Source organism: Antennarius striatus, chromosome 13, assembly GCF_040054535.1.
Source record: "Antennarius striatus isolate MH-2024 chromosome 13, ASM4005453v1, whole genome shotgun sequence".
Lineage (NCBI taxonomy): Eukaryota > Metazoa > Chordata > Actinopteri > Lophiiformes > Antennariidae > Antennarius > Antennarius striatus.
The window spans coordinates 15,513,409-15,794,738 of record NC_090788.1 but is presented as its reverse complement, the minus strand read 5'-3'; the positions used below and the strand labels follow the sequence as shown (position 1 = coordinate 15,794,738).

General features: G+C 40.7%; 27 protein-coding genes, 2 long non-coding RNA genes and 2 other non-coding genes across 53 annotated transcripts in view; 20 read left to right on the top strand and 11 right to left on the bottom strand.

The window, feature by feature from the left end:
* Positions 1-7,783, top strand: part of LOC137606628 (Golgi SNAP receptor complex member 1-like) — a 10,041-nt gene extending 2,258 nt beyond the window's left edge. The window contains exons 3-9 of one of the 2 annotated variants that reach the window (XM_068331966.1): positions 177-252; positions 718-825; positions 952-1,043; positions 3,060-3,134; positions 6,804-6,833; positions 6,931-7,013; positions 7,362-7,783. In XM_068331966.1, coding sequence (XP_068188067.1) covers positions 177-252; positions 718-825; positions 952-1,043; positions 3,060-3,134; positions 6,804-6,833; positions 6,931-7,013; positions 7,362-7,486 — 589 coding nt within the window. In that variant the 3' untranslated portion in view covers positions 7,487-7,783. The remainder of the gene's footprint in view (positions 1-176; positions 253-717; positions 826-951; positions 1,044-3,059; positions 3,135-6,803; positions 6,834-6,930; positions 7,014-7,361) is intronic. The other variant, XM_068331967.1, reaches the window with a different exon arrangement.
* Positions 7,784-7,949: 166 nt separating this feature from the next.
* LOC137606606 (trafficking regulator of GLUT4 1-like) lies at positions 7,950-9,759 on the bottom strand. Of its 2 annotated transcripts, XM_068331935.1 has the most exons (3): positions 9,161-9,759; positions 8,834-8,960; positions 7,950-8,744 (listed from the first exon to the last, which is right to left on the bottom strand). In XM_068331935.1, exons 1-3 carry the CDS (start codon positions 9,548-9,550, stop codon positions 8,731-8,733), a joined length of 531 nt encoding a protein of 176 aa, XP_068188036.1. In that variant the 5' UTR covers positions 9,551-9,759; the 3' UTR covers positions 7,950-8,730. The 2 variants fall into 2 exon arrangements, with proteins under 2 accessions (XP_068188036.1, XP_068188035.1); XM_068331934.1 differs by having other exon boundaries at positions 7,950-8,960.
* Positions 9,760-11,749: 1,990 nt separating this feature from the next.
* Positions 11,750-18,121, bottom strand: LOC137606127 (uncharacterized). The gene is made up of 2 exons (XR_011037825.1): positions 17,893-18,121; positions 11,750-12,210 (listed from the first exon to the last, which is right to left on the bottom strand). It is a non-coding gene; the product is annotated as an uncharacterized lncRNA (long non-coding RNA).
* Positions 18,122-24,075: 5,954 nt separating this feature from the next.
* On the top strand, positions 24,076-26,439 carry liat1 (ligand of ATE1). The gene is made up of 3 exons (XM_068330429.1): positions 24,076-24,117; positions 24,208-24,394; positions 26,042-26,439. Exons 1-3 carry the CDS (start codon positions 24,076-24,078, stop codon positions 26,437-26,439), a joined length of 627 nt encoding a protein of 208 aa, XP_068186530.1.
* A 1,226-nt stretch (positions 26,440-27,665) lies between these two features.
* LOC137606332 (apoptosis-inducing factor 3-like) lies at positions 27,666-38,235 on the bottom strand. The gene is made up of 19 exons (XM_068331547.1): positions 38,174-38,235; positions 37,921-38,011; positions 36,291-36,400; positions 36,027-36,136; positions 35,906-35,950; positions 34,601-34,682; positions 34,358-34,470; positions 34,160-34,246; positions 33,979-34,070; positions 32,717-32,847; positions 31,838-31,953; positions 31,671-31,742; positions 31,501-31,564; positions 30,510-30,586; positions 30,097-30,214; positions 29,249-29,347; positions 28,903-28,978; positions 28,715-28,819; positions 27,666-28,039 (listed from the first exon to the last, which is right to left on the bottom strand). Exons 1-19 carry the CDS (start codon positions 38,190-38,192, stop codon positions 27,961-27,963), a joined length of 1,686 nt encoding a protein of 561 aa, XP_068187648.1. The 5' UTR covers positions 38,193-38,235; the 3' UTR covers positions 27,666-27,960.
* A 1,592-nt stretch (positions 38,236-39,827) lies between these two features.
* On the bottom strand, positions 39,828-45,712 carry LOC137606497 (F-box only protein 40-like). The gene is made up of 7 exons (XM_068331758.1): positions 45,669-45,712; positions 45,473-45,523; positions 43,904-45,040; positions 42,983-43,269; positions 42,318-42,449; positions 41,386-41,722; positions 39,828-40,927 (listed from the first exon to the last, which is right to left on the bottom strand). Exons 2-7 carry the CDS (start codon positions 45,473-45,475, stop codon positions 40,709-40,711), a joined length of 2,115 nt encoding a protein of 704 aa, XP_068187859.1. The 5' UTR covers positions 45,476-45,523; positions 45,669-45,712; the 3' UTR covers positions 39,828-40,708.
* Positions 45,713-46,165: 453 nt separating this feature from the next.
* On the top strand, positions 46,166-50,775 carry LOC137605721 (F-box only protein 40-like). The gene is made up of 8 exons (XM_068330428.1): positions 46,166-46,207; positions 46,996-47,539; positions 47,871-48,355; positions 48,581-48,760; positions 49,168-49,409; positions 49,524-49,655; positions 50,121-50,454; positions 50,563-50,775. Exons 1-8 carry the CDS (start codon positions 46,166-46,168, stop codon positions 50,773-50,775), a joined length of 2,172 nt encoding a protein of 723 aa, XP_068186529.1.
* Positions 50,776-53,355: 2,580 nt separating this feature from the next.
* On the top strand, positions 53,356-56,576 carry LOC137606553 (coiled-coil domain-containing 92B-like). Of its 2 annotated transcripts, none has more exons than XM_068331845.1 (4): positions 53,356-53,854; positions 54,237-54,385; positions 54,496-54,543; positions 55,194-56,576. In XM_068331845.1, the coding sequence occupies exons 2-4, from the start codon at positions 54,256-54,258 to the stop codon at positions 55,901-55,903; spliced, it is 888 nt and encodes a 295-aa protein (XP_068187946.1). In that variant the 5' UTR covers positions 53,356-53,854; positions 54,237-54,255; the 3' UTR covers positions 55,904-56,576. The 2 variants fall into 2 exon arrangements, with proteins under 2 accessions (XP_068187946.1, XP_068187945.1); XM_068331844.1 differs by having other exon boundaries at positions 54,217-54,385.
* Positions 56,577-59,186: 2,610 nt separating this feature from the next.
* Positions 59,187-71,398, top strand: LOC137606263 (clustered mitochondria protein homolog). Of its 2 annotated transcripts, XM_068331441.1 has the most exons (28): positions 59,187-59,438; positions 60,478-61,843; positions 62,020-62,180; positions 62,260-62,431; positions 62,735-62,875; positions 62,962-63,092; positions 63,196-63,350; positions 63,889-64,014; positions 64,177-64,324; positions 64,409-64,501; positions 64,635-64,853; positions 65,086-65,261; positions 65,337-65,648; positions 65,759-65,838; positions 66,550-66,651; positions 66,744-66,844; positions 67,029-67,181; positions 67,310-67,372; positions 67,469-67,716; positions 67,846-67,930; positions 68,449-68,602; positions 68,874-69,013; positions 69,200-69,280; positions 69,387-69,512; positions 69,997-70,118; positions 70,292-70,385; positions 70,466-70,600; positions 70,684-71,398. In XM_068331441.1, exons 2-28 carry the CDS (start codon positions 60,511-60,513, stop codon positions 70,795-70,797), a joined length of 4,965 nt encoding a protein of 1,654 aa, XP_068187542.1. In that variant the 5' UTR covers positions 59,187-59,438; positions 60,478-60,510; the 3' UTR covers positions 70,798-71,398. The 2 variants fall into 2 exon arrangements, with proteins under 2 accessions (XP_068187542.1, XP_068187541.1); XM_068331440.1 differs by lacking the exons at positions 68,874-69,013; positions 69,200-69,280; positions 69,387-69,512; ... (2 more) ...; positions 70,466-70,600; positions 70,684-71,398 and having other exon boundaries at positions 59,187-59,422; positions 68,449-68,851.
* A 709-nt stretch (positions 71,399-72,107) lies between these two features.
* LOC137606653 (lissencephaly-1 homolog B) lies at positions 72,108-86,485 on the top strand. Its single transcript, XM_068332020.1, has 11 exons — positions 72,108-72,268; positions 79,519-79,785; positions 80,274-80,358; positions 80,444-80,518; positions 80,834-81,040; positions 83,004-83,172; positions 83,302-83,404; positions 83,517-83,745; positions 84,252-84,353; positions 84,424-84,580; positions 85,142-86,485. The coding sequence occupies exons 2-11, from the start codon at positions 79,754-79,756 to the stop codon at positions 85,213-85,215; spliced, it is 1,233 nt and encodes a 410-aa protein (XP_068188121.1). The 5' UTR covers positions 72,108-72,268; positions 79,519-79,753; the 3' UTR covers positions 85,216-86,485.
* A 4,320-nt stretch (positions 86,486-90,805) lies between these two features.
* On the top strand, positions 90,806-104,722 carry mntb (MAX network transcriptional repressor b). Its single transcript, XM_068332052.1, has 6 exons — positions 90,806-91,129; positions 95,118-95,700; positions 95,794-95,835; positions 96,085-96,196; positions 100,129-100,321; positions 100,947-104,722. Exons 1-6 carry the CDS (start codon positions 91,057-91,059, stop codon positions 101,759-101,761), a joined length of 1,818 nt encoding a protein of 605 aa, XP_068188153.1. The 5' UTR covers positions 90,806-91,056; the 3' UTR covers positions 101,762-104,722.
* On the bottom strand, positions 104,721-113,128 carry septin4a (septin 4a). 3 transcript variants are annotated; one of them, XM_068332056.1, is made up of 13 exons: positions 112,394-113,128; positions 111,872-111,891; positions 110,624-110,995; positions 109,655-109,751; positions 109,064-109,150; positions 108,849-108,972; positions 108,157-108,291; positions 107,916-108,033; positions 106,314-106,415; positions 106,138-106,234; positions 105,881-106,043; positions 105,688-105,790; positions 104,721-105,609 (listed from the first exon to the last, which is right to left on the bottom strand). In XM_068332056.1, exons 1-13 carry the CDS (start codon positions 112,437-112,439, stop codon positions 105,538-105,540), a joined length of 1,536 nt encoding a protein of 511 aa, XP_068188157.1. In that variant the 5' UTR covers positions 112,440-113,128; the 3' UTR covers positions 104,721-105,537. The 3 variants fall into 3 exon arrangements, with proteins under 3 accessions (XP_068188157.1, XP_068188156.1, XP_068188155.1); XM_068332055.1 differs by having other exon boundaries at positions 104,721-105,790; positions 110,624-110,917; positions 111,869-111,891; XM_068332054.1 differs by having other exon boundaries at positions 104,721-105,790.
* A 146-nt stretch (positions 113,129-113,274) lies between these two features.
* Positions 113,275-122,752, bottom strand: LOC137606679 (LIM domain kinase 1-like). 2 transcript variants are annotated; one of them, XM_068332050.1, is made up of 15 exons: positions 122,585-122,752; positions 120,089-120,227; positions 118,221-118,330; positions 117,887-118,060; positions 117,338-117,443; positions 116,947-117,212; positions 116,677-116,869; positions 116,499-116,585; positions 115,816-115,947; positions 115,668-115,727; positions 115,523-115,588; positions 115,125-115,311; positions 114,945-115,000; positions 114,659-114,816; positions 113,275-114,430 (listed from the first exon to the last, which is right to left on the bottom strand). In XM_068332050.1, the coding sequence occupies exons 1-15, from the start codon at positions 122,626-122,628 to the stop codon at positions 113,989-113,991; spliced, it is 2,220 nt and encodes a 739-aa protein (XP_068188151.1). In that variant the 5' UTR covers positions 122,629-122,752; the 3' UTR covers positions 113,275-113,988. The 2 variants fall into 2 exon arrangements, with proteins under 2 accessions (XP_068188151.1, XP_068188152.1); XM_068332051.1 differs by having other exon boundaries at positions 120,089-120,252; positions 122,585-122,701.
* Positions 122,753-123,797: 1,045 nt separating this feature from the next.
* On the bottom strand, positions 123,798-152,822 carry elnb (elastin b). 11 transcript variants are annotated; one of them, XM_068330655.1, is made up of 51 exons: positions 152,776-152,822; positions 152,486-152,629; positions 149,471-149,683; positions 148,869-149,132; positions 148,764-148,784; positions 148,232-148,360; positions 146,268-146,384; positions 145,873-145,926; positions 144,958-145,797; positions 144,557-144,628; positions 144,374-144,421; positions 144,173-144,235; positions 144,035-144,076; positions 143,840-143,902; positions 143,671-143,718; positions 143,406-143,579; positions 142,881-143,246; positions 142,548-142,580; positions 142,019-142,459; positions 141,882-141,911; positions 141,487-141,693; positions 140,658-140,777; positions 139,611-139,643; positions 139,469-139,519; positions 138,762-138,806; positions 138,090-138,116; positions 137,682-137,984; positions 137,543-137,590; positions 137,079-137,123; positions 136,744-136,836; positions 136,552-136,575; positions 136,163-136,183; positions 135,954-135,980; positions 131,686-131,712; positions 131,467-131,526; positions 129,859-130,077; positions 129,550-129,762; positions 129,410-129,448; positions 129,254-129,313; positions 128,902-129,153; positions 128,736-128,786; positions 128,212-128,613; positions 128,082-128,123; positions 127,254-127,856; positions 127,101-127,127; positions 126,501-127,022; positions 126,328-126,411; positions 126,106-126,156; positions 125,824-125,844; positions 125,625-125,690; positions 123,798-125,149 (listed from the first exon to the last, which is right to left on the bottom strand). In XM_068330655.1, exons 2-51 carry the CDS (start codon positions 152,559-152,561, stop codon positions 125,106-125,108), a joined length of 6,921 nt encoding a protein of 2,306 aa, XP_068186756.1. In that variant the 5' UTR covers positions 152,562-152,629; positions 152,776-152,822; the 3' UTR covers positions 123,798-125,105. The 11 variants fall into 11 exon arrangements, with proteins under 11 accessions (XP_068186756.1, XP_068186758.1, XP_068186759.1 ...); XM_068330657.1 differs by lacking the exon at positions 152,776-152,822 and having other exon boundaries at positions 126,106-126,153; positions 152,486-152,711; XM_068330658.1 differs by lacking the exon at positions 152,776-152,822 and having other exon boundaries at positions 126,501-127,019; positions 152,486-152,711.
* Positions 152,823-158,559: 5,737 nt separating this feature from the next.
* On the top strand, positions 158,560-160,306 carry LOC137606709 (uncharacterized). Of its 2 annotated transcripts, XR_011037906.1 has the most exons (4): positions 158,560-158,708; positions 159,100-159,118; positions 159,276-159,373; positions 159,657-160,306. It is a non-coding gene; the product is annotated as an uncharacterized lncRNA (long non-coding RNA). The 2 variants fall into 2 exon arrangements; XR_011037905.1 differs by lacking the exon at positions 159,100-159,118.
* A 17,397-nt stretch (positions 160,307-177,703) lies between these two features.
* On the top strand, positions 177,704-180,017 carry mrps17 (mitochondrial ribosomal protein S17). Its single transcript, XM_068331724.1, has 3 exons — positions 177,704-177,801; positions 178,226-178,370; positions 179,180-180,017. Exons 2-3 carry the CDS (start codon positions 178,248-178,250, stop codon positions 179,501-179,503), a joined length of 447 nt encoding a protein of 148 aa, XP_068187825.1. The 5' UTR covers positions 177,704-177,801; positions 178,226-178,247; the 3' UTR covers positions 179,504-180,017.
* Positions 180,018-180,279: 262 nt separating this feature from the next.
* Positions 180,280-186,551, top strand: LOC137605974 (protein NipSnap homolog 2-like). Its single transcript, XM_068330970.1, has 10 exons — positions 180,280-180,425; positions 181,662-181,789; positions 181,939-181,984; positions 182,131-182,225; positions 182,860-182,930; positions 183,084-183,224; positions 183,323-183,354; positions 183,886-183,980; positions 184,304-184,387; positions 184,995-186,551. The coding sequence occupies exons 1-10, from the start codon at positions 180,334-180,336 to the stop codon at positions 185,057-185,059; spliced, it is 849 nt and encodes a 282-aa protein (XP_068187071.1). The 5' UTR covers positions 180,280-180,333; the 3' UTR covers positions 185,060-186,551.
* A 728-nt stretch (positions 186,552-187,279) lies between these two features.
* On the top strand, positions 187,280-194,568 carry cct6a (chaperonin containing TCP1, subunit 6A (zeta 1)). 2 transcript variants are annotated; one of them, XM_068331956.1, is made up of 13 exons: positions 187,280-187,500; positions 188,082-188,145; positions 189,526-189,660; positions 189,747-189,818; positions 190,356-190,459; positions 190,686-190,956; positions 191,295-191,377; positions 192,245-192,341; positions 192,499-192,646; positions 193,353-193,486; positions 193,669-193,771; positions 194,068-194,140; positions 194,239-194,568. In XM_068331956.1, the coding sequence occupies exons 1-13, from the start codon at positions 187,364-187,366 to the stop codon at positions 194,309-194,311; spliced, it is 1,494 nt and encodes a 497-aa protein (XP_068188057.1). In that variant the 5' UTR covers positions 187,280-187,363; the 3' UTR covers positions 194,312-194,568. The 2 variants fall into 2 exon arrangements, with proteins under 2 accessions (XP_068188057.1, XP_068188056.1); XM_068331955.1 differs by having other exon boundaries at positions 189,747-189,920.
* On the top strand, positions 189,132-189,266 carry LOC137606782 (small nucleolar RNA SNORA22). The gene has a single exon (XR_011037927.1). It is a non-coding gene; the product is annotated as a small nucleolar RNA SNORA22 (small nucleolar RNA).
* Positions 191,682-191,816, top strand: LOC137606781 (small nucleolar RNA SNORA22). The gene has a single exon (XR_011037926.1). It is a non-coding gene; the product is annotated as a small nucleolar RNA SNORA22 (small nucleolar RNA).
* Positions 194,569-195,347: 779 nt separating the features above from the next.
* On the top strand, positions 195,348-203,469 carry sumf2 (sulfatase modifying factor 2). Of its 3 annotated transcripts, none has more exons than XR_011037816.1 (9): positions 195,348-195,554; positions 195,648-195,792; positions 195,885-195,999; positions 196,816-196,860; positions 196,945-197,095; positions 198,505-198,560; positions 198,866-199,126; positions 201,498-201,639; positions 201,728-203,469. XR_011037816.1 is itself a non-coding variant. In XM_068330993.1 (9 exons), the coding sequence occupies exons 1-9, from the start codon at positions 195,503-195,505 to the stop codon at positions 201,816-201,818; spliced, it is 882 nt and encodes a 293-aa protein (XP_068187094.1). In that variant the 5' UTR covers positions 195,348-195,502; the 3' UTR covers positions 201,819-203,464. The 3 variants fall into 3 exon arrangements, 1 of the variants encoding a protein (XP_068187094.1); XM_068330993.1 differs by having other exon boundaries at positions 198,866-198,950; positions 201,728-203,464; XR_011037815.1 differs by lacking the exon at positions 201,728-203,469 and having other exon boundaries at positions 198,866-199,297; positions 201,498-201,636.
* Positions 203,470-204,344: 875 nt separating this feature from the next.
* On the top strand, positions 204,345-208,971 carry bicdl2l (bicaudal-D-related protein 2-like). Its single transcript, XM_068331759.1, has 6 exons — positions 204,345-205,023; positions 205,382-205,501; positions 205,584-205,742; positions 206,382-206,458; positions 206,583-206,703; positions 208,052-208,971. Exons 1-6 carry the CDS (start codon positions 204,472-204,474, stop codon positions 208,406-208,408), a joined length of 1,386 nt encoding a protein of 461 aa, XP_068187860.1. The 5' UTR covers positions 204,345-204,471; the 3' UTR covers positions 208,409-208,971.
* An 80-nt stretch (positions 208,972-209,051) lies between these two features.
* Positions 209,052-215,113, bottom strand: abhd11 (abhydrolase domain containing 11). 2 transcript variants are annotated; one of them, XM_068331760.1, is made up of 6 exons: positions 214,878-215,113; positions 213,406-213,541; positions 212,853-213,026; positions 212,459-212,629; positions 211,769-211,950; positions 209,052-210,980 (listed from the first exon to the last, which is right to left on the bottom strand). In XM_068331760.1, the coding sequence occupies exons 1-6, from the start codon at positions 215,000-215,002 to the stop codon at positions 210,845-210,847; spliced, it is 924 nt and encodes a 307-aa protein (XP_068187861.1). In that variant the 5' UTR covers positions 215,003-215,113; the 3' UTR covers positions 209,052-210,844. The 2 variants fall into 2 exon arrangements, with proteins under 2 accessions (XP_068187861.1, XP_068187862.1); XM_068331761.1 differs by having other exon boundaries at positions 210,912-211,030.
* Positions 215,114-221,013: 5,900 nt separating this feature from the next.
* On the bottom strand, positions 221,014-223,058 carry LOC137605766 (claudin-3-like). The gene has a single exon (XM_068330478.1). It carries the CDS (start codon positions 222,918-222,920, stop codon positions 222,270-222,272), a length of 651 nt encoding a protein of 216 aa, XP_068186579.1. The 5' UTR covers positions 222,921-223,058; the 3' UTR covers positions 221,014-222,269.
* Positions 223,059-226,515: 3,457 nt separating this feature from the next.
* cldn3d (claudin 3d) lies at positions 226,516-227,548 on the bottom strand. The gene has a single exon (XM_068330477.1). The coding sequence runs from the start codon at positions 227,221-227,223 to the stop codon at positions 226,552-226,554; it is 672 nt and encodes a 223-aa protein (XP_068186578.1). The 5' UTR covers positions 227,224-227,548; the 3' UTR covers positions 226,516-226,551.
* A 9,998-nt stretch (positions 227,549-237,546) lies between these two features.
* Positions 237,547-240,439, top strand: LOC137606610 (claudin-4-like). The gene is made up of 2 exons (XM_068331939.1): positions 237,547-238,230; positions 239,825-240,439. Exons 1-2 carry the CDS (start codon positions 237,724-237,726, stop codon positions 240,437-240,439), a joined length of 1,122 nt encoding a protein of 373 aa, XP_068188040.1. The 5' UTR covers positions 237,547-237,723.
* Positions 240,440-241,504: 1,065 nt separating this feature from the next.
* cldn29 (claudin 29) lies at positions 241,505-243,150 on the bottom strand. Its single transcript, XM_068331943.1, has one exon. The coding sequence runs from the start codon at positions 243,104-243,106 to the stop codon at positions 242,474-242,476; it is 633 nt and encodes a 210-aa protein (XP_068188044.1). The 5' UTR covers positions 243,107-243,150; the 3' UTR covers positions 241,505-242,473.
* A 3,084-nt stretch (positions 243,151-246,234) lies between these two features.
* On the top strand, positions 246,235-246,884 carry LOC137606612 (claudin-like protein ZF-A89). The gene has a single exon (XM_068331942.1). The coding sequence runs from the start codon at positions 246,249-246,251 to the stop codon at positions 246,882-246,884; it is 636 nt and encodes a 211-aa protein (XP_068188043.1). The 5' UTR covers positions 246,235-246,248.
* A 2,716-nt stretch (positions 246,885-249,600) lies between these two features.
* Positions 249,601-250,940, top strand: LOC137606614 (claudin-4-like). The gene has a single exon (XM_068331944.1). The coding sequence runs from the start codon at positions 249,698-249,700 to the stop codon at positions 250,253-250,255; it is 558 nt and encodes a 185-aa protein (XP_068188045.1). The 5' UTR covers positions 249,601-249,697; the 3' UTR covers positions 250,256-250,940.
* A 1,473-nt stretch (positions 250,941-252,413) lies between these two features.
* Positions 252,414-256,106, top strand: LOC137606611 (claudin-4-like). The gene is made up of 3 exons (XM_068331940.1): positions 252,414-252,519; positions 252,764-253,006; positions 255,058-256,106. The coding sequence occupies exons 1-3, from the start codon at positions 252,427-252,429 to the stop codon at positions 255,490-255,492; spliced, it is 771 nt and encodes a 256-aa protein (XP_068188041.1). The 5' UTR covers positions 252,414-252,426; the 3' UTR covers positions 255,493-256,106.
* Positions 256,107-257,853: 1,747 nt separating this feature from the next.
* Positions 257,854-262,235, top strand: LOC137606615 (uncharacterized). Its single transcript, XM_068331945.1, has 2 exons — positions 257,854-258,489; positions 260,438-262,235. The coding sequence occupies exons 1-2, from the start codon at positions 257,995-257,997 to the stop codon at positions 261,413-261,415; spliced, it is 1,473 nt and encodes a 490-aa protein (XP_068188046.1). The 5' UTR covers positions 257,854-257,994; the 3' UTR covers positions 261,416-262,235.
* The last annotated feature ends 19,095 nt before the right edge of the window (positions 262,236-281,330 follow it).

Sequence of the window (281,330 nt, the reverse complement as noted above, 5' to 3'; positions counted from 1 at the left end):
TAATTGATTGTAACTGAGCAGACTACGATATTTTTATGCTCTTGCAACTGATGTTGAAACATAATTTTCCCCTGTTTATTATTTGTCTGATAACTGTGTATTTTACACTGTACAGTAGTTGGAATTTAAGGAAAAAATAACTTTTGAACATTGATTATCGTTGATTCTTAAATTAGGTCTGATTCAGTTGGCCAGTCTCAAGATAATATGCTTGTTGCTATGACTACGGAGCTGGAGCAGCTGTTGGCCAATGTAAGTCAAATATTACATTTAAATGTATGGATCACCAACAGCTATAATTGGTTAGACATTACATCAGCAGAATAAGCTAAGTAATTAAACAGGTGATTGGAGTTGTGATGCATAAATATTACAGAGAATTTGATTGATCTGTCTGTTCACATTTATTTAGGATTGACATAATTTACTGATGCTGACATCAGTAGAGTGGATTATCTTACACTCTTCATCTACATTCAGATGTGTGAAATCAAACAGCTTGTCCACCCCATCAATTTGGGAAATTAATCAGCCCCATCAGACACACCACATTCAGCATCACCCCATTCCAAACACACATTGCTTGTGTGAAAAAATATAGTCATGTTTTCTAGAACTTGACACTAATAAAAGATCAAATCAGCTGTTTCCATATTCTTATTTAAATACTATAAAGGTATTGACTGATTAATGATACCTGGCTGTTTTTTGTCACAGCTAACAGCAGTCAATGACAAAATGGCAGAATACATAAACACGCCTGGCACTTCGTCATATAACACTGCACTGATGCACACTTTACAGAGACACAGAGACATTTTACAGGTAAGTATCATTACGTCATTTTCTTGTGTTCCTCATCCTGTTTGATGTTAAAGTAGTTAAAGTGAGAGAAAGCGTTTGTGAGTCATTAATGTACTCGTATCATCATGTCTCCCTGATGTTCTGTAGGATTATACTCAAGAATTCCACAAAACCAAAAGCAACTTCTTCATTTTGCGAGAGAGGGAGGACCTACTGGGTTCTGTCCATAGAGACATTGAGTAAGCACGTTCATAAATGTTGTCACAAATCTTTCGTTTTCTTTCATGAAGTTCGTGTGTGGTGAATGAAAGATGCCTGCGTAAATGGTTTTTTTAAAAATAAATATCAATGAAAAGTTGACAGCAGAACACAGCTTACAGAGACATCAAATGAAATGTTAAATGAAAAACACATGTCCTGATTTTTAAAAAAAATTTCATAAATTGAATGCGCCTTCCATCTTTCTTCTTTCCACTACAACTTTTCTTACGTTTTCATCATCAAACGTTCCTTCTTTGGAACATTTTTGCAATCTTAATTGGTTGATATTTCCTTACACACGATAAAAACACTTCTTTGTATGTCTGATCTGTACTACTTTCACTTCCTGTAAGTAGTTGATTTTTATTTTCCCAAACCTGTGTGTGTATGTGTGTGCGTATGCGTGAGTGTGTGTGTTTATGATTCATCCACAGTATTAATTTCTTCATTAAGTACTCTGAGGTTAGTACTAAAACTGCCCTTTGTGATTTAAATCATCTGTTTTGTCAGAACAACTCCAAAAATCAAGAGACATGTAGTTCACTCAAATACTAAGACTGATGACATCTGTAAATATTAATAATTGATCATCTGGAGACTATTGATTTCATATCAAAACTGATTTTTATCACTATTTCCCATTGACTGACCATACATTACTTTTCATGTTCTGTGTTATATTTTGTAACTAAATCTACACTAGGACAAACAGGCATGGTTTAGACCCCCTCCTCCCCACACCACCTTCCTCCCAGAATTTTGGCTATGCTACTCTTTACCAGGGGGAGGCGGAAATGTCTACTTTGAATTCCCCCACCCTTTGATAGTCTCTCTATCCATTCCTTCTATCATGTTTCATCCACTAATAAGAGGCACCGCTTCGTACTAGCCGATCTCCCACCCTCTCTCTGTTGGTCTCATCCACTCTCAGAGTCTGCATCTCTCTCTTCCTCTGGGGATATCTTTCCTAAGTGCCTTCTACAGTAAATCAAACCACAAGGCTTTCATTCAGCCAGATCTTTGGGATAGTGGTTGCATCTGTCCTGCCTGATACAGCGAAATGAGATGGAGAACGAGACAGTCAGACATTAACAGAGAGGGAGAGGGAGACATTGCCCTAATATTGACTGATTGCAATAATGGTGAGAGTGAAGTCTAATTATTCCGATAGTGATGAGAGGTGTGGAGGAACAGTGAAGAGAGAGGGGCAACGGAGGAGGCAACCGTTGATGAATTGATGATCAGTTCAAATAGGGAGGGGTTTGTGTAAATAAGAAATGGAGGAGAGAGTTGTGGGTTAAGCAGAGCTAATCACTTAAAAGCCTTGATGCAGGAAGTACATAATCAGCATGCAGGCATCAGTTTATAGGAGGCAGTGAAATTACCTCTTTCAGACTGATGCATAGATTGAAAAAAAAACTTGTTTTAATGGCGACTTCTCCTGTTAGGCAGTTACACAGCTGCTTAAACAAGATAATGGAGGTCAGAGTGTTGCTTAATGTTTTAATGAAGCAGATGAAACAGTGAAGAGGTTAAACAACATGGTTTGCCCCAAGAAAGAGAACCAGACCTCATGGGGATATTCATACATATTTGTTTTGAAGTGACTTCTAATTATCTGTTATTGTTGTAGGTTTGTGTTGTTTTTTTTACATTAACCAAAACCTCATCCAAACCCCAAAAGCTCTGATCTGGCTTGAATTGTTCTGTGTTATAAATTAATATAAATTAATTTTATGATATTTCATCAAGATACAAAGACTTGATGAAATATCACGTGTTTGATGATTAAATGAATATGTATACTAGATGAATATCTAATCTAATCATTAGATTAGATGAATATCAATGGTCATGAAAACATGCCGGTCTGGTTTTGCACTCAGTCGAAGATGTGCAACATTGACAAGCACCTAAAATTTATTTTTATTCAACTCAACATCAACTGATCAAATGGGAATCTCCGATTTGATCTCTTTTTTTTGTTCACTCAGGTCCTACAAGAGCAGCTCAGGGCTGAACAACAGAAAGACTGAGCTCTTCCTGAAGGAGCACGAACATCTCAGAAAGTAAGTTTTCTTAGAAACTTATTTGGAAGGACTAGAATCAGAAATGAGTGTTTCTGTTTTTAGTGAAGGTCTAGGAATTGTCTAAAAACCTTTTAACTGCACACTACATTCAGACACAACTTAGAACAGAACGTGACTAAATAAATGAGCTAAATTAAAATATTTCTTGGGAAAAAAGTACACACTGAACACAAAACGACCCCGATGGGTTTAAAGGCTGGACAGAAAAAAAACCCCTCAAAACAGACTGACACTCCAAATGCAGGAAACTGAGACAAAGATGAGGGATGGGCGGTAGGACGACCGGGCATTTACAGACAGGTGGGTGATTCTTCAGATTAGAGAGCAGGATTTTTATGTATACTAAAGACCTGACCCGGGTCTTCATAGAGGGAGGTCGGGTGGAAAAGGGGAAAGTCAGACATGATGCACAGGTCAGGGGAAACAGAAGGAGAAGAAGGGAGGACACTGATGGCTCCCAACAGACGATGATGCTGTCGATTCTAGTGTTTGTGTTTGGCAGTGTGTACCTGAACATCTGAAGAGTCACAGTTGTTTTTCATTGTGACTGATGATGCTTCTCATGGCTGCAAAAGGATAAGTAAATAATAGGGGATGTGTTGGGAGAAAGGTCAAGTAAATTAATGGTGACTCAGCGTGTTCCTGACGTGTCGTAGAACCGATTGGTAATGAAACAAGAAAACAAAAGGCTTTAGTGGAGACGTCCTGATCGAGTGTTTCTGGCCCTGATCCCAGTTCTCGGAGTTGACCAATTTCGAAGCCGGTCCTGTACTTTGTGTTATCTGTGAGTTGATTAAGTGTGTGTTTGCAAAAATAAAGCCTGCACAGCCTCTCAGGCCTAATGCTGCTTGTTTGTGACAACCTAGACGTACTCATTGTTAAAACTCTGTTCAAACATAGTTCAAACATTTAGAACCTGATATTATCGTTGTGTTTTGTTTAACAGAATTAGTTTTCAAATATTGGATAACTTGGATTCCCTACATAACTTTATGATCATTAATTTGTCTAATTCCTTTTTGGAAACATCAATATTAAGTTGAATGCTAAGTTTGCCCAAATAACGTACTTTTGAATAGTCAATATTTTCCCATCAGACTCAGACACTGGAAGCAGTTTAGCTACGTAACATTCATTGAAGTTGAATATGCATTTAATCACTTTTATTCATCTTATTTTGTTAATCTGAATATTTTGCACAGATGGTTTGGGTAGCCAACCCAAATGTGAATTTATCAGATTATCACAAATCTTCTGATGTATTCTGTGATATTAAACATGTAAGGCTGAATGTTAACTCTGTTGGCTTTAACCACAAGTTTTAATCCTTCATATAAACCAAATATAAAGAAGCCCACCAAATGACACAAATCTACCACTACTATTTTGGGGGTTTTGAATATTGTTTTTGGGTGTGTTCAGGGACCACTGTAGGGGTTAATGAGTCTTGATGCATTTTTTAAAGGAAAACAGTCACACAGCGAAGTTAAAGGGACAGTAAAGTTAATTTTAAGTGACATATGTGTTATTCATCATTATGAAAAATAGAAAAATGTAATTTTATATGTGTAGCATCATCCGTTTGGTCAAAAAATCTTGAAATCTGCGCTGCAGCAGCTTCTGCATTCAGTGGTCAAGTGGGCGTCATACGTCACTGGAGCCAAACATAGCTTAGCAGCCATAAGAAACAATGCACTTCTAGACGAGATTAACACCAGTATCATAAAGTATCATGGTTACCTGTGAGGTGAACGGTTGCAAAAAGACGCGAAGACAAGGACCCGTTGTTCTTTAGAATACCTTCTGGGAAGGTTTTGCACTAAAAATACTAACGCACTAGCCCGTCAATGGGATTGTCCATATTATGTTAGCATTGAGCTAACCGCCATTTATTACTATTGGACTGTGTGGAATTAATAACAACTGTAGTTGTTATTAATTCCACAGTGAATTTATTTGAAAGTTGCGTCTTTTTGCTAAGCTATGTTTGGCCCCAGTGACGTATGACGCCCACGTGACCACTGAATGCGGAAGCTGCTGCAGCGCAGATTTTAAGCTTTTTTGACCGAACGGATGATGCTACACATATAAAATGTATTTTTTCTTCTATATTTCATAATGATGAATTACATACTGTATATGTCACTTAAAATTAACTTAACTGTCCCTTTAAGTTTTGTTAATTTACATTAAAAACAAGCTGGTATGGGAAAATAAAAAAACATGAAGAGAAACAAGGAGCATCCTCGCCTGTGGACTGCCGGCTAACGAGGGGTCGAGATAAAAGCCAGAGGACAGCAGAAGATGGTTGGAGAGGTGGACGAATAGATAGAGGAAGTATAAAGCAGCGTATTGATTTTTGGTCTGCAGTGGAGTCTGCCAGCTGCTCTTATGAGCTCATCTCATCTCTAGACTGAATGCGTCACTTTCTGTCTCTCTAACGGCCGCTGATGTAAACCCTGTTTGCGTTCAGGTCATCTATCTGCCTGTTTGACACCTACAACTGATGACACAGGAACCAGTGCAAGATCCTGATATTTATGAATCTGTTGGTTTGACTTTGCCGATTGGCATCCGATATAATCAGGGTTGGATTTGACAAATCAGATCTCAGTAGTCATCCATTAACCACAATGTCTCACAGGAGTCACAGGAAGAGTTCCATTTAAGATAACAGACCTGAAGGTTTCGTCCTGTTGTGGTATTTCATGACTCCTAAATCAGGAGAAATTTAAGTTTGAAAATACACACTAAGGGTTTAAAGAAACACACAAACTGGTTTTATATGTAAAATTGCTTCAGTAGTTTCGTTTGTTCTGTTCCTAATGATCATCTTAAATTAGAGAATGGAGTGCAAAACATTTTACAATATCGGCACTGGGGTGTCCCCAACAGAACTGGTGACAGCAGTAATCCTCCTCATGGGCTGGCAGCACCTCTTAGCATGGGGCGGTGGTCCACTCTTCAGTCAGAGCTGCTGCTGTGTGTAGATGATGATCACACCGTCACACTAATTGCAGGTTTTCGAGGTTTAGGTCAGGGTGCATTGCTGACAGTCCAGAACGGTGATGTCATTCTCCTCCAGAAACTGGACACACAGAGGGATGGTGACGTTCCCAGTGATGGTCTCTAGTTGATCTTTTTTTGTTGTTGTCATTTTTAGGTCCATAATGGGTGTCAGTAGCCTTTGCTGCTATAGAAATGTTCATAACCTCTTTCGTCTGTTTTTCTGACGTGGTTTTGTCAAAGGATTGCTACTGTGAACTGTATTTTTATTGATTGCCCTGCTGACTTGTCAAGTGCGTTGCACCATCCTGGCCATGTTTTCCCAGCTTTTACAACTTTGCAGATTTCTTTTCTTCCATAATCTTTGTGCTTTTTTGGTGGATAAGTTCATTTAACAAGGGAGGTTCATTTTGGATTAGCTGGGTAAAGCTAAATTTCTGAAAAGTGTATTTTTAGACTGTGCAAGGCTCATAAACATCAGTCAAGTGAGACCAAACCTCATTTGGTGAGACTGTGAAGAGTATGTCAAAGATTAAAAATGATTGACGAATGAATGGTTTTATGTTGTGTTCATGTCAGGAGATTTCATAAAGCAAAGTGTTCCAGATTGATTTATCTTGATTTCTGTTTTCTTGCTCACAGCTCTGACAGGTTCATTGACAACGCAATAAGGTAAACACTGAAGTGTCTTCAAACCATTCAGACCATCTGAACGTGAAGACAGACTCATAGACCTCCTGCCACTAATCTGTCTTAACTTCTTCTCCAGTATCGCCATGACAATGAAAGAAAACATCACGTCTCAGCGTGGGATGTTTAAGTCCATTCAAACCAGGGTCACAACTTTGGCCAGTATCCTTCTCCCATTCTGACCATTTGTTGTTTTTATAATTCCTCGTTTTTGAAACTTAAATTTCTTGGTTTTTACGAATGTCTGAATGAAGTTGTCTCGGTTGCTTCTGTGCAGAACCAACCACAGTATGCAAGGACACGGAGCTGGATAACACAGCCTCACTTACAGTGAGAGCTGGTATGACAGACTGCAGTCTACACCATTAAACTCCATTTATTTTTTTTTCCTGGTTGTGTTATGAGCCCTGCTGATGTATTTTCCCTGCTGCTCTCTGTCTCTAACACACTGCAAGCATAGGAAAAACCCTCCTTAATTATTTTCCTTCACCGCGCTTCCCCGCCCCTCAGATCGTTTCCCTGCCATCAACGGCCTCATCCAGAAAATCAATTTGCGCAAGAGGCGGGACTCTTTAATTCTAGGCGGGGTGATTGGCATCTGCACCATTCTCCTGTTGCTGTACACTTTCCACTGATGCACTGGTCAACTCAATGACTGTCTATTTAAGAACAAAAAAATTGTTAGAAGTCAAGTTTAAAAATTTTTGTACCTAAATGTGTTCTTACTTCTACTTTAACATTCTTAAGCATCAGATAAGTAAGATAAGAATTTTATTTTGAAAAACAAATTCCATTAAAAAGTCTTAAATGAAAGTGAAATGGTTCAACTTTATTTACATTCTGTATTCCCAAGCTATTATATACTGTTAATTATGTTTTTAAAAAGTTTTTTACTTGGATTGTGTGATGTTGATGCTCTGCTAATATTTATGTACACATATATTTACTGATTAACAATAAAAAATAATGGTAATGAGTGCATTTTCAAGTTTGGCATGCTCATTCAAGTTTATTTCAGACATGCAGAACTATGGCACAGTAAACCAGTCATACAGTAAAAATGTATAAACATCAACATGAGTGCCAAGAACGGTGCATACAGGGAGGATAACCCAATTCATATCTGGTGTTATATTGTAAACCTATGGAGATCTAGGGATTCAGGCAGTTCAGCAGAGTTCCAACAGGAATCTGCTCAGTTTATCATAGTAGTACGCAAAGCAGGATATCACACTATGACTGCAGTAGGGCATTGTTGTGATACATAAGTTTTACATTTGATGTAAACAGTTTATGGAATCAATTTTACGGTATACATCTTCCGACAGCCACAAAAGTCCCGTACTGATGGAAAAGAAAGAAACAGGGCAGGCAGTGACGGCATTACAGACTGGAGGTGCACTGACACCTGTAGATTTGTTCCCACCACCTTGTTTAGTGACAGTAATTGTCTTCTTTAGTTTAAGTCATCCTCGTTTTTTTTTGTTTTGTTACCATGCCTTTTTTTTTTTTTAACAAGCAAAGTATTGCATCAGTGCACCACCAGTCAAAGCTACGATCGGTTCAACTTTCTCCACAGATGCAACACTGCAGCTGTGTGAGCCTTCGTTTTCCTTCCTTGTGTTCCTGAGTTTGTGGGGTTACTGGGCATGAGCGTCGCCTGGAAAACAGAAACGACCTGCGGCTTCTTTACTTCTTCTTCCTTTCGTCCGTGAAAAGACAAAGCAATAAGTTGTACATTACAGCCTCTTCAGCTTGTTTTCGACTCCGATGTTGTGCTTTTTTTTTTTCACTTTCCAAAACCGTGGTTTCCCTCCTCTCTCTTCTGTGCAAATTTCAGATTGGATAAAGTGAAAGGAGACTCCTTTCCACCCTTGATTCACTTCTGGAACTCTGAGAGACACGGGGGGGAAAAAAACTTAAGATTCACAATATTGTAGTGAGAAAAAAGAGTGTGTTTATTGTTTGACTTTCTTTCATACCAGCTGTATATATGATGAGGATGATGACAGCCACACCCAGCAGTATTGCCAGACCACTGAGCACCATGGACAGACGCCCATACTTTCTTGCTCCTTCAATATCTCCTGTATGGAGAACAGACCTCGACTAATGGAAAAGGAAGGGGAGGGAGGTGATGAGCAATGAATTATTTAAATACATTAGAAGCTCCAAAGCACCTGAAGTGTTCGAAATGACATGGCTTACAAATGCACATAGAATATACCCAAGCATTGGAGCACAAGTAAAACAGACATCTGCATTGTGTTGTTAAAAAGATAACAAAGATGTAAATGAGCACCACTTACCACATGTGCGTACCACAACGCACATATGTTGAATGGCAAGGCGGGGCAAAAACACGCGAATACAGCTATCCAGAGGTAAATCGGGGGTGTGGACCCGGGTGGCACCGGGCCCAGGCTCAGCCGGGACGAGGACTTGGGTGGTGTCGCCAACTGCCCGATGGAGGCCGATTTAAGCGGTGATCTGTGTCCATTCTGATCCGCGTCCAGGGACCTCACGCTTCCTCTGATGGTGAGAGAGAAGGAGTCGGACGGTTTGATGTTGCTCTGGCCGGTGGGCTCGGTGACAGCGGTCCTCAGCAGCTTCTCCGTGTCGTGGAAGTCCGTTGGATTGGAAACTTCCCTCTCGCCGAGGGTGCTTTTCTCAAAGGCAGCATCAGTGTTGATAGCCATTGCTGGAAGATAAGAAATCTCAAAGTCTTAATCACCGTCTGTCGGAGCCGCTTTCCTTTGGGTAGAGATGCTGAAGAGGTCTCTTTCAGATGTTCTCCATTGGGGGACATTAGATTAAATGTTGTAAATTCAGAGAGCCTAATACCTTCGATGCAATCTATTTAATTAAGCAGTCTAACTCAATCAAAATGTCTTATTGATGAGCGAGATGTTATTGATGTCTCAGTCCCTCTCGCGTTTAGTTGGCGGTGAGCGTCCGGATGCGCGCCTTGCCTTTTACCCCCCACACCCCCACCCCTATTATGTAGTGAGGTATTACCGCAACCCTGACATCTCCAGAGCACATCACTGATATCTAAGGCCGACTCATGCACCGGGCAAGGCGTGTGGCAGCACAGAAACAGCAATTAGACCTCTGAAGTGAACACGCGTCGTGCGTAAAAGCTTTCCATTTACGCACGGGGACATCAGCTTGATCAGCATCTAAGGACCGCGTACAGGGCGTGTGAAGAGAAGACGAATGGAGAAAGAAGTAGGTAGCCAGTATGAACCACAAGCCTCTCAAGAAGCGACCGTCCTGACTCGGGTCCTTTTGTATTCTGCGTTAGGTTGAACTGGAATCCCATTCTCTACATCGGGTAATCAAGCTTTACCAAGTGTACCATAAAAGTTTATCGCCTTCTAAATGTCGTTTCTAATCAAATGCTTCACCAACTCCAGCGCTCACACATGTCAGACACCATCAGCACAGACAGTTCAAAAGTTTCATTCAGTTAAATCACGTGAAGTGAAAAACAAAAATAAAAATAAATAAAAAGAACTACCACCAGCCACTACATAGCAATAAATTAACGTTTAATAAATAACACACTCAATTTGAAAACCCGCGTCAAAATGAATGTTTTTGAGGTTTTTTGTAAATGTTTTGATTTAAGTAAAATACTTGTATTTATTCCACCTCAACCACACAGACATCACAGTTGCCAGGTGCTTTTTTTCTTTTTTTTTTTACTAATAAATTTTAAAACTAGGAATGCACAAACGTGTTAAAATCCCCGTTGAGACCCAACAATCCCCTTTAATTAAACCAAACATCCGAATTCCAATGAAAAGAGAATATTCCCTGTACCCGTTTCTTTAACCGGACCCCATTAAAGTTTAATGGGTTTCTTCTTACCATATTACCAGTCCTCCAACCAGGATCCTTCTAATGGTTTCTGTATTACCACTACTAACAACCTCATCAGTGGTAGGACAGTTTGTGATCAGTTCCTGCACAAACTGCATCCAGGACAATATTCAGGTTGTGTTGTTTGAATAGCGGGCTACTGGTTAATACAATAATTTTAAGCTGTTAACATCAGTCTTACCAGATGACTAAGGAAACAGTTTAATACCTGATATTTACTTTGCAGGTTTAAAATCACCACCATCCTAATGAGGCGGCGGTAATCCAGTCTGATTTGACTCCCCTTGACGCCCTTAGTTTTATAACCTTGGGTTTGTAGGGATCGCCATCCAGTGGTCATGTTGTGACATTACACAAGTCATGGGTTCATCGTGCAGAATAACTCCAGTTTCACCACATCGTCTCTATCATATTCTTGTAATACCATATGATGAGAGACTAATGGTATCATCTTTTGTGTTCATGCTGTGATTGAATCAACGTGTATTTAACAAACCTGAAGACTTTGTTGTTTTAGTGATGGACAGACTGAAGAACCTCAAGTCTATCATCCAATCAGTTCAAACCTGTAGTAACTAAATGTTTGACCTATAACAGACGCCAAGTAATCTAGGATGCATAAATATTGGTCACGTATCACCGTTAGTATGAAGGTTCTCTCAACAATCAAATAATATTAGAACTTCACAGGAGATCCTTTGAAACTTGGTGCATTACTGAAGCAGAGTGTGATTTTATATCCTAGAAAACAGACCTGAGGCAGCTGTTCCCTCTCTCATCACATCTGAAACACAAAAATCTGTGATTCATGTCGTCCGCACCAGAAAAGATTTGTTACCCGTCACTACGATGATTAGATAAGATTACCACAACATTTTTGCCTACCTGAGGTCATTTGACCATTTAAATAACATGTCAATTTTCAACATTTGCATTCAATTGTGCCGAAAAGTTAAGGTGATGGATGTGTGTGGTGCATTTTACACAGAAAGTACACAGCAAACTATAAATCTATTAATATTTAGTTCTTTATTGTGACAAAGCAGACCAAAGACATACTTTTTTTCTTTTTTAGAATATTGAACATATGACCATAAACATTCTGCTCTACCAAAAGTGAAATATTTCTTATTAACATAGAAATATGAACAATGGAGGGAGGTCACTAAACGCTGAGTGTGTGAACATGTCCTTTCACACCCCGGCCACTTCCTCTTCTTCGCTGCTCTGGGGCAGGGCTGACCAGAGCAGTTCTTCAGCTGGCAGCTTTAGCATGTGTACAGGAACATAAAGCTTGCCAGTGAAGAACTACCATGTGTCAGCCATTCAGGGCCAAGGGTGAGGAAGCCCTGGGAGTCAGCCAGCGAGCGTGAGATTTCAAACCAGACAGCCCGGAGTGACGCACAACCCTTTTTAAAGCACAAATGGCGACTTCATCTCCTTCCATTGTCAGCTCATGGTGAACATGCTCCTGTAAAGAGAAAAGAAGATAGAATTTAACTGCATTTCTCAACTCCCTGCTCCGGTAGCGTGGGTATGAGTTGGCCTGCAGCCAGTCAGACACACACACACACACACACACACACACACACACACACACACACACACACACACACACACACAGTAGATGGGTGAGGCCGAGTCACAGTGTGTCCGATCAGCTGTGAGTAAGTGGGTGAAATGAACTGATATTCAAGTCTGACTGGAGAGATGCATGCAGGATAATGGTCTGTATTAGCAGCAGGGAAATCTGCATCAGCAAGTTAAAGACTCATCTCCATGTTGGACTCTGCCTGCAAAGAAATTCTTAGTAGTTCTTACAGTCATGTTGCTCAAAATCACAGGCCAGACCCTGGAAGAAGGAAAAAACACTATTTTTGGTCAGTTACCTTGGTTACAAAGCACGAAGGAGAGGCAAGTGTAGACATCTTCTCCATGAAAGCAACGATGTTGGAATCCTTTCAGGAGTCCAAGAAAAAACGGTTTGCTTTAACTGTCTTAATTAATAAGATAGAAACCGGTCACTTAGTCTGATTTATAAAGCCTATAGTTAGTCAACTTAAAAACCTTTTAGGAGATACTCCTAGTAGCTAGTTTACAGCAGCATCGTCTGAAGATGGAAAGAATCTAAAATGGACTCATTGACACGGATTGGAGAGAGCGTATCTCCATCAGGGCCAAACAATCCTGCATTGAACTCTTCTCAATTTTCCTTAAAAAGATCGATTAATGAGTTCATTAAGTATCGGGTGTGAATGTGTGTGTATATATTAGATTTTCACTCAACAAGATTGTCCTTGTTCCCCTTTAATGAATAAAGTTTAAAGACACTGGCCTGACCCATGCCTCGCTCATCCGCAGTTTAGCGCTTATCAATATGCTAAAAGTTCAAAAGTACAAACTTTTTTTGCCTACTTGTCTTTTTAAATTCTTTTAGCTTTGGTTAGAGGTTTTACGTGACAGAGAAAGGTGGTTTTGGAAAAAATCTCACAGCTTATGCAATTATATCTCAAAGACCGGGTAGCCAAACAAGATTTGAAGGTTTGAATAATTCTTGGAGCGTAAATATGAAAAAAAACACACACAAAAAAAACAACAGTTCCTTGATAGCTGCAAAGAATAATAAATGAAATATGCACAGCTGGTGTTCACTTTCCAAAAAGCAACCACATCCAGATAAAGACGATAAAGCTGAATTACGTATGTGCGTCTCTTGCTTACAAAGAATGTAATCCTGCGGTGATTCTGAGGCATCGAGGACATGCTTGACTTCTCTGGTTGACGATGAGTAACACATGCTGTACATTCCTACAGTAAAGAGAACCAGAATGATCTCAGGTATTCCAGTGTCCCATAACTTGTAAAGTGTGTGTTATGGTGGGGGGTTGGACAGAAATGAAGTCATCAGAGTCTTCAATTAATTTGGATTTCACTCTAGGATCACTGTGAGAGAGACACCTGCACTCACACATTTAATTCTGATCGATATGAAAAATCCTGAAAACATTTTCTTCTTTCTGCTGATACATTTTTCCACTTGTCAGCTGACAGATAGCTTTGGAGTGGGTGAGTCAGTACGATTGCCTGTTCTGACTTGTTACCGATGTACAGTACAAAAGTGCACAAAATCAAGCCAACCACCACTTTTTTCTTAAACCACTACTGCAGCAAATTTACACTTGTTTCACCATAACACTGAAATCAAGTGACTCAATGGATCGCAGCCATTAATTCCAAGGAAATTTGACGCCTGTGCTGCATTGCCTTTAGATTTTCACTTCTCCATTCCTTCATGATTTTGCGATCAAAGTTGAGGCTTCTTTACAAAACGCGCTGCTACATCTTCACTATTCAGTTACTTTCGGTAACTGTCTCGTGTTCAGACTTCATGCTCTTCTATAACAAAATTTGTCAACCATCCTGGTTTTCTTTCTATTGTGTTGCCAGCTACATATGTGTAGAAATGGACATGAAAATAACGCAAATATTGGGTTTTTAGACTCCCAAGAAGTTTTGTAAATATTAACATTCACAATGCAAACAGTCAATTATTGTCTTCCCTGCACCACTGGTATCATGAGGGGAATGTTTTTAGACAGCAGAAGATTTTTAAAAGGTGGCCACTGGGAAACAAGTTAAATTCTAACTAGAACAACAGCAGTCACAGACTGCAACATCCCGCGACACCCCTGAATTCAAAATGTTATTCTTTCATTGCTGCTGTAACTTCTGACTCTTCACTGCCCTCTTGTGGATGCATCGATCCAGTATGAGGACATGGAACATTGTGGGCATTCACGGATACACTTGCATTAGAAAGTTTAGCACATCGGAAAACTGTGTGATTACACCTTTAAACCCAATCAGAATAGTGCATCTGTAAGTGTTACAAATACCTATTTCCAACACTTAATAAATTGCTCTAACGACGTCGGCGGGTGTGTAAAACGGTCAGAGTTCAAGGCCCAGGTTTCCGGTCCAGCACACAGCAGTGTAATGGCAGCTTCTTTACTTACTAAAAGCAGAAAGTAAAAGTAAACAATTTGCGACGTTTCCTACGGCTTGCAGCAGTCGAGGACTGACCGACTGAACATTCCCATTTCCACACAAAGGCCACGACCAAAACAATAGCAGCAGGACTTATCAGACAGCAGCAGATGGGTTTTTTTAGTCAGAATTTTGACTTTAACCAACAGTGTGCATGCGGTACTGAAGACAGTTGATCTGAGGAGAGAGAAGAAGATCAGGATCATTAAGTTGACTATCCTCGTCTCCCACGGGTGAATGCGCTAATGTCAGCCCGAATCAAGTCAGGGAGAGGAATGCACAAGAACTCCCAGAGTCACTGGCAGGCGTAGCGGTTGACTATGGCTGCCTCAACCTCAAACCAAAAGTCAATCACTTATTTGTTCCTTCACAAACTGTGACTGTATATTTTACTCACAATGAAAGGCAGTGTGCACCCCCCACACCCCTCCCGTCCCCTTTTTTCTTGCTGTACATTCTCTTTCAGATCTCCTCTTTCAGTTTCTTCTTCTTCTTCTTTTTGGTCCTGTCTGTCCTCTCCACCCTCTTTCTTTCTCGGTCAGATCAGACTGTCCCGCATTCCTCAAATTCCTGCTGCGTAAGTTAGAAATTCCATCCAGCTGCTGTGGGCTTGCATAGTCTCTCCTTTTCCATCCCTCTATCCTTCAGCCATCCCCTCTTTATCCACTTGTCTACATCTGGTCTACACCAGACAGGACGGACGTGGCTTGTCTCTCAGGTTCTCCATCACCTCCACCTCTCCCCCCTTCGGCCTTATCCAAGCGAAGGGAGTGAGATAGAGCCTGATGACGGCTGGTGTGGACGGCCTTGAGACGGGCTTTCATAGACAGGACACTGGTATAATACACTGTCTGATACACAAATTGCGAAGCTTATCTGAGACTGTGGTGTGTGTTCTCTTTCATGGCTGCACGGTAAGAAGGGGGAAAGTTGATTGGGTAGGATGTGCATGTCAGAGACGAATGGTATGTAAACAGGAAGGTGTGAACGAAACACTTTCAATGCAAAATGAGCCTTCAACTATGTAGGAGATGCTTTTAACAGCCTTGACACTGCAAGAACCTGAATATATTCATTTGAGTAACTTGAGACTGTGGTTAAAATACGATTGGAGTGGGAACACTTCTGTTTAAGTGTTAGAAAACAAATTAAATGTAGACATATGATGGGGAGACAAACGTCTCTGATCACTACAAATGTACTACTTTGGTGTTTCTGTGATTCGGGAAATGGTATCTTTTGGCAGTGAAACGGAACAAGAGAGTATGTGAAGACAGCAGAATTGTCACGTCAGCTTGTGCTGCAGCTCTGTTAAACATAATAAACGTCACATACCATTCAGGTGCATTCCTCTACTGCGGGTGTGGCCCGATGGCAGAGTGGTTTCTGCCCCAGATTGTAGTCTGTAATATAGACTGATCATTTTAGACTGGGAATGGGGACAAAGACAAGGAAAAGGGCGGTGGCTTTGGCAACACACTCATTGTAGTGCAGGGAGGCTCTTCTAATGCTGTGCTGCTTCTCTCCACTGGACTTTGAAGGCTGCCTGATTTCAAACCCTGAGATCAGGTGAAACGGAGGGGTTCAGGGTGTTCGGCTTGTGAAGAGGAGTAGCTGAATGTCATCCTGAGAGACGATGCTACGTGAGGTCCGTAAGCCTGTCCTCTGGCAATCTGTGCCATTTAGTTCAAAGGAACGAGACTGTCTGCCCCCCCACCCCACCCCAATGAAACTGCATAACACATCCCTTCTTGCCCCATCCTCCCTTGACAAGGCATGCAATAGGAATGAAGGGTGTAACCCAAGTTGAGCAAGATGGCTTCACTTCTGCAAATATAGGCAATAAAACAGCTCACGGGAGCGTGCTGGTTTTGTCAGGGTGCAGGGTAAACAGCACATGTAGATGAGTTGCTTTTTAGCTGGCACCCTGTCCGGACCATGTGATCCTCATTGACAGGGTGGCTTATGTCACGCTCTGGATTGCAATGGCACAAATGCAGCTCGTGACAGCCTATTGCGCATTCCTACCGGTGCGCTGAACTCTGGCTGTACAATTATGTAAGGCAGGCTCCATCGATGTGATATACAGTACAGTCACCATGATATCATTGGACTTTGCTTTTCTGTCTTTTTTAAATCGGTGTGAATGGTTGTAGTGAATTGCGTGAACAAGTTTAGGAGACCTGAGACTATAAAACCACACAGACAGGCCTAAATATTTAGTTATGGCTCCGGTCCTTATAATCAAACATAGTTACATACTTGTGCTTAGAATTAATCCATCATTGGAGGAATGATCTGCCAGATAACTTCTCAAGTGGGGGGGGGGGGTCACAGCATTTCTGAGGAGTGACTACCCTACCACCTATCCCCTACTTGAGCACAGGCTTTTTCCTTGGCCTATAATGAACTCAGCAATTTTTAAATGCTGACACTTGTGACAAGTTTGCATTACATAAATCCAAATCTCCGGTGTAGCCGAGACAAACGGCGTCTGATCGTTGTTTCCAAATGACTAAACAAATTCTCTCTTCTGTTAATTTATGAGCGTGGCAGTCGTGACACGTAACGGATTTAAATATCAGAAGGGAAATTTTTTTTTTTTTTAAAAACCCTTTAGCATGACGTCTTTGCTGCCTTTCCCTGCTCGGATCTTTCTGTTCTCGTCTTAATAAAATAACACCATGCTGGCCTTACAACAAATACACTCGGTCTCTACTCTCTGCTGATTAAATGTTTCCAGAAGCTGGCCGGTCAGATTTCTAAGGTTCCAATCAGTCCTTCCAGCTCCCCTGTGTCACTGGGCCTCCTCCACATGACAGACAGGCCTTCAGCCAGAACTCCTAAAACATCAGATCCACATCCCCTAGAATGTGTGGAGGCCCCAGACCAGAACCCAGACCCGCAGCGATGGGGGGTACTGGAATAAAGTCGAGTTAAGGGCGGTTTATATTCTAACTGGGTCATCACACAGCCACGGGCTAAACCATGTTGGCAGGAAGAAGCGTTCAACCAGCAGACACACACACACACACACACACACACACACACACACACACACACACACACACAGACACACACACACACACACACACACACGCCCCACCTTGACCACCGGCCGGGTCGCTCCTGCGTGGCCGGCACAGCTGAGCGGTCCGGCGGAGTTGAGGCGGCCTCGCCCACCGCTCGAGTCCCGGCCGCTCGGCAGGGCGTGTCGTCTGTAGTCTGGTCGGTACGTGGCTGTCTCCGTCCGCGGTCCTCTCTCCCAGGTGGTGGCGGGTTCGCAGCGCGGCGGCGACGGAGCGCAGAGCGCAGGACTTCAACCCCTTTTACACAACTCCTGCTCCAGTCCTCCCCCCGCTACCGCCCTCCCCTCTCTCTCTCTCTCTCTCTCTCTCTCTCTCTCTCTCTCTCTCTCTCTCTCTCTCTCTCTCTCTCTCTCTCTCTCTCTCTCTCTCTCTCTCTCTCTCTCTCTCTCTCTCTCTCTCTCTCTCTCTCTCCCTCTCTCTCCTCTCTCTCTCTCTCTCTCTCTCTCTCTCTCTCTCTCTCTCTCGCTCCCTCACACACACGCAGATCTGACACACACACACACACACACACCCGGCTTCCCTCTCCGATCAGCTGGCTGCGTAATGACGTAGCAGCCACCACAGGCTACGTCAGAGTCTGTACGCATCTGACGTCACCTCGTCCCATTAACGTTAACGCCCTGTTTCGTTTCCGACACGTCAGTGAGGTTTTTTTTTATTTTTTTGTTTTAGACGGAAGTCATGACACACCAAGGTGCTTTAGTTTTGTCTATTTGGAAGGCGGTTGTTATAAACTTATTTTATGGGTTCATTGAATCAAGGAAACTCATTGATTTTCCTGAATTGAAAAGTTGAATTGTGAGAAAAATAAGATGTGAAATTTGATGAAGTTATTGACACTTTTTGCTTCTTAGAAAAACATCCGGATTTGCTGAGCTTCCACAAAGGGTGACCCTGAAAATCTGTCACCCGTTTCAATCCCCAGGGCCCACCTCTCCACAAAATTTCATGGAAATTTGCACAAAGGTTTTTGACTTATTCTGGTTACAAACCGCTCATTCATATAGTTTCCTCTTTTCTTTTTTTCAATAATAAAATCTTATTTCTTATTATAAAAGTTAGCATTGCTAATCCTTTTCAGGTTTGGTAAAGAAGTCTTAGAGATTATATGAATTAGCTGAGACTCTTCATGGTTCAGACACCCATCCTGGGTTATTATTAACTAGCAGCCGGTAAAATATTGGACCCACTCATTGCTGACCTTGTAACTTCATGCTGGGACCACACCAATACCCCATTTAACATTAAGCACCTTAAAATACAAATGTTACCCCACTGACATTTGATAACTTTTGCTACCAACACAGTTTACAGTCGAGCTGAACGGAACTAAACACCAGTGAGTCATTTCCCTCAGGATGTCTGTGTTGTGTTAAGAACGAAGGTTAAACAAATACACACATTTTATATGTAAATATTTGAGTCATGAAACTTGTTCATCATACATGTTCAAATATTTCCATAAAGATGCATATTAGTACCTTTTTACTGTCACCATTAGTTGTTTCAGTTTCAGCAGTATTGCAGTATTACAATGGGATACGTGTGTAGCTTGTACAGCACCTGTCAAACACACAATACACTTTCAAGACAAAGACCTGTGAGCGGAGTAACAGCAACATGTGACCCAATAAAGCTTTAAGAGTGGCAACGCCCTTACCTAATAAGCTCCAAATGACCTTGCTATGAATTAAGTACAATTATACGCTCAAATTATAAGTAACATTACATGGTTATGGAGTTTCGAATAAGATTTTAGACTTGATTAAACCTTAATGAACTCATATGTGCATGGGAACAGAAGCAACAGGAGAACAATGATGATAAGATAGATAATAAAGCTAACTTCAGATAGATGTTGCTGTGGAGCTCTGTTGTATAGCTGACTTTTAATATTTCTTTATTTCTGTGTTATTGCTATATAATTAATTAACTAATGCTATATAATTAATTCCCCTAATGGGACCTCCTTAAGGGATAAATAAAGTTATACTCTCTACTCTAATGATTGTGTTGATGGATTAGCATTTTATTAATTTTATTTATGTTTATAATTTGGCTTTTATTGATTCAGTTCTCCAGTTTTACATTCCGAAATGAATTCATTAAATAAATTTAAGCATCTTATTTTTGCCTGAGGAGATTAATTAATCTATGTCCATAACTGTGAATAATGTCAGCAATATTACATTCATGTTACATTCACAGCTCAAATGCAAATCTGTTCTGACTTTTCTGTGGTGAATGTCTCAAGGGGATTCAAAACCATACATTCTAAACACTTAACAGGTCCAAGAATGAGTTAAAACAGATCTCTTTAGGTTTCATTCAGGACCTACATTTGGCACAAATGTGTCTGGAGATAGGAGATAAGCGGGTCAAGAAGAACATTATTCTCTCACAGCCGACATTTGGTTTCTCCCAAGGTCAGCAGCTGTGTGCTGCGTTCTTGCTTTGTCACCCTGCAGCTTTAAGATTTCTTCACTCTGAGGAGCTGCTTCGTCACTGTCACCTGACACACTGAACACACACTTACTGAACTCACACACTCTACACAGCAAATCCTCACGAGGCCAAACCTGCAGTGTCATCATGTCTTCTTCTTTCAGTGTTCCCTGCCGACTTATTCCCAGAACATACAACTCATTTAGGATTAGTATTTAAATTCCAACATGTTACATGCAGAGATTAGAACAAATATATTTCTTCCTCTAATTATGTGTGTTTTCCATATATATTTCATCAACAAGTTCTCATTCTCAGGTTGTCATGTATGGTATCAGTGGGTCGGGTCAGTGGGTCAAAAATGTCAAATAATTTGAAAATTTATCACAAAATCCGTTCATAGAGCTGGTAGTTGTTTCAGGGTTAAATATTTACGGTAAATAGTTCCAACATCAACTGACAGACAATTATATGTCATTAACTCGTCTGTCCTGATTGACGTATTATTCACATCACACACGGACACTCATCAGAACAAGCCATGAGATGGTGGCAGGGTTACAGGTGCTGTGAGCAAATTGTGACATGAGGGTCGAAGGCTTTGTGAAAATGTGTTCTGTTTAGCCAATCAGTTGTTAATTTTAGTTGTTGTAACATTAGCATGTGTTGTATGGCAACAGCCACCTCTGTTACTTTAAGAAAACACCCATCCACATTTCACTGTGTAAACTTTGTGACTAAGCGTCATGGCTGACGCTCCTTCATTCTTCCTGTAGTTCTTAAGAGCCCAGAGGTGCAGCGGAATGCAGTAGCAGGACAGACTTGTTTGAGCACAGAGCGTGAACCTATTCTTAGCAGTGGTGGGTGTATCGTTTAATAACAGAAAGAACATAGAGTTTAATTACCAAGTTATTATTGGAAAGCATTACAGCATGTGCTACATTGCAGGGGACAGTGTTTCAACTTGATAAACTGAACATGTGTGTTTTTTCTTCTGTTTCTGTGTGAAGAGTTAAAAGGAACCAGTAGAGGTTTGGGACCTATGAAATACCACACTGTTGTTGATGTTATCTGAGGTAGCATTTGGTATTTAGTTCTTTAAACATTAGAAAGATGCTGAGTTTTGAACTGCCAGGCAGGAGGCCTAGAGGAAGACCGAAGAGGAAGTTTATGGATGTAGTGAAAGAGGACATGAAGGTAGTTGGTGTGAGAGGAGAGGATGTAGAAGACAGGGTTAGATGGAGGCAACTGATTCACTGTGGCGACCCCTGAAGGGAAAAGTCGAAAGGAAAAGAAGACGAAACATTAGTTAGTGCACTATTTTTGCTTTTCATTTAAACAAATAGAAACGTGCATTTCTTAAAACAACGCTGTCTTACTTTGAAATTGTCTGTAAAGCTGCTAAATGGAGGTTTAAAGCGTGTTTTCAGGCTGGAAAGTTAGCAACTGGCTATGAACCGAGATCCAGATGTTTTCCTGAGAAGACAGAGACAGTGAGTCCATCACTGTCTCTGTTTCCTGAGAAGACAGTGATGGACTCACTGTCTCTACAATAAACAGTGAGATGCCTGGAAACACAAATCAAGTGTGGTGAAAAGGACTAGTTTTTAAAAGTAGTCCATCGGAGTGTAAAAGGCAGTAAACTGTGATATAAGTTGCACATTATCAATCTTAGGTTAGCTTCAACCACCTGAATTTAGTTTCATATAGCTTTTGATCTGACATCGTAAACTACTACATAAAAAGAAATAATGTATATTTTGATGTATTTTGTGTACTGATAATAATCTCCCTTGTATTCTTTATATTTGTGGCTTGGGGTAGCAGTAGCTTAGTCCACAAGGTGAAGGTGGCCAGTTCAAATTCTGGAAGATGCACTGGCAGCAGGAGAGATGCACCTCCTGAGCACTGCTGAGGTTCCCTTGAGCAAAGTCACGAACCTCACAATCTTCTCCGAGGGTGCTGCTACACGGCTGCCCCTCACTCCACCATCTCTCCTCTAAAGTGCATATTGTGCAGGCCCTGTGTGTGTGTGTGTGTGCGTGTGTGTGTGTGTGCGTATGTGTGTGTGTGTGTGTGTGTGTGTGTGTGTGTGTGTGTGTGTGTGTGTGTGTGTGTGTGTGTGTGTGTGTGTGTGTGTGCGTGCTCCAGCCTGTACTGAGTGAAAAAGAGAATTCTCCAAATGAGAGTTTAATGAAGTAACTTTCGACCACTGCCGACATTAATATGAGGGCTTAAAATAGTTTGGACCAGCAGGTCTCACACTGCTCTGGTTTCATCTGGCAATCATGTGCCATTACTGAGCTCTCATTTCACTGTGACGACAGCAAGCATGTAGTTGACATTTTGTTTGCTCAAGCACACAGCTTCAATCTGTCAATATTGTCTCAGAACTCTGTGAACTTTACTTCTTTTTACCCAGCCCCAATTATAAGACTGCAGTCCAGTTTTTTTCCAGCCATTTTTGCACATATATATTTATATATAATATCAAATTTTTTTTATAGCATCACAGAGAAAGACAAATAGCAGGTAGAGAGTGAAATTCAAATCTGTCATTCGTATACTATACATCATTATAAAAATAGTAAGATAGTCGTGAGGTTAAAATTATCATATAAAAATAACAACAGGAGAATATCTGCTTTGTTCCTGCAATAATTATGAGTCCAGTTTATTAATCCTTTTTAAAGTAACAATTAATGCTTGGATTAACTGTGTTGACAGTAATTTATTGTATTAAAGGGACAGTAAAGTTAATTTTAAGTGACATATAAGTTATTCATCATTATGAAAAATAGAAGAAAAAATAAATTTTAGGTGTGTAGCATCATCCGTTTGGTCAAAAAAGCTTAAAATCTGCGCCGCAGCAGCTTCCGCATTCAGTGATCACGTGGGCGTCATACGTCACTGGAGCCAAACATAGCTTAGCAGCCATAAGAAACAGTACAATTCTAGACGAGATTAACACCAAAAGTATCATGGTTACCCGTGAGGTGAACGGTTGTGTCAACAGAACAGCAAAATTAATATTAATAAATAAAAGTTTCACGTAGTTATGTCCTATATATTTATATTGTATTTATCTGACCTATAGTGTAATGATATATACTGTATGTATAATAGATTTTATAATGCATATGATCAAAGGTATATTGGCTGTCTGTTTTGCATATTTAACACATCAAAAATTGTAATTTTTGTGCCCAAAGGGATTTGCAGCATATGTTAATAATGTGCGATTATATTTTAGCATGTTATGATTTTCTGTTTATACTGTCTGTAATCCACAAACACATCAAATCAATAAAGTATACTTCTTCTTCTTCTGCTCATTTAATTTACTATCCAACGTGACTTTGAGGAAGTTAGGTGATTACTTTTGAAGCTGGATCGGGGTAAATTGATGAAATCTGGATCATTTGTTCATTTTCTTGTCCGCCGAATTTTTCATTTTTTAATTTGTAGTAGTTTTTTTTGTTTTTTTTTAAATTTACAAGACCATGAAAAATAATATCAGTCTAAACAAAAACGTTCAGGCATCTAAATGGACAACTCAAGATGTCACAGGAAGGGGGCGGATTGGGGTCGGGAAAAGGTGTCCTGGGTAAAAAATAAAAATCGAAATAAATTTTTTTTTAAATTCTTTTTATAATTATCTTCCAAAATGGGTTTAATGAATACATTAGATACCGGTACAAGCAGGACTTTTTTTCTTCGAAAAAAAAAACAAATGTGTGACGAGTCTTGTTGCCATGGAGACGCGTCAGCGGACTAAAAGGAAGTATGGCGTGGTCGTAGAAATACATCCCTCAGACAAAAATTCATTGCGCATCATTGCAGATCTCAGAACTTTTCCATCGTCAACCTGTTCCGACTTCTTGTAGTTTCTCTCAGGACCACGTGTTCGCGGCTTGTTCCACATCGACACGGCGGAACACGACGACGTCATGCCGGAGGAAAAGAACCGTGAGCCGCTCCATCCGATCGGAAGCTCTGACAAGAAGAGCACGAAGAAGAAGAAAAGGAGAAAGAAGAGACTCACCGATTCTACCACTCCTCCAGAAAACACAGGTGAACACATTTTCAGAACGTGAAGCAGACTTTGGTTTTACATAGATCAAATTTGACTTCACACTGAATCAGCACCGTTTCAGATCCAATTTGATTCTTGATTTAAATTCTTATTTGTGGGCCTTACACATTTAAACATTTTGGATCACAAGATTGCTCAGGACCAGATCTCTACATGACGTCCATACATCCATTCATCCATCCATACATCCATTCATCCATCCATTCATCCATTCATCCATCCATTTTCTTGGTGATGATACAATCTCTATCGTCTCATCTTCAGCCTACCTGTGTTGCAGGTCATGGGTTTGCTTGATAAGGAGAGAACCCAAACAGACATGGGGAGAACATGCAAACATTTCAAGTCCCAAGGAGAAGAAAATATAAACTCTAAACATCCATGAAGTTAAAAGCAAAAATCTTGTTTGTTTTTGGTTAAGATCTCATCCAGCCGTCAGAATCTGCGGCCAAACAATATGTCTCTAAAGCTTTCATCCAAATCTGTTCAATAACACTGACTTTTCTTTAAAGTATCTTTTTCATTGTATTTTACTTTGTCTTAGCCAGACGACTACATGCAAAACCCATGTGCAACTCTAAATAAAGATTACAAAGCCTACATGAACACAGCAAAACACATCAGGGAGGGAACATTCTTCAAAAGGATTACTTTGTGCCCAAAAACCTGTTATTCATGTATAAAAGCCACCTTTTGGGTGAAAGAACATCAAATTAATTTTTTTTTGTGGTATTATACAGTGGTAGAGGAAATGAACATACATATCCATATTATAACAGGCCAGCATACTATTCTGGCATGTCATAAACAAGGGCATTATTTTTTTCTTTATTATCATGGAATATTTTATGGCTTACCTTGACATGTGGGACGTGACATTCCCTATCAAACATTAAGTATATAAGGAGTCCTGAAGGAGCTCAAAGTGATCATTTACTGGTTCATGCGCCTGCCAATACAAACACTCATCCTTCTTCAAATAATAAATCAGTATTTATTACATGTCAAGTCATTACTACCCACAACATGCCAGGACAAACTACAGAAGAACCTAGAAAAATGAAAGCCTTATGTATTCCCATCATAGAAATGCAGGATTAAATCAAATTTGAGACCCAAGTCTTTGTTATAGTAGAGGAAATTAAATTATTGTGCCTCATTTTTTTTATTAAAAGCATATCTGCTAGAATTCCTCACAGGGTGAACGCCAGCGAGCACAGAAAGTATCCTCATAATAACTGTCATATATTGAAATGGCTGAAAGCCCCCAAGCCCCCCTCATCACTTTAATCTATTTTTGGTCAAGCTGTAAAGTTGAAGCATTGTAGAAATAATCAGTTGAACTGACACTGATGTATCGTGACTTTGGCAGATACAATGAAGTCGGTTGTAACTGTACATAATGTGAGTGGCTGAGGTTCACGCGGGGAGCCAGAGGGCACCCTGCTGTGTTGAGTCGGTCATTATAAAACAGGCCCCCAGGTCACATGTTACAGCGCACTGCTCTGACCCAAGCATCACCCCCCACTCCAAAGCGTGTCATTACAAATCTAAGACCTCGGGTTTGTTCCATAAATGTCTAACACGTGTGTATGTGCTGATGTGTGTATGCTGCCTCCCTATAGAAAAACCTCAGGTTGCATCCATGCCCCCTGAGACGCAGCCGAAGTCCCTGCTGCCTCCTGTGAGTTCAGCTCAGCCACGAGTCCAGCTGCCCAAGCCCAGACCTGCCAGTTTGAAAGATGGAGAATGTCTCACCCGTAGCGGCAGGAGGAGCAAAAAACACTCCAAAGATTCATTGCCCCCGCCTACAGCCACAAGCAAATCTATGGTTGCTGAAACTCCATTTCAGGGCTACGTGAAAAACCTCACTCCCCAAGCCAGGGAGAGCCTGAGATGGGAGGGTGTGCTAGAGGACCCTCAAGCCGAGGAGAAGAGGCTGGAGCTGTATCGGACCAGCAGAAGGCAGCGGTACATCTCACAGAGAGAGGCTCTGTTAAAGCAAAGCCAATGTGTATCGTGAGAAGGAACAAGAAAAAGGCTTTAACTGAGTCATATCAAGCTTTATTTATTCATAGATTGAAACAGATGTTTTATGAGGTGCACAAAGAAATGGGTCACATGATATGTTTTTACCACCTCAGTGGAAAAACCTGTTTTTTTTCTGCAAAATTAACGCCATCTTCCACGGTGGATGTGAAGTTGTTTGAGCAACTAATTAATTAAAGTGTGACAAAAGTTATATGTTTTATAATATATGATAGTATTATATAAACTTTGCTTTAAAGCATAATGGCTTTATTTGTAGAGGTGACTGTTTAAAGACACCTTAACACTAACGAGTCAATCGACACAAAGGAGATAGTGCTGTTGTGTCTGAGATTTGTTTACTTGTTTGTTTTGTTTTTTTATGCATGAACAAAATGAAACTTTCAGTGACAAGTAACTCTGTGCTTTTTCTCCCTGGGTACCAGAGCTCACTTTGCGTTGATAACACAACTGTTACTAAAATAAAACATTTTAAATATTTAATTTTTTTAAGTTTATAGGAGTGAAATAACATTTCATGTCCCAAGGAGAACAAAACAAAAATTTTTTCTTACCTCAAAATTTAATAAAATGCTAAATTAATTACAGGTAACAGTCTCATTTTAGGCTCTATTTAATTTTTTAATTTCTTATTTTGTCAAAGAACATTGATTTGTCAGGAATTTACTTTCATTATTAGCCAAAAAATATATATTTCCACATCCGATGCCATTACTTCCACACTTGGGTGAAGTTTAGCGTACTGCTGTCAGGAAATACGTCAAGAATGAATGAAGAATAAATATGGATGCAAAAGGACAGGAGTGAGTCAAAGACAGTGATAAAGCAGCAGTGAGACATTGTGGGGGGAAGTGAGGAAAACATTGTTTTTGTTGTGCAGGTTTCATCCCTTTGTGTGCTGTTTGTCGAGAGTCTATTGTTACCTGTTGGTGTGTTACGTTGCTGTTGCCTATTCCAGCACCTCTGCTTCGAACGCCCTCCTTCTGTTCTCCTAATCCCCCTCCGACTCAGTGACCGGACCACAACAGTTGTTAAGGTCACTTCTGTTTTTGCAGTAACCCCATCCAGGTAAAAACCCATGCACACTGCCTTTATATGATATAATTGTAATATTGACAGCAGAGAACGTGTTGAGGCACCTTCAAAATTATGTCTCTGGACTGATGCTGAAATATTTTGTAAAGACATGAAACCATAAAATTAGAAAATCTAAAGAAATAGTAAAAAAAAAAAATATCAAAAAAACTAGAAAGGAAGTCCCAAAAGCTGCATCCATATGAGGTATCTGTTGTTTTCAAGGTGGAGTTCCTCTCACATGACTCTATGGCAGACAGTTAAAGTCCAATACTTGGATACTGGTAATAGAGACATCATTGTGGAGTTTTCGAGCCACTCCACCAGTGAAGTCTGTCTCTGAATGTTAAACCAGGTCTCTGGACTGTCCCATGTGAGCAGCTGTGATGAAGACGATCAGCATCCAGCTGCATGACAGCCATCATACTGATGGTGTGTTGAGTAGATGAGTGAAAGAATGTTGAGACGAAGACAGCTGCAGCCAGCTCAAGTCGTCTGATCTGTCAGAATGAGGGAACACAGGTTTTAATGATGTGTCACATCTTGTATTGTATTAATAATTTGATTCAAGTCACAGATTAGCACCATGATACCATCATTCCTTTGGTATCTACTAACAGTTGAGGGATGAAGCTGTGTCTACAGGTGCTAAACGCTCTTAGAGTATGTTGGATATGATGGTTCTGAAGCAACGCTGAGTGGTTTGTTTTCACTATTCAAACAGGAATACAGTATCACAGTATGTAAAGTATTTTTGTTTTAAAAACATTTAGATTTGACCATGAGGATCACGTGTCTGTTTTATTTTAGGTCATGGTACATTGAGCTGTGAGTTACAATGCTTTTGCATGATGAAGTAACAACCTGACTGCTCATGAACAACATGCAAACTCCAGAAAACTGGTGATGTGACCCTTTATTTTTTATACCATTTGTCCTTCACTCTTCTGTCTTCCAATTCATGAATACAAAAACTTTTTTTAAAAAGATTACCGTACACCATCTGTGCTGTTTTAACTGTAGCCACTTTAATAATAAAATAGTGACATCTGTTCCTCGATTACATTTTGTTACTCATTAACATAAAATGATTTTGCTTGCCTTTTCTTTGCTGCTCTTCCTCTGTAAACAAACAAACATCCACCAGACAGATAAACAGACCATACTGTACATACTCGGCCTCTTCTTTGGTGATGGCTCTCCCTGCTACAAGCCTCTGAGCTACTGCAGAAACTGCTGGGTCAAAATTTAGGCTGGCTGCTGCTGTGACTTCATCATCCCTGCAGGTAGAAAATACAAACATGCCTTTTTGGACATGTATTCATTAAAAGAAGAGATCATTTTTCAGCAGCCTTCAACTTACTTGATGTATAATGCCAGGAATTTCCTGTCCTCAAGCTTTCCTTTTATTACAATGTCGGTGTATCCCTCCCCATAGCCTGCACACAACCAGAGTGAAAACATGGGTTACATATAAAAAGTGGGAAAATCAGGATCTAATTTTGTTTTTTATATAAAGAATCAATTTGTGACAAGAGACAGAGTTCCAGAAGAGATTTCTTCATCTAACTTATGACATGTTCCTTACTTTGTGTTCAGTGATGCCTCAACAAACTCAGTTGACAGATGATGAGCGGTTCTCACTACGGCTGATGGTGTTTGTGTCAAACTGAACGGACAAACATTTTCAATGAGTGTTTGTGTGTCACCTGTGTATCGGATGGTTTTACCCAGTAGGACGGTCCAGTAGAAAGGAACTGAGTTCAATTCAGTTGGTTTACCCAGCATATTTAGAGCTGCTATCCTTCCTGAAGAACATGAAATAAAACAAAACAAAAAAAATCATCTAAAGAACTTGAAGATGTCCCCCTAAAAAAAAATCTATTCTGTTGCTGGAAATGTGAGTTTCACAGAATCTCCTTTTAGAGATTTCAGACTCTCAAAAAAAACATCACAATCACACCGACACATCACCCTGGAGGTTTTGTTTGGTGTTCTACACCATCACATCAAACTGCAGTGCTGATGTTTGCAGGTCCCACACACACGCACGCACGCACACACACACACACACACACACACACACACACACACACACACACACACACACACACACACACACACACACACACACACACACACACACACACACACGTGTGCACATACACACATCAAGGGGTATTATGAGTGACTTATCAAGCAAAAAAGGCTAAATCGGCTCTTCCAGAGAGTTTCATGAGATAACTTTTATTTTGTTTTGGGGCTTTATTAATAAAACAATTGAAATGAAATGAGGTCATTGTGTAAGTCAGGCTGGTCCACTTGAATGGAGGCTAACTAGAGGAACACTTATTTCTTTATCTCTACAGTGGATTAAAGGGTTTTCGCTGGTGACTGTTAGCAGGACAGCTCTGACTCTTATGAACAGACCAAATTATTAGATTACAGGTAATCACAACTGACCTCAGCATCTGTACCTGCTCCATTATATTCTTTTAGTGCCATAAGTCAACCGGCCCAGGAAAACGTCATTACATTTCTATTATCAATACATCACCGTGTGCTTGTGCCATCTGCCAGTGCCCAATGTTGACCAGCTGGTTTTTGGCCATCGCGAGGGGGAAAGTGGCCACATCGCCTCCACAGAACACACCAGGAACATTGGTGTGCATGTACTGTAGGAAAATGATACAGACAGAGAAGTGGTGAGTGATGCAGGATATACGCCTTTACCACATGCTTCCTCACGCTGTAGTTTAATTTAACTTAGGCTCCTCAAAATGTACTGTATATGTTTTCAACTGCAAGGAAAAATATTTAAGACATTTTCACATTTCTGTTTACAATAACTATGAAGTAGTCATTGTGATCACAGCCATGCTTGTTTGCAGCAGAAAATGTTTCAGTGAGTTGAGTGTGAAGGCTCAGACGCACGTAGGTAATCAGGTGCACAGCAGGTTGTCCTCTCACCTTGTCAACTACTACAAAGTTTTTTGAGTCCATCAGTATTTTGCTGCTTTGCAGGAACTCTGAATTAGGTTTGACGCCTGTGGAAGGAGGAGAGAGGAAAAAATAATTTAAATAGGTTGTATAATTAAATCTATCTGCACTATTCATTTGTCATTAATAAAACGTACATATTAAGTTAAGTAATTGAAATAAAATCTTGACAGGTTGAGAAATGCTGTTTTTGTGCTGAAGACTTTGAAAGAAGACAGATACTACTCTCATGCCTGTAAATATAATGCTGTAATGTGAAAAATGAAGCTACAACAAGTCAAGTACCAGGTGACATTTTTCCGTGTCAGACTACGCGTCTTTTACTGCATTCTGGTTGAATTTGTGTTTTTTACACATCAATTTGAAGGTAATCTTCTATGTAATGTAAATGAACCGAAAAATAAAGTCAGTAAGAATAAAATAAATTTAAATTAGTTACACAAAGACAGTAGTAACAAGAGAAGTCACATAACATCAGCAAAATGTGTTAGAAATAATTCCAACATTTGTCCTCTGACCTTTACTCTTTCTTCTGGCCTATGTGTAAAGCTACGCTAAGCTAACCTACTGCAGGCTTCATATTTAACTGATTTTCTAAATCTGTTACAGAAGTATATAACAAACATTCCATCAACTGCTAACTTTCTATACATGTAGAAAATTGAAACGGAACACGCCCAAGATTAATGCCATGTGTGAGAGAGAAGTTATCTTTACTTAGTTATGAAGTGACAAACAAACACTTCAAACATGCAGTAGTGCAGCATCCATACCACCTGACTGACAGCCCCACTAGCCCGCATTTTAACACCAAGGGGTGGAGTGTTGTATCAATTATTAATCTTCCTCTTGTTTGGTTTGGCCATTACTTCCATGTCTTTTTTGTTTAGTTCTATAATTAGCCTTTGTCTCATGAAACACACGCGTACAAAGGTGATCATAAGACCTTCATTACACTTACCAATACCAACAATTAAAACATCTGTTGGGATGACTTCTGAGCTCTTAAGCACAACCTCCTTCACCTTAAGGAGAAAAGGACAATAACACATAAAGAACCCTGAACATTTATTTGAATTTATCTTGATTTATATTGATTTCAAAATCTGTATATATCTTTTTGTGCGTTACCTTGCCGCCTACACCTCTGATCTCTGTCACCTTGTTGTTCATGTAGAATCTCACATTTTTCTGTGACAGCATCTACAGGAACAAGAACTGCAAGTAACTAAACCTCAAGGAAAAGCAATGTGAGAATGCAAAGAAGACTATTTCTGTCCCTCTTCTCTATTTCTTACCATCATTGTTGCTCTGCCAATTTCAGGACCCAGTGTGTTCTGATACGGCAGCTCACTGCTACCAATTATTGTGATACTGGAGGCTTTTCCTATCAAATAAGATGCAATTTCCATGCCTGAAAACATATGTTGATGAAGGTGCAGTAGAAAATATCAGTAAGTAGAAAATGTTGAAATGAACACCAAACAGTAAATAACAGAGATTAAATTAAAAAGCTCCAGTCACTGCCAGTGTCATTTATGTATGCTCCCATCTGATCAGCATATAGTTACCACTAAAGGAGGATTAACTGGGTAAAATAGGACTTTCCATGTGTGCCAAGCAACCAAAACAGATCAACTAATTGTATGAAAAATTATATGAGCTAGCAGAGAGGTAAATAATTTACAGTAAATAACTTGCAGTTTGATTTGCTTTATCAATTTATTTGGAGTGATTGGTTATGGTTTCTTTTAGCTCCCTCTCTTTTTTATAGTCAGAAAGTAAATGAAGTATGCTTAATAGATTAATAGACAGACAGACAGACAGAGAGACAGAGAGACAGACAGACAGACAGACAGACAGACAGACAGACAGACAGACAGACAGACAGACAGACAGATAGACAGACAGATAGACAGATAGATAGATAGATAGATAGATAGATAGATAGATAGATAGATAGATAGATAGATAGATAGATAGATAGATAGATAGATAGATAGATAGATAGATAGATAGATAGATAGATAGATAGATAGATAGATAGATTGATTGATTGATTGATTGATTGATAGGTAGATACTGTATTAATGCCGGAGGAAATTGCATAAACACATCATCACAATTTTAACACATCATCACTCCAGACAAAAGTAAAAACACTACAAACACAGTACCAACAAATGAGGTTCCAACGAGGACCACGTTGCTGCCCAGACAGGCTGCATGAATTTTCCGGGCATCCTCTGGTGTCTCCAACATCTTAACGTTGTCCAACTCCATTCCAGGAAGATCCAAGGGCTTTGCTCTAGATGACAGTTCATGACAAAGTAAGTACAGTGTGGTGCAGTTATGAGTCAACAACGATGTAAAGTTCAGACAAGGTTATCCCTTCTGCTTTTTTCATAGTTTAATAGTAGTATAGTATATGATAGGAAAGGATATGATGGGATAGGATAGGATAGGATAGGATAGGATAGGATAGGATAGGATAGGATAGGATAGGATAGAATGTCTGTAAAATATATATTTTTTAAATATTTTTTGTGTTTGTTGCCTGTTAAAATGAAAATTATACTGTATACTGTTATAAATGCCAGTATGGAACTTTTTCCTGTACTGTATATCAAATATATGTGTATAAGTAGATGGTAAACAGTATCATACATCATGAATTACCAAATAAAAATAAATACAAAAAAAGAAATTAAAATGATGTAAATGCATCAGTAAAGTTTAAGAGATTTCAGGGTTTTTTTTTTGTCATGCTGTGTTTGTTATTGTATTTATTATTATTTATTGTTACATCATTGTAATAAGTGGGTTTGATGTTTGCTGGCTTAATCACCCATTAAAAGAACAAATAAAATGTAGGAGATGGGTATCTTTCAAAAGCAGAAATATTTATGTTTCAACAGTTTCACTCCAAAAACCGAAATTTATGTGTAATAATATTTTTATGAGCGGTATATACATTTTTTAATTGATCATTTCTTTTAAAGTTGGTCAAAAAAATTAAGAAAACATTTCAGTAGAAATGTCTTAAGAATGAATTACTTGCATTAAAGAGGCTATTTATTAACCCCTGGCAATTTATGGTAATGTATAATTTAACTTTTTAAATTTAATTTTGTTTATTGCATTTCTGAAATAAATAAAAAGTTTAAAATGTTATTTTGACATGAGAAATGAAGATGTGAATAATGATTTGAACTTAAATGAATAAATAGTTGCCTGTATGGACATTGTCAATGTATTGTATATTCAGCAGACTAATAAAGTCTGAATCTTAAATTTGTAAATCTCACATTATTATTACTTTATACTTTTGAGCAGTTTGAGAAGTACTAGTTTGGAATAGTTTATCTTCTCTTTCACACATTTGAGTGCCTACAGGGGCAACCTCGAACATTTAGTGCTCATGCATATTTTTTTCTACCTGCAGCCTGTTGAGATGAGAAGCTGATCATAGGCCTGGACTGAACCATCATCAAATGTAACTGTCCTCTTGTCTGTGTCCACTGACTGAGCCTGACAGGAAAAAACAAAAACAAACAAGTGTAGAAAGTTGAGTAATAAAACAACAACACCGATAATGATAGAGAGAAGAATCAACTCACCGCTTTCCTGAGCCACACCTCAATGCTGTACTGATGGAAAAACTCCATCTCCCTCAGCAGAATGCTGTCGCTCTCTACATTCATTACCTGTCAGATGGGTTCAAGTGTATGTGTATTTAAGTAATGATATCTAGTTTGAAGATAACAGATTATTGCTCAAATGTTGTTGTTTTTATGGTGTCATTTACTCTGCAGAACCTTGCTGAGACGGGTTTTATCATGAGGCAAAAGTTTGTCTCTGGTGGCCATGATGATTCTGCCACCAAAGTTTTCCTGTCGCAGGATCTCAGCACAGATCAGTGACGTAGCTCCTGGGTGTACATAGAGAAATTGTATGACTTATATGCTATGTCAATAGACATGATGTGCTTATCCACATTTGCTGTGTTATGCTTAAGTGGTGGTAGTGTATTGATAGTACAGTATGTGGTTCAAACTTACCTCCTCCCAACAGGAGAACAGTGTGATTAACTTCAGGTACTCTTGCTCCCATTCTTTTTAGCCGTTTCTCCTGCCTGAAAGTCTGAATCATAAACATATGATCGAGTCATCAATGAGCAGAATTGTTTGTGTAACTTTTTTTTTTCTTCCAGTAAGGTCACACTTGAACTATTCATTGATTGTTTTGTTAGTATTACTATTGATCTCACATGTCCCTATACAACCCTGGTCAACCCAACACGAGGGTCTGACTGATTTTGCCTAATCAGACTTAGTCTTTTTCTCAGGTTTTCATTTCAATCAAAAAAGTTGACTTGTTTTCTCCACAGATCAAGTTCCCAAGGTTCTCACCACACCAGTGATGTTTACATTTTTTTAGCATTCACCAGTATAATTCAAGTACATTAGCGGCTGAGGACTGAAGGTGAAAATTCCAAATTTCTTGTAATTAAAAGGCTAAAAATAAATAAATAAAAAAAAACCACAAGAAAATAATGGAGTAATTGAAATTTCTGGCTCCATGTCTCCTCCAATCATGACTACTTTCACGGTAATGCCACATTTGTCAAAGGAAAGATACATGTAATAAATATAATGATTTAGCTGCAGTGTTTCAGGTGTCATGCAGGCTGACTCACCATTATAAAACCATTGTTACTGTTACTATTAACACCTGTGGTTTTCCTACATTTTCAGGTAAAAATGTCTCCTATAATGTAAATCTGTATATCAGTGATGGCTGGTCAATGGAGGGCAAAAATTGTGACTGTTAGCTCTGGGCGCTGTATTGACGATGACAAAATGTTACTCCCTTGTGGAGGAAATACAAATGAAGAAGCCACAGACATCACTGCAATCTGCAGTATGTTTTGAGGGGAAGCTTGAAATGAAATACCATCACTAATTATTTAATTGCAAAGCTGTAATGTGTTTTTGGCACCTTCACTTTTTTTTGTAATAAATTCTACCAGGATATTAGGTAAAAGTGATTGGATATGTCACGGCCCCGTCTAGAAAAATTTCCACTCGCCACCTCTGATGTATTTGCTTGATTTTAAGTTGTTTATTTAATTCATTTACCGCCTTACTATTTTATTTAAGTACCAGGACCCGAGGACAACATTCTACACAATTTTCCCTCAAAATCCTCATAATGAGATGATAGTGCCACCTGGTGGCGTAAGTGAAAACACACGTACTGCATTTATCCACTTTTCTTATACGTACTGTACTGTTTTTGTTATTCAGGAATAGGAAAACAGGAATCACAAATCAACATCAAATGATAAAAGTTAACCTACTAACCTTTTTGTTTATGGACACATATACTTTGCTGTTCTGAATTTTGACCTTCAAACAAGAAAAAAGCAAAATAAAATGACAGCAAATCGCTTAAAAAACTTATGTTTGTTGGTCTCGTTTTTACCTTGTGACAGGGTAAACTGTCTATGCCGGGGTATTCCTCCAGATCCCCCGTTTGGATGTTGAAACAGGCGCCATGCCATGGACACCGCACTGTGTTGCCCGTAATAACCCCTTAAGACATACACACAGACACACCCGCCGCAAGGAATTACAAAAGTTATGTCAAATTTAACGTCTAAACTAGTAAATATATTGCAAATGCTACTTGTTGGTATATTCCACCATGTAATATCAAGTAAACCATGGCAGAAAGTTGTTTCTTTACCTTTACTGAGTGGAGCGCCGTAGTGTGTACACTGGTGACCAATGGCATTGTATTTCCCCTCACTGTGTGTCAAGAGCACACTGTGATTTCCAACTTCCACCTCCATCATCCTGGGTCAAAAGAAGTGAGTCATTACTTTTGTGAAAATAACCATTCGAGCAAATAATGGGCCTTTGCTCTTCAAAACTGTACTGGGCTGGGCTGGGGGGCTTCATGTCCGTTATGACTGAGTTCTGGGCTGTATAAAACAAAATGTAGATTCTAAAGGCTCATTGATCTTGCTTGGTCCACATTGGCGATATCAGTGGGTTTGGATGTACATCAGACCTGGATAAACTGTGTCCCGCAGGAAGAAAAATGAGTAGAATTAAGTTCAAGTTATTGTTTATTAATCTATAGGTTAGATTAATATCATCCCCAGTGCTGACCTATCCTGTCTTTAACTTTGATGAACACAATGGTAATGGTAATGTCATCTCTGCAGTTTTGTCACTTAAGGATAATTAGGTCGACTATGCTGTAGCTGGATATGGATTTAAATGTGGATTTAAATGCGGATTTAAATCAACTAGCCTGTGTGGAGTTTGACTTTTCTCCCTTTGTCTTTGTTGGTTCCTTCCAGGTTTTCTGGCTTCCTCTCACCAAAAACATTCACCATTGGTGGAATTAGTGACTGTAAATCGACTATAGGTATTTGTGTTTAAGAACATTTTTTTGTTTTTCTACTTACGTATTCAGGGCGTTCCTCTGCTCACACCCAAATCAGCTGGGTAGGCTCCAACAAAGCAGACGAAGAACTGATAACATTTCAGACACGACTTGTTTGGATGGGAGGATATATTATACACTAACTACAACTTTCTGAGGTGGATACACATCTTTCATGGAGTGGGACGGTTGACTGTCAAGGTGGTAGAACATGTGGTTAGCTTTCAATATATAATCATCAATAAGCCAATGGGAAGCAGGTGTCGGATCCCCTATCCAGACCAGGCATCTGCTTTTGTTGATGAAGCCCCAGAGGCCAGTCAGTCAGACAAGTTGCCGATGCGATCAGTCCCTCCGTATCGGGGTTTACCTCATACAAGGTATTGTTTGGGAAATGGCCCTCCAATGGACAGAATGCTCAGTAAAGGCCTTTGATTTGGTTATGGAGACAATGACAGCTGTAGTGGTGGCAGAATCAGAAACTGATTTCATTCAACAAAGTATAGAGTTTAGACTGAACTTTTCAGTATTAATGGGGATCTTCTCTATTTCACTAGAAGGTTTAGGATGGGCTCCAGATCCAGAGGAACTTGCAAGGAATGTAGAGGAGAGTTCCATCATGTGGGACCAATGTGGAGGGCTAAATGACTATATTAGATGTCTGTTGCTAATAGGGGAGGAGTTCATGACACCCAACTAGTAGAGATAAATCAAACATTACCATTTTTAATGTTTTTATTTTGTTTGTCTTAATGTAGTTTAACTTGTATACAGTTTCATTATTTGGTCCATTGCTGTCAGAGACAGTGCTGGGGATTTATGAGCACTCTGTTTCAATCTCCCAATGGAAAAAGGATCCGACATGTAAGAGATAAATTTATATGAATGAATAAAAACAATTTGTGAATATCCCCCTCCTTACTGTCCATCCTGCAGGTCTGACTCCAAACACACCATTTCTGTCAGCTCTTCTGACGCGTCCTCTGAGCCTGTACCTGGAAACTCATGACAAGCTGAAAACATGAATTGAGCACAAGTTTTAAAGGGTTATACAAACTATATTAGCATAGTATAGGCTTCAGTAATGTAACAGAAATTCAGCAGATCAATAACATGTCTGATCTTGCCCAGGTGATCAGAAATCTGTTTAAACAATAAAACTTCAAGAGACTCACATGGTTTGGTCCAAGACATTATGAACGTCTTTGATTTAGTTGTAATGCCACAAAAATACACACAACCCCTCCAGACACATTAAGAGTTATTCAGAATCTCCAGACCACAGTTTGGTTTGTGGTCATCAGCTCAGTGGTGGGATAGTCCCTTTCCACTGAAACCAGTCCATCCCCAGCCCACATCCCTCGATCCTGGGAGTAGAAATAGTAGATTTAGGTTCAGGAACACAAAAAGCAAAACCAGCCAAAAATACTTTTTGGGTGTGCGATGAGTGAGCAGTTTGTGCTGTCACTGGTCATGTCCAGCCCCGTTACTGACGCAGAGAAAAGAAGGTTTTGTCCTTTGTGTTTTACAATGGCAGTCAGCAGAAAGGCTGACGGGGCAGTCGTTGCACAATGGAGCGGCAACAATACACAACTAACAAAACTGGAGGTAGGAATCATTACACATCGCGTCAAGATTCATCAGTGAAAACTTCAGTCATTTAGAATGCTACGCAGAAAAGCAGACTTAAAACTTTAGTATGTATGAATGAATAAAAATCTCCATAAGTGTCTATAAACAAATTGTATTTGCTTCATGGTTGTGTGCCTGCTTGTGTTTCTAATCAATGGTTGAATAAGAGCTTTATATACACAAAATATTATTTTCAGTGTACAAAAAGACTAAGTTTACATAATAAATGTGATGAACTTACATTTTTATTAAATCAAAGTTCCAAATGTTTGTACTTATAAAACACCTAAAGTCTCAAAAGTATGATTCTCAGTTAACTTGTCCTTTTTATAATAGTGTGCGTTATATTACTGGATGAATACGATTGACTCATAACTTGTCAATTGATTTAATCTTGCAGCTAGTAACAGTCCAATTTGAACTCATTGACATCTTTTATCTGATGACTTCATGGAAAAATCAAAAATCTATAATTATTCTCGATATGACATCATATTTTTTTGACTTTTTGGATTTTGTCGTTGAATCTGCAGTACCTGATTAGTGAGCTTATAAATGATGTGGACTAAGATTTAAGATGTTCATTATCTGATTAATGTAGTGATGTACAAGATCAGACATTCGGAAAAAGAAAAGCACTTCAACATTATATGTAACAGAGTCTACAGTTCAGCACTCAGCTTTTTTCAGATGTCTCTTCTTTTGTAAGAACAGAGGAACAGACCAGGGAGGGAAATAACAAAACCTCACTTCTTTATGACCTAAAGCTCAGATGGTTCAACACGAGGTTTAGCCTCCATGAATTTCAATGAGAATCAGATGTTCCTGCACACAAAGAGATAAAACATGTGGATGTACGACAGTGATTTCATTAATTTTTATTTATCTTCTGTCAGCGCTGTATGAAACAACATCTGACAGACTGACAGTGTGGCTTAAAATCTGTTCAGCTTTATCAAAATCTAATTTTTTAAATCTTGTCCATGTTAGTCTAGAACAGCATGAATCAGAACATGAATTAGAAACTGGTTTAGTGCACAGAGAGTTTTCCTATGGAAATAATCTGTCTGTGGTTGTGGAAACAGTCTGAATAACCATTATTAAAGAAAACAAAAAAATAAATTAAAAAAATCCAAATAAAGACAATCAGGACGTTTTTTTTAATGTTAAAAGACCTTTATTTCAATAAGCTAGGGGGATTAAAGATAAGCATGCTTCTTCAGGGTGTATAGACACAAGGAAACAAACAGAGGAATAATAGTTTACTACTGTTATCTTATTATTATATCTTTAGTATCTGGATCTAGGATTTTTATGCTTTTCTTGGTCATAATTCCTCCACCCACCTCCGTTATTTGGTTTTCTTACATGAGTACCGATGTCTTGAGTGACACTGGTTTCACTCCAGTTCTCTCTTTTCTATTCCCAGGTATGCTTAAAACATAAAACAATATATAATATTAAAATGGACAAAATGTTTCCAGCTTATACATTGTTCATTTTCAGACTGCCGAGGGCCAATGATTCCGTTATGTCCGTCAATGTTTAGTTACAGTGATTCCAAGGACTTCTGTAACAATGAATAATTGTAACGTGTAATAAAACAAAGATGATGTCAGGGCTTACGCAGGGAGATCGTTTGGAAAATGATGGAGCAGAAATGGTTTAGTCATTCAGTTACTTATTATCAGATCGGTATCATTATTGCTAAAAATTTGTGACATTAGGTGAATGAAGCAACTCATCAAAGGGAGATTAATAAATACAAAATTATTTATTGATACCTTTTATCTCAATGACAATGACTGTATTTCATTAATTATTTTCATTTAAGACAAAAAATAGAAAGAGCAGATAGTTTTGGTATCCTGATTGTCTTTTCTATTGCTATTCTGGAGGTTTTTTTTTATTTTTAGTAAGTTGGATTTAGACATGTTATTTTTCTTAAAGGAGAAGAAATGTGTTCCTAAATCAACATATTCCAAAATTTTAATGCATTAGGTTCATCTATTTTTATATGTCAGTAGATATTTAGCAACATGAACAATATACATGCAGTAATGAGTCAGTGCTGAACACTACATCATGATCCTCTTATGCTGGAACAAGTTCACTAGAGACGGAGCGCTGCAGCTTGTTTTGGTTTGGACCTCTTCTTTGATGCATGGCAGGCAGATCCTCTTCGTCTGGGACTCTCTCTTGTAGTAGGAGCAGCTTTTCAGATGCTCAGACATTGGCGGAACGTCTCGAAAGCACCAAGTGTCCACAGGAGAGAACAGGGTGCTGAACTGCCATACCTACAGTCACATTTAAAGATAAATATTCAGTCCTGATTTTTGCTCTTTAAGTCCAACCAGGTTATAGAGGTCAGGGTTTTTTTACATATTTATTTAATAGTTTCAGTTTGTTTTATTCACTAAGCATCTGTCAGATTCCAAATCCACATGAGCCAAGAGCAAAGTTAATAAATATTGGATTTATAAACTTAGTCAGCTTTTGTGTTCAAATTTTCTAAGCAGAAGGGAATGAGACTTTTTTCATCTCTTAATGTCTGCCATGCAAAAATAGGATTTAGTTTCCCTTCATATATAGTCAGTCGTTACCACAACTGAATTACAAAAGCATCAAAGCTCTTTGTAGTGAAGATGCACAAACAATCACGTCATTACTTGTGAGAGGTTTATGAATACAAAAAAATACTGCACCTGAGGCAGTATTTTTAAAGAAATATTGTCTGCAAATTACCCTTTCTTACCTTCTGCTTCACCTTCCATGTGGCTCCCCCATGTGAGTAGATCTTCCTCTCCCATTTGAGGGTGACCATCCCTCGCTCCTGCAGCAGAGAGGAGCACACCTGCCTCATGAGGCGGGACACCAGGGCCAGCTGGGACAGGGACAGACTGTCCAGGAAGCTGGCCATGTGACACAGCACCTCATAGGGCAGCGAGCTGAGGGAGTCTTCCCCTCCTGTCGCCTGACCTCCTCTTTTCCGATGAGTCGTTGAGGAGTCCACTGAGCTTCTGGGAGGCTGGGAGCTCATGTCCACAGAAACTGGGATGGTGGGATGGAGGCTGAAGCAGCCTAGATCCTCGCTGAAAGCAAAATTCAATGTGCAATCTTGAAACAGGGCTTACACCACAAGGGATTAAAGGACTGGGATAGTGTTGGGGTGAATGTAGAAATTGAGGGATATTCAGTGCAGCAGAGGTTTTCTCATTTCGTGCATTCTTCCTGGTGCTCAACCACAGACAGTTTCAGCATTTCAGGATTTTCATCCTCCCACATTAACAAAGTGGGCTACAAAAGTCCCATAACATCATTCTAATTCTCATTCTTGTTGGTTTGATCAATTTTAAAGTGATATTGATAATTGCTTCCTACCACTATGATCAATATGATATCAATATGATAATATGTGCAGGTTGCCTCAGCTATACACAGCTGTTAGTCTAGTTTCAGCACACAGTTTACTTGTTTAATCATAGCTTTACTGCTTTGGTTCAGTCTCAACACTCATGGTTGAACTTCCAGACAACACAGGCAGCAGAAAAAACTCTAACAATCTGTTGTACACTACAGTACAGCTAGCTAGACGTGAAAATACTGGAGTATTTGTCTGTATTTTACATCTAAAGTCAGTTATTCACACCAGGAAAAAATGTACTTTGCGATGGACTAATGTCTCACTTGTAAGTCACACTGGCTTCATGTGTGGAGGGCTGGAACCTCTTCTGGATGTAGGTGCATCCCAGGTATGCAAGCGGACATCTCTGCTGGAACCATCCACTCACACCCATCTGGATGTCGCTGTGGACATTCCTGCATGTGGGAATATACTAGAGCTGAGGTGATAAAACACTTTTTATCACCTCAGTGTTTTGTCAGTGTTCGTGCGTTTGTCCGTCCGTCCGTTAGTATGTCCACCAAATATCTTCGCAACCGTTGCAGATAGAAAGATGAAACCAAAAGTACTTTACTCGGGTAGCAAAGGGGATGAAAATGAGATGATGACCTTGGCCTTGAGAAAACTAGGTCAAGGTCAAATTTCAACTTTTGTACACTCAGGAACTGGATAAGATAGAAAGACGAAGGAGAAGGCCAGTGTGAGTAAGACCACAGATCAAAGCTAGGCTTTGATCAATGACAGTAGGTCAGAGCACTAGCTTTGATTTTTAACCTATGCAAGTAGGCCAGGGTAAAATTTTGAATTCAGGGGTATTGCGGGATGTTGCTGTCCGTGACTGCCTTGTTGTTTGTTGCTTTGCTGCATTACAGTCTTCAAGAAGTAATAGATTCTACTGAATTGAATGAGGTTTACTAGCTATACTACTTACTTGACTTTTACAACCTACTTATAATGTTTGGGGTATTCTCTGCGCTGGAAAGTGTGTCCACAGAGGAAGGTGAAGGCGGAGCTGGCTTTGTGATGTCGGCTGGTGACGCTCTCCGCCTGCAGCTGGAGGTGCAGCTCCAGCGGTTTGGCAGCGGTCAGATCCGCCAGAGACGCGTTTGTCCGGAAAGGAGCGGAAAGGAAGTTGTAGGTCTGCGTACCTTCATCCTGTAACAGACCATCTGTACAAACACTCTCTGCAATGAGGTGTCCCCTTTGCTCCTTTTCCAGGGAACACAGCAGAGAGGCCTGAGAAGCAAATGAAACACCATTTGTCAGGATTATTGTGTTAAATATGTTTGTAAAGTGAATCATACAGGAAGTAAAGAAACAGAATAACAATCAAGCACTTTAGTGGCTTTGTATGCTATTTTCTGGTTCACTCACTGTTCTATAAGCATTATTGTCACCTCCAGTAAATGACTACATTCAGCACCAAATTCCAGGTGGTGAAACATTTAGCTTTCTTTAGGAGCTGGCAGAGAGCAAAAAGAGAGCTGAAATAAAAAGGGATTGTTGGATTTACACCCCATAGGTGGCCAGAAACAAGGCTATACTTTACAAGGTATGCTCCGCGCCTGCTGGATCAGTAAATAGGCATCATTTTGCTATCAAGGCAATGTTCTGAAGACCATTTAAGTCAAAGAGAAGCTAGATTTCCACGTCTGCTTTGGGATCTCTAGTCTTCTGTGGGATCTGATGGTTGTAAGCATGGATACAATCACCTGAACCAGACCCTGATTCGATTCGATTTTAAGATCAACTTGTCTTTGAAATGTGAGTTTCATGGCCTGCATGAACACGAAGCTTAATTTTATGATGCATGTATGAAATGACTGACATTTTCATTAAAGGATTATAAAGAATTTGGATTTTCTCTCACCTGAATTTCCTCCCACACTGGTATCGTCTCTTGTCCCTCCACCAGGTCGCTGGTGTCCACAGCCTTACTTTCTCTCTTGTAGAAACCGGGGTTGCGGATGCGGCTCTGCTTGGCAGAGAAGCTGGTTGGGATTTTAAAGGTGCGCACAGTGATAATCTTCATCGGTTCCACAAATCCGTAAACAAATTTCTTCTTATGTCCAGCGAGGCCTGAGGAGGAGGAGGATGTGGAGGAGGCACCGCCTGCACCGCTCACCTGTTTGCAGGTGGCACCCATACAGGTTTCTGCTGTATCTTCCTCCGTCAGAGCACCCAGGCTCGTTCCTTTTGCCAGCGTCTTGCCTCTGGGGCTCGTCGCTTCCTCTTCAGTCACCCTACAGCCACCCATCTCCATACTGAACATGCGTTCCCACGCGCTGTAGTTCCCCAACAGATCAGCATGCACTCCTGAGGACCTGGCTAAAGCCTCTCTCTCTTCTTGGGTTAGCTCACGCTCAACTTCAACATCATCTTCATCCTCCTTTTCTTTTGTATCAGGTGTATGAAAGTCAAACATATTGAAAGACTCCCAGGTGTGACTGCTGGCTTCTTTCACAGCAGCTCTCTCTGCTGCTTTTTTCTGCTTCTCTGACCTCCTCTCCTCTTCCCTCCTCTCTTCCCTCTCCTCCTCCACACTCTGGGTCAGCTCTGGGAACAGTTTTTTCATCTTTATGGAGTGAAACAGGCGGTCCTGGTCTTTCAGGGCCAAGGCTAGGTCCAGACATCCACTTTGGTCTGTTTCCTTCAGCAGGTTTTCATGCAGTTCTGTGTTAGGATAAGAGTTAGCGTCGTTGGCCGGCCATCGATTCCACTCCATGGAGCAGCACACCACGCTGGCCGGACACACCTGCAGGTGGGCCGCCTGGGAGGAGCGGGGCAGGTGGACCGGGCAGCCGTACTCTGCGTTGAGGCAGGGTACCCTCACGTTAGGGCAGAGCAGAATGTGGTCTTCCTCTTTGCACAGGTGGAAGAGAGCTCCACAATGGAGGCGGCAGGGGGCGACTGCACAGCACACAGAGACCTCCACCCGGGCCCGGCAGCGCCGGCTGTAGCAGGAGTCGCAGTGGACATGATGCACAGATGCTCGGGAACGACGACTCTGATTGGGTTTACAAATGAAATCGATGGAACAAAATTAACCTAAAATTCATAAATCAGATTTTAAACTTTAGATTAAGTAAAACATACCCAGAATACCTTAGCATTATAAAGGCATGGCTCTTAAACTCAAACCTCTATTAACCCTGTTGGGCTGCAGATGAACATTTAATTCAGAATCTTAGTTCTGCTGCTAAACAGGCTCTTAAAGTTTACAAAAATAACAATTTAGTGGGATGTGTGAAAATACTTAACTCAATAATTAAATTAGGGATGGTTCAGTGATTAGCAATGGGTTTTTATGAATCTACCAGAGCTGTGTGAAAGAGATTTAACAATCTTAACACTATTTACAGAAAAAAACAATCGGAAAAAAACTGAACTGTTTCCTCTTAGATATTCAGAATAAAACCATGTACTGATGTACTGATACCATGTTTCAGATCCTCTTGCAGCCCTTTTTACCTGCAGCTTTGTGTCTGTCCTGTAAACAGAGAAGAAACTATCTCAGAGTCTCGCCAAATAATCCCATTGAGAAACACACATGTGAACAGGCAGCGATACCAGAGTTCTGCTGGTTGAGAGTCAATGAGAAGACGAGTCAATGAGAGAATGAGACTTTAGCCTACCGCTAAGGAGAACAGCACACTCCTTGGACTCCGTCTTGTGCTTTACAGACCAAAGTGACTGTGTCATGTGTGTGTGTTATTAATAGAGCTGAGCACTGACAGACAGGTGGTCAGAAACATGGTTTGAGTTACCCCCACCCTCAACCACCGACATCAAGAAACCACTCTCATCTTCTTCCCTCTACATTCACGCTGCAGTGGTGTGTATTATTGATATCAACCTGCAGAGAGCAAAACCTTTCTTCTATAATGTACGTCTCGGTATCCCTTGGTGGACATTTAAGTAGAACCAAAAAATCGTCTGGTTTAGCTACAGTAACAACCAGATGCACAGACACAGTCCTCCCCCAGAATGAAGGGATTTAGATAAAGTTTGGATCCACTGCAGCAGATTGAGAAACTGAGGGAGGAGTTATTTCTCCTGTTGAACCTGCTTGGTGCTCCATGGCTAATTTTAACCCTCCAGTTTAAAGATCTCAGGGACAGAAAGCAACGTTATGAAACCAATGAGACGACCCTACGTCTGCAGAAGCACCTTGGTAAGTCCTTCGTTCACACAAAATTGATTTACTCCTAGATTCTCTACTTTTAAACTGAACAGCACAGTGACAGTACAATGTAAAGACAAGCACACAGCTGAGTTAAACATTTGAGTTTGTGTTCATTGGTATTACTGTTGAGACTTTTACATCCCACCTAAGGTGATACTGGACAAATAACTGAATAATACTAATACATAGACTAGCTGTTTAAATCATGTCACCGTTTGACCTGACAGGAAAATAAGTGCATGTTAACACTTTCTTGTGCTTTGAGGGTGACAAACATCATGAACATCTTTGTGTTTTTGTGATGCTAGTTTGCTATGTGGATGATTCCAGGTGGGGATCAGGTAGAGAAATAGTCACAGTATAAATCTGAAGGGTCCTGAGATTACAGGAATATAAACTTATGAAACACTGGATCATTTTACCATGCCTTTTTTTAAGTCTTCATAACCTTGGTCATAAAAATTGACAGGTGCTAATAGATTACCATAACTGTGTACTCAGTAAAGGCTATGTGTAAGGCATCCCCAAGGGGTCAAAAAGGGTAAGAATAATAGACCTTTGTGATTTAGTTTGTGTTTGATGTTGCAATTGATTTATATGTTTATGCTGATTTTCTGACAGTATTATAAAACATCCGACCAAGACTTGCAGTTATGGTGAGTCACATGTGTTTGATGTTTTATTTCTGAGTTTGAATTCAAGATAAAGAATCGTACATCATTGATATAATTATCGTCTTTACTTGATGCCTCTCTTTTTCTTTCTCCTCCCATCAGAGTCATCGTTCTCGGACCTCCAGGGTGAAGCATCATGTCCACTGCGACTCCTGCTACAGCCGGCGCTGCCGGGCCCGGGTGGAGGTCTCTGTGTGCTGTGCAGTGGTCCCCTGCCGCCTCCATTGTGGAGCTCTCTTCCACCTGTGCAAAGAGGAAGACCACATTCTGCTCTGCCCTAACGTGAGGGTACCCTGCCTCAACGCGGAGTACGGCTGCCCGGTCCACCTGCCCCGCTCCTCCCAGGCGGCCCACCTGCAGGTGTGTCCGGCCAGCGTGGTGTGCTGCTCCATGGAGTGGCTCCGCTGGCCGACGGACGAAACAAACCCACACAGCGATATCGCTTTGAAGGAGAACATGATGAAGGAAACTGAGCGGCAAGGGGAAGATCTGGATGTGGCCATGGCCCTGGTGGATCAGTCAGACCTTTACAGTCGCCTGAAAATGAAACCCCTCTATCCAGAGCTGACGGAGGAAGAGGAAGAAAAAGAAGAGGAAATAAAGGATGAGAAGAAAGATGAGACTGCAGTTGGAGGCCTTGTTAATGGTGTTTGGAACAAAGATACTAAGGAAGGTAAATAACATTGTTGCTTAGGTGCAATAAAAGAATAACCTCAACTCTACATAAGTCTGATAAAGATGTGGAGTTACTCACAAATCTGAAACACATAAATCACACTTGACCCCAAGTGAGATGGTCCTACAATAATCTGCAATTTCTTGCAAAGAAGCAGAATATTTTCAAGAACTTAAATAAAATTGTGCATAAGCACATAATCCATACTATCTGCAGATCATCAAATCACAAGATAATGTTTCTGTTCTGTTCTTTTCACATGTCCTTCCTCCTCTGGATCGCCGTCCGTCCATCCCAGAAGAAAACAGTTTCAGTGAGAAAAATGTTGCTGTAGGAGCAGACCAGAAAAAGGATGGGCAAGCCTTCAGCTTCAGTAAAGAGACATTCAACATGACTGAAAAGATGTTCAGCAAGGAAAAAGGCGGCTGTGAAGTCGCTCAGGAAAACCTTGGCAAGGCCCCCAAAAATCCCAAACCTTTGGGGAAAGGGAACGAGGACAGTGTGGTGGAGACGTCGTGTTCTGACAACATAAACACAGAAAAAGATGCTGCAGTCAGTGACTGTCCTCCACCAGAGACAACCGGTATGGGTCTGGCCCCGTGGCAGGAGGGGGTGTTGGACCGTCTGAAGGAGAAACTCACCCCCCAGGAGTATAACATGTATGTGGTGCATCATGGGCGCATGCTGGTCTCCTTCGGACAAATCCAGGCTTGTACACCGAGGGAGAAAGATTTTGTCTACGGCAGCCTGGAGCCAATCCCAGTCCAGACCCTCCGATCGTTCAAGGTGACATTTAGTCAGGAAGTACTTCAGTCAGACACGACTGCACTGAACAACAATTCAGCTATGGAGCACGGCTAACTTGGTTTTAAATGTAACTTAAAGGATTTTTTTCGTATTTTAAATGTATAGCTACATAATCAACACTGAAAGATTTGATTTAATGAAATTGAAGTTGCATAAATACCCATTCATACAAATTGCCTGAAGTATTATTTGTTTTTTTGTCAGATTCCTGACAGCTATCACTACAGGCAGCGGGTTCACCTCTATGACACGTGTAACCGTGCTCAAAGTGAGGCTCGGAGCGTGGACACGTCAGACCTAGGAGCCACAGAAGAGGATTGGTTTGTCGATGAAGCAGAAGCCACCCTGTTGGGTTACGCCGAGAAGGAAGTGATGGGTCACAAGGTCAGGCACTAAATGTACCCAACTTTTGCTGTGACTATTTTTTTTTCTAATTTAAAAGATGACCAAAATATTTAGGATTAAACTGATGATCTGCTTCTTCACAGTATTCTGATACATTCTAACATATCATCAGGACTGATCCAAACCACTTTTAATTTACAGAACTACTTACAAATGTTAAACTTGATATAGTTTCTCTGCTGGCAGGACATCTTTATCAGTGTCATTGGCTTTTCTAGAGCTTATTTCTAGAGTAATAAGTTATCATTTTTGTATTAAGGCTCCCCTTCTCCTTTAAATCCACTCAAATCACAGTAAAATCTAAAATGGCTAACGTGTCGACAAGTTTCGTTAAATGATCCTTAAAGAACAGTTAGACAGTTTGTCATTGATCGGTTTCCATGCAGATCAGCGTGTCAAAGGCTTGCGATGGGCTCTTTACGGATGAAGGCATGCAGACGCACTCGTTCCCTACGGCGCCGTTTAAAGGGAAGACGACACTGGCGGAGGTGATGGTGGACAGACCGCTGAAGCTTCGACTTCAGCTACAGTCAGAGAGGGTGAGCAGCAGACACAGCAGAGCCACCTGTGTCTTCACCTTCATCTGTGGACACACCTTCCACCGCAGAGAGTTTGCCACACATTTCAGGTGCTCAGCTGATCTCTATCTTCTGTTGCATATGTCATTTTTAGCAGTTTGTGTCATAGAATTTACATGAATAATAAAATAAGTCAAACTAAAGCATTAGCGTCTCCTTCTCAGGAATATCCACAGTGATATCCAGACATCTCTGAGTGGATGGTTCGAGCAGAGATGCCCCCTGGCCTATCTGGGATGCACCTACAGCCGGAGGAGGTTCCAGCCGTCCACTCATGGAGCCACCGTCACCTACAAGTGAGAACGACTCACACTGATCAGATTCTATCGTTTGTGTTTAAGTCATCTATCACCTCCATCACGGACGTGATGCTTTTTCCTGCTGCGTGTTGGTCGGGGTCAGTGATGGCAGTGGGGTGTCCACGGGAGGGGTGTACTTGATTACTTTGGCTGTGTACTTCCTGGGCTCCAGGCCTGCTGTGGTGCCTTAGATTCATATTTATCTATTGCAACTACATGCATTTTCTAAAGACAGGCTTTTACCAATGTTAATATGAACCATAACTGTATGAAAGACTTTTTTTTAAAGTAAAGAAAAAAGAAAACTAACCTTACCCAGAAATTTTTTGTACATTAACCATCACCTCCATGCTTCACTATACCAGAATTTGTACATATAACCAGTCAACATAGACCTGCATGCACTTTACTCTGCTTTGTATTTCACTTTCAAAACTGACCAGGAGCTTTTCTTTCCTGCAGTCAGCAGCTGAGGAGCTTCAGTTTGCGTCCAACGCTTCTAGACACAGGAGTTGTGGACTCTAAGCCACCAAGGAGTTCGGCGGACTCCTCCACAGTCCTGAGGAGGGGGAGAGGTTGTTCTGGAGGAGGAGAGGACTGTCTGAGCTTGCTGCCTTTCGAGGTGCTGTGTCACATGGCCAGTTTCCTGGACAGCCTGTCGCTGTCCCAGCTGGCCCTGGTGTCCCGCCTCATGAGGCAGGTGTGCTCCTCTCTGCTGCAGGAGCGAGGGATGGTCACCCTCAAATGGGAGAGGAAGATCTACTCGCATGGAGGAGCAAAGTGGAAGGCTAAGCCTGTGAGATTCTAGATTTTCCAGTTTGTTCTGATTACAGTTTTCTTTTAGAACAACAAATCCAGGACTATCTGTGATTTCATAACGGTGATATTTTTCTTTTCTTTCCAGGTGTGGGAATTTAGTCATCTCTTCTCCAAAGTGGATTCATGGCATATGGCAGACATCCCTGCAATATCTGCTCATCTAAAAGTCTGTCCTTACTATGAGACGTGTTCACAGAGCAAACCTGTCGCTCTTCCCAGCATGAGGGAGAAACAGGAGAGCAGCGAGGAGAGGCTTAGTCTCATCAAACAATTTGCAGGGAACAGATGGCAGAAATGAAATTAATCATTGTTCATCTGAAAAATCCTGCATTTGTGAATTAATTGAACAGGTTAGGATAAATAGAGATAATTAATAAGAGAATAACAGCAAAAATGAATTCCTAGAACTTTTCCTAATCATCGAATAATCAGTATTAGGAAATCAAAGCTTTATATGAAGCCCTCAGCTATAATGTACTATAGCATGCTTTGAAAACACCTTTATAGGGCAAATGATTCTAAAGTGTGTGAAGTATCACAGGTTAGAGCAAGTTCAGTTGATTTTTTTTTTTGTTTTGCGATTCTTGACTTTTTAAGCCATGGCACTTTTTTTTTTAGAGAAATCACAACGCACATCATCAAATAAAAGTATAAGTTCATATTTCTTGAAATACAATGTAAAAACTAGCCCAACTGACTCAATTTAAAGCCCACCTTGCGCAGATAGCTTGAGGAGAAGGGGAGCAGAGCTGAAATATCTTTGCTTGCTCAGTTTTAGACCATTATTTTGTCTCGGTTCAGTTTGTTCTTCCTGCTCCTGCAAAGTTATGTTGTTTCCAGCTGCAGCTGAGCTGTACGGGTTCCTAACCCAGTCAAAGCAGCCAGTGGAAAGTGAAGGGAAATAACGGGACGTCGGCTCAAGACTTTGTGGATGTTTACCTGTTGTCTCACACAAGACAGCACTGTAGACATGCTAATGTAACATTTTCCACATGTTGTTCCCTGTGCTGTACCTTTGAACAAAATCCTTTTTATTTCATCTGTACCCGTGAGCAGGTTTTCATTTTGGCCTTGTATTCGTGTGTTCAGCTCATTCAGATGTTGAAATATATCTGCAGATATGCCAGTCTTGCTCATCCCTCGTCACTTGAGAGCACCTTAGCGTCATCATAGTTCTCATTTGTCAAATACACTCTAAGTTCCTCCCACAGCTCATATGGGCTAAAACTTGTCAATGTCCCCGGCTGAAATTTTATTGGTCCCTAAAGTGCTCTGTACTGTCTCATTATATATTTTAGTCTTTCTTTTGTATTTGTGTTTTAGCATCATGCACAGGAAAACCCACGCTTTTGACTTTCAAATGTCAAAAAGAATCTTTTTAGAATTAAGATTTGGAAAATCGTATATTATTTGAATGTGACAGGAGACTGCAGGAGCTTCATGGTGAGTTGATTCTCCACATTAGATCATGTTAACGTAGAATGTAGGTGATTATCACAGGTACTTAACTGCTCTAGCTAACATTGTTCACTAATGCTTCGATTTTTGAACATTCAGTGGTTCTCAAGGACAGTTGTAAGTCCTCACATTCTTGCTCACTATCTGATGGACTGTGTATTGTTCCAGTCATGCCACAACCACCACTCAGGAAATTAAATGGATGCTTGAAAATATGGTGGAAGTGAGTCCTGGATTAAATTCAGCCTGCCTTAAATGATAGTGTATGGATGCTGCAAATTCAAGTCACAGTTCTGATAAAAAACGATGCACTTCCAAGACTGAAGTCAGGATTCTGAGAATGTGGTCATAGGTTTTAAATTTTGAAGACGGAATATCTCTGATTTTTTTTCTTGACTCAACAACTTCTGTTTTAGAATTTGACATTAAAGTTATAAGTAAGATTTCATTTTATTTGTCAGTACAAGATGCCATTACTGTTGGAGCTTCTGCTCTAAACTGTTCTATGTTTTGTGTTAATATGCATTACAGGTTTAAAATTCATGTCTTACATATTGGGTAAAAATGCCTTAAATATATTTTTTTAGTCTGAAAGCTGAGAATGTTTCTCCTAAGCTTTTTAATGTAAAAAATATTCTTGAAAATTACAAAACATAGCAAATTATCTGTCTTTTGCCAAAGCTATAGATCTAATGGCAGACAAGGAATGAAAAATTAACAGATTGATCGACTAAGGAAATGGGCACAGACGTTGGACATATACAGTAGTGTCTGTGATCTGTGGCCTTTGAAATAAAAGTATCCTAGAACCTTCCCTGGTTCTAGGATGTTCTAGTTGTTGTATTCATGTACTAAATACAAATAAATAATAACAGGGAACAGAACTTATTTTCATATAGTCCTCAACATAAGTGGGTGAAGAAAGTTCATCCTGATATGAATCACTTTGAGCAAACATGACACAAATATGTGATTATCCCCTACATAAAATGTGGATAAAACGACGATATTTTACTGCTATTAAATAGTAGTAATAACTCTTCAATAATATTAGATAGAAACTATGCATTTCTTTAACCTTTAAAATATGATATGATTTTTCAATATTCTCATAAATAAACAAAATTAGAGAATAGCCAACGGTTAATATAATAATGAACGATTCAAAGCGCTTTACAGAAAATAAACAACATCCACAAAATACAAATAAAAACAATACAGATCTTCTTTGGATTTTGATTGACTACATTTCATGATGTGGACAAAAAAAACAAAAAACTTGCAAATTTAAGAGAGAGAAAATGACTCAGGATCTGCATTTGTACTAGCATCAAAGTCAGTTTAGAACTATTAAGGATGTAAACAAACAAACATGGGCGGTCACAAGTTCATTTTATGTCCTAAAATGCATTCAGTTTCCAATTAACCAACAATGAAAAACAATCTGAAAACACATAACAGTCCAAACATGACTTAAGCTCTCCATCATCATCATCATCATCATCATCATCATCATCATCATCATCATCATCATCATCATCATCATCATCATCATCATCATCACAAAGCTCCTCCTCTTTGCCCTCCTCCCAGCAGCTGTGCCCGTGGAGCTCCTCCTCTTCCTCCATCGTGGCACTGATCACCCTCCATACCCATCTGCTTTGTTATGAACACAGCAGCCGACCTGCACGTCCGACCAGAAGGTTATGAGGAGGTTATCCCGCCTGCAGCCACATTCATCCGCACCAACAATCAGCTGCGAGCAGAGAAAGAAACCAGGGACGCGCTTGATTTGCGCTCTTGACGTTACGCACCGGCCTTTTGTTTTCTCCATCTCTGCTGCATCAAGGACAGAGATTCCAGGTCGATAGGAGGGTCCATGAGAGACGCACCGGATTGGATACGGCTCCAGGATCACGGTAGGCCACGGACGCGCACGCACATTTACAGGTGGACGCTGCAGCAGAATCAATCATCTGAATAAAATGAAGGAAAAGAGTTGGCACGTCCCAAATGAACTAAATAATGTACCCCAATAACGCTGTGAATATGAAAGGGTTTAATTAACAGACATGCAGTTATAGTTAGAAGCTGTGTCAGGTCACCGAATAAAACCTATACTCAGACTTTCACAATTTAAACAAAGCAATTTATGATTTATGTTTAATTTTGATAAAAAATTGATTTTTTTTCTTGAACAGTAATGTTCAAGAAGGAATTTCAAACCCATTGCTGTAATGTTTCTGTTTAACGTGCTGCACTGGGCATCTCTTCTCCTCAGCCACCAGCGTCTGTGTGCAGGTTGTTGAGGGGTGGAGCAATGCATGCTGGGAGGCTGGAGCAGCAGGTGGCCAGTGTGGACAGAGGCATCGCCTTCCTGAAGCAGGAGCATCTGGCCATGTTGACCGGTCTGCAGCGAGAGATCACTCACCTGAAAAGACGCTGCCACGGTCAGTCACTGGGATTCGACCCCCACCACCCCCAAACCACTAGACCACTCGTCGCCTCCTCTTAGTGGTTTAATGTCTGTTTGCTCTCACTGTGTTTCTCCCGGCTGCAGAGCTGAGCTGTGAGCTGGACTCCAGGTTTCCTGACAGGAACACGGAAGGTGACACATTACATCACCGCAATGGTTTTAAATAAATGAGGAAAAGGATGCGCATAGTTGTGTATGTTCTGGTTATGGAGACAAAGACACAGCAATGAGGCATGATATAATAGAAATCCAGTCAAAGAAATTTAAAAAATGTTTATTTCTTTCTATACTGATCACACACATCTCAGACTTCATGAATTTTTACATTTGATTATGTTTATGAGCAAAATAACTTTATCTGATAATAATTATCTAATTTAGATTAGTGTATTTGTGTAATTCTGATGGATGATGGATGGATGGATGATGGATGGATGGATGGATGGATGATGGATGATGGATGGATGGATGGATGATGGATGGATGGATGGATGATGGATGGATGGATCTTGTTCTTGTGGATGATTCGTGCAGCAAACATCGGTACTTTTTGGATATGTTAAAGAATAAATTTATTCGAGAGTAACGTTGTCTTGGGTCTATTGGATGTAAGTGGTGTTAACATATGTGCCTGTTGGCGTGAATGGATGTGTGTGAGGTCATGAATGGGAAGACAGTTATCGGCAGAGCGGGACGTCCCACACAAAGGTGGGGATGGTGTCATATGAGAGATGAAGGGTCACTGAAAAATGTCCATCCTGTATGTGATTGGGTTTTTGCAGAGGAAGAAGTGGAATTAGAAGCGCGTTGTGAAGCTGTAGAGCGCCTCCTAGAGGACCAGCATTGCATGATGATGACTGCACGTGGGGAGCTGCAGGCAGGCTGGGCACGAGCTTCAGCACTCAGAAGGAGCCTCGGCGAAGAGGAGCGATCTTTCCTGGAGGAGCTGAAGCGGCGCAGCCACAAGATCTCGCTGCTGAGCCGAGAACTGCAGCGCCAAAACGTCATCACGACAAACCTCTACCACAAGCTCCACAGCGCACGCCTAAAGGTGTTCCAGCAGCAGCAGAGCACGCAGTCCGCTGCAGAGGTGGAACCCAGAGGTGAGGACGTAGAGGAAGAAGACGATGAACAAGATGAGGAGGAAGAGGGTGACCATTATGAAGAGGAGAGCTCGGATTGGCTCCTGTCTCCTCCTCCTCCGGCATCTCCCAGCCTACCGGAGGCGAGACCCGAGAGGCGCGTCAGCGTGAGGGAGGAGAGAGTCCGAGCTTGCGTTCCACGGGAGAGAGTGACATCACCTCAGAAGCCACAACCCATGCCTGACCCCGCCCTATTCTTGGTGCCACTTAGATACCGCCTCCTTCGATTGAACCAACCAATTAGAACACAGAGTGCAGATGGTCTGGAGGACGAGTGGGAGGATATAGAGGACAGCAGGGTGCACAGGAGAGTGGACATGGGTGCAGGAGAGGGTGAAACTGCTCTGTGAAGAGGACACATAGAGTCGTCTTCCAGTTCCAGTCATTCTACAAAAGTTTGAGATGAAAGAGATGTAATCTTGTAATTGTGTGTAGATTTCAGGAACAGCGTTAGGTATTAGCTGCACAGGAGTTTGTAATCAGACCCACACATCGACATATTGAGTCAGTTGTTGCATTGATAGTAAAGCATGTTCACTGAAAATCTGAGGAGAACCGTGGTTAAAGAGACTGAAGAGTGGGACTGTTTCATGTAGATGCCTTTAGATTTTTACACTGTTGATCACAGCTCGTGTCTGTAATTAGTAGCCTTGCCTCTGGGTCTATGAAAACCCATATGTTGAAATTAGCAACTTGCTTTTTAATGCACTAGCTGTATTCTAGGTGGAGAAAGTAACTTTAGAAGGCTTAGGCAAATTTTTCACGACAATTTGCACTTTATTAAATTTGTGCAATGTGCCTATGGACAGAAGACCTGTACAAGTGGTTGTTGTTATGTCTGTGTTTAATGGCTAAAATACTCTAGTGGCTCTTTGTCACTACACATATATATTGATAAGTAAATTATACTGTGTGAAAACTGACCCTGATACTGAAGCAGCAAAATGGAATCCACTAATCAATCATTTATTCAGTCACAACTACAGTTAACAGATTGGAAAGACATAAGATCAAAATACAAGATATTCTACATTTTTGAAGGAGAAGGTTTGCTTCTGTACTTTTGAGGATTTGTTTTTTACCCAAGAAAGCAATTAAACAAATAGGTTTTTTTGTTTGCTTTGGGGGTTTTTTAAACTAATTTTCAGGTAGCAGTCCAATTAAACCTAGACTGGGTCTGAAATATGGTTCTTTCTGCTTGCATTAATGCAGGTGCAACAGAACTAAAAGAACAAAACTTCCACACAAACATGTACAGTATGTCTCAGAAATTCTATAGAAATTTGATTGACCTTCAACTGCCTTTGAAATACAGCGACCTGCTTCCTTGTAATGTAATTTATTTGCAGGGTTTCATAGCAGCATAAATCTCAATGTCTGCAGAGCAGAAGGCAGATATCATTTAAAAAACTGTAATGCCCTCACATTGTGTTAATATTTTTACCAGTTACCTTGATTACAGAGCTCATGATGTAGAATGATAAACCTTGTCTGCGGATTTATTTTAAAGTTGAAGCGTTTAGGGGTAGCGCCATCTGGTGGTGAGGTTGCAGTTTGCAGCAAAATGATGATTACCTTTCCCATCACTCACTGGTTTGTCCTTTCTTGTTACTGTAGAATTGAAATGGTGTAAACGGTAGATTCAGTGAAAGAAGACCCACCTCCTCTATATAGAATATTCATTGTAAGGTAACAGAAACAGAAGGATACTGGGTGTCCGGGGATGATTCATTAATAATAACATGAAAATTGTGGTTCATGTCTTTCAGCCTCAGACCAGAGAAACAAATTAATTTTGACCTGGGGCTAGGGACATGAATGTCACACCTATTAAAGCCAGTAGTTGGTTCCAGGGTTCACTCATGACAAAACAAGTGTGTTGTAGTTTAATGATGCAAAAGCCAAATCCTTAATTTGGCACCACCAAACATGAAGGAGACATACAGGAAATGAGCAAACACCTGACAACATAATCAGTCGAGACCAATTCAAGATTGAAAAGGCAAAAACAGCCGAGTTTATAGAAGGAAAATAAATTGTATAACATTTAACTTCATAAAACACAGCTAAAACAATGGCAAGACAAATAACACATACTGCCTTTTTTCTCGCAGGAATGAGTGAAGGGGAATTTCTGTCTAGATGTTCCAAAATCCCTGATTTGGATTTTATAGGAGTACCAAATACTTAGACATCCCTCAGGAAACAGTAACATGAAAATTCAAACACACACACATACACACCTTACACAGCACATCACACTCTATATAATTTGTCTATAAAAAGCACCACAAATATTAATGGAAATGCATCAGATTTAACTACATGGTCTGGCTTCAGCAAGAGGGACAGCCATATTTTGGCACAATTATCCCCACCAAGGAGACAATGCTTTCACTCATGCTTATTTGTTTTTATAAAGATGTTTTAAGAAAAGTTTTGGATATATGTCAGGGAAAGATGTTTTAGATTTTTGTTGTGATCCTAAACTAGTATTCTTTGAAATAATTTTTTACCATCACAAGATAATCGTGGTTAGAAGAGTCTAACATCTAATATGTTTAATGTCCACAATATATCCAATCCAGTGTTACATCAATGCTGCAATCTGTATAATATTTTGGATGTTATGATCCAAAATGTTAAAATTTAGATTAAAATTTAGAGGATTCAAAACTAGCTTCTCTGAGAAATCAAATCATAATGAGCAACAAAGATCTATTTGTAGCTCAAACCTGATAAAAGTCGCTGAGCTAGATCCAGAAGAAAACTGCTCTGTATCGGTAGATTTTAATGGTTAAGGAGACAAAGCATTAGACTTACTTATTACATTTAGGTGCAATGGCATAATAGTGAAACACCTGGTCTGTTTCAGATGTAGTTGGAGGTCTGTGCCCAGCTGTCTGATTCTAATTTTTTCCAGTGTAGAGTATACTAAAACACTGTGGCTGCAGTTCCAAATTTTACATATCTTACACAAGCGAATTTGTTTTGAAAATGAAACTAGACGTGTTGCACATTTAATTTAAAAAAACGAATAAATCATATGAAATTCATTTGCTTTATACTTTGATGGGAGTCAAAAAATAAAAATTTATGACATCAGTGATTTATGAGATCAATTATTCATGAGATCAATGAATAACGTCTTCAGTGATTTTTTTTTACAGTCATGCACATGAATGGTGTCACACTGCCACTATATACACTCATAAGAGAGGCTGCAACATTTAAATTGTCTCCCAGCTAAAGTCTCATGATAGAATTTTCCCACAGTTTTTGAGGGCTAGTGCTCTGAATGTTAATGGCTCGCTGCAGTGCTGCCATGGCAACCAAAGCTCATGCTTTAAAGTATGTGAAGAAAATGGAGACAGAAAAGTGTGCGTGTGTGCGTGTGTGTGTGTGTGTGTGTGTGTGTGTGTATGTGTGTGTGTATGTGTGTGTGTGTGTGTGTGTGGTGGGGGGTTACCTCTGTAACCCACACCATACCCCACACCTTCTGTCTGCGGTCACAGTCAAGGTTGCTAGAGAGTGCAGAGGCTGGAGTGGGCACAGGAAGTTACATCACAAACGACAGAGAGGTTGCCCTCTTCTGGACTGGACCAGGAACTCTGGGTGTGAATGTGCTGCATGTGCGTATATATGAGTGGATGAGCAGAGGGTCAGCTCCTCTCCACCCTTTAAAAAGCAGGCACACACACACACACACACACACACACACACACGCTGACAGTTTACGTAACTTGGAGTCGCAGCAAGGACAGGAGATCTTGGAGAACTCAGCCCTCTGATCCTGGCAGGACAACCAGCTGAGGAGTCTAGGGGAGGTGACACAGACTCACACACTCTTCATCACTCCTGAGTGGCTGGTAGGATCAATACGAGGTAATGTTAATGCTGATTTAGTCTCCTGTTGTTTGAGATGTGGTTAAGATGTTTTCTGCTGCATTTTTTTTTAAATTGAAGAACAGGTGTTACTGGATTAGAATTAAATACATATTAGAACTACTCTGCTGTTTTTACCACTGAACAACTCATAGGTGTTTCGCAGAATAAAATCATCCCTCCGTTTACATGTGTTCCAGGATTCCCACTTGTCCAACATGATTTCAGGGCTCATCTGATGGAATTCATTTCTGGCTTTTTTTCTTTTGTAAGATGACACAACTATAGGAATACTTGATTATCTTCATGTTATCAACTGGATAACAGTTCATCTATAGTCGCTTACATTAACAGATATGAGCCAAACAAACACACATACGTAAGAGTGACATTGTCAAGTTATACTCAGAAGTTTAATTCACAGTGTCTGCCAGATTAAGTTATTTTTCCTACTTTACAAAAGTTTCAGGCAACACTCACTGAAGTCACAGGATAACCACACTGATGTCTACATGGCTGCTGTGTGCTGGAAAAATTATGGTCAGCAAGGCTATATTTTCTGTTATTATGTCTGTTGTTTAAAAATACTTAAAGGTTATATTTAGCAGCCATAGTCATTTATAAAATAATATGAAAATGCAGAGACATTGTTAAATATTATATATTTGTACAAGCAGAAAGCACACCAGGACAGATATACACATTGTACAGGTCCCAAGTACAGTTTGACAGCAATATTGCAACCCAAATCATCTGCTGAATATTTTCCACCACTTATAATTTGGCATCCAGATCCAGCTTGGACCCTCCATCCTACCGTATTTTTGTTTAACTGTGAAAGGAAGTATTATCTGTGCTCATTTTCAACCTTACCACCAAAATAACTGTTGTTGATTTGGCAAAACTTTTGTTACTTTAAATTTAAGAATATCATTATAACAAATATCAGTGCAAGGAGAAATAACAATAGCAGACACATCTATCTCTTATTAGCTTACTGTAATTTTTCCAGCATAATTTGCTCATTTTTCTTTTATAGGACCTGTACTGCAGCTTTCTGCACAGATGAATCATGGGAAACATAGTCCAGTGCTGTCACACACTGTTGAACTATTTCAAATGTAAGGATGCACAGGTGCAGAGCATACCAGAAACATCCCCTCTGCTCTCCAGTGAAGGAAGTGAATGTGATTCTCTGAGCCTGAGAGACGACTTGGAGGACAGTCTGTTGACTGTCTCCACCGCCGTGACAAACCCAACCCTGGAACCAGAAAATTTCCTCTTCCCTGACATCATTTTGAGCAGCAACCTGGAAGGAGATGTGACTCTGGTGGAGCCGATGGTGTGCCTGCTGGTGTCCGAGGACGAAGACAGAGTGAGGGTGGATGAGCTTGGAGACCGAGCGCAAGAGAGAAGGAACAGTTGGAGAAACAGAGAATATTCTGAGGTTGAGACTCAAACGGAAGCGGACACACAAATCGATATGGGGGTGCAGACTCAGATAGAGTTGCAACCTCCAGCAGTAATATTAGTCCCCCATAACGAAACTGTGGAGTCAGAGGGATGTGCGCTAAGAAGAAATGAACCCACAAAAGAAGTCTTTGTAGATGTTATGGGGGAGCACAAGATACTGAAAGAAGCTATTTTGGAAACACAAATGTCACAAGAGAGACACTCCATAATGGACTGTAAAACCTGGTCTGACACCAAAGATGTAGTTGAGTCAGAAGTGTCAGAAACAGTGGAAAAACTGACAGGCTTCAAAGGTACAGCCCAGGAAAGCAGCCATGGAGAACTAGACAAGAGTCACCTCGGTGAAGAAACGTCCACCACTTCAACAAAGTATTTATTTCAAATGGAGCAAAACGCAGCATTAATGTGTGAGATAAACACTGATCATCAGAAGGCCTCTGAGATGCAACCCCATACAGACTGTACCCTGACAGAGAACCACACTTTGCAAACAAACATTAAAGACAAAGAGGACAAACTGGAAACAGAGCAAACCCTGGTGATGCTGACTGAACACGATGCAGACAAAAACGATAAGACTGAAAAAATGGGAAATGTTGAGTGTGGTGTGAAACCGACAGAAGAGAGGATTCTGGATGATGAAAAAATGGAACAGACTGGAAATGTCTTCCTCACAAAAATAAACAAACATCTGTCTGACGAACAAACCAACCAGGCGGCAAATCAGTCAAGTTTAAATGCAGATGATATTCAATGCCAGAAAATCTTGAAGCCACTAAAGAGAGAAGTGGATGACAAGATTGGTGCACACCAGATTTGGGACTTGGAGACTGCTCTGTTACCGTTAGATGAGGAGGAGGAGAATGCCAAGATGAAGGACACAGCTTTGTTTCCATTTGACAGGCTGTTTTGGGCATCACTAAATGTCAAAGGTGCAAAATTCCATCTGACTGATATTCATACTTGCATCATCACACATGATCATCACACATGATTAAATAGAAAACACTGATATTTAACTATTCCCTCCACAAAACTAATATAATAGTTCATTAATTTTAAAAAAAAACAGCTGTTTTGTTCTGACTTCGATTCTTGTTATCAACAGCACCTCCAAGTCAAATAGACAAAAGACCAGAGGATGATCCCACAGAGCAGCCTGCTGTTGATCAGATTAAACAACTTAACATTCAAGAAATAGCTGAACTCCAAGACACTGATTTTATTGTCAGAATTCAGCCTCCTGGAACAGAGAGTTTTGATCTCCAGGTTCGGCTGCACAGTTTTTTTCTCACCATTCTTTGTCTTCACATCTATGTGAAGTCAACGCCCCGTCTCTCCCCTACAGGTATCGGGCCAGCTGATGGTGTCAGAGCTGCACCAGGTGCTGATGGAACACCAGATCACCTGCCACCGCACATGTTTCTCCCTCCAGCTGGGAGGCACCGCATTCAACAGCCACACGAGACTCAGCTCCATTCAGGGCATCCAGGATGGAGCGCTGATCAAGGTGGTGGAGGGTAACTGACTCATCATGGCTTCTTTTCTCAGTTGGAGTTCTCAATTGGAGCTATAATGACCTGTATTGGATTGCACAGCGAGAAATCACATAGCAAATGTGATCTTGATAACTAATGTATCCTTTATATTAAATTGGTTCATGTGAGTTATCACCTGATGCAGTTTTGTCTTTTATTTTCCATCCATACACTTCTCCATTCATCTTTTGTGAAAGGTAACATTGCTATAATTTGCAGTTCATTATGCACTTGAGTAAGATGGAGCTGGACTCGTTATAAGCATCTTATGTGATCTCGTACCAGAGTCGTACTCATTGCTCGATGCTCGACGTCACCTCAGACATGTGCGTCATCTTCTGAGGAGCGTCCACCCTGCAGATGCGTACAACGGAGTGAATCGCAGCTCACTATCATATCTCACCTTTTACACCAAAGGAGAGAACGGTAACATTATCCCCTAATCAAATTGGATTCTATCAAAAATAATTATTAATCTCTCGAGGTTTTCACTTCCATGTTAATCTCTCCAGGTGGGGAGACTGTGGGCAACAGGAAAGCTTCTAAATTACAGTCGACTGACGTCAGACCTCCAGACTACATCCTTCCAGGTTGCAAGGACCGACCACTGACTCCACTGCAGCCCCTCAGAGATGACAGGATGGTGAGAGAGCAGCTTTTGCATAAGTAGCTATGGTAACATAAGGTCAAACATGTATTCATTTATGGTATGGAACAACGGAAATTCTACGAATGTACCCTTATAGCCATTACAGTGCATGCGGGTTCTGACCTTGAGCAGCTGGAACCCTCCTCCCGGAAACAGGAAGATGCACGGGGACTTAATGTACCTCAGTGTCCTGACTATGGAAGACAAAGAATTCAACATTACATCTTCTACACACGGTTTCTACCTCAACCAGTGAGTGTTATTCCGGTGTACCATCCGCATGTTTGCCAAGCTGTTCTTCCTAGCTGTGCTGGTAGCCAGTCAGTCAGTTTAACCCTTGCCCAAAATAAAATATGTCACCCACTGTAGGATCGGAAAGTATGACATAAGATGAATCGGAATCCTGAGGTTTTTCCTCACACATCACAAGTAGGTCAACATTTTTGTCCCCAACATTCGTTTAATAAATTAATATAATATTTTGAAAAATAGAGAGTGTAGAGAGTAGGGTAGAGTAGGACTTTATTCTTCCCTACAGGAGGTTCCATCAGGGAATTTAATTTCTCCGTCACATTACACACGGCACAGTGAGTACAAAGAAAGAAAAGAAAAGACACACAGAAAGTAATGCCAAATATTGTATTTTACAGTGTTAAAAAATGGATGTATAGCCCTAAACCTTTATTTCAAACTTCTCCGTATATTTATGGTTCCTGTGGAAATTGGAACAAACGTTTAGGTGGTAATCAGTTTGGTCCTGATTTGCATATTATTTTCCGGACTACTTCAGGTCCACCGCCTTCAACTTCAACCCAATGCCTGTTGTACCCAAAATCCTTTGCCACTCTCTGGTCGAGCTGCTGGGTCAAGTCAGCCCTGCCTTCAGGAAAAACTTTGGTGCGCTGCAGAAGATGAGGTGATCTAGCAGACTTTTATTAAGTCAGACATCTTATTCTCAGAATAAATTACATCTAAAACTGTTCATATGGCTCCATACTGTACAGGGAAAGAATCTGAATACACCAATGCCAACAAAATTGAAAGAGAAATGACCTTTTGTCATTTTATTGTGAATCAGAGTCCAGCAACACCCTTATGAGCAAATAGCAACCCCTATCCAAGTGTTCACCTGGGCCGCCCGTCAGGGAAATCAAACCATCGACTGTGTCACAGTGGAGGAGCTGCAGCCCACTCGTATGGGCCAGGAGGAGCACACAGCCGGGAAGGTTGCAACATCAGAGTTTCACGTAACACAGGATGCTAAGTGATAGTGATGATAATAATGCTGATCTTGACATTCACATCCACAGAGTCGGGATTGGAATGAAGAGTTGCAGGCATGCAGGGAACTCAGCAGGAATACCGCTCAAGAACGTTTGCATAGAGAGAGGAACATTTTCAAGGTGATCCCACAGATTTATCAACGTCTTTTCAATCTTTTCCCTGATTACTGTAAGACAACAAGATCTAGGTGTAGAAAACCTCCCTTTTCTGTTTCTGGACCACATTTTAACCAATAACTTCCTTTCCATTCAGACCAACAGTGACTTTGTTGAAGCTGCAACACGAGGGGCTGTGGCTGTCATTGATGGTAATATCATGCCATTGAACCCCGGGGAGGCAGCTCACATGCAGATGTTCATTTGCAACAACCTCTTCTTCAGCCTGGGGTTCGACATATGTGAGCACTACCGCCCCCTAGGGGGAAACACTGCTGCTCACGCTGCTGCGGTGTGTGACCTGAGGGGAGCCCAGGTAGAGATCAGCGAGATGAGATCAGCATGCTTTTATTAACTGTGTCTTCTCTAACATGGACATGACATTACATTTAACAGGCAACAGAACAGACATTCTGGAGTCCATAGTTTGGGGTAAAACACGAAGATCATGTCAAGGTTTCATGATAAAGATATTTAGCTGCATAGTGTAAGTTATGAAATGATTGCATACGTTAAAACAGTTAAGAAAATGAGTTGCTCTGCTGCAGGCGTACTCGACCATCGACACAGAGGGTCTTCACACTCTTGGAACAGCTGTGGTCGACTATCGGAGCATCCGGGTCATTGCTCAGACCATCATTCCTGGGATACTGGAGAAAAACCAGGAGCAGAGTGTAGTCTATGGGTCTAATGACTATGGAAATACTGTTTTCACACACCCAAGGTAGCACACTAGAACACTCTGAGTTCTTTCTAATGTGTAATCAAGGACACTTTCATTTTCACAAGACTTTTCCAGGTTTCTCAAGCTTCTGGATAAAACAACAAAGTCATTAAGAATCCAACGTCACCAGGTACTCGACCACAACAACAGCCCAGTGGAACTTTGCACTGGCATTGAGACTAAAGGCATTGTGGGTAATGATGGAAGACCCTACATCTTGGACCTCCTCCGGACCTTCCCACCTGATCTTAACTTCCAGTTTCATGAGAGAGAGGAGTGTAGTGTGGAGGTACCAGAAGAGTGTAAGAGCTTTGGATACCCACAGCAGCACTGTCACAGTCTGGCCAGCCTCAGACCCGAGCTTGTAGAAGCCTTTACCCATCATAGGTGAGGAAGAGGAGATGTGGAATCCCTCTGGATACAAATCAGAAGAATTGATAGAGCTTTGGAAATGAAGAACCGTATACTATTCTTGTTATCTTGCTTTCCTGATTCAGATTTAAACTTTATACCAACATGGTGTCCCAGGGGCTCATCCAACTGGAAGAACAGAATAAATCCAATGAAGAGTCAATCGGTAAGATGAGAACAAGGGATGCTGAAACAGTTGGTGTCATGGGTCAATGAGATCATCTTAATATAGTGAGATAAGAATATTTGAACGATACAGCTGGAGAATTTAATCTGTTGCACATAGATATTTGGCAGAGGAATGCAAAGAGAAAAAAGCAAAGGCAGGATGTTTGGTGATAAGACATGTGATCATACATGTAGTTCTACTTTCATATCAAAGTGTATGTATGATTCACCAGCTTTCAATCACAAAACACAATCTCCATCAGCAGATGGAGTTTGATTTGGTTGTCATGCGTAAGAAATGTTCAAGCATTCCGTTTTTCTCTGCACTTCAGTGACTTCTCATGTTTAACTAAAATTAAAAGGTTGGACGTTCAGTCCCAGTGGGGGATGAAACTCAGTCTGTTAACTATGTATTCCTATAAAGTTAGGCTCTTTAATTTATATTATTTGTGTTTTATTGAAATTACTTGACTGAACATCTATTTTATGTTACTTTGTGCTTTACCACAAACTGATGTTTGCAAATCAAGATTTAACGATTTCTTAAAATTGAATAGGTTGTTAGAAATTATTCTACCCAACAGTATAGAAATTGTAATTCCACCTTAATTTGCTGCCTAACTAATAATTAATGGCCTTAAAGTGACAAACTAAATGAATTTGCTTGTATTTTTTCAGCTCTGAATACTTTTATATTTCACTTGCACAGGATTTGAAAAGAGAGACGTGATCATGAACCCATGTAAACCTGTCGGATCAGTGAACGACTCCTGCTTTGATATCCACTTCAATCCTAACGTTTGCTGTCCAGGTATTGAACACATTTATGTGCAAAAAACAGTCATGCATTTGAAGTGAGTTTTAAAAACTGGGCTTAGTTTGAACTGTGAATCTTTGATTCAGGTGTTCGTTTCCCTTCTGAGTGTGCTGCTGAGGTTCAGAGGCAGAAACTGCTGCTGTGGGAAATGGCTGCTTTTCTACTTTCCAGTCAGGTTCCAGCAGTGGTGAGTCTTCTGTACTGTAGATCAATAATGTTCTGATCTATCATGTGTGTATGAAATTTAAGATGATATCTATAATTATACTGCTGCGTGTGTGTGTGTGTGTGTGTGTGTGTGTGTGTGTGTGTGTGTGTGTGTGTGTGTGTGTGTGTGTGTGTGTGTGTGTGTGTGTGTGTGTGTGTGGTAGCTGAAGAACTGTCTCGATCACGCTGCTGCTCCAATGGATGGAGGTACCCTGACCTCGGTGCTGCATCAGTGGGGTGTGAACATACGATATCTGGGCAGCCTGCTAGAGGTGCTGGACAGGATGGAGGAGAGAGGGAGACTCAGCTACATACAGGTCATTACTGTACCTGCAGCTTTCCTACCTCTTGCTGTGAAGTTTTCTTTTACAACGATAATATTCCCTCTTAAATCACATTCTTGTCGGGATACTAACATTTTGTGGATCAAATGTTCCTTTCATAGAGAATTTGTGTCAGTGAGGTCATCACGAGAAGTGCCAAACACATCTTCAGGATCTATCTACAGGTGAATTCTAAAGTAATGATAATTAAAATACATTAAAATAATATTTTGCTTTCCATCATGAATTTTCTGATGTAAGTTTTTGACTCTCTGTTCCAGGAGGTGGAGCCTGCAGCGTACTCCACCGCTATCAGTCACTTCCTAAACTGCCTCCTGGGCTCCTCCTCATGCTGCCCTGACTCCTACTCAGATGAGCTACTCTCTCGTCGAAGGAGTCGACGCCGACGGAGCCATGGGAGTAGACTTGCCTTGTTTGCAGATAGTGTGTGGGCTAAACTGACCCCCAGTGACCTGTGGGCCAGGATCAGGACCGAAGCTCAGGATTATTACCACTACACAATATACAGGTGTGCGTGGTGTACTGTATATGTGTGTGTGTGTGTGTGTGTGTGTGTGCGTTCGTGTGTGCGTGTGCATGTGTGCACGTTAGGATACGCATCAAGACTTTACTACATCGTCATCCTCTCTGTGTTCAGTGACAGTATAGATGAAGAAATAGAAAAACACAGCCTTCAGAGAATCTCCCTATTGAGAGAGTTCAACATGAAAACGGGCGTCCAGGTCAGACATCAGCATGATTCTTTTTTACCAATTCCAATATTATTTGAATGAAGTTGATTGATAGTTGCCCCCCTCAGTAACGCTTTGAATGGCTGAGTCCACTACAAAAACATTTTCCACCATTTTTATCTCAGATTTTTTTGTCTCAGGGACTCTGTTTTGGCCAAAGCACTAACTTAGACACCGTTACACCAACACATTATCAGTAGTTATCATCTGCAACACAACTTTTTTAATACTTTATGAGCTTTTTTTATTTACAGAGGAAATAAAAAAAAATCTGAACCACTGTGTTTTAACACTTAGCTACAAGTGATAATCAAGCATTGAATTTTAGAAGGTAAGACAGGGCTCACCATTCACTTGGAATCTACATCCACACCACTAGATGTCGTTGAATGCCACACACTTGAGCTTTAAAAACTGAACATATTTATAGCTTGAGGCTTCCAAAGTGCTAAATTATCTTGTGAGGTTTGAAAATACAGCTGCTCCCAACTGCAGTTCTCTGTACTCAGGTGCAACTGAGAGATTACCTGTTTGAGTCTCGACACAAGTCAGTGTTTGGTGAGGAAGACGTTGTCAACATGTTTCCTGTGGTCAAACATCTCAGACCTGCAGAGACAGATGCTACACAGCTTGTGCTACACGCACAGCTGGCAGTCCAGCAGGGTGAGACCATTCTGTCACTCAGTGCCGACATACAAACAGTTAGAGTCACTGTTCTGGTATTTAACACAACATAGAAAGTACCTCACATTTAATTAACAAAGATTCCAGCAGGTACCATTGATCAACATCTTGCCACAGCAGAGACACTTTGATCACATTTTGAAACCTGATAAATGAAATCATTCATCAACATCATGCATGTGACGATCACTTGATAAATTTTGTACATTCGCATCCGCGAATGCAGCAGCAGCATTTATGTTTGTTTCAGGGCTCCTCAAAGATGGCTATGAGTTGTTTAGCCAGGCCCTGACTCTGTTCAGCAGCATATATGGGGTCCTGCATGAGGATGTTGGTGTCTGCCTGCGTCTCCTGGGAAGGCTCAGCTACATCATGGAAGAATATGCAGACGTAAATATGCCTTACAGTACATTGATATCATGATTACTTCTACGTAGCCAGATTCCAGATTCTTGAATCATCACCAGCATCTTAACTTTGATTTCATGTATCACTCGTTTTACCTGGATTATGCAATGGACAAAAAAATACGACACATGTGAAGTTACTTCTCATTTATTTTATGGTGTCTCACAGGCGGTCAGCCGCCAGGAGAAAACCACTATGATTAGTGAGAGAGTACAAGGTATAGATCATCCACAGACCATCCAGGATTATGTGAGTTCCTTTTCCTTCTGATCAGTCTACAGAGAGTTGAACAATTAGTTACCTTTGTTAATGTTAAATTTCACATAAATAAATATCTCTCCTATATGTGATTAAGACTCACCTAGCCCTCTACTGCTTTGCTGGAGGCCAACCAGCAACCTCCCTACAGCTGCTTTATCGAGCCCGGTACCTCACCCTGCTGGTGACCGGAGAAGATCACCCACATGTCGCTCTGCTGGATGTAAGCAAGGACTCATCTGCAAAATTCTGCTTTATGTCTTTAGTTTGTATTCTAAAAAAAATACATAAATGCTCTTAAAATGCTCTATGCATTAAAGGTTTATATACATTACTAAGACAGTATTTTGCAAAATGTGAGAAATTGGTGAGTTAAGAAATTCAGAATACTGCAGTCTTTTCAATCAAATAGTCCTCTTCATCCTTTTAATCCATTCCTCCACACTTTAGGTATACTCTACTTCAATTAACTGGAAATGTACATAATCAATGACAATTGCTTCAGGTTCACAACTTGAGTACGGCCACATTTAAAAATGAAACAAATTATTTTGGGGGCAACTTCTAAACTGTTGAACATTCTGGATCAGAAGTTAAAAGCATGTATGTAATAAAACTTACACATTGTCACCAGGCAATGCTTCTAGTCTTAGTTACTTTTCATAAAAATCATCTGTTAAGGCCTGTGTCATGCTCTACTCCCTTAGAGCATGCTGGGTCTGGTGCTTCATGTACTGATACAAGACGAGCTTTCCCTGAAATTCCTTCAGAATGCTTCAGTGTTAACCTCAAAATACCACGGTGCCACATCCCTGAAGCATGCACACAGGTACGGCAGCTTGTTCTTTTCTGTTCACACATTCTCAGAAGAAAGCGAAAGGGAAAATCAACAATCTGAGCAAAAAACAGAAATGTTTTGGATTACACATTTTATATCTTTATTTATTTCCTTCAGAATAAAGTGTCCTTCACATCTGTGCCTTTATCTTCTCTTTTGTACAGCCATCATCTGCTGGCGACTGTTTACGAAAGTAAAGGAGAGTTTCAGTTAGCTCTGCAACACGAGAAAGATGCATGTGCCATCTATAAGAAGCAGGTGTGCTTTAAAGATTGTAAAATGTTTTTGATAGAGGTTGAACACTTTGTTTGACACATTTCATTGTTTCACATATGAAGGCTGGTGAGGAACATAAAAGTACGAAGGAAAGTTCAGAGTATCTGAAGAGCCTCACTCAACAGGCTGAGAGCCTCAGGAAAGCCATCGACCATACCCACAATAACACACCTAGTGCCTGTATTTTCCCTCAGAGGGTTAGTACATTTTTGTTATTCCATGAATAAAGCCTTCCAAGCATTCTGGTTGTGTGATGCTTTATCTTACCTGTCCTCCACAGCTGTCCACACCAAGCCTTCCCACAGTCCTTCACCAGCTCAACCTGACATGTGGCGTAAACCTCATTCCTCAGGGGATCATCAAAACAATTCAAGCTAAGAAAAGTCAAAAATAACTGCTGATATAGTGGTTGTAACATTATTCTAATATATGTGTACATTAAAGTAACATTTCATCTCATGTACTGTATGCATTATAAGTTCTCATTAGTGCAAAATAAATTTCAGAATCACGGTCTGAGTCACGGAGAATGTTTCTACTGTAGGAGCTGGAAAAGGATTTGAGAGCTGCACAGAGTGTGGATATGCTTTATGTCAGAAATGTGAAAATGACAAGGGAAAATGACAAGGGAAAGTAACATCTGTTAAAAGTAAAGGTGTTAATTAGTATTTTGCCCTATTTTTGGATGACAACTACAGTATATCCAAGCAGCAAACTTGTGCAGCAAACCCTTTAGGAAGAGGAATTTGTTCTGTTCTGCTCTGGTCTGTGTAGGACTGTATGTTGAAGAAGGCTGCTCAATGCATACATAATGCCTACCAGCAGCCATACTATAGAACTTGCAGAAAAATATGGCATCGATCAATGAGATCTGCAAGCTTCTAAATCTGAAACTATTTAGCTGGAAAACACTATTAATCATTCATGCTACATTAAGATATGTACTGATGTTTATATATATAAAAATCAGTACACACACGCACACACACATATACATATACACACACACGCATATATATGTATACGGTATATATACAGTATATATACAGTATATATATATATATAATATATATGGGAATGATGTTTTTGTTTTTGATGATGTTTTTAAAATGATGTTATTAAAGTCGGCAATCCCCATTGTGTCATCTGGCTTTTATACTTCTCAGAACGTTTGTACTCCAAATATACACCTTTAGTACATTTATGTAGACATAGCACACAGCATATACATGAATGTAAAATTTCCTTTTGTATGTCTTCTTTTGGACTGATTCAATCAATTAATTTAAATCCACAACATTGTAAATATCCAGGACGCTGCTGGGAAACAGTAAGCATGAGTGACTTCTGACGTCATTCTACGAGAACAGATCAGATCAACGAGTCACATCAATGAGTCACTGTGGTAGAAATGGGTGCATTAGATTTTGACCGGATGCTGCTGTAAATGATATTGGTGGAGTCCCTGAACCAGCTCCTGACTACTGTAATCGGAGTGTGACGTAGTTAATTTAATTTAGCTACAAATAATTAATATTTCAACGTAAGTTCATGGCTTTTACCCGCTACTTCTAAAATGTACTTATACACAGATGTAAAGTTTTTATATGCTCTGATATCCTGTGTATTTTACTTCTATGTGAAACGATGCACAGCGCGCGCTCCCGCTACCTCAACGTGCGCGCGGCCGATATCCAATTGCGACCGTTACCCGGGGCCGGGCAAGTGCGGCGGTACCAGAGAGGAGGAAAAATGACTGATCGTGCCGGTTGATATGAAAAGTCATACTACCACGTCCGAACTAGGCTTACCCACTGCGTGATTAGACGAGACAAGGGGACATGAGAGTGACATTTTATCTGAGGGTAAGTTAGTCATTTTGGCATGTGTATGTGTTTTTGTTCTGGCACTTCGAAGGACTTATTTTTGACGACGAATTACCTGCAGTGTCTGCGTTTTCCCGTTCCGATCTCAAAATGGCGGAGAGGCCCAATGCTAAGCTAAGAGGTAAAGTTGGAATTTACTAGAGCATCGGCTGAACGTTAAAATTATCAAACTGCAACCATCTGTCATCTAAGTAGAACGTGGTTTGCTGCTGAAACGAAGGTAATGCTCTTCTTGGACAACGCGTGATATACATGAAGACACTTGTGATCCTGGCTGAAGCAGCTAGCTAGCATTAGCTGCTTCTATATATGGACGTTCTGAGGGGATGAGCTAACGTGGTACGTTAACCGGCTAAGCTATCTTAGATGCTGTCAGCTTGTTGTCGTATTTCCCAAAACAGTTCTACAAAATATTTCGGTGTTTCTGGGAACTGCTATAATCTATGTCTTATTGAAATTGTTAACATTATTGTCGAGACCTTAAAATGAATTAAAATAAGATAATGTGTTGTATTGAGGACTAACAGCTAATAGCAATTATCATCAAACTTGTTTAATATGATTTCATTACCATCGCGCAAGTCATACGTTTCTAGTGTAACCTTGCCAGTACTTTATTTTGATCGAGTAACATTGGTGTTAAGCTACGTCTCTGGCGCAGACCAACGCCCTTTGTGTGTCTTCGTAGTGTGACTGTGTGGTATAAATCCAGCCTGGTGAAACTGACAGCTTCAATTGACGTCTACGTTATCGTATGCTAAGCTAGCGTTAGCTTGGAAGGGCGTTGCTGAGCCATTGCTGCAACTTTGCCCTTGTGGGCATCGAATCTTGGAAAGGCGTCACCCGACGTCAATTTTGAATACAAACCAGTTTCTTCTAAAAACAGTGCATCCGTAAGCGAGTCTCTGTTCTTCACATGCACGCTTATCAGATCCAAAACAGTAATGTTATTCCCCTCGAGATTTGAGGAATCACAGCAAGGGTTGAGTATAGAGAGGAAAGATTCAATACGGATCGCTAGTATTGAAAATTATAACCTAGATTGAACGTGAAATGTGCTATTTTTTTGGTTTCTACAATCCAAATGAATGCAAATGTGCATTTGTGTAGAATTGCTCATGAATATGTATTTGAGCATTTTTAAAAAAAGCTCATATATGTGAAGGGTTTGTTTACTACAAATTGGTATTATGAGAATTAACCATTAGTATTACAATGCTTTTAAGTGAGTGAATATTGTTGGATTGGTAACACCTTTTCATGTCTTGATGTGTTGTCACTGTTTTGTCACTTCCTGTGCATGTCTTGACTCATGCGCACTTGTTTTAGATAATGGTTGACAAACAGTGGGTTTAGTTTGTGTCATTCCAGGCTTGTTTGGCCTGAAGGTTAACACTTTTGGGAGTCATTTTGCAGCAGCTGGACACAGACAGAGCAAGATAACTGATTTAATTTGTGACTTGAATTAATGCTTGTGGCTGTTGTTTTCCCCCTATTGTACTGTGTTAGATTTTCATTCGCTGAGTATTCTCAGTCATATTTATTTTTATTACCTAAATAACGTTGTAATCGCAGTAAATGCAGCACACTGTTGGGTCCAGGTTCACTTGTTGCCCCTTGTCGCTGGGCTCAAAACAAAAATGGCCCCACATTGCATTTGGTTATTTTCCAATCAAATAATGCCTATCAAAGAAGCATTGTCGTCTTTTAAGGGTGCATTTAAAATCTAACACCAAATGGAAATTATGCTTGTCTCATATGTCTTTATAATGTGTATATAATTATCATGGCAACAAAACTCTTTTTGCTTTTTGCTTCAGGTTAAAGTTAAATTAGGTGAGCTTACTAGTGATTCCCTGTTGTGCCAAGTCAATTTTTAACAGCTCACTTTCACTATGACAGCTCAATGACAAACATCCATGCAGATAATTTTTTCTTAGATGCAAGGCAACTATTCATTTAACCTATACCATCATGAGAAAATGTTTTTCTTCTACTTCTCCCACACTCCCTTAACTGCTTTTATTCTTCTTTTCTACATAAGGAAGCTCACCCCCTAGCCTGACATCATAGGAGTAATCCATAGGAGACCATGGATCGTGAGATAATCAATTAGCCATTACATGAAGATAACACGTTTCAAAGCCTAGAAATTATTAATGATAATTACAAGGAACCCTTGAACGGAGGATGGAAGAAAGTTGATAACCATAGTATTGTATGTCATTAGTATTAGTACCTCATACTAAACACTATCTGCTCTCCCATTGAGTTGACCAGGAAACATGCAGTTAAAAATGCCGTTATAATACAATAAGCTTAACTTCCTTACAGGCATCACATGGCAGTGATAATGAACTTTGTGTCATAACTCTAGTGAATGTATTTGATAGACTAGTTGAAAAAAGGCTCAAAATATGGTGTCTGTTATATTACTTTAATAAAAAGAGTGTTATTTTCTCAATCACTACCCAAATACCCTATGTAAATTGATGGTCTCATTGTTCAAATCTTTAATACACCATCATGATTGGACAGTTTTGGGAGAAATTCTACGCTGTAATTTTTTTTAGATGTTTTTCTTTTTCCAGAATTGTTGTTCCTTACTCATTTGGAGAAGACAAGACCGATGTATGTGCTTATTGTTTAACTCACCGTAGCTTTCTGTTCAAAACACATTTTAGTGTTTTTAGAGGAATAGATGAGATGTAATTGTAACATAATTGCTGTCACATTACAATACAGTATCCTGACGGTCACAGCATTTTTAGAGTCTTTTCACCTTTTTTACATTTCAGTGTGACAACATCTTGTCATCGTAAGTTATTTCAGGGGTTGGATTGTGAGGGACTGCTTCCACCACATTGTCTTTTTATTTAGTGGCAGGAAAATTATATTTCCTTGTTATGTTTACATTCTCAGTGACCCATTATTCATACATATATGAATAATATTCTGTCACTTATTGCTCATCATTTTGTGGCCCATCTCAAATGCAGCAGTATTTAAACTGTAGGTGTCTTTTTTTGGATCTGTGCTCGGGATAATAGTTTCTTTGTCCTGATCCAGATCCCACTCAGTTTAATATTGGGTATCTGCGTATACAGAGCCTTATCCACTTGATAGATCTATTGGAATGCCACTAATATTAGTTTGTCATAGGTATATTTCGATAGGCTTTAAAATTAAATATTGCTATCACTTCAATTGAATTCTTTTGTCTACAATTGGAAGCAGAATTGTTTCATGCTTATTAGGTTTATTACCTTAATGTTTTATTTATCGTATGTTTGCAATAACTAAATCAGACAAGAACAGTTTAAGTAGCTCAGCACAACAGATTCTTTTGTATGACTTCTTGCAGATTTTATGCCTATTCAGACACCAGTGTCTGGGTAATATTCCTGAGGAATCTTTTTTCATAGACAATGACCTCCGGACCTCAAATATTTTGTCTATGCACTGTAACCACCTTCTTCAAATTCCACCAGGCACCTTCTATGAGATTCAGGTTCTGTGGCTAACCTGAGAATGTTGTAGGACTTCTTCTAAAACAAGACATTAACTCTATGCTGTGGTTAATTTTCCTTTTTCATACTACAATTCTGCACAATAGGTGCATTAAACACATATTGCACGTGAAGTACTGCACACTGCAGGAAAATGTTATTTTAAAAATCAATATTTCCTTGATGGAATGTCATATCTGGGGTCCAGCTTTTTAACATGTTCTTTGAAGTTAGCTTTCTCCACCATTTCGATTAGCATCATATCTTTTCCCAAACAAAAGGTGACTGCTTCGGTGATTTCTTTCCGGAGTTTGCGTCTGTTGTCATACGGAGTACAACTCGTCAAAGAGGTGACGTCATTTTAACCAGTGTGCTTTGTTTTGGACTGTGACTAGCATTGGCTGCTGAGCTCGTCTCTCAAGCTTTTACACATGCTTTGTATTAAATACTGTGCTAGGTGCTTCTGTCTGAGGTTGTGAATACAATTCATTGTATTTCTCCCTTATGTTAATACAGTAAAATCTTCTTGTACTGCTTTCATATTACCATGTTTTGTTATGTATCTGTTCTTTTGGGGATTAACTCTCTTCTTTCAGACATGTTTGCTCTCCACCACCGCTGTTTTTAAGTCTCGTGTTGTCATCGTAATTGTATGTGGTGCGCTGTGTAAGCGTCAGTGAAATGTACGAAATTCAGAATACCTTTTTTTTTTTTTTTTATATTATGAATAATTTTATCGGTATTGTCATGGACAATACAATATCGCCCACACTTAATGGCAATATGTTTTCTTGTAGGATTTTTGATAACTAAATACATCTTAATAGTTTTGAGCTGATTTTTCTTGTGCTTTTAGGAAAGCAGTGGTATGTGTCTTGGAGTTTAGGACATTGAGTTTAGGGACGAGGGTTGCAAAAGAGACTACTATTTTAAAAATAAAAATAGCTGAGTTTAGGGCATTGAGTTTAGGGATGAGGGTTGCAAAAGAGACTACTATTTTAAAAATAAAAATAGCTTGGTGGTAATTGACCACTAATCAGTTACTCCTCATACATGCACATACACAGAAGGAGAGCTAATTTTTCAGCATGCAGTAAACAATTATGCAGCTCATGTGCTATTATCATGTGGTTTATAAAGTCTGTCTGAAAACCATTACCTCCAACAGGCTGATTGGAAGATTATTATTTGGTAGAATCTTTGAGGTGATTGCCATAGTTTGTTCTGTGTGCCTAACATCACAGTCTTTCAGTGACTTGTCAATGCCTTGTTTTGTCAAACATGTCATTTACTGTTGATGACCCTCCTTCTGCTGGGTGCCTCACTCTCAAATGATCCTGCATTAGCTGTGGTAAACTTGCGTAAGATAATTGTACCTTTACTTTATTTTCTTTGCTGTTATTAAACGTGTTCACCACTAGACTATAATTGCAATAGTGTAATTGTCAATGATCATGTGTTCGTCCGTTTGTTCTTCCGCTCGTATGTCCACCAAATGTCTTCGCAACCGTTGCAGATAGAAAGATGAAACCAAAAGCACATTACTCGGGCGGCAAAGGAGATGAAAATTAGACGATGGCCTTGACCTTGAGAAACCTAGATGAGCTGGCGCCTCATCAGGAGTGTACATCACCCGTAACCAACTGGGATAAGCTCCAGTAGCATGACCTGCAAGGCAGATAAGTGCCTGTAGACAAGATCTGATCATCTTCCCAAGATTAAAGTGCCATGATCAAAAGATACCAAGTTTAAAATGCATACATCGCCTAACTTATACTCGAATACTGGAGTGTGATCACAACTGTTCCCTGCACCATGCTACCTGTGCAAAGTCTGTAGATGCTGTCTGTACAAGTGATGTAATGTTCAAGTATCATAGGCAGCAGGTAACAGATCACAACCTTTTCATTGGATTTTTTTTTATTCAGGTCCATTGATGTTGACCAAGACCAAATGCTCTGCAAAGAGCAAAAAAACTAACATGACATTATTCAGTAATACGAATTGTTGAATTTGCAGCACACTGAGGAGCAGCCGTCTTCATTAAGGATGAATTGAAATAGTTGATGTAAATCAGTGACGTCAACGCACCTATGCAGCTGTAAAATAATTCATTATCAACTCCATCATTCTTTACTGCAGCAGTAAAGAAGACAGATGCTGATGACATATTTGAGTGGCTTGTTGAGTTGCTTCACATTCCAGCCCAAAAGCATTAGTAATTTATTGAGTGGCTGTTAAAATTTTGAACCGTGTGTGATTGTTTTGCACTCTGGAGCTCACAAAGTGCAGTGTCCATACGTGATCAAATGCTTTATGTATGATGACACAGCAAACCTTATGGCTGTCCTGATTATCTGTGCAAATTCAAAACCATCATCACGAGTGAACTTAGTGCTCATATGGTCTCACAGGATAAAAAAAAACCTCTTTCACTTCATTCCCTTTCAAATTAACCTGATAAACCAGACTTTGAACCTGCCTTCATGATTTAGGCTTCATATTTGCTTTACTTGTTTATTTTGCATCTGCTTTTGACTGCATGTTCTTTTGAATCACGCCATAACTACATTTGCAGATGAACCTGATAAATGCTGGACTTTGTTGTGTAAAAGCAGAAGTTTCCTGTTTGGTCAAGCGGCTATTTTTAAATCTCTATGCTGCTAAGCTACTGTAGAATCACTGATGTCCCTTCACCTCAGACCAGTCGTTATGTTTACAGGTAGAAAAAGTAGTTCTGTTGAGGGCACTTCAAGCTAGTCCCTGGCTAAGGAAACAAAATTCACAGTTGCTCATCTGTAAAGTAGAAATGCAGAAACAAAATTTCAGTAAACAGGAAAGTATACAAGTAAAGTATACAATGTACAAAGACTGATGCTGGGAGATGCTCACAGAGACAACAAACAAAAACAGAAGCGATGACGAATATTGGAACTGCCACAAAATACACTGATATGGTGGCATGCGTTTGTTTGTATCTCTGATTGTTTGAATGTATGTTGAGGTCTACCTGCATTTTTATTTTCCTGAAGTGCTGTTTTGCATTTAGAAGCGGCAACTAAAATCGATTGGTTGCACAAGTGAGCACAATTCACCAGATTGTGTATAGACAAGGTTGGCTGTGAATGTTCCATCTCCCTTTTTGTTTTAGCCATCATTCAGTCTCTTCTTTACATTGCATTGTCAGCTACATGGAGGACTTGTGGTCACTATCATTCAGAAACAAATGCATGCACACTCACGCATACGTGTGCACACACATTCTAGGATGTCTGGTCTAGTTGCTAAGAAGCTTTCGGGTTGTTGTGGCCTCAGGTGCCAGTGTTGTTGGAGCTCAGGAAAGTAATGTCTCATTAGCTTCCCGGTCCCTTAGTGACGTGTGATTTGTCAGCAAAGGCTGTTGATCTGTGCTCTTTTATTGGGATGGTCACATCATCTCACCCAAAAAAAAAAATCCCTACAAATTATTGGCGACACAATTGTTGCAAAGTCATGAAGCATTTGTAAAATTGGCTGCCGCATTTTTAAAAACAATTGTTTGCTCAAGTAACCCTCAGAGATTCAGATCAAATGTGTGAAATACTCGGTATGTTTTTGAAACGTTTGTGATATATTGTATATTAATGTTTGTCATAGCAATGGAGGATCAGAAGATAAGAAATGAATAAGATAACAAATGGCTCCTAAAAGGTGTTTTTCCTATTTTTCTTTCTTCATCAGGTGATGGACAAATGATCTGATCAGTGAACTTTGGGCCAGTGAACACTTGGGATTCCTTCTTCTGACACTTGATTGGCAACAGTTCCTCTGGTTTTGTAGGCAAACTTTTCGCCGCCTGTGAATTTTTAAAGGAAAATCATCAGAGGGAATAAAACTCATCCCCTCCACACGTTCCAACCAGAGTCCCCCAGCACTTCACCCTTATCTCCCCAGGAGGGAGAAAACAGCAACCACCATGGTGCTGTCACAGAGACAACGAGATGAACTGTGAGTTCCTTTATATAAATATGTTTGTATATATGTTGTAAATATGTTTGAGTTTAAGGTAAATCTGGCTGCACTGATGGCCTCGTGTTCAGAGTCCACAGCAGAATCAGGGTTCAGTCAGGGTTACAGGTTTCAGGCAACCAAAGCCCTGAAGCTGCAGCCTACATTTAGCACTGTTATTCGTGAAATATTCAGCCTTCTGATAAATAGCTGTTCCACTTCATGTATTCTGGGTATCTTTGCTTTAGTCAACTGAAGTTTTTTACAGGCTGTGGCACTTCATGATATTAATAATAAATGAATGTCCTTTGGTTGTAAGGTAATAAATTCTGAATAATTTTTTGCCATTGGCATATGAAATTGCACATACATGAGTACTTTAGGTTTGGATGAGATATTTACTAGCATCTATGGGAAGCTAGTCTGTACTTAGTGACAATTTAACAGCTGAAAATTTTTACAATTATTTTCACTCCACCATTTATCAGAAATCGGGCTATAGCAGACTATCTCCGCTCCAATGGATATGAGGAGGCCTATTCCACCTTCAAGAAAGAGGCAGAGTTAGACATGGTAAGGAAAGAAAAAAAAATCTAAGCAAATGACAAAAACTTACTGTACGCTCACTTATTTCAAGATGTCTTTTCTCCTTTCATAGAATGAAGAGGTAGATAAAAAGTATGCAGGACTTTTGGAAAAGAAATGGACCTCAGTCATCAGATTACAGAAGAAGGTAAGGTCCACGCTATTAGTTTGGCATTTCAAATTTGGCTAAGATGTTTGTATATTTGATGTGTAAAGTAGAGTAACACTGTGGGTATGGAGTGCTACTGGCATATATGAACAGTATAACATTAATGAATTGTTTCTACAGTTGTCTGGTTTTAATTTGGGGGGTAGGAATATTCTCTTGTTCTTCTCAGGGAAATGTTAGAATCTTAGTGTTAGAATATAATAGTCAAGAGCATGAATGAATGTATTTAGAGACATTGTCTGGATCACAGAATATTCTGACTCCTCTGCTTCTTGACTTGCTGCTCTGACCCAGGTAATGGAGTTGGAGTCAAAGTTGAATGAAGCAAAAGAGGAGATGACACACGGAGGGTCTGTGGGTCAGAAGAGGGACCCCAAAGAGTGGATCCCCCGCCCTCCAGAGAGATACTCCTTAATCGGGCACCGCGCTCCTGTCACGCGTGTCATCTTCCATCCTGTCTTCTCTGTCATGGTCACAGCTTCAGAGGATGCTACCATCAAGGTGAGTGCTTTTTAAAAGGGGTGTATGCATACACATGTTTACACTTGATGAAAAAATGGGGTAGAAACGCTGCGTTTTATTGTTTGTGTTAGATGGGATTATACTCATTTTAGCTTATCTGAGCTAAATGAAATTGTCCCTGGCCCTATTGCTATGACAGTACTCTGACAGAAACTGTATATGTGTGTGAGTGTTTATAGGCTGTATGTATTTTGTTTTTGTTTCTTTTTCGGAATTGTGTGTTACTACAATTTACTAAGGTGCTTTAAAGTTGATGATAACCAGCGGAGCAGCAAGAAAACCAATTTCTTCATAAATAGTAGACAGACAGCCCAAATGATGTTTGTAATTGTCCAGACTTTTTGCATCTGTGTTCAAATATTGTAATATCTGTTCTACTGCAAGTGTCACTTTCAAACTGTGTCTCCAGAAGGAACATTAAAGCACAGTGACGCTTGCAGGCAACAATTCATACGCAAAATCAGTGATCGCTGTAACTGACGACAATGCAGTCTGACCCTTTGGATCAAAGCTGGACTGCAGATCTGAGTCTCTTCTCTCTTTTTATCCCCAGCGCCGCCTTCTTTCATCCTCCGCCTCTCCCTGTTTTGCCTCCCTCCTCTTTTTCTCCACCACAAACAAAGCCAGGAGGCAGATATAACAATCGATATCCGTTCATTCATCATTTTGTGCCCAAAGCATAACTTCAAATTTCTGCTGTTGTTTAGTGTGAGGGATTTTGGATAGCGGTGTTTAATTTTCGAATGTTGCTCAGGAAATCTCAGTATCTCCCATTGAATTGACAGTTACCTTTTGATGTTTTGGAACGTTCATGAATATTATGTTTTCCTTTTCTTTTTTTATTCTGAAAATAACTTTCTCTGACGCTCAACAGGACGACTTGAATAACTATCTGTCTTTAGTGAAGGGCACTTTTGTTCCTGATCCTGAGCCTATCACTCTTGTTTTTTGTTGTTTGTCGATGTTCATCACCATGGGGATGGTGATGCTTGTGTTGTCAGAGGCAGCACTCCCAGAGCATGGTACCTTGGGAATAATCCAAATTAGATTATTTTGCAACCTGTGCATTTCCTGGTAATTCTGTTTATCAGACAGTTCAGTCGTAGCACCTTGATTGTTGTGATGAGAATTTCCTGAATAATTTTAATTTAATATAACATTTTGAAAACATAGTCTAGGCTGGGCTCCCACTATAGACGGGTCTAATTTCACCCTGAGTCTTCCCTGCAAAGCAATTGTTCCTCTGTATCAGAGTCAATGAGATCGTGTAGTGTGTGCAGCCTTGTTTTTTTTTTTTAGTGTTGCAGCCTATACATGTTTAAGAAAATGTGCAGTAAATGGGTTTAAGATGATGATGAAACCGAATTTCATAAACTTAGGTTTCCAAACTCACTCTTTCTGCACCTCATCCAACCCGGAAACAAAAATCAGTCTGAAAATGAGTTCTTATTGATTTTCCCTTTCTCAACATCATTTATATCAATAAAGGAATGTTTCCTGTCTGGTCACTAGACTTCCATCTAACAAAGGCTGCTTCAATCACATTTAATTTTATGACCTTACCAGAGAGGGTGTATGGGTTACCCTGGTCTGTACAAACACATAATGAGGTGTGATGACTCCTCAAAAAATGCCAAACAGTTCAGTAAATTTTGCACATGCTTTGTGGGAACCCTATGGGTGCCCAGCTCATGACTGGTCTCTTCATTTTGCTTGTTTATATACATTTAGATGTGTTTGACCCTCTCAGTTGTGCTCACATTCACTTTTGGTAGCAGGTAGACTTCATCCACATAGCACAATCTGAGTCGGGGGCAGTTCGGTCGGGGGCAGTTCTGACGTTGAACACACGTTTTCCAGCTAGACAGCTTTGTTTGATAACTGGGGCAGAGTCAGAGTGAAGTGACCCCCGCTGACTGTCGCTCTCCATGTGTGATTGTAGGTGTGGGACTATGAGGCGGGCGACTTTGAGCGAACCTTGAAGGGCCACACAGATTCTGTTCAGGACATCTCCTTTGACCAGACAGGAAAGCTGCTGGCTTCATGTTCAGCTGACATGAGCATCAAACTGTGGGACTTCCAAGGGTTTGAGTGCATCCGAACAATGCATGGTACAAAGTAACCCAGAAGCACCAGTGATTGTATCGGATTTGATGTACAATTTAATAAACATTAACAATTCATATCTGCTTGATTTAACCTTAGCACTAAATCCTGTACCTCTTAACTGTGTTGTCCAGGCCATGATCACAACGTGTCATCTATAGCCATCCTGCCAAATGGTGACCACATAGTGTCTGCCTCCAGGGATAAGACCATTAAGATGTGGGAGGTGGCTACTGGGTAAGTGAGTGGAGCCTGGTGTCAGCTGACAGAAACTCATGTTGAGCATGTAGTTTATCCCTTGTTGACATTATTCCTGATCTTTTAAATATTTTAATGTTACTCTCTCCAGGTACTGCGTGAAGACATTTACCGGCCACAGGGAGTGGGTGAGGATGGTGCGTCCCAACCAGGACGGCTCATTGATCGCCAGCTGCTCCAACGACCAGACGGTGCGTGTGTGGGTGGTCGCCTCCAAAGAGTGCAAGGCCGAGTTGCGGGAGCATGAACATGTGGTGGAGTGTATCTCCTGGGCCCCCGACAGTGCCCACCCGACCATCCTGGAGGCCACAGGCTCAGAGGTATGTGTAGGTTGCTGCCGGATCTGAATTATACTTGCACTGGGTATGTTTATTTTAGCTGCAAAATTTCTCACAGTTGTTTATAGCCAAGACAACTTGATGGACAAAGATATCAGTATGCATTTATTAACTCCAACTTTAAAACCGAAGAGAAAATCTTTCAGCGATTTTTCTGAGGAGACTGTCGCTTGCTTGATGATGGAATATTTCACAATAGATTATATACCATGAGTGGCTCTGAGGCATGATGACATATGACAAAATGCTCACAACAACCACGCTAACGTGCCGTTGGTTAGTATGTATTTTTGTCACGTTCAGCATCGTGGTTCAGTGCCGCTGAGACTGAAAAAGATTGCTGTTTGTTGTTTGTTCCTTCTCTGACGCCAACGCAATGAGATGGTGTTATAATGCCTTGGGCTGGTCCAGTTCAAATAATTCACCGGGAAGAGAATGTCTTTAGGGGGACTGTCTGAAAGAGGGTACTGTTTGTCACATCTTCACAGAGCAAAAAGAGTGGAAAACCTGGACCCTTTCTTCTCTCTGGATCCAGGGATAAAACGATTAAGATGTGGGATGTCAGCATCGGCACCTGCCTTATGACTCTGGTGAGAATGACTTTCGTTGTTGCTACATGTGAATAAGGGGAGTGGTGGGTTAACACTTAGCTCTTCTCAGGTCGGACATGACAACTGGGTGCGAGGGATATCAGTTCATCCTGGAGGACGATTCATAGTGAGCTGTGCTGATGACAAAACCCTTAGGATCTGGGACTACAAGAACAAACGCTGCATGAAGACCTTGTGTGCCCACGAACACTTTGTTACCTCTCTGGGTAAGATGTCTGTGAATCGACGTACAGTAGTACCTTGTCATACGAGTGACTCGACAATTTTTGAAGTTACAGTCTACAGCTAGTTGGGGGATGGATTCCACATCAGCTGATTTCGCATCTCGTTCTTTCCTACATGTTTTCTGTGGAGTAAAGACATAAAGCTCATGTATTCTCGTGATTATTGCGTTTCTTTTCATACTTTACCATTGTTTACGTAACTTAAAGAGGAAGAGTGGGCACATCTACTGGGTGAGATTTTATTTTATTTTTTCCCATAATTTAGGGTGTTTTGGGCTTTTTTACAAGGCTGGAATGGATTAAAATTATTTCAGTTATTTCAAATGGCAAACATTCGTTTGAGTTTGGCTCAGTCATGGAATGAATTAAACTTGTATCTCAAGGTACTACTGAATTTCCTGCTTCTCCGATATCTTCTCATGTAGCTGCACCCAACTTTCCAAACTAGTTCCAAGCTGAAATGTCACTTTATACTAAATAATCAGTTGTATTTTAAATCCGGCATACCTGAAATGATTTTTACTTTTTTTTTTTTTCTTTCAGATTTCCACAAGACTGCTCCCTACGTGGTGACAGGCAGCGTTGATCAAACAGTTAAAGTCTGGGAGTGCCGCTGAAGCTGCCCCCACCTCTTTCCCTGTCCTGCTCCCAACTCCAAACGCTTCCCTAAAGCCTCCCCTCCCCTCTCTCTCTGCACTTCAGCCCCCCCCCCCCCCCTCTATCCCGACACCCGGTCCTAATCCCTCACCTCTCGCACTCCAAACCGTAGCTGACTATGGCACTCTACCTTTCTCGCACCCCCTCCCCGCAAACCCTCACTCTATCCACCTCCCCTACATCAGTCCAGCCCTGTTAAGTGACTATTGTCCTTTTATGTAAATTATTCTGGATGTAGGGTACGCTTAATAAATGTCACGCAATTTCTGACACATAAACACATTCAAGAAAAACTTAAGAAGTATTCCTTGCATGGTGAATCAAACAAAAAGTTGTATACTGTTAAATTTGCATACTGTTTTCAATATCTCCTGTCGTATCAAAGGTTAAATATCCTTATGTGCTGGTGCAAGTGGATTTTGGCTGACTGATTGACTGCACCCCTCGTTCAGGGTGTGTGGGTTTAGTTTGTTTCTTTTTTTTTTGTTTAGGTTTTTTTTTTGTTTTTTTTTCTTTTAATTCTATTCCATGCTTCCATTGTTGTGGCCTGTCGCTGCGTGCATGGTGATAGAGAATGTACAAGGAAAGGTAAGCATAAAGACGGCTAAAGAGCGAGGAATTTCCAGGAGAAGATAACAGACTAAAGAAAATACAAAGCAGGTTGTGGCTCCCGAATCAAATCACATGAGGTTCTGTGAGTGAGTGCACATGTACATGTGAGTAAACATTGTGTGATTGTGTGTTTGTATATTATGACAGGAGAAAATCTGCTGTCCGTCCTCTGGTAGAGGAGAGAGGAGGCAAAGCTTCTCACCCAACGTGTTCATTCATTCATCTCTTTTAACAAAAGTCGCTTTCTAGTAGACACTCACAGGACCTTAATGATCCCTACGCTGCTGAGAGCACAGGCACACGTCCCACAGCAAAAGTGTGTTTTACAGAGAAAAAAAAAGTCTGCTCACCTTTTCAATGAGGTTTGTGTGTGTGTGTGTGCGTGTGTGTGTGTGTGTATGTCGGCCCAGAGAACTGCCCGGTGCTCTCTCTCGCTCGCTAGCTCTGCCTTCTTGAACCCACTGAGGGCTCCCTCACGGGATTTTCAGTCTGCTTTCTGTGGTCTCACTGCTTTACACACCCATACACTCACAAATGCACATACATGCACAGTGAAGGTTGTGTATCAATATATCTGGATGTCATTGTTTGCGACATAATAAAATTCTGTAAATACGATTTATCTATTTGTGTAATTTTTTATTTTTAGGAAAAGTGATGAAAACTCCTGTGCGTTTAAGAGCCTCTTGAATCGTCACATGAAAATATAGTTTTGGATTTGGGAATCTACCTGATCTGAGATGCATGAGCAGAGCAGTTCATAATTTGATAAATACAGTTGACCTGTCGCTGCATTACTATGTAGATGTCACGCTCTGTCATTTAATAATGACTCAGACAGCTATAACTTCATGAAAAAATGTTTTTTTAGAAATTGGTCCTGACAACTGAATATCTGAGCAAAGCTTTTAGAATGAAATGGGTCACCAGACAAAATAACTATTCTAGACTATTAATTATGAATAAGTGACTGGAGCATAGATGTAGATGCCACATCATGTTGCCATAGTAAGGCATTCCACCATAGAAGGGTACACACAGCCCTTGATGAGGCGGCACAGGAACACATTAGTTCTGATCTGTTAGTATTATGTGAGATTTGTGAAGAGACGAGAGGAAAGTCTTCATCAGTCAAATCAAACTTCTGATGTTTATTCCTCAGATACAGCCTGGTTCCTCACAGGACAAACCAGAGAGGCAAAGACATCAGGCGCAGTTCAGACCATCAATTATGCACACCTTACCCCTGCGCTCACACAACTGCATTCACCCACGCAACAGTGACGCTTTCACTGTTGCTAGGAGACGATGTGTGCATGCCACACCTTTTTCTGTTCTGCAGCTCTTTGGAGGAGGAAGAGAAAAGGGAAAGTGGAAGGTCAGTGTAATAGTGGGATAATGACATCAGGAGCAGGGTATGGCGGGCTGACGCTGGAAAGCTTGACGCATGTACAGGCAGTGAGAAGTGGCTACATGGAACTAATAAAAAGATAATAGCCCTGTCTCAGCCTGCGACTCCCCTTCCTCAGCAGAGGCACTAGGGTAGAAACATTGGCCTACATCCATGCACTGCCACTCTTGTCTTATGACCACTTTATAATTTACAAAGCCGCAAGGTTTGATATTTTCCTTTCCCTTTTAAGAAAGAAACAAGACAAAATGATGTCAAAACAGGGCTGCAGAGGCGGTATAAGACTGGATCAATTCAGATAAACTGGCGTGATGGGGATGTATTGGCAGGTTCCAAGGTCATCGTTTACGACAATCTGTCTGCAGATGCTTCCATAATGATTCTCTCAGAGAGAGACAAACAGTATAGATTTTCATTTTTCTTCATTTCTTTATATATATATTTTTTTCTGGTATATATTAATAAATGCAGAGAGCTGCAAGGTCTGCATTAATATATAGGTTTGTGTGTCATCCCACTGAAGTTTACGTGACCAGCCTTCTAATCCCTGCAAAACCCGAGGCGGATGGAGGGTCAAGGTGAGTTGCAGGTTGCAGCGCCCTCTGTTGGTGGCGTGTCAACAGGTCTAGTGTCAGGGGGTACAAACTGAGCAGAGAAACACTGAACTAAACGTTTATTTTATATTCATTATAGACTTTATAATGACAGTAAGATAAAATTATACATTTTGTTAGACTCTCACTTTTTTCCAAGACTTCAATTTCAATTCCTTCTAAAAAGTTGGTTCATCAAGGAAAATGCCAGTAGAAATATAACTTTTTTAATCCAAGGCAAAGTTTACACGAATAAACTTTGTTGTACTTTTTCTGTATTTCATGCCCGTTGCGGATTTCAGGAAAGGTGGCTGAGAACATGGTTGACGTTGTGTTACATCATGTTTTCTTTTAAGACCCAGTTAATGTCTGGGAAGAGAAGAAACCAGTGCAGTAATTCCTTTTCCCATATGTGGATCGTAAAGCTTACGCGTCATTTAGAATCCATGTGTTTTGTTGTTGTTTTTTCACGTTAATTTGCTCGTCACGTCCGCACCTCCTCTCACTCATTATTGATCTCTTTATCGTTCAATTGTGCATGTGTTAAATCACTTTCTCTTTCGTGTCTCCTCTTTATGTCCACTGGTGATGCATTGCTCCTAACTGGGTCAGCCCATCCCTGCCTTGCATTCCTCCCACCCTCCTTGCCTCTCCAGTCCACCCCTTCCTCCACCCACTGCTTCTCCCAGTATATGCATCCCTATAGGGCTTTTTTTCATGCAGCTCATGTGCTTGCCATGTGCAGCAGCTCTCTCCTCCCCCTTCTCTTTCTCCTCCCCTTTGCAAGACACCCACACTCATTTCTTTACAGTTTGGGTTTCAGTTTTTTCACTTAGTAATGGTGCAAGATGGTTTGGGCACACGGGACATGATGTGGTAATTGCATGTCTAATGCATTGCTAACGCCTGTTTTGATTGGCTGAGACAGCCGGACATGGTGATGCAGTGGAAGATACTGTATAGACGGAAAGCTGCCATATAAGACTGTTGCTATGCAGCCATGGATACTCCACGTATATGCATTAAGCATGCTGTGCAGTGTATAGGCAAACACACCAGTGTCAATATAAGTAATTACACTGCAATTACATCTCCCCTTTGTTCCATAATACATTGATTACTTAGTGTTGCTAAAAATAAGAATGGAAGTTTGTTTTTTTTAAGTATTAAAATGTATTACTACATACAATTAATGTAACACCAACATAAATATCAATAAGATTCTAGCTGCCCCTATTTTTTTAGAATACTTGTCCTTTGAAAAAAAAATTGTTTTTCTATAATAACGCAATATGTTTCAATAGCTGCTATTTTCACAAACAACATATTTGTGTTGGGAACAGCAATAACAGATTGTATATTTCAGCACACAGCATCCTGTCACCCAAATTCACCCATTTTCTTGTAGACAGTCACTCATCCCTCTTGCAGGTCACAGGTCGGCTGCAACCTATCGCAGTCAGTTAGGGGTGAAAGGTGGGGTACACCCGGGATAAGAGGCCAGCTCACCACAGGGCTGAAACCAAAATGTTCTCTGAAATATAATCAGTTTTGTAGAACTTAAGTGTGAGAAGGATACTCTAAGATCACGTACTATAAACTCTCCAAGATGGAATGTTCCCATGAATGACAAAAAGGGAATAAACTATTAAAAATCATAGCTTAACTAGAACCAAAGCAGTCACAGACTGCAATATCCAGCAAAACCCCTGAATTCAAAATTATACCCTGAACTGCTTGCATAGGTCAAAGATCAAAACTAGGGCTCTAACCTACTGTCATTGATCAAAGCACTAGCTTTGATCTACGGTCTTAGTCACACTGTCCTCCCCCGTCTTTCTATCTTATCCAGTTCCTGAGTGTACAAAAATTGAAATTTGATCTTGACCTAGCTTTCTCACGATCAAGATCATCATCTCACTTTCATCTCCTTTGCCGCCCAATAATTTGCTTTTGGTTTCATCTTTCTATCTGCAACGGCTGTGAAAATATTTGGTGGAGTAACGAACGGATGATGGACAGACGAACGGATGAACACACCAACACTGACAATTACAATACATCACCGCTTTGAAGCGGGACGTAATGAACTTCTTGTGTATCTGCATTGCCGTCCCATTAAGATCTACCTTATAAGCAATATGTAAAAGTGAAAATTGGCGGACAAACAAGAATTGCGAGATCACAAATTGTATTTCTCATATCAATGTATAAACAATATTTACATGAAAGTAAAAGAAGGAACTGAAGTATCAAATATGTAGATAAAACAATGGATGAATGATGACCTTCGAGTACACATACAATTGTACATTCTATAGTAATTAGATCCTCAATAATTCAAAACCTTTAATCTAATCTAATATGTGAAGAACGTATGATTAGTATTATATTATTGTAGCAATAATTGTAAGTTTATTTCAGTTGCGTTTCCTCGGGTTTCACCGCTCCACTGTTTGACCCCGCCCACCGGTCTTTGATTGACAACTCCGATCCCGAGACAGCAGGGTGGCCAGTCACGCTCTCGCCATGCAAATGAGCCGCGCTCGGGCCGGGCGGGTGCCCATGTGGACCAGCACCATGCCTTGTTGTTCTGAGCGCTGATTGGTCGAGGAGCACCCGATTGTTCTTCACGCGCTGCGGGCCAACAGCGAGAACAAAAACATGGCGGAGCCATGACACCGGAGAGACCTGTCGTTCTCGATTCGGACTAAAAAACCCGACCTCCCAGCGACCTAGTTTCTGTCCGGACGCTTTTAATCAGAGGTTAAGACGTTTACCACGGTGACACTGACGTCACGGGACGGTCTACATTCCAGCCCGGTGTGGCGGAAGGAGCGGAGCCGCGGCCGGGATTTGACAGGAGCCGTAGTAAGGGGGCGGAGCTAATGTCTGGGAGGGGCGGGCCCTAACGAGAACACGAATCGTCTTGTTGTGTGTATTCCCGTGCTCGCTTCGCCATCTTGTTGCAATCAAATTTTTACATATCTGAGGATTTACTTTCCGTTCGGCCGGATTAAAAGTCGCCCGTCTGCTTTCAGGAGACACACCGGGGACAAAGAGTCTTGGGCGTGCGGCTGTGAACCGTGCACACGGCGCTTCCTACCGGGACACCACCTACCCCTCGGTCTTTTCCTCCTTCCGTCCTGGGCCACCGGGTCGCCTGCCGTGAGGGTTTACGCGCAATGAGCATCGATACGCTTTTGGAGGCGGCCAGATATCTGGAATGGCAAGCCCAGCAACAACAGATCACACGTGGTGAGTGGAGCGCCGCGCCGACACCGAGTCACTGCGCGCTGCGTTCAGAACGGTCTTTACGGTACTGTGGTCCTGTTACCGTTTAGCGTTCAGCTTGTGTTTTCAACCGACCCGCCTGGAACCGGAGGAAGCGTTTGTCAAGTTTGCGTTTGTGTGCTTTTGGGCTGGTGCCAGAAACAGCCAAGTCACGTCAGACGGTGGGTTATTAATGCGCGCATTTGCTTTCCTACAATGCGGAAATGGGCAAAGTTATTTTGTGAACTACTTTGCGCGCTCTTGGTGTGTGTGTGTGTGTGTGTGTGTGTGTGTGTGTGTTTGAACATACAAGCGACTCACCGTACGCGTGTGTGAGAGACTCCGCACAGGAGTTCCTGTCAGTAACCATTTGTGTATAATACCCCTAATTAAAACGCACACCGGACACCATAATGTGCATTATGTGGAAAATATAAAAATAAAAAGAGAGTGGAATCTAAAAAATATGTGTGAATTTCAATTTATTTGAAATGACGTGTGGAGCTTTTACTCCCCGGCGCTCCAGCTATGAAAGCGCCCTCTCAGAATCGATTTGCCCCAGTTTTTTTTTTTTTTTTTTTGCCCGTCGAGCCCCGGCAGGGCGGTGGCGAGCAGAGGCTGATCTTTACATAATACCCTGACATTGCTCAGCTATCTCATGACACACCGGGGCGGGACCTCACGCGCTCCGCACCACGTCTCACTTGTGTTTGTGCGCGCGAACACATCAAATAGTCGCGTGCGTCTGAAGCTCCTGAGCTGTCAATCGAAATCATCACGAGAGACAGGAGAAGCACGGGGCAGCTTTTTGTTTCTCTCCTCTGATGACGTGTCAGACCGATCGACCCCCTCCCCCCCCCTACATACTTACCCTACCGCGTGCTTAGGGTCCGCCCACAAGTACCACGTGCACCCTGCTCCCCCTCCCCCTTCCCCCTCTAGTTACACGCCAATGCACATACATGCAAACACACACACACACTCGTTGCCCCGCCCTTCCATTCACATAACTGACAGTGGCGGTTCCAGAGAGAGAGAGAGAGAAGGGGGTAAGTAGGGCATCGTCTCTGCCCCAACCCGCCCCAGTCAGTGCAAGAGTTATGTAATTTACGTTTGCATGCATTTGAAGATCTGGACCGTGGTGTGTGTTTGTGTCTGGATTATATTACAGAAGCTGGCTGCTTATTTTATCTACTTGACCTTTTTGTGCAGTTTACCCCCAAAGAGTCATGTGTAAAAATGTACTCCTAAATAAATATGGATTGTTATATTGTTTTAGTATTAACATTCATTACTGGGGACCAAACTGTTCATAGCTACAAAAGTAATGCTCATGACTGTTTTTGTGAAAACTGATCCTTTAGTTTTCACCGTTCAGGCCGAATTCAAACCTGGGGTCTTTCTGTATGACGTGTTGAGCACGTTATCCTGCATTCACCCCAAGTTATCTGGGAATGAAACTCTAAGCAAATTATAATCAGTTGTAAAATGATGGATGGATTTAATTGATTTTTTTTAATGTTAAGAGAAGGTATTCAGCTCTGGAAGTTTTCATCCAGCCCCACATGTTATTGAACATAACATTCATTAAGAGGAACTAGATGAGATATAATAGCGTGAATAATTGTGTAATCATAATGTTTCCCCTGAGGGAGCAGAGTAAAATTGCAGACTAATATTTTTGTGTGATTTTGTGGTGACAGCTGTCGCTGAGGTGCCATCTGTGAAAGAGAATCGTCTCGTAAAGATTTTGCAGTTTCATGTGAGAAAGTGAAAGTGTTGCCTGAAACGGGGCATGCTGGCATGTAGTGTTTTATTTATTTATTTATTTATTTAAGAATGGTGATGGTGTGTTGGTGTCAGGCAGTTTGAGGAATCCCTGGGATCTTCTGTCTGAAGTTGCTGTTACCATGGTAACTCAGGGCTTTCCACATTTCTGTGTGTGTGCCTTCCATGGTGCGTGGGAATGACTCACTCTTAAGTGTGTGTGTGTCTGTTTTTGGGTATGAGTGGGACTCTGCAGCGTGGGAACGGTCACATCTACCATGTGAGGTTTTAAATCTGTGTTTAGACATACTGCTGCACCTCACGAGGTTTTTCACGTTAATGCACCAACTCTAGTTGACAGCACAGTCCATTGCTGATGATCAGATGGAGCCCAAGGTTATAAACATACTCAGCACAGGAATGATCCAATCATAGGCCAGACAGAGGGGTGTTCTCCAGTCAGGAAGACACATGCTGAGGCTCGGTGTCTGTGTCTGTTCCCCCTCCCCTGGTCTGAGTCCCAGATGAAGTCATTCTTTGTGTGTCTTGTCCTGAGACGTTCACGGTCAAAAACCTATAGCGCACACAGAGCACGTATGTCTTCCTGTGCCACTGCCAACAAAACCTGATGAACTATGTGTGTGTGCGTGTGTGTGTGTGTGTAGTAGATTTTGTATCACTATGATGAGCTCATGAGTTGTTGTATCGTTGCACTAGAGCGACGCAAACATGATTGAAATGTTAATGTTGTAATTTTGTCCGAATGCATGGAAAACTACTCCCAGCACATGGAATCATCTGTCCATGAGCTAACTGTCTTTCTTTTCAAAATAACTTTTGATTTTTTTTAAAAAAAGATCACACCCTTTTCAATGACTCTTCATTATTTCAGCCACATATTGACGTCGCTATTTTTCTGTTGCCAAGCTGTCACCCACTTCATGTATATGTTCAGATCTCCCTGATCTGGACCCGGTCCTGTTTGGGTTTGGAACATCAAGAGTTGTGCCAATCTGTACCTCTACTAAAGAAATTAATTGGTTCTAGAAGAAATTTCGTAAGTTGAAAATTTCGTAAGTAGAATAGTAGTAGTTTTCCATTCAAATGCCCTAATCCATTCCAAGCCCCCCAAAATTCAGACATAAATGTTTTATAAAGTATAAAAATGCATCAAAACATGTAACAAATACATGTTACGATTGAATTATTGCACAATAAATGAGAGTTGTGCATGATGTAAAAAACAAAGAGTAAAAAATAAAAATGATGGTCATTTACCTTTTAACTGCTGTCCTCATTGTTTTTTGCCCTCTTTGGTTCATGCGCTCTTGCCTCACGATGCCGAACAACAGAGTGAATTCCTGTCCTCCTTTTGAACTTCTCCAACCACCCACGCAATGCCTTAAACTCCTTAAACTTTCTTTTGTTTTAATAAAATTGCGATTGTAGATGCATTAAGGCCATATTCTTTGGTGAGATCAACCAAATGCATCCCTCTTTCATGTTTTTTTATTATCTCTTGCTTTGTTTGTACGGACGAAGAAACTCTTTTCTTCATCTTTTCTTTTCCTCTTTTCTCCGTAACTTTCTTGGGGTCCATAGCGAATACTCAAAAAGTTAATATATTTGTGTAAAACTATCAGAACACATCATGGGCCGAATGACGAGGACGCTGCATAGACACCTATCTAGCGACACACAGAGGTCCCTCTTAGCCAATAGGATGCTAGGTAATAGCCAATGGCAGAGCAGCTAAAAGAATGTTGTGTGCATGAAACTTTAGGAGCTGCGGGTAGCAGCTCATACTGTATTTTCACCTTTCGTAACTCGAAATTTCTTTCGTAACGCCCAAATGGAACATGAAGAGTTTATTTCATCTGAAGAACTGCTGTACAGCATTCAGTGTAATAATGTATGCTGCTGTGGAGTCCAGCATCTCATAGTTGTTTTTTTGACTTGCTTTATCAATGATGTTATGATTTTTGGTAATATTTAAAGTGGTTTTAACGTAATTCTCATACAACTTGACATCAGTAGAAATTGAATTGCATCTTCTGTGTCCTTAGACATAAATATACTAGTTCACTGTGATCTCAGGTCGGTTGCGTTTACTCCTCTTCCACCTTGTTCTTCTGCCATGTTTGGTGTCGTCTGTTACGTTTGAGTACTCAATCCTATGCACACCTTGTTTCTTCATTTCCTGCAGAGCAAGAGCAGCGCAAGGAGAAGGAGTTCATCAACAGGGAGGTGGAGTCAAGGCGCGTGGAACTCGTGACTTCACTGTCTCCATCAGTCAGAGCCAACCACATTTCTTGGAGCGATGACACTCACCGCGAGCAGCCTCATCAACCCCCCGCCCCTCAGCCGCCATCACTCCCACCGTCTCAAGTCCCCATTGCCGTCATCCCAATGGTCCCAGTCGTCACTGCGACACCGTCGGTCCCGCCCCTTCCACTCACAACGCCGATTGCTGCCATGGCAACGACTCTCAACAGCTCACCGCCAGCTAAGAACGCTTCAACCCCTCCAAGGCAGCAGCAGCCGGCCTCTCCTCATCTGTTGTGCACCCCCCAGATGAAGGTGGAGAGCAGTCAACAGCTGGTTGTTGCAAAGCCTGGTCAATCACAGCCTCAGGTCGAGATTCAGTACACAGCCTCCATCAGTACTAATGGCTCCGGCTCCCAGCATGCACTGGTGCCCCATCAGACCTCACCCACATCTCAGGCACGGCCCAATGGAGTGACTATGGAGGACATGAGGGGGATGGAGGGAAAGAGGAGACCAGGAGGGTGGGTTTGTGTGTGTGTGTGTGTGTGTGTGTGTTCAGTATAGTAGTGTAGGTTAACGTCTGCTTGTGTTAATCGATTTTTTTGTGTTTTCAGAGCGGGAACCAGAGAGGTGCATAATAAACTGGAGAAGAACAGGTTAGTCATCGTGTGTGTGACTTCTTGTCGCTGCAGTTAGTGTTAACTCACAAGGAGTGTAGCCACAGCATACACACACACAAACACACACACACACACAGGTTTGTATATATTGTGTGTTATGAACAGATCACAGCCGTATGAAGGTTTTAGCATTGCCTCAACCCTACACCAGAATAAGAAACCTCTTTTAGTAACGCCTGTTTCAAACGTGTGACTCCTTCTCGTTTCTGACTCGTGTCTCTTCAGGCGAGCGCACCTCAAAGAATGTTTTGAGACGCTGAAGAAGAACGTTCCAAATGTCGACGAGAAGAAAACATCCAACCTCAGTGTTCTCCGCAGCGCTTTGCGTTACATACAGGTAGAGTTGAGATGCGTTTTGCTCACCTTTCCAACATGGAGAGACTGTGAGGTTCCACATTGTGATGTGATCCCGCCACAGTGTCTGGGGAACATTGAGCTCTTGTGGTTTTCATCTTCCTCATCTTGGATTGATCAGTTCAGCTCTGGGAGCAAAGTAATTGAAAATCAAAAAAAAAAATTCTTAACTTTGTTAAAAATTCTGTTTTTACTTTACTCAAGAACTGTATTTTGGTTCTCATGTGTGAGTGACATTTTCCTGTAATGTCATGCCTTAAGAAAAGGAAGAAGGGTTTTTTTCCCAAGAAATAAGTGCTGGAAATGATGAGAGGAACATTTTTGTGGGGAAAGATTAGTAGCACATTGTAGATGAGTGTTGAGCCAGCAGTGCATTGCTGAGGATGGCGTGGGGGAGGGAACTGTGTAGCCTGACATAGTGAGCTGGGTCGGTCTATAGGGGTACAACAGGGAGGGTTTTTGCACTGTAGCAGAAATGAATGGTTGCATTGAGCTTCATGCTGTGGTTCTGACGGGGAGTCAGACTCGTGACCTCGAGTCCAGTGGAAGGAACTAAATCAGGCCATGAGATGGCCATGATTTGAAACAACGGCGGCTGTAGGCTTTGAGGGGTGGGGTGGGGTCAGAAGGATTGGAGATGGACTTTCACAGAGCCAGCGGCACAGGAAATAGCAGACAGGTGAGACGGATGACCATCGCCATCCCTTTTAAAGGAAGGTAGCATCAGTGTGTGTGGGTCTACTCCTCAAGGACGGATACACGGGTAGTAAGAAGCGTGGACACCCGTCCTCAAGAATATCATCGCTCAATATCGCTGAAACTCAATAGCATCCTGAGCCGGGGAGACGCAACAAGTTCTTCACATTTATCTGCAATAGAGCTGCTCAAGTAATCGATCTAAATGTCATTTGTTGTCACGACAACATCCGCATGTCTGCTCGACATCCACCTGTCTGTCCTTTCAATGAACTCCTTGTCAAGTGAAATCCCGTTCTTTACAGGTGACATAGCTACAGGTTGCATTTCAAGAGATTCACAGCATTGTTACTTCATTTGTTTTCAAGAAGAGACTTAGAACCATACCACAGACTCAAAGTGTCTTATAATTCCACTTTAACCAAAAAAAGTTTGAATCCTACAAATAATAATAGTGAAACAACCCGATACCCTGAAGAAATACAGAAAGAAAAAGCCCTAGATTTACTCTTTTGTCACGGTCTGTACCAGGATGTAATGGGTTCTTATCCCAGCCTGCGCTCCATCCTTCATCCAACCAGTAATAGAACAACCAACCAATAAACAAGCTGACGTGGATCATATCTACTTATCAGATACAGGTCATTAACCCCAGGATAGATACTTGTTTGATGGGGATGTGTGACTTTTATATGTAAAATTAAAAATACTCCAATACATCACATTTGACAAAACTCTCAGGACATTTAAATCTAAGATGTGTTGCAGGAAAACGAAGGTGGATTGTTTAATGAGAACATGGTTAATAAAGTGATCACAGAGAGACAAAAACTGATCCCGAAAATATTTCATTTCAAATCCTGGATATCCTCGTTGTGAAGCTTCGTAAGCTGAATCCATGGCCTCTGCCTTCCTCCTCCTGCCGTATGAAGTATCAGCGACAGGGTTCTGTTGTAAACGAGTCGCTCTCTCGGTTTTTTACCTCCCTCCCTCCCCCTCCGTACCTCTCCTGGTTTGAACCTGCCTCCCTCCCTCTCCCCGAACCACGTGCGGTCTGAGCACATGGCTAGCCAGTCCGATGACGTCACTGCCGCTCACCCGCTCTGCTACACGGCCGAGATCGTGTCAGGAAGCCTTTTCACCACCGGGGCGGTGTGACGGCGTTCTGACGGCCAGAACGCTGGAACAGATTCAGCTTTTCAACCGTCATGTCACTGAATTTCTTTCTTTTTTCTTCTGTTATTTTCTCGTTCGACGCAGACACTTGATAACCATAGCGACCGGTGTTAGTGTGGTTAAAAAGACTTGATCGATTTCCACTGTATCAGTGATCCTAGGTGATGAGCTTTCAGAGCTTTAAGCGTCTCCTTGTTCACTCCGATAGACCTGAGACGCAGACAGACAGACAGACACCTGTCGCGCATGTTCACCTCCTGTTTTATTAAAGAGGACAGGTTGAATGAGGGAGGACAAAGGAAAGGGGGGGGGGTGTCGAGGGAGCAATGGTGGGGGGGCTAGAATGGCGGATGAAAGTGAAAGAGAAGAAAGGGGTTTATGGGTCGGCGTCGGGACTGATGTGATGTGTCCACCTGGCTAGCGTCCACTCACAATCCTCCTTACATACAAAATTACCCCCACCCCCAGCCCCCTCTCCCCCGTACTCCAGCCAATGAGATCGATCCGTTTGCTCCTATACAAGCTGCTGCTCAGGCAGACGAATCCTTGCGCACGATGTTGCCAAGGAAACTGCTATGGGTGACAGCTGTTTCCTTGGTGATTTGCTGCTGGCCCAATGGTGGGTTGGTGTGAGGAGACCTTGAAATTAGGTGCGCGCACACACACACACACACACACACACACACAAGCAGTTTAGTCCACCTGTGGTCAACTAGAGCCTGATGACGTGTAGCAGAAGAGTCACGCTGTGCCTTGAAGGCTGCAGGAGTTTCTCAGGTTCACCAGCAACGCATTCAGACAACAGAGACTAACTGTTGGGAATATTTGAGTGGATTTGCAACAATTTCCAGTGTTTATTTCAGAATAACTAATATCTGACTTTACAGCTATAGTAAGAGGTCTGAAGTGTTGTTGTTGTTTTGTTAATTAGAAATGTGAGCAAAGCAAGGACGCAGAGAGATCCAGAGTTGTGTAGTTGGATCAGAAACGTTCGATCAGTCGTGAAGTCCTCTAGACGCCACGAAGTGCAGCAGAAAAATGTGCTAATGTGTGGCTTCTTTCTGTTTACCAACCTCATTCCTGACCCCTTTTGCTTTCCCACCTCTCTATCCTCTGTCTCTCCTACCCAACTACCCCCCCGCCCCCTTCCCTCGTGCCTTCCTAATAATCTGTGTTAAAGTCCTTAGCCCTTTGTACAATTCGGCGCTCAGGCATCAGCTGACCTAAACAGAAACTGGGTCACAGAAACGACGTAGCGGAGCTGGAAAATCAGCATTCTGTCTTCCTGTATTTTGAGTGATCTTTCTTTCTGCGTGTCCTGCTGTGCTTTTCTTCTTTGTCTCATCTCTCAGGCTCATTACAAAACAGGAATGAATACCTTTGTTGAACTTTGTGTTACGAATGTTCACACTGTGTCGTCAGAAATGCTGGCGCAATGATGAATTTGATTAGTAGGTGGAAGTAAAATCAATCTGGACGTTTGGTTCCACTCTGACCCTGTTTTTTTCAATGATAAGAATTATATTCTGGAATTGGCTGGAGCTTCAGTAGAAGAAGCCTTGATTTTCACTCACACCATGTTACTGGTAAACTGGGGTGTTGTACAGATTTTAGGTTTTTGCAGATTGAGACTTTAACCTAAACTGCACAAAAAATCAAGGCAAAAACAAACAAAAAAAAACAAACAAGAAATAGCTGTTTGGAATTCATTATGCTCCAGCAATGCCAGTTCTCTGAAATGTAGTATTGAAACATAAATGGTTTCATAAAATGAACGCAAGGGATGTTCCCAAATAGTGGTCCAGTTCTCCATTTATAAGAAATAAGGACACGATTTCTGTTTGTGTTTTCTGATCTCTTTCTGGTCATTAGGTGGTGTGTTTCCATTTTAATGAAGTCAATATTTTTCTGGCCTTTCTTATTTCCTGCTGCATGAAGGCTTTTATTTGAGACAAATTTTAGATTTACATAGTCATAAGTCAGAAGTGTTTCTACATGTATGAGCGATCCTAATCGACCCCTGTCGTCTGTCTGTGCTGTCAGACTCTCAAGAGGAAGGAGAAGGAGTACGAGCACGAGATGGAGCGTTTGGCCAGAGAGAAGATCGCCACGCAGCAGCGTCTGGCTGAGCTGAAGAACGACCTCAGCCAGTGCATGGATGTCATCGAGATCGACCGAGTCCTGAGGCAGACCATTCAGCCGGAGGACGACCAGGCGTCCACCTCCACAGCCTCAGGTACACCAGTGAGGGGCAGCAACTCTGTGGCTCATGTTGGTGCCCAAGTCTCCACCGTAGCCTCATCAACACTTAGCCCTATCCCTCCCTTGTTGGAGCCTTCCCAGGAGAAGCGGTCATCCAAACCTTCATCAGACTCTTAAAGCGTTTTCAGATTTTTGCAACTTTGCAAAAAGAGGCTGTATATAGTAACGATGGGCACCATGGGCACCATCACAAATAACCAAACAAAGACATTAAAAGTGTGGAGGAATATCTGGTTAATGCAGACACGTGTTAGCATGTGATTGTATTATAATGCACACTTCAGAACAGTCAGTTTTCACATACTGTTCTCATGCAGCTTTGGACAATAAAGGCATTCTTTGCCATTCATGTTATTTTTATTTATTGTCTTTTTCTCTTCTGCAGATTAGATCAGATTTGTCTCTGGTTAATAGTGGTAGGAAGTAATAAGCTCATAAATAGAACAGTAACACCCCCGTCTGTCCCACACGAAAGAAATCTGCTGTCAAAGTGAATCCCAGCGAATGGTTTCAATTTCATCTAAACACTCCTGTAGTGACGCACGACAGTTTGATGGCTTGTGGCGTAATGGCTGATGTTTTTGCTCTCTGGTTTGCAGAAGGAGAAGACAACTTTGAGCAGGACGTTGATGATGATGTCACCGCCTCACTTCCTGTTCCCGTGCCCCACACCAAACAGACGGCTCCCATCTTACAAGCACAGCCGCTGCTCCCCTCTCACCTGTCAATCCAGCACAGCGCCCTGCCTCTCTCTGGTGTCTTGACGACAACCCCTCCCTCAGCTCCCCCTCAAGCCATCGCTCCGGGTCCTGCCCCGGGTCCGCCCCCTCCGCTGTCAGCTCATCCCATCCAACCCCCGACGGTGCAGGTCCAGCCCACCGTCATCGCTCACGCCGCTGTCTCCCACCCTTCAGTCATCCAGACTGTCAATCACGGCCTGCCTGCCAATCACAAGCACTTAACACACATAGCCCCGTCACCTGGCCCCGCCTCCACCACCCCGCAGCCTATGGCGGCGACTCCCGCACCCGCCGCCACTCACCAACAGATAGCCGCCCAGCCTATCGGACACATCACGGTCCACCCGGTGGCTCACCTGGGGGGCCCCCTACCATCCCACCTACCGACTCTCTACCCCCAGGGGATGTCTGTGTCCCAGCCCACCATGGTGGGCCACATCACCCACGCCTTCACCCATCACACCCTCCCTCACGTCCAGCCCAACCCTCAAGCCAACGCTAACGGAGCCCAGGTGAACAGCGCCGCCGTCATGAGCCAGGGAAACCCGTCGCTGGGGAAACCCACCGCCGTACTGGCCCCCCACCCACAGCTGGTGGGACAGACCACCGTCCTCAACCCGGTCACCATGGTTACAGTGCCAACGTTCCCTGTTAGCACACTTAAACTGGCTTGAGAAATTGAATTGAAGCTCAAGAAGGAGAACTTCTGGAATAGTTTTTACACTCCTATCAAATAATCAATAGCAGGGAATCTCTGGTAGAGACAAAAGTTCACAACTGTCACACAACTAATCAGCTGAAACACTTGTGATCAATATTTCCAGAGTTGTCAGTCTGAGCTCTGGTGGTTTGTGAACAGCAGCATTAAAGCAGAGTCTGTGGGTCTGGCCTTTGTTTGTGGAAAAAAGACAATTTGTCTGCAGTGCAAAGACAGGAACGTTACCTTCCTTCTTTCCTTCCTTCCTTACTCCCTTCTTTCCTTCACAACTAGAAGCACTAATATAATAAGCTCAGATCACACTCAGGCATCAAATATTTACCTTAACCCATCGTCCAGTTACTGAGGGGAAAAACGTATGAAAGTAAGGTGTTTCTCGTTGGGCTGTTGCCATGGTGATGCAATATTTGCTCATTGTGCGTTCGTGTCTTGATGTTGCCATTTGGCTGTTCTGGTGATCTAATGTGGCCGATGTATGAGAGAGCAGGAGGGATGAATTAAACACAGGGATGTGATCGATTAGCAAATAAAGCGTCATCGCAGCAACTCCGACAGGAAAGTTTATTTTTGTTGGTTCTACTTTTATTTTTCTCTTTCAAGCCGCCCCCAATCCTAGCACAAAACCTGCTGCACCACTGCACTCGCCAGCAAACGCCTTGCGAAAGGAAAAGTAATGAAGAGCGTAATAATGACAGTGGAGCCAAACTGCTTAGAGAAAACAAAAAAAAAGTGATGCTATTATTGGCTTTGTGGAGTCAAGTAGAGGGAGAACACAACCTATAGTTCCTTATAGTTTATGATGGGTTTAAAAGTAGAACAACAGTAACATTAACCACGGGACGCCTAGCAGAAAACTGTAAAATCAATTTTGGATGAAAAATTGGATTTTTGCTAAAGTTTGAATGTTTTTTGTTTTAAACAGATCAGTTAAATGTCTTAAGCTTCCCTCTCTTTTAAAAAAGTAACTAATGTTTAAAGACTTGCACAGATAAATTTGACTTTAGATAAAGACACAGTGAATTCAGTCAGTCATCTTCAGATTACCACCGCTATATTCGCCACAGCGGGTCACAGGGAGCCGGAGCCTATCTCGGCGGCATAGGGCGTGAGGCGGGGGACACTCCGGGCACGAGAATGAATTCACTGTGACAAATTGAAGTTAATCCCTAAAATACAAAATATATTATTCAATAGCATTGATTTCTGTCAACTCTTTGTACTCGCTTGTGATATTTTTATGCCAGAAACCGTTTCGGAAAGCAGCCAGAATCTGTCTGAACTCACACACTGTCTCAGTGAGATTTCTCTTCATTACTGTTTTATGACCAATGACGCTGTTAAATCGCATATCATACTTAATAAGTCTGCTTATTTCAGATGCCTATTTTTATTTAAAGTGACACAAAAGTTGTCGTCATCCCTCCAACCACAGCTACTTGCCCTGATAACACTCGGTGACAGTCTTGTTCTTGTCGCTCCCGCAGAGAGGTAACAGGTTGATCATTCACACTGATGCAACAGCGCCCTCTGCTGGCTGTCGTCAAATCTAGCTGCAATCCATAATCCTGACTGATGTTTCTGATGGTATTACATATGGTATGGAACTCGGGTCAGGTGACAAAACAGCCGAGAAATTTGTGAGCTAGCATTGGTAAAGCTTGAATGCAAACTAGGACTAAGATTTTCTTTTTCAAACCAGGGAAATGTTGTTTTTTTCTCAAAGAATGGTCGCGAAAGGTAAAAAGTTCATGTCTAGTATGATGATTCTGGCATGCAAAGAAGGATTACACTTTACTCAAATCCAAAATACTTTAATTTCAAAATTAGAAATATCTGATTGTGTGAGTGTGTTTTATGTGTCTGATGTGTTTGTGTTTATGTATTTATGTTCACATCCTCAAAACATTCATGGCTTCACAACGCTGTCACAAGCCGACACACCACACACTGAGTTAATTTCCCTGACGGAACTTCCTTAAAGGATCAATAAAGTCCTACTCTCTACTCCACCATCAGATCTCATCAGTGTGTGTGTGTTTGGTGTTTGTAACCAATGTGGTGTGGTTGTGCTCCTCGCCTGTTCTGCTGTTTCTGTGTGTCCGTACATGTGACTGTATTTAATATGTTTTATATTCTATAGTTAATCCTACTGTATCTGTAGCATGGCTCCGTTTTCTGTTTGACAGTTTGTCGTCAATGGAGTGTGTGTGTGTGTGTGTGTACGTAGCAGGCACTTTTTATACACAAGTGATGAGCCTGTTTGGATGCTCGTGTGTGCCTCTACTCAGTTTTCCTGAACACTGTGACAACTTTGGCAAAACACGACACAAGGAGCAAATGGAAGAGATTCATTGTCCTACTTGTTTTTTGTTGTGTGATTTAATATTTTTAATTTGTGAGATGGACTGAGATATGGAGTGGAAAAAGGAAAAAAAACACAAAAACTAAAAGGAAAAAAATTCATTTCTCTTTCCTTGCTAATATTCAATTTGAGTTTTGTAATATTTGTATGTACGTATGAAAGTTTTGTAAATTTGTGATCTATGCACGTTTTGGCATATATGAGTGTATGTATCTTCAAATTTTAAAATGCTTGTTTCTTTTTTTTTTTAATTTTGCATGTAGATTGCTTTTAGTTTCTTTATTTCAATTTTTTAATGTTTCTGTTTTATCTTTTGGGACCATGTACAATACTGTATAACGTGAGCAGGATCTTGGACCTCATGCTACCTTGATATTATATATGAGTATAAAAACATGTTTTCCCTATGGAGAAAGTTTTAAGTTATATATCGCCTGTACACTTTGGGCTGCCTTTTAGATCTAACTGTCCACTGTTTAACATAACAATGATGATAATGGATCCGACATATTAATGAAGAATTATGCTGATGAAATAATAAAGATTCTTATTACATTTACAGCATATTGTGCTCCTGTATTTATTAGAATTGTGTAAAATACAGTTGAATAGTTGTTAAAATAACAGTTAACAATTAAAAAAAATGTGTTGAATACAAAAACATGACTGAGAATACAACTTTAAAAATGTTGCTACACCTTTGATCGAAACTTTGAGTCAATGACTCCTGGACGTGTGACAACACTAATACAGGTGACATCCTGGAACAATACATGACATGAAGGAAGTGTCAGTTAAAAACACATCAAATTCCAAATTTACAGGCATAGTTGTGATCAAATTACAATTTTTAGTTCCTTATTGTAATGAATATTGTAATTTAATCTAAAACAAATGTTAACATTAAAAAGAACAAAAAACATAAGCACCATCAATTTCTCAGGTAACACAACTGGCGTTTAAAACACCTTATACAGTAATTATCGTATCCACATCAGCGTTCCTGACTGCAGTGATTCTCAATGGACCAGCGCAACCAACAATTTAACTTTAATTTGGTTTTTTTATTTTTATTGTTTGGATTTAATCTCCGACAGGTGTTAGATCAGCCAATCAGCTTGCTTGATGCTCCTTTGCAAGCCTGAGTACCGTGCAATTACCCACAAGTTCCCCTCTCTGTTCTGATTCACAGAAACTTTCCAGTGTTTACCAGGAAAAGAATGATTCCAGCCTTTCTCACTTTAAAATACAGGACAAGAGAAAATGAAACAGGCCTGGATGAAATATGGTTGACTTGTGGACGGGGTCTTCTCCTCTGTCCTTCTGAGAGCTCCTCATTCAACCTCATCTCGCTGGGAATTATGGGAGAATCAACATCCACCTCTGTGACTGTGATGCATTTGCTCTTGAATCCTCTCCAAAACCTCCTGCATCTTCCTCAGCTGCAGAGAGGAAGGACCAAAGCGGAGGGATGAATGTATCTGGATGAATGAGGGAGGGAGGCAGGAAGAGAGACGTACCTCTTCATTTTTCTCCAGGATGAGTCTTTCCTTCTGTGTGTCGACGGCGGCCAGTGGCAAAGGAAAATCTGCGTCTCCTAACTCTTGATGCCTTTCAAGCAGACTAAAACACACAGTCACACTCAGGTGTGTACAAATTCAGGTGAGTACCAGCCAATCAAAGCCTGTAAACATGTGGCCTGACTCCACCCACCTGCGTTTCCTCTCCTGCACCACCATGCGTGTCATTTTGTGGATGCACTCCGCCCTGTAGTTTTCATAGTGCATCTCCTGCGTCACCTCCTTCAGGTCCTGCATGTGTGTCCTCACCAGCATGTTCCTCAGCAGCAGGAAGTCCGAATGAGCAGGGTCCTCCACTGACCAATCAAACGACAGTGTGATACCGTACCGTGTTTGAATAAGTTTTAAACATTAAAATGAAACTAGAAAACATTTAACGGTGTGAAATACCTTCCACAACCCCCCAGGGATAGGCACGACCCCTGAGCCTACGTCCTTTATTCTCCACCTGAACGTTACTCCCAATGACTGCAAAAGGGATGCTGTCCTGTAGACAGGATCAAAACAACAACCATAATTCTCTTTCCTGATGAATCAGCGTAGTTAGAAGGAGTCAGATGATGAACCTTGAGGATCTGGTCATGTTCCTTAAAGTCATCTTCCTCATCTGAGTCGCACTCTGGAAACTGGTAGATGTTTATCCCAAAGTGTTTGATCTCTTCTCTGATCTGGAGGGAAAAACAAGAATACAATGGAGCCTAGAGCTTCTCAGTAGAGGACTTCTCTCAATATAAAACCATAGAATCACCAACAAACACACTGTAAGGACGAGTTTACCAACTAGAGTTGTCAACTGAATACCATGGAACATGAATCTTATATGACAAATAATGCAATTTCTTCTTCTTTTCCTTTCTGCTTTTCCCTTCAGGGGTCGCCACAGCGAATCAATTTCCTCCATCTAGCCCTGTCCTTTGAATCCTCTTCTCTCACACCAACTACCTTCATGTCCTCCCTCATTACATCCATAAACCTCCTCTTTGGTCTTCCTCTAGGCCTCCTGCCTGGCAGTTCAAAACTCAGCATCCTTCTACCAATATATTCACTATCTCTCCTCTGGACATGTCCAAACCATCTCAGTCTGGCCTCTCTGACTTTATCTCCAAAACCTCTAACATGTGCTGTCCCTCTGATGTACTCATTCCTGATCCTATCCTTCCTGGTCACTCCCAGAGAGAACCTCAGCATCTTCATCTCTGCTACCTCCAGCTCTGTCTCCTGTCTTTTCCTCAGTGACACTGTCTCTAGACCAAACAACATCGCTGGTCTCACCACAGTTTTGTACACCTTTCCTTTCATTTCAGCTGAAACTCTTCTATCACACCTGACACTTTCCTCCACCCGTTCCATCCTGCCTGGACACGCTTCTTCACCTTTGTTCCAGACTCTCCATTGCTCTGGACTGTTGACCCTAAGTACTTAAAATCCTCCACCTTCTTGATCTCTTCTCCCTGTAACCTCACTCTTCCACTTGGGTCCCTCTCATTCACACACATGTACTCTGTCTTACTGCGGCTAACATTCATTCCTCTCCTTTCCAGGACAAACCTCCACCTCTCCAGCTTCTCCTCCACCTGTTCCCTGCTCTCACTACAGATCACAATGTCATCTGCAAACATCATAGTCCATGGAGATTCCTGTCTAACCTCGTCTGTCAGCCTGTCCATCACCATAGCGAACAAGAAGGGGCTCAGAGCTGATCCCTGATGCAGTCCCACCTCCACCTTGAACTCCTCTGTCACACCTACAGCACACCTCACCACTGTCTTACAGTCCTCATACATGTTCTGCACTGCTCTAACATACTTCTCTGCCACTCCAGACTTCCTCATACAATACCACAGTTCCTCTCTGGGCACCCTGTCATAAGCTTTCTCCAGATCTACAAAAACACAATGCAGCTCCCTCTGGTCTTCTCTGTACTTCTCTATCAACATCCTCAAATAATAATAATAACAAATAATAATAATAATAATAATAATAATAATAATAATAATAATAATAAATAATAATAACAAATAATGCTATTTATGCTCATTTTTAAAGAGTGATTCATATTGATTGATGCATATTGACGTGTGTGTGTGTGTGTGTGTGTGTGTGTGTGTGTGTGTGTGTGTGTGTGTGTGTGCGTGCGTGCGTGTGTGTGTGTGTTCATGATCTCATACCTTCTTCTTCTTTCTGCAGACCTCTGCTTTAGTCAGACTGTCAGCTTTGGCCAAAACAGGAACTATGTTGACTTTTTCATGAAGGGCGGTCATGCATTCCACATCCAGAGGTCGAAGGCTAATAATCAGACAGCACACATGTGTGTGAGGACACACACACGTTAATACAGCCACACAATGTTTAGTTAAGACTGCTGCAGTAACTGTTGTACTGGTTTCATTCACAGACGCGTTAGCGTACCCGTGGCTAAAGGGAGAGATGAAGTAGAGGCAGCAGTGGACTCTGTTGTCCTGGATGTTCCTTCTGTTCAACCCGCTCTCGTCTCTGAAGTACTGCTCAAACTGCTGGTCGATGTAGTCTTCTATTTCTTTCCAGCTGATGGAGACACATAACGACTCTGTTAGTGATGCAGCCACCCGAGGCCGGTGACCCAAAAACGAGCTCCAAATGCAGAGGATATATTATGAGACATCACATCACAACACACAGCTAGCACACAATCTAACTGTTATATCAACATCTTAATATTCACATGGGGTGTTTGCAGCATATCACCAAACACAGAAAAGCTTAAAAGCTCTGCTCCCTCAACATCAGGGCAGGAGTGGATCTGACAAGCTGTTCTTCACATGAAATAAATATATTCTGCAGCTTCGCTAGCGTCAGGAACTTTGGAGTAACTAAAAAGTAATTACAGTATTAATAACAAATTCTATACTGACAGAATCAGATTTCTTGTATACAGGAGGAAAATGAAATGGCTTTGACTTTCAACCAGCAGGATATGAAAGTCATGAAACTCCCATTGAGCTCCAGGATTCTCTAGGAATGACAGAAAGAGAACTGACTGATTGATAGCCGGTGCTTTATTTAACGTGACCTGATCTGGAGCAGGGAAGGTTTACGTTACCATGGCAAAGCAGTGTTCTCACCATTCAGTGTTGTCGATGGCATCTCCGAATCCCGGCGTGTCGATGATGGTGAGCCTCAGTTTGATTCCCTTCTCCTCGATGCTGACTGTGTGTTTGATGATGTCGACGGTTTGATTGATTCGTTCTGCTCAGACAAACAAAGCGACTAAACCTCTGATGTGTACAAACACACATTTCACACTTTACATACAAATAAAAAATAAAAGTAATGTCACCTTGAGCGAGAGGAATCCTCCTTTCTTTGTAGAGATCCGTGAGGAACAAACTGTTTATTAGTGTAGATTTACCGAGGCCCGATTCTCCTGCAGACAGGAAGAGGGAAATATTACTGTGCCTTGCAAAAGTATTGGCCACCCCAAGAACTTTTTGACATTTTGCTACATTTCAGGCTTCAAACTTAAAGATACCAAACTGAAAATATTTTTCATGGATCAACAACATGTGAGACACAATCGTGAAGTGGAACCAAATTTATTCAACATTTTATATTGTGTTTACAAATAAAAAACTGAAAAGTAGGTATGTATAAAAGTATCGGCCCCCTGTTCTCTCAGCTCAGCTAACCGACTCCAGAAGTTCCCTGATGACTTCTGAATGATCCAATATTGACCTAGATGACTAACAATAACAGAGAGCACCTGTGTGTCATTTGGTCTCACATTTTCACATCCTACTTTTCAGTTTTTTATTAATGTTAAATCCTTCAATCTGTACAGCCCTTCGATGGAATGATGTTATATTCAGTCATAATAACAGCCTCCATCAGAGAAAAGCGTCCCAGTTATCTGACATATGTGACAACTCACCCGCCACCATTAGAGTGAATGTGAATCCTTTCTTCACCGTCTTTCTATGAACTTGATTTGGTAACGTAGCGAAACCCACATACTCCTTATCCTGATCCTGTAGAAAAGAAACACACAAGCTGGTTTAAAGAAACTATTAAGTGAACTCAATTTATAATCCTGGAACACTGGAGCAGTTTTCCTCTTTCCAGAACTTTTCTGTTACTAAAGGGAGCGCCATATAAATAAAGGTTGATTGACTTGATCATAAAAATGGATTTTACTACCTAAATCCTTTCTTGTCTGACTGAACAGTCATTTATCAAACCTTCAGAGATTTAATATTTCTTTTCTGGAGCCTGTTTTCTAATACATTATTCCTGAGCCACATCAACATGTAGCTCTGTTTTTAACATACAACTTGATGTCTGGCCTCAGTGTTGACAGACTGTATTTTATTCATGTTTATTAAAGAATCAGCTGCACTCGGCTGACTCAATCTCTGACAGTCGGGGTGAAGTAGGGATTACTTTGGGAGTACATTCTTAGTTTTGATGTTAGAAGAGACAATTCTGGGGTAAATAACAAGAGATCTTTCCTTCAGACAGAACTGGAACTTTAATTTAGAACAGGCACTTGTCAATATTCAAGCAAATATAATGTATTATCCCTGGAGAGTTTTATTATACTCCTATTGTTGTTTTATTATTATTACTTCCTATTAATACTTCCTTTTATGAGTTAAGTGCCATTCACTTTTTTCTGAATATATATTAGATTGCCACTTATTACTACCCATTTATTACTTTTCATCTTCTATGGAATGAAATAATAATGAAATTTCCACACATTTATTTTGCTGACTTTCCAATTTCCATACACTAAGAAAGAACTACATCACAGAAGCAGAGAGCACGACTGTAGAAAACAACACAATAGGACAGAAAGCAGATGGTCGTCACAGAACCAACTGAACCCAGATAAACACACCTCTGGAGAGTCGTAGGGGTCGAATCGACACCAGGGGCTTTGTGGACGTGAACCGGGGCTGGAGGGACAGTCCACCGACACCTGAGAGACGAGCTGCCTCAGAGGCAGCGCCTGGAGCTCCGCCTCTGCTTTCACATGATTGGATCTGAGGGGGACCGTCGGAGAGCCGTGTTGTGAGCCGGGGATGTGACGCGGCAGAGAAACAGTTCCGGGAATTCTGGGGAATCCTCCATTGGATGCGGTTCCACTTCTCTCAGCTTCACAATGGATGGGAGTCTGGTCCTGATCACCAGGCTGAGGGATCAGAGGCAGATCCCTCACAGTGTGAGGAAACTGAGCATCCTCAGGGTCCTCACTGGACAGGCTGGACAACTAAGATGGGAGGCAGCAGATTGACGCGTGGTTTTATAAGGATGGTCACAAGTCTAAAAATAAGATGTTCCGTTTCTTTGTCATTAAGCATCTCTGTAAAAATATGGCCCCATAAATTTAGATATGATGTTATTATTAACATTTATGAAAAAAGATGAAACTGATAAGTTATGCAAGATCAGAAGATATTTTTAAAGATTGATATTTTGATAATATTTTATGGTTTATCTGACATTTGTTAATAAGACAAAAAGATATGTGGGAAGGGGAGGCGTCACAATGAAAGTTTTTCTTGCGTAATTCTACAGATATAAAGACAAACACTTAACAGGTACTCGGAACCATGCTGTCTGAATAACAGGCTGTATTTGTAGTAGTGGTTGTCTACATCCCATCTCCACTGATTAGTCCTGACCTGTGATCTCATTAAACCATTACAGAGGCCTTCCTCCATCTGTACAGTGGGGAGGAGCTGGAGGTCGGTAATCCTACATTCAAACCCCGGATAAGAAACCAGTGTAATAGATTTTTGAATTAACTAGTACAAACATATAATTAGTGGCGTTATGATTCTATTGGCTCTAATAAACGACTAATATGGCCGAACCTCCACTGCCCCACTAGAGACACTCTGAGAGTCCCATCATTCTGCTGACCCGTCTGAGGACAGGCCTCATCTGGTCTCATTACTCACACAGCTTAACAGCAGGCTTAGCCCAGCTTCTAATGCTGTGGCAGGGTTAGGGTAGGGTGGGGGGGGGGGGTGTTGGGTGGGCGGTGAAGATTTAACTCTTAAAACACCCACACACACACACTGACACCAACAAGCTACAAACACTTATCATTAAACACTAATCTACACACTGATCCTACCACCTTTTCCGAGTAAGTTGCAGCTTTTTGAACACAGAAATGTAAAAAAAAAAAAAAAGGAAATAAGAAAAGTTCAAGTCAAATTATGAGAACAGGAAGTGATGACACTAATTTATAATACAATAAGTTATTAATGGTCACTGAGTACATAGATTACTCTCCAGGCATTAATAAACTAATGCTGAAATAAAAATACCCTGCAGCAGTGTGACTTAAACTAGAAGGAAAATACTGGATGGTAGTCTATACAATGTGCAGTATATCACACACACACACACACACACACACACACACACACACACACACACACACACACACACACACACACACACACACACACACAAGCCCATGTGTATACTGGATAAAGATACAGGAATAAGATGCAAGAATATGCAACTACTTTCTGCATATTAGAGGCTGCTATAAGGAACTACAGCATCTATTACAAAAAAAACAAACAACTTTTAGTGAATAAATGTCCGTATGTTATAAAGCAGAATCCTACATGTCACGTGATAAACGTACCTTTTTTATTGTTGCGGAACCTGACCGGAGAAGACATGTGTTCCATGATGCTCCTCAAACCGTCACCAGATCAGAGAACCACCAGGAAAACAGAGCAGCTCATGACGTTTAAACCAAACGTGTGTTTCACTGAGCTCTAAGCGGAGCACTCAAGGGGCGGGGCTAGTAGCCGCATCTGAACTATGATTGGTTTCTAAAATTTCCGCTCCTGATGTCGTAATTGGACATTGGGGTTATCAATCCGGAAATACAATTTTCCTTCAGGAAATAACAAAATGTTAACTCTCACGTTTCTTTAATTACAAACGTGAGCGTTAAACGCTATCACTGATACTTCAGGCATCTGGTTCAAGTAACTTCATATCTCTGTTTTATAAATTTGCACTCGTATTAGTAGACATTTTACACATAAATTACACTCTCTAATAGTCTTACATGTATAAGTCTAGAGGGGCTGCAAACACTCCAACGCTGCAGTCACAAGCTGCAATACACACCAACAAAACGTGTTATTTTTCTAAAGTATGCTTGGATCTGTCTGTACCAGCCTACAGCAGGTATGTGTTTGATTAACTCTCCCCTTTTTAATTTTCTACTTAATATTCATGTAAATTTATTTATAAAAACAATGAAAAGTTCCTCCTGAAATCACTCAATTTTGACTGATTGTATAATCTCTTTATTGAGATCACTGTTGGTCCATATTGTATTTGTAGTTTTGTGTTCACAGCATAGTTTGTTGTCTGTGGTCTGAAAATTTACAACTAAAAATACACAGTATGAAACATTTTGCTAAATACTTGGCATATGAAATGTAGTTTAAAGAAAAGTATAAAGTGTCGTGTGTTTCACAGATTCATGACAATGCTGGTAATAGCCAACAATTTACTAGGCAATTTTAATGAAATATCCTTTTAAATGTTGGCCAGTAAGATACGAGCACAGTTTTTTCCCCAGAACTGACAGATTTTGAAGAATTCAAGGACGCAGGTACTGCCTGGATGTGAACCCTGGCTCAAGTGAAACCAGGTCAAGAATGGTCACCTCCACCAGCGGCAGCAGGAGGTTGTGTGTTCAATCATGTTTGTTGGTGTGTTTGTCAAGAAGACACTCAATTTCTTTGGTGAGTTTTTGAGTCCAGGTACAGATTGTGTGTCACTTTGAACAGTGATAGACCTATTGCTTATTAATGATTGTGTTGGTAGAGGTTCATGCTTCCTGAGTATTTTATAGTTAACAGAGAAATATGGTGCTCAGATACTGTTTAGAATGTAAAATACAATGTTGGTTTTCCTCTGTAGATTTTCCATGCATCAGTCTTCCACACACAGCTTTAATGACTTGAGGTTGAAGTTTTCAACCACTTCTTTGAAGGCACTAATGAAGTTTTTTTTTATCACTACAAACTGTATATTTTCTTTCAAAGGTTTTTGTTTGGCAGCTGGATCCAGCAGTCAGAGGAAGGAGCTGTCCTCGGTAGTTCTGTCCCCCTCAGTAGTTCTGTCCCACAGGACTCCGCACATCCTTCTGTTACTGTTGGGCTTACTTAACAATGAGTTGTTACCCTGCAGCAGTTGTGATGCCTCATGCTCATTTCATGTCTGTCCTTTCTTGCTGGAGTCTGTGCTGACAGACTCACAAATAGAGTGGTTTTTGTCTTGTGAGTAGTTGTTACTCTCTTCTAGTTGGTTGTGCTCTGTCAGTTGGGTCACAGTATGGTTGGCATCACTACCCTTGTGTCCACATGAATGGTGTCCAGTTGTGCCATTTTGGTCTTGGTTCTGAGCGAGGTAATTAGCATCAGTGTGGCTGTTTGCCTCATTCGAACATTGTTTGGGGTCAGGACTCTGTCTTTGTAGCTGTGAATAGTGGTCATGGGAAACAAGAGTTTTTTCTTGGTTGTGAAGGAGGTTTTGTTGGTTTTGTTTCTGCCAGAATGCTCTACGGATTTGCTCTAACTCGGAAAGCAGGGGTAGACCTATGTTCAGGTGCATCAGCAAGTTCTCCAACCACTCGTCCAGTTTTGAAAATGAAGGGCTGAAAATTTCAAACAGAAACAGTTGTGATGAGAGGATACAGAGTGGACCTAAATACAGTATTTCACGTGCTACTATGCCCTTTATCAGGTTAGTTTGCTAACACAGCATTTCTTGGTTTAATATTTGCTACAAGGGACATTCATAAAAGCTACATCTATGCTCAGTATAGATGGCATCATTCCAGAAAATTTAGAGTTACAGTAGTGTTGTATTTGTGAAACCGTGCCGTTTATCTGCATCCATGTCACAGCAGAGGACAGCAAGTGGCAGGAAGGCTGAAGGGCACTGTGGAGGGTGGCACTGCTGCAGGAAACGGACAACATCCAGTCCAAAGTCATTAGCTCGAGGAAGGTAGTCTGGGTCGGCGTTCACTCTACCTATTATCTTAAGAGAGAGATACATACTTAGCTTTAAACTGGTAAGATTCTGATTAATACAAATAACATAGGGTTATTAATTCCCCAATATCTATTTCAGGACCTCTATGTGTTTTTACAGTTTTTTTTACTTACCTCACAGATCATGATGCCAAAGGAAAAGATGTCCACTTTTTCATCATAGCTTTTCCCTGCAGGAGAAATTCAAATGTATGAACCACATATATAGAGAATGTCTTACACTGTTATTGTAAAGTTGAGTTAGACAGTGTGATCTCCTGCTTTGGGTTATGATCCTGAATTTCAGGCTCTCACCACGAATCATCTCAGGGGCCATCCAGTAGGGATTCCCTACAACGGTGTAACGTTTTCTTCGGCCAGGCCTGCGGAACTCTGACGGATTCCCCTTTCCAGGTCGTTCCAGAGAAGATGTTCTGCCCCGATTGCTCTCATCCATCACCAGCCTGGCCAGTCCAAAATCTGCCACCACCACGGACTGGTTCTGAACAAGAGAGTGAAGGAAATGTTATGAATGCTTCATGAATGAATTGTAGCTGATGCTTTCATGTTGCTCAGTAGTTTACTACATGTGCCATGCAATTTGTGTTTCTCAAAATCCAAGTTTTGTTTTGTTTGTTTTGTGTACTAATTAAGTATAATTACTAATTCTACATACTATGTAGGCTAATGTGTATACTAGAACTGCAATTTACCTCTCTGACCAGACAGTTGTGTGAGTTCAGATCACGGTGAATGACATTCATGGAGTGCAGATATGCCTTAGGAGGAGATTAGGTCCATTAGAGGGCATTGGGAGCAGATTTTGGTCAACTTTTTGAAAGGACTGCATTAACTCACCATTCCAGCTGCAATGTCTTTGGCATAGCCCACTCTGATATTCCAGTGAAAATCCTTGTCCTACAAGATTGTTTTGATAAGGCAGTGACCAACATATAATTTCTTGGTTCTCTTGGTAACAATCATACAAAAGGCTATGGTAACTTGCCATCTTCATGATGGTCTCTCTGAGACTTCCTCCCTGGATGTATTCAGACACAAAGTTAATTCTTTTGTCTTTGTAAAACAGTCCAATGAACTTCAAGACATTGGGGTGGTCCAGACAGCGCATCACCTTAACCTGTATCCAATGAGATGAAATGCATTAAAACAAATGCCTAATGCCATTGTATCAACATGGAAATAGCTCATCAGTGTGACAGACACCTAGTATCTTTCTATAATGTGTAATAAGGGTTTAACATAGCCCTAGGGAACATTCCTGATCAAACCCAGGTCTTGTACTATATATAGCCCTGTTACAAAACAGCACCTCTGAAAGTTTAGGTTTCTCTTTTTATTTTATAACCTATGTTCACATGAATTGTTTCTAAAATGAGCTCTGTACACACGGCTCTGCAAACAACTGAAAACATGGCATGTATACCAAAGCAATCGCTGGAGGCATACTAAAATCAACATTCCAGAATAAGGTCACAATGGTGATTCAGCAAATCAACATTGGAGGAGCATTGATAAAGTCTGCAGCGCACACCAAAAGAGACTGCCTGACATTAAATTCTTGTTTGCTATTTGTGTACAAACGTAGCTGGCAGGTACCATAATACAGAGCTAATTCTCTGCTACTTCCATCTTTAAACATGAGATCTTACTCTTCTTTTGAGCACTTACTTCTTTTAAGAAGGTCTTCTGTGTCTCTTCATCAAATCTTATCAACTCTTTCATCACCATCACCTCCCCTGTCTGCTGATGTGTTACCTTGACAGCAATAGGTTAGTGATAATGTTGATCAAAATCAGTCAACTGACAGGAAATAAAGTAAAAGTGATGAATGGTGTAACTGCTGTACCTTGACAGCTTGTCCAAAGAAGCCCTTTCCAAGCACTTCTCCATGGAGTAGATCAGAAGGTCTGAAGATGCGATGAGTTCGATCTCCACACGAGTCCACACGTAGAGATTCTGAACGTACCATGTCCCTCCTCTGAGACAAGAGGGACAATGATCCAGGGGACAGAGGACATTTATCTATACTACAGCTGCGCCTATCAGGGAAAAGACAGGCTTAGGTGAATAGAGAGAGGAGGGTAACCAGTCAAGTAAACCTAGAGGCTGTACATACAAAATATGTCTGGAACGCATTCCCATGACTCCTTGATGTTGAGGAGGTGAGAGATTAGGTGGACCATCTGTCTCTTCTCCAGGACTCGGCTCTTCTTCAACACTTGAGAGTTTATGTGTTGAAGAAAGTTTTTCATGGATACAAGTATCTGAATGGCCAGTGTCATGCTGGGGACCATTTGAGTGGATATGGTCACTGGGAGACTGCGGGTTGTGTTCAATGGTCAGCTGCAGCGGCCTGCCTGTGTCCTGAACCACACATTTTAACTAGAGGAAAGGACATGGTGTTGTCATTTCACAGTGTATTATTTTTGGTCCCTTGTTAAGTCATGTTTTCGTGCAAACGTGTCTCTCCGTGTACTTGCTGAATCAGCAGGTGGTTTGTGGTTTACCTCTTCAGGGGAAAGGTTGCAGACAGGAATCCCGTTGACCTCCAGTATTCGGTCACCAGTGTGTATGGTGGGATGGAGGTCACTGCTCAGGACAGCAGTTTCTAACCTGAGAATGACAACAAGAGTAATTGGGTAGGAGCTACAACAGAAACAAGTGCTTTTGAAAAAAGTTGGTATTTCGGCCTGGTTTTGTAAATACTCTAATGTACAAACATTCATGTTCCAAACAAGTTAAGCTTTACAAAAGCTGATTATAACAGGACTGCTAGGCAGTCAGAACACAAAATAAATACTACTGTCGACAAAATACATATTTAGAATTGTTTAAAGAAAAGTACAAATATAGTTTGTCAGGTCTGAAAATACCGGTTCATGAAATTAAAATAGCAACACGTTTCATTTTGAACATGGGAGCAATCTGCCAAGCGTCTCGTTGGACTAGCTTAAACTGTAGGCTCCAATAGCACCTCACATGTTGGTGGCCCTTATGACATCACTACACCACCATTCAGTGCAGCATTCATACTCATCTTACAATCAGAATCTCACCCTGAAACAGTGACAAGGGGTTTTTTCTCCTGGCTGAGGTCAGTGGTTACATTCAGGCCTCGTTGGCCGCCCAAATTGGGAGGGAAAGATACCAGCGCCACCAGGTGGGGACTTTTGGTGAGCGGAGACGCTGATGTTGCAGTTGATACTACACCCTTACTAAAACAGTGGCCACTGCAGGGAAGACAAATACACAGAAGCACAGTCATTAAATTTATTAACATGTTAATACATTTAATCAAAGATTCTGCTTTTACATTTTATTGTTAGCTTTTCCTACATGCCATCATGTAAATCAATTTTCGATTTTATTTGAATTACAACATCATCTCACCAGTAGAGTTTAGAGCGTTCAACAAGTGTGTATGTGTCCCCATCCCCGATGAATATCTCACAGCTCGTACAAGTGAAACATTCCGGGTGGTACTTCTGATCTCCAGCAACCTATTTGTACAGGAAGGTAATGGGATAAAACACAATGCAGAGGTCACAGCACTAAAATTGTTTCTTCTAACATGATGGTTGGTGGGGTCAGATTACACATTCTTGCATCAAGTCTTGTAGTGTCAGGATGTTTTCAAAGGATATCCTCTGGTTTGACTTTGAAGAAAAGAGCTACTTTCATACCAGACAACACAAAGAGTCAGGAAGGCTTCAATGTTTGAATAGATGAAGCATTTTGATATTCAGTGTTTCATCTTGTAATATTTGATCTCTATGTGAGATCATATGTCACTTTGAATCAATGCCGGGTTTGGATGATCAACACTCAGGCAAACTTCAGCTAAGTTTCAACGTTATGTCATTCCACCCAATAGAAGTAGTCCCAAAACAGTTTGACCCTGACTCAAAAGACTCGATTACCACAAAAAACCTTCCTATTACTCCAAAATTTGATGATTTCTTCCGTGGCACATACAGTGCTTCTCCACTAAGTGTCATTGTAGTCTGAAAATTACCTTATAAGTGATTAACAAAAACAAAATATTTCTGCCTTTTTTTCCACAACCATTTGAAATATTAATGAATTTCCTGTTGCATGATCAGCTTTTCCTCTGTGTTCCATTAAAATCTGTTGTATTGCTTGTAATCTTGCTAAATTTTGGAATTGATCCAGATAAATTAATAGTCAACCTAAAAACAGGAGTGTTTGGAGAAGGCAAACATCTGCCAAGGGCATGACATTTGGAAGATTTTGAAGGAAGTTTATCCTACTTTTTGATGGAAAAATAATGAAAACTTCCCTATCGCACAATTATAAAGAATCACTTCAAAAATTCCTAGAACCAAATTCTGATTAGGATGTTCATCAAAATTTAATCATCTCTAGAATATGCCATTGTTCATCCTTGGTGGAAATTTCATGTAAATCCATTCATTTGTTTGTATCTATATACTAGCGGGAACCCATGGAAATTCCACGATAAAACAATAATATCAGAGTTGGTTTGTTTTCTTTTTTTTCTTTGCCATCACAAGAAAACAATCCGCTGTGTCCGACGAAGCCGTAACGGCTCAATGTGTGTGGGACGGATGAATGCGAAGACGAAGGCCGCTTCGGCATTACAGTCCGGCCATCCGGGTAGACACCGACTTCGTGATTTTGGTCCTGGTGAATGAAGCCTCGGGGTTCCCCACACGACAACGTGAGGTCCGTCACAATCAAAGAATATAAACCGCTATGTTTGACGAAGCCAAAACAGCTCCGTAAGTGAGAGACATGGACAAATGTGAAGACCGGAGCTAACGCAGCTAACGGCCCGAACTTTCGGGTAGACGCCGGCAGCGTGACAGCGTGAGGTTTTCAAGTGAGCTTATTCAAACATATAGGTGGGAAGATATTTTCTATCAAGGAAATAAACAAATTGATCACATGACCTCGATGCAGAGGTCATGTGCATCATGTACACCCCACCAGTGGTTATTCAGAGAGGTAACAACTCAGCATCATAAAGTAAAACCAGAGGACTGGTCAGGGCACTAGGTTCCATCTTATATAGCTTATAAAAGTATAAAGGATTTTGGCCCGCAAATGTATTCGAGTAACAGTTTAATCAAAATAACACACAATAAGCTATTTAATGTTTTGAATTTCAGGACCTTAAACTTCCCCTTAGTGTATGTTTAAATTATTAGACAGTATAATTTTGTAGTTTGGGACTTAATTTAGATATTTTTTATCTTCAGCGATTCACATGTTACCATAACAAGCCCAGTTGCGATGGTCTCCTGGCAGCCGTGGCAGTGCTCTCCATAGCGGGCCCAGTAGTGCTTCTTGCAGTAGAGCCGGCCCTCTCTTTCATAGTACCAGTGGGACAGGATACAGCCACATTCACAGCACCTAAAATAAAGGGGGAAGCAAGGAGCTGTGGAACAATGAAACCGAAAGACAACACAGCAGAACATGCAGGTTTATTTAGACTGTAAGGCGATAGATGCATGAGATGACGTGTGTTTGAGCTGAGTAACGTGAGCCTGATCGGTGATGGAACACATGAGAGTTGTAATGAAAGTTGACCTGCTAGACTGTGCTTTGCAGGATCATATAGAACACATCCAGGTCAGTTGATCAGTCAAATATCCTCTCCAGCTTGGGCTTCTTTTCAAAGTACATAGTTGGATTTTGAATTTTTTTAAAATTACTAAGCTGTAACTGAAGCAAACAAGTAACTGATGTTCCCCTAACAACCACCTGGAAGAAATAAAGTTTTCTTCACTGCAGACGCATTGATAAAATGATGCATTATAGCTTGAACTACTGATGTCACTGTGACAGAGAACCTTTATAATGCCTCCTACAAAAGAACTCATGTTCTCTCACTGGTCAGTCACATGTTTTCAGAAAAACACCAGTGTGAGTTAATAGTGGACACACCCATTAAAAGACTGCCAAAGAGAACAAAAACATAACGAAAAACATGCCCAGTATGTTCATTTTCAATACTTTATATTTTACAACCAGGAAGTATTTGCTGCATCCTGGCTTTCCTAAATGCACAATGATACCTACTTTCAACAAAAAGCTGCTTTCTTATCTCTCCAACATTACAACCAGTGGGAGGTGACTTCCTGGACAGTACAGCTCCATGTTTCCTCTCAACTGTAAATGTCATGTTGCTCTTACAAAAGGGAGCAGAAAGAGCTATTAAGCTATTGAGAATGAATATGTTTTTACTATTAGTTTTTATTAGTATGTGGAAGACTCAGGTGAAGATATTTGAAGGGGTTTCCGACCACATTCTTCTATAACAAACGTACATATTTTATATCAATTTGAAGCATCATTACTGTCATTAATATCCAAACAGCTAGAACAAACAATAAATACATATAAATGTAAAAACACAACGATGGTTCTTGATGTGATTTCAAATTGTAGTGAGGTCAAGGAGTCATATTACGTGGATCAAACAAATGACATGAAGGGGAAGCTGGTCGTGGTTGTGGTAGGATTTGTTATTAATATTATTATTATTATTATTATTATTATTATTATTATTATTATTATTTTTATTATTATTATTATTATTATTATTATTATTATACAATCGCTGCATTGTTCATGTTTCATTGTTCATTTTTACATGTAAATACACTGAGTTCTAATAGAATTAGTGCCTGCTTGTCTCCAAGGGACGTACTGACATATATGAGAGCTGCTTGTCATTCACTAATGAGGAAATGATTAGGTAATAAATATGTTAAATGGCTACAGGTTTATTTTAGACCTCCTGTCTTTGTTATTGTGCTGCTGGTAACGGATGCGGAGCCTTCAAGCTTCACATCTGTGATACCACCTACACATGTGGTCAGTCCAGAGATGCCTTATATTTCCTGCCTCTGTTTCCTATCGTTACACATCTCTTCACACCTATCTGCTTCTTCATCTGAATATACAGTAATCATCTCATCTGCCTCATGAAGCATATTACACATTTATAAACCTTCTCATTTATAATGAGTGAAGCTGTGAACCACACATAAGATAATATCATGACGGTAACCCTAAACAAATGGTTGAGTTTTGAACTGCCAGGCAGGAGGCCTAGAGGAAGACCAAAGAGGAGGTTTATGGATGTAATGAGGGAAGACATGAAGGTAGTTGGTGTGAGAGAAGAGGATTCAAAGGACAGGGCTAGATGGAGGAAATTGATTCGCTGTGGCGACCCCTGAAGGGAAAAGCCGAAAGGAAAAGAAGAAGAAGAACCCTAAACAAATGGTATGGGTCTGATGACACATTCTTTGGCTTCCTGTCTGTTATATATCTGTCAGCCAGCCGGGTCTCCTTTAAAAACAGGAGGAACATTTGTGTTTGAGCCTGGTGTAATGTTGTTTGACAGCAAAAGTCAGTTATATTTTGTTCTGTATCTAAGTTCTGTTGTAATGCTGTGGAGGAGCTGATGAGCATAGTTATGGATTGTACTAAATGTTCCTTAGATACCTGGTAGGGAAATAACTTCTGGTTATCCCCCAATGGCTTCAAAAACTGTTCACACACATCCTCATAACCGGAGTGAAAGCATAAGTACTTAGCTAACTTATTAAGGTACCGTATATGTTTTGATCAGTTTGAGGAAATACTACATGTTGAAATGCAGTTTCACTTTCTCTGATTTTCCTTCAAAATGTCCCTCTTTTTATTTCCTTTCTCTCTCTGTGACAAACATATTTCACTCGTAAAGAAACTGCTGGTCTTACCGCCCTTTCATTCCTCTTCGAAACCTCTGGTCCCGTCGTGACATTCTTCTGCCTCAGTTTACGGCCACACAGATGTTGATCAGAAGCAATAAGCATGTGTTCATGAGCTGGTTCCACATGTAGTCTGTTATGACCATTACCAAGCGTTGTCTTCTCTCTGAGGTGCAGAGTAGCTGAGTGAGAAAGTTCTTTAAGCCACAATCAGCAGACAGCCAGTCTCCCTCTGCTGGCAGAGCTACCCCAGTATAGATACTCTACTGCTCCTGCCCTCTCCAGTTACTTGCAGTATTTAGCCCTCTGAAGATACAGTTACTCTCCTCTGCAAAGTCCAAGTAGTGGAGGAGAGTTAATCTGACAGCATCAAACAGCTTTTTGCATTAGTTAATATACAAATACTCTTCTACATGTCATAGCATGTGATAGAGTTTTGAAGTAAGCCATGTTCCCACAGGCAGGAATCTCTGTATGAATGCCCCAATTACTGCACTGCCCTCACACTATTGTAAAGCCCTCTATTCATCGCACACAACAGAGGGACAATGTATTTACAGCACCAGCACATGAGAGCAGCTGAGGTGTTGCGAAAACATTAACTGGTGATATTCAGTGTGAAGATTACAGATTACAGATGAGTTCTTGAATCCCACAGTGCAGGTTCAGCAAAGTCAAAGGTGTGAAGTGTGTGTGTGTGTGTGTGTGTGTGTGTGTGTGTGTGTGTGTGTGTGTGTGCGTGCGTGCGTGCGTGCGTGTGTGTGGAGGAGGTGCTTCTGTCATAAAATAGAGAAAATGATAAAACTCCTAAACATTATTCATTATACTGTGGTAATTTTCCATCTTCATTTTGTTTGTGCTCATTAGGAATAAACATTTCATTTCAACGCCTCAGTGATATGAAATATTCACATCGCAGGACAATACCGAAAACAGATAAAAAGTTGTCTAAAGTAGCTGTATTTCAAGCCTGTATCACAGGAGTGTATTATGACCTGTGTGGTGTGCTGTAGTGTACTTGGTCAGAGGGTTGATATGAGTCTCCATCAAGTCGATGTTGGACTGCTTCTCTAACTGTTTAGTTATCTTAGTTTTATGTTTCCGTTTGATCATTTCAGCCCACCAGTGGTTGTCAGAAAGCCACAACGGAATTAACACCTCTGCCTCTGAAAGTGACACTTCCTTGAAAAAAACTCTCTGTACATACAACATAAAAACCACATACAGTTTTCATGGTTCATTTATTCATTTCAGAGAACTGTCTGAAAGTGTACAAAGTGCATTATTTTCTCCATCGGCCATTCAATGAACAAAGATTTTGAAAATACACGAGCTACATGAGAGAGGCTCTTTCCTTGTTCATCAAAATGACATCACAGACTACAACGTGATTCAGCACACATTCAAAGACAGTGTAGAAAACAAAGCACTTCTTTCCAACATAGTAGTAAACAAGCTTAAAAACTTAAGAACTCACGCACAAAAAAAAAAAAAAAATCAAGCGTTTAATTCATGAAGCCACTTTTTGATTTTGTAAAATGAGACTGAGGATAAATAAAGCGCTTAGCTGTTTCTGCTTTCAGTCAGCATAATTTAAAAAGACTATCAACCGTGAACAGTTTTCCAACAGTGTTAATAAAAAGAAAAGATAAACACATTAATAAATGCTCTTCGGATGTCATTCAAAAGCACGATCATGTATCCAAATCATATCACCTCACATTTGGTTTGAATTGTCTTTTCAACAACAAAAGCTACATCAAAATATCATGACACATACATTATTTTAATAAAGACAAATATGAATGTTAACTAAAAGTCTACACCAGTTAGTGTTATGTTGATATAAAAGAGTGCCTGTAAAGTTGACTGCAACTGGAGTGGAAGAATCTAATGAGAGCCTTCAGCCTCCAACAGTCTGCAGTGTAGAAATGGAATGCATTGGACTAGATAGGTGTGACCTTGGACAATTGTCATGAAATCAAACAAAGCATGGTGTCAGCATGCAGACAGTCTTCACCCAGAGGGTTGATGGTGGTAGTTGAAGAGAAACACAAATGGTGTTAAAAAAATAAAAGAAGCAAAACATTAAAGACTTGCCCTTAGATTCAATCTTGTTACTTTATTTCAGTGGTTCTCAGCCTGATAGTCAGGACCCCTAGAGTCTTGTCAGGTATTTCATACAGGAGAAATACTTTTTTTAACAAATGCACTCCCATATAGAAGTATTCTAATATGTGCATCTGTGTTCAACAAAATCAGATTGCTGGATAATCCCAAAGACAACATGAAAAGTATTTAATATCTCTGCATGGCAACCTGCAACAAAAACATCTCTTGATTTAAGGAATTAGCCTTAACAGGCTGAGAACCATTGATCATTTTGAAAAAGACACTTGTTAAATTCAAGAAAATGAAGCACGTGGAATGTGTTGAAGCTGTAGCTTCTATAGCTGTTTGGCATTTACAGTCTGGGACCATCCAATAGCACCATTGTTGTTTTAATGAGGTCATTTCCTGCGAGTTGGTCTCACTTCTTCCGCCGGACACAGTATTTTCCCAGACAGCCAGAACCTTAATACCAGAATAGAGAAGATATATCTTACATACAATATGGATTGCATAGATTTACTGTTACACAAGCTCAGTATGAAAAACCTAATTCATAGGATCCCCTGAGAAATACCTGAATGAATCAGTTTTTACCTTCCTCAATTCCTTGTGTCTGTATAGTTGGAAGAATACATGTGTTTTTTGCTAGCAAGCTAACTTTGCATGCTAGCTCTGTGGAAGGTAGTCTTCATAGCAAATTGATATCCTTCAAGTGCAAGTCTGCTAGTATCCTGCCAACGGTTTGGTTTTGTAAACTTCATCTGATGAATTCATTAAATGTTATCATTCCTGTTATTTAAAGTTATGAAATCAGAAACATTCTCATCTCCAACATGGGTCTGAATGAAAACAGTAAAAGTACAACTGAGCTCCACAGTTATGGTTCTTTATTTTAGAGTATATAAATGTGGATCATCTACAGAGTGTACCATTTTACCTCTATAGCCTCCAGCTCCCAGTAACGCCTGCATGGCTGCATATTTGGCTGCTTTCTGTGCCGCTGCTGAAGGACGATACCGTAGAAACAAAAGTTACTATGCAGATATACTGTACATGCCGTAAGGTTTGGGTTAGGGTTAAGGTTTAGGTTTGGTTTAGATTTTGGATTAGGGTTAACTCAAAGTGAGTTTTCTTACACTTTTGTCCAGCCCCAAGTCCTGGAAAATAATAACACAAAACACAGTCATGAAAACTCTTACATAAGTTTGATTTATTTGGTTTATTGATCAAAGACTTGAATAAAAAACAATTATTCTCTATGAAGGATAAAAAAAATGAACTATATTGTCTGCCCATCATCACATGTGCTGATCACTGTAGAAACTGATCACAGTATCTACAAAATTTATCAATATTTTTAATGTACAGCTTATTAAAGAGCATGCGCAGGGTAAAGAAAGAAAATTAAAATGTGTTACCTGTGTAGCCTCCACCAGTCACCCCTCCAAAGCTGGGGCCTCCGCCCCCTGCTGGGACATTGAACACATTACAGGTTACTGTCTGCATTACTGCCTACACCTCTCCAATTAGAAGAAAGTATTTACTGACCCCTGTATTTTCTTAATGCATTTGTTTTCACATCTCAAGATTTAAACATGCATTTATTTTTACTCCTGCTTTTTTTTTTACTAAAAACTGACCCGATAAGCTTCCAGCTCCACCTCCTCCTCCTTGTCCTGTGCCTGTGGTGCCTCCTGGCCCTCCTGTTCCTCCTCCTACACTACCTGCACAGGTAAATGTGCTGTATTTAGGAGGGGAAAAATATGTTGTGTCAAGTGTCACAACATTGTAACTATTCAGTAGAGAATTGTACCTGGTCGATATCCAGCTCCACCCAAAGATGAGCCATAACCAGGTTTAAGAGGTTTTCTACTTCCAGTTGTTTGTCCACCAGGTCCATATCCAGCTCCTCCTGGGCCAAAACCACCAGTTCCAGCTCCTCCAGGACCAAAACCACTAGTTCCGGTTCCTCCTGGGCCAAAACCACCAGTTCCAGCTCCTCCAGGGCCAAAACCACCAGTTCCAGCTCCTCCGGGGCCAAAACCACCAGTTCCAGCTCCTCCGGGGCCAAAACCACCAGTTCCAGCTCCTCCGGGGCCAAAACCACCAGTTCCAGCTCCCCCAGGACCATAACCACCAGTTCCAGCTCCTCCTGGTCCAAAACCACCAGTTCCAGCTCCTCCTGGGCCAAAACCACCAGTTCCAGCTCCTCCAGGTCTATAACCAAAAGGACCTGTTCCAGTTCCAGATGGACCATATCCTCCTGGGCCAAATCCTCCAGTTCCTGTTCCAGCTCCACCAGCACCAACTCCTGTGCCTCCTCCTAATACTCCTACTGGGGAATATATGATCACAACTCTAGACAACATAAAGGAAAACCATAAATCATTCATAATCCAGACCCAAACCTCACCTGATCCGTATCCGGCTCCGCCGTAACCTGACAATTGATAGAGTACAATAACAGTCAAACAAACAATAATAGCATGTAATGTCTCTATCTATACAAACAACTGTACAACATTTCTACATCATACAGTTGTTGTACAACTCAAACAATAATTACCAGATTTATATGGCTTTCTTTTTCCTATTCCTTGGCCCCCTCCAACACCAGCTGTTCCCGTGCCAGTACCACCAGGTCCAAAGCCACCGGTACCAGTACCACCAGGTCCAAAGCCACCAGTAGCAGCACCACCAGGTCCAAAGCCACCGGTACCAGTACCACCAGGTCCAAAGCCACCAGTACCAGCACCACCAGGTCCAAAGCCGCCAGTACCAGCACCACCAGGTCGGAATCCACTTGTTCCTGTGCCAGCACCACCAGGTCCAAAGCCACCAGTACCAGCACCACCAGGTCCAAAGCTGCCGGTACCAGCACCACCAGGTTGGAATCCACTTGTTCCTCTGCCAGCACCACCAGGTCCAAAGCCACCCGTACCAGTACCACCAGGTCCAAAGCCACCTGTTCCCGTACCAGTACCACCAGGTCCAAAGCCACCAGTACCAGCACCACCAGGTCCAAAGCCACCAGTACCAGCACCACCAGGTCCAAAGCTGCCTGTTCCCGCGCCAGCAGCACCAGGTCGAAATCCACCTGTTCCTGTTCCAGCACCACCTTGACCGATGCTACCGAGCCCTAACCCACCTGGGAGAGCACCTGCTCCACCTGGAAAACATGTATAAGTATTAATATTCTGAATGTTGCACTTACATGATTACATTATATGATTATGTCATGACTCAGAATTAACTGGTACCTGACTTTGGACAGTGCTGATTACATATTGATGTAAAAAGCACCACTTGGACTTTTCTACACTTCAAGTTTAAGTACATTTAACTACGTAGATTGTACATTATAAAAGTGTTGAAGCGATATAACACTTCTTACCGGGTCCAAAGCCAGCTCCGCCCACTGCGGACGATCCATAGCCTTAATCAGAAAGTGTTTGTAGTCTCAGTTTCATTACAGCATAACTCCTGGAGCGGAATCATTCTAGTACCGAATGTGATCATTTTACCTGTTTTAGGAGGTTTTCTTTGACCTCCAGGAGTATAGACACCTGGACCGGTCCCTGCTCCACCCGGTCCATAGCTGCCTGGTCCTGTGCCAAATCCACCTGGTCCAAAACCACCTGGCCTAACACCACCCAGTCCTGTCCCGGAAGTACTTGGCCCATACCCACCTGGTCCAATGCCACCAGGTCCGTAACTACCAGCTCCAGGACCTCCAGGACCATAAGTACCAGCTCCAGGACCTCCAGGACCATAGGTACCAGCTCCAGGACCCCCAGGACCATAAGTACCAGCTCCAGGACCTCCAGGGCCAAAGCCACCTGGACCAAAACCTCCTGGGCCAGAACCAACTCCACCTGGTCCAGTTCCATAGACACCCGGCCCAACACCAGATCCACCAGCTCCTGCTTCATAACCAAAAAGCAATTTTTTAATTCAGTTTCTATTTCTCTTTCAGTTTCTAATTTGCATAAATACTTTTAAATATATATATATAGTATTTCTGATGCATTTCTGTCAGTTCTCCTACTTTTTGGTGGTTTGCCAGTACCCAGTCCGAGACCTGTGCCATATCTTGAACCTAGAGTTTAAAACACATTCATACAAAATTTAAGTTACAAAGACAGCTTTCTCCTTTAACTATTCAATTTATCATATTTTGCTATCATGGTTTATTTTGATATGGATCAACTTACCACCTGGCCCAACCCCACCAGGACCCGTTCCTACTCCTGATCCCCCACCTCCACCTAAACTCCCAGTTCCAGCTCCTCCAGGACCACCACCAATGCCTCTGCCAGGTCCAACACCATATCCACCTGGGCCAGTCCCATAACCCCCGGGTCCTCCACCATAACCTCCTGAACTGGCACCATAGCCACCGGGACCAGCTCCGTAAACACCGGGTCCAACTCCACCTTGGCCTCCTGCTCCAAGAATCCCAAACACTGACAGAAAGATAAAAATAATCCTTTTCTCAAGTCAAAATGAGTTGTTGATAAAGAATGGAGAATACAGTATAGAGGATGGAGGATGTAATGTTCAGACCTCTGCCTAGTTTTCCTGCCTTTCCCTGTCCGACTCCAGCTCCGATAGGGTAATGTATGCCTGACAGGGCAATGAAAAACATACTGTGTGAACTTTGAGCTGTCATCTTAGAGCCGTTGCTCTCTTAGATGGTAAGAATGGTCTTAGGCAGCATACCTCCACCTGGTAAAACTCCAGCTCCACCAGCGCCGTAGCCTGTGATGGATTATGTGTGAGATGCATAATGAGAAATCTTTGTATGGTCATAGATTTGAAATGAAGACACCAACATTTCACAAAACATGGCACCAACTAACTTTTCCCAGGTTTCAGGCTTGCGGCTCCTACTCCACCAGGCCCAGCTACTAAACCTCCTCCAACTCCTCCTGGACCTGCTCCAGCTGCCCCTGGACCCCCTCCAACTGCCCCAGGACCACCTCCAGCTGCTCCGGTGCCTCCTCCTGCCACCCCACCTAATCCGTCAGGCCGTCCACTTGCACCTCCTGCGACACCCCCATCAGGTCTGTATGCTGCATGAGGAAATACAGACATATTTTCTTTATTTGAAGTTTGATGTGTAGTGATGAGTATTAGATGTCTGTATGTTTGGATGGCAAGCATTGTACCTGTTGGCGGTTTTGCTGTTCCTCCTACTCCGCTGGCTGCAGCTCCTGGTCCAACACCTGTTCCTGTGGTAGGACTGTCTCCTCTCCCTCCTCCTGTTACACCACCAGAAACACCTCCTACTGCTCCCGGTCCTCCACCTGTGGTACCTGTGCCTTCTCTCTCTCCATCAGGACCTCCTTCTCCATCTCCTTCCCCTGGTGTGTCACCTCTGGGGACACCTGCAGATAAAGCATGAAATTACATGTATCTCATGCTAGGGCCAAGAACAAAGTCAGCAGTCAACAAAGCGTGTCCATTCAAACCTCCACCACTGAGATGCCACATAAGTGTTTATTTTTTTATTTGGATGTGATATACATATGTCAAAGACAAGGCCCGGGGGCCGGATTCGGCCCGTGAATGAATTATCTATGGTCCCCTGGATGATATTAAATTACTATTAGAACCAGCCCGCAGGCCACAGGTGTTTTGTATGCACCAACACTACCTTCCCCACAATGCAACAGTTGCCCGCAAAGTCAGTGCAGCAAGTGGGCTTCAACTTCATTATTCAGCGTCAGTCAGAGTAGAGGTTAACTTTCAGTTACCTCCCTCCTCAAAAATGGCTGAACAGAAAGTGGATGTTGAGAACGGGGTTTCAGAGGACAGAGGACATGTTCATGGAGGTAAAAGACAAACCTGTGTGTCTAGGCTGTAATAAAAGAACACAATCTAAGAAGGCGCCATCAAACGCCTCAGAACACACAGACAAAGACGTGATTTTTCTCCAAAGGAAATTGATTTTTGTCTGTGTGCTTGTTGAAAAATGTTTTCACTTGAAATTACTGACAGAGCCATATGTTATATTCAAATAATGATTAAATAATATTCACTCTTGGTTCAATAGGCTTATACATACATTCATTCATTCATTCATTCATCGTCTAGTCACAACTCCGCTGTAGCGGGTCGCAGGGTGCTTGAACCTATCCCAGCTGGCTTAGGGTGTGAGGCGGGGGAAACTCCAGGCGCGATGCCAGTGCACAGCGGAGTCACACAGAGACAGACAAACATGCATGCACACACACACACCTACGGGCACTTTGAAGCCGGCCAATTAACCTCAAGCGCATGTTTTGGAGGTGAGAGGAAGCTGGAGAACCCGGAGAGAACTCATGCAGAAACGGGGAGAACATGCAAAATCCGCACATACGACAGGCGACAGCGCTACCCACTGCACCCCCTTGCCGCCAGCATATTTACAATCGTCTCAATATGACTTAATAAAATGGAACCAGTCCGGCCCTCGGCTTATAACAAATTTGGTTTTCGGCCCTCTGTGTATTTGACTTTGACATCCCTTATGTGATAACAGTGATGCACACACATTTAAACCTTTGTTAAGTTTATTCTGCATCGTAATGCATAATTTCTTGAAGTAGTATCAGAATGATAGAAATATTGCCAGATGAGTCCTTGGCGAGAGAAAAGACAGCAATTAATTCCTGTTTTTAATATATATTAGTTTGCTGTATTTTTTTTCTTCTCATTGACAGTTTGCTGTTTGGTTTGATTATCATGAAATTTCAATGGTAAACTGATCAAATGTAAGGTTTTATTTTGTTCACCTGGTGGTTTGAGAGGTTTAGCGCCAGGCAGTGTCCCACTTGAAACATCCCCATCAGAACCTACAATGTTGGAGTATAAAACGACAAAAAAACCCCGACAAGGACTAAGTTAAATGTTAAATTTGAACCTGTATCAGCTCTTTAAACGAAAGTAGATGTACTGTAGATTAGTAGATTAACCCTGAAAACACTCTGCTTTACACATTTTGGTTTACCTACCACTGGGTTTTACCGCCTCCCCACCAACTGCAACAGCAGAAATATCAAATCAAACTTCAAATCAAACTTAATGTATATGTCACTTTTCATACATAAAGAATGCAACTCAAAGTGCTTCACAAGATAAAACGTGATAAAATAATGAAACATACAACAATAAAAAGTGACACATATAGCCCCCCCGCCTCCATTCACACACACACACACACACACACACACACACACACACACACACACACACACACACACACACACACACACACACACACACACGCCCACAGTCACACATACAGTAAGCAGACTGTGAACATGGCTTGGCACTGAGAACCCAGGTGAGGAGAAGCCACCCATGGGGGCCATCCACACTGAGAGGCATCACAGTCCACAGCCACAGGAAGCACCGCCACAGAGACCCCTCCTCAACCCCGACAGACCAGGGCAGACACCACACCAACTGCAGAGCTGCCCCAGTCCCCCGGGCCCAAGGGATCCCCAGGGCGACGCCCCCGTGGGCAGACCAGACACAACTCCCGGTGTGGAGAGCCCCCAAGACGAAACAGTGGAGCTAAAAACTAAAAGATTAAGACAGTGGAGTAAAAACAGACAATAATGATGAAATATATAAAAATTTTGGGGTTTAGAAAATTTTAAAGTAATAAAATGCACAAGGCTTAAAATAAAATTAATAAAAATAGAAATAAATAAAATAAAATAAAAATGATTAAAGGGATAAAAGTAGTATGATAAGGGAAATAAGAGAGTAATATAAATCAGTTAAAAGCCAAATTAAAAAGGTGAGTTTTGAGCTTCCTTTTGAAAATATCAACAGTCTCTGAGGCCCTGAGGTTCCCTGGGAGTCTGTTCCACAGATAAGGGCCATCGTGGCTGAATGCAGCCTCACCGTGGGTTTTTGTTATTACTCGTGGTATGGTTAAAAGGCCGGTGCCAGAGGACGTCAGGGTACGCGAGGGTTGATAAAAGCAGGTCAGATAGATAAAACGGTCCAAGACCGTTAAGACATTTAAAAATTAATAAGAGAACCTTAAAATCGATCCTGAAGCAGACGGGGAGCCATTAAAGAGATTTTAAAACTGGTGTAATGTGCTCCCACCCTCTGGTCCTCATCAGCATGCGTGCGGCTGAGTTTTGTAAAAATTGTAGATTATTAATACTCTTTTTGTGAAGACCAGTTAGCAGGGCATTACAATAATCTAATCTACAGGAGATAAAGGCATGCATCAGCACCTCCGTGCTGGCCTGAGAGAGAAACAGGCGGACTCTGGCTACATTCTTAAGATGGTAAAAACCTATCTTTGTAATATTTTTTATGTGTGGAATAAAAGTGAGCTCAGAGTCAAAAATAACGCCCAGGTTATTTGCATATTGTGCGGGTTTAAAATCTTGTAGTTTTGGTAAAAGTTTCTCTCTCTGGCCTTCAGGACCTATAACTAAAACCTCTGTTTTGTCCTGGTTGAGCTGTAGGAAGTTCTCTGCCATCCATGACTTGATATCTAAAATACAGTTAAAAAGGGCAACAATTGGCCCTGAGTCATCAGGAGACACGGTGATGTACAGCTGTGTATCATCGGCATAGCTACGGAATCTCATGCCATGTCTCCTGATGACATCCCCCAATGAAACATGTAAAGATTGAAAAGAACTGGACCTAAAATTGACCCTTGAGGCACCCCACAACTAATTTCATGTGTTCTGGAGGAACATGTATCCATACTTACAAAGAAACATCGATCTGTGAGATAAGAATGAAACCAGTTATATACAGTACCAGAGAGGCCCACCAGGTTTCTCAGTCTATTCAATAAAATGTGGTGATCTACTGTATCAAAGGCAGCACTTAAATCCAGTAGTACCAAGACTGTGAGTTTTTGCGTGTCTGCGTTACACCTAAAGTCGTTTAAAATCTTTAAAAGGGCTGTCTCGGTACTGTGGTTCCTTCTAAAACCAGATTGGTATTTCTCTAAAATATTGTCTGTATCTAAAAAAAATCAATTAATTGGTTAAAAAACAGTTTTTCTAAAATCTTACTTAAAAATGGTAAGTTGGAGACAAGGACAGTAGTTTTTAAAAATGTTGAGGTCTAAATTGCTCTTCTTCAGTCGGGGCCTCACCACCGCCGTTTTTAAGGAGGTGGGGAAAACGCTCGTCTGAAGAGAGCAATTTAATATATTTAAAATCTGCTCCTCGAAGAAACCATAAAACGTCTTTAAAAGTGATGTGGGAATTGGATCTAAAAGGCAGGTAGTGGGCTTTACTTGGGAGAAAACTCGACCAAGTGTCCTTGCATCAACCAGGGCAAAACTCTCCAGTGTTTTCTCGGATAAAAGCAACTGTCCAGATGTGTTAAAAATTACATTTTGATGTGATAAAAGATTGGACCTAATGTCATCGATTTTACTTCCAAAGTGGTTTGCAAAGTCCTCGCAGTGAGCGTCTGTTGGTGCCTATGAAGGTTTTTTAAAATTGGGATTTGTTAAAAGATTGAAGGTGGGGGAAAGTATTTTAGGGTTGTTTTTATTATCTGTGATGAGTTTTGAGAAATGGGATATTCTTGCCTGTTAGACAGTTTTATTGTAGGACTTAAGTTGTTCACGAAAGTATTTCGTAATGGACTGTGAGTTTACTTTTTCTCCACCTTCTCTCCGCACTCCTGCATTTTCCTTTTGATTTTTTGATTTCATCCGATCTCCATGGGGGTTTAGGTTTGCTTTTTATGTTTTTAATTAAACGTGGAGCCACAGAGTCCAATGTTGATTTTAATTTACTGTTAAAATTGTCAACAATAACATCACAAGGTACGGGTAAAATTTCAGCAGGAGTGCTCTGTAAAATCTCGATAGAATTTGCAACCACTTCGGAAGTAAGGTAGCGTTTCCTCACCGTTCTCACCGGGGCCTCAACAGCCAGGTCAACAACAGAGGACACCAATGGACAGGCCATAGGTTATGACCAGGTCCAGGGTGTGTCCCCTGTTGTGAGTCGGCCGTGTTACATGTTAATTAAAATCCATGCAGTTTAAAAGGTTTAAAAATTCTCTCGACAATGGGTCAGAGATGTTATTAATGTGCAGATTAAAATCACCAGTTATTAAAATTCTGTTATAGGTGGTGTGTATTGTTGATAAAAGCTCAGAAAATTCACTGATAAAAGAAGTGGAGTGCTGGGGTGGTCTGTAAACAGTAATGCAAAGGACAGGAGGACCGCTATAAACAAAGGCATGGAGCTCAAATGATGAGTAGCTGTTAAAAAAGACTTTACAATTTAATGTCTTTCTAGAGATCGAAGCAGTTCCGCCTCCTCTCTTACCACCCCTGGTAGGAAATAAAAAGTTAAAATCTGGTGGGCAGGCCTCGGTGAGAACAGCTGGTGCATCAGTGCCAAGCCATGTCTCTGTTAAAAGAATGCAATCTAGCTTACTGTCTAAAATCAGGTCATTCATAATAAAAGATTTGTTCACAAGGGAACGAACATTTAAAAGTGCCATGTTGATGGTGACAGGTGGTTTACGGACTGTACAGGTGGATTGATGATGTTTTGGGAGAGGTCTGAGGTTATTGAAGTTCACCGAGTGAACATTGAGAAATCTGCTTTGCTGGCGCTGCGTGTTGATGACAGGAATTGGTAAATTATTAGTGAGAACGGAAGGTCCAAGTCCAGTATCGTGTGTGTTCTGATCAGAGGTGGAACTAAAAACATAGGAACTGGGACCGAGAGGACATCAAGCAGTAGCGGACGGGTCAGTCTGTGCAGATTTGGGGTGGTGGGAGGAGAGTGTGGTGATGTGGGCATGCCAGGTTGGCGGACAACACGCGGGTGCCGGCCCTATTTAGGTGAAGGCCATCGTTTCCAAAAAGATATCTCCTCTCCCGAAAGACATCAAAATTGTCAATGAAACCAACATTGTAGGTGCTGCAGGAGAGCCAGGTGTTCAGGCTAAGCAGCCTGCTGAAACGCCCAATGCCCCTGCCACAGGTGGGGGTAGGGCCGGAGATAAAAACACGCAGCTGGGACTGTGAGAGTTTGTTAAAATGCTGCGTAAAATCCTGTTTTAAAATCTCAGACTGTTGTCTGGAAGTTTCGTTGACGCCCACATGAAAAATGATTATTTTGTAGTTTTTATCAGAAACATCTTTGCTTCAAATTGAACTCCTAAACATTATCCAACTATGTTTGTAGCCAGCTTCAGTTATTAGTTAGTGCCAGACTGCCATGCATAATTCTGTGATGAGAGGTAGGCGAGAAACACTCACCCTCAGGTACAGGTAAACCAGCCACAGCTGTGAAAGCGTTCAAGTGGAGACATATTGTGATCGGCATTAAAATTAAAAGCATTTGTGTTGAATTAAAAGCATTTACACTGTAGTAGAAAGAGTTTATCCCGTGTTGTCCTCTCCTGTACAATATAACAACTTCTCAGTGCTCAGTATGCTTCAAAGATTAAAGATTTATGTCAGCTTACCGGGGGCTGGTCCTGTGGAACCTGAAGGATATAACCACAAAAAAAAATCAGTCTGGTGAGTCATATACAAGAAATTTTAATAAATGTATTGACTCCCTGTGGATGTTATATGCAAAACAATTATTCTAGTTGTAGTAATTTCCGTGACGGAACTTCCATAAGGGATCAATAAAATTCTGCTACTACTACTGCTAGTATGGATGTAATGACCTTTAAATTCCCCTTATAACCATTAAAGATATGTTTAAACTGCTCAGGTGTTAGTAGCTTATTTAAATTATTAACAATGTCATAAATGATAAATTGAATCGATGTTCGTTCATTCATTTTCAATACCGCTTCATGCAGTGTTTGTAGGAAAATGAAGAAACTTTGGCAATGAAACTGACCTGGAACTTCTGTCCCATTGAGTCCTGGATTAAAAAGATAATTTTGGAGATATAAAACTGGAAAGACAACACAACTGAAAAAAAAACTTTACCAAAACAATGCATACAGAAATTCTAAAGTATGTAGCTGCTGAATGAAAAGTTATTATCTGTGCTTGCGCTGATATGTTTTTGAATTTTTGGCTACAGCACCTGGTTTTGCTCCAATGATTGGAATTCCCTCTCCACCCAGAGCATCTCCATCACCACCTGCACCCACTGGTCTGCCAGCTACACCGGTACCCCCTGTTACATTAAAATTGTACACATGTAAACACTTTAAAAGGATGAGCAGTGTTAAACAAATATAAGTAATGAATAAAAACAATTAGTTTAAGCTTTCTCAGAGAAAATAATATCTTAACCATCAGGGTTTGCGCATTCATTTCCACAGAGACGTGTTCTACGTTCTGCTGCTTTCTATTTATTGACTGTTGTAATAATCTGTTAGGTCAAAATTCTCAAATATCCAGTAATTATAAACACACCCTCTCCTCCAGAACTTCCAGACCCTTCTAGCACACTGCCATCACCTGGAATAAAAGCAAAGCATAGAAAGGACTAGAATATTACTTTATGCTTTACATCAGAAATAAAATAAACAGGAGGCAATTTTAGAATTTACAAAACTGGAGGAGATGTGACCAAAAGTCTGAATATTAATGCCTTTATAGAGGCTTTTCCTTTATTTTAGTGAGTTTATTAATAACAACGGCTATAACCATCTTTAACAATGTAATTTCCTCCCTTTTTCTCCAAAAAGAACTCAGGTCTGAATTCGAACCAGGACGCATCTTGCTGTGAGGCGACACTTTTAACCACAGCACCACCAGACTTCCCTTTTCAGGTGTACTGTATATCATTATAAAACTCATGCACTAGAAGCCCTGTGAGTGAATGTGTCGTAGTCATATGTGACTGCTTTTTGTGACTGTACATACAGCACAGGTACCTTCTGAAGCTGGACCTGGTGTGCCACCTGTAGGTCCAAGTCCTCCTCCTGATCCAGACATAGATATAAATTATGGAGATTATCCTCATTTACTTTAAACATTTAATTTATATTGTCAATTTGTACATCAAACAGTTACCTCTGGGTCCAACTGTTGTGTCGGCACCACTGCCAGTGCTTGTTCCATTCACTGAAACACCAGGAACAGTCCCTGTCCCGGCTCCTGTAGTTCCAGGTCCTGTTCCAGCTCCTGCAGTTCCAGGTCCTGTTCCAGCTCCTGCAGTTCCAGGTCCTGTTCCAGTTCCAGGTCCTGTCCCAGTTCCTGCAGTTCCAGGTCCTGTCCCACTTCCTGCAGTTCCTGGCCCTGCTGTGCCAAGTCCAGTACCAGTTCCTACAACACCAGGTCCAGTTCCTATCCCAGGTACAACTCCACCAAGCTTCTCTACAGTTGAAATGGATGGTCAGATAATTCAAGGCAGGAGCTCCCAGCTAGCTCTGCTTCTCGTTACTACTTGATAAACACATGATGACACTTTCCCATACTTACCAGCTTTAGACCCAGCTGTACCATAGCCTGAAACAAATTAAATTTATGTAAGTGTTTGACTGTAATAAAGTCATTAAACATTTATTCAAATGAGATAAACGTTTAACAATCTGGTATTTCATCTCTTCTCTTTGAAGCAAAAAATGCTGCATGAAAGTTGTCATTCTTTAACTGCTGCCGAGACTGGATCAAGAAATACCAACATTATGACATCATAAAGACTTTCTGCTTTTGGTTTTCATCTTTAACTGTTAAGACAGGATAAATAAGAAGCAAAACTGTCACCTTCATTGTGGACTGATTCCAGTTCATATTTCACTTTTAGTGTTTCACATAAAAAAGAGTAAAGGGATACTGTATACTGTATTGTTACTTTGAAGCCATTCCTGTCCTCCCAGTCTTACAACCAAATATTTTAGTTTTTTTGAAACTATTATCTTTATTGTTCTGCTGTCATATCAACATTCCATCATTCAATGCACATGTTTGTTGTACTTCAGTGATGATGTATGCGGTCTGATCAGTTGGTACAAGGAATCAGTCGCTGTAGTTCCTACTAAACACCAGCAGAGGTCAGTAAAGGGATGGTTCAATACAACATGAACGTGAAACCTGTCATGTGATTTAGAAATGAACATGACATTAATGAACGGAAAGCTAATAAAAACCAACCCAGACTGGCCGTACCAGTTCCAAATCCTCCAGGTCCGTAACCACCTGAGCAATGACAGGATAGACGCTGTTAGTGAAAGTCACTTGTGATTTACTAACAAAAAAACACTGTAGTATTTTTGTTAGTAAATCACACGCATACATATTAGTGTGTACAAGCCCCTGTAATACATACAACCACACACAAGGGGGCCTGTAAGCATGCAATGGGAGGTACAGTGGCAAGCAGCTCCTTCTTGGTGCACCCCACATGAGCAGCTTGTGAGGGGGGCGGCACCTTGCTCAAGGGTGCCTCGGCAGTGCTCCAGAGGTGAGCTGACACCTGATTTTGGGCAGGAGCGGGAATCTAACTGCCGATCGTAGAGCTCTACCACCTACTCTACCACCGAGCCACTGCCGCCCCATATATATGAGATAGAGATATAAAGTTAGATAGATAGATAGATAGATAGATAGATAGATAGATAGATAGATAGATAGATAGATAGATAGATAGATAGATAGATAGATAGATAGACAGACAGACAGACAGACAGACAGACAGACAGACAGACAGACAGACAGACAGACAGACAGACAGACAGACAGACAGACAGACAGACAGACAGACAGACAGACAGACAGACAGACAGACAGACAGACAGACAGACAGACAGACAGACAGATAGATAGATATTTTTAATGATGCTGAGAGCTCAATATCATACCTCGTCCTGCTCCACCCCCCAGTACACCCCCAGCACCCGTCGCCACCTGACCTACACCAGGATCAGATATATGAATTAACATTTGGGGTAATTTGCACACACCATTAATCATTGTGTTATAAAGAAAACTTGTGTTTCCTACCATATTTAGCAGCTTTTGACCCAGTGCCATAGCCTGTAAATGAAAGAATAAATGTTTTATATTTTGATGCAATGTCATTTAGTCTAGTATTCTGATTGTATTCACATAGATTGGATTTGATTGTACTGATCTAGGACAAAATTGAAATCACCCCCATCTGGTGAGCACCAATGCCCAGACAGGAGTTCTATGTCTGACTACATGCTGAACAGCTGGGATTCGTTCAAAACTATGTGTCTGGCCCCAGTGGATGTGGAAGACGTCAAGGATGTGTACATCTTCACCTCCACGACAATCAGGATCACAGCGCTGGGGTTTGGAGTTTTCATGCTACATCGCAAGCTGAGAAAAATGGCAATACAACAGACCAACGTAAAAGAGGATTACGCCCAAGCTGTGGAAGCAACAGCCAGAGTGCATGCTGCAAGCAAGGAGGCCATGGCTCTAATGCTGAGTGATGCAATGGCCAGGATGAGTGACCGGCAGGACAATGACAATGCTCAGTTCAAGGAAGACATCACTCAAAAGCTGGAGAGATTGGGAGAACGTATGGAGGTGATGACCAGGAACTGTAATGCTGACACCAGTGATTAGGAGTAGGGGCAGGCACAGAATTCAACATCTTCTCAGCCACACAAAACAAGAAATTCAGTCGGCACCGACACCATGAAATTGCCCAGAAACATCATTCGGAATGGACTACAAAAAGATCATTAACAAAATTGGACTCTTTTCAAGAACTGACAAAGACGTTTGCAAAGATCCATGTCTATTGGACTGAATGGACGATTTAAAACAACAATGTAGCAAAATAAAATAATTGGAATGTGACATGCAATGTATGAATTTGGTTGATAATGTGTTACAATGAGAGAGATGTTGTTGATTCAGGGGGCTGGAATTCTACAAGCCAATGGCTTCTACCCGTCAACCCTTTTTTTTTCTTTTTGGATGTTGTTGTTGATGTTCCAACACTGATGAAAGTGAAATCTGCTGTAATAACATGTCTGGAAAAAAAACAAAAAACTAAATAAATAAATAAGTAACCTGTTCCATATCCAGGCCCTGCTCCTGCACCATAACCTCCACCTGGTCCGTAACCAAGTCCTGGTCCATTGCCGCCAGGTCCATATCCTGTACTTCCAGTTCCGCCGCCACCAGGCAACCCTAGAGAGGAACAACTGGATGAGTTTGAGCCCAAATTCAGACTTGAGATAATTTCAAAATCTTTCTAAAAATATTTGTCATTCAAGTAACTCACGCTGACAAAACGTTTCTTCATGAAAGTATGAAATATTGAGTCATGATGATAATGTGAACCTTCTTTCTTTCTTAAAGTAGAAGTATCTGTCATGCTAGATTTTAGATGGACTGTCTGGAGTGTATTTTATTAAAGAAGCGTCTCATAATAAACTTGAAGTTTCTACTTTAAAGTTTTTTGAATTAAACCGATTATACCTTCTGAGCTTTTATTGTGTGGCAAAGACCAAGACCTTTAAACTATTGATCCTCTGAAGTAAGTATTCAAAGAACAATCAGAAAATCACCATATTTGTGAGGAAAGCTACCTGAGAAAAGCCTCGATCAGTGAAAGACTGTGCACACTGGTAGTGACATTCATGTGAGTGTCTGGGTCTGGAACCACAATGACACACACAGTAACACATAACGCATTCTATCCTCTCTGACAGCTCTGCACTCAAACCAGTACAGTAGTTTATTAATCATGACCGCTGAACAAGAAACTACGAAAGGAAGAACTACAATAGTTACAAAACTGAGTGGGTAGGTCATGCAGAATATGCTTAATAATCTAATTCTGTTTGAGTCGCACAGTTTCTGAGGAATTATCGGAATGATCTCCCTCCGGCCCCACCTGGTCCAAAGCCACTTGGTCCAGCTCCTGTTCCAAAACCAGAACCGGGTAAAGGACCGATCCATTGTCCTGCTCCAGGTCCACTACCGGTTGGTAGCCCAGCACCTTGTCCTGGGACCCCTCCTCTTGCTCCAAGTCTGGAGCTGGGTCCAGCTCCACCAAGTCCTCCTGCACCCAGGGCTCCTCCAGTTCCTCCAAGCAGGTTGTCTGTAACAACTGTTGTTTTAGAGACTGTAGGGTGTTTGTCTGCCAGATGTGCTGATCTTCTGATACGTTAGGCATCTACATGTACAACTACAACTGAATATTATGTCATATCGCAGATGCAGAAGATGATAAAAGGGTTACATGATGAATCTGTATTTTGTCATTTTATAAATTTAAAGTGTTCTTACCATATTTTCGAGCCTTGGCGCTGGCATAACCTGAGAAGTTCAGGCACATGAAGAACTGGTAAGAGCCCAGAATTACCCAGTGGACCTATATGAATTAATGTGGTCGGGTTTGAAGATATCTTTCTCTTTCATCCTACCTCCAGGTCCATAACCAGTACCAGCACCACCGGGTCCAATTCCTCCACCTGGTCTATAGCCTGTCCCGGCACCACCTGGTCCAACTCCTCCACCTGGTCCATATCCAGTACCGACACCACCCGGTCCATATCCAGTACCGACACCACCTGGTCCAACTCCTCCACCTGGTCCATATCCAGTGCCGGCACCACCTGGTCCATATCCAGTACCGACACCACCTGGTCCAACTCCTCCACCTGGTCTATAACCAGTACCGACACCGCCTGGTCCAACTCCTCCACCTGGTCCATATCCTGTACTGGCACCACCTGGTCCAACTCCTCCACCTGGTCCATATCCTGTACTGGCACCACCTGGTCCAACTCCTCCACCTGGTCCATATCCAGTACCAGCTCCACCAGGCCTGACTCCAGTACCGCCAAATACTCCATTTAGAATGCCTATAGAGGAGAAGACAATTTGATATGTTCAAAAAGCTTTTCTGAATAGAAAAACTCAACTATAATAGCGTTTAATAAAAGTTCCTACCATATTTGCGAGCTTTGGCGCTGGCATCATAACCTTAAATGCAAATGAAGTCATTATACATGTGGAGTGGTGTTGACAACATGACAGTCTGTGGATGACTGCATATTACTACCACTACTACTCCTACTACTAGTTCTCCTCCTCCTCTTCCTACTACTACTACACCTACTTCTAGCACTATGACTACTACTACTACCATTACTACTGCTACTACTATTACTACTTCTACTGCATCCTGTATTACACACAGTTATTTCTTTTATTTTTAGAGCTGTTACTGTTAAATCAAAAGAGAAACAAAATAAAAAAACACGTCAATGCATTAGTAATTACCTCCTGGTCCTGTTCCTGCTGCTCCCAATCCAGAACCAGTTCTGCCTGGCCCAAATCCAGCTCCTCCAGGGCCAGTGCCAGCACCACCAGGGCCAGTGCCAGCACCACCAGGGCCGGTGCCAACACCACCAAGGCCAGTGCCAACACCACCAGGGCCATAACCAGGACCCCCTGACCCAGTGCCAGTAGCACCTGGACCGAAACCTACACCACCACCGGGTGCCACTCCTCCCAGTCCTCCACCTCCAAGACCCCCAGTTGCACCAGGGCCTGCACCACCTGGACCAAAACCAAAGCCCCCACCACCAGCTCCTCCACCTGGTCCACCCCTTCCAAGGCCTCCAATGGCACCGGTGCCTGCACCACCTTATAATCAAAAAATACCTTTAATGAATGAAAACATGTTGATTGTTGGAACATTTTCTGAAAATATTCCACTAACTCCACACCAAGTTTTATGAAACACTGATGGTACATCTTGACCTCCTTAAAACATCAGGAAAAGGTCCATGACTCCAGATTTACCTAATCCGGGTCCAATGCCTGTTCCAACTCCACCACCTAATCCAGGTGTTATTCCATTTCCAATTCCAACTCCTGATCCAGGGACGAATCCCACTCCTCCTCCTGGGAGTCTTCCACCAACAACTCCCAAAGTGCCTCCTTGACCGAGCGACCCTCCTTCGGCCCCAGCTCCACCTGTTTGACATTAAATTTCAATAAAGAGCAACAGTTGCGAGGTGCTGACGCTTGAAACCACTCGTTTTCGTAGCCATATTTTGCATTTTACCATATTTTGCTGCAATTTTTGCTGGATTCTTCTTTGATTTACCCCCTCCTGTGGTTGGAAGAACACGTGTCTATGTTTTAGGATTTGTCCATGTACAGTTATCCCTTAAGTCATATAATCCTACAGTTCTACTGCTCCTAATTTTGCTGTACTAATGATTTGTGATTACCTGACTTTGGCGATATGAGAGGGTAACCTCGAAAAACACCAGGCAGCGGCTGTCCACGGCCATCTAAGGTGACATATACATATATATATATATAAACTGTATACTGTATACCTCAAATTGACTTGAATTAATTTTACTCTTTAAAAAAAAATATGTAAAATTTCTTTTGAAACTGTTTGTATCTTTAAGACTTACTGCCGGCTCCTCCTGGTCCAACACCCCCCTGGCCAAGTACTCCTATAAGGAAAAAGCCAAATATTTAGTATTTTTAGGGAACGATGCATCCAAAATGTGATGTTCCATCATTCATTAGCGCAGAGCCTGTTAACACACCAGTCTGAGGCCCAAGTCCTGATCCTGTGGCTACTCCAGGAAGAACCCCACGGCCCCCAAAACCTTGCCAGGGAAAAAAAAAAAATCACACCCACACACATCTGTTGCTTCGTCTGTTCTAAACACAGCAAACTCTTCCCCATGATTTATAACTGTTTTGTTTTGATCACATATTTATGTATTTATTGTGTGTCCACATGCCTTGGCCTGGTACAAATCCACCTTGATATAGTCCAGGCATCCCAACTCCTGTGTGACAGCAATATGCAAATTTATACCCCAAACATTTGTAACAACCAAAAATTCAGTATTCCTGAGTGATCATAAAATATGAACAGAACAGATGTTATAAATCCTTGAGCAGCAAAAAACATTGTAATTCACCTGGGACTTGCTTTGATGCTTTACCACCAACCTTTCCTCCACCAGTAGCACCAGTTTGTGGCAGCGTTGGGGCTGAAATAAAGATGAAGAAGGAAAAATTTGATTTTAACTCATAACTGAAAATACAAAACAGAATTATTTTCAAGGTGTACATCTTAGAGTTGTTTTTTTTATCATGAGGTAACTGAATCCAGCGTTAATAGCTGAGATTCCTTCTGTTTGTCTCCAAAAACAAAACAAAGAAACAACTTCATATGAATAATAATGTTCTCACGTTAATGTCTGTGCCAGCAGGCATGAAGTGAATGTCAGAATTTGTGATTTCAATATAAACTCGTTCTCTATTGTGTTATACTATACTGTTGAACACAGTATAGTTTACTGTAAATCATGTTATTTACCTCCTCCTGGCACAGCAGCTCCACCAGGAACAACTCCTGCTCCACCAGGAACAACTCCTGCACCACCAGGTCCAAATCCTGCTCCACCAGGACCAACTCCTGCACCACCAGGTCCAAATCCTGCACCACCAGATCCAAATCCGGCTCCACCAGGTCCATATCCGGCTCCACCAGGTCCAAATCCTGCTCCACCAGGACCAACCCCCGCACCACCTGGCCCAACTCCTGCTCCACCAGGTCCAAATCCTGCTCCACCAGGACCAACCCCCGCACCACCTGGCCCAACTCCTGCTCCACCAGGACCAGCTCCTGCACCACCAGGTCCAAATCCTGCGCCACCAGGACCAACTCCTGCACCACCAGGTCCAAATCCTGCGCCACCAGGACCAACTCCTGCACCACCAGGTCCAAATCCTGCGCCACCAGGACCAACTCCTGCACCACCAGGTCCAAATCCTGCGCCACCAGGACCAACTCCTGCACCACCAGGTCCAAATCCGGCTCCACCAGGACCAACTCCTGCACCACCAGGTCCAAATCCGGCTCCACCAGGACCAACTCCTGCACCACCAGGTCCAAATCCGGCTCCACCAGGACCAATACCTGCACCCCCAGGGCCCACCCCTACACCACCAGGCCCAAACCCAGTTCCACCAGTACCAATTCCTGCACCAGGCCCAATCCCTGCTCCACCAGGCCCAAATCCAGTAGCACCAGACCCAATTCCTGTTCCACCAGGTCCAAATCCTGTTCCAATAGTCCCGACTCCTGCACCTCCTGGCCCAACCCCTGTGACACCAGGCCTAAAGCTGCTTCCTCCAAGGGACGTTCCAATTCCACCTAAGGTGATAAATACCAGTTTCAAGCATATATCAGGAATTAAAACTGTCATGTTCATCAGTTGACAGTAAATACCTGTTTTGGGGGGCTTGGGAGCCATACCACCTGGTCCATAACCTCCATAGCCACCTGGGTCAGCACAGAGATTTGTTGGGTTAAGAGTCTTGTTTAAAGGAGCACCTCTGAGGCAGCTTGCTGATGTTTTATGGACATTGTTTCAGTAAATGATGACATGTTGTGATAAACTCCATCCGTCCATCCATCCATGCATCCATCCATGCATCCATCCATCATCTGTCTTCAATAACAGCTTATTCTATGAAGGGTTCCAAGAGTCTTGCATGTTGACCTACTTTATTAATGCTGTAATGCCCTCATACACTTTTTGTTCTTCAGAAATAGAAATACACTGACAGTATATGTTGAAGAAACAAATGGAAATGATGTTAATGGTAGAGAAAACGACTGACCTCCGGGTAGGTAACCTGTTCCAGTTCCAAGCCCTCCAGTACCCTGACCCTGGCCTCTGCCAGGGCCAAGGCCTCCTGCTCCAAGTGGTCCTCCACCCAAACCCCCTGCCCCAAAACCTAACAAGCAGATAAAAGAAGACAATGCTTAGAACTTCCTATATTTTCTCAACGTCATGCATTAATGAATCCAGTGTGTTCCTCTATGACTCCACCTTTTTGTAATTTTATACATGTACAATGGTTGAGGAGAGCAGAACCTCACACGGATTAACTTATGCCCTGGAATGGCTCAGAACGTTTGAAGTGTGGATGTTTGACTTTAAATCTAAATCTCAGACAGCATTTGGCTGAGGAAGGGTCAATAATAATAACAAGGCAGCGGAGAGGCAAGTCAAGCTTGTGTGACAATATAGCTGAGAACAACCACAAATACCAACGGCTTGATGGTGGTTACTCCTTTAAAAATAAACTGCTGTCACATCAAACTATAATTTTCATAAAGTATTTTAAACTATAGCTCTTTTTTTTTTATTGAATAAATCAGTTTTCTTCTATTTTTATATATGTTGTCTTAATTCCAAAAAGTTGCTGTTTTTGTATGCCTGTTTGCTAAGTTTGGGCTTTGGTGGATTTTTGTATTTTTTGTTGTTGTTGCAGCACAGTATTTGTAAATGTCTGCCTCCAATGAAGAGTTTAGGTGATTAAGGATGTCTGTATTTTATTCCTCAGGGTGTGGCAGGATAAAACAAACACACTTTCTTGTCTTTGTTGTTAAGAAGGCCAAACATGTAGAAACGTGGAAAGTGTGACATGTGAGTGTGTTTCCTGTGGTTACACAAACCAATTTTTGCCAACCAGCATGATGCCTGGATTTAAAAGGTTCCAAAAATTAAAAATAACCGAGGCACTACCTCTTAAGAATTGTTTGGATATTATCAGCAACATTCCATATCCTTCACACGGTTAAGGGACGAAAAACAGAGAGGCCTGAAATTCCAAAGCAAATCAGTCTTTCTGACTGGCGTGATGACTTCCGTCCTTTATCAGGCAGCTGCCATGCCTAATGCATTAGTCGTTATCACTGTGTATGTGTGTGTGTGTGTGTTGTGTTTATGTGTGTGGGAGAGAAAGAGGTTTGTCCAAGAGGGCAGTTGGACCACAGGCTGTAACGTTATGAGGAAATTAAATAATGGTATATGAACTGAATGACTGTGAGTCTATCACAAGAACAACATCAACAGTACAGCACTAACCACTGCTCCAACATGTGGAGCAGGGAACTTCCACTTATTGTGAAAGCTGGATGTCGCAAATAAACATAAACCATCAGTGGGTAATGATCTGACCTAGATTTTAGCCCTTTAAAGCCAAGTGTATCGAATGTGAAACACTTGTATCGTATTTGATACACTTGGTTTGCATTTTGCATGTAAAAAAAAAATCAGGATTTAGCAAAATGTATACAAATTAAAGTTCATATATAAAAATTTGTGATAACTTTTTTTTGACAAATTTGTCAGTAGATTCCATTAGGACCTTCTTTCCAAAATGATCTTTTTCATTTCATGGAGTTTATCCCAGCAGAATCAAAGTACAAGTCGCCAGGTCGACCAATGGTAGGCACCTGGAAGGAACCCACTAAGTCATGTGGAGAATGTACAAAAACCACAAAGAATATTGAGGCCAGGACTTTCTTGATGTGAGGCGATTGCTCCAGCCTCTGCACAACCATGCTGTCCCAAGTTTGGACCTGATATCCTCATTTATGTGATGCGGCAAATGTATGTGCGCAGTGAGTAATTGTGTGTCTAATCTGAGTAATGCATTATTTTGTGTTCTATCTTTGCCAGCAGATAGTGGCCACAAGAAAGACAGAACCTTACTTCCCAATCCTTAGTCTGACATAAATTTGTTGTTTGTATGATTTTTTTCCAAAAAAAAAAAAAAAGAAAAAGATTCTTTGCCTGTGCCTTGGCCACCACCAGGGCCGACTCCTCCAGGTCCAGTTCCATAGCCTCCAGGTCCGAGTCCAGCTGGTCCAAAACTACCTGGTAAGGTTCCTGCTGCACCTCCTTGTCCAGTACCAAATCCTCCTGCAGGCAAGCATAATGCCAATAAAAGATCATACTCTGCATAAGTAAAATGATAAATGATTATTGATTATGGTCTGATTGATCACTTACAGCACAAGCCAACATTCACCTCCTTACACATACATTCACACATTGGTTGCAGAGGCTAACAAACATATCAGGAGTGATTCACACACACCAGTGGAGCAGCCACCGGGGGCAAACCGAAGTTTTCAATCTTTCTCAAGGACACTTAGACATAAGGGACACTGGTCCAGGATCAAACCACATAAGGGGAGCTGAATTTTTATTAATTTCCGTCCATGGATTTTTTTTTTTTTTTACATTTACTGTATATGAGAAGCCCTCATGTGTCCTCAGGGCTAAACCTCTATTTAAGTTCACCTTACATGAAGGTACTTACCTGTTTTTGGAGGTTTTCGACCTGTAAGAAGAGGACAATTGGTTAAACCAAGAGAAACACAATGGATGCTTGAACAAGTAGACAAAGAAGCCATGTTTGCTTTACCTGCCCCAAAACCTCCAGGCAGGACTCCTAATGTACCACTGCCACCCGGCCCAACTCCCCCGGGACCAACTCCTCCTGGTCCAACACCTCCTGGTCCAACTCCTCCGGGTCCAAAGCCTCCCAGAATAAAGCCCCCAGGGCCAACTCCTCCTGGTCCTGCTCCACCTGGACCGACTCCTACTGGCCCAATTCCTCCTGGTCTGACACCTCCCGGGACAACTCCTCCAATCCCAGCTCCTCCTGGTCCTTGACTGCCGTAGCCTCCTAAAGAGAACAATTGGGGAATTTTAAATTGGACACAAGCAAAAACACACAAGTTGGATTTGTGAATAGTGAAAAGAACATCAGATTACTTAATTGAGGTTCAAATCAACATGAAGGATGTCATCTGTGAGACAATAAAATCTGTTGACTCAAATGCAGCGAGTTGTGTCATTTAAATAGTTAAAAATACCAATACTGCATCTGACATTGAATGTGTGTGTGTTGCCTGAAGTGATGTGAATCATTATGATCTTAAGAAAACACAACAGTCCTGTCAGTAAATTGACAGCTAATGCTTTTCAGTATTAATCTGAAAACAGTACAGTATTAGCTTCCACCTCCACCTTGTCCTGGACCAAAGCCACCAATGCCAGGACCGGCTCCTCCTACTCCCAGTCCTGCTCCTCCAGCAGGTTGAAATCCAGTCCCAACTCCACCAGGGCCAAATCCTGTTCCAGTCCCAGCTCCTCCAAAGCTAGTTCCAGGGCCGACACCAGCACCGATGCCGGCTCCAGCTCCTCCTGCTGCTCCACCAGCAGGGATGTATACACCTGGAACAGAAGTTTTGGTTTTGTCAATTTGTATGTTTGGTTGGTTCCTTACAGATTACAAACAAATAATGGATATAATGTCCATGATTCAGGAAAGAGGAGTAAGGCATAGACACAGAGTCTGCTCTGTCTCCTTTTAGATTTGGAATAGCTTTAAATTATAGTTAGGTTTTCTGTTCAAGAAGAAAATCAGCTTTTATTGAATAGATATTCATAAAAGTTGGACTGTGAAAGGTGTTTTTATTGTTTTGGTCAGATCAGAAATTATTTGAGGAATTCATGAGTCAATGTATGAGTCAGAGCTAATGATGACAATAATGATACTCCTCTTTGCCAGCACTCAACTGATTAAATCCATTAGTCAGGATTAACAAATAGGAACAGATACCACACAAGTGGAGAGAATGTGTATGTCTGTGGTCATTGCTTCAATGCACGTGTGTGTGTGTGTTTGTATGTATGTGCGTATTGATTATCCTCCCTATACTGTGTCCGAATCTCTCTGTAGCTGATATCAAACACTCATTCATTCAAAAGGCATGCATCTGGTCATAACTCCGACCCTTTTCTGCACCTACATTCAGTTTCACAAATCACATTATCCAAAAATAGAAACAGAGAGTGAACAACTATAAAAGGGAAGGGTTTTTAAAATCCCACAGTCCAGATGTGAAAAGAAGTCTGCAGGGATTCCTGAAGAATGCAAGTTTCTGATCTCACAGAATTGCCATGTATAACACATTAACAACATGCAGTAAATAACTAACGTTTTCAGTCATTCAGTTCTACCTGCTACATTCTGCAGGACAGAAACAAACCTCATCCAAAAAGAAATAGTCGTCTTTGGGTAGAATCTTCACAGAAATAGAACTACCGTTGTGCCTATACTCAAAAATTTAAGGTCTAAATTATATGACATTTTTTCAATTAGACACAGGTTTTCTACAGTGATATTAATACCTCATTGTTGAATTAGCAGAATTTGTCTCACTACCTCCACCAAGGAGGTTATGTTTCCTCCTCAGCCCGATAATAGATCGGTTGGATTGTTCAAAGGATTGTGCAGAAACTACAAGGCGGGTTTCCATGAAACTTTGTGGAGGGTTGAAGCATGAGCCGTGACAGTTCCACAGACATGTGAATGATGGCTCAGGCTTGGCAGAGGGATACGCTCCATTACTGTTATTATTACTCTGTCCATGATATCATACTGTAACTATTATTGCCATTCTGGTGGTGTAGATCTTGGGATGGCACTTCATAGAATGGATTTATAGGTTTATAGGTTTCTGCAGACAGTAACATCCCCCAAGACCTGATTTTTGGCATCCCAGCTATCTTTCACTAGCAGGTCAAAATCTGCCCTCAGTATTTATTGGAGGGATTGATTGAGATGTTGGTGAAGACATTCAATGGTTTTCATCAGATGGCAGAAAATGTTTTGCAAGTCAAGTAGTCATAAAATATAACATATGACATAGATATTCATGGTTTTAGTGATCTCTAGTGATTCCTTGTTCCGATATCTATCTGCACCTTATAAAACTTCAATATTCATGTGAATATTGAATATTGAAGTATACCCACTTCTGGACTAATTTTCTTTGCAATCAGCTTCACCGTCTTGCAGAGTTATTACCATGGATCCACACCTATAGTATGGTTGGAGGTGCAGTGAGTCTATTTTTTATGTTAACATAAAAGTACATTTAAAAATGAAGGCCATGGTGCCTGCTTTACAGACTCCCATCAAATAATATCACATTTTTTGCTTCTAAAAATGTTTATTTGAGTTGCAGAAAATCTTAGGTCTCCATCGATGAAACCACAACACTGTTTTAAACTGGAGGGATGAGGTAAACGGTAAGAAATTAAAGCTTTTAATAACTTGCAGCATCATATTAAATTTTTTTTTTCATTGAGACCTCATTCCTAAAGACGAAGGAGATTTTAAAAATACACCTGGGCTTTGTGAACCCACAGAGATCAAGCAGTGTGATGACACTGAGCATTGTGTCAGCATTGCTGTTCCTAATTATCATGTTTACATTCTGAAGTGCTTCTATCCAGACAAACATCTGGAAACCGAATAATACGTAACTATCTGTGCATCTTTAAGAAAAACGTGTGCGTGGAAAGTGAAGTCCTTTGAATCATCCAACTAAGACAAGTTCTGTTTATTACTGGAGAGAAACAGACTTCTCTTTGAAAGGAGCTGGCAGCAGACATGAAAACGGTTTTGATCAGGACAGATAAATAGTGTCCAAGGAAAACTCAGTCCAGCTTCCCCCACAATCAGATCCTTAATCCGACAGCAGTTAGAGCCTCGCTTTAGAGATTACATGTAAATTAACAAATTCTTCTCTTTACCTGACAACCTCTGCAAGGTGGAATGCAGGTTTGAAACTGTACGACTGCAGGAATGATGGTGACGTCAGTCATGATAACTCATAGACACTTTTCTTCATTGAAAGCACACAATTAATCAAGTTTGTGGGAGGATTTGTAAATCTTTTGCTGCATGCATTTAAGGGAAAAAAATTCTGCAATTAGTATTTTTTTAATCATGACAAACATTAGTAATTTGCAGCAGCCAGTTTCTGATCTAATCTTAGATAACCTCATTATTGTAATGGTCATCATGATTATTAAAGATAATCTAAAATATCTTCCATCACAAAACTCATGGAAAGAACAGTTCCTACATCCCTCTCCTGTCAGCACCATTAAAAAACTTCATGTGACTGCTGCTTGACAGGTGCTGCTTCACTGTGGCACACTCATGTAGTGAAGGGAACTCACCTCCTTGCAATGAGGATCTCCATAGTGTCATGAGAAGAACCCCGTGTAGATATGTAGCCACCGTCCCTCTCACCATCTTGCTCCCAAATGTCCCTCTACTCTCCCAAGCTCCAGGTTTTATCCTCAGGAAGGGCTTAACAAGGCCTTAAGACAGACGGAAGGAAAATGAGTGAAAGCAGAAAAACAGGGGGAGGACAGGGTGGAAGACAGGACACTGTGTATTTGTCTGAATGGCACACAGAGAAATATAGACAAGGAAAGAAGGGGGGGAATATAACACATTGGCTCACCTCATTAAACCAAATGGGTTGTTCTAACCTCACAGTGACTATTGGGCTGCATTTATTTATTTCTCTTCTGCCAAAAAGAGGGAGTATGATGAAGGGTGGGTGGAAAGATGAGAGAAAGGGAGAGATAGAGTGATAGAGAGAGAGAGAGAGAACAGAGAGAGAGAGAGAGAGAGAGAGAGAGAGAGACAGAGAGAGAGAGAGAGAGAGAGAGAGAGAGAGAGAGAGAGAGAGAGAGAGAGAGAGAGAGAGAGAGAGAGAGAAAAGAGTCAGTGAATTGTAAAAAGTCGGGGTATTTGTATTTCACTTTCTCCACGTCGTTGAAAAAGGAACACAGCCAGAAATTCCTTATAAATTTCAAAACCGTGTAAAGTGTAAGAACCACTTATTGAACATGGAGAACAAAGTTCATACCATTAATCTCTGGTATTCATTATGAAATAAAATTTCATCAAATGGAAGCATTGATTACGTACTCTGACGTGGGAAAAAGGATTACAACATTATATTACATTACTTGCTATATTTTATGCTAATCTTCCAGCCTTTCTGTGGGGAACTACTTAATTAAAATGATTCATATGTCAGAAGCCAACTTCGTGGTTTTACCTGGTGCTAAAAAATGATCTCATAATAATGTAAATATTGTGAGTCTGACATGCATCTCATAAATACAGATGACTGATCGAGACATAAACATGTTAGTTGTGGGCTGTTGTCTGAAACGTGTGTGTGCACCAAGGGAGGTGGAGGAAGTTTGCCAAACTTTTACACGCACTCAGAGCTTGTTGCCAAAAAAAACATGAAGTTTTGTCAGTAGAAATAAAACCTGAAATGTAAATGTGTGCTTTTATCAACAGGTTGAATGACAGAACACCTAAAAAAAAGTGAATCTCTGTTACCTCAACTTCAAATTATAGAATCGGAATTTATTAAGCTGAAGAAAGGATTGGACAGAAAAGTACCAGAAGATAAATAAGAAGCAGATGAAGACTAGGCATCAACATGAGAAGCTCCCTCCTCTCTGCATTGTGCTGTCAGGCTCTCAATAGTCACACAAACAGCCTTCATATTAAAGAATCATATCATCCTAAAAGATGCAGTCAGCGGTGTCACCATCCCCCTGAACAAGATGACTTTTATCCACAAACTCTTGTGTGTTTTATTATTTATAACTGTGAGAGAGACTCACCAGCTAGCATACCTGGAAACAATCAGTGTTTTTATTTTGACCAGTGGTATTTCTGGGGTTTTTCTCCATGTTTGGGCTGGCTGGTCTTGTCCCAGCTCCTGAGGGTCGACGTTCGAATCTGGCAAGATTGTGAAACATTTTCTTTGTCTGGGGGTAATGGGCCAGGAAACAGATGAAGTAAGTGGGCTACAGTAATGACACCTAAACACAGAGGTTGGGAGAAACACTTCACTTCTGCTGCAGAGTGCATTACTTATTCTTTGGCAGAAGAATGTAGTTCCACAGTTGATAAGTGGATGTATGACTAATGTGCTAACCTTTGTGAGAAAATCCAAGTATCGATTCTTCATTTGTTCACCTGCATCACCTACATGACTTTTGAGGCTTACAAGCACCTGCACAAGACAAACCTGCAGCCAATGAAGGTGATGTCATCCTGAAGCCTATTTGCAATGCAGGTTTCAGTCTTGCATGAAATGATGGTTTATACGAGGACTGACACAATGAGCAGCAGGGACAGAGTGATTTACAGCAGGGTGGAATGTATCGAATGTTTCTGTGATGCAATCATGTCCAAACTTTCAGCTACAGTATTGCACTGCATGTTTTTATCTGTGTATGACTGTGCACTCACGTGCGTGTGTGCGTGTGTGTGTGTGTGTGTTAGACACAGAAAGGGGCAGTCCTACCTGAGCATCCATAATTGGTCTCAAAGCGTGGGTTTAGAGCTCAGTTTTCAGACTGGGTATGCTTTGTGTTCGGTTTTGATGGAGCTACATAGTTATGCAGTGAAATAATACTTTGCTTAAATAGCGATATATATTCTCCAGTCTTGGTGTCATTAATAGAGATGTGAAGTGGAGCGCAAACAAACCAGGTGAATTGTTAGACACAAGGGGGATGTAATTCTGGATGATTTGGATTTATGATTGTCCCAAATTTATACTCATGCTATAAGCCTTCGAAAGGCTAAATGTCATCGTTGATATATTATTTCCATAAATATGACATGAATCCCCTCCAGGGAGCTTGTGTAGATTGTCTTTTTTCTTCCTTGTGCCATTTCAGTCCGGCTCTCAGCTGTCGCAGTAGTTAAAGGAAGAACACGATTTCAGATCAATTCCGAAGTCTGTAAAATTAAAGTTACAATGGAAGTAGTCAGAGTTGCAGAGTTAGTTAGTACAAGCAGAAAATTAGATGTGCTTATTTATTCTGAGTGCAATTTTCCTCTACAATTATACTGTAATGAAGACATAATTACGCACCTGCACATGAAAACATAGGAAAATATTAACATTTGCATGCTTTCCTTATGTTAACATGGATTATTTGCAAGTTCACAAGCATGTGTCTGTTAAAATACTGACAATAAAATGTAGACGTGATAACTTGTTTTATGTCCGTTCTGTTGAAGAGAAGAAAACTATATAAAAACTGCACCAGACTGTGGAGGAGCTAATGCTTGCCCCTCCAGAGGTTTCTGTCTGGAATAGATGCACATTATTTTATTCATTTCTGTTCTACTGTACATATGAGCAGAGAAATACATCATGTTGAATTTATTCTGAAAAAACAAAACCAACAACAACCCAACAATGGAAACAGAAATGCTTCATTTTTTGAAAAAAAAAAAAGAAAAGAAAAAAGAATGCTTTATTCCTGGTAAAGTAAGATTCAAATACACTTTGACAATTCACACTACAAAAACACACTCACACAGTCTCTGCCATGCACCTGTTATCCGTTTCCCACTTCCATCCACACAAACTGTGGTGCCCTCGGTCTTCACGTTTGCCAGCCCAGAGAGGCAGATCCGTGTTACAAATAAAGTAACTGACGGAGCGGTGCCTGTTTTGAGTTTATCTAATGTCTACCTCGCGTTTACCTAATGTCTGCTGCCTATATATGGGTGTGTGTGTGTGTGTGTGTGTAACGGAGGACTCCTCACCCACCCAGACTGGTAATTTACCCCTCTTGGTGAGGGCAGCAGAGAAAGAAAATGATCCAGAGGAAAAAGGAGGTAAAAGTGGAAGAGGAGAGAGAGCATGATGGAAAAAGCATGACCCAGACAGAGAGAGCTGGTGGATATCATGCTAGAAGTTTGGAACACCTTATGAATCACATTTGCAATTTCAGAGGCTGTAAGCCAACCTGCACACACAAATATTAAAAAAAAGTTACCGTGAAAATCATTCATCTCCAGCTGTAGCTGATGCATCTATCTGGGAATCATTCCTCTCCTTGTAAATCTAACATCTACAACTTTGATCTGGAGCTCCCTAAAAGTCAAATCACCTCCCCCACATTTCAAGGATCTCCTATGTAAAATTTCACTGTTAGTGATAATCTGCTCAGTAACTAAACAAACAGACAAAACCTCCTCGTATGTGTAGAAATACCAGCTTGTGGTCCTGACAAGGACTGCAGACTGACAAAGATGTCATATCCAATGGCTGCATCGAGGAGCAGAAGAGGAATAACACGTGGTCTCAACTAGGTTGACACCATTGAAAATACATTGAAGACAACAAGCATTTCCTAAAGTGGCCTAATCAAGTCATTGAGGTAGAATGTCACAAGGATAGCATGGGAACAATTAGAAATCTCCAGAGGGGGTTTCTCTTCATGTTTTAACAGAGGAAGGCAGACAGAAGGGGAATTCATCCATCCATTAGTGCTTGTTTCTGGGCTGTAAGACAATGCAGAAAACCCACGCTGACATGGGGAGATCTCATCTTACACACAGAAAGACCTCAGGTTTGGATTCAAACCCACGACCTCCTGCGCCACAGCAGAAACACAGATAAAGGCTAGTAATTGTGCACATCGTGTATCTCAAAATGACGTTGTGGACATCAGATTATGTTATGCAGTATGTCATCCATCACCAGGAAGGCCCCATCGTGGAGCAGAGTGTGTGTGTGTGTGTGTGTGTGTGTGTGTGTGTGTGTGTGTGTGTGTGTGTGTGTGTGTGTGTGTGTGTGTGTGTGTGTGTGTGTGTGTGCGCGTGTTTCACCTTCTTTAAGCAGGCTGATGTAAGCAGAACTATGAAGTCAATACTTTCCTTCATGTCACTCTCTCTCTGACACGGAAAATATACACAGACAAAAACCTCATTTATTCATCAAATGCAAACATACAAAGAGGGAATTATTTGCTTAAAATTAGCTAATTGGACATCCATGTTGAGACACATGGATAAAATGAATATACAGTAGATCATACAGTCTTGTGTGTGTAGAACAGGTGTTTTCATCGAGGTCCAGTCCTCTGAAATTAAGAAAATTCATTCCTCAATTAATACAAATGAAGATCCTCTCTTATAAAGACCAGTCTAATATAGAAAATGCCGTCCTGTAAAAGAGTTCTGCATCATTTTTATCTTGTGGTCTGAAGTTGATGTTTTAATGACAGATAATATCTAAACCATTTCGGACTTTTTAGAAGTGGGAATTTATTGTAGGTTTAAGAAAACTTGTTTTCTGTTAAGATGTCATCGTGAAGTGAGTGAAGTCATTTCTGATTTATAGAGAATATCAGTGATAAAGAGTCATTTTCTGATATCGATTTATCACCATTTTAGTACAAGATTTATCCACAAACCCAGTTTACAACATGTGATGCAGCAATTGTCAATTGCCACCTGAAAGTAAGCCTTTCAAAGACAGTCGCTCCTCCACAAGTAACAGTAAAGATGGTTGAACAATTCATCAGACAATTTAAGAGGCAAATTAATAACGACGCAGTGAATCAGAGAAAAAAAATGCTTGTTTCTATAAGGGCGGCATTCTGACGAACAAATAAACACGTGCAATTTCCTCCAGGATTAATAAAGTATCTATCTATCTATCTATCTATCTATCTATCTATCTATCTATCTATCTATCTATCTATCTATCTATCTATCTATCTATCTATCTATCTATCTATCTATCTATCTATCTATCTATCTATCTATCTATCTATCTATCTATCTATCTATCTATCTATCTATCTCTCTATCTATCTATCTATCTATCTCTCTATCTATCTATCTATCTATCTATCTATCTATCTATCTATCTATCTATCTATCTATCTATCTATCTATCTATCTATCTATCTATCTATCTATCTATCTATCTATCACATACACTTTGACGATTTTGTTGTGAGTTTTGCTGAAGTGCAGACTTCCTGTCTGTGTCAGAGGAGAGCAACGGAGTCATCAGTGGATCCAGAAACATCTGCTCAAAGGCCGACATCCAGAAACATCCTGAACACGTAAAACAACAAGACAATAATTTATATCTTGTACAATACACCTTATAATCATACCTTCAGTAAATTCACAATTCCATCTTGAAAATGTTGTCGGTAATGTTGATGCAGCTGAATAACTGAAGAAAATGTAATGCCACATGTTGGCATCAGAAACCTCATCATTCAAGCTGAGGTCATCCTGCTTCTCATCAGGAGAGCATCACCCAACCACCGACCCCAGTGATGAGTCCAGTTCCGTCATCGCCATAGCATCGGGCTAGTTGCAGCCAGATGAAGGCAGTTTGGATGAGGAAATCATCTCATTCACTTCCTGACATCATGAGATGTTTTCATTACACAGCAGGCTGTTTGCTGCTCTCCCCTAATCAGATAGACTTAACACTTTTGAATCTGAATGCAGAAATCTCTATCTCTATTGTCGTACAGCGTTGTGCACCGTTGCTCTGGGATTAGTCGTGATTAGCTTGGTGACGTGATGATGGTAAGGATTGCAATCTTATAATTTTTTTTTTAGATCTGTAATGACACAGTGAGCATTGCGTTAGCATGCACTGTTTGGAAAAGGAATGCGTTATAAATAAGTTGACATTAGTTTCTCCCTTGGCTCTCTGCATTCAGTCAGGTGTTAAAAATTACAATCGATCTGTTTTCTCGGCACTTGAAAACGTAGGTCTTGGTCCATCTCCAAGTGAAATGCAGAGAATTTCACGAGCAGTGTGAACATAAATGCACCAGCAACAGGAAATTGCTATCAAATGCACTGTTTTATAACCATGGGGAGGCAGAGTCTGCCATCTGATAGTCAGTTATTTCTCTTTATGGAGAGCAAAGAGAAATGATTAATGATACTCATATTCATCATGTTTTTACAGGATATGAACAGAGATGAAGGTAAGTTATCATGACTGGTCAACTGTTGCAATCACTGTTAGAGACAATGAGAAAACAAACGACACACAGGGTTACACTTTGGGGAGCAGAGAAAACAAACAGAGGGAAAGAAATTATCTCAGGTCCCTGCAGGAACTGACTGATATTGTTTCATTAGCAGAGAGACACGTATGGATGCCAGCCAGCCTGATGGAGAGTGGCTCTGAGCTCTCACCGCCTGCAGCTTGAAGGATGATTGCTGCTTGACTGTCAACAGTAAGATGACAGAACACACACACACACACGCACGCACACATGCACGCACACACACCTGCCTAGGCTACAGGTAAGAATGGCAAAATCTAAGAACATGTTACAACAGCTTTAACTTCATTTCAAATTGAGAAAGTGAAGTGGGGATTATATATGTGTACATTTTTCTAAATATTTGGATGCATACGAAGCAGAATTGAAGGAAAAAGAGAAGCTTTAACAGGAATTTTTTTGAACAATGGATTAAACATGCATCCAAATGGTAACTGTTTATCTTGGCATGAAGCAGATGGACAGACTTTGAAAGACGACCAACCCACGGACGACAGAGAGATTTCCAGGACGCAGTTGAGACTTGATGAGGGTTGAATGGATCTGGAGCACAACAGACAAATGGTCGGGAACATATGGATAAAAAAAAAGGAGATGACAAATGCTGGATGACAAGCCAGGAATGAGAAAGTGCAGGTAACAGGTGGAGCAAATGAGGACGGTTTCTGCAGATCAGATGGTGACATCATCCCTGCAAAACATTGTCCAACAAATACATCAGAATATGACGTCCTCTTTGGTGAACTCTTAGCATTGAATATTGGCTTCAATATATATGCGATGGAGAAAATGAGCAATCTTTGAAATCACTTTGGAAACATGTTTTCATGGAACACTCAAAAGAAAAACATATACAATCATTCAAAAATTAAGCTCCTGTAAGCTATGGCTGATTATGCATGATTAATTTGTGGGTGAGATTTAGTGAAGCTTGAATGTATAGTTTGTTACTGACAGCAATGTGTTTACATGTTATAAAGTTCAAACCAACAAAAGGCACAAACATGTGGTTCACTGATCCTGAGGTGTACACTGAGGTGTATGGGTTGGCTAGATGTCCAACGTTTAGGATTTAACAAGAAAATCACATTTTGGTTGAAACACCAAAAATTATATCTCACAAAAAAAAAAAAATCAACATATAAAAACGCGCAAATATTTTCCATGTAAAATATTGTGAAGCTAGTAAGTTTAGTTCTTTTTTTTGGTGAGATATATTACAGGATAAAAAGAAATGCAGTCAGAAGAATAAATATTCTTGTGATTTTGGGAAAAGTCATTTCCCCAAGATTTCACTGTGAGAGAATAAAAAGTTAAAATGGAAGCACTAGATGAAAAAAGTGTATGTAATTCATTAGAACATTTTTTTGCGAGAATACAAGCAAACAAATATTATTGTTTTTTTTCAGAGTTATATTTATGGATGAGGTTCCAGTGGTTAAAACGACGTTTCCATTGTTTGTTGTGGAACTTGTGACTTGAGACCGTGGACATTGTCTCAGGACAGGCTCCCATTTCTCCCTGTGTGAGGCTTCAACCTCCAGTAATACTGAAGTACCATCATTTCCTTGGTAACCAAATGCCCCTGTCTATAGGCCTGCATTACACTGCACTTCCCACGGGCCCCTCTGGGAACTCGTACACCAACCGAGTGGCCCCCTTGTGACAGTTTCTTATCGCCATGATTAATGTTATCTAAGTGCCACCACTGCAGTGGACAGGTGGCACGGTTTGTGTGTCTGTCACATGTGACATTACCCGGTAACACAGTCTCCCACTGTATCACAAGAGTGAACACATTACTCACATACTCCACATGCATCATTCATGAACAACGACCCGCCAGGATCAAGACATTTTTTTTGGCACTGAAACCTGTTTCGATTTGTGTTCTGTTGTCCCAACTACTGTGGGAAAGATGCAAGAAGACATTAGCTTTGATAGCAATGCTTTAAAGAAAGTCCGACGTTACTACAGGAAGAAAGTCTACATAATAGTTGAATGTTCACAGGGACCTGGACTGTAGACCTTCAGTCATGTCTGCCATCTTGTATGTATTGGATGCTGATTTTGGATTGGGATTGCTTTTTTATTTTCAAATTTTGCTAATGTCGTCTCAAAAATGTATATAAAAACTAAAAATATACAACATGGACATAATCACTTGGAGTGCTTTAATTCTGAGAGATAGAAATGAATATCAGGTCACTGAAAATTAAGTTTAAATGCGCTATTTAATATTTGTTTATAATGGCAAATCCTGCTTCAAATTACTGATGGTAAACTCTCATTCTAAATAGTAGGAATAGACTCTTCTTTGTTCAACAACATTTCTAAAAAGCTGTGATTGAAGAGAAAACTATTTTCTGATTGGTCAGTTTAGTCACAATGGCAGTGATGGGGATTTACACTCTGAATGGCGTCTGATCATGTATGAACAGGACAGCATGCAAACTGTTGAAGTCATGGAGGGTGTCTCACCTGACTGATGATGGCTGGGGAATCATCATCATCGTCATCATCATTCTCCTCTCATATTATGGGAGCATAATGTGAAGGGGCCACGTTTACATCATGAGCTGGATCAGCTCCTGCAGTGCAGCCTCAACAGCTGCCAGCTGTGTTGTGTGAACTCCTATAGAAGCAGGAATGAAAAAAAAACACAGAAAAACAGCGTCAGACCGTTTCACTCGTCATCGCTGAAGTATTTCTACACATTCAACAAGATATACTGTATGTAGTCAGCTGATGTCAGAATAGTACACTTTGAGATGTTGGTCTCTACCCTCCTGTTTTCTCTTCATCTGCCGACAATGTGAAAGGAAGTGAAAAGGACAGAAATTAATCATCCAATTGTACTGAAGAAACAAACAAGTGAGCTCGATGTAAACAAAGATCAGAGATCAAATCTTGACTCTTGACAGAAATAAATAAAACACTCAAGAAGGAAGGAGGTGGACATTTTAAAATAGATCTGCTGCAAGGAAAAACAACTCTAGGTTTAATGTGGGAAAACTCTCACAGAAATATTTCGATTTTTTGTGTGCAAATAATCTGATGAACACTGCAATCAGAAGTTGTCATTATTATTATGTTATATGCATCTTCTAATGTGTAGACATCCTTCATTGATCCCATAAGCTGGGAATCTACAGCAGCAGGTTTAAGATACATATACACAGATGCACACAAAATATAAATAAACATTGGAAATATAAGTACAACATGTACGATAAAGGTCCCTCAAAATATCTTATTTGTCAATCATTTAAAAAAATGTTTCACCAACCAACAAAGCAGTCATGTGATTAATGAGGCATTAAAAAGTGGGTTAAACTCATACTTGCCAGAGAAAAGCCAAAGCTTGTCAAATGACTCAGTGCAGCAACTACAATTATCTCTTCCCAGTCTGATAGTCTGAGATTCTGACACAGAGCACTGAGTATAAAACCCTCTTGTCTTCCATACATGCGTAGCTGTCAGATCTGTGTTATAAATGTGTGTGTGTAAGCGCATGCTACAGCCATGGCTGTAAATTATTTGATCTTTGAATCACATCCAAGATGTCACAACAGAATATTTTCACTTTGCACCAACAGAAAGAAGGAAAACAAGATATATAATTTGAAGAGCTAGCAGTGAAAGAGACATAAGACTTCTGGACTGAGTTGCCATTCAAGTCTTTGGCAGGCAAAATTATGATTTCTGCTTGTGGCGCATACCTGCAGTAGGCCCTCTGCTCCTGACCATACATAGAATCAGACGCAATCATGCAGCCATCAAATAAATATTGGGTTGAGACATTTTGGCAGCTGAAACTGTGACCTAAATGCTGAAACTATGAGCAGTGCTCATGGCTATTGGAGGTAAGAGAGAAAAGAAAGCTAATGAAGTTACTGTAATCTTTTTATAGTCTATCTGAGCAGTCTGGTCAGCTATGCCATTAATCATAGATGGTGACCCAATGCCCTCACTGGATGGAAACATAGCAATGATGTGCAATACTACAAGTACACATGTAAACTTGGGTCTAGTGGGCAACGGTGGCCAAGGAGATGTTTTGCTATTATTGCATTTATCATTTGGTTTCCCAGAAACACTTGAGTAGTTTTCTAATTTTCTTGGATGGATTGAATAATAAGCTCCAATGATCTGTTCAAAAGTTGGACATTTCAGCAGCAAACGTCATGGATGAGAAAAGTGAAATTTACAAACAGCAACAGTCACGGTTCAAACACACAAGTCCAGTAAAAAAAAAAAAGGAGTTTTGTCTCAAAAGCAATCACAGTATCATAGTTTGAGTGTGAGATTCATTTAAACAATAAATCTTATCTTACCTAATCACACTTAATCACACTTTATCAGGAACATGCAACTAAAATTAATGCTGTCTAATAAACAGTTCTTGCAGTAAATCCTTTGTGGATATGTTCCATTTGGTTAAGACTCTTTAAGGAGGGGTTGATTCTGTTTTCTGGTCCAGTTTGGGGATTTAGTTTGTGATGCTGTGGAGTTCTGTGCCATTTCTAATGCATTAGAGAGACAGAAATTAACTTTATTAATCCTCTGTGTCCACTCTAGTTCTTAGTTATCACACATGTATATACACAAGTAAAGGCCCCTGACACACACACACACACACACACACACACACACACACACACACACACACACACACACACACACACACACACACACACACACACACACACACACACACAGGGGCGTGAAGTGTGCAGATAATGAGAGGTAGAGCAGTCGGTCCTCTAGAAGGAGCGACCCACTACTGAGGTGCCCTTGTCTGAGACACTGTCTTGCTCAAGGGTACCTCAGCAGTGCTCAGGAGGTGAACCGGCAACTCTCCGCTGCCAGTTCACACTCCAAATTTTTTGGTCCACCTGGGAATTGAACTGGCTACCTTCCAGTCCCTACCCCAAGACTTAGTGGACTGAGCTCCTGCCCATAGTTCTGTTGTCATTGTTGTGAATGGGTTGGATGAATAATTTCAGAAAAGCTATATTGTAAAGAGTTATGAAAACATGAGCAAAATGTCAAAAAGTGATTCAAAAGCATTTCTTGGAACATCACCAGTTAGTGGAATCACAAGTTGTTTTGGGGCTTCTAAAAATGGTGGTTTTCCCAGAAAGTTTTACTTGAGCTCATGGAGGAAATCCGATGAAGGAGCTCAGTTCAGTCCATCGGCATGTCTTTACTTTACGGTATAATATGCCAAAATACTTTACTGATTAGATGGGACTCATTTAAACTCATGGTATCACTTACATAATGGAATAAGTGAAGATCTTACTTAATATCAAATATCAAACACCCAATCAAGCTCTAATGTGCTTCATGATCATCCTTTAACTTTTTTCCCATGATTCTCGTTATTGTAATCATAGGAAATTATATTTACCATTTTCTGTTTAACAACGATTAAAATTGGTTTGAATTTGCATCCATTAAAGTCTGACTATTTTATAGAAAAAAAATATCTCTATCTTCACAAGCTGGTTTGAGGTATACAAAAGCCTCTGAATGCACATTGCCTCAATGACATCATCAGATATTTGGAGTTTCTGGCCAAAACATCTTTACAAAATATTGTCAGTCATTAGCAAAAGCCAAACTTCAGTTCAACCTGGATAGTAGATTGACATAAGACCGTATTATGGGAACTTTCTACACAATTTCATACATCCCATCTGTTGACACTCAATTAAAACATTTAAATCTCTTAATAGCAATTGTTGCTCATCAGATTTAACAGGCTGACTCCATTGTGCTCCATATTTGCTCCCTGAATGCTGGCAGGCGCTTCCAACAGACATCCAGTGGAGACTTGAAGTTTTCATCATGTGTTCAGAGATAGAACTCAATTATCGGGGATTGTCAGACTTGAGCCAAAACTATGACTTCATTGCACTGTGGGAAATGTCCGTGATGCTCTACCTACGTCCTTGTTTAATGCAATCATGTTTTCTCTGTTGCTGCAATGATAACGATTCACATGGATGAGCCGAGATTCACAGTGACTCTTAAAAGGGCACGCCTCTGAAAATAAGTAACATACTTATAACATTTGTCTTTTGGGAAGTCCTCAACCTGCGAACACAATTGGTTCAGAGAGGCTGTTTTTAAGCTGTATTGTTCATAAGTTGTTATTTATTTTTTTTATTTATAAATTTTTAATCTATATTTGCCTTTTCAGATTAATGCAGCCGCAAGAGGACACCAGCCAGTGTCTTATTGTGCCGGTCCCAGGCCCGGATAAATACAGAGGGTTGCGTCAGGAAGGGCATCCGGCGTAAAACTTTTGCCAAATCAAAGACGTGAATCAAACCTATGACTTCGTTACCGGATCGGTCGAGGCCCGGGTTAACAATGACCGCCATCGGAACCGTTGACCTACAGGGCGCCGGTGGAAATTGGATTACTGTTGGTCGAAGAAGGAGAGGAGGAAAGTGCGTTCGCACAAAGAAAGAGAAGAGGAGCGCCAAGAGTATAGGACTAAGAGTAGGGACGTTGAATGTTGTAACTATGACAAGAAAAGGTAGAGAGTTGGTTGACATGATGCAGAGGAGGAAGGTAGACATACTGTGTGTGCAGGAGACCAAGTGGAAAGGTAGCAAGGCTAGAAGTTAAGGAGCAGGGTTCAAGTTGTTCTATCATGATGTAGATGGGAAAAGAAATGGAGTAGGAGTTATCTTGAAGGAGGAGTTTGTTAGGAATGTCCTAGAGGTAAAAAGAGTGTCAGATAGAGTGATGAGTCTGAAGCTAGAAATAGAAGGTGTGATGTTCAATGTTGTTAGCGGGTATGCTCCACAGGTAGGATGTGAGCTGGAGGAGAAGGAGAAATTCTGGGTGGACTTTGATAAAGTGATGCAGAGCTTGCCTAAAAGTGAGAGAGTTGTCATTGGTGCAGACTTCAATGGACATGTTGGTGCAGGTAACAGAGGTGATGAGGAAGTGATGGGCAGGTTTGGTATCCAGGAGAGGAACGCAGAAGGACAGATGATAGTTGACTTTGCAAAAAGGATGGAAATTGCTATAGTGAATATTTTCTTCCAGAAGAGGCAGGAGCATAGGGTGACCTATAAGAGTTGTGGTAGGGGCACACAGGTAGACTACATCTTGTGTAGACGGTGTAACCTGAAGGAAATCAGTGACTGTAAAGTAGTGGTAGGTGAGAGTGTAGCCAAGCAGCATAGGATGGTGGTGTGCAGGATGACTGGGAAACTACAGCTAATGTTATCAGGGAGACAGGTAGGAGAGTACTTTGTGTGTTATGTGGAAGGAAAGCAGATAAGGAGACTTGGTGGTGGAACGAGGAGGTACAGGAGTGTATACAGAGAAAGGTTAGCTAAGAGGAAGTGGGACACTGAGAGGACTGAGGAGAGTAGACAGGAGTACAGGGAAATGCAGCGTAAGGTGAAGGTAGAGAGACTGATCTATACCGGTTGGCAAGACAGAGAGATAGAGATGGGAAGGACGTGCAGCAGGTTGGGGTGATTAAGGATAGGAATGGAAGTCTATTGACAGCTGTCAGTAGTGTGATGGGAAGATGGAAAGAGTACTGAGGAGTAGATAAACGTGGAAAATGAGAGAGAACAAAGACTAGAAGAGGTGACTGTTGTGGACCAGGATGTAGCAAAGATTAGTCAGGATGAAGTGAGGAGGGCATTGAAGAGGATGAAGAGTGGAAAGGCAGTCGGTCCTGATGATATACCTGTAGAGGTTTGGAAGTGTCTAGGAGAGGTGGCAGTAGAGTTTCTGACTGGGTTGTTCAACAGGATCTTAGATAGTGAGACAATGCCTGAGGAATGGAGGAGAAATATGCTGGTGCCCATTTTTGAGAAGAAGGGAGATGTGCAGAGTTGTGGCAACTACAGAGGAATAAAGCTGATGAGCCATACAATGAAGTTATGGGAAAGAGTAGTGGAAGCTAGACTAAGGGCAGAAGTGATAATTTGTGAGCAGCAGTATGGTTTCATGCCAAAAAAGAGTACTACAGATGCAGTATTTGCTTTGAATATGTTGATCGAGAAGTACATAGAAGGTCAGAGGGAGCTGCATTGTGTTTTTGTAGATCTGGAGAAAGCTTATGACAGGGTGCCCAGAGAAGAACTGTGGTATTGTATGAGGAAGTCTGGAGTGGCAGAGAAGTATGTTAGAGCGGTGCAGGACATGTACGAGGACTGTAAGACAGTGGTGAGGTGTGCTGTAGGTGTGACAGAGGAGTTCAAGGTGGAGGTGGGACTGCATGAGGGATCAGCTCTGAGCCCCTTCTTGTTCGCTATGGTGATGGACAGGCTGACAGACGAGGTTAGACAGGAATCTCCATGGACTATGATGTTTGCAGATGACATTGTGATCTGCAGTGAGAGCAGGGAACAGGTGGAGGAGAAGCTAGAGAGGTGGAGGTTTGTCCTGGAAAGGAGAGGAATGAAGGTTAGCTGCAGTAAGACAGAGTACATGTGTGTGAATGAGAGGGACCCACGTGGAAGAGTGAGGTTACAGGGAGAAGAGATCAAGAAGGTTCAGGATTTTAAGTACTTAGGGTCAACAGTCCATTGCAATGGAGAGTCTGGAAAAGAGGTGAAGAAGGGTGTACAGGCAGGATGGAATGGGTGGAGGAAAGTGTCAGGTGTGATGTGTGATAGAAGAGTTTCAGATAAAATGAAAGGAAAGGTGTACAAAACTGGTAAGACCAGCGATGTTGTTTGGTCTAGAGACAGTGTCACTGAGGAAAAAACAGGAGACAGAGCTGGAGGTAGCAGAGATGAAGATGCTGAGGTTCTCTTTGGGAGAGACCAGGAAGGATAGGATCAGGAATGAGTACATCAGAGGGACAGCACATGTTAGAGGTTTTGGAGATAAAGTCAGAGAGGCCAGACTGAGATGGTTTGGACATATCCAGAGGAGAGATAGTGAATATATTGGTAGAAGGATGCTGAGTTTTGAACTGCCAGGCAGGAGGCCTAGAGGAAGACCAAAGAGGAGGTTTATTGATGCAATGAGGGAGGACATGAAGGTATTGGTGTGAGAGAAGAGGATGCAAAGGACAGGGTAGATGGAGGCAATTGATTCGCTGTGGCGACCCTTGAAGGGAAAAGCCGAAAGAAGAAGATTTGCCTTTTCAGATTCATTTACATACCATTACGACTCTAAATAAGAAAGAACTATGCTCTAAGACTTACCAGGAACAGTAACAGGACATAAAAACAACACAGAAAAGAACTGAACCTGAAAACTCCCTAATGAATCATCGTGCCATCCATAATAATAGACTAGGCCTATAAATAACATTGCATTAACAGCAAAATAGTATTCATGTGTATCTGATGGACTTTACACAGATTAAACCACTGGCACTACTCCAGAGCTCACCATCTATAATACGTGCAGTAAGCTTGAATAAAATCACAATCTAATATTACCACTGGTTTTATGCCCAACTTTCAGACATGCTAAAAGGCTCGTAGTGTTTTGGTATAAGCAATGTGGATTCAGTGGCTTGTCGTAAGTAGAGGTAAAGTATTGGCCAACATTTCTCAAATGGTACTGAAATTGTCGATACTTTGATGCTTTTCTGTTTTGTTTTTTTAATTTATTCATGGACGTTTCAACCGTCCGTCAGCAAGAACAACTGTAGACCCACATGTGCTCATGATAGCCGCAGTTGCTGATGGAGACACCAGAAGATGCCTCTTGGATGAGAAACATCCAAAATGTTTTATGAAATCCAGTTGACTTATTCAATACAGACATCTAAGAATGAGTGGTGCATCTAACAAATGTCTCAAATGAATGATATGTATTATGTGTATTATTATTGTGTGTGTGTGTGTGTGTGTGTGTGTGTGTGTGTGTGTGTGTGTGTGTGTGTGTGTGTGTGTGTGTGTGTGTGTGTGTGTGTGTGTGTGTGTGTGTGCGCGTGTGTGTGTGTGTGTATTATTTACATATCTGTCTGTAATATTTATTACATTCCGCGAAGCAGTGATGTATTGTAATTGTCAATGTTCGTCCGTCCGTCCGTCCACCAAAAATCTTCACAACTGTTGCAGTTAGAAAGATGAAAGACAAAGCACATTACTCGGGTGGCAAAAGGGATGAAAATGAAATGATGACCTTGACCTTGAGAAAATTACGTCAAGGTCAAATGTGCACTTTTGTACATTTTTTTTGCACATATCTCAGGAACCGGATAAAATAGAAAGATGAAACAAAAGGTGTTATATTCACGGAGGCAAGGGGATGAAAATTAGATCACAACCGTGGCCAACTGTGGTCAACTTACAAATATGAAGCGAAAAGCCAAATACTCGACAGTACAATACAGAATTTATTGCTGCAACCATTATGAAAGTAGGTCAGGGTAAAACTTGAATTCAGGGTTGTCGCAGCATGTTGCAGTCCCTGACTGCCTTGTTCATTATGTATTTAGTTTATTTTTTTCTTTCTGGATATGTTATTACAACAGACTTCCCCTTCATCACATTTCCAACAGCAACAACATCATCTGAAAAGGAAAAGAAGGGCTGACGGGTAGAAGTCATTGTAAAATTCCCATTCCCAGAATCAAAAACATGTCTCTCATTACAATATGTTATCAACCAAATTCATACATTAGAGTTCACATTTAGATTATTTTGGTCCATGGTTAAATGTTAATACAGACAGATGTGTAAATAATCACATATTGAAAACACACTGGTCATATCAACATCACATCATTATTATGCACTAAACACCACAAACACTATAAACACTTGAACTCCTATGCCTATTTATTCCTTTTTATGTCTATATTTTATGGTGTGTTATTTTCATTCAGTCTAGGTGTTGGTACTTCTTTCTGTGTGCTTTTTCTGTGTGGTTTTGTGTGGTCACCGTGCTGTGTGTAGTGCCTAAGAAAAGTCAATTTCCCTGACGGAACCATCTTAAGGGATCACTAAACTTTTACTACTACTACTACTACTACTACTACTACTACTACTACTACTGCTACTACTATGTCTCAGGATCAGTAACCACAGAACTTATTATTCGTGCCACCAACAGCCAGCTACTCCTCTCGATGTGACAAAGTCTTCCCTCTTTTGACTTTACAGGCTCCCAAATCTTTGATTAGAGACAAGAAAAATAAAAAGCAGGAAAAACAATGGGACATTGACTGAAATTCAATTTGCTCAGTTAACTTCTTTCAACAATAAAAAAGATATAATTTTATAAAGATTAGAGAACCTTATGCATTCTTGTAGAGTCAAAACATGGAAAAATGGTCAAAATGAAATTTTTCTAGTTACATACTTAGTTGGTCAGACTTTTGGTTAACATCATTCTTTTCATTTGATAAGGGTACAGTGGATGGTCAGGTGGGTGGACTTTTTATGTGAAAGCATACCTGCACACATGTTCACAGACACACAATCAGAATTATGCAACTTGTCTCTGCGTCTCGGACTGAAGGATATCACCCAGTCCCAGTATGTAACCTCGAAGGGCAACTATTTGACGTTCCATTTAGAAGGAGTATTTGCTTACAGTGTGCTCTGTACAAGGTCAAGGGTCTGTCAGTGGAGACGGGAAGAGAGGTGATGTCACTGCCAAGGGAATATCTCTGAATCCCTCCTGACTTGGATATTTAATTTACAGCACATTAGTCAAAGTGATACCATATTGTTACCTATGACCTACTTAAATGTTTAATGTGTGTTTGTGGTGAACGTATGGCTCAACATGACTAAACTTCCACAACATGCAGGGTGACATTCCTCTCTGCCCGGGTTTAACACGTTGTACTAATGTTTGTGAGTGTTGTCAATATTCTTCACATGAAACATGTAATTTATTGATATTTTAGGTAAAGTGGAGACATTTGAGATGAAAACAACAAATGTAATTTGTCTTATAAACTGAAAATGGACTTTACTTCTACAGTGCTTTTTTAGTCTGACTGGACTTAAAGTGCTTTACAATACTAGCCAGCATTCACCCTTTCACACAAACACTTATAAAGTTGTAGTGACAGGCACCACCACTCACACACCATTGGAAATGCCACTGGAAGCAATTTGGGACTTAGTATCTTGCCCAAGCATGCCTTGACACATCGGCTGCAGGTCTGGGGATCGAACCATCAACCATCTGATGAACAGACTGCCACTACTGTTCCATTTGGAACAAAGTTGAAGAGTGATAGGAGAGAGAGAGAAGAGAGATGTAGGCAACGAAGGTTCACATCCGAAGATGGTTAGCGCTCTATTAAACCCGGATAACTGCAGAAAGCCTCAACTGTAACAACTTGTTCCATCCCCATATTGTAGTACATTCCATAATGACAGTATTTTACAGTTAAGCGAAGCTGTTGGATCACAAGTGAAATTTAATGCTGTTCAACCGTCAACAATAACGGCGTACAATTCATTGAAAGAATACAAATCCAAGTGAGACATAACTTGCGTGCAACAAAGATCCCCATCCAGGCTAAATGGTTCATAGGTCTTCCACTTCAAGTGCAACAATTTTTTGCCCATCTGGCTGTAAAAAAAAACTTGTCGCTGTGATTTTGACACCTCAGGCTTTATTGACCTGTCATCTATCGAAGCCCAGTGCCCCTCATCACTTGCCAGCTCAGCTCAGGAAGTCCAGGCTGTGCAAAATGACATGACATGAAATCCATGGCGACTGGTGCACCAGCGAGGGACAGCTAATACAGAATTCAAACTTAAATTCTAAAGAACGACGTGAAATTTACAGATTTACCTGTTGATGCTTGAACAGCATTGTGGGAACATGTTTTGGAACAGTTTAAATGCAGCAGATGTTGGTTATTTGGAATGCAGGGTTTTGTGATTGCATTGGATATAAAGTAACTGAATTCTAATACTATTGTTCCATTTTCTGTCTGTTTTTTTCAAGAGTCTAACAATCGTAATAAAATACATGAATTCACAGGAGACGTTACATTCTTTTTGACACTTACACAAATATGCTCCATCAGGTCCTCTCTCTCACCGCAGTAACTGCAGTGGGCTGACGAACGCGGAGACTGGGAGCATTAGTTTTTTCCGTATGTGATCCAGTAAAGCTGGAAATGTTTTTGGCAGATACAATGATTTATGCCCCTCTCCCTGAGGATCCAGAGCGCACTGTTGATGTAATTGCTTTACGTCTGACGGGGCACAGACAGACAGAGGCCTATGCACACCAGCATGAACACAACACAGTGACACATTCACTTCAGTTTCTCCTTCGTGTAAAATATCAAATAAACTGTTGCCTTTAATTATTAACATTAATGGTGACAGCAAATTTTGCCTGAGCTGAAGAAGGGATTAAATACTTCAACTGTGTTTGTAATGCTCTGCATGAGAAAGGTGTGGTGTGACGGCCAAGGAAAAGACAGGATGTGTGTTGCGACGGTGTCACGCTGTTGAAGAGAGAAGCGTAGTGAGAGTTTAAACCTCTCCTACAACTCTCACCAAATATTGAGACAAGTGTGATTCAACAAACAAGAACAGCAAGACACTGTGCAAGAACCATTTTTGTGACATTTTTACATGCTGCACAGAATATGAGGAGGAAATATTTGGTATAGTTTATCAAATAATAATTTTATATGTTCCAGTGTGTAGAAATAACAATTTAAGGAGTCGGGTTTTAAATAGGATGCCATCGTTCTCTAAGCAAAAGCAGCAAGATGTGCTGTAAATCATGGCATGATGTTTTACATATGTTTTACATATTTACATATGCTTTGTACACAACAAAAGTATGTGACAAAACAACCAGTCACCTTCACTGTTGCATGGCTTTCAATTGTTTCCTTTTGCATGCTTGATCATTTCAGGTCTGGATTACTCAATCATTTGAGACGACTTCAGAAATATCCCATGGCTTCATGCAACAAGCAGAAACAGACATTTTGGTACATCCTGGATGCAATATGTTTTCTTACCCTTTGTTCTTGTTTGGTTTGTTGATCGGATTAAAAAAACATGATTTTCTGTCATTAGTCTCTGAAAATATGTTTTCTGAACAGCTTCAGAGTGTGTTAGTCATAGAAGTAGTTTACAAAACTCTGATTGAGAGTGCAGCGATACTCAAAACATCATGGTTTAGCCATGACCTCAGACTTTTATGAGTAAACCTACAATAATCACAAAGACCAGGAAAATAACTTGCAGCTATGCTGAGAAAGAGGCGTTAAAATCATGAGCATCGCCACAAGCAGGTCTGTCTTCACTCTTGATGGTGTTGAGGTGTGTCTTTGGCAGTAGGCAGTCCTTTACATCCAATGCATTCAAAAGTTTCCAACGAGGCCAAGATTCAAATCCTACTCGAGTTTTCGGTCAGTTGTAATGATCATAGAAAGGTTTATGAAACCCCACTTGGACTTGGTGATTGAGGCACTGAGTTCATTACATATATTAAATATAGATAGAGGCCAGTAAAGACCAGATCATTCTTAAATCCGTCATATCAGGAACCTTTGCAACTTTTAATATTCAGTTGTCAATTTCCCATCAGCACGTTTGTTTATCCAGAGCTGTTATTTAAACAACATTTACAACTTTGACAGTTTTGAGAACTGTAGCTCATATATAACTCATTCCTATGAGTAGGCCTGTATGTTGGACGATGTAGGCAGACAGATGCTGTTCAGAACAACACATTCAAACCTGAACCACAAGCTCTGCTTTAGCTCTGTAGCTCTGTAAACTGTGTTTTCACCACACCGTGTCAGGTGCCGCCACTTGTTGTCTCTGAGATGAATCGTCAGAAGCTGAGGTTAAACTAACACTTAAACTGTTATGAGCAGAACCAAAGATGAGAAAAGTGCACAGATACTCAGAGACAGACACGGCCTTGAGGATAATGTCTCCATCTAATCATAACCAGCTCTGTTTGAATGTTGGCTGCAGCCCAAAAGGGGGAACACTTTCATTAACCCTACAGTCAATCCACCGTGAAAACAAACACATTAGCTAGCCCTTCTATGACTCACTGCCTTTATACATCGACCACAGAAAGTTTTTTCCTGTCCGCCATGCCTCTCCCTTCCTTGGTTCCCGCTGCCACCATTGTACTATCTCACATTCAACTTTTAACCTTCAGTGCTGGAGGCTGAATGAAACAGAGACTGACTGGCCGTGTCGTTTGCAGCGACCAGGCTGTGGCTTTATGATACATGATCTGCTACAGATGTTTTGTGCAATGTGCTTTAGGTCGATGTGCCCAGCTGCTTCCTCAGACACAGAATGAATGATTTATTTGAAATTTTGCAAAGGATTCCTTAAGCAATTCTTTTCTCTAAGATTGAATAATGACCGATTACTGATTGTTCTTTGCCTGTAGACAACACATTAACAATATTTAAGTATAAATTGTAATCAATCATTATCTTGATTTATAGCTGGATTTTCTGAATGCAGTAGACTTTCTTTTGATACCTGCAGCTGAATTAGCACATAACACCACAGGCCTGAATGTCCTTGAAACAAAAACTAGCAAGATCTAACAACGTCTGAAAGTTACTTCCCAAAAAGTGGAATATGAACGGGGGGGTTGACGGGACATCTGTGTCTATATACCCAAAGGCTTTAAACCCCAACATCAGTCAGAACAGAAATAAAACAAATTTACTGTCAGGTGAGGTCAAAACACACATCACAGCCTAGCATGTTTTTAGATAACATGACCCCAACCTTGGCCCTGACCCTACTGTAACTATCTACAAAGCATTTCACTCATTGTGACTGGGTTGAAGTGCTGGTGGGGGGATTAATTCTAACCAAATAAAATCCTGTATCCACGTTCAACCTTCAGTTCGTAGGTTTTTGTGTCTCTCAGCGCCAAGCGTTGCCAGTATTTGTGAGTAATCGCTCAACTCCACCCAGCTTTTAAAAGACCCCGTGTACTCGTCTTTGTGGATGAATTGAATTCACAGATAAGCTCAGTCAAACCCAAACAAATAACACTCTAGCATAACAGTCTAATCTATTGAAAAATGTCTGGACACTAATACACAGGATAGATGATAGGCCAACATTATTCTAGCATGTCAATTTGAAAATAAAAACTTGCTGATTAAGGGGTCATGATGTTATCATAGAAAACACACATGTGTAATCACACGGCCTATGTGCTATCAGGCCTCTGTATTATGTCCCCACAGCAGCCATGCTTTCACATGTTTCAGGGCTGATAACCAAATATTCCAGCTCTCTCGTGAATAAAAACATTAAAAATTAGATCTGTGTGTGACTATCTTAAGCCAAATATTGTGATGTGGCTGTTGACACAGATTTAATAAGACAGACCTCATACTGAAGATATGAGATTTAACTATATGAGTATAATGAGTTTCTTATGCTTTATCATCGTAACTGCATTGTTGATTCAATAACAGGTGGGAAACAACTACATAAAACAGTCGGCGAAAGATTTGCATTTCAACAAACACATGTTTGAAACACTTTACGTGTAAGGAAACATTTCCTTATGTATCAGGTGACGGAATCATGATTGGGTTAAAGTCATTTCTTTTTTCAGTGATATTTCAGCAAGTTTTAAGGAATTGGGTTGTACGTGTTAAATGCTTATGTGGTTTCAGCTGGTGTGTGCGCAACAGCAATGTTCAACATCAGCCTAGCATTCCGTTATTTGTATGACAACACATTCAACAGGGAACACTGTAAAAGCAGTTGGTATATGTGAATTGCCCTGTGTTCTTGTATGATTGAGACAAAAGTTGGCCATCACTGTAACTTTGGCAGAGGTATACAAGTCCTGCACTGCCTTAAATGGGAAACAGAGACCCAGCACTGTGCTTTACTACAACATGGCTCTGATTAAGACCAGATTGGTCTGCCTGTGGTTGGTTCTGAGCCACAGCCAAATCCTGATCAAGGACAAGACCGTTAACGCTGTGGTATGAATGCATCTGGGTAAATCTCTCTTTCCTTTCAGCCACATAGATATGCTTTAGAAGGGTTGAAGAGGAGCTCCTATCATTTCCAAATGGTGGAAGAGCATATAGATAATGTGTGATCCTTTAACAGGAGCCTGTTTAAAGGAAATCACTGTTAAAAGAAAAAATAATTATCAAATCAATCATACCATATGAATGTCAAGATGTGTTTTTTTCCCTATATTGTTATGCATTTTTTCAAGACAACAAAATAATTGTCTGGTGAGTACTTAAATCTCCAGAGAACAACAGGATAATTTACTTAAGTGATCCCACTAATGTATCTGGCTCAGTGGAAGGCAGGATTGATTTGGAATAATCTGTCCAAACCTTAGCTTTAGGTTTAGCTGCTGTTCACAAGTAAAGGTTAGGATGCGAACATGTTACAATAGGATCATGGTGAGGTTAGCAATGTCATTTTGAGCACATTGGTATACTGATGTTCAGTATTAATGTAACTTACAGCTGTAGGCTCTTAAGTTTAGAATGTTATAGTAGGTTATAACAAATGATTTACCTGTTATGATAGAGATTATAACGAATAGTAATAGATTTTAATAGAGGTGAACAGTGTCAGCTGGATCACTGCAATACATTCTTCCGTGAGCCGGCCTCTAGACACATGATTTCTGTCTGTGTTTACTGGCTTCAATTCTGCAGTCCTGTTCAATAATGGAAAATTCTGGATTTGTTATGTCAGATCAGATGCTGCATTTGTGACCCACAGCTTTTGTACAAGGCTCAAATGTGTAAAAAAAAAAAAAAGAAAAAGAAAAAAAGATATATCTTGCTATCTTGGATGTTTTATCAAGATAACATTATCTGTTCTCTTGATAAAACGCCTCTATTATTCAGAGATATAAAAACTGAACCATGACCTCGACTTAACAGGACTAACAATTAATTGCATCCTGGACTGCTTTCAATTTCTTTTAACAACTTATTCTTCTCCCATCCTGTCTTTGTTTATTGTAAAGCATTAGGGCTAGTGATAAAAGATGTTGCTATTAATGTCTTCAGACTCTTGCTCTTTCATTTCTTACTGCAGAACATGAAAAATCCCATCTGTTCAGTTTTTGTTTCTTGCTTCAGTGAGATCTGAGGTTTGAGCGTCAATTTTAAATTAGTAAGTGATGCGTCTCTGCTTCCATCTCGTGGCCACAAAGAAAACTTCCTTTGTGAGAAAAGGCGAAAAGGTTCACAGATTGACCGCATCAGCAGAATAAAACAGATGTTACAAGAAAGTACGATGGTAGAATGGTGACAAAGCACACGTAAACACTTGTTTTATAGATAAGATAAGACAGTGACACTTTTAACTGCATGTTTTACATAGATCTTGTTTTCTCGCTGCTCTCTTTAATAGAACCAGGCTTATGAATGATTGGTAGGATGACAGCTGTAAAGGGAAATACAAAGGTTGATCTAAATAGGAACTACACGCTTGTTAAAATGCGCGTAACAAATAATTTTATCTGAGGCATGCTGAGGAAATTTGTCCATCTTTCTTTTCCGTAGTTTGAGTGACGTCATCAAAACTGGCCGACAGTAGCAGCATGGAGGAGGCTTCACACGGGGGCATTTTTTGACCTTACGAAATAATTCTCTTCAAATAGCTTTGGTGTGTGTTTTGTTTTTTTGTTTTTTTTATCCTATATTCACTATTAGCTTCTGTTGTAAGTCCCGCTTTTGAATGAATGTGGTTCAAACTTAAGTTTGGGTACGGCAAGGATAACTATCCCCCGCTTGTCATCACATCCGCGTTATTAGGAGTTATAAATAACATCAGTTATAATCATTGCTATTATTATCATGCATTTCATTAGTATTGATAATGTAATAATCGTTATTTCAAGGCCAAAATTAAAGCTATGCTAAATCAAACTACTTGTCATTAAAGTAAAGGGGTACAAGTCGGATCGGTAACTAATTTATTTATTATTATTAAATCGTGAAAGGTGGTTTGCTACAGAAGAACTAAGCATTCACTTGACAATCGTGTGTTATAAAATAGCTCAGTGTGTTTGTTTTGTCATGCCCTACAGATTTTTGATCCAGCCTTCCAGAATGTCGGGAAAGATTGTGTCAGTCCATGCACGATGGATCATCGGCAGAGTAATCGGGACCAAGATGCGCAAAACTGCCAAAGTGCGGGTTACGAGGCTAGTTCTCGATCCTTATCTGCTCAAGGTGAGATTTTTTGCTCTTATAATTTGTTCATTCCTTGCTGGTGCGTGCAGGAAAGAAAAAATATGATAATTCTTTGTGGAAACAGACAAATGCAGTAATAAAACAATCATTTTTTTAATTTTTCGTTTAGCATAGAAAAAACGGAACTAGTGCAATCATGCTGTTGTCACACATGCATTTAAAAATCTTGCAAAAAAGAAATATATGAATAAGAAGTGATTCCATTGGTTTTTATTTCCGACAGATAATATAAGATTAGCCATTGTTCGTTCCACAGTGGGGAAATTTCCAATATATTGATATACTGTATGTCTATATCAAGTAAGACTAACAGTAACAGAGAAACGATGTCTGTACACAGTAGTGAGGTCATTACTGTTTTTTCTGCCTCTAGTTCCATGCAGCCACCTCTATACCTACAGCTAATATCAGTTAGACAGACTACTGCTGTTTTTCATCTCACAGTTCTCTGTTCCACATAAGTTAAAATTGAAAATATGGTGTACTTTGTCTTTGATGGTTTATTGGTACTGAGCATTTCATATTTAAGAATTTCCTACAACGGATCATTCTGCTTGTAGTCTGACTGTTGTTGGATTGATGTGTAATAATTGGGCACATCAGTCATAAATTAAATAGCAAAAAACAGTTTACTTTCCCATTTGATTTCATGTGTTTTAAAGTAAAATTATCAATTTGGTACCAGTAGCCACATGTAAAACACAATGTTGTCAGATGTAACACATGTTGAGACTGCTGTAAAACGACTATGTTCAAGTAAAACTGACGTTGACTTTTCTTCCCCATAGTACTATAACAAGAGGAAGACCTATTTTGCCCATGATGCTTTAAGTCAATGCACTGTCGGAGATATCGTCCTTCTCAAGGCTCTGCCTCTGTCCCGGTCCAAACATGTGAAGCATGAACTATCTGAGATAGTGTATAAAGTTGGTCGGGTGGTCGACCCGGTGACAGGAATGAGAGTTGCAGGAGAGGAGTTTGTTGATCCTGTCACTGACTTTGCACTCGACCTGGGAGAGGATACATCATTATCAGAAAAACTACAGAAACTCAACATTTCTGCTGCATCTTGTGGATCTGATGCTCCACTGACACCAACTCCCACTTCATAATAGAAGACTACATCCTTTCATCTACTGATATTTTCCATTTTTCAATTATGGTTCTGATCAGGTGTTTTGTGTGAATATATATAATGTACATTTAAACCACATTACAGTATATCAATTGATATTCCTCCCTGCTTGCTCAAGAAGATTTGAAATGAAGGCACATTTCTGTTAAATTTGAAATAAAATGACAATGAGAACACACAATGTCATTCACAAATATATGTTTGGTGTCTGTAACTGTTTTCTGACAAAGCAGTAGCTCAGTCCACCAGGTCTTGGGCTGGGGACTGGAGGCTGTCCGGTTTACCATTTCTCCTACACATTGGGGGGCGCACCAGGACGGAGTTGCGTGTGGCTCTACCTTTCACCGTATACATACATTGCATACCTATAGGCCCGTGTGTGTGTTTGTGTTAGGGGCCTGTACATATATATATACGCATGTTAAAAATACAGTATATAGAAATCATGAGAAAAATAATTTCCTCAAGGGGAGAAAAGTATATTCTTCTACTTAACAAATACATATGTAATTTTAACACGGAATCTTTTTATATTCAAAATAATTCTGAAACGATACCAGACATTGATTTACAGTATTATTTTTGACATTAGAAAACTTTGTAGAATAATAGTTGTGTTGTACTCCAATTTTCTCTAAAAAATTTCTTTAAAAAAAAGCCTTTGTGGAAAGTTATATTTTATATTTATGGAAATAAACCTCAGCGCCCAGACTACAGTCATCCCTTGGTTACTTCATTAGTAACGCAGGAACCACAAGTAACGGTGCGGCTGCGGAGCTCCGACTGAACGCAGCTCAAGGGGGAAAGATGGCGACCGGAGTGCTGCACAGACTGTGTCCAGGCCTCAGACAGACGGCCGCGGGGCGACACACAAACGGACACGTCACGGTCGTCGTAAGGTTAGAGTCACTTTGATGTAATTCACCAGTGTGGATTTAGTAGTGTCATGTGGAGAGTGTGTGGTTTCATGGAAGTTCACACTTGGACAGTGTGGTCTGCTAAAGCCAAGCTAAAGTTAAAGCTAACGCTTATAGTGGTGTTTAGCGTCACTAGCATTAGCCTTCTGGCTCCCAACTCGATGAGTCACTAATGATGGTTATAAATGTTCCCGAGCTCAACGCAACTTGTGGAAAAATCTCATTTATAAATAAGTATATTACTTTATGGCTGTATATTACTTTATTGCCATGTAAAATAATACAAATAACAAATGTAACTCGCTTTCAGACCTAAACTACAGTATTTAACTTCAAGGTCACAATGCTGTGCGGGCAGCTGATCCCTGTCAGCGGGTGTAGCGGATGAAAGGCGCTTCTTGCTGCTGCAGACTTTTAAAAAAAAAAGAAAAAAATCAAAAACCAACAGAGATTAAGAATCAGAATCTTTTCAAATTAAACTTTCCGGCTTTCAATGAGAGCAGACGATTTTTCTTCTGTCTCTCGTTGTTGCTAACTTTGCTATCTCTCTCGAACTCGTATTGGATAAACTCGTATTGGGGGACGGGAATTCCACAAACCTAGTGGCTTCTGTCCGTCTGCCCTTTTTTCCCCCGAATGTTGTTGATGTTGTAAATATGATGATGAAGGTCTGCTATATTAACATGTCCGAAAAAAAACAAAAACTAAATAAATAAATAATAAATTAAATAAAAACTCTGTATGAAGTGTAAATTTAAATGTAAGCGCTGCATGAATGCATTGTGTAGAATAGTTATGTAATAATAATAATAGTTATGAACACTTCAGATGGCAGATTAATAAATAGTTGAGGTCTTGCTAACATTTTTATAATAAATGAAAGAGAATTTCTGCTCATATTGCTGTGAAGGTCTCCTGGTATATTAATCCTCTGGTCATGTGCTGCATGTACAGATTATAGACCTTCAACTCGACTACTTTACAAGTTATAGTGTGAAAGGAATTGTAAAAGTTCTTTACTTGGATTCAGCCTACTGCTAATATGCACTGCCATTTTTAACATTTACACTGACCTTTGTGTTGTATAGAAGAACACAAGACAAGGGGCTTTTATTTACATGTACAGTACTCACAAGTAAATTCAGAACCTTTACAGTAATTCCACATCACTGATATGTATGTATAACCTGCAATGAACACCTCACTTCCACGATACAGGAGTCTGTCGGCGTTCCGTGAAGACAGCTGGTTCAAGTCACTGTTTGTCAGAAAAGTCGATCCCAGAAAGGATGCTCACTCTCATCTGCTCGCCAAGAAGGAAGACAGCAATCTGTACAAAATTCAATGTATGTGTGTCTTATTCTTGGTGTTATGTTTGTACAAATAAATAGGATTATCTTTTTTTTTTAAGGCCATTTTATAATCTTTTTTGTCCGGCAATGACCTAAAGAAATGTGTTCTATGGTAATTTTAAGTTTTGTTTATTTAATTGCAGTTCATAATGTCAAGCCAGAGTGCCTTGATTCTTACAATGAACTTTGGTAAGAAACCCTGTTCCTTCTTACCAATGTGCTGGTGCTGTTATTTGTTTTGTTGTTTTTTTAAACACAGCAGATTTGTTCCTACTTACATAAGTGTGTGTGTGTGTGTGTGTGTGTGTGTGTGTGTGTGTGTGTGTATTTTGTAGTGAGGATGTCTTGCCCTCCATTCATGCTGACCCTGAATACCCCTGTGAGCTTGTGGGTACCTGGAACACATGGTATGGTGAGCAAGATCAAGCAGGTAAGAGGATAGTCCTTGTTTTTTATTTTATTTATTTATTTTTAACTGTATTAATCCCCTAAGGGAAATTAAGACTCCACTCTACACACAGGTTAGTAGTTACATGCAGCCATATAGTGTGTACAGGCCAGTAACATAAACACATAAGGAGCCTGTGGGCATGAAGGTGAGGGGGAAGCAACTTGTAAAGGGGATGGCGCCACGCTCAAGGGCACCTCGGCAGCGCTCCAGAGGTGAGCTGACACCTCCCACTGTCAGCTCACACACCGGGTGTTTTTTGGACTGAGCGGGAATCGAACCGCCGATCTTAGAATGTTGGAATACCTGCTCTGCCGCCCGCTCTACCACTGAGCCACTGCCGCCCCATTTTGAGGTTTTGATCACGCACACGGGCAAGGGATGGTCATACATCTTATTGAATTGTTCATACCTATTTAAAAGTGTGACATTGTCTATTATACATTTTTCTGACTGTTAGCATAGTGGTCAGATGATTTGATTTTTCAAAATGGTGATAGACTAGATCTGGGATCATCAAATTTTTAGTGAGATAAAGAAACCATTAAAAGAGAGACATGTCAATTCACATTTTAGTTTTGCATTAATTTTGGAACTTGTGCTTCTTCTGTTCCAGTTCACCTGTGGAGATACCGGGGAGGATACCCAGCTCTCACTGAAGTCATGAACAAACTCAGGAAGAATAAGGTGTGTCATCGCCAGCAGTGGTGTAATATTTATTTGATGAGTGATGAGCTTAAAGTGGAGATTTGAAAATGAAAATGGAATTATACACTCACACACACACGCACACATATAAATGTATGCCAGATTAGTCACTGTTGGTTGTCGTTGCTGTAGACCTTTATGGATTACAGGAATGAGAGGGGAAAGATGCTGCTGTCTCGTAGGAACCAGCTGCTGCTGGAGTTCAGTTTCTGGAATGAACCTGTTCCTCGTCCAGGGCCCAACATCTATGAGCTCCGATCTTACCAACTCAGAGTAACTTATGTTGCAAATTCATTGTCTTCCTTTTACTAAGCATAGCAATCAAACAATTTGTTTACACATCTTTCTCCTGTGTTTCATTCTCATTTCAGCCAGGGACAATGATTGAGTGGGGAAATTACTGGTAACATATGACTTTTCTTTTTTTTACTTTTTGAAGACATGTAGTGATATGTCAAGCTATGAAAGTCTTTTGTTATATTGTCAGTTAACATTTCCTGACTCGGCAGTATGTAGTTGTTTTCAATGATTGTGTGAGGAGATCATGAGTCAGCTGTGCACTTTGGCTACTCATCCATGTGTGACATGAATTATGCCACACAATTTGTTAAAAAAAATAATCGTTTGACCAATTTATCGTCTGTTACACTGCAATTAATATGTATAAAATAAATAATATATAAAAATAATATATAAAATAGTAGAATGTGCCTGTTCATGTAATCCAACCTGCTGGCAGGGTTGCAAAAGTTATAGGACTTTAAAGATCAAAATGTATCCGTAATGTATTGATTTGAAATATCTTGCTATAATCATCATTCAGTATTTGTTTAACTTAAAAGTCTACAGATATATCCTCGTTGTGTATTGATACAGTTCTTCTGCCAGGAGCTGAAGGTTTTTTAATGTAACACATCTCTTTGTTGCTCTGCAGGGCACGTGCTATTGAGATTCGCCAGCAGAACCAAGAGTCGGTGGGAGGCTTTTTCTCACAGATTGGGAGCCTCTACACTGTTCACCATTTATGGGGTGAGCGCATCTTCCGGTTTATGGAACAGTGTGGTGAACTGTTTAGCACTATGGTATTTTAAGACAAAGTTAAATTTGCATCCATATTTAAATAGCACAGCAAAAAGTATGCATCACTGGTGTTAATATTATTTTTCTCCCACTAATAGTGTTGCTATTCAGTAATGGTTTATGTACAGTAATTTAAAGGCAATGCATTGGATTTGTCTAATCATAACCATTTTTGACTATTTAGCGATTGTACAAAAATGGTTATTTGAGGTATTGGTTATGTGTGAATTTAAAGAAAAACAACATCATGAAGCGATATCTTTTTCAATCAGCTTATAAAGATCTTCAGTCCAGAGAGGACACCAGAAATGCAGCCTGGCAGCGTGATGGCTGGGATGAAATTGTCTATTACACAGGTATGATTTTATAATGTCCTCAACTTTTAGTGTAATATTACCATGATGATCCTTATGTGTTTAAATTTGCTGAAAGCTGTGATCAAAATCTTACTTTACACAGTTCATGTAACATTGACTGTGTATACCTTGTGTTGGTTATTCAAATTAACCAGCACTGATATTAGATATCTAGACATCTTGAAAACTATCCTGATTCTAACTTGGCTCTAATTGTGGCTGATATCCACACCCGAGAATAGATGACAAAAGTAATAAATTATTGGAATAAATCTTATTCTTAAAACATTAAATTGAAATATGCTCGTAACTTATTCCTGCATGTGTGTGTGCTCTGCAAATACTGTACTGCATTAACAAGCAGAATTCACAGTTTTTTTAACCACTTTCTCATTAAAACAAATCATCAGTATATTTGGTAGATAGATAGAAAGATAGATATATACTTTAATAATCCCGAAGGAAATTCAGAAATTTGCCCATCCATCAATCCAAAATCTTGTCCAAAAGTGAATCTTGGAAACAAGGTGTGATGTTAATTTATATGTCTGTGCGCATACCGTATGACACAGAATCCATAGACTGATGTTTCATTCCGGTTCCGCAGTTCCTCTTATTCAGCACATGGAATCTCGAATAATGATTCCCATGAAGACATCACCCCTGAAGTGATCTCAAATAATGTGGCATCATCTCAAGGCCGTCCTCTGATTTGTAGTGTGCAAAACCAGCCATCTGAGTGTGCAGTGCCCGGATACCTGCAAAAAATCAAGATGTTTGTTGTTTTTCTTTTAGTTTCATGTTTATTTACTCCAGTTTTCCATGTTTGTCTGATATCTATTATTTCTGTGAAGAGAATTATGGCCACATGTGAAAAATATTTTGTTATTTAACTTAAAGTGAGAAGTTGAATTAATAATTCAGAATTCTGATTTAAAAGGTACATAGTATTGTTTATTCACATACATGGTCAATAATAGTACGCATAGTGAGAACCTTGTGTATCTGAACCGATTTCTGATTAACCATCTGACTCTTTATGTAAAGATTAAGAATTTTGAGTGTCTTTATATAAAACAGCAATTTTTCTTTTACCATCTGCCTCTAATCCACCTCTGTTGCAGATGAGGTTAAAACCATCACAAAACTGTATCTGTTACAGCAGCTACAGTGTTACTGATCTATCTGCCCTTTAACGGTCTGATGTTAAAGGGCAGATTTTAAACAGATTTTTTTAAAAGATAAAAGCTGGTTTCATCACTGTTACAGTATAGAGATGCCAGAAAGAAATGTCTGTCAAACATTTTACTATTCAAGTGCAAGTCGCAGATGCTGAAAATTCATAGTTTTTAAAAATATTACTTCAGTAATATCAGAAGCTCTGTTGAACCAAAAAATCAACACAACATCCATCTGACTGTTCACTATCAGTATGAGAAAGGCTTCCTTCAATGTTACAGGTGATTTTTCCAATTTTGCGTACTGTTCAACACTTAGCCTTGTATGCACTCCAACAGATAATGTGACTTCAGATTTGCATGGCTTCTTATCTTGTCATGTGACTTATTTCAGTAATTTGTTTAATATCAGATAATTTGATTGTTTCCTGCATTATTTAATAAAGCTGAGTTTAAGATTTTTTTTATTCCTTGCCCCTTTAGTTGAAGTAGCATCCATTTAACTGTGTGAAAGCTTGTAGAACACTTTGATGAAGACTCCCTGTTCATTTTTTCCCCTGATTACTGTAAAATTGTAGTAACTGTAACTTTCCAACTCTTCTGTCTTTTCTAGGAGTGTGGAGGAGACGTTTATTCAAATCATTATAAGTTCTTTTTAATTTTGGCCAAACTAATCGTTTTCTACACACTGCCATACACTGACTTATCTGGCCTATCCTGTATCATGCAATTACATGATTATGTGTTCTGAGATTGTTTAAAATGATCATATTGTAGATATAACAGGCTTAGTGTCCAAGCCACAGATATGATTAATCCTGTTTCTGTAAATGAAGAGGTACATTCTGATCTCATGTTGATGATCAAATGGATTGGAGATGAGTTGAAACTCAAGTCTGATAAAATGTGAATTGAACTGCTTTAATAAACTTAGTTGTAATTTCTGAAATGAAGTCCCAATAAAATTGTGGTCTCCATTTTATTCCTACCCTGAATTTATAGGAGTTAGACATTTGTAAGATTTGTTGCACATTTGTTTGTGTAATAAACAATACCACCAAGCAGCACATGACGAACCATTTTAGTTTTAGTTGTCTGCATGAAAATGTAATTTTTAAGTTAGTCATAATATAGCTCGTCTTGTCACAATAATACATTCTAACCACCAAACTTACGCACACATAGTGTACGTACAGGTATATGTCATTTGGGAAGGAGGCAGTAGCTCAATCCGCAAGGACTTGTGTCTTTTGATCATTTGAATTTTACAGTAAATTTACTGAAGACATCCCCATGCGTTAGCTGACTGAATGGTTGTCGTTTAGTCCAGAGCATTTTACTTGTGGCGATTTTTCTAAATTAAACCTGTAAGACTATTGTAATTATAAAAACCTTCAATAGGTGCTCTCTCTACTCTAAAGACGGTGACGTACGTGAGCAGCCCGTGCGTCGTTTTGGGTGTGACTTATGTTGCATTTCAATTGTAGGATATTCCATCGCCTTAAGCGTGCATAGATGACACAAAGTTGTTATTAACGCAGAAAGTAGTAGCTCAAATATAACAATGAAGAAATAAAAAGAAACAGCGGGTTGTGTGCTTGAACATTAAAACATTTTTTTTAAATACAGGGTCGAAGTAGAAGTCTTAGAATATCCGAGTGTAGACTAGTTCCGTAAATGCAACACGAGAACACGTGCTGGAGCCTTCTCGAAAAGACTTTCCTTTCAAGCCTGACCAGTGCGGAGTCCCTACCGGTGGCACTTTTTACTTAAACTTCGCTGGTTGTGTTGCCTCGCCATGGCTGCAGTGAAAGCTTTGAATCCAAAAGCAGAAGTAGCCAGGGCCCAGGCTGCTTTGGCGGTTAACATCAGTGCTGCTCGAGGGCTCCAGGATGTGCTGAGAAGTAATCTGGGACCGAAGGGAACCATGAAAATGTGAGCGCAGCCTTTTGTGCAGCACGCGTGCTAAGCTAGCTATGCTAACTAGCTAACGATAGCTGTGATTCACTGGTAAAAACTTGCGGAGGAAGTAATGGTCACTCAGTATCCACAGTGTTGTACATTCACCTGAAGACATATAGTAATTTTTTGTCGGAAGAGGCCAATGATACGATTTAGCAGTGTTCGTTTTCGCGCAACGGATTTTGTCTAGCTCACGTTGTCCAGTCATCCTCACGTACAGTTTTTGACAACAGCCAAGCTAACGTTAGCATGTTAGCACCCGTCGATTAGCGGATTACTCCAGTTGTTGAAAATCTTTTGAGCAGTTTCGGTAACGATTTATTGTCACAAAATTATAGTGAGTATAGATTTATCGTGAACAAGCGGGACCAAGAAGCAGATGTATATGTAGAATAGAAACTTGAAAAATGAATTCCAATTTATGTGGATTACTTAATAAGGTTAAAGCAGACTGTAATATTTTACTTGAGTCTAATTGAGTTCAAACCGGTGTTAGGGATCTAGGTTTTGCTTCAATACTCCAGGTTAACTCATCTCCTGTTGCGAATCCGCAGGCTGGTGTCCGGTGCAGGAGACATAAAGCTGACAAAAGATGGGAATGTCTTGTTACGTGAGATGGTAAGGATGTCCTCCTCTGCATTAGTTTGAATCATTCTCCAGAGGCCACCACACCCCTAACCTTTGTAGATTCATGTTGATTCACATAACTAATCCTCAATTATGCTCCTAAAGATAATGTATGACACGACAAGTTGAAATTCAGTAATAAAAAATGGGTCAAAGAACAGAATGTTGTGTTGGCTGATGGCGTTGAATACCTGAAAGTTAACAACATTAAAGAGCCAATGTGTAGGATTCTGTATGTGTCAGGAGAACACTAATAATTTCAGGTATTCTTAATTTTGTTTTCAGCTGAAAATGTTGAAAATCATGTGTGGTTTTCTTTGAAAATCACAATTAACAACAACAACAACAAAAAAACCCATAGAAAACCAAGGCAAAAGCTTAACTGTGCTACCTGACTGGGCACAAAACTACATATTCAACCCACACATTTGGTTAAGAGGATTATTCTCAGTCCTAAATTTTAAAATTAAATCAAACATCTCACACAATGAATGTTTATACATTTAAAATACACTAGTATGGTATGTATTGTTCATTTGGTAGTACTTTTTAAGCACTTGCTGGACCCACATGTATGCAGAAGCCACAGTGTTATTTATGTTTTCTGGGCCTGTGATGGTCTGCATGATGCAAATTTTATTTTTCTTCATGTGGATCCCAGACAAGCTTTCACGTTAAACAAGCACGTAACCATATAACACAGACGCGCATCCACTGTATGACCAATTTTGAAACATTTTGTTTGGTGCATTTTTAATTTGGATTTTTTTTTTAAATGGAAAAAATAAGTTCCTGTTCTTTCTTTCAACCACAAATGTGTTTTGCTTAAGCACCATAATCTTTTTTTTTTCCTCTGTATTGCCCTCAGTATTTTTTCCTCAGATCCACCCAATAAAACTTATTTATTCTTTTTTTTTTGTCATTTCTTTTAGTATATTACAAAAGTAATTGATGAGGCTGTGATCAGTTTTTCTCTCTTGCACAGCGAACACCCAAGGATGCTCTCGTGGCTCTCCCTGGTCTCATGTCTGTGCTACAGTAAATCTGGTCTTTTCCTCTGCATTACGAGAGCTTCAGTCTCTCCTACATGTATTCAGCTGATCAGAACAAACTATCCAGTGTGGGTTCATAAGTTCATCTTCTATTCTGGATGTATTCTTTTAGCCTTCATGAGTTGAGATAGCTGCGCGACCAATTTTGCCACATTTTGTTTGGTGCAGTTTTAATGTTTGATTTTTTTTTAAATAATGGAAAAAAATAAGTTCCTGTTCTTTCTTTCAACCATAAATGTGTTTTGCATAACCTCCATGATCATTTTTTTGGTTTTCTTTTGTTTTGTCCTCAGTATTTTTCCCTCTTGTTCCTTTGCAGCAAATTCAGCACCCGACAGCATCACTCATTGCTAAGGTTACCACAGCGCAGGATGACATCACAGGTGATGGAACCACGTCTAATGTCCTCATCATTGGAGAGCTGTTGAAACAGGCTGATCTTTATTTGTCAGAGGTATATTCTCCTTATGATAATGTCACAATCCAGTGTTTAGGAATCCGATGAATTGGCTTTCCCTAACCTTTTGTTTCTTGCTGCAGGGTCTTCATCCAAGGATCGTTGTTGAGGGCTTTGAGGCTGCTAAAGAGAAAGCCTTGGCTGCCCTCGAGGAGGTGAAAGTGGCTTGTGAAATGGACAGAGAGACCCTCATTAATGTAGCACGTTCTTCCCTTAGGACCAAGGTCCACAAGGAGCTTGCGGACCTGCTCACAGAGGCGAGACATGACGGAACAGAGTTTAGTCATTAGACAGCTGAGGCTCAGTATTTTGATCTATGACAGCAAAAGCTGGTTACTTGCTTTCTCAGTGTTTGTTCTTGTAATGCAGTTTTAGATGTAAAATGGCAAATAATAAATATCTGTCATGAGCCACCATTTCCCAATGTATTGTTTGTTAGCCAGTCAGGTAGTCAGAGTTAATAAATGCTTTAAATGTGTGAACATGTGAGTTTAAATGCGCATTACTTCATCTGGTAAAACATTTCCACAATGTAATTTGTATTTCTATACAATGTCAGATGATTTGCATCTCTGTTTCCTTAAAAGAATACCAGCCACCAGTAGGTGCTGGTTGTAGGTTGATATATTTTTAGCAGCAAGAAAGTATGGCCCTCATTTTATCAGTGCTTAATGTGACATATTTGTCCGCAGGCTGTTGTGGATGCAGTGCTAGCCATCGCTAAACCCAATGAGCCAATCGACTTGTACATGGTGGAGATCATGGAGATGAGGCATAAGACTGACTGCGATACACAGTGAGTCTTTAAGCTTGTTCTAACCTGGGGTATTTAGAGCAACTGCATTGAAACTAATATTTCCCCTTTCTTCTGGAACAAATTAATGCTGCTATGGTTGTGAAAACATCTTGCACAAGAAATGGGAACTAAAGACAGTTCTTCCTTGTGTTGACAGTTACTTATGGAGCTGCTGGAGGGATCAGGGGTCCTGAAGCTCTAAAAAACTGACCGTTTTTCTCCCCAGGCTGATCAAAGGTTTGGTATTGGACCATGGTGCCCGACACCCGGACATGAAGAAGAGAGTGGAGGACGCCTACGTGCTGACGTGCAATGTTTCATTGGAGTACGAAAAGACTGAGGTCAACTCCGGCTTCTTCTACAAGAGTGCCGAGGAGAGGGAGAAGCTGGTGGCGTCAGAGAGGAAGTTCATTGAGGACCGTGTGCAGAAGATCATCGCTCTGAAGAACAGCGTCTGCCCCAACGGGGAGAAGGGATTTGTTTTCATCAACCAGAAGGTACGACTGTAAAGGAGTAATGAACGCTTAGTGCTGTAACTGCAGGAACTTGCCCTGAGCTCATGACTTAACCGGGAGTCACTTGTTTTATGTGTAAGTTACAGATCATTTTGCGCCTCTTGTGCGCCGTGAACATCCAGGGATTCTAATATCCTTCCCCCCCCTGGCCTTTTGAATTTGTGTAACAGTAAATCCAATCAGTACCTTTGTATTATCAGAGCACATCCCTCCTCTACATGTATTCAGCTCCTCTTACGAACTGTTATAATGCTGATACACAGCAGTGAATTATTTCTTTGATTGCTAATGATAAATGTGTTTTTCTCTGTCTTGTGTAGGGTATTGATCCATTCTCCCTGGATGCCCTCGCTAAGGCGGGTATTGTGGCCCTGCGAAGAGCAAAGAGGAGGAACATGGAGAGGTGATAGCAAACAGAGTGTTCCTATTATTTAGTTGTGGGTTATTGTGTGTCTGGGAACAAGTATCTGTACTAAAAATTTTGAGGGTTTAATATTAAATCTAAACATTTTTAAAATATAGATATCAAAAAATTCAGTCGTAACAAAATTCACATGAAGTCAACTCAAACAACTTCCAGCCTCTTGCATTCAAACTCATCGCAGCGCTCCTGCTTCACAAATCCACTCAATGAAACTTGTTTATTCTCTTTTTTCATTTATTTTAGTATATTACAAATTGATGAGGCTGTGATCAGTTTTTCTCTCTTGCACAGCGAACACCCAGGGATGCTAGCGTGGCTCTCCCTGGTCTCATGTCTGTGCTACAGTAAATCTGGTCTTTTCCTCTGCATTACGAGAGCTTCAGTCTCTCCTACATGTATTCAGCTGATCAGAACAAACTATCCAGTGTGGGTTCATAAGTTCATCTTCTATTCTGGATGTATTCTTTTAGCCTTCATGAGTTGAGACATGGTCTTACTGCTCTATCATATGATTTTGTATTTAGTTATTAAGAAATTTACAAGACATGATTGTTTATTGACCAGTTTTTTTAAACACTAAAACACAGTGTGATGTCATTTTACTTTTTGCTTTTAAGTAGTGACTCATTGCCTCATTGTTCCCTGAATGTAGCCAGGATTCATTATTTATGATCATTACAGCTTGTCATTCATATCCGTGTTGCGTCATCGGATGCTGAAATTGCTGATGTGTGGCAGTTTTGTCAGTTCCTTTTTCTTTATTCTGACCTGAAACACATTTGCATCAAAATGAACCCAAATCACATTTAAAAACCAGTATCTACACACATGTGCTCCCTTCTGTAGGCTCACCCTCGCTTGTGGTGGCATCCCCATGAATTCAGTTGATGACCTCACTCCTGAGTGCTTGGGAAATGCTGGGTTGGTTTATGAGCACACACTGGTGAGTATTTATCCGCCATTTGTTCCAGTTGTGGATGTGTTCTTGGATGTAAAATAAAACAAAAACCCCGCAATAACAGACTCAAAAGGCTTTGAGTGTATTTGTATTTATATTTAAATATTTAAAAGTTGTTCATCTGTCCCGATCCCTTCTGCAGGGAGAGGAGAAGTACACGTTCATCGAGAAGTGTGGAAACCCTCGCTCTGTCACCCTGCTTGTGAAAGGACCCAACAAACACACCCTCACTCAAATCAAAGATGCTGTCAGGGATGGTTTGCGGGCTGTCAAGAACGCCATAGAAGATGGTAAGAACGTTGTAATGACAGCCTTTCTCAGTGTGGGTTTTTTTTTAAAACTTTTGTAAATTTACTTTATTGAAATAAGTCTGGTTTCACATTTTACAATTCAATGCATTTTTTCATAACCACGGGTGTTTTAGTACCATACATGTGATCAGAACAAACATACCAGATTTTGGAGATTAATTTTATGTTAAACATACAGACTTACGAACATCCATAAATATAAAAAAGTGTAGGCAGCCGACTACTTCCTCTTTCTGCCGCATTAACGTAACATAACAAAATTAACACCCCATAGATTAAGTTTTCACATGTTATGTCAGAATAAGTGAGCAAATTTAAGACTAAGTGAACAGTTTTCTCTGGATGCTGAACTCTGCGTATTTTGCTATTTGACGTTAACCATTGATCAAGTTAACTGAGAAACTTGGAAATAAAACAGTTGAGTCAATCGTAAAGTGAAGTGTTGAACTTCTGATTACAGGGAAGCACATCAGGGGGTCGTAAGCTTTAGGCTTGTTCAGACTAGTGGCCTTTATCTGATTTTGAGCCCATCCAGATTGATGTCACTTATTTCATTTGTAGTCTGAACAGTCACATACTGCATTACAACTGATTTTTGTGTGATACACTACCTGTACTACCTGTACTCTTCTTATTAAGCTGCAAGAATTCTGTTTTGTGAGTGTCTTCACCCATGTCTCTTCAGGAAGAGTGGTTCCTGGGGCAGGTGCCTTTGAGGTAGCTGTGGCAGATGCTCTGGTGAAACACAAGCCAAATGTGAAGGGCAGATCCCAGCTGGGCGTCCAAGCATTTGCAGATGCACTCCTAGTCATCCCCAAGGTGAGGTGTTCGTGACGTTATTTAATCTCATTTATAATTAAAAATCTTTGATATATCTTTTTTTTTTTTTTTAAATCATAGATGTGGTCCTATCATCAATATTTGTCATTGGGGTCTGGGAAAATGGGAAACCTGAATCAACATCAGTCGTGTTAGTTTTAATCGCTCATCCTCCATTGTAGGTTTTGGCCCAGAACTCAGGCTATGACCCACAGGAGACACTGTTGAAGCTTCAGACGGAGTACAGAGAGTCGGGTCAGCTGGTTGGAGTGGACCTCAGCACAGGTCAGGACCCCTGGGCTGAATACGCCTTGATCTTTATAAGCAATACAGTTCATCTAAAAGACACGACAATTTAACAAACTTATTGTTTGATTTAATTGTAGTACACTTTTGCTATATAAAACATGTCATACAACATAAACAGATAAAACACGGACCACTCTGAACATTTGCAAAATGGTTCATGGAAAAGGATTGACTTTATTTAAAATGAATTTGTTCCACTTATTTTTGTTTGGGTTTTATGCAGAAGTTCTGAGTTTTTTTGTTTTTTAACATCCATCCTTTGTGTTTTTCAGGGGAACCAATGGTGGCAGGAGAAGCAGGTGTGTGGGATAACTACAGCGTTAAGAAACAGCTCCTCCATTCATGGTGAGAACACATTTTCAAAATGGTTCCAAAACCAGAGTATTAGATCATGAAATGATCTTCATGCATTGCTTCTTATGTGGGCTTTTACTCTCTTGCAGCACTGCTGTCGCCTGCAACATCTTGTTAGTGGATGAGATCATACGAGCTGGAATGTCTTCTCTCAAAGGTTAAAGTTCAACACAAGAAGCAGCAGCCCTTATCATAATCACAGGGATGGATTCAACGGTTCCTGCATTTGGTTCTCTAAAGCTCCCTGGTCTGATGGACAGATCGATGTAAACACCAACACATCCATCACAGCGTCTGTCAGATACCAGTTATGTTTTTCTTTCCCTCTGATTGGTTTATTTATGAGGTTTTGTTAAAAGCACTGACGTCTGCCATTCAACTTCATTTCTACCCATTAAAGTTTTCTTGTCATTGAAAAATGTGGTTGGCTTGATTTTTATACAGTAGTTTTCTATCTACGAGTCCAGAAATGTTGATCTCATGATGGAGCAATACAAACGCCACAGACACTAATTGAATGTGTTTTCAGTACATTATTCGGCAAAATTTTATAACTTGTGATTTTATAATGATATATTTTTAAAATTAAAGTTCCTAAAATAAAATTTCTTATACCAATACTCTTGCCATATAAGTAAAAACTTATGACAACTAAGAAATGAGCTCTAATTTTATGAAAGTACAGGGTAGGAATTTCACATGTCTGTGTGAGTCCGGGTTTTCCGGCTTCAGGCTGTTAGTGTCAGACAAAAAGTCAATATAAGGAATGACAATAAATATAGAGCACAAATAACAATACAAGTTATGTTGACAAGTATATGTTGACAGCAGGGTTGTTAGTGTGTGCGTTCTCCCTGTGTCTCCGTGGTTCTCTCCGGGTTCTCCAGCTTCCACCAACAAAAACAGTTTAGAAGAACTGATGACTCCAAATTCCCCTTAGTAAGTCTGTTTGTGTGTGAGTAGTTGTTTGTGGCCCCATGTTTGTTGCTGGCATCTTATCTGGGGTGCACCTCGCCTCTCGCCTGTAGCCATCTGTGACTTCAGACCTGTGACCTGCGAGGTGGATCAGATGTACAAAAAAGACTGAAGTAATTTTCAACCAGCAGAGGGCGGTAATGTAGCAATTAGAACACAAAGCGAGTGTAAATCCAATGAAGAAGAGATCGCTGACCCGGAAGTTGATTGTTGGCGACGTAGACGTGTCGAGGAGGAACTTCCAAAATGTCAATATTAGATTTTAATATAACTTTTTTTTGCTGATAGCTAATTAATAGATATTTATTTGTATGTACAACTAAATATTAAAAGACGATCACATTAAGTTTAGCTAAAGTTTTTGTTTTTTTAAAAAAAATGAGCGTTCAACTAGTGTTCTGGATATCTACTCTATGTTTACTGGCAGCGGGTAAGAAATATCTAATAATGAGCACATTAAAAAAAACCCAACAGGTTAAGTTTGAATGGTAACGATCAGATCGAGACATGTTTCTTCCTGCAGCGGATGAGATGGTGAAAATACCAGGAGGAAAGATGTTGATGGGAACCAGCGCACCTGATGGGAGAGATGGAGAGTCTCCCGTCAGGGAGGTCAAGCTACAGCCGTTCAGAATAGACACGCATCCGGTCACAAATGCTGAGTTCAGGTTAAAAAATAAGATAAATTATATTAGTTCAAGCAGCAATTCTACTTAGTTTCATTGAATTGAGTCTCTGTTTTGGTCTTTCTTTATTTCAGAGAATTTGTGAGAGCTCAGAAGTACAAAACTGAAGCTGAGACATTTGGTTGGAGTTTTGTGTTTCAAGACTTTGTGTCAGAAGAGCTGAAGAGCAAAGTCACTCAGAGGATTGAGGTACTGGCATCTGATTGTTGATAGGAAAAAGTTAGCAGGATCAATTACTCCAGATGTTTATTAATAACTTTATGTTATTGACAGGACATTGTCTTTTACGGTGCATAATTAGTTTTGCCTGGGTAAATGGTCTAATCCTTCAAATCTTCTTCTTTTCCTTTTGGCTTTTCCCTTCAGGCGTCGCCAAAGCGAATCGATTGTCTCCATCTAACCCTGTCTTCTGCATCCTCTTCTCTCACACCAACTACCTTCATGTCCTCTTTCACTACATCCATAAACCTCCTCTTTGGTCTTCCTCTAGGCCTCCTGCCTGGCAGTTCTAAACTCAGCATCCTTCTTCCAATATATTCACTATCTCTCCTCTGGACATGTCCAAACCATCTCAGTCTGGCCTCTCTGACTTTATCTCCAAAACCTCTAACATGTGCTGTCCCTCTGATGTACTCATTCCTGATCCTATCCTTCCTGGTCACTCCCAGAGAGAACCCCAGCATCTTCATCTCTGCTACCTCCAGCTCTGTCTCCTGTCTTTTCCTCAGTGACACTGTCTCTAGACCAAACAACATCGCTGATCTCACTATAGTTTTGTACACCTTTCCATTAATTTTAGATGAAACTCTTCTATCACATATCACACCTGACACTTACCTCCACCCATTCTATCCTGCCTGTACACGCTAATCCTTCAAATACTCGTTTTAAATTGTTCTAATTACTTTGTTGGAGTTTGACCCAATTGGATGTGTAGTAGTTAATGGATATCAGTTATCACTTGTATGACTGTCTTATAAATTGTAACCAATGTTTCCCATTTAGTCTGCTCCCTGGTGGTTGCCTGTAGAACGAGTGTTTTGGAGACAGGTGAGCTTTATTCCAGTGTTTCCTGTGTTTCTCTGAGCGTGCTTTCACTGCCTGTCTTTGACATGTTATATACCTACTGCTCAGCCTGCAGGACCTGGATCTGGCATTCAGGAGCGTCTGGACTTTCCAGTAGTTCAGGTTAGCTGGAATGATGCTCACGCTTTCTGCCAATGGAAAGGCAAAAGACTTCCATCTGAGGAGGAGTGGGAGTGGGCTGCTCGAGGGGGAGCACAAGGTACACTCACAACATTTACTGCATGGGCCTCTGTTACAGTAAACCATTGAACCTTTTTGACTTATTACTTGTTTTTTTACTCTCAACTGAAAATCAGTATTCATCTAAAAGTTCCAACAGTTCTTTTATGTACAGTGATGTTCTGATCAGCCAGATCAAGACGTCAGAACTGTATTTGTGTTCAGAGACGGGTTTAATTTGCCTGGAGCTGCAATTTTATTGACGAGGCCGAAGCTCAGTCTGCTGTGACTCGGGCTGGGGACCTGAAGGTGGCCAGATCAAGGCCCCTTTTGGACCAAAAACAAAATTTTGGAATGTGAACTGGCAGTGGAAAGGTGCCAGCTCACCTCCTGAGTATTGCTGAGGCGCCCTTGAGCAAATCACCGTCCCCTTTATAAGCTGCTCATTGGGGTGCACCATGAAGGAGCTGCCCACCGCTCTACTTATCATCTGCATTTTTACAGGCCCCGTGTGTGTGTGTGCCTGCGTGCGCGTATGGGTTTGTGTGTGTGTATCTGTGCGTACATGTGTGTGCGTGTCGCGGACCTGTTCACTTATACCTGTTCAGAACATTGCATGTGATTAACAACCAAATGACTAATACTAGGGTTGATAAATAATTTCCTTTATGGGGTTTAATCAAGTTGATTTCGTTTCTCCCAAGCTGTTTAAATCAGTCCACTGGACTTAAAGTTTTTCTTCCCAACCAAGAGACTTCTTCCGTTCTGAAGGTGGCTGGTCTTGTCCCAGCTTATTAAACCTGTGGGGTGTGGTTAGTGCTATTCACAATCCAGGCGGTGTCAAAGTGGGGGGTCGTTGAAATGTGAGTTTCACCTTTGTATGCTAATGTGGGTCATTAGCATGAAACACATCACCTAGGTTAATCAACACAGACATTCTTTTTGGGAGTTTCGAAAGGACCTGATCGTAAATGGGCGAAAGGTGATGTCGCAGACCACCCCCCCCCCGTTCAGAGATGGCTTCTCCACCTTGACATGGATGGTTTCATTCATTCCTCTCTCAAACCATCTCTTCCCTGTCCAAGATCTGAACATCGGTATCCTGAAATGAGTCTCCCTCTTCTTTGAGGTGAAGGAAGACTGCTGAGTCCTGTCCTGTTGAGTTCGCTCCTCCGTGTTGGGCCATGGGCCTGTGTAGTGGTTGTTTGGTTTCCACTATGTCGACATCTGAGCATTCCTTGGTGCATTTAACTGCAGATAACCATGACCTGAATAACTGAGAACCTACACAGACTGAGAACCTACACAAACATCTTGATTTCATTTAATTTCAGGTTGCTTCAGAAACTTAAGTAAAGCAAGAAAGAATGTTGAATTATTATTACCATGCTCAAGACCTGATATATGATTGAATTACTTATCTTCTTATCTTTGCCTGTTGTTTTGTAGGTCGGACTTATCCCTGGGGAAACAAATTCCAGGCCAACAGAAGTAACCTGTGGCAGGTCAGCATACCGCAAGTACAGTAAGGCGTATCGTAGAAACATTGCTGACATACATTGTCCCCAATGGAGGCTTGGATCAGGGATTCACTGACGTATTTTCAGAATGTAATTAAAAGGAATTTGTTGTAAATATGCATTGATGGTGTGGTTATGATTCTCATGGGAAAGTTCTATTAACTGAGATAGTACAAGTAAAAAAAGTGATAGACAAACTTAAGATAATTTGTGTATCCATGCTTTGTTCACCATTATAAGTAATCATTTCAAATGGTGAAACTCACACGGTACTTCGCCATTTGTCTTAGGGATCGTTTCCAGATGCAGACACTGCTGAGGATGGATACCATGGCACCGCTCATGTCAGAGCTTTTCCTCCACAGAATAGTTATGGTAATGTGTCACCTGTTACATTTAAAAGAGAAGAAATCCATACATCCATCCATCCATCTTCAACCACTAATCCGGAGCCGGGTCGCGGGGGCAAGGGACTCAGGAAGGATGCCCATTCTTCCCTCTCCCCAGACACCTCCTCCAGCTCCTCCGGGGGGATCCCAAGGCATTCCCAGGCCAGTCAAGAGACATAGTCCCTCCAGCATGTCGTAGGTCTTCCCCCAGGTCTCTTCCCTGTAGGACATGCCCAAAACACCTCCTTGGAGAGTTCTCCAGGAGGAACAGATGCCCGAGCCACTGCAGCTGGCTCCGCTCGAGGTAGTGGCTCTACTCCGAGCTCCTCCTTGGTGAGTAAGCTCCTCACCCTACCTCTAAGAGTGTGCCCAGCCACTCTACGGAGGAGGTACTGTCCCTGACTGCCATGTAATGTTACAGAGACGTGTCAACCATGACCGTCCCTGCACATCCAGAGACATGAGGTACTCAGGGCGAATCTTATCCACCCCCGGTGCTTTACCACCGAGGGTGACTTCAACTTGGGTGTTGGATGAGTCCACCTCTGAGACCTCAGCCTCTGCTTCTTCTGTGTAAGACATGGTAGCGGGATTGAGGAGATCCTTGAAGTATTCTTTCCACCACCTGACAATATCCTCAGTCGAGGTCAGCAGCTCTCCGCCTCTACTGTAAACAGTTTTGGCTGTGCACCACTTTCCTCTCCTGAGGTGCCGAATGGTTTGCCAGAATTTCTTCGAGGCTGACGGATAGTCTTCCTCCATGGCCTCTCCGAACTCTTCCCAGACCCGAGTTTTTGCCTCCGCGACTACTCGAGCTGCAGTACACCTGGCTTGCCTGTACCTGTCAGCTGCCTCCGGAGTCCCACAACTCAAAAAGATTTGAAAGGACTCCTTCTTCAGCTTGACGGCATTCCTTACTTTTGGTGTCTATCACCGGGTTTGGGGGTTGCTGCCGCGACAGGCACCAGAGACCTTGCGACCACAGGTTTGAGCAGCCGCTTCAACAATGGAGGCGGAGAACATGGTCCACTCTGACTCAATGTCTCCAGCCTCCTGCGGGATCTGGGAGAAGCTCTCCCGAAGGTGGCAGTTGAAGACCTCACTGACAGAGGGTTCTGCCAGATGTTCCCTAACCCTAACCCAAAACACGTCTGCCCGGTCCCCTGCTCTGTCAGTGAATCCAGCTCACCACCAGGGGGTGATCGGTTGACAGCTCTGCCCCTCTTCACGTGAGTGTCCAGCACACGTGGTCTGAAGTCTGATGATACGACAACGCAGTCGATCATCAACCTCCGGCCTAGGGTGTCCTGGTGCCATGTACACTTATAGACATCCCTAATCTTGAATAAGTTGTTCGTTATGGATAAACTGACTAGCACAGAATTCCATTAACAGAACACCACTCAATCACCCCTTTCCAGGTCTCACTGTCATTGCCCATGTGAATGTTGAAGTCCCCAAGGAGAACAATGGAGTCCCCAGTCGAAGCACTATTCAGTACCCCTCCCAGAGACTCCAAGAAGACCGGGTATTCCGCACTGCTGTTTGGCCTGTAGGCTGAAACAACAGTGAGACACCTGTCCCCAACCCGAAGGCGCAGGGACGCGCGACCGTCTCATTCACTGGGGTGAACTCCAAAATATGACTGCTGAGCTGTGGGGCTATGAGCAAGCCCACACCAGTCCACCGCCTGTCACCCTGGGAAACACCAGAAAATTGGAGAGTCCGGCCTCTCTCAAGGGTTTGGGTTCCGGACCCCAAGCTGTGAGTTTGATCAAATAGTTGGTAACTCTATACCTCCCTCACAAGCTCTGGCTCCTTTCCCCCCAGTGAGGTGACATTCCATGTCCCTAGAGCTAGACTTTTTGTCTGGGGATTGGGTCGTCAAGCCCCATGCTGAAGACTGCCACCCAATCCATACTGCACCCGTTCACTATGGTTTCCTTGGTAAGATTCAGCCTCAAGTGGTGAGTCCACCGGAGGTTGGATCCACGTCGTCCTTTTGGGCTGAGCCGAATCGGGCCCCAGGCCACCGGGCGCTCGCATACAAGCCCCAGCCAAGCCACCAGGCGCTCGCATCCAAGCCCCAGCCCCGGGCCTGGCTGCATGTTGGGGCCCTGGTTGCGCCATACTGGGCGATGTCACGGTCCTTGATATTTTTCTTGCCATATGGGTTTTGTTAGTACTCTTAGGCTGGCCCGTCACCCAGGACCCTCTGGCCCCTGACAACATAGCTCCTGGGATCATTCGGGCACTCAAACTCCCCCACCTCAACAAGGTGGCAGTTCTCTGGGGAGAAGAGAGAAGAAATGTCTTCAGTTACATTTAACTGAAGACAAGAGAAGAAATGTCTTCAGTTAAATGTAAGAGACAGAAATCTGTCTTTACAGACACCTTTAAAACCCATTTGAAGTATTTTTCTGTGAAAGTTCAGTGTTCTCTGATCTTTAAACCAAAGGTGAACCCTGAGTGAAATACTACAGACTGATCCTTATTGTGCTTTGTAACATAAGAACAACGATTGTTTCTATAGGACTCTATGACATGATGGGAAACACATGGGAATGGACGTCCACACTTTTTCCTTCAGTACAACCAATGTACGTCTTACGTGGTGGGTCCTGGATTGACACAGTGGATGGCTCAGCCAATCATAAGGCACGAATCACAACCAGGTGAGTTATTTAAAAAAAGAGAAAAGGGTAGAGTGGGTATTTTAAGCTCTACAGCTTTGGCTCATGTTCCTGTATTTCCCTTCTGCAGGATGGGAAACACTCCCGACTCTGCATCTGATAACCTGGGATTCAGGTGCGCTGCTGACGATGGGAAGAATAACCGCAAAAACGAACTGTAGTAACAAACGCAAATTATTAGTGGACGCTCCATTTGAGCCATTAATCATCCAGATATTAACAATCAATCTCATTTCTCTCAGGTTTACAAAGTACAAGGAAAAAGGGACCAATTAAATGTTAAAGACCCACAATGAATAATAATACGTAGTTTGAGAAGGACAGGTGTGTAATTAGAAACAAACAGTTTCTCCTGTGGAGAATCTTATACTGAATGTTTAAGAAATACAAATATATTAAAACATAAAATTCAAGAATATACTGGTTTTTTTTAGGAAATTACTGCTCCATTATAAGGACGTTGCTCCCATAAAAAATGACTGTTAATTTGCTGAGTCTCTGTTTAATAAACAGGAGCAATGGAACATTTTATCTGGTATCATCTTTATTTAAACTAATAGATAACAAGCCTTGGGTTTTTTTTTCTTGTTTTTCGTAATCACGTTGTTCTATTATGTCATGAAAAAAAACAAGTGAGAGTAGCTCCCAAAGTACCATATATATTTTTCTAATTTAATCAATGAAGTGAAGAAACTTAGTTTTTCAATTAGCTTTCAGTAAGGCTATTCAAAATACTTCGATGAAACAATGAACACTCTAAATAGTAAGATTTTAAAGAGTGAGAGAAGAAACATGCAGACAATGTAGATGGTTAAAGAATGGAATGAGGAAAAATGACAAATATAATAATACTTGAATATGTATTTATAGTACTATATAATTTGATCCTCTCGCTGCTCCAACCGTCTTCCTCCACCACCAGGAGGAGCAGATTGCTTTGGAGCTTCTGCAGAAATGATGCTTATCTCATGATTTAAATCCAGTTTCTTGAAAGAGAAACAGATTTAAAATCCTGTCATTGTGATGTATTTCATGTGTTTTGAACAGAATTCAACATGTTAAAAGCTGTAAATTTACTTGATCGATTTGCATATTCAACAACTCATTTGCAGCTTTTCTGCTATGAAACGATCACTTGCTCTATTGCTGCAGGCTTCCTGCTATAGTTAGATTTGATCTGTTAGAATAAATTTCAAACAAATAGAGGTGATAGTTGATTAAAAAGAAACAACAGTTTCAGTCAGGATTTTAGTCAAGAAGGAATGCCTCCGCCTCTCCAGAGGCATTTCTTCTTGACCTGTGAGCTTCCTTGTACCAATGAGTAAGCCAAGTTTTTAACCTTTCAGGAAAAAACTCAAGACAATAAATCCACTCAAGGAAAACATGTTACATTCTCCCACTGTGTTAGGACATAAAGTAATTAAAGTGATTTACTTAATTCCAAAACATTAAGGTTTACAATAGATGGTGGAATGTTTAAAACCAGTAAACAGAGAGCATAAACATCAACTAACACAATTCCCATTAAAAACCTAATCCACCCTGGAACATGAGTCACCCATTACCGGACTTTTTTTATTTATAATACTGTATTATTTATTATAGTACTGGCAAAATGTTAAAGGCGTTATTACACAGTGTAAAAAAGAGTATAAGATCCAGAATCCACATCCAAATCGTCTCAAAAGTAAATAAATGCTTACAAAACATATTCCTTTTCCTGTTAGTGGTACTACTGTCTTTGGCTGAGGTAATAAAGAAATTACAAAGAAATTGATGTTTATTTTGCATGAACTCACAGCTGACTGAAAACAATAGCTTAAAGACTAATCTGGTGCTCCTTGTAGCTCAATATAGCACCAAGTGTGCGTCACTGACTCTGACTGATTTATTCCTCTGCGTGTGTGTGTGTGTGTGTGGGGGGGGGGGTGATGATCACTAAAAACTTCATTTAAAGGAAGTATGACTAAATTATATTAGTCCCCCAAAGCAGAAATAAATTGATGACAAGACAAATTCATGTGGTTCTGACTCACTGAAACATTTTGATAAAATAAGGAAAGAGAAGTAAGTTCAAATATGGTGCTGACAGATGGTGTTACATAAATAACGGAGAAGTTTTGAAACAAACCTTTAGACATTTACGTGTTTCTTCATGACTTCAATTTTTGTTGCTTTCATAGCTGCCCATGTATGCTCTCCTTCAGAGAGCACATGAGTAGCACATCTTTAAACCACTTGACATACACATTTCTTTTAACATTATCTTCAGTGATTGGTTTCCTGCATGTCTGCTAATGCTCTGGGTGGGTGGGCAGCTCTGACTGGAAACCTAGTGAAGTAGTTCACACTGTGCTTTCCCTGCAGTAAATGATCTACTGACTTTTACCACTGTGGATACGACTACCTTGAAACTGCTTTTTTTTAAATGTTATTTCATCTGCGATAAAAAAAAGTATAGTAAAAAGAGTAGTTTTGATCAGGCATCACATGTCAAGTCTGAGTAGTATAATTGGGTCAGAGGGTTACAAAGCCCTCCTACCTTTGTTGCCAAGCAGCTGTGGTATTTTTGCACGTCACATGTTTGTGTAGTACCTGGAAAGGAGGAAGAAAACCCTGTTGGGCCAGAGGAAGCCACAGCCTACTGTGACATCACACCATGTCATGGTCAGGAAAAACACGTTTAGTGGCATTCCGTTTGTCATCGTCCCTCCTCCTTGTTTTGTGTGTTCTCTTCTTTTATGCTAGCACATAACCAGAGAGTATCTTCGGCTGGTTTAACTGATTCTGCCTCTGACTTCCACCGATCCGATCATGGACTTCTCTCAGTCTTTCTCGGTCCTCAATGAGAGGCTGAGACCTCGAGTCACCCACAGTGACAAGCTCTACTCCTCTCTGAGCAGGATGGAAAGCAGACAGTGGTACTCGGTCAGGACCTATCCTTCATCTTACCGAGCTACAATTCTACCAGCAAATCCAGAACCAACGTTCCTTGTGACAGAAGAACGAGAAGATCTAAAGGAACCTGAAGGAATGGCAGAGAAGGGAGATTTGATTTCAGATGGCATACAAGAAGAATGTTATGCTGATCCACAGCCCTTGGACAACTCTAGTCTCACTGAGTTGAGTTTAAAGGATGAAGGTGATGAGGATGAGGCTGATGACGAGAGTAGAGCCTCATCTTCAGAAGAGAAAGACATTGCCGGTGAGCTGACCTCAGCGAGAACAGACGGTTCTTCAGAGGCAGCTGCCAGTGGAAGTGATAACCCTTTGCAGATGAGCTACATAGATGGGACTTTACCAGACCTGATCAAGAGCGGCAGACCCCTCGGCAGACGGCGGACGGTGGGACATGTCTCCGACACGGTAGGACAACGGCCTTTGTGTGTCTGTATGATTAGAGTGAGAGCAGTTGTTACATCTTTTTCACTGTGTGGGAGTTTTAAACCTGTTCTGCATCAAGCAGACTTGTCCATCAGTAAAACCTGGTGGCAACACCACTTGAAGTTACTGCTCAATTTGTGTGTTTACAGTGAAGTATAACTCCTCAGCTGGAGCAGCTGGGTTTCCACTCCACAGTTTCAACCAGCAATCTAGATAATCAGTTTCTATTTACATAGCATGACAATATCATGACGTTGCACTCTGTGTGCGGGCTGACTATCACCTACACAGCGGAAAGTGTTTGTTCAAATGTGCTCATGCAATATTTATTATAATACAGCTTAAAGAAGTGCGCAGAGAGGTGGAACTCTCCCGCAGACGGAGCATCAAACTGAAGGCCCAGGTGGACAAACTGCAGGAGAGCAGAGAGGGTCCCGGATGGAGCCAGCACAGAGAGCGGGTAAAGGTCACACGCAACACCAAGATCTTATGTTTATGTCCTTAAAACTCTGCAACGTTATTCAGATTTTTTTCCCATTCAGGTCACAGAGGAGGTTCTCTCCGTTCTGAGGCTGCTGCACCCGCTGACCGAGTCAGAGTCCAGCCTGCCTGAAGCCTCTCCGGGGGAAAACCAGCTGGACGCTGCTCTGATGCAGCTGCAGAATGTGGCTCGCAAACTGGTGTTCAGTCACACCACACAGGTGATGGCAACACCTACACTGTAATAAAGCTTCTGGCCCTTATCGTATTCCTGCAATCTGGAGTTTAGTGTATTTTAGTGGGCATGTTTCCTTGAAGAACATTTGCTTTGCACACACACAGTGGAAAATGAGGAAAGGTGGTCATGTGATAAAGGTAGATATTTGTTTACACACCATTATTACACAAATTTGTACTTCTATACTGTATATAACACCTCTGTATTGACTTTATGCAAATGATCTGCCTTCATCTACAGACAGTAAAAGTAGAACATATTTTTTCTGATACAGTAAGGATTGAATTTTGTCACAAAGGAGCTTGAAAAGAACCCTTTCGCCTGTACATAAATGAACTGGCCCTCATAGGAATAATCTCACTTCATGTACCAGGTCACTGGTTGGTTGTTAAAGCTCAACTATGCAGCCTGACTGGTTGACATGCTACTGTATCAGTGAGCCGAGTATTTCTGGAATTTATTGCATGTTGGAGATATTTACAAGAAGCATTGCCTGGGTGGGACTAGAGAGTAATCCGGTTAAAACACAGATAAGATAGAGTCTGTGCTGTTAGAAGCAGATAAGAGTCGTGATTACAAAAACAAAAAGTTCACCTGCCTCTCCTGTGTTTTCTTTCAAAAGTCAAAATCTGGAAGGAAAGCAGAGGACATCGCCATTCTCCAGCAGGCGCTGTATGACAGAGATGAGGCCATAGAGAAGTGAGTACAGACTGATGACGTACAAATCAAGTATGACTAATCACTCAAGATTTATTAGGAGGGAGGGAAGTTGATAGACGTGGATCTATTTCGAAGCACCTCTCTTCCTGTTTCTGCTGCGCAGGAAGAAGGCGATGGAAACTGAGCTGCTGCGGAGTAAATCAGAGATGATGTTGCTGAACAACCAGCTGCTGGAGGCCGTGCAGAAACGTTTGGAAATGTCCCTGGAGCTTGAGGCGTGGAAGGTGAACAGGGGTGATAACAGCTGCCACTGAAGTGATGGGGGAAAGGTGTAGTCACGGAACAAAAGCTACAATAGAAGAAAAAATGTGGACTGATGTTGAGCAAAACAGAGCCACTGATCAAACTTAAATAGTTTGGACCTAAACAAAGACATGTAGACGTATGGGTGTAGAACATACATGCCCACATTTACAGGCACACATCATTTTATGTAATCTCAGGGCATGAATCAGTGCATTCCATATCCAGGACATTCACAGAATGTCCTGCCATCTGGTATCCTGCCAAAACTCATGACTACATGCAGCTTGAAAATGAAGCCGGGCTGCATTTTGCAGTTGTTCCACTATCTGGAAAAGATCTGTAACGGAATGTGTGTGCCTGGCTGAAATCCTACAATTGAGAAATCTAAGTACATCTTGCACTGAGATGTTAAAAATTGGATCAATTTTAATTAGATATGTGTGTATTAATGTAGTTTCTCAAAATTACAATTTGTGGACACTTTATTCAAATAAGGGACACACTTTACTTTTTTCTCTAATAGATGTTCATTCTTCTTTGCTTGCTCTCACTTTGGGCCATTCCACTTATCATAACTGCAACCCTGAATTAAATCAGCTTTATTGATCCCCCGTAGGGGAAATCAATTAATTAATCAATCAACCTTTATTTATATAGCGCCTAATCACATCATCAGACATTTCAAAGCACTTTAACAGACACAGAAATCCAACAGAACCCTTCAGAACAAGCATAAGCGGCATTGGCGGCATTCATCTGTCTTGACCAGTTCAATCAATAAAATCAATAGAATCAAATAAAAGGTTAGACATGGACTATGGTAAAGGTAAATTTTATAATATTTTAATAAACTTTTTAATATTTCATTGCAACCAAAACTGAAAAATATGAAAGAAGATGGCTGTTGATTAATAACATTTCAAAATAATTATCGAGTTACCTTTTAATAACTGAATATTTTTGTTATTAGCTAGTTGATGTTGGAGTGAAAAACGCACTGTTATGAACAAATCCCGTTTATAACTATTTCTAAATTCATTTCACAGTATGTAGTTGAAATATGTATTTGGATTGACTGAAGATTAAATGAATCCTCTCATTTTACCTTTAGTAAAAAAGAAGAAATTGATGCTCCACTCCTTTTCTGATCGTTTCCTTCCTAATAAAGTGTTCAGCTCTTGTTCAGCTTTTGTGCTCAGTGTCAGAAAACAAATATAGAGAAGATAATTGTGAGACTTGTCTCTCTTATTGACACATTCATCCCTTTGAGATGTATATTTTTTAAATGAGTATTTCTTGTGGCTGACTGTCTTCTTCTGGCCTCAGGAGGATCTTCAGCTCATCATGCAGCAGCAGCTACAGAGCCAGCAGCAGGCAGAGCAGACCCAGAAGAAGCCCTCCCGCCTGGGCATTCTGAGGAGACACAACAAACCGCCAATGCAGCGGCCCTCCAACATCTCTACCCCCACTACAGTTGCTCCGACGATCAACTCAAACATCTTCATCTCCAAATCTGCAGTTTCAATGGCTCCAACCCCAAGCTCACCTCCTCCCAACATCAACCGCACCTGGAGAGACCGGCTGAAGAAGAGCAAGACCAGCCGCCAAGAACAGCTGTCAGTGCAGCAGGCGTCAGATTGGGGCAAGGATGAGAACGGCTTCCAGGTCGTATCTCTTGACTGAAACTGTAATGACTCTGAGAACAACTAATCTGATAACCAAAGGCTTGAACCCCCCCCCCCCCCCCAGTCGTAGCTGTTTTTCAATTATCACTTGCATGTTACTTTACTTACTTAAGCTCGGCAGGATGATTTTCTTTTCACAGAATTTGAAACCAAGAGCAGTTTTCACATTTACCGTTTATGACACACAGCTAGTTTTGAACAGAGTTATTCATCTCATTACAGGAGCAGTTACACTGAATTTAAAGATAGGCCTAGTGTCAGGAATTTTGAGTGAGGTCATGATTTTATTTCTTCAACAATTTATGCCTAAAGACAATGAAAGACACTTCTAAACAAATCCCAACTCAGGGTATCATGATTCATGAATTTGACTTGAGGTAAAACTAAATCAAACGTGATGATTAAGAGTAGAGCAGCTCCATGTCTTAAGACACTTCTGGAGGGGTTCTTTCATGGAAAATATATCTGACTATATCTGAGCCCTGTGACTAATTCTGTAAAACCTTTGCTGATTGTTACATTACAGGTTGTAAATAAATATTTTTGTTCCATGCATTACCACGTCAGACTGCAGTCTATTTTGAGATGCGTTCATTCTGTGACCTTAAATCCTTCATTGACGGCAACATTCATTCATCCAGGTTGGCATTTTATTGGTTAATATAAGTTTGTACATTTCCAATAATATACAACTCACTTCTTTATGTATCTCGCACACATTTAAAATTTATACATGGCATTAGAGAGAGTTAGTGTCACCACTGAGGCAAAATGTTCAACAAACTGATGCATATAGCACAGCAAAGGTACTCCTGTATACAACAGAAAAGGCATGCTCATAGTGAAACATACAATCCTGAACAGATGATTACAATCTCCACACAGCTTTATCAACAGGGCTGAATAAATAGAATTTTCTATAGACTTATTTCTTCAATACAACAGCATCTAAAGGAGCGTCTGCATTCAAATGTCAGTAATGCCCCACTCCCAAAAATATATTCATATTGTGCAACGATATTGATCTGCCCTGTGATCAAGGACAAGGGGGTGCTTCTCTGCCAACACGAAGAATAAGATGGTAGTGTTACTCAGCTGAATTCTTATACATTAAAGCCTTTTAGACTTTGACATCAAACACAAAACAATGACTGTAGTAAACATCTAGTGCCAAAAAAGCAATACACCCTCCTCTCTTGAGCTTCTTTGTGAGAAAATTCACATAAAACTGGCAACCCAGCTGCCAATCCAAAGTCTGCTAGTTGTTATGTTAGAATAAAAGTTTTTTTTTTTTAATCAAGTCGTACAGAAATTGAAAAGGAGCTCTTAACAAAAGAGGCACATACAAATTTACAACACCCTGCATATTCATAGAGATGGCAGTTTCACTATGATGGACCGTCCTGTTCAAAACCAAGGTAACAGATGATTTTACCGCTATTTTATAGGAAAATTACATATATTGTTGCAGCATTTAGTTGTGAGACACCCTGCGCTGTAGTTGTAAAGATAAGTGAGATACAGAAACATGTTTCATTAAAACACTGATCGGACTGACCAAACACGAGGACACAGAAACATTACTACGGCTCATTGCCACACACACACACGCACACACAAGAACAGTATATGTAATAAATAGCATATCCAGTTGTAATGCAAGATATTCAGGAAACAGGTGTAAATGCTGCATCTGAGTAACTTATATTGGTTTCATAGAAGATTGTTAAAACATGACTGTATGATCTTAGGTTGTAACACAGTAGATCAGATGTAAATCATCACTGACTTACAGCAGCAGATGAGAGGAATAACCTTCAGTTCAAACACTGAATATATCGCCATTATTCTCATTGTAACCAATTCTCACAACAAATTATCTGTACAAATAAAATCCACACTCCGGACACTGAATTCCTTGTGCAAAAAAAGAGAACTTTTGCTTTAAACAATTTTCATCTTTCTCTAAAATATAATATACAACATTTATTAATACCTGTGCAGTCTAAACCTTCCACTATTTTGTAGTAATCCACTTATCAATTATATTAACACGACTGTTTCAACATAAAGATAGCCCTGTGCAAACGTTTCTTTGGGTTAGTAGAACACCTCCAAAAAAAGTTGCGTTACACTGGATTTATTTCCTATCTACCTGTCTAAAAATCAATAAAAACACATCTAGCCACTGACCTATCAGGAAACACTCGTCGTCTGGCAGAGAGGCTACAGAAAGCTGAAATTCACCTACACAATATTACACTACGGTAAGTTTGTTTGAAGGTAAGAAATGACGGCTGTCAAATACATTTGGTCCAGCGCATCTTTTAGCATCATTAATACCTCCCCTCACTCTAGAAGCTGCTGCATTTTAATCTTCATTCTCAGAGGGGAAGGTGCTGCAAAATGTTCTGAGGTGAAGGGCAGAAGGCAGCTAGGACTGAAGGAAGGAGATGATGGAACTGATGAAATCTAAGGGTTTATCTGCGTGGATCCAGTGGCTCGCGTCTGGGATATACTGGATGTCAGCGTAGGGGAACAACCTCTGGATTTCTGGGTAATCATCAGAGCTGGATCATAAGTAAAGGTACGGAGATGACAAGTCAGAAAATTATGTTAACTGTAGTAGCAAAAGTGACAGAAGAAAAACAAACAAAAAAATAAATAAATTAGAAGCATGTGAAACTTAATATAGGTTCAGCTGGTGATATTTGTTGCCTTTTGGTGTCAAGCTTATATTGATTAATGTAAATCATCATATTCATGTAATTATTGTGGAAAGATTAAGATAAATGATTTTTCATTTATTTGGTTTTGAAATATTTTAAAAAAAATATTTCTCATTTTGTGTTTTTTCGTTTCTTAATATTGACATGTTCTATGAATGGTACTTCTTGTGATTATTCATTTTATTTTCTTCCATCTATTGTTTATGACTGTCTCGTTCACTACAGTTAGACATTGACTCTGTGTTCTGAAAACACACAATGGGGTTACATATACAGTGTATGCACAGTAAATTATGACCTCTACTAAGGAGGGTTTTAACAATGCTGGCTCAGCTGATTCTTTGAGAGGATTCAAAATGTTCACAGCACATTAGATGGTGTACTGAGCTCCATTACATGTTTGTTTAGAAAAGGATGGTGTGGCCACATGCGATGCCACAGATTGCATTAATACAGGAGCTTCTCAGGGGAAACAGTGTTGTCTATTTCATATAGTACAAATGTAAATTTGGGATACATATACCATCTTGTTCACTAGAATGTGAAAACTTGTCCAGATTTAACACTGGTATGTACATGTCAATACAGTATGTTTGCACCTGTGTATGTGTTTGTGTGTGGCGTTATACCTGATGTAAGCAGAACTGGCTCCACCCAAAAACAAAGTAGGTCCCTCATATATGGTTTCAAAGCTGGGGAAGCTCATGATGTTGTCAAGGTGTGCTGAGATTGCCTCCAAATTCACCCTCCAGGCATAATGGCCGTTCTGCTCCACCAGGTTAGTCAGTAGGAACTGACGCACTGAGCGCTCCTGGGGGAGGGAAGCACAATAATTTATGACCAGACAGGTTTTTACATAAAAATGTAATCAATATTTTGGACTTTTACAAAACATATTTTATTATATTAACATCAAGCACCAAAAAACGGACATGACCGATTACCAACAAGCTGATGGATGAAATCCGACATTTAGCAGCATAGCACTCAGATATTTCCTTTGTTAACTTCGTGCAACTTAAAACAAAGCTAAAAGACATACTGTACATACCTTCATGAGCAGAAATTAAATACAATAAAAATAAAAGAATATAAAATACAAATGTGGCTGCTAACAAATTCTAATATCAACCCTAATGTCACAGTAGGTTTCTACCGCCCACAAGTGACCCCAGAAATTAGTCACGACAGGCTCATTTATTAATATAGGGAGCTATTTGATAAGAAATACTGTCAAGACAAATAACATCCAATGATATTTGATTAACTTTAAAACAGCTAGTATGTTTCTAAACACTGAAATCCAATGGAGTCCTTACCCTGACCAAACCACGCAGCTGATCCTCAGCCATCCGCCTGGCAGTGGAACGTGGGATGTCACTGGAGATCTTGACCTCCTGCATGGCCTGAATGTAATAGTGGAAGTTGGTACGTGTTGACGACTGTGTTGGACTGATGTCCACCACCACCAACCTCTCCACTAGCCCTGGCTAAAAACAGACAGACACATTAGTGTTATTAAGGAGAAAACAACACGTCACATTAATATGAAACCAGTGACAAAATGAAAACAGAACATCTTGGTGAGGCTGGAAGGCAAGAGGGGCATTCTAATGTCCACAGTAGACAGGAATGTACAGTCAGAAATGTCCAGTGACACTTATTAAACTGTATTGTCTTAATGAACTCATGGTAGCATCTTTTGGCGCAAACCTGTGTCAGGGCAGTCATCATGGCCGTTTTTCCTCCCATGCTGTGGCCAATCAGGACGCACTTCTCAATATGCAGCTGGACAAGAAGGTGTTTCAAATCATTGGACATCGCTTCATAGGTCAACACTGGGCTGTGAGGGCTGTTGCCATGGTTACGGGCATCTACAGTCAGCACCTAACTAGACAAAGGACAGTTAGGACACTTGGAATTGGGGAAAAGATGGAACAGAGCATCAAAACATTGCCATTCCTTTTCTAAGGCCCTTCTTTAGCAGATGAAAGAGTGGCACAAACTAAGATTATACAGTATATTGTACTGAAGTATTTAGCTCCTTCCAGCAAGCCAAGGAAAAGATTACACATCAGTATTCATCACAAAGAATCGCAGCTGAAGAGCCGTGTCACATTGCTGGCAGCAAACTGGCTGGGGCATTCCTATGACTGCTATTGTGTGAGAACTAGTGTCAGTCCTCTGAGGACAAACTACAGTACAGAGAGATGAACTGTTTTTGCCGTAACAACAGACTGGTGTGAAGTCTTCATCAGTGCATTACCTTTCGGCCCGTACGCTGCACCAAGGACTTTGCTATTGAGTGGAAGTTAGATTTGCTGCCAAAAAGGCCATGAAGAAACACAAGGGGAGTGCTCTCTCCCTTCCCGTCGAAGACATCATAAGTCAAGTTGACTGGGCTGTGGAAAAAAAAGGGATTTACTCGTTACCATTTCAGTTTTTTAAAATCAAAGTTATGTCACAACTTTATCTCTAAACTGATAAACTATTAATAACAATATGCAGACTGTATTGCTTTTTACTTTGACCTATGTCGTGCTCAGAGAGGATCACAAAGACAGCCGGTGCATTATTCAATGATTTCTGAATTATTTGGCTGGAAGGGCTTTGCTTCCACCTACTGGACCATGTAAGATAACAACATGATTATATTTTCTTATAATTTAGATTATGCAAAATACTAATTTTGCATTCCATTAATTGGTAAACAAAAACTATAAGTTGAAATTTCACACCGATTTCAAATATGTGTGATTGTTTCCATTGTAGATATCGATGTAAGTGAGAGGACATGGAAAAGAGCCAATACAATGGCTCACCTTTATTAAAAACCTTTGTGAGGCCTTAATCTTTATGCTTTAATGGGGCTGAACGACTCAGTTCTATTAAAATAGACAACTAAATTAACTGAAAATATTAACCTTCAGAAAACTAGCTCAAGGTCAAATTTAAACTTTTGTACACTTAGGAACTGGATAAGATAGAAAGAGGAGGGAGAAGACCAGTGTAAAACCATAGATCAAAGCTAGTGCTTTGCTCTATGACAGCAGGTCAGAGCACCAGCTCTGATCTATTACCTATGCAAGTAGGTCAGGGTAGAATTTGGAATTCAGGGGTGTCGCGGGATGTTGCAGTCTATGACTGCCTAATTTTTTAATATTAGTTGTGTTTACTCTATAGCATAGCTTTTACGTTAGCTTTATTTTTTTTTTTAGAACAGAATCATTAAGGCTAACTTGCTTCTTGTAAATGCATCTCCAGCTGAGTTATTATGTTCGTTTATAACACACCACGTTTATAAAACAATGCAGTTGATGACAGGTGGGCTAATGAGCATAACAGCTTATTCTCTGGCGGTGAGCCCCCCCCACCACCACCCCCCAAATCAAACTCTGTTTTGGCCCCCAAAAGGTTAGAGGCCCTAGCTCTGTCATACCCCGAAACATAAACAGACTCATTCATTCATTCCGATTAAACCGAAGCTGGAGTTGGACATCTTTAACTGTGATTACAGAATAGCTCAAATGCAGGCTAATAAACTCCTGCTAACCAGACGTTTGAATTTCACTGGGAGAAGAAAGTAAACAGCTGATAAAGATGCAAAGATACGAGAAAGTGACTCATGGTAAAGGGTTGCTGTGAACGTGAACTAAAAGCGGGTTGTCATATCCAGTAAACAGCACTGCGACTCCTGCAGACATGAGCCATCAGGTCGAACACAGCTAACAGAGGTACCTGGAGGAACTAGCTGGTCGGACTAGGGGAGCTAAACCACGAACATCCCGCTGCCCGGGGATCGAGCGACACGACGGCCGGCCGCTCAGGAGTCCTCTCTGGATCAGGCGACACAAAACACTCATGGCAGCATACGCTCCGTGGCCAGGCAGTCAAAAAACAGCATGGGAGTCCAAGTGAGTTCACGTACAGCAGGGCTTCGTGACTGCATGCACAGAGAGCGGCCCGGAGGTCAAGCTTCGAAGGAGGCGTTTGTCAACAGCTGATCGTGCGTCATGACGTAGACACGCAATTTCTAAGGGTTATCTAACCCCTGGATCTTGTCTGTCAGGAGAAGTGAAACGCCGGTGTATCAGAAACAGAATGTATTGAATATAATGAATGCGTGTGTGTAAAATATCTGTCGTATAAAAACGACTCTAACCCGCTGCTTACCGTTTTTACTTCACATCAAGGTGTGTATTCATTAAGTTATTTTTGCATTACTGTTCTGTGTATTTTCCGTGCAGGCATTCATTTGGCTCACAGATACAGTAAATTTAGAAAATAAAAACCTGACTTCATTGAGCCACAGGGTGATGCTACAGTATCGCAATGGGTCATGTTTCCTTCTCCCAGCTAAATAATTTTTCTTTCTGCATTTCTGCTCTGTTTTAGAACAGTTTATTTGCATGTCATTAATTGTCTTACAGAGACAATTTGTTCAAGATTTAACAAACGACTTATTTAATACTTCTGCTTTATTTCCTATTATTTCTCACTGTACAGCATGGGCTTCCAATCCTCATTTTATTTACTTACATCGATATATTTTTCAGTGGGTTTTTTTCTCTCCCACTAACAGAGTTAAAGTTTTCTTTGGCAGACAAATGTTGTCATTACAAAGTAAACGACCCCACATCTCTGATATTGGTGTGGTCACTTATAGTGATTTATTTTCAAATTATTAAACACCTGATTTTAGCAGTTTTCAGGTTTGGTTAGATTAAGTTGGATTGTGTCAGTTATATCATTTTTTAGTTTACACATATAGTCAACTGAACACAGGTAACCTACATTCATAACTAAATAAAGATGACACACTCTTGAGTCTTGCAGGTCCAAAGCAGCACAATTTGGTAATGAGCTGCAACAAAATTCAACCACAGGTACTATTCATTTCCTTTTCGTGCTGTAATCAGTTCTCTGTCCTGTTCCACCCCTCTCTTCAGTTAATGTCCTTGTGTCTGTGGTTCTTGCCATACGCAGGAATGCAAAAAGACAGAAATCATTAATGAATGGGTGTGGAGAACCTGGGTTCCATTACTGTCTCCAAACATTCATTGCTATGGGAGACTGGCCTGCTGGGATAAAGCATGTTGTGAGTTGTCATAGCGATGGCCAGAGACAGAGGCCTGGGGGAGGAAGCTACACAAACTAAGACAACAAACAGGATTGCTGGATGAGTGTGTATTTCTTTCAAATCCTGTTGAACAAGTTTCACAGTTCCAGTTTTGTTTAAGCTAAGTACAAAAATATTGAAGCACAATGTTCATGAAGTTACTTAACGTTTTCCAACAATTACTTTCTGAATGGTGCAGCCAGGCTGTGATTCTTTTGGTAGGGGATCACATCAAGTTTACTTTAGGCTAAATCCCCTTGCCATGTGATCGGTCCTCATCCATGGTCTTGAAACCTAATTAGTTCATCTTCCACATCTTGACACAAAAAAATTGAATGTTTCGTTGTATTAAATATGAAAGTTCATCTGTTTAGGCTCATACAATTTAATGTTAACCTAAAAAAGAATTAGGCCTGTTGATAGCTTATTTTTTCATGATTAATAAAAAAAACACACACACACACCTGTATTTTTTGACATATCACACCCTGCTTGTACAACAGATATTGATGCATTCATGCGTACATACCTGTAATATTGGAGATTAAAAATGTATTGCTAATTTTAATTACTTCATATATTTTACACTACTGTACTATATTTGCTGCAGGGTCATGAAGTTCAGGATATCAATAAAATCTTATACTGACCTCTGATAAAACATAATAATTTGTTTTGTTAAGTGGGATATAAAGTATACGTATATGTACACAGTGCAATTTTTAAATCATAAAAAAATAACCAATCAACAGACCTAATTCTTTTTGGGTTAATGCTAGGTCCTATGAGCCTAAATTCTGAACAGTTGAACATTAACATTAATCCAAACTTGAAAAAGATATGAAACCTTTAATTTTCTGTGGTGGCCACGATGTGGAAGATGAACTAATTAGGACTATGGATAAGGGCTGATCACGTGAACATGACAAGAGGATTTAACCTAATGTGAACAATCTGTAAAACGTAACATTAACATCCCATAGATTCAGATTTAACATGTCATTTCTAAATAACTAGAAATACAAAAATAAGTGAACAGTTTGCTCTGATGTCAGACATTGTGTGGCCTTTTTGTCTTTCGGGAGCGTCACATACAATAAGACGTCTCCTTATCTAAATGAAGTTTGTTGCAAGAAAATAATTTTTAAAAAATATTAAAATCTTCCTGAAATTTATGCTGAATTTGTGAAATATTGGTCTTTGAGAGATAAATATTATATAAAAACATTAATGAAAACCATATCAGCTGCATATAATTGAATATAACAATTGGAACACATATGAGGTGGATCATTGACAAAAACAGAAAACAGTTACGACCCAAAGGACCAACCTTGAGGTACCCGTTTTTCTATAATTGTGCAAATATAATAAGAACTGACGTACCTAAGAGTTGAACCGTGATGATGATTGCCTTGAGAGACTAATAGCACAAGATAAGATAAGCATAATAGCATGTACTGTATTAAATCACATTACGTTGCCTTTATTGACCATGCACACTTTATTGACTACAACACATTCAAAGTCTTTTTTAAATAAGGATTCTAGAAATAAATTAATAAATATAGATCAACATCATTGTTAAATATGTCAGCTGTCTTTTGAACTTTATGCAAAATGTTCTGTCCATTGTCTCACGTCAATAAAATACCACTGAATTCAGAAACTTTGACTTCTGTTTCATCAAGACTTCTACTTTTTCTGATGCTCCAGGAGAGTTTTAGTGTCTGTGCCACATGGAAACTTTTGAACTCATTAAATATTTTTATTTGAAGGGTTTGTGAAATGTTCAGCAAGTTTCAAAATGACCTTAGGAGACAAACCGGACTGATTAGTCAAAAAAATTTTTTGGCCTCTCTGTAGATGTACAGAAAATTAGACACTTTCTTGGAAAACTCTTTCTCAGACAAGATTATTTTTCAGTATCCTGATATCCAAACAATTTGGATATATCAAACTACTTCTGTCCAATTAATTGCTATTTTTGTCTTTTGCATCAACTACATTTTATCTATATTTATTCAACCACAATGTTTTTATTTCGCGCCAGAAAACATTTCTAATCTTCTGTGAAAGTTTGCCAACATTATCACAGAAGAATGAATATAGTATAGCTCTGATAGGTCACAGCGATCCGAACATGCTTATCAAAATAAAATATTTACAAAAAAGTTGAGATAAAGCTGTTTCATAAAATAGAGAAAATACTGATAATGATCCCACATACTGTCGAGTGATTGACACATTCTTGCTTGAGGATTTGCAGCAGATTCCTGCTTTACACAAGTGTGCACATCAGTTCATGCTATTAAAAAAGCTGTGATAACCCCACCTAATACATTCTTGGGTCTCTATCTTTGGACTTTGCTGTTCGGTCATTATCTTGTTTGTGAGAAATCTTCTGCTGGTCAACTTCACGTGTTCATACAAGGGAAGTAATGACATTTGACATTTTAATGAAAAGGACATGCATTTTCTGTTTGTCATAACACTGATAATACTTTAATTATTTTACCTTGTCAAAAATTAGTCTACTTCTCTTTTTTCATAGCTTTTTTCATCCTTTTTTCATCCTCATACCTCAATCTGAGTAGCATTCTGATTGGCTTATTGAGATTCTGAAATACTGATTTCTATTATAGGTGTAATCTGGCATTGACCTTTTTGCAAATACAGAAGATCTGTTTTATAAATATTAATAATTATACCTAATGGTTTCATCAGTGATAGTTACTTCTTTTTTGTGTGTTTTCTCAATAAATTGAGTAAACGGTTCATAATGTCTTAGAGCTGGCAATATCTTCAAACAGCTAATTTTTTGGATGATAAGCCATGACCCAATAGGATCAGATGTTTGATCAAAACAAAGAAAAGCAGCAAAGAATTCAGTTATATCAACCGGGATTCACTAAAGTATTTCAAGTAGTAAAAGAATATTACATTTAGAAAAAGAAAGATTAGTAGTTTTTCTATTTTGCTATTCTTAGACATCACAAATCACACCATTCAAAGTAGTTTCACAGTGAATTCATACATAGTCAAATAAATGTCATATAAAAAAAATTGCACACTTTTGCATAGATGAATCGGTCAAATTCCACTCGCTGACCCACATTGATCACAGTCCTTTTAGATTACGGGGATTCATTGAGGTATAGGAGTGTGCGCGCGCGTGTGTGTGTGTGTGTCTGTGTGTGTGTGTGTGTGTGTGTGTGTGTGTGTGTGTGTGTGTGTGTCTAACTGGTGAAATCTAGAGGGAGACTATTGTTCAGTGAGCATCAGGGGTGAAGAAGGTGCGCTTCAAGGCTGATAAAGAACCTTTGCTTCTAAAACCACAGATAAAGCTGTAAAATATTGTGACTTAGTGACTCCAGACCGTCATGTGAGACCTCAACATTTCTTGACTCAGCATTCACATTGATATTTATCACTCTTATCTGTTTTCCGAGCATATGTTGTATCTTCTCTGATGAAGACACAACCAAATAATGATTTACAGTTGCTCATTTGGGCGCACCAGGCAGGAGCTGCCTGCCACTCCACCTCCCCCTGCATGTATACAGGCTCCTTGTGTGTGCTTGCTTGTTCAAACAATATATATATGCATGTAAATCACTAACACCAGAGTGTGCCACTAATTTCCCCTTGGGGATCATTCAAGTTTCTAAAAAAAAAAAAAAATTATATTATAAAAAAAGAATATATATATATATATATATATATACAGTATCACCGTTACTTCCTGATCTCTCTGATCATCCATTACACAGTGTGCTAACACACATCCCATTAAACAAATACTAATTACTGTATTCATTTCCTCTGATATTCTGCATGGAGTGTATATTCTGCAAAGAATGCCAAGTCATTTAAATGCAGTTTAAAGCCAGTAAACTGTTGTCTGCCGTCATTGTCCAATAAACAAAAAGGAATGGAAATGAATATATTATAGATAAAAATTGAAACAGGCAAACCACTGTTAAGAGGTCAAATACCAGCACAACACAGTGAAATACTGTTGACAACATAGCGGCTAGAATGTTAGCTTGTTTGTTCCCCCGTGTCAGCTAGGGATTTTTTTTGGTTTCTCTGGCTTCCCCCCATCTCCAAAAAACATGCAATTTACTGCATTGATTTGTTCTAAATCGTCCATAGATTTGAGTGTATGTGTTTCGGTGGTTGTTTGTCTTTCATGTGGCTCTGTGGTGTACCTGTGATGCATCTGGAGTGCACCCCACCTCTCGCTCATAGTCAGCTGGGATAGGCTCCAGCAGACCTGTGACCTGCAAAAAGCAGGTCAAGCAGCTGAAGACGAGATGATTAGGGTCATCTCATCTGAAAGAAAATAGATGGATGGATGGATTTCTTCATCACTGGTTCATCACAATAACCAGTCACACTCACATTCACACCAAAGGTTCAAGTTAGTGTCACAATTTCATCAATATTACAGACAGTTCTCAGGCGGTTCGAAAGATTGACGTTCCCTCTTTCATTCCCGTAGTAAGTAAGGAAGTCTTTTATTTGTTTTTGGCATGTATGTTACACTACATTACACTACAAGCTATTTTTTACTTTATGGCGATGAGATGAAACAACCTCAATATCATCTAAACAAATAAACTCGACTCATCAAACCCATCCTACAGCTCTTTATTTGATTTAGACTGATCCGTGTGTTCTCAGGTAACACATGACTGCAGTCCCCACTTGTACTTCTAATGCTTTGAAACGCAGTTAAGGAGGAAAAAAACACCCACATTAGTTTGGACATAACTTTTATTAAATGTTCCACCTCGACACCTTTGCAACACAAGCACAATTATTTAGGACAACATCTTAATGTAAAAAGAGTTGAAATTGGACCACAAAATTTTATTTTAAAGAGATGAATGAGATGAATTAGGAAAATGTACAAAACTGATTCTGTTGACCTGGAAACAAACATCTTACAACAGCTGAAGTCACCCCTCGGTTCTCTCTCTCTCTCTCTCTCTCTCTCTCTCTCTCTCTCTCTCACACACACACACACACACACACACACACACACACACACACACACACACACACACACACACACACACACACACACACACACACACACACACACACACTTACATAAATAGGGGCATATAGTCACTTTCATTTGCTATAAAAAATATAAAACCATGTTGAACAAATTCACAATGCAACACAGATACACAGTGGAATATTTAGACACATACATTACAATACACAACAAATAATGTTTAATTCATAAATATTAAAGGAAGTCACATAAGGTCCCATAAAGAAGTTGGTGTAGTGAGTGAAATGGTCCCGTCAGAGGGAAACAGGGAAACTGCGAGGCAGAAGACAAAGATAAGACCTGGGGCCATGTCATGGAACCATCTTCAGTTTCAGTCTCAGCAGAAACTCTCCTAAGCAAATATTACATGCAAAACACACTCATGCAAACACCCACTAACACACACACACACACACACACACACACACACACACACACACACACACACACACACACACACACACGCACACACACACACAATGCCACAACTAAATCCCCATTAAACGAGAGCTGGCTGTTCCTTGTCATTGTCCTTGCAGTGACACACAGTGTTTTAACTGAAAGTCCCAGTGAAACTCAACACCAGCTGGCCAATAGTTAATGACAGAGTACAACACAAAGAAGAAGCAGGTGTTTTACAAAAGAGGGTTGAACAGAAATACAACATGTACTCACACATTTCTAATGTTAAAGTTGTGTTTTACAGGAAAACACACTACAATGTGGTAGCCTACTGAACATGAGCGCCTCTCAAACTAATCACACTGGTTTAAGAGTTAAAACGATTAACATGAAGTAGAAAGATAAGTATTTGTACAGGCGTCTTCATTTCGGAGTCTTTTCAAAAGTTTCACCCTTTGGTTTCATGTAACAAAAATGAACACAGATGCACAAAAACACATTAAACATTTTCATTTTATCCAGTCAAACCTGTATCCCATCAAACATAGTCTCTCTTATCGTATCCTCCACCTCCACTGACGCTGCGGGGGGTAGAGTAGGCCATCCGAGGTGGCTTGTACTTTTTCTCCTTTGGGGGGCAGCTGCTGCACAACATGGCCCCACCAATTAGTAGCAGCGCAGCTGCTGCCCATCCGATGTAGAGCGACGCGCCGATCTCCCTCCGCTGCGCACTCGTAAGTACCGGGTTATAGAAATCCCGTACGATGACACTGGCGGTCCAGGAAACAGGGATGAGAACTAGAAGGCCTCCCAGGATGAAGAAGATTCCTGCAATGATCATCACTTTAGCCTTGGATACCTCGTCTTCGATACAGTTGGTGCACTTGGCTCCGACAATGGAGATCATGACCCCCAGCACCCCAAGTATGATGGAGATTATTGTCATGGCTCTGGAGGCCTGCAGCTCCTGCGGTAGAGCCAGCAGGGAGTCGTAAACTTTGCACTGCATCTGACCCGTACTCTGAGTGACACAGTTCATCCACAGACCTTCCCATATGGTTTGAGCCGTGATGATGTTGGCTCCTACGAAGGCTGACACCCTCCACATTGGCAGGGCACACGTCACTATTGCAATGATGAATCCAAGCACTCCTAGAGCGATGCCCACAATCTCCATTCCCATCGACATTTTGGCTGCTTGATGATAGCGCAAGACTTAAAATAGTCCACAGACGTTGGAAATACCAAAAACCCTCTCAGATAATAACAAGGTGTGTCCTCTTCACAGGTGTCCTTTGACAGGTGTGAGCTTCTGGAAGAGGGTGTGATGTACCTTTGAGGTGCTGTCACGGAAACCAGAGATCCTTTATAGCTCAGGGGAGCGAGGAGGAGTCCCCTGGTGATGATGTCAGCAAGAGGTTGTCTTCACAATTAAAAAAAACCTCACCACCTGTGCTTATTGAGTGGAGGAGGGGAGCCAGAGCCAGAGCAGAGGGATGTGATGGAGGAAGGGTGTGTCTGTCTGTGTTTGTTTGTGTGTGTGTGTTTGTGTGTAGTTGATGGGGGTTGGTCACTGGTAAGATGGCAGCCTCTTACGACTACCAATAAAAAAACAGCAACAGAAATTCAACAAAAAAGCTATTAACCTGTGTTTTACCTGATGTGGGTGATGGAGAAGGAAGGTGTATTGTGTTAAGAAAACATAACTTGTGTGAAGTTTTAGGTCTTTCAGCTCAGTCTTGATTTGAATACTTTAACGATTGGAGATCAGAGAGGAAGCTTCAACACACACACACACACACACACACACACACACACACACACACACACACACACACACACACACACACACACACACACACACACACACACACACACACACACACACACACACACACACACACACACACACACACACACACACACACTGTCAGGTGATAAGGAGACTGTCCCTCTGATATTGTTCTTTTGTTACTTCCTGGATCCAGTAGTGTGAGTTTCTTTAACAGTCAGGATTCAGTGTTAGGAAAACAATCCCAGAGCTAAGATTAAAACCGGAATAACTGCACCCAGGGTAAATATGAGCAGACGGAAAACATAATAGGCTGGTTCTGGAGCACCTTTAGCACACAGACAGCACCGTCTTCTCAGTATCGGTTAAACACTTTACTCTGACCAAACAGTAAACAGAGACATCATGGTTCAGTATACTGTAAAAGAGAAGGTTAGCTGACATGAAACAAGTAAAAATTTCACTGTTACACTCATTGTTATTGAATGTCTTTTGAGGGTTGGTCAAAAAATTCAGGAACCGATTGTTTTAAATTAGGATATTTGGAAGATTTGCCTGTTTGTTTTGAAAGCTAAAATAACACCATTACAATTAGTTTTAAACACAAATGAAATGAGAAAGGTTTGAATGTCACAGTAGTACTTTAATCAAGAACAAGACATAATGACATTTTATCAGATTTGAACCATTTTACAAATGTATTTAAATATGAACAAAACAAAATCTTTTGATTATTGAAATAGAATCTCTGGAATAAATAGTTTTGATTCTGTGTTAACTGAAAACCAATAGATTTAATAATATCCTTAATCATATTGGAAATAAATATTTATCCATTGTTAATTCATAGTTATCGACTTCATTCTACATGTATTTTATGTCCTGCATACAAATAAAATTTTTTTAAAATATAACTTTCAGGAAACATTAATGTTGATATAAAGTAACCCTTTCGTTTTTAGAGACTCATCTCCAAATTCAATCTCTCAAATCATTCAAATGCTGATATTTCAAGGGGCAACAACTGCTCATCACATCCAATCTTCACATCACAAACGAGATGATATCCTCCTGAATGTCTTGACAATGATTTCAGGACCCTAAAAGTTCCCCCAAAACAGAAACAGAAACAGAAATAGATGCTTCGGCCTGAACAAAAGGAAGCTTTGTCATCCCACCATTATCCACATCATTCAGTTGCTGATGTTTATGAAACAACATCAGTTGATCCAGCACAAGTGAGATCACCACCGTGACCACCTGTTATCAGTACACCTGACTTGACCAGCTGCTGTGTTATCAAAACAAGCAGAGAAGAATGGGCCTGTTCTGATGTTATGTGTTTAAACCTAGTGGAAATAACTAGCCACAATTAAGTTCTGTACTTGTCCAGATAGTTTATGTGTATTTTAATATGCTGCTTTATATTAATATTATGACACATTAATAATAATTGTACGCCTCTTTTTATTTTATTATTGAAGTTGCTATAAACAATTAATAAACTACAGTGTGTGAGGATAAAACATGATGAAGTTTCAAATGTCCCTCAGGGCTAGATCCACAAGCTACCCTGCACCTTATCAGTAGAAAAAACAATAATATTATTTTCACTTTTCATCATCAGGCAAAGAAATAACTTTTGCATACATTTTTCAGATCCAATAACACACTTATTAAGTAAAACTGGATGTTAATGCTTGTCATAGAGGAGTGTAAAAGGCTTTCTCGTAGTTGCACATAATATTCTCCTCACTGCTGCCATGTCAGATATTCTAATTCTCCTGGTGTAGAAATAGACGGCTGCTGCACAGAGCCTGCGGACACCTGCTGCATTCATTTGGCTATTCAAAAGAGTAAAAGGTTAGAAGGCCTGTGTGTGACTCAGAAGTGTGACAATAAACAGACGGGACTTTTTTTTTGTTTACACATACAGAGGTAATGTTATATGTTATTTATGTTTTTGAAAATTTCATAAGTCATCTTTCATTCATCAATAATCACATTTAATGTACATTCAAAATCATAATGTCTGTCTTATCAGCTGTTTTCTCATATATATTGAAAATGGTGGTGAAAATCTTTACTTAGATCAGGCCCACATGTTGTTCCACAATGAAAATATTAATTTATCATGTTTTTTAATGCCAGACATGTAATTTTATTCAATCATAAATTTTGGAAAAACATTCAGAGTTCAAGAATAACAACAGACATTCTCTATAAAATCTTGTCTCAACACGGCCACACAATTCACAGATGAAACAACTAATTTTATCACTCTTTATCATCCCTTTTTCTCCTAAAAATCTGCCATGTTGACCTTGCTTCGAAACCCAAAATGAGCCCCATTTTATTCAATTGTAGAATATTTTACACACAGATTCAGTCAGGCTGGGGATGTGTCTGGGGTGTACCCCACCCCTCACCCGTAGCCTGCTGGGTTTGGTTTCAGTAACACCCGTGACACGCAAGGTGTAAAAGCGGCTGAAGACGATACGATTACGATCATCTCGTTTTTCAAGTTTTTCACTGTTTGCATTTTGTAATGAAAAAACCTTGGCTTTTGGAACAGTGGTCAGTAAATACCAAATATGTACATTATCATCAGAAAAAAGTAATTCCCACAATCTACATATTATTTACCACTAATAAATATAAATTGGCTAAACTGAAATAACTGCCTTGACCATGAAATAGATCTTATCCCTAACTGGACTTACACCAATACAGATTGTAAACTTATTATCAAATGCCATACATTTACAAACTTTGTCTTGAATATTGTTTGTTTTTAAAGTATTGTTTTTATTTTTCAGTGAAAAACCATTGTGATTATTCTTGCTACATGTATGTACATAACTCATTAAAATACATGAATATAAGGCTAACTGTGAAAAACATAATCTATACACACACACACACACACACACACACACACACACACACACACATATGTGTGTGTATTTATATGTATGTGTATATATATAGCCTTCTTATGAGTCTTCCTGGTCCCTCTGGTCTTCCTTCACACATAGTCCCTCCTGTTGTAGGAGCTTTGGGCGGCTGACCTCGGTTCAGCAGAGTATGCCATGCGACTCTGCGCTGGTACAGTGTACCTTGCTGGTTTGTCGTTTCGTGGAGGGCAACTGCAGCAGAGGATGGAACCCCCAATCAAGAGCAGGGCGGATGCGGCCCAGCCAATATACAGCGCTGCCCCAATCTCCATCTTCTGACCAGAGAGGACGATGGGACTGTAGAACTCAACCACGATGGTGTTTGCTGACCAGGAAACTGGCACCAGCTGGGCCAGAGCTGCTGCGATGAATGACCCACCTGAAGCAGCCATCACCCTGGCTTTAACCCCATCATCGTCAATGCAGTTGGTGCACTTTGCTCCCACCACAGCTATAAGGAGCGCTATTAGTCCCAGGATGATGGCGACCACGGTGAGTGCTCTGGCTGCCTGCAGATCCTGAGGTAAAGCCAGCATGGAGTCATAGACCTTACACTGCATCTGGCCTGTGCTCTGGAACACACAATTCATCCATAGGCCCTCCCAGTACACCTGAGCTGTGACAATGTTTGCGCCAATGAAGGCAGAAACTCTCCACATTGGCAACGCACAACTGACCACACTCAGTACCCAGCCGAGTACTGACAGAGTGACACCAGCTAACTCAAGTCCAAAAGACGCCATGACGCACTGAGAAAGGAGTCCCCGCTTCAGATCAAGTTCCTTTATTTGTCCTTTCGGTTACTCTTTAGTGAATTTTCTTTTCTTCCTTCTCTTTTCTTGCTTCTTTTTCCACCTTTCAATTTCCAAAAGATGTCTGAAGGACCTCTCTATATTTGCACCTTTGTTGGCCCTCCTTTCCCTTTGGTGTATTTCTTACTGCCGCCCCAGCACCTGCTGCTTAATCCAGACGTGTCAATTTCCAGCAATGTGTTTCCTCCTCAAATTCCGCTCGTCTCTGTGTCCTGTCAGATGTTGCAATCCTGGGCTGTGCTCATATATATATACATATGTATGTATTGCTTTATTACAAAATGGTCAGGTCCTCTCAAGCGATGATATCATTCACTGAACTGAGCCAATCAGATGAGTTCTGGGCACTGGCCTCATTTACCATCTGGGAGTGTTTTTGTGATCATTTGTGTGCTCTGTCAGATGAAGAGTATTTTTATGGTTTAACCTTTTGCCCATGGTAGCTGTGGGTGTGTTTGCTTTATTGCTGTCAGGAGGTAATGAGTGGCCAAGGCTGAAGTTGTTCCATGGTTCATGGGTGACAACACGAGACTGTAACAGCTATATGAGCGTATATTCTGATAGTTGCTTTTTGTGCTTGGTAGAAACTTTAATGATAAACAGAAAGCTTAATAGTTTTTTATAATGTTTAGTTCTTACTACAGACTCTCTGTTGTCATTTTTTTGCTATTACGATGCGTTTTTACAGCCTCAATGAGAATGTCTACATGTCTTTAAAGCTAAAAATTGTACAATGTTTACTGTGTCAAGTCATAAAATAAAGCTTGAGTTACTGACAAACTAGATGTTATATATTATTTCATAGATGTGTAGACTCCATGAACAAACCTCACTCTTTTCAGCTTTGAAAAATTATGTAAACAGTTCTTGAATGGCCGCTCTGAAATATGAGTCCGATATAAGGACCAAAACCAACATCCACAAATCCAAGCCTGTAAATCTTCCACAGGGAAAGAGGTCCCTGGTAACAGGTGATAGAATTGTTGTGAACAAATTTCCTTGCTTGGAAGGCTCAGTCACTTACAAAAACAGATTAGGACATGACCAATTTATCAACATCTGAGTGGGCTAATTGTCCAACAGTTCAAGAACAACGCTTCTAAATGCAAATGGATGGAAATTGGATATCATTAATTAATATTGAACAATATCATGGAAAGACTACAACAATTTGGAAAAATATGTGCATATAAGGACATAAATACTGAATATCTGCGACTTTCAATTCCGGCAATACATTAAATAACTCCACAAAGCCTTTTCCTGAAAAAGGGCCTCACAAACACATAGTCGGTCAACACAGCTTATCATAGCATCTACAAATTCAAGTTAAGACTCCACATGGTGCACAATCCGCACATTAACGCTTCAAGGCACTTATTGGTTTTAGAACAATATGCTGCATGCACCCAAATAATAATTTCCAGGGAAGTTCCTGCTTATTCCAGCAGACAATGCCAAAGCACATTCTATAAGAGATAACAGCAGCATGGCTCCAGAGCAAAGGGGTTGCTGTCTTAGACTGGACTCTCTGCAGTCCAGACCTGTCCACAATGAAAATGTGTGGCACATTGTAAGAAACAAAAACAGTGATCAGCCGATCAGCCAGTAGCTGCAGATATAGATGACATTCAGTCCTGGGTTGGGGCCAGGGTGGCTCTTCCTGGGTAGGAGACCCTCTAAGACAGGATAAGGTGTGGGTTCATGAGATATATTTCTGCACTGATAGCACAACACCATCCTCACACTTTGACAGATTTATACACTATGACGCTGCAGAATTAGCCAAACAGCTTTGCCAAATAATTGTTGACCCAGTGACCGCGATAAGATAAAAGCATTGAGAGAAATGAGATTATTTTTGTATTAAGGAGGGAAATAAACAGTATACCAACATTGCTTATCATATTTGATAGCTAGTGCTATCAAATTCTTTATTTGCCTGAGATATGTTAGATCTGTGATGCTGGTTGATTACTGCTGGAGCATGGTCTCCAGCAATATTATTTATATTATTGTATGATAAATTGTTTAGAAGCAACTTTTTAGAAGAACTTTTGGGGGGGGGGGGTTTAGTCAAATCCTGGTGATATTTGACTCCTGAGCTGTTCAATATTCAATCCATTCACACTCATTCCTAACTTCCTCAACAGGAGGACAACAGTGAGAGCAAAGTCACAATATCAACAAGAAGTGAGTATTAAAAATACTACTGTAACACCACTGCTACTTAGACTACTACTACCACTACTACTATTACTACAACTACTATTAATGCTGCTACTACTACTACTATTACTACTACTACCACCACTATTATTACTCGTACTATTAATACCACTACTACTACTACTATTACTACTACTACTGGCCTTCTACCTCGTCTTTACAAAAGTTGAAAGTTTGACCTTGACCTAGTTTTCTCAAGGTCAAGGTCATCATCTCATTTTACTACTACTACTACTTTTACTACTACTATTACTACTATTACTGCTACTACTACCACTACTTTTACTACTACTACTATTACTACTATTACTATTACTACCAGGCGGCACGGTGGCGCAGTGGTTAGCGCTGCCGCCTCACAACACGGCGGACCCGGGTTAGAGTCCCACTCTGTGAGGAGTTCGCATGATCTCCCCGTGTCTGCGTGGGTTCTCTCCGGGTTCTCCGGCTTCCTCACACCTCCAAAAGCATGCGCTTCAGGTTTATTGGCCTTCCAGATTGCCCGTAGAACATAGGAGTGTGTGCGTGCATGGCTGTGTGTCTTTGTGTGTGGCTCCACGGTGCACTGGCGTCGTGCCCGGAGTGTCCCCCGCCTCACGCCCTATTCCGCCGAGATAGGCTCCGGCTCCCTGTGACCCGCCGCGGCGGATATAGCAGTGGTAATCTGAAGATGACTGACTGACTGTTACCACCAGTACTACTACCACTACTACTATTGCTACTGCTTCTACAACTACTACTATTACTGCTATTACCACTACTACTACTATTGCCACTACTACTATTACTACTACTACTTTTACTACTACTACCACCACTACTAATACTACTACTACTCCTTTTACTACTACTACCACTACTACTATTACTACTACTATCAATACTGCTATTATTACCACTACTATTACTACTACTACCACCACTACTACTATTACACTACTGCTGCTACTGCTACTGCTGCTAAAACAATAATAACAAGAACCAAGACAGTCAGAGACTGCAACATCCCGCGATTACCCTGACCTGCGTCCAGGAGAGGTCAGGTTACCCTGAAAGTAGTACCTGACAAGTGCATAGCTTTGTCCTTTTCGGGTAAGTCAAGATAGATCAAAAGCACTAGCTTTGATCTGGTGTCTTGCTCACACTGGCCTTCTCACTCGTCTTTCTTTCTTATCCGGTTCCTGAGCTTACAAAAGGTGAAATTTGACCTTGACTTAGTTTTCTCAAAGTCAGGGTTATCATCTCATTTTCATCCCCTTTGCCGCCTTAGTATTGTGCTTTCTGTTTCATCTTTCTATCTATATTTTACATACGAACAAACGAACAAACGAACAATCGAACAAATGAACAAATGAACACATGAACACTGATGATTACAATACATCACCGCTTTGAAGCGGAGTGTAATGATAAAAATGCAATTTAAGTAGTCTGACATGTGATGCATTAATCATGAGTTCAATTATGCTGACTGTGTGACCAGCCCTCGAAACTTATCGATTCAAACCCCATTTTTTAGAACAGTCATACAGACCAACAAAGTGCTAATAACACACATATGCCTGCAAGCCTGAGTGAATGGCTGACCATGAAATATTACCATGGTCATGTAAAAAGACCATTTCTCCTCAGTATTGTAATTACTCTGTAGATATTTTCCATGCAAGTAGATTGGTGACATTAGGGGAGTTGCACTGGATTTCTCCATCTCTCATTAGGGTTGATAAGTGAGTTTCAGTTAGCACAGGGATTACCCATTTCTGATTGTAATTGTGTACACTGACATATTTGTGGGAGCTTGAACCTTTCCAGCTGCAGAGGAAAACACACAAATCATCCATCATGAAATCCAACTGGGTGTGTGGAGATGATATTTCAGCATACTGTATTTATGACAAGTTTATCTCTTTGGTTAACAGCCAAGGGAAGCTAAGATAGCATACATGCATGGGTTCACAACTACTGCAAAGACTAAATGCAGGAGGGAATAAAGTTATAAAACATGCTTTCATAATGACAGTGCTGATACTGGAACTGTCTTGCTGGAAGAGTTGTAAAAATCTTAGGTGAATGTAGGCTACATCAAAATGTGTCTATCTGTAAAGATATATGCTTTCTCAAAATGTATTCATATGAAGTTTCTAAGGGGTATAAGCAATATAAAAGCAAGTAAGTGAAGTGTGATTTGGATCACATAGGTCAACTGATCATTATTTGATCAGCAAAAATTAAAAATCTTTGCACCTCTTTCTCATCCAAGGCATGGAAAGACTGCAAATACTGATCTGATCAGAAAAAGTCACATTCTGGGATGAGTGTGTTACAGCTTGACGTATTTCTACTTTTCCCACACTCTTAGTGACTGTTTAAAATACTTTTGTGTCTCATGGAAGTCCGAGACTGACTTAATTGTCCTAGTTAGGTAGTTAGCTACACATATGTACTAATATTTTATCAAGAAAAACTATTCTGATGAAATTTAAAAAAATATTAATACAAAATATTCAAACCAATTTTTTTTCTGAAATACTTTCACCAATCTGTTGGATGAATCTGAGTAGTTTATCAATTTGTTTTCTATGTTTTGAATGTTTACTCTGACCAGAGATTGAAAAAAAAAAGGCATAGTTTAACTGTGCAGAAACTGAAACACCTCTTCAGTCATATTTTATAGCAGCTCTGAAGCAGTGTGACTATAAAGATGAGTTAGTGGTAGTATAACATTGCAGACAGTGGTGACTTGACCGGATGTTACACCCTATGCTTAAATAATCCAAACAATAACAGGTTTTACACTGGTTGATACCACAGTACCATATTTTTAATCCTCTTTTTTTTAAACATCTCCAACCAATCAACATTCTTCAATTCAAACTGCCACATCAAATAAAGATAAGGGTTTCAACTGGGAGCATTTATTGGATCGCCAATGGCATATCTGTTCCGTGAGTCTCAGTTACTAAGTAATAAATCCTGACAGATGAAGAAAGCCTTGGACTTAATGGCTGCTGGGAGACTCCTGGACACAATCAGCTTAGTTAAAAATCTCTGAACACTGGGTGGTGCCACACATTCACAACCTCCCAGACTCCTTTCTTCCTCTCTGTGCATACACATTAACAAAACCCATATTGTGCCCTTTTCTCCGGCAGTATGAGCCTGGGAGTGAAATGTACACTGTCAAAACAGATGCTGTGACACTAAATACATTGCATTACATTTTTTTTACAGAAGATAAAAATTCAGTGGGAATTCAACTCTACTTCCTCTGAATCAGAGAGTGTTTCTTCCAGGAAATTCAGGGCAAGCTACTATCTGAGACATGAACAGGAACATGAATTTTATTTTTCAGCAGTGCTGAAATTTGTCTTGCGACACAGCAGCCATTTTATGCAACAAAAAAGAACATATATCACACACATTGACATGACACCTATTGACAACATGGAAACATAATAGTCGAGAGCACTTGTCCCCCACTCAGCCTATCTCCGGTTTTGCTCCTGGTTGAGCATTAAAGTCAAATAATGGACAGAGCACTTTTTTAGTCTAACCTTCTTGAAAGTCTAACCTTCTTCCTGAGGGCAGTAGACTGTATTCACTGTATAAAATCTATTTATTTATTTATTTGTTTATTTAATTATTCATTCGTTATGTAATGCATGAGCAGTGGATATATACAATTTCCTCTGGGATTAATAAAGTATCTATCTATCTATCTATCTATCTATCTATCTATCTATCTATCTATCTATCTATCTATCTATCTATCTATCTATCTATCTATCTATCTATCTATCTATCTATCTATCTATCTATCTATCTAAAACATGACTGGTGTTTGACAAGTTGTTTTTTGCTACACACACATCCACGCACACACACACACACACACACACACACACACACACACACACACACACACACACACACACACACACACACACACACACACACACACACACACACACACACACACACAGATAGTGTGACAGATGGTAGAGGCTACTGCCTCCCTTTGGCCAACACAGACAACAGCAAAAAAGAAAAGAAGAATCAACCTTTATTAGTCCCCTGTGGGCAAAATTATTTCTTCCACTGTAGCTGCAAATAATCACATGCACACATGTATATCTATCTATCTATCTATCTATCTATCTATCTATCTATCTATCTATCTATCTATCTATCTATCTATCTATCTGTCTGTCTGTCTGTCTGTCTGTCTGTCTGTCTGTCTGTCTGTCTGTCTGTCTGTCTGTCTGTCTGTCTGTCTGTCTGTCTGTCTGTCTGTCCGTCTGTCTGTCTGTCTGTCCGTCCGTCTGTCCGTCTGTCCGTCCGTCCGTCCGTCCGTCCGTCTGTCTATCTATCTATCCATCATCCATCCATCCATCCATCCATCCATCCATCCATCCATCCATCCATCCATCCATATATAATATATATATTTGGTCGGCAGTCAAATGATACAGTACGCGCATTCTACTGGCTGACGGCATCCAGAAGTGCGAACTTTCCGTCAGTCTCGGACTTCCGGAGACACAAAAGTATTTTAAACATTTGATAAGAGTGAGGGAAAAGGTAATGCAGACAGAAGGTGCTTTAATATCAGAATGGGGAGGGTTTATAACCATTTGAATTACTGTAAATAATAACATAAATAGATTGTGAGTTCGATTGCGTGTGGTTCCTGGAACGCGTTGACCGAGGGCGCACTGTTTGTGTGTGTGTGTATGTGTGTGTGTGTGTGTGTGTGTGTGTGTGTGTGTGTGTGTGTGTGTGTGTGTGTGTATACACAGTATATATATATATATATATTTGCAACTATTTATAAAAACGTAATAATATAATATAAAATATAAAATATAAAATGATGAATAAATTTGGTTCCACTTCACGATTGTGTCTCACATGTTGTTGATTCTTGAAAAATATTTTCAGTTTTGTATCTGAAAACTGAAAGGTAGCAAAGTTGTGTGTGTGTGTGTGTGTGTGTGTGTGTGTGTGTGTGTGTGTGTGTGTGTGTGTGTGTGTGTGTGTGTGTGTGTGTGTGTGTGTGTGTGTGTGTGTAGAGTGTATATTATATATACACTCTACACACACACACACATTCACACACACACTGGCTGTATGAAAAATGATCATTTAGACATGATGAAAATGAAAATACAGTAAACATGTACAGTGAGGGGAGGATGGTTCGGGTATGAGCAATGATTGTGCTTTTGTAACGTTGAGGTATAGCCAGTGATCATTCTTGGGTTATATCATTGGTTTTTATTTAAAAACAACATTTTTGTCCACTGTGGCAGGTCTTATGTGTTTTTTTTTACCCCTGCTTTAGAAAACACCCGCCTTATATCGCTGACAAATATCGAGGCACAAACCAAACCACAACCTGAATCCGGCCATGTCCACAAGTATCTGTATAAGTGCATTGATCAACACATTTATAAGCAGAACAGTAAATTTCCACACGCAGGAGAGCCACCCTCTGGCTCTCAACCCAAGACCCCGTGGACTGAGCTACTGTAGCCCTCATCAAGCCAAACTTCAGAGTTCACTCTCTGGGAGTGACCAGGATAGATAGGATCAGGAATAAGTACATCAGAGGGACAGCATATGTTAGGGGTTTTGGAGATAAAGTCAGAGAGGCCAGACTGAGATGGTTCGGACATGTCCAGAGGAGAGATAGTGAATATATTGGTAGAAGGATGCTGAGTTTTGAACTGCCAGGCAGGAGGCCTAGAGGAAGACCAAAGAGGAGGTTTATGGATGTTGTGAAAGAGGACATGAAAGTAGTTTGTGTGAGAGAAGAGGATGCAGAAGACAGGGTTAGATGGAGGCAATTGATTTGCTGTGGCGACCGCTGAAGGGAAAGCCGAAAGGAAAAGAAGAAGAAGAAGACTTGCACTTAGAGTGACCCTTCCCTTTTTGTGCTTTCCACCCACATCAGTTTCACATAGATATCAAATACAAGGCCTTCTCTTTTGATCTTTCCTGAACAAAAACCTTGTATATTCAGACTTACAATCAGCCTTCAGTCTGAATCACAGAACACACACAGACCGAACAATACAGAGTTCAAAACCAGCTTCAGCCTTAATTTTGACAGTTTCTTCATTTTTCTCTTTTGCCAATAAATTCCAGCTGTTGTTGAGGAATTGCTCTTCCTAGAAATGTAAGACTACTTCTTTTGAAAATACTTTTCATTATATGACCTCGCTCTGTGGGAGGACCAATTGTCAATTCACATGCTTCACATTATATGTTACCTTTTCTCAATATCTCCATTCGCATGCATGGAACTAAATGTGAGTGACACTCTTGTCAACAACAGCACTGAACAGGGAAGAAAACGGAATAAAGCTAGACAGAATTAATGAATGATCTGTATTTTATTCAGCAAAAGTAAAAATTCAGAAAAGCCAGGAATGGTGATGGGTTTTTATTAGATGGATTTTAAATAATATGGTCGAATTAAAGTTCCACATAATGACAAAGTTTACCAAATAATAAAACCACAAAAGATGAATTTTCATCATTAGCTTTTGACATTTATTAAGTCCCTAAAGCAAATTTAAAAATCAGTATGTGTGTGCGGAAGAGTGCAATCACTTATAGGGTAAATAAAGGATGTAAATTTATCCGGGGCCAGCTTCAGCCTGAGAGGATTTCATGAGGCTCTCCCAATTCTTAGATTTACAAAGACTAAATCCAGAACGTTTCTGACCATGGATCATAGAGGATGACAAGGAAATTAGACAGTTTCACGAGTGGAGGACAACTTATGAGTCATGTTGGAGTATCAACTGATTACTCATATTAGATGAGACGGCAGCTGCTCAGGAAGACAGCAAAGCAAACTGAACATGTAGAGTAGCAGTTGTCAGGTTGGAAGAAAGGAAAATATATTTTTTGTCATTGTAGTTTTTGCTATAATTTGTAAAAGAAATGTCTTACAAATTGTGCATATCAGACCTAGTCAGTAAAACCTTGTTGATTTGAGAATGCTTTATATTACAATATATAAAATTAGACTTTAAGATCCAAAAAGCACAGCCATGTTTGGTCAGAAGTGGGCTCAGCATCTGAGTAGTTTAAATTCAAAGTTAAAATATAAATAATACAATTATAAATAGTTGTAAATCCGATTCAAATATTTACAATTTCTTTTTCACAAGTTAACATTTTGAAAAAAAAAAAAGAATATGTAATGAGAGGATGGACATGAAGACATGTAGACCTTTAAAAGCCAGAGAAGAAATAGTGACGCTGGATTTTTATGAAAATGAAACAAACAAAGAGATATAATAGCACCAAACTCTCCACTGTCAATGGATTTCAATGTTTATTTTTCGGATGCAGTATTTAATTTTGGCACACCATTGTTACTCATGAATCATTTTCATTTTCAAGTTTTGATTTTATGGACTTTTTTTTAAGTGGAAGGTTTATGGTCAATTTCAATTGAACCAGAATATTTTTGCTTTTCAATTATTGAACTGAGACCACTATCGCTCCTTAATTCATTTTGTTGTTCTGTAGATGTATTCTGACTCCAGCAACAAGTCATAAAAAGTCATGTGAATGTGTGATGCTAGAAAATCCCTGAGCACAAGACCATATTTGGTCAGTCTGAACTTTTTTGTCGGCAGTATCTTCATTCAAATCAGACTGAGTCATGTTTCACCGAGGACGTCACACCTCCCTCCTGCTGTTTCAGGTGAAACTTTGAGGGGAGGGGGAATGAAGAGCGGGGGATGAACAAAGAACATTTCTTTCAGTTTATGTAAGGTTCTTTTTCATAGGGTTATTATATTGTATCAAAAATAAGTGTTTGCTCATGATAAAGGTACAAACATTCTGCAAAGCAGGCTTAAATTTTATCCTTTTGTTCAAGAATAGTTGATGGAGGGAAAACAGGTTTCACTGTTTGTGTAGTTTGGGGGTGGACCCGAAGAGACGCTGACATGTTTTCACCCTTTGACACTCCTCTTTCAGGGAGGAAATCATATGTACCTGCTCTTCTCTGAGTCTTCTCTCATTTAGCAATCTCCTGTCAAACAGAACACCTGTTTCTCTCAGGGACAGAGACAAATAGGCACCAGGCTTGCCTCACAGGAAATAAGGGATTAAATTTACAAAGAGATCATTCAGGTACAAAAAGAAGGTGGTCGAAGAGTAAATTAGTTGTCCACAATGGTGTCTGCTGGTTTACAAATGCTGGGGGCAGCCCTGGGGGTCCTGGGCTGGATTGGTGCCATCATCGTGTGTGCTCTACCGATGTGGAAGGTCAGCGCTTTCATCGGAAGCAACATCGTCACCTCGCAGACTATCTGGGAAGGTATATGGATGAACTGTGTGGTCCAGAGCACAGGCCAGATGCAGTGTAAGGTCTATGACTCCTTGCTGGCTCTCAGCTCTGACCTCCAGGCTGCTCGAGCCCTGACCATCATCTCCATCGTGGTGGGCGTCCTGGCTATTCTGCTGGCTGTGGCCGGGGGCCAATGCACCAACTGCGTGGAGGATCCTCAAGCTAAGAGCAAGGTGGCCATTGCTGCTGGAGTTGCATTCATCATCGCTGGGGTTCTCTGCCTCATTCCAGTCTGCTGGTCGGCCCACACCATCATCCGAGATTTCTACAACCCACTGGTGGTCCAAGCCCAGAAGAAAGAACTGGGCGCTGCACTTTACATCGGTTGGGGGGCTTCTGCTTTGATGCTCATCGGAGGAGGGATACTTTGCTTCAACTGCCCCCCTAAAGATGAAAGCTCCTACACTGCAAAGTACACAGCTGCCAGATCCGAGGCCTCTTCAGCACCAGTGTCTGGAAAAGACTACGTCTGAAAAGGATCTACAAAACAGTAAATTAATGCCAATGTAAAGCAATGTTTACTGGGACAGATGAAGTGGTGCAACTGGGTTGTGAGTGTCAATATTTCAAGATGGTATTCAAGAATAGGTTTTCTGAGTTTAACTTGTCATGAGGGCCCCAGAAATAAATAGCAAGACAAGTTACCACACCCAAAGGCAAACTTCAGTTTGTTGTATCGATACACTTATATGTATATGTGTGGTTGTTGATATGAATAATATTCATTTGTATTCCTTTTTCTGTACTATATTTCTATTTCTGTACTATAATATAAGCTTTTTTTAAACAAGGAAAATGGTGTATGTGGGTTGTTTTGAACCATGTGTATGAAATTTATGTTTTTCCAATTAGAACGCCAATAAATATTTTGTTTACAACTCTCAGATGTCTCTCACACAGCAGCTTTATTTTGTTTGTTTCAGTAATGAAACAATGCAATAAAATATATTTACTCTAATTATCTTCAACATTTTGAGATGCATGGTGAGGTTACCCCTATATTATTAATGTTAAGAACTTGACTACAAAAACCTGGATCACAGTTGAGAAGAATCTATTGTCTGAGTTTCTGGTAGATCAGGTTTAGGTGTGGCCGTGAAAAGAGGAATGATAGGTAGAAACCGGTCTTCATTCACATTGTTAGACAACTGACAAAGTGTACTTTATTTATGAATTCAAAGGAACACCATATACTCAGTAAAAATTTCAATTGCCAAAATGTTCAAATTTCCTTGTGTTTTTCTTATATGATATCTTGAAAAAATGCAGAAGTTTTTTTGTCATTTCTGTATATCTGAGATCGTGTGTGGCTTTGTGATCAGTATTGTAAATAAAAAAATAATCAAGAATGAATTTGCTGTTTGTGAGTGAAGATCAAACCATTCCTGCTGTTTTTACCTCAATACATTAACCCAGACTCTCATCTTTGTGTTTGCTTAAGGCTTGACCTGTGTGTGGGTATAGTTGTGTGTAGCTGTGTGTGTTTCCGTGTGTGTGTGTGTGTGTGTGTGTGTGTGTGTGTGTGTGTGTGTGTGTGTGTGTGTGTGTGTCTGCGCACACAGGTGGGATGTGGAACAATTGTTCCCGGTCTTGACGCCATTCTTGAGGTAACAAAGCTTGTGTGTGTGGGAACAATGAAGACAGACAGAGGCCAAGGGTTAGAGATATTAGGTCTCAGCTTTTTCCTTTTGTCTGGCAGCTCAAAAACTCCACCCTGAAAGTCTGGACTACAATGGGAGCCAGTTTTATTTGACAGTGGGACCTCAGACCTCATCAGATCACTGAAAACTCCGTCAAGTAAGAGTAGAGGAGTATGTTGTATCTTTGTGTGTGACCTGCAAGACGTGGATTCTGTAAAAACAACTTTTTTCTGTTCTTTTGGACGTCCTGTTGCTTTGGTGTAAAATGGCGTCTCAGGGCCTCCAGATCATGGGAGTGTTGCTCTCCTTCATTGGATGGTTGGGTACGATCATCACCTGTGCTATGCCCATGTGGAGAGTCACTGCTTTTGTCGGGGCAAACATCGTCACTGCTCAAGTGATCTGGGAGGGCTTGTGGATGAACTGTGTGGTCCAGAGCACAGGCCAGATGCAGTGTAAAGTGTACGACTCCATGCTGGCTTTACCTCAGGATCTGCAGGCTGCCAGGGCCATGGTGGTCATTTCTGTGATCGTTGGCTTGTTTGGCATCCTCATGGCTGTGATTGGAGGGAAGTGCACAAACTGCATGGAAGACGAAGTGGCCAAAGCCAAAGCCTGCATCACATCTGGAGTGATCTTCATCATAGCATCATTGTTAATCATGATCCCAGTGTCGTGGTCTGCTCATGCAGTGATTCGGGACTTTTATAATCCCTTGGTGATCGCAGCTCAGAGGAGGGAGCTCGGGGCTGCACTTTATGTTGGCTGGGGTTCTGCTGGGCTACTGTTACTAGGAGGGGGTCTGCTATGCAACAACTGCCCCCCGAAAGATGGTAGACACCCTATACCAGCAAAGTTTGTCCCTGTTAGATCTGTAGCTTCCAATGTGGACTATGTGTGAGTATTAAAGCTGTAACTGCTTTATAATATTTCAGCTTCAACAAAGAAGACACACAGTCTGTTCCTTATGATGATTAAATACAAGAAATTTAGGGTTTTTTAAATAAGGAAAACAAACTCCTTTCAAACTCAAACACACTTACGGGCATTATAGTAAGAATAGACAGCAGAATAGTATGATAATGTTTGCTAGTGTCTCTGTCATAGACTAACATACAGAGTTTCTGCATATTCTATTTTTCTGATTTTATTTTTTGGAAATTATATTTGCATTAAAATATCCTTATTCAAAAATTCCCTTTTTTCCTATAACTGTAGAAGTTATACAAGAATAGAATGATGGAGTTGAACTGCATGCATCAGTTTCTAAGATTCATGTTCTGTGAGGCAATGAAACTCAAACAAAATCAGATGCTTCAAAAGCCCCTTATAATGTTTGACAGTCTCTTAAAATCTGCTGTGATTTTTTTTAAAGTTTAGAATTGTATAGATATTGTGATAGCGATCACTTCCTGATACTTTTAAATTTAAGAAATAAAGTTTCTTTGTTCCTCCCAACATCTTCCCTTTTTGTTATTCTGGAAACTGCTCTGCAACTGAACTTCTGAATACCAGCTTGTGATAAGGCTTTGAGGAGTTCAGGGGAGTATACCCCTGGGAATTTACTGTATCTGGTTGAGATATTTGCCATACTGTAATCCACTGCGATGGTATTAAGACGGTAATTTACTACTGCTGTCTTCAGTGTAACAGGCATCACTCTCTGAGACAACAGAGCTCTGTGTAAGCTTGAATTCATGTTGCTAAGGAACAGTTACATCGCTCCAAAGAATGGATATTTACACTTTCCCCAGTAAGGCCACAGCTGCCAAGTTTTGTCAGGTTGATAAACCCTAAAACTTTCCAATGGTTTTCTTTTTGTTTACAGACATTTTCAGTTGAAACCTGTGTGACAAGACGAACGATTACTTTCAGTTTGCGTCTGTGTTACATCCCTGTCAGAGGGTGCAAAACAAAGATGAGACACACTGATAAAGTTCCAGAAGGAAAATTCCCAACAATTTATTATTTACAGATGGTGAGCACAAATTTATAATAAAGATTAGTAAAGAGCTCTTATCTTCATGGTGAACCATAGCCAAAATAAACAAATTTAACTGGCTTTACCAAGAATCTCTAACTAAACTACATGAAAGTAAAGAAACAAAAAGATATTCACTAAAACTTGACTCCCTAAGCTAAACGAAAACAGTAGAAAACACTTATGGTTTCCATTTTTGCCACACAGATGAGATGCTAGTGGAGTAGTATTTGATTACTAACTAAAGTTCGGGGTGGGAAATGTTAAAAATGGTGTTGTGAACAAAATATACTTAAAGTTTCAAATGTAAGCTATGTAATTTACAGTATAATATCAGGTTAATATTGTGGAGGTGTACCTAAAATTAACTACATTCTGTATTCATGTTGTGTATGTTAAATTTCGTTGAAGGCTTTACAAGCCTTAAAGCTTGTGACACTCTCTGCTTTTAGACATGCCTGTTAGGTATAGTGACCTCTTTAATCACCCTCTGTTTTATGTAAAAAATGTTAATGTTTAATGAATTTAATAAATTAGTAGCTATAGATGTGAATAAGGAAAACGAAAAAGTGAAACGTTGCGTAGAATGATGCAATCTAAATGAATACATACATGTGCTTTCACCATTACAACTTTTACATATTAAAAATGGACAGTTTATCCTCTGAGTGAATTTTTTTTTACTAATTAATGACTCAGAATCAACACATGTACAATTGTAAAAAAACAAAAAACAAAAAACCCTAAAGGGAAAGTCAGAGTGGATTCATAACAAGTACAAAGAAATTACACGAAATCCTTACATGGCACATACTAATGCCTTGTATAGTTCTTACTGTATATTTCTTACGGCATAAGACACAGTGTTTCCCTAAAAAGTTAGTCACAAATCCTACTAAGCAACAGGTTTGAAAATTTGCATTTCAAAGCTTGATTCTAATTTATTGAAGAAACTCAGACAAATTCCTTTCCTGGTGTTGTGGATATAGCAGATGAGTATTTTGCACCATTATAGCGGTCTCCTCCTGATGGGCACTGACAACAGAGAAGAGCACCTCCGACAAGCAGTAGTCCTGATGCGCCCCAGCCGATGTACAAACATGCACCCAGTTCCCTCCTCTGGGCATCTGGAACCATGGGGTTGTAGAAATCCTTGATGATTGTGTTGGCAGGCAGGGAGACAGTCACCAGACACAGAGCCCCACTCAGGACGAAGAAAACACCCGCAGAAACAGCCACTTTTGCTTTTGCCGTTTTGTTCCCAATGCAGGTGGTGCATTTCCCACCGACGACAGACAGAAGCAGACCAAACAGAGAGAAGAGGATGGCGATGACAACCATGGCCCGTGCTGCTTGGAGGTCCGGCGGCAGGGCCAACAGGGAGTCGTAGACTTTGCACTGCATCTGGCCAGTACTCTGCACCACACAGGTCATCCACAGTCCTTCCCAGATGGTCTGAGCCACAACAATGTTGTTCCCAATGAACGCAGACACTTTCCACATGGGCAGCATACAGATAAGTATATTTCCAATCCAGCCAAGCACGGCCAGCCCGACGCCCAATATCTGCAGCCCTAAAGATGCCATTGCTATTTGCCGGTGCTTCTTATTTTTCTTGCTGTCTTTCCCTGTACTTCTCTGTGCTCCAAATAAAAGTTTCTGACTACAGGAATGTTTTATATGACCCAGAGATGTCGCCCCGAAGCCCCCTCCTTTGGGTGGGCTTTGGCTTCATTGCTCAGATATTTCCATCCATCATGCTGCCTTTGAGTTTAGAAGCATTTCTCTCAGACAAAGAAGCCCTCTGGTGCCTCTGGGAAGCTGTGAGGAAAAAAAAGAAGCAGAGTGAACAAGGTGGTTCAGTAAAAGGCTACAAACAGAAATAAAGTGAAGCACTGAAAACCTGAAAAATAACAATCAAATTTTATATAAAGCAGTGTTTTTGTTTGTGTGTGTCCTTGCGTCTTTGACGTACATTTTTTTGACAGGGACGCATGATCATCAGACAATGTGCATCCCTGGGACGCAAGCTTTAAATACTTAACAATAAAAAAAATCTATGCTAAATGTATTGAAGATGGGTAAAAAAGTCAGCGGAGGAGACAATGGATGAGTATGGACAGGAGATAGTAAAAGCCATGTTCCCACACAGTCCTCATGGACAACTAGAGATCACGGGCTATCAAGATGGAGGAACTACCAGGACATGTCCGGAGTCAAAAAGAGTATCAGGAATACTGCTTGTGCTTCAGCGAGACATGGCAATGCATGATGGGCATTCAAGATAACTACGTTTCCATATATATATATATATATATATATATATATATATATATATATATAATTTTTTTATTTTATTTTTTTTTAATTAATTTTTTTTTTTTTTGGAGCAGGGCAACTATAACAAAATCAATTCCTCCCTCGAGTATCAATTAAGTATGCTGATTCTGATTCAGAGTGATGTACCACGTGATTCCCGAGTAAGATACAGAAAGTGTCAAAAAGATATTATACGGCATATGGAAATTGAATATTCAGTGTAATAAAGAGAATATATGAAGTTTCAGAATCAAATTACGTCATTCTGCTCCGGACGTTGAAAATGTGTTAAATTTTGCTGCTTTACGGTTTCCCAACAATGTGAGTGCCAAACTAATTCCCATACTTATTTGACAAAAGTAACAAAAAACCTGTATAGTATGGCAGCAAAAATGTGGTAAAATCTCCAGAATTACAGACACAGCAGGCTGCCTCACGTCCCACACCTGTGTCATAATACATGTCATTGCAGCTGTTACGTGTACATCTAACTTATGTAAGATTTTGTCTGAATCAACAAATTGCCACTGTGTTCTTGGTGCTTTTCTGTGGGGGCGAGGGTGGGGGGGTGCTGCAGGTGCCAGTTCTTTTCTGTAACCTAAAAATACTGACATCCTAGACCAATATTGTTGCATTGTAGGTTGCAGTGGAATGTGACAGAAGTAAAAATTGAGTTTCTGCTATTAGATATGACACTGCTGGGAATAAAACGCATCTGGTTACATACACAAGGTAACACAACACTCAGCTCCTTGTCTACCACTCTTAAACACAGAAGGATAACACCACATATTCCCCTTCTGATACTATAAATTCAGTTTCGAAACGTCATATTTGACATTTTTGACATTGTTTCTGCATCGCACTAGAGATACAAACAACTACTGACTGATATCTAAATGTTTATAAAATACCATATTACATTTGCACGTTAGTATTTTGAAGCACACACCACATTCAAGTAGTTCCCCATTACATATCCACACCTCCAACACTCATCTCTCTCATCTCAACTTCACCATACTCATAAGCAACTGTAAATAAGTTAAAGTCATGGTGTGTATGTGCGTATGTGTGCGCGTGTGTGTGTATGTGTGTGAGGACACACTGGTTACAAACACATGAAATACATATCTGCATATCTGGGTCAGGGGAAACTAAAAAAATTAGTATGAATCTGACTAAAAGCATAAAAGTTCTCACAATAACTAATATTTAACATGTTTAGTAAGTGCAATGCTAAAATTACTTTGTAACATCTAATCTATCTAATCTAATCTAATCCACAAATAACTGAACAGATGGCTCAAAGTTGTGAAAAAGGATACTATTCAACAACATATGCTATGATAAAATTTGGTCTAATGTTTACTGTTCGGAATTCCCATTCTGTACATTCATAGAGCTGTGGCAGCTTCTCTCACCAGGGTTTGGAGTCAGATGGAACAGCAATAGGGAGCACGTTGGACTTCAGCATGTCGCAAAGATACTTGGTCCTGTCAACTGTAGGAGTCAGGCATTGATCCAACAACCTCCTGATAAGTGGATGAATATCTTTTAAGCCATAGATGAGCTCATGTGACAGAGTTGTGAGGATGAAATGATTGCACTTTATTACTTTTAGATACGTCTTTAATTAAGTCCTTCAATTATTTAAATCCATTTAAAGCTTAAACATTCTTATTTAGTAAAAACAAAACAGTACAAACATTCAATCTAAATTCTGTCAGCTAATATTCAGCTTCCATGGACAGTCCAGACAAACCTGTGTTTCGTCTTTGTTGTTCATTTTAAGTGGAGATTTGACATCAGTATAAAACAGTAAAGCCAGCAGTTCAGCTGAGGCCTGCTGACTCATCAGCTCAGGTGGAACCACTTTGCAGGATTTCTGCACTGATCACAGAACATGTCATGAGACTGAGAGCTCAAATGCCCCCTTCATGGAATTTAGTCATTAAAATAGTAAAACCTACAAATATGTTGCACATAGTTCATCAAATATTCTGAACGGCCATCACTCTGTGTCTTTGATGGTTATATAAATGGCTGGATCTCAAAGAGAAAGATGAGAATGAAATAATTACACAAAATCTGTAAGAGCGCTTGAAGACTGACACAGTTGTAATTATTTGACAAGAAAAATTTTATACTTTATAAATACAGTATATATATTGTTTCAAAATTCAATAGTATTTCCATTATAAGTAAACAGTTTTTTTGTGGTAAGCTTCTAAAAATCCCAAGGACTTAAGTGACCACAGCTGATTTGAGTTTAAAAATTTAAGAGCAACCAATCAAAACACGAAGCTGCCACAAAGCGGGGTATAAAAGCTGTGGGTGAGGAAACAGCTCTCAAATTGATGATTGTAAGTGTCACTTTCCTCTGTGCAACCTAGAAACAAAAATAGCAATGGCTGCTGCAGGTGTTGAGCTCATTGGCATTTTTCTGGCAACTATCGGCTTTCTGGGAGACATTATCATCTGTGCCCTGCCGATGTGGAAAGTCTCTGCTTTCATTGGAAACAACATTGTGACGGCGCAGATCTTCTGGGAGGGCCTGTGGATGAACTGTGTGAAGCAGAGCACCGGACAAATGCAGTGCAAGGTCTATGACTCATTGCTTGCTCTACCTCGTGACCTGCAGGCTGCCCGGGCTCTGGTTGTGATCTCCATCCTGATAGCCCTCATGGGAATCCTGCTTGCTGTTGCTGGTGGGAAGTGCACAAACTGCATTGAAGAAGAGCGAGCAAAGAACAAGGTAGCCATTGCTGCTGGGGTGTTCTTCATTGTTGGTGGACTCCTGTGCCTGATCGCTGTGTCGTGGTCTGGTCACGACGTCATCAGGAACTTCTACAACCCTATTCTCGGTGACTCTCAGAAGCGAGAGCTTGGAGCATCACTGTTCATTGGCTGGGGTTCAGCTGGGCTCCTGTTAATTGGTGGGGCTCTTCTCTGCTGCCAGTGTGACCCCCGCAGTGACCACAGCAGATACTCCATCAAATACTCCGGCCCTCGTTCAGCAGCCAGTGGTGGAGCCTACGTTTGAATTGTCTGGAAGTAGTTGAAGGACTTTTAAATGATTGTATTGCAACCTTGATTTATAATTTGCCATTAAATTTTAGTAATGTTTTAATAAATCAAACTTCAATTTAATCAAAATTTTGTTTTGGTGGTACATGCTTTTCAAGGTAATGGCTTAAGGTGACAAACTTTAATTGATTCTGGGTTCATCTAGTTAGCTTGATTCATGACATGTTGGAGTTAAACTTTAAACGTGCATCAACACTACAAATTTGGCCCTTTAAGCTCAATTTTATGAAGTTGCTCTGAGGCTCTTTTTTTGCTTTTGTGGAAGAAAATGTTTGACGTCCCGGTGCTGAAATCTTGTGTTGCAACTACAATAGGTCTTTAAGACTTAGATGCTGCAGGAAAGATTTGCTAGTTAAAACTGTCATTTGAATAGCCAATGAACTAGTGTGGTTCTATAATTTAAGCAAATGTGATTACTTCATAAAGTTGGGAGGCAAAAATACAGAAGGGGATGTCAAGGCTAAACTAGAATCTGAGTGAAATTGGTTCACTGGCTCAACCACTCACAAAACTTCTGACTCCAGTAAAATACTTGCTTCGTGCATGTTACCGGGACATGTCTAAAGTAAAACCTTTAAAAATATAACACTTTAAGACATGAGTTGCAATAATGATTCAGATCTGATTCATGAGACCTTATGATTGAGAAAATTAATTGTTCCAGTCAAAAATGGAAGTTTACAAATGAGCATAATATCTGGTTGCAAAACAATCAACTATAATGTCACATTGGATCGATGTCAAAATGTCTTAATTTTTCAATTGCAAGTGGCAGTCCTGAGAATTTTTAATTGGATAGCCACATGTTGAATGGTATGCAGCAGTAACTTCTTCACAGCTGCCTGTGATTTCATTGGAGCCAATGTCCATTTGGAGCATTGAGACACTAATTTATCAACAACATAAGGATGCCTCAGTCTTTTTCATAACTATTTTTCTTTGTGCCTCATCGTGAATCCCTTTACAATTATGGATTTCAGTAGTTTCTGTAATTGGGTACAATGAATCTTATGGGTCCTCATAACAAACGCTTAAAGCAGATCATAAAATCTAACGTTCTTACAACATTTTGGCAATCTACTAAATCCATCCTGCAGTTTTCTTGGACAAAAAAGGGTAATGACCTTTGGCATTAGTGCAGTTTCCTGGAGTTAAATTATTTTATTTTTCACTCATGGTGTCAGGTGCGGCTACCTGTGTGTAAATTGCTCACAATAGATGCCCTGAACAGATTGATTTTTGTTCAGGGCACCACGAAGTCAAAAAATCGCTCTTTAGTGATTTAGCAGTGACAAATGTCGTGATTGTATTTTCATTAGAAATATTTCCCCTGTATGGTGTACTGACAAATGATTTTATCAGTCAGGTAGAGATTGCATCACTCATCAAAGTTATGTAGGCCTATTTACTGACTACTAGAATTTGTGAGACAAGTGGGCTGCACAGTTTTCATAATGTTACATTAAACATCAAAAATATATATCTGATGGCAGTATGGTTTAGGAAGATATCAAGTTCCATGACTAATGCAGTTAAAAAAATTTGCCCCAACAACAGCATGTTGAAACATAAGCATATTATGTATTCTGTATTGGCATATATCTCATATCAGGAAATAAAGTGTAATGTTAGTTTTACTAGCACCTGGAATGATAGCAGAGAATTTTTAGACTGAGAGGAAGGATGTGGAGCCAATCAACAGAAATCCAAGCAAATGGAGAGAAAGACTGAAAATCACCATCGAAGTTACTTGGCAAGAGGGAAGTAAAAGAATAACACTTTTCACCAGATCACTTTTTGCGTTAAAAGTAAATGACAACTCAGAAGTCCAGTAGCTTCTAATTTTGTCTGCTGTCAGTTGTCACAATTTTTTATTGTTGAGTGCCTTCCAAGTAGCACAAAATACATGGAGTCATATGTTAAATGGCAGCGTATTTAATGTGTTCTTACATGTTTGCAGTCAGTGAAGACATTGAATTTTCCATATGTGTTGTAATTTAATTTTGCCGGAAAGTGTCTTGATGGTGTTCGCACACATTGTTAATTTTCTGCAGATAGCGTACAACTCTCCACTTAAAAAGGTAAAGGGTGACACTTCAGGTGCTGATCTTAACGTCGTGATGGAATTCCTCTCAATAGGCACTGGCCATGAGCCCACCCCATAGTGAGACGCTGGTCATCCCCTTAAAGCAGTAGCAGAAACACTGGCCTTTCTGACGACACAACTGTTCTAGGGTCAATTCAATGAATCAATTCAACGGAACTTTATGTGTTAAGGTTTATGTGCACTTTTTCAACAATGTTTTAAAACCTGAAGATGAACCAGCTTTGAAAAACAAGCCTCTGCTGTTAATGAACTAAACATTTTAATTTAGCATGTCAAAAGAACATGTTTGTCACACTCTCACTTTTCCCAAGCCATTTTGTGTTACTGAACAAGTTCTTTACTTTAGTTCCATTTAAAACATTTTTTAATTTGAAATTTGAAACCAGAACCTTTTCTCTTCAATCACAGCAAAGGTTTTCAGACCTGGCCACTCCTACCTATTCATATGAAGCAGGAATCGGGACAAGCTAGAAACCTGATCGACAAACTAGCAGAGGCCCCTCCCCTTCCTTGACACACACCCTTGCAACAACAAAACTGTTCTAGACACAACCGGCAGCTTTGACATGCGAGTACAAGTTTGGAAAAACAATCTTCAACTCGACAGAAGGCAAATTTTGACATTTTGATTTTGCGCTTTGGATTTGAATGTTTCTGGAAAAATGAAGACTCAGATTGTGGGTGTGTGCCTAGCAATCCTCGGCTTCCTTCTGACTATCCTGATCTGTGCACTGCCTCTGTGGGAGCTGAGAGCCCTCATTGGGGCAAACATCATCACAAGTCAGGTGTTCTATGAGGGTTTATGGATGAACTGTGTGATCCAGAGCACTGGTCACATTCAGTGTAAGGCTTTCGACTCCGTTCTTGCTTTATCACAAAGCAGACAGATCGCCAGGGCACTGGTCTGTGTCTCCATGGCCCTGAGTGTGGTGGCCATCGGGCTGACTGTGGTAGGGGCTCGATGTACCAATTTTTTTCGTGATGACAGGTTGACCAAAGCTAATATTGGCGTGGCTGGTGGTGTGGTGTTTATAGTAGCTGGAATCGCATGTATTATTCCTGTCAGCTTATCAGCTCACGACATCATCACTGGGTTCTTCGACCCCTCGAACACTGATAGTAGGAGGGGAGGGCTGGGGGCCTGTATATATGTGGGCTGGATAGCTGGATCTCTGCTCATCATTGGAGGAGGGATTCTGTGTGGCACCTCCAGATGCTGAGAAGAAGACTGAGAAAATACACAACACAGTCCATCAGACAATGTAACCGAAAATATGAAGACATCCATTGAACGGTTGAAAAAGAAAAAGAAAATTTTTTGAAATCTTTTGTTAAATGCATTATATTTGTCAGCAAATAAGTTCAAATCCTGTGTAAATATGAACATGTATTGCATTCTAAAGTTTTAGTTTGCAGTCATTTGCACTTTGAGGGCATACAGTGTTTTTGAAATGAAGGATTACAGAGTGAATTTTAAGTGAACTAGAAGTTATTGTAATTAATGTAATTAAGTTTACTGGAGAAATCTGAGTTTTTCTGAAGGGGTTTCATAAGATATCATGGAGTAGTTCTTAATTTTAAGAAACTTTTAATATCAAAAACGTTGGTATTACTTTGAATGTCTGAAATCATTCACTGTGGCAAGACAATTGTTATTTTTATATTTTCTTATTGTTGTGTTTACAGTTGGAATGTTTTACTTGTTTTGGATTTTTTAAAGAAAACAAAGAAATAAAATGAAGTTAAAGTTGAACTGTAGTGTGGAGCATCAGTTTTATCATTTCTTGTATTCAATATTGAGTGATTCAAATGTATTGTTCATTTGTTGCTCAGTTGTTGAGCATGCTCTGCACAGGGAATGAAGGAAATCATTGCTGTCTTAGTCCTTGTATCCTCATCAGCCAATAAAGCCCTATCTGTACAAGGACGCATTATTGTCACTCATGTCTGGTGGCTGGGTTGTATTTTTAGCCATTAACCATAATAATTAGTGGAAACTGAAACAAGACACGTAAAGGAAGAAGGAACCCATTAAATTTGCTGGAGATCCAAATGAAGGCATATTTTCAAAGTCAAAGTTAAAGTCAGCTTTATTGTCAAATGTACCATATATGCACGACATACTGCACTGATGGAATTGCAGTCCTCTCTGACCCATGGTAGACAGTACAACAGGCAGTACAACACAGACAGTACAACAGGCAGTACAACACAGACAGTACCACACAGGCAGGACAACACAGGCAGTGCAACAAGTAGGACAACACAGACAGTACATCAGACAGTACAGCACGAAGTAGAAGATGAAACACAAGGGATGGTTAACATCTCGATACACTCTAATCCTATTGGGATAGTGACATGTGTGCAATCCCTGAGTTGACGGGGGGACGGAGAGATAGGTATTCAGGTGCTGGGGAGGGGGAAGAGCAGGGTGTGGGTAGAGTTCAGAGCTGTGGCAGGGGGCAGAGCAGGGAGGGAGTTGAGCCTCCTGACCGCCTGGTGAAAGAAACTGTCCTTCAGCCTGCTGGTTCTGGCCTGCAGACTCTGCAGTCTCCTACCTGATGGCAGCAGGCTGAAAAGGCTGTGAGAGGAGTGGGTGGGATTACCTGCAATACTGGTGGCTTTGCGGGTGAGGCAGGTATTATTTTCTGTTTTCACTTATCACTGGCAAGCTGTTTTTTCCTGACATTTTCCTCAGTTATGTAAAAACTAGGGGAATGAAACATAGTGGGGTGTGTGACAAACTAGTTAAGCTAAACATCCATGTAGGGTCGTATGGCTTTTGTGCATTTACTCACTATAACGGTACAGTTTGTGTAGAAGTCCCACATTTTTATCTCTTATGTAAGTTATAAATTTTAATTTATTGCAAGTTACGCAATTTATAAAATAATTCAAAGAAATATACACTGAGAATTCCAGTGATTTAAAAACAACACTTGTCACTCCAAATGTAAGAGAACGTGTCAAATGTCAGTTCATGAAGCTGAAACGTCCAAAAAAGCCACATAAATAAAAAAGAGACCTAGACTAGAGAACAACCTGAAAAACCTGATTTGGTTTTTAGGAGGTGTTTTAATACTCTGTATATTTGCAAGCTGCCACTGTCTGTCCTACGTTGCACATTTCTGTTGATCTTTGAGTCACGTGACTATTTAACATAAGAGCAAAACAGGAAAAGATCCTTCTGTCTACTTCAACAGACCCAAGAGAAACGCTCATCTTCTCTTCTGAAACCTGCAACAAAAACATTTTTTGGACGGTCCAATTAAGACAGCAAATTTTTTGATGAATTTGTTTTTCTGGCTTTGTTTTGTAACAGAGCAGCATAGCTATATTTTTTTAAATGGGGAGACAGGGCAGGCATATTGGGGGCCTAGCGCTAGTTATGATGGGGGTTTTGGGTGTTTGTTTGGCATGTGGTCTGCCAATGTGGCGTGAAACATCTTTTGTGGGAGCAAACATTGTGACGGCACAATCGGTGAGTAGATACACTATATAAAATTGAAACAACGTATCGGCTGCATTAACAATCGAGTGAGTCAGTAAATGGACTTGGTTGGCTTTAAGACAAGAGCGTCGACATAATCTAAATAGTCACGTATGTTAAGTTTAATCCTAAATTAAAGTGAAATGGTGAACTCACAGTTGATTGGCAGGAATGTTATGAATCATCTAACCTACATCAAGACGATCATTTCTTCACTCTTTATGTGCTTTTGTAGGTTTGGGATGGTCTGTGGTTGCACTGTATCTTTCAGGCCACAGGGCAGATGCAGTGCAAGAGACACACCACATCCGTCACTATGACCGCTGACATCCAGGCTGGACGTGCCCTCACACTGATCTCCATTCTTGCTGGCCTACTGGGCTTCATTATTACCCTACTTGGCGGAGGCGTCGCCAACTGTAGCGGTGCACCACCCGACCCTTTAGAGCCCCTCAGCACCTACTCCAAAAGAAAGAAGGTGCTGCAGTGATGTTTGTATTGCGTTACATGTAGAGTCTTTTGACCCACTGAAAGGAAATACTGTAGGTTCTATCATGAGGAGGAATTTATTTAAGTGTTTAAAAACAGGCATGTCCTCAAAACAATGACAGGTAGAATTGGGATATGTTCCACAATGACCTGTAGGATATTGATTGTCTGTCTAATACCTTTATCAAAATCTTTCTCTTTGAGAAACAAATAGAAACAACACAGATTCCACTAGATAAGCTACTATAGGCCTAGACTGCTGAGGGTATTTTTCTCTGTCTTTCTGTTAAACGGAGTTACTTTTGGAGCTTCTTTTCTTTCTCTTTCTATGCTTTTCCTGCTAATATTACACTGACCCTTCAAAAGCTTGCAAGATACTGCCGTTGTCTTTGTCCTTCTGCTCAACAGGTGGGGAAGAAGGGAAATCCAAATGCCTGGAAATCCCGCCCCCACTTCAGCAACTAGAGCATAATTATAGCTGCAAATTATATCTGGCCTATCTGCCAATCTCTCTCTTTTCGTTGACCTGTCTCCATCCCCATTGTATTTCCTTTCCCACCCAACCAGTCAAGGCAGATGACCGGCCTCCAGAGTCTGGGTCCTGCACAGAGTTCCTCAATGAGGGAGTTTTTCCCTGCCACTGTCACTTATGCTTGTTCTGGAGGGTTCTGTTGGGTTTCTCTGTCTGTTAACGCGCTTTGAAATATCTGCTGATGTGATTAAGCGCTATACAGTAATCCCTCACTTATTTGCTCTTCAAGATGCATGGCTTCACTACATCGCGGATTTTTAGTATGAAGTCACGTGATACTGTATGTGTATGCTATTGGCTGACAGCATCCGTGTGTGTGCTGCGTTCCGGCTCACGGTTCCTCCTGCGACTTTTCTTTAATACAAAAGTGCTTTAAACAGTCTATAAGAGTGTGGGAAAAGGTAATACAGATAGAGGGTGGTTTAATATCAGTATGGGGAGTGTTCATAAACGTTTAAATTACCGTAAGTAATAAAATAAATAGTTTGTTGCTATATTGCGAAATTTAGTTTTTCACAGGTGGTCCTGGAACACATTACCCATGACTAACGCGGGATTGCTGTACAAGTAAAGGTTGATTGATTGATAAGTATATGTTTTACTAGTGTATTTAATGAATTGTGCATTAATGTCACCTTTTTCAAAAAACAAAACCAAGACAGTGCATGAACTCACATGACATTACCTACCTGCAAATCAGTGAGACTTCTGCTGTTGTTATTGAGAGACCAGTTCAGATATGCATGGCTTCACCTTGGCAAGTGCTACTCTTATGTCATTTTCACAGCAAAGTCTATTTCTTTTGTTTTCCATGCAGTTTAAGGAAGTGTTCCTTTATTTTTGCCAGTGCGAGACTAGAATTGCTCAACTTGACATTCAAATCATGCAGAACGCTGACTCCCATCACGTTTCGTTATACAGTAAATGTAAATTCACGTTGCACATATTTGTCCAACCACTTTCTTTTTTGCTCAACATAGTTAATATAAATTAAAATATTAAGAAAACAATCAGATGACGTATCATCATGACAGGCATAAATCGACTACTGAGTGCGCAAAATTCCCTGTTGCACATGTAGGCTAATCGATGTAGCGTCACATGATCTCCTGCAGCCAGTGATGGTTAAAGGGGGCGTGTCATCACGAATTGACATGATGTGTCAAACGTACACAGTGATTCATGTATATTCGGTGTTTTGTCTTGACCTCCATCTCCGCCGAACCCCTTAGACCGACTCGCCGAACCCCTAGGGTTCGATCGAACCCAGGATAAGAACCACTGGTCTCAACTTTTATATTTCAGTTTACTTTGTGTTTTTGTACCAAATATTAACACACAGGTTTATTTATTCATCAGATTTGGACAATCAGTCATTATGGGTGGTCCTTTCACACTGAAAACATTAAAGTTTTGTTGCTGGGTTTATCTGGGTTTCTGGATGTCAATAATAAATCACATCAAGACTCGGGGTACGAGATTTAAAAAAAAGTCTTTTATTCTTCCAGGTGTCCTTGCTGGGTGGAGTTCTGTGTATACTTGCCGGCATCCTGTGTCTCATTTCAGCCAGCTGGTCAGCAGCAGCAACCATCTTGATTTTCAATGATCCCTTGGTGACCGCAGCACTGAGGAGAGAGGTGGGTTCCTCCATCTACATAGCCTGGGCTTCCTCCCTTTTGCTACTGCTTGGTGGAATACTGTTCTGCTTCATCTGTGGGGAGAAGAAGAGAGCCCAACCTCTCTACGACCCCAACATGCCATACAGCACCAACACTCCATTCATCAACTCTGCATCTCGCCCAGCCAGTCTGAGGTCGGAAACCATAAAATCAAACTATTCCAGTATGTTTGATCGTAACTCACCCGAGAGGATGGTGGAGCACGCCGCCCAAGTTCACAGCTATAACTACTCAGATACAGCTCAGAAAGGGGGCATGTTTTAGCAACCTCATGGGACGCAACCTGGAAGCTTCTGATTGTAGTCTATAAAACATATTACAGGCAAAAGACAAAGGGAAGCTATGTTCACATACCCTAAAACTGGATGCATGCACATCCACGAATTGTCATTCTGAAGGGTTTCGGACTGTTTTCATGTTATTTTTTTTGAATGGATCAAAAATTTGACTTTAATGTTTTCAATATTTGTTGGTTTACAATCTACCAGTCATTGTCTGGTAGATTGAGGGCTTGCCATGGCTCAGTGGGAGAGAGAGTCGTCCAATGATTACAAGATTGGCAGTTCGATTCCCACTCCCGCCTATTCACCTTGGAGTGTGAGCTGACAGTGGGAGGTGTCAGCTCACCTCTCTAGCACTGCCGAGGTGCCCCTGAGCAAGGTGCCGTCCCCCTTTTGCTCATTAGGGCACACCGCGCAAGAGCTGCCCGCCACTCTAACTCCCCCACTGCATGTCTACTGGCCCCTTGTGTGTGTGTGTGTTTCAGGGCCTGTACATACTATATATATGCATGACTAAAATACTAACAGTGTGAACTAGAGTCTGCAACTGATTTCTCTTTCGGGGATCAATAAAGTATATAAAATAAAATATATGAAATAAATAAAATGATATTTAAAAAAAAATAAAAAAATTACAGCTTCCTGCTGTGAAGCCAAACACTGTTCAAGCTCATAAAACTCTAAAAGTATGTGTATAAATATTTTTGAATGCCAAAGCTAAAGTAAATGATATGAATCCAATCAGACTATAATAAAAAAAGGCAGTAATAAAAATATTTACTGTTTTTCAACTTTTGAGGCTTTCAGCTATGTACCTTCATATGACTGAGGAAAAGACTAAGCACTTGGTTGAGATTGTTGTTTGTTTGGAGCAACTCTCCATCCTGACAAAGTGCCACAAAGTGTGAGTTGAAAGGTTGATATGTTCTCCATGAGCAATGACCCCTACTGTCAGTAGGCACTGTGTGGAGTTCACTTCCCCTGCTACAGTAGCAGAGGAACTTTCTCTCTAGCTGGTGGTATCAATGGACCGTGTCATCACTCTGGGGGCAATTTGTTCCTTTTTAGGAATTTTATTCAAATTTTCAAATGAAACCTTTTTGAATGTCCAGTGTTTCATTGATACTGAAAGTGCCACAACTTTTAAGAGGAATTATTTCAGTTTCTGACTATTTTCAAATAATTGCAAAAGAAATTAGCCATAAGTGTGTCCATACTGTGGAAAAATCAAAAATTATTAAATAAGAAGGCACTTTATATTATTTATTGTGCATTAGTCCTTACCTATCTGAACTACTGTGCTGAGGGAATCACATATACGTAAAAATAGTTTACAACCTCTATTTTTGAGCTAGAAAAGAGCCATAAGAATTATCCACAATGTTCATTATAGAGCTCACACAAATCAATTTTTCATAAATCTAAACTACTGAAAATACATGACATCATATCTGTCTTTAAAAAAGCTTTGAAAAACTTGACTTTGCAAGATTATAGTTCTGACGTAAATGATGTAATTGTTATGGCTTATTAAACTACATGTGCTATGCCTGTGAAAAATATCACTGTGAAATGTGACATTTATGAATTTGGTTGATTTTCTGAGGGTTTGTAGAATAGTTACATTTAACTTAGACTATTATAAAAAATGCCACCATCATCTCTCTATGAGACAGATTTATGTATTTTGTCAAACTATCAAAATATTACACTATATTTATTATTCATAATTTATTACATAAAATTCATAAATATATAATTTAACGATTGGAACCATTCATGTGCCAAATCCTTCTGCTAAGTTATATTTCATAATCATCAGTCATGTAGTTGTTGTGTAATCTTGCGAACAGGCAACATTGTATTTCTCTGTCATTCATCTGTTAAATATCATAGTTTAACGTATAATTACTTTTCAACATATCATCTGGCGTGAAATGTTCAATTGTATTACGTGACAATTTATATCACTTCATTTACTATTATTTTGAATCAATTTATTTGTGTACTTATTTTGTTCTTGTCAATCAATAAAAAAAAAATTTAAATAAGGCCGGACACTAAAAACTGTGTGGAGTTCTTGAAATGTCGATAATTCTTTGCATTTTTGCTGCCATAAAAGCAAATTCTGTCCTCATTACAGATGAATTACTTTAAAATAACTCATTAAATGTACAGAAGAATCAGCTTTATGGAGATTAGTTTGTCATCATACTGTGAACCTGTGATCACAATGAAGTCAATGTTCCTCTGAAAAGCAATCTGGTCTGGTGAGATTTCTTCAGTATAGAGTTTCATGAGCTGAAAACTCCTCCTCTGCCCTTCCTGTCCGTGGCAAAACCAGCAAGGGAGGAATCCACAGCCTACTCCGTCACTGGGTGGGCTGTTAAATCGCTAGCTGCTCACTTGTCTCTCACTGATTATTTACTTCAGCTCTCAGCCATCAACAGTTCTACCGGTTTGAGGAGATCAACAGAGCTTCATCATGGCTTCAGGTGGAAGACAGATCCTGGGATTGGCCCTGGCCATCATTGGTTTTCTGGGGAGCATCGTCATCTGTGCTCTTCCGACCTGGAAAGTGACAGCGTTCATTGGTGCCAACATTGTCACCTCACAGGTGACCTGGGAGGGTCTGTGGATGAACTGTGTGACCCAGAGTACAGGCCAGATGCAGTGCAAAGTCTACGACTCTCTCTTGGCCTTACCTCGAGATCTGCAGGCAGCCAGAGCACTCGTCGTCATAGCAATCATCGTCGGGGTCTTTGGGGTTCTTCTTGGTGTGGTTGGGGGTAAGTGCACCAACTTTGTAGAGGATGAAGTAAGAAAGAGCAAAGTGGCCATTGCTTCTGGCATCGTCTTCATCATCGCTGGCCTCTTGGTGCTTATACCCGTTTGCTGGACTGCCAACACCATCATCCGTGATTTCTACAACCCCGTCCTTGTCAATGCTCAGAAGAAGGAGCTGGGGGCTTCGCTTTACATCGGCTGGGGTGCTGCGGCACTGCTTTTCCTCGGTGGCGGGATTCTCTGTAGCTCCTGTCCCCCCAAAGATGACAAAAACTATGATGTGAAGTACTCCAAGGCCCGGTCTGTGGACAGTAGCAGGGCCTATGTTTAGATACTAGATACGAAGAGTTAGAGTTTTAAATGCTTAGAATAAGATCTATGATCTGGGTGAAAAACATCTTTGGATGTACAACTGTGTAACCCAGGCACATCTTTCAGAATTGGGTATGAGAGTAACTTGGGCATTGTTTAAATGTAAACATGTCTCTGTTTTTCACTTCATTTTGAAAACTGTCACACTTATATTCTCTGGTACTGTTGTTTATTATCTAACACAGTCACACAGCGTGATGTGTGATGTGAGATGCATGTGTTGCATTAAATGTTTATATTTATGACAAATCTGCCAAGCCATTTTTTAATATGTCTAACTTGGTGTGTATTGATGATTATGTCACAGTTTTTGTCATTATTTTGTCTCTTTTTCCATGATTGCATGTTATTCTAATCTAGGTCACCTGTGAGAACAATATGTGTGCATTCGAGATACCGCTTAATGTGAGTCACAGCATTTTTAAAAAAGTTTCAAAGGGTGCAACCTTTACTGAGCTGATGAATGTCAAAGACTCACTGCATGGCAATCTGGTTTTTCAAGAAGCTTTAAGAACTGGTTTTGTGAGAATGAGTCTTTCCTGCCAAAGAAACAAATAAACAGAGATCATAATAACTATGCCTCAGCGTGTGTGTTATGACATCCATCTTGTGTTCCTAACCCTTTTCAGTCCTTTTAGATTAATCAGGTCTCATAAATAAATGTATACACAAGGAGACAACATTTCTATTTTAAACATGATTTTAATATTTAATTTGTTATAATGCAAACAAAAACTAAACCCAACTTTATAAGAGTAGCAAGAATTAAGACTGTGTGCATGTGTGTGTGCACGCACATGTGTGTGTGTGTGTGTGTGTCTGTGTGTGTGTGTGTGTGTGTGTGTGTGTGTGTGTGTGTGTGTGTGTGTGTGTGTGTGTGGTAGCAGTAGTTTTGAGTTTTGCATGTTTCAAACAGGTTTTTCTGCACGGTGGCTGCTGTTAAATTGTCTTTTCTCATGGGGAGATTATGTTTATGCTTCATGTCATTTTCCTTTTAGTGCATCGATACATTCTACACTCCAAGTGAGCCTTTATGCAAAGCGTTGGTGTGAAACTGAATAAAGACACCAATACTTCAGCTAAACAAATTTAAATCTCAAAATTGATCATTCTCTCTGCTTCATCCGAAGCTTATCAACATTTATCTCTTCCAAAATATTTCCAAAATAATCTTATGACACGAAGATGATGAGGGAGGGAACTGATGATGTCATAGATTCACAGCTGCCTTTCTCTCTATCGTTGTCATCCTCCTCCCCTTATTTGTCCCAGTAGGATAGGTGTGGTGCATTTACACACTGACATTAGCACACAGGCAACTGCTCAGGTGACAATAGTGAAATAGCCCTCTCAGGTAGAAAAATAAATAGAGACTTGGAGAGAGAGCGGAAGGAGAACAGCAATAGAAAGGGAGAGGAAGACAAAGGGTAGGTTGTAACCAAATGAACCGAGGCTGAATTGAGACACACCTATATCCAAGTAAAAGCTACTAGAGGCTGGGCGGACAGCTAAAACAGTCAGACAAGACTCTGAGTTACTTCAAAAATGGCAAGTGGTAAAAGAGAGAAAACTGAAGAAATACAAGAATGGAGACGTATGAAAAGGGGAGCGTCGTATTGAGAAAGACCGGCGTCTTCTGGAAAATACAATAGAAGAGAATCAAGCAAAAGAAGCTGCACTGGAAAAGATAAACACATACAAGCAGTGTTTAAGGACTTCAGTACTGTGAGGATTTCTCAGAGACTCAGACATCTTTGCTTCACCAGCACATCATGGCCTCACTGGGCATGCAGATGTTGGCCAGTGGCTTGTGCCTCTTTGGTTGGGCAGGTGTTATCATCAGCTGCATTCTACCCATGTGGCGCGTCACAGCATTTGTTGGCAGCACCATTGTTACCTCCCAAACAATTTGGGAGGGCATCTGGATGACCTGCGTGGTCCAAAGCACTGGTCAGATCCAGTGCAAACCTTACGAGTCCCTCCTCGCCCTCAGCGCAGACCTCCAGGCTGCCAGGGCTCTGACTGTCCTTGCCATCGCTGTCGGTGGTGTGGGCCTCATCCTGGCCTTTGTTGGGGGGAAATGCACTCGCTTTTTGGATGAAGAGGGCGACAGCAAGGGTAAGGTTGCCATTGCAGCAGGAGCAGTGCTGATTGCCACAGGTCTGTTGTGCTTGATACCCACATCATGGGCAGCTGGGGCCGTTGTGAGGAAGTTCTATAGCGCCTCCATTGATGCTCAACGGAGAGAGATTGGAGCCTGTCTCTATATCGGCTGGGGAGCATCCATTCTGCTTATGCTGGGAGGGGGTTTGTTCATCAGCTCTGCATGCCCCATCAAAGGGCAGAATGTGGATAAGAGGCCCACTATCCGCTATGTGGCAATCCGCTCCTCCAATGGGTCCAGCCAGGCAGTCTCCTATCACAGAGCCACAACTGCAAAGATGAGTCCGGCTGTTGGAGCAGTGCCCCCCAGAGCTGAAAGCAATGAGGGGGCATCAACCAAGCCTCAGCTTTACACAAGGCCACCATTGGAGGATGGGTCTGATCAAGGCTGGAGGCAGGAGTCAGAGAGATCATGGGTACCATCAACAAAGTCTCAGATGAAAAGACCAGACTCAGCAAACTCTGAACACAGCGAGGCACCATCTACAAAGTCTCAGCTGAAGGCAGCAGAGGTGAAAGAGAATTTATCAACAGAGAGCGAAAATGAAGATAAATCTGAAATTCCAGTGAGAACATACCTGTAACACACACACACACACACACACACACACACACACACACACACACACACACACACACACACACACACACACACACACACACACACACACACACACACACACACAAGTACACAGACACACACACACACACACAGACACACACACACAAACACGTTACTTAGAAGTGGCGGTTTTCTCATCTTGTGATTGTTTACTGATCAGAAGTAATTTCTGAGTTTGGCATTCTAGTTTAGTTTGTACTTAGTTTTGTTTTATTGTAAAAATATCAATATGCATGACAATAGCAGGTTCATTAGGTAACATGCACAAAAAGCTGAACTTAAGAAACTTCAAAACAACCCCAGGGGCAAGTGAAGTATATATTTGTTGACATCTTTTATAGAAATGCTTTTGTAAGTAAAAATCATCAACTTATAATTGACATTCATTTGGAATGTCAGGTTTGACACGTTGATCTGTGAATTAGATTGAAACCGTCCTCAGGATTTTTACCTCAGACTTTTCTGCTTGTTTGTTTCTGCTGAACATATGGCTGCTTGAATCAAGCAATGAAGAAGCTTTAAGTAGTGTCATGTTTTAGCTTATATTCCACCAGCACCTGATAAGTTTTACTTCAGGAAAGTGCTCATTTTTAAGTTTACTGCTATGAAGACCTCAACATGATCTAAATAAATGTTTGTGACCACGTTTGTGACCAAGTTTGCAAAACTGTCAATATCGATTTCTGGAGTTTTTGATTTTATTATTTGTTTCTTTGAAATGTAATTTTTATGTCTATATTATTTGGATAATACTGAATGATGTCTGTATTTTAACTTTTCAATAAATGACTGCATTTTAATCAAGTACATGGTTGCTTTGTGTTATGTATCTAAAATCGTATTTAACATGTTAGTATATTTGACATAAACTGAAGTAAGTGTTTCCTTCGAAGCGGCAGTCTGGACATTCAACCCAATTCCTGGCTTTTAAAATCCACAGGACAAACTGGTTTGACAGAGAGTGGATACAGCAGCAGAGTGAACTGTTTGAGGAAGGAGACGAATTGTCTTTGTTGAGAAATTCAAATTTGGTTTCAGTGAATCACGTTGCTGGAACATACTTAATTTTGCTTTTTTCAGTAACACTCTGTGCTACAAAAGGGAGTTATTGTTTAGTTGATTAACCAGTCATCATGAACTAATGAATTACTAAGGAAGTCATGCATTAATGTTAACATAATTTCAACAGCACTTAATCATACTGTGAATTTGCGCCACATCTGTTCTTAATATTGAATTAATAGACACCTTCCACTCCAAAAAGAGCCACAATTGTATCTTCATAAATCAGTGGCTAATGATTCATTAAAACAAAATCTTTGAACAATTTCACTCCAGACAAGTAAAAGCCTACATTCCACTGAAGAACTCTAATCAATCGTGGCTTTTATCATCAATGACCGTCAATAAAATGCATGTGTCATTGTCTGACATGAATCAAGTGTTTGGATGGAGCTTTCCTTGGACATGTACACAGTACATTCAAAAAATATGTGATGGAAACAAAAATCCTATCTTGTTGGAATGCTTGACAAAAGAAATGCCCATATTTCTGGTCAGAAAGAGAGAACACACTGATTAAACATGAAACCTGTTGATATCTAAATGTAAGGCTTTAAAATATAAGTGTAGAACTGGTAGTTCATAGCCATGTTTTAAGCTTGCCAAGTTTTAAAGAAGACACTTTCCATCACAGTCAAAATATGTGGCTTGATTTCTTTTTATGCCTCAAGACCCCAAGTTTTTTCTTTTTTTCATAACATGCTGAGTAAATGCATATAACCATATTGCCACACTTGGATGGTAAAATTAGTTTGCAGTAAGAAAGCCACTGGATGGATGCAGCCTCATTCGGGAAATAGGAAACCTATGTGGAAACTGTTCAAACAAGGTGGACAGTAAGAATGATATAGGATGACTGAACTCGTGGTAACTCGATATTCATGTGTAAAACACTGCCACTTGGTGGTCATCAGAGCCCATAACATCTTTGTAAGTGTGTGCATGTGTGTGTGCACGCACATAAGTGTGTTTGTGTGTGTGTGTGTGTGTGTGTGTGTGTGTGTGTGTGTGTGTGTGTGTGTGTGTGTGTGTGTGTGTGTATCTAGCTATATAGCTGTCTACCTGCCTGCTTGCCCGCCTGATCACAAAGATGAGGTGACCCCTAACTCAACTTGCAGGCGATGCTGATTGATATCATGGACAATAGGTCCCAGGATAGTAAAAAAAAAAAAAAAGCTAAATAATCAGGAAGACCTACAATCTAAAAGGGATCAGTTTATTTTTTTTTATGTTTAAGCTATGGTTAGTTTTATTTATTTATTTATTATATTTTATATATTTATTGTGATTCCTGAAGGGAGATTAAGACAGCACACTCTTGTATCTTTCTTAATCAAATGCGTGCATATATACAGTATGTTAGTGTGTACAGGCCCCTGTACTACACACACAAGGGGGCACCTCGGCAGTGCTCTGGAGGTGAGGTGACACCTCCCACTGTCAGCTCACACTCCAGGTGTTTTTGGGCAGGAGCGGGAATCGAACCACCGATTTTAGAACATTGGATGACCCGCTCTAACGCCCACTCTACCTCTGAGCCACTGCCACACATTGTTGCCATGATTGCATGTGGTGCCTGAAACACACAGAATTGTACCAAGAACATTCTAGCACATAAAACATCACTCATTTCAACATTTAATCATAGTTATCAATTGCAGAGTGCATAATGTATACAAAGGAACTCTAGGGTCAGTCTCTGGGCTCATATGAGCAGTTAGAAACAAACAGATGAGGCAAAGACCACAGACAAACAGCTGGAACCAAAGTCTTGTCAAAATGGAGGAGGTCACCTTGGCAAAATTTCACACTAGTTAAAGCTCAAAAAAAGATTGTACAGACAGGGATGTAGGTGATGGAAAACCAAACTCCAGGTTCATTATGGTTCATTAGAAAGGAAGTGTGTATAACCGGGAACTGGAAAATGCAAAGCGATCTCCCCCCCCCCCCCCCCCCAGAGATTGTCAATAGAAATGCTAACAATGCCCACACACTGTTCTCTGTAGTTGACAGGCTGACAAACCAGCAGCATCAGTCCAACCTGACTTACTGTCCAAAAAGTCACGTGTAACTTTGCAACTTTTTACACAGATAAAAATCACAGTATTATCAATTCTTTCTGGTTCTCTGGTTAGTCTAGTACATTTTAAAGCCTTAGATTATACTGCTCTTGTACAAACGATCTTTAACCTAAAATCTGCAACATGCTGCTTTGACACTGAAATTTAAAAAAAAAATTGTACCCTAGTTCTGTCATGACAGAACTAGGGTACATTTAGATAACCATGTAGTCATTGTAAGAGCCATATTGATATTGTTACTGATATTTTGGTAGCTTTCCTTTAAAAACATGTAAATGCTCCTTTAATGATGCTGCTAGTGACATCACAGCCCTCAGACCAGGAGCAAGACAGTTTTTTGACAATATGCCTATGAAAGAATTTTGTGACTTTGTTTTTACTTTTTCAAGTAAATTTTTTGAACGGAGATACTGCCTTGGAAAATTCTTTAAGTGTCAAGCTCATTGCCAAGGGAAGGCTTAATAGTGATAGGTAATGTGGAGTACCGGACCAGAAGGATTGCCATTTACACGTGAGTCAAAACACTTTGCTCTTGATGGAAAGAAGAACGGACTAATGTGGATTAAAGCCGTTTTTGTATGGATGAGGAATCAACACAAGCCCTCATGTTGGAAAAAAGTGAGTCAGTGGATGCTTTGCAACATTTTTTCAACTGCTAAGTAAGCCAACACACGGAAAGCTGGAGTCAGTCTATTGGCTTTCATGACCTCGTTCAGTGCCTGCTCGTCGGAGCCTGTCGAAGCTGTGCAGCCTATAGTGAATATACTATGTTTCCCTGAAGTGGATTTTGGCTAACAGCTGTTGGTGGAAAAGCGATGTTCATGTGAAGACACTGCTGGACATTAGTTTGTCTTTGGACAATGGACTGTTATTACAGTAGTCACATTTTCTAAACTCTTAACACAGTCTCCCACCTAGAAAGCACAGTTGTCCAAATGGTTAATTTTCTTCTCCAAAAGCACATTGTGTTAAATAAACACTAACTCTCCATTTCAAAATAGAATACATCTTTTTCTGCACACACACTTTACCAAAACACTGGATATTCGACTCAAAATCAAGTTACTGTGTCAAACAATAATGCTTGTTTTCACTTCATAAGATACATGCAGTCAATTAAAGTACAACAGGTTTCAAAATACTGGGTATCGTTAACATTTCAAAAATTACGTTGACTTTTATGTTTGTTTTACCGGTATTTACATAAAAAGAGAAAATCATTTTTTTTCCTTTACAGTTTATTACAGGAGGTACAGTAAAAGTACTGTTTGATAGAACGGGAAAAGCTTACAGTAAACAAAATATCCATGAAACACAGAACAGCATAGGAAACAGCAAAAAGCCCAGAAATAAAAAGGGGGGGGGGGGGTTACGTAAAAAACACAAAATGACTATCTCTAATCTCTACGATCTTCAGGGTTTGGCCACATGTTCTTATCTATATCGCATCTGATGTCATCTAAGGCCATGCACCTGGGATAGAACCGCTTGGTGTGCCGGATCCACCCTTGGCAATGATCAGCTGTGATGTCCCTGCAGCCAGCATCCATGGCTTCAAGGGGGGACATCTGAGGCCTGTACCATAAAGCTTGATGAACCTAGCCGGGCTTCCTCTTACTTATCTGACTTCACTTACCGAGACATCCGCCCTCCGGATTTTCCGTACCATAAAGCCGGCTACCAACTCACTAATTCAATTCAGGCATGTCCACTCTAGATCGGAGGTTGCTGCATGCGACCAATCGCAAACATGCAACAAACCGGCCCGAGCCGCATATTTCACAACGGAGGAGCAAACAATAATAATCAATAAATACGAGCAATACAAATCAATAATCCAGGCAAAAAGCAACACAGTTGCAGCTGCCAAATGGCGCAAGGATCGCTGGCACAAAATCCCCGACTGTGTCAATGCAGAAGTTAGTTCCATTATAATTTTACTTCCCCACTATGACTGCAGTTGTATATCTGACTACAGTAACATTTGTGTGTTCCATAAATCTATGTGTGTACGACATTTTTCGTTATGGCATGTGATTGTAGCCCCTGCGACTTTATGAATAGCTCTACATACTGTGTTCTTCCCGAGGTTTTCGGCATCGCCAACAGAATACATAAAAGTACCTATGAATGAATGAATGAATCCATGATTTACTTAAACAAATAATTGATTAATGGCATTTTATCTGTGGATTGCTTGTAACCCATCCAACGAGGGATTTAAGGACATCATAATAATTATGAACATCACTACAGCTGCACTCTTTCACCGGCCTCTCTTAGTGTAAGACCGTGGTTGATCACATGGTCAATGATAGTGGCACGAATGTCATCACTGACCACTGCTCTTACAGCCCTTAGAATGCCACCACCACGCATTCTTACCCCTCTCCCTTGCCCTCTCCATGGCCATGCTCCTCTCACTGCTCCTCTCACTGCTCCTCTCACTGCTCCTGCTCCTCTCACTGCTCCTCTCACTGCTCCTCTCACTGCTCCCCTCACTGCTCCTCTCACTGCTCCTGCTCCTCTCACTGCTCCTCTCACTGTTCCTCTCAATGCTTCTCTCACCGCTCCTGCTCCTCTCACTGCTCCTGCTCCTCTCAATAGTCCTCTCACTGCTCCTCTCACTGCTCCTCTCACTGCTCCTGCTCCTCTCACTGTTCCTGCTCCTCTCATTTCATGTCTCACTGGGCCTGCTCTTCCCCTTGGGCCTCTTGTTCTTACGCGTCCTTGTCCAGGCATTGCAGTGTTTGTCTGTTTCTGTTTCCAAAAGCATCACTCCTCAAAGCCCACAGCCACTAATAGTAAGTCAAACTGGAATCAGCTGTGGTTGGTCCTATTTACCCAACATAAATCAGCTGTGTGTCAATTATTCAATTGTTTGTTTATCACCAGCAATATATTGTTTTTGAACTGATATCATTGCAGAAGCAGAGGTTTTTATACTGTAAGGTTTGGAATATTGTTGTTGCTATTGTGGGATGTTGTGTGTTAACATTCGAAAATTATACAAAAACAATCCACAATTTTGTTGGGAAGTATAGTTTGTTAAGAAAATGAAAGCAATTTGGAAATGTGTTCACTTACTGTATGTTGTGTGAAAGCAACATGAAATGTGTGTGTGGTATGGCCCCAAAAGACCGATGCTGTGCTAATTGTGTTTAGAGTTTTGAAAATGTGACTGCTGTTTGGACAAACGCTTGTTAGCGACTGGAAAAAACTGTAAACTGAATTTGAGTCAAGTGGTTTGTGCTGTGACGATGGAAGAATATGGCCAGAAGAGGGCGCTAAAGCCCACGGAGAAAACAGTGGATGACAAAATAAGCAGGCTTAACAATAATAATAATAATAATAATAGACCTTTATTGTCCCACAGTGGGGAAATTTGTGCGATCGTGGCAGCGGGGGGAGGGGGGGGTCAAACATAAATAGTTAAATAATATACATACATATTAACATCTGCAACATATGAAATTTACATATTCACATATTGGAAACATATTAACATATATCATATTATCTGAATGTACATTATATTCACACACCAAAAAAGAATATACACTACAGGCTGATGTTTACATTGTTCATCCAGAATTAGAACGTTTTGTTCTTTGAGTTTGGTGAGTTCTTGGAGTTCCCTGAGTTTTTTGAGTTCTTTGAGTGGTCTGCTGGGAGGACTGCTGGTTGTACAGTCTGACAGCCGTGGGCAGGAAGGACCTGCGATAGCGTTCCCTCACACATCTCGGTGATTGGATTCAGAAGAGGTAAATTGTCTCAGCTTACAGGCATGATGAAAAACATTGATAATTTGAAGCTTGATGATTCAAATGTGGATCAAGTAGAAGAGATGCTTCATGACAGCTTTCACAAAGCATATACTGAGTTTGAGGATATCAATGCTGCAGTTGTTGCTTTATTGGATGAGAATGAAGGACAATCAGATCAGCATAACTGGTATGAACCACGAATAGCACCTGTGAAAGACTGTGTTGAGAACACTGAAAACTGGTGTGCTGCAATGAGAAAAAAAGTAACAGATAAAAACAATGCAAATGAAGTTGAAGGTGCAGATGATAACCTAGGAGGCATAATTAGCCAGGATGACATCCAAGCAGAAGACAGCGTATCTCAAGCTGCAAAAAGTTATCGCCATAGTAAAAGATCTTCAGTTGCTTCCTCAACAACTACTGGGTCCTCAGCATGTATCAAGGAAGAAGCAGAGCACGCAGCCTTGATGGCACGCTCAGCAGCTTTAGAAAAGAAATGAGCGCTGGAGATGGAAAAGCTGCAGCTAAAATTTACAATGGAACAGCTTGCGCTTGATACAGCTATTGCAGAGTCTACGGCAAAGCTCAAGGTATTTGAGGAATATGAAGGAAGCGCTCACAGTAATCCGTCACAGAAGCATAAACAACAGACTTAAAGAAGACAGTAATGGCGCTATGCTAACCTCAAATGCTGCAGCAGGAGGACCTGCAGGAAATGCTCCAGGTTTGGTGGCAAAGCCTTCACCAGACACACAACCGAATGAACCTTGTGGCAATAACCACCCACAGGTAGCAAATAATGAGGGAGAACTGTATGAAGTAATGCAGAAGCAAAACGCTATTACTGAAATGCTCGTAAAGCAACAGACAAGGTCTTATCTCCCTACTAAAGACATTCCAGTTTTTAGAGGTGACCCTCTCACTTACAAATCCTTCATCAGAGCTTTTGAGCATGCAGTGGATAGCAAAACTGACAGTTATCAGGACAAGTTGTACTACTTGGAGCAGTATGCCAGCGGGGAGCCGCAAGATCTTGTGCGAAGCTGTGAGCATATGTCAGCTGACACAGGCTACCATGAAGCCAGAAAGTTACTACAGAGGCAATATGGTAATGAGTTGAAGATAGCAAATGCATACATGGATAAAGCTATGAAATGGCCTCAGATCAAATTAGAAGATGGTAAAGCATTAGATGCCTATGCTCTTTTCCTGATTGGATGTAGGAATACAATGGATGATATTGAGTTCATGGAAGAAATGGATAACCCAACTAACATGTGAGCTGTTTTTTCAAAACTGCCTAATAAGATAAGAGAGAAGTGGAGAACAACTGCATTTGAGATCCATGAGACAGGAAGAGGACGAGCAAGATTTTCTCACCTAGTCAACGTCATAGATCGGCAAGCAAAAGTAGCCTTGGATCCTCTGTTTGGAGATGCCATAGAAAGTTCACAAACCATCAAAACAAAAGAGAAAGCCACAAAAGAGAGAAACAGCAGGAAGACTGGACAAAGAGAATCATCCACTTTCTGTTTGCAATAGACTTAAAGAGCTGACAAACATAGAACGGATAAACTTCCTGAAGTCCAGAGGCCTGTGTTTTGGATGTCTTACTTTTGGGCACCTCAGTAAAAATTGCAAAAAGAGACTCAGGTGTCAGATTTGTTCTCAGTTACACCAAGACCTACTCCATATCAAGACAGAGGATAACAATAGTTCAGAAAAAATGGAAGAAACCAATACTGAGAACAACATAGTGTCTAGTTCCTATGTGTCGTTAGGTCAGGAAACATGTGGAAACACTGGGGCTGGAGAAGAAGACTGTGTGCTAGCTGTTGTACCAGTTAAACTTAAGTCGAGGAAGAGTGAGAGATATGTAGAAACATACAGTACGCTTTTATAGACCCTGGTAGCACAGCAACATTTTGCACTGAAGATATACAGAGACAATTAAGTCTTAAGGGAAAGAGCACCCAGTTTCTTCTTGACACAATGGCTCAAGACAACTCTGATAGTCACAAGTTAATGAAGAATGTTGTTCTTTCAGATCTTGAGGTGTGTAGTCTTGAAGAAAGCACCTCCATTGAGCTCCCAAAGGTGTTTACACACAGCCACATCCCTGTGAAAAAAGAAAATATACCACGACAGGACGATATTGTACAATGGCAGTATCTGAAAGAATTACGCCTGCCATGTATTCAAGCAGGAGTAGGAATGCTTATTGGTGCCAACGTCCCAAAAGCCATTGAGCCGTGGCAAGTCATAAATAGTGATGGGAAAGGGCCATATGCAGTTAAGACCACCCTTGGATGGGTGATCAATGGACCTCTCAGAAGAGACGACAGCCCAAAAACAGACAGTGGTAAGCTGCAGAGCTACACAGCTAATCGCATTGTGGTGAGTGAAATAGAAGAACTGTTAGTGAAACAGTACAACACAGACTTCCCAGAACGACGCTGCGAAGAAAAGGAGGAAATGTCCCAGGATGACCACAGGTTCATGCACCTGGTTTCAAGTTCGGCAAAGTTAGTTGATGGACATTACAGTTTGTGCTTGCCCCTGAGAAATGAAAACATCAAATTGCCAAATAATCGCTGCATGGTTCAGCAGCGGGCTGACACTCTCAAGAGGAAGTTAAAGAGAAACCCAGACTTCCATAAAGACTATGTAGCATTCATGAGAGACATCATTGACAAAGGCTATGCAGAGAAAATACCAGCTGAGCAGCTCAGTTGCGATGTTGGTCGTGTGTGGTACATCCCTCATCACGGGGTGTATCATCCCAAGAAAAAGAAATTAAGAGTTGTCTTTGACTGCACAGCTACATACCAAGGTGTCTCACTAAATGAACAGTTGCTCCAAGGACCAGACCTCACTAACAACCTCATCGGTGTCCTGTTAAGGTTCAGAGAGCATCCAGTGGCACTAATGGCGGATGTAGAGTCTATGTTTTATCAAGTCAGGGTCCCAGAGGAAGACACAGATCTATTGCGGTTTCAGTGGTGGACGGACGGTGATATTAACAGCAAAGTGGAAGAGTTCAGGATGAAAGTACACCTTTTTGGTGCTACATCATCACCCAGTTGCGCTTCCTACACGCTGAGAAGAACTGCGGAAGATGCAAAAGAGAGTATGAGTGCAGAGGCAGTTGACACTTTTCGAAGACATTTTTATGTGGATGATGGCCTAAAAGCAGTGGAAACAAGTGATCAGGCAGTCAGCCTAGCACAAGAACTCATAGCCTTGTGTGCCAGAGGAGGTTTCTGTCTCAGCAAGTGGGTGAGTAACAGTAAAACAGTCTTGTCATCTGTTCCGGATAAGGAAAGAGCACTTTAAGTCAAAGACCTAGACTTGAACTACAACAGACTCCCAATGGGGCGTGCTTTTGGTGTACAGAGACTGACAGATTCAACTTCCAGATAAACGCACAAGACAAGCCTGTCACCAGACGTGGAATCTTATCCACAGTAAATTCTGTCTTTCTACCCCCTTGGCTTTTTAGCACCACTCATATTACCAGCAAAGCTCATCTTGCGTGACCTGTGCAAAAAGAAACACAGTAGGGATGAAGAGATTGAAGGTGAAAATGCAAAAGGTGGCATGAATGGTTAGCGGACTTTGAGAGTTTGGCAGAGTTCAGCATACCCAGATGCATCAAACCAGAACAATTTGGATCCACACAATCAGCACAGTTGTAACATTTTGCTGATGCTGGTGAGGAGGGGTACGCTACAGCTTCCTACATAGTGCTTACCAATCATGAAAACAAAAAACACTGTTCTCTTCTACTAGGAAAATGAAGAGTGACACCCCTAAAACATGTCACAATACCAAGATTGGAACTGACAGCAGCAGTTGTAGCTGTCAAAATGAACAGAATTTTGAGACAGGAACTCAAGATCCCGTTACAGGAATCTGTTTTCTGGACTGATAGACTAAAAAAAAAGTCTGTTGGATAAACATAAAAAAAATATGTACATCAGTTGCACATATTAAAATTATATTTACTCTAAAAGGGTTATTCATGTTCAGTATACATCATTATCACTTGTTAAACCAAAATTACTTTTTCATATACATTACACACGATGTGTTAATGTTAAATCAATATAAGCTATTCAATCACATTGCACACCATTGAGTTATATCACTTCAACATAATTTAATTCTAGTCATTCTACTTGATTTATTATCATTTCTATAACCTGATTTTTTGTTATCTAATGAAATGATTATATTCATAAAACAAAACAAGAATATATCTTTTTAAACCAAAACATCTTTATTTTGATAAGATCAATCAGAATACAATTTTTACAGCTGTATCCACTCATTAAATGAATGTAAAACATCAAACCAAGTGTAATCTAATACATTTCACTTGTAATAATGCACCTATGATGCAAGTTGATCTTGACTGGGGCCAATACTGATTATTAGTTACCCAGGACACCGATAAACATGGAAATTGCAATGTCAAAATTAAAGTGTTTAAAACACCAACACAAACCTTGCTTCCAATTAACAAATGATTACCAATATTATATTGGTAATTACAACCCATAGGACACATTAGCTGAGTAGCAAAAACAAACGTTCCCAGGATAAACCAAGAATTATCAAGAGTACACAGCCATCAGCCAGCCACACATTACAAGTTGTGAAGGATTTGTGTATGATTTTTTTTCTCTCTGACAAATATTCATACAGTTACATTAATAGTTATATTTATATAAAGTAGGGATCAACCTGTTGATATCCACTCAGTAAACACAGTGTTCTTTCAGTTTAACTGACTTTTATTTCTCCACAGCAGCAACCGACATGCAAACAGGTTTCCTCTCAAGACCATCACAACATGCAACTCATGCGCTCGCTACACATGCGCGCCACACATGCAATGCCGTAAAGGAGAACTACATGGAACTGTCGTAAAGTGTGCAATACAGAACAACACATGTTAACAATCTCCCTCTTCTTTCTTAAAAAAAAACCCAAAAAAACCTTAGGCCAAGTGCAAAGGAAAAACATTTAAGGTACATTCGGGTTTAAGAAAATAACAAAATACAATCATCCCCGCGTGTGTGTGTTTTTTTTTGTGTTTTTTTTTTCAGTTTAACCCAGAAACAATCAGGCTGGATTCCACAGTCCTTCACAGAGAGCCTTCAAGAGCAATAGCGGTGACGCCCCCTTTTTTGTCAGACAGTCAGCAAGTTGTCCTTTCGTCACTGACCAGAGCACTTTTTTGATTGTTTTATTCTAAATGAGCTCTTTGATGCCGCTTATGTCCAACCGAAGTCTCTTTTCTGTAACCTGTTTTGTAGATTTAAGGGCATCGAAAAGTGAGTGATTGTCAGTCACACAGACCAACGCAGGAACATTCAAGTCGGGGGTCCCAGTAGTGAGCTCAGAAAAGAGGGTGGCAAGGAAGATTGCATTGTCTATTCCATCTGACATAGCAAGAGTCTCTCCTGCAAGGGTGCTCTGCACCACACGTCTGATCCTTTTAGATTGCCAGCAGAGAGGAGAAAACTTCCCATTCTCCCCAATAATAGTGATCAATGTCCCCCCTTGTGTACCTCCATCTGGCAAGTTCCCCAGCGAAGCATCACTGAAAACAGTCAAGTTCAAAGCATCATTATTACCCAGATACTGGATTTTCAGAGTAACCTTTTCAGCTTTAAGTTTACGAATCACCTTATTAGCGTCAAGAATGGATTGTACAGTACTATGTTTTAGAATGGATGCCAAAATACAAGCATCAAACATAAAATCAGGTCTGGTGTGCTTTGCGACCCAAAGAATCTGTCCTATTTTTGATCTAAGCCTGTCTTTTTCTGTTTCAGTGAGAAGTAAATCTTTTTGAACAGCCCATGCTGGATGCATATAAATGGGTTGTAGGCTTTCAATATAGCTATGCTGATGCATTTCAATAACACCATTTACAGTGGCAATATCCATCTCCACATAGCAGAAATTCTCATGTTCCTCACGTCCTACATGGAACGCAGATTTCAGTCGAGGAATCACATCAGTTACAAAGCTTTGTGAACCTGCCCAGAGAAAATCATCGACATGAGATGCAAGTACACCTTTAACTTTGCATTGTTCGTCCAACCAATAAAAGACTGCGGGATCCACTTGTGATACTCTACCACCTGTGCTCATCATAATTTCTTTCACTTTATTATACCAATAGAGTGATGCATCAGCAAGACCATATACACATTTTTTAAGTTTCCACAGAACAGGGCCCTTTTCTGTCTGCTTCTGGGGGTGGACGGACATGAATGTCCCTTGACAACTCCATGCCCTGCAAAAAGGCAGATTTGATGTCCATAAAATGGACGTCCCATTGATTTTGACACATTAGAGCTAGCAATAACCTTAGGGATTCAGAGGCACAGGTTGGTGAATCTTTTTGTAGTTGTTGTATATTAAACTCTTCAAAACCCCGGGCTACAAGCCTAGCTTTAGGTATAATACCCTTCTCAGTTTCTTTCAGACTACAGACCCAGCGGGTGGAAACACACTTGTGGCCTGTATCTTTGAGTTCTTCAAAAACATTATTTTTGTTCCAGTTTTCAATCTCTGCTTGTTTAGCTTCATTAAAGGATATGTCTTTTGCGATACGTACATCCTCATCCCTGGCTTCTGAATCTGGCTCAATGCTGAGACTATTCACACTTGACAGATCAACTGCCTCTTTTTGACCATGACTCTCATCGTTTTCAATATATTGTAGGTTATACCAATTTCTGTACCCTCCTGTGGCTTTGCCTGCTCTGCCTAGGACTTTAGCTTTACACAGAACACTTTCATCACTTTTCATAAAAGTTACAGTCTGTCCCGTTTTTACCTTGACACTTGTAGAAACAACAGGGCTATCATTTTGAGTCACTAAAGGCTGAGCTTCACTCCCCAAATTGGATTCCCCGTCACTTTCTTGTTCATTGTCAGTTTCTATGTTTGGTGCATTAAATGCTCTGTTCATTACATCTGTGTGTTCACTTTCAGCTGCTTGGTTCTGTACAACTTGCTCAATGTTTGTCTCATTGCGACCCTCATTTTGAAAACTTGTGTGTACCTTATTAAGCCTTAAGTGATGTACTCTAACAAGGATACCACCATGTCTTACAAATACAAGCGCCCCATCTTGACCAATAACCACCCCTGGTCCCTTCCACTCTGAACTGTCAGCTCGTTTGTAATAGACATTGTCTCCTATCTCATATTTTTCATCTGTGGGTCTGAGTTGCTTACGTAGTGCTCTCCTTATTCTTTCTGAACATTCAGCTTCAGTGTAAGCTTTCCTAGAAGCATGTAACGCTGATATGTGTTGTCCTACCATTGCACTCACTGTGGTGCCTTCTAGTGCAGGTAGTTTATCAATTAATACAGAGGGAAGGTTAGGATTTTGACCAAATACAAGTTGATGTGGGCTATAACCATGAACACTGTGCATACAGTTCTTAGCCATAAGGGCCCAGTCTAGGGCAGTGTGCCAGTCACATCTATTTTCCTGTCTCACCTTCAGGATGATGTCGGTGAGAGTTTTATTGTGTCTCTCCAACAAACCGTTACTCCATGGGCTATATCCTGCTGTTGTCCTCGTCTCAATGTTAAAGTTTTCCGCCATGTCTCGAAACTCTTCGTTATTGAACTCACCACCGTTGTCACTGTACAGAATCCGTGGGGGTCTGTGAACACTTATCAATGTGTGGATGAGGGCGTTGACCATTTCTAAGGCTTTCTTTGTCTTCACAATACTTCCTGCGCTGAATCGGGTGAATTGGTCGATCACATGGAGATACCATACTCCTGGCTCCAGCTCGTGCAGGTCGACCGCCACAGTTTCATTATATTCTGAAGCTAGAGGCAGACCAACAGCTGGCTTCGGCTTTGTTTTGTTGAATCTCTGACATATGTCACAATCATGCACTATTTGTTGCAAAATAGTGAGTCAGTCCTTGTCTTTGCTTCCCGAGCTTTGAATTAGCCTCTGCAACCTGTCTGCAGATGCATGGCCAAACTGTTTGTGTAGCTTGAGAAGGACTTTCCGTTTTTTGGTAGGAGACATGTTTTCTGTCACTGTCAGGACTTGATCTTCGTCTGTCGCTCGCTGAGTTGTTTTTTCTTTGTCTCTTATGTCCACGCAGTAGTGTCCTGAGCTAGTGAACTCAAGGGGTATCTGCTGTTTAAACATCACTGCTTTGTCATTCTCCATGTCTAAAACAGTTCCTGCCTTCTTCAGTGAGGATTTACTCAGCAGTAGTGGAATGTCAACATCGACCACTTCTGTCTCAATGTGGCATTTAGTGTGCCCTATTTTGGCAGGCAGTTTCACTTTTCTGGTGGAAAATACTAAGTTGCCATCTCCAAAACGAAATGGTCTTGAACTGGGATTTTCTGTCTTCTTCATTTTGTTTGTCTGCTCTTGACTAAGGCAATTAACATAGCTGTCAAGCCATTTTTTTCCACATACTGTACGAGTGCATGTAGTGTCTATGATGGCCGATCCCAGGGATTCAGTTACGAAAATCTCAGAATCAGACATGGGGTTATTTGTCAACAACGTGATGTTAAGTTCATCTACATTTTCGTCTTCAATTAATCTCACTAGCTTGTTTTTCTTGTTGGGACAGTCCTCGGCCCAATGATATGTGCTTTGACACACAGCACATCGTGACCGCTTACCGAACTAGTCCAATGGGTTGGTTCCCGGTAACGGTGTCCTTTCAGTCCTTTGTTGAAACGTTGTGTTCCGTCTTCCTTGTCGTTGCCGTCCCTGACGTTGTTCTGTGAAGAAAGCTGCATCCTCTTGATTCAGTTGTATCCCGGGCGTCGAACATGTCGCCGTCTTCCCTCCAAAGATCCGCTTGAGTGCCGACTTCATCGAGGCAACTTTAAGTCGGGGCACGCCGTTAGTGCAAGCTGTCTGTTTTTTTCATCGAGGCAGGCCGTGTCCAACAGCTTGAACGCTAGCACCGCATCTGGAAGCTCCATGTTATACTTTTTCATTCGGTTGTATCGCTGCTCAAAGTCAATTATGTAGTCTGCCATTGAAACCGAACTGTCTTTCATTAAACGATCAAACTGCGCATACGCTTCATATGCCCGGTCCTTTTCCTCTTGTTGAAACACGCCATCCAGTTTGTCTAATAATGTCTGCATACCGTTATCCTTATCCAAGTCATCTGCTGGTATTTCCATAGCAATTTCTTTGGATCGTCCTTCCAGTCCCAAAGCCACGGCCAGTGCTTGCTTCTTCTTGTCGAGTTCGGTGACCCGCGCCCATATATTAACTTCATTTTTCCAACATTCATACGGCCTGGTTTCGTCAAACTTCGGCGGTGCTCTGTAGTTTGCAGCCATCTTCAAACCATCCTCTGCTACCAATGTTGATATCCGCTCAGTAAACACGACGTTCTTTCAGTTTAACTGACTTTTATTTCTCCACAGCAGCAACCGACATGCAAACAGGTTTCCTCTCAAGACCATCACAACATGCAAGTCATGCGCTTGCTGCACATGCGCGCCACACATGCAATGCCGTAAAGGAGAACTACATGGAACTGTCATAAAGTGTGCAATATTGAACAACACATGTTAACACAACCAATATTGATTTACTGTTTCAGGATTAATACTAATTATGAGTAATCCAGGACACCAATAACTGATATTCAGGGCTGATACTAATTTGTAATAAATATGAAAATTGCAGTGTCAAATTTACCTTGTTAGAGACACCAACACAAACCTGGCTTTGAACCAACAAATGTTTACTTTTATTATACTGTTGAAATAATGAACAAACAAAAAGAAAGAACATTACAAGAAAAATTAGCAAAAAAAGTAAATTTAAAAACAAAATAGACCCCAAAAAATAAATAAGTAAATGCTGAATGCAGCGGGGGGTGGGGGGGGTGAACAAAAAGCAAGGCAGTTCAGTGAGATTAAGTGAAAGACATGTCCAAAGGCATCTGTACGAGTAACATACTGAATTCCTGATCGCTACAATGGAAGCAATGGCTAACATGGACAACTGCATAGTGTTCCCCTACCCATGAACAAATTGACAAATTGTTCAAACAGTTCACTGACAGAGTCTGTTTTTGAGAACCTGGGCTTTCTTGGAGAGTGTACTATCTTCCAGCTTCATGACAATCTTCTGGAGGACTTCAAAGGTGTATTTCATTTCAGCAGGATAGTTTAGGTTCAAAGCATACAGCAGTCCAAACAACATGGAAGCTGCAAGTCAGATTGTCCAAATCCTGCAACACAGGCTGGCCCTCAAGGACGATCCCGATGTCCTCTGGTTTATCACTGGCATTTTGTTTGATCACATAGATTCCCACAGTGGTCTCCTCAATGGCCTCCTGGATGCGGGCTTCGTCGGCTGCGGGCTTCGTCGGTGGCCTGTAGAGGACATATTAAGTTAAAATGAAAATACAGTCTGCTGATCATTTTAAAATCTCTTAAGCTCTTAAAAGCTCCTAAGTTAGTGTGTGGACTATGAGTTAATGAATAAGAACATACACTGTATAGACAAAAGCAATGGGCCACCTACACATTACACCTACAGGAGCTTCTATGACATCCCATTCTAAATCCAGAGGCATTCATATGGAGTTGGTCCCCCTTTGCAGACGTGTCCCGATACATTTGTCCATATAGTATATGTGGACCCTGAGGCAAGATCAGTTGAGAACCACTGACTTATACTACTCAAGTGTTAATACTGCACATGCTAAAATCTCTAAATATTGTTTGTTTACTGGCACTGGTAATCTTGATCTTCTATCATACGTTGTGCAGAAGAAATGATGAAAACCAAAATGCATTTTGGGTAAGACATGCCCCTTTAAGGGTTGATGTCACTTAAGTCCAGTTCGATTTTCAGAGTAGTGGAATGGCAGGACAACAGCAGGGACTCCCAAGATGGCATGTCATGAGGGGAAAACAATCACAGCTTCTCAAATTATTACTGGAATACACCATTAGAGTCACAAGTGGTTACAGAACAGATTAAGTTATTTCAAAATTGAAAAAAAAACTGATGAACTATAATCTTCATTTGTCCGCCAAGGATGAAAGTGTCAGGTTAGTCAATCCAATTTTCTGATCAGCTGTTCTTCCGAGGTGCCCAAACCAGTCCTCAAAAACCGTACATATTTTTGTGCCAGCTCCACTCGTTTACTTGATCCAGTTAAGGGCTACATACTTCCATGGATGCACTGTTCATTTTCTACCCATCAGTATTAACCCTTTAATTATATCAGGTGTGCAAGAGTAGAGCTGGAACAAAAACTTGCAGGACAGGTGGTCCTTGAGGACTGGCCGGGACCAGGGCTAGAAATTGTGACCTTTAAATAAAAATAGTCGCACCCGTGCGACCGCTTTCCCCCCCAGTTAAACGCCTCTTTTGCTCTACATTTGGTTGTCAGTAGGCATGCAAACTGCTCCTGCTGCTTGAATAGAGATGGGCGTGTGTATCGGGGCTGTGCATGCATCTACTCGACATTCTCCAGTAGGATAGGGAGGACAATAGTTCACTTCAGACCGCCTTGGTTTCTTGATGGCAAAAGCAACACTTGATTTACCCTCTGGTTTGTGCTTGAGAGAGTTTTCCGTCACTTCAGGACACCCCAGTTTCCTCAGGTGAGTGCGGTAGATTGCTAATTTATTCTTCAAACTTGCTTTCCACCCAGCATATCCAGTGACTGAGCCTCTCTGTCAGGCAAGGATGCTTTGTGATGAGGGCCTCTCCTACTGTGTTGAACTACTTATCACTAACATAAACTTTGTACTTGACAATTTCTTGCACCAAGCCTTCAAGAATGTTGGACTTCAGTTTTGGATTTGGAATAAGCAATACACCCTTTTCTCCATAAGCTGCATTGCCCTCTGCAAGTTTCAACTCTGCATCATAGCGAAATTGAGGAACATGGAAGACTGAGTCTGGTGAGGAAATAATATCAGTGTCAACAGACCCGCTAGACAGGGATGAGGCCTCATCAAGAGGGGACTGGAGAGCAGTGGAGTAGTCTAACAGTCCAGAGCCTGACGCGGAAGTGTTAGCACACTGGGAGGTTATGGCTTCTGTGAGGATCACTCTAATTGTCCCTTTATCCTGTATTTCATCCATTGACGTGAGGTTCATGAACTCATTTCCAAACAGTGCATCCATGAATTGCAGTCTGAAGTTTGAGTTGAGGCCACACTGTCGTCGAACCTCAAGTTTTACGCCGGATGCCCTTCCTGATGCAACCCTCTGTATTTATCCGGGCTTGGGACCGGCACAATAAGACACTGGCTTGTGTCCTCTTGCGGCTACATTAGACTCACCCTAACCCTAACCCTTAACATCCTCAAAATAAACCATCCTTAGTGGGTAGGTAACTCTCTAATGAACATAAGTGAACTCAACAGTTTACTATAAGTTTTTACCAGTAAACCACATTCAACAAATGATTTAGGCTCTGCATAAAGGTGAACATGTAACTTAAAAGTTATGGACCAGGAGCCCTTGAACTTAAACTTGCAGAGCAGTAGTATAAATCTTAAAAATAAAATAAAATGAAAAAGAATGTTTTCAAGTAAGACTGGGATAATCATACAGATCTATATCTTAATTTGGGCTACTGTGAAATCAAAATTATAACAACTGAGGTCCGTAGTGTTGTAAAGAATCACTTACTGTACATGTGTCCTCGGTGCTTTATAGTTATAATAAGTATTCAAGTAACAGTTATTTTGTTTGACACATAAAAGTCACAGTCGTCCTACTATGATTTTGAGGTTAATTGAGTTTTTACTTACCAATGTCTATTGATTTGAGGAATTCCATCACAGTAGCTGGAGTGGTGAACCACTTGATGTCTGGTTTTATATTCGACCCGAAGTTTGGCTGGGTGGTGCAGGGAGTAGACGATGCCCTTCTCGCTAAGTCTATTCTTGACAT

Bases quoted from the DNA above. Each gene is read 5' to 3' on its own strand.
- LOC137606263 (XM_068331441.1), top strand. From the start codon at position 60,511: ATGGGAAACATAGTCCAGTGCTGTCACACACTGTTGAACTATTTCAAA. The intron at 61,844-62,019 runs GTGCAAAATTCC...TGTTATCAACAG, and splicing joins GGCATCACTAAATGTCAAAG to CACCTCCAAGTCAAATAGAC. The intron at 62,181-62,259 runs GTTCGGCTGCAC...TCTCCCCTACAG, and splicing joins CAGAGAGTTTTGATCTCCAG to GTATCGGGCCAGCTGATGGT.
- liat1 (XM_068330429.1), top strand. From the start codon at position 24,076: ATGGAGACGCGTCAGCGGACTAAAAGGAAGTATGGCGTGGTC. The intron at 24,118-24,207 runs GTAGAAATACAT...GACTTCTTGTAG, and splicing joins AAAGGAAGTATGGCGTGGTC to TTTCTCTCAGGACCACGTGT. The intron at 24,395-26,041 runs GTGAACACATTT...GCCTCCCTATAG, and splicing joins CACTCCTCCAGAAAACACAG to AAAAACCTCAGGTTGCATCC.
- LOC137606611 (XM_068331940.1), top strand. From the start codon at position 252,427: ATGATGGGGGTTTTGGGTGTTTGTTTGGCATGTGGTCTGCCAATGTGG. The intron at 252,520-252,763 runs GTGAGTAGATAC...GTGCTTTTGTAG, and splicing joins ACATTGTGACGGCACAATCG to GTTTGGGATGGTCTGTGGTT. The intron at 253,007-255,057 runs GTGCTGCAGTGA...TTATTCTTCCAG, and splicing joins CCTACTCCAAAAGAAAGAAG to GTGTCCTTGCTGGGTGGAGT.
- bicdl2l (XM_068331759.1), top strand. From the start codon at position 204,472: ATGGACTTCTCTCAGTCTTTCTCGGTCCTCAATGAGAGGCTGAGACCT. The intron at 205,743-206,381 runs GTGATGGCAACA...TTCTTTCAAAAG, and splicing joins TGTTCAGTCACACCACACAG to TCAAAATCTGGAAGGAAAGC. The intron at 206,704-208,051 runs GTGAACAGGGGT...TTCTGGCCTCAG, and splicing joins TGGAGCTTGAGGCGTGGAAG to GAGGATCTTCAGCTCATCAT.
- cct6a (XM_068331955.1), top strand. From the start codon at position 187,364: ATGGCTGCAGTGAAAGCTTTGAATCCAAAAGCAGAAGTAGCCAGGGCC. The intron at 189,661-189,746 runs GTATATTCTCCT...TTCTTGCTGCAG, and splicing joins CTGATCTTTATTTGTCAGAG to GGTCTTCATCCAAGGATCGT. The intron at 190,460-190,685 runs GTGAGTCTTTAA...TTTTCTCCCCAG, and splicing joins AAGACTGACTGCGATACACA to GCTGATCAAAGGTTTGGTAT.
- septin4a (XM_068332054.1), bottom strand. From the start codon at position 112,439: ATGGAACACATGTCTTCTCCGGTCAGGTTCCGCAACAATAAAAAAG. The intron at 111,892-112,393 runs GTACGTTTATCA...GTGTTCAAAAAG, and splicing joins GTTCCGCAACAATAAAAAAG to CTGCAACTTACTCGGAAAAG. The intron at 108,292-108,848 runs GTGAGAACACTG...TGTCTCCATCAG, and splicing joins GCCATCGACAACACTGAATG to CTGGAAAGAAATAGAAGACT.
- LOC137606610 (XM_068331939.1), top strand. From the start codon at position 237,724: ATGGTGTCTGCTGGTTTACAAATGCTGGGGGCAGCCCTGGGGGTCCTG. The intron at 238,231-239,824 runs GCTTCTGCTTTG...CAGGGCCTCCAG, and splicing joins CACTTTACATCGGTTGGGGG to ATCATGGGAGTGTTGCTCTC.
- abhd11 (XM_068331760.1), bottom strand. From the start codon at position 215,002: ATGAGTGTTTTGTGTCGCCTGATCCAGAGAGGACTCCTGAGCGGCCGG. The intron at 213,542-214,877 runs GTACCTCTGTTA...TTTTTTCCACAG, and splicing joins CGACCAGCTAGTTCCTCCAG to CCCAGTCAACTTGACTTATG. The intron at 210,981-211,768 runs GTATAACGCCAC...CTTATGATCCAG, and splicing joins GCCAGTTCTGCTTACATCAG to CTCTGATGATTACCCAGAAA.
- LOC137606679 (XM_068332050.1), bottom strand. From the start codon at position 122,628: ATGTCACGACGGGACCAGAGGTTTCGAAGAGGAATGAAAGGGCG. The intron at 118,061-118,220 runs GTGAGATGATGT...TCTTCCCTGCAG, and splicing joins GAACGCTCTAAACTCTACTG to TGGCCACTGTTTTAGTAAGG. The intron at 115,589-115,667 runs GTGAGTTAATGC...TCTCCTCCTAAG, and splicing joins AAGACATTGCAGCTGGAATG to GCATATCTGCACTCCATGAA.
- LOC137606497 (XM_068331758.1), bottom strand. The intron at 43,270-43,903 runs GTGAGAGAAAAT...TTTGCTTCTCAG, and splicing joins CAGTGTGGGAGGAAATTCAG to GCCTCTCTGCTGTGTTCCCT. The intron at 40,928-41,385 runs GTAAGAAAGGGT...ATGTGACTGTAG, and splicing joins CATGGAAGGTGAAGCAGAAG to GTATGGCAGTTCAGCACCCT.
- LOC137605721 (XM_068330428.1), top strand. From the start codon at position 46,166: ATGAAACCAATGAGACGACCCTACGTCTGCAGAAGCACCTTG. The intron at 48,356-48,580 runs GTGACATTTAGT...TTTTTTTGTCAG, and splicing joins AGACCCTCCGATCGTTCAAG to ATTCCTGACAGCTATCACTA. The intron at 49,410-49,523 runs GTGCTCAGCTGA...TCTCCTTCTCAG, and splicing joins GAGTTTGCCACACATTTCAG to GAATATCCACAGTGATATCC.
- LOC137606615 (XM_068331945.1), top strand. From the start codon at position 257,995: ATGGCTTCAGGTGGAAGACAGATCCTGGGATTGGCCCTGGCCATCATT. The intron at 258,490-260,437 runs ATCGGCTGGGGT...CTTCACCAGCAC, and splicing joins AGCTGGGGGCTTCGCTTTAC to ATCATGGCCTCACTGGGCAT.
- LOC137606614 (XM_068331944.1), top strand. From the start codon at position 249,698: ATGAAGACTCAGATTGTGGGTGTGTGCCTAGCAATCCTCGGCTTCCTT.
- LOC137606612 (XM_068331942.1), top strand. From the start codon at position 246,249: ATGGCTGCTGCAGGTGTTGAGCTCATTGGCATTTTTCTGGCAACTATC.
- LOC137605974 (XM_068330970.1), top strand. From the start codon at position 180,334: ATGGCGACCGGAGTGCTGCACAGACTGTGTCCAGGCCTCAGACAGACG. The intron at 181,985-182,130 runs GTAAGAAACCCT...TGTATTTTGTAG, and splicing joins GATTCTTACAATGAACTTTG to TGAGGATGTCTTGCCCTCCA. The intron at 182,226-182,859 runs GTAAGAGGATAG...CTTCTGTTCCAG, and splicing joins TGGTGAGCAAGATCAAGCAG to TTCACCTGTGGAGATACCGG.
- LOC137606606 (XM_068331934.1), bottom strand. From the start codon at position 9,550: ATGGCTATCAACACTGATGCTGCCTTTGAGAAAAGCACCCTCGGCGAG. The intron at 8,961-9,160 runs GTAAGTGGTGCT...CTTTTCCATTAG, and splicing joins CGTTGTGGTACGCACATGTG to TCGAGGTCTGTTCTCCATAC.
- cldn29 (XM_068331943.1), bottom strand. From the start codon at position 243,106: ATGGCATCTTTAGGGCTGCAGATATTGGGCGTCGGGCTGGCCGTGCTT.
- elnb (XM_068330655.1), bottom strand. From the start codon at position 152,561: ATGGTGAGAGGGACGGTGGCTACATATCTACACGGGGTTCTTCTCATG. The intron at 130,078-131,466 runs GTGAACAAAATA...CTTTATCTGCAG, and splicing joins TAAACCTCTCAAACCACCAG to GTGTCCCCAGAGGTGACACA. The intron at 129,154-129,253 runs GTCTGAACATTA...TCTTTCTGTCAG, and splicing joins GGCAGGAAAACTAGGCAGAG to TGTTTGGGATTCTTGGAGCA.
- LOC137606653 (XM_068332020.1), top strand. From the start codon at position 79,754: ATGGTGCTGTCACAGAGACAACGAGATGAACT. The intron at 83,173-83,301 runs GTACAAAGTAAC...TGTGTTGTCCAG, and splicing joins GTGCATCCGAACAATGCATG to GCCATGATCACAACGTGTCA. The intron at 83,405-83,516 runs GTAAGTGAGTGG...TACTCTCTCCAG, and splicing joins ATGTGGGAGGTGGCTACTGG to GTACTGCGTGAAGACATTTA.
- mrps17 (XM_068331724.1), top strand. From the start codon at position 178,248: ATGTCGGGAAAGATTGTGTCAGTCCATGCACGATGGATCATCGGCAGA. The intron at 178,371-179,179 runs GTGAGATTTTTT...TCTTCCCCATAG, and splicing joins TCGATCCTTATCTGCTCAAG to TACTATAACAAGAGGAAGAC.
- cldn3d (XM_068330477.1), bottom strand. From the start codon at position 227,223: ATGGCGTCTTTTGGACTTGAGTTAGCTGGTGTCACTCTGTCAGTACTC.
- LOC137606332 (XM_068331547.1), bottom strand. The intron at 36,401-37,920 runs GTAAGGAGGGGG...CTTTTGACCCAG, and splicing joins TCAGACCTGCAGGATGGACA to GATGATGGAGGTGGAAGTTG. The intron at 29,348-30,096 runs GTGATGTATTGA...CATGTTCTTCAG, and splicing joins GCAGATGGCACAAGCACACG to GAAGGATAGCAGCTCTAAAT.
- mntb (XM_068332052.1), top strand. From the start codon at position 91,057: ATGAGCATCGATACGCTTTTGGAGGCGGCCAGATATCTGGAATGGCAA. The intron at 91,130-95,117 runs GTGAGTGGAGCG...CATTTCCTGCAG, and splicing joins GCAACAACAGATCACACGTG to AGCAAGAGCAGCGCAAGGAG. The intron at 100,322-100,946 runs GTACACCAGTGA...TCTGGTTTGCAG, and splicing joins GTCCACCTCCACAGCCTCAG to AAGGAGAAGACAACTTTGAG.
- LOC137606553 (XM_068331845.1), top strand. From the start codon at position 54,256: ATGCATGCTGGGAGGCTGGAGCAGCAGGTGGCCAGTGTGGACAGAGGC. The intron at 54,386-54,495 runs GTCAGTCACTGG...TCCCGGCTGCAG, and splicing joins CCTGAAAAGACGCTGCCACG to AGCTGAGCTGTGAGCTGGAC. The intron at 54,544-55,193 runs GTGACACATTAC...GGGTTTTTGCAG, and splicing joins TCCTGACAGGAACACGGAAG to AGGAAGAAGTGGAATTAGAA.
- LOC137605766 (XM_068330478.1), bottom strand. From the start codon at position 222,920: ATGTCGATGGGAATGGAGATTGTGGGCATCGCTCTAGGAGTGCTTGGA.
- sumf2 (XM_068330993.1), top strand. From the start codon at position 195,503: ATGAGCGTTCAACTAGTGTTCTGGATATCTACTCTATGTTTACTGGCA. The intron at 195,793-195,884 runs GTTAAAAAATAA...TCTTTATTTCAG, and splicing joins GTCACAAATGCTGAGTTCAG to AGAATTTGTGAGAGCTCAGA. The intron at 198,951-201,497 runs GTAATGTGTCAC...TTGTTTCTATAG, and splicing joins TCCTCCACAGAATAGTTATG to GACTCTATGACATGATGGGA.